The sequence below is a fragment of the Neofelis nebulosa genome, chromosome 17 (assembly GCF_028018385.1).
Source record: "Neofelis nebulosa isolate mNeoNeb1 chromosome 17, mNeoNeb1.pri, whole genome shotgun sequence".
Classification (NCBI taxonomy): Eukaryota; Metazoa; Chordata; class Mammalia; order Carnivora; family Felidae; genus Neofelis; species Neofelis nebulosa.
The window spans coordinates 3,743,356-4,016,064 of record NC_080798.1 but is presented as its reverse complement, the minus strand read 5'-3'; the positions used below and the strand labels follow the sequence as shown (position 1 = coordinate 4,016,064).

The 272,709-nt window shown below is 52.7% G+C and overlaps 18 protein-coding genes and 3 long non-coding RNA genes across 46 annotated transcripts in view; 7 read left to right on the top strand and 14 right to left on the bottom strand.

Moving 5' to 3' along the window:
- Positions 1-8,119, bottom strand: part of LOC131499149 (T-cell-interacting, activating receptor on myeloid cells protein 1-like) — an 8,963-nt gene extending 844 nt beyond the window's left edge. Inside the window, exons 1-4 of one of the 4 annotated variants that reach the window (XM_058706945.1) lie at positions 7,860-8,119; positions 2,398-2,433; positions 1,976-2,266; positions 1,428-1,724 (exon numbers count right to left, since the gene is read on the bottom strand). In XM_058706945.1, the coding sequence (XP_058562928.1) occupies positions 1,428-1,724; positions 1,976-2,266; positions 2,398-2,433; positions 7,860-7,932 (697 nt within the window). In that variant the 5' untranslated portion in view covers positions 7,933-8,119. The remainder of the gene's footprint in view (positions 1-1,427; positions 1,725-1,975; positions 2,267-2,397; positions 2,434-7,859) is intronic. The other 3 variants (XM_058706944.1, XM_058706946.1, XM_058706947.1) reach the window with 3 other exon arrangements.
- Positions 8,120-13,460: 5,341 nt separating this feature from the next.
- On the bottom strand, positions 13,461-17,174 carry LOC131499653 (uncharacterized). Its single transcript, XR_009255998.1, has 3 exons — positions 16,011-17,174; positions 15,571-15,608; positions 13,461-13,915 (listed from the first exon to the last, which is right to left on the bottom strand). It is a non-coding gene; the product is annotated as an uncharacterized LOC131499653 (long non-coding RNA).
- A 7,041-nt stretch (positions 17,175-24,215) lies between these two features.
- Positions 24,216-29,132, bottom strand: LOC131500106 (T-cell-interacting, activating receptor on myeloid cells protein 1-like). The gene is made up of 3 exons (XM_058708846.1): positions 29,099-29,132; positions 25,387-25,803; positions 24,216-25,135 (listed from the first exon to the last, which is right to left on the bottom strand). The coding sequence occupies exons 1-3, from the start codon at positions 29,130-29,132 to the stop codon at positions 24,699-24,701; spliced, it is 888 nt and encodes a 295-aa protein (XP_058564829.1). The 3' UTR covers positions 24,216-24,698.
- A 7,555-nt stretch (positions 29,133-36,687) lies between these two features.
- OSCAR (osteoclast associated Ig-like receptor) lies at positions 36,688-45,407 on the bottom strand. Of its 2 annotated transcripts, XM_058708687.1 has the most exons (6): positions 45,268-45,407; positions 44,517-44,646; positions 43,779-43,811; positions 40,059-40,358; positions 39,350-39,631; positions 36,688-38,529 (listed from the first exon to the last, which is right to left on the bottom strand). In XM_058708687.1, the coding sequence occupies exons 2-6, from the start codon at positions 44,551-44,553 to the stop codon at positions 38,393-38,395; spliced, it is 789 nt and encodes a 262-aa protein (XP_058564670.1). In that variant the 5' UTR covers positions 44,554-44,646; positions 45,268-45,407; the 3' UTR covers positions 36,688-38,392. The 2 variants fall into 2 exon arrangements, with proteins under 2 accessions (XP_058564670.1, XP_058564671.1); XM_058708688.1 differs by lacking the exons at positions 44,517-44,646; positions 45,268-45,407 and adding an exon at positions 43,932-44,373.
- Positions 45,404-47,776, top strand: NDUFA3 (NADH:ubiquinone oxidoreductase subunit A3). 2 transcript variants are annotated; one of them, XM_058708694.1, is made up of 4 exons: positions 45,404-45,519; positions 45,744-45,818; positions 47,103-47,180; positions 47,625-47,776. In XM_058708694.1, the coding sequence occupies exons 1-4, from the start codon at positions 45,423-45,425 to the stop codon at positions 47,714-47,716; spliced, it is 342 nt and encodes a 113-aa protein (XP_058564677.1). In that variant the 5' UTR covers positions 45,404-45,422; the 3' UTR covers positions 47,717-47,776. The 2 variants fall into 2 exon arrangements, with proteins under 2 accessions (XP_058564677.1, XP_058564676.1); XM_058708693.1 differs by having other exon boundaries at positions 45,408-45,519; positions 45,717-45,818.
- Positions 47,777-47,826: 50 nt separating this feature from the next.
- Positions 47,827-55,354, bottom strand: TFPT (TCF3 fusion partner). 2 transcript variants are annotated; one of them, XM_058708689.1, is made up of 6 exons: positions 54,955-55,354; positions 54,290-54,548; positions 51,692-51,762; positions 48,735-48,804; positions 48,437-48,655; positions 47,827-47,988 (listed from the first exon to the last, which is right to left on the bottom strand). In XM_058708689.1, exons 1-6 carry the CDS (start codon positions 54,975-54,977, stop codon positions 47,869-47,871), a joined length of 762 nt encoding a protein of 253 aa, XP_058564672.1. In that variant the 5' UTR covers positions 54,978-55,354; the 3' UTR covers positions 47,827-47,868. The 2 variants fall into 2 exon arrangements, with proteins under 2 accessions (XP_058564672.1, XP_058564673.1); XM_058708690.1 differs by lacking the exon at positions 54,955-55,354 and adding an exon at positions 54,667-54,859.
- Positions 55,355-55,412: 58 nt separating this feature from the next.
- On the top strand, positions 55,413-70,665 carry PRPF31 (pre-mRNA processing factor 31). Its single transcript, XM_058708677.1, has 14 exons — positions 55,413-55,524; positions 56,719-56,903; positions 57,006-57,066; positions 59,693-59,776; positions 60,372-60,469; positions 61,377-61,483; positions 63,279-63,448; positions 65,286-65,443; positions 66,717-66,806; positions 68,133-68,260; positions 68,341-68,413; positions 68,875-69,003; positions 69,099-69,197; positions 70,274-70,665. Exons 2-14 carry the CDS (start codon positions 56,727-56,729, stop codon positions 70,397-70,399), a joined length of 1,500 nt encoding a protein of 499 aa, XP_058564660.1. The 5' UTR covers positions 55,413-55,524; positions 56,719-56,726; the 3' UTR covers positions 70,400-70,665.
- Positions 70,666-73,794: 3,129 nt separating this feature from the next.
- Positions 73,795-88,161, top strand: CNOT3 (CCR4-NOT transcription complex subunit 3). 4 transcript variants are annotated; one of them, XR_009256139.1, is made up of 18 exons: positions 73,795-74,054; positions 77,984-78,061; positions 78,175-78,242; positions 78,475-78,549; positions 78,673-78,762; positions 78,894-79,022; positions 79,119-79,214; positions 80,178-80,400; positions 80,495-80,628; positions 80,938-80,994; positions 82,058-82,424; positions 82,505-82,628; positions 83,284-83,482; positions 84,984-85,083; positions 85,168-85,366; positions 85,641-85,856; positions 86,362-86,487; positions 87,818-88,161. XR_009256139.1 is itself a non-coding variant. In XM_058708668.1 (18 exons), the coding sequence occupies exons 2-18, from the start codon at positions 78,037-78,039 to the stop codon at positions 87,914-87,916; spliced, it is 2,244 nt and encodes a 747-aa protein (XP_058564651.1). In that variant the 5' UTR covers positions 73,796-74,054; positions 77,987-78,036; the 3' UTR covers positions 87,917-88,161. The 4 variants fall into 4 exon arrangements, 3 of the variants coding, with proteins under 3 accessions (XP_058564651.1, XP_058564652.1, XP_058564650.1); XM_058708668.1 differs by having other exon boundaries at positions 73,796-74,054; positions 77,987-78,061; positions 85,641-85,773; XM_058708669.1 differs by having other exon boundaries at positions 73,796-74,054; positions 80,181-80,400; positions 85,641-85,773.
- LENG1 (leukocyte receptor cluster member 1) lies at positions 88,138-90,422 on the bottom strand. Its single transcript, XM_058708845.1, has 4 exons — positions 90,393-90,422; positions 89,919-90,098; positions 89,010-89,269; positions 88,138-88,408 (listed from the first exon to the last, which is right to left on the bottom strand). The coding sequence occupies exons 1-4, from the start codon at positions 90,420-90,422 to the stop codon at positions 88,138-88,140; spliced, it is 741 nt and encodes a 246-aa protein (XP_058564828.1).
- TMC4 (transmembrane channel like 4) lies at positions 89,962-104,026 on the bottom strand. 6 transcript variants are annotated; one of them, XR_009256138.1, is made up of 15 exons: positions 103,896-104,022; positions 103,083-103,296; positions 101,666-101,811; positions 99,330-99,562; positions 99,082-99,203; positions 95,040-95,187; positions 94,382-94,549; positions 94,001-94,164; positions 93,608-93,734; positions 93,254-93,351; positions 92,840-93,023; positions 92,422-92,552; positions 92,160-92,315; positions 90,921-91,099; positions 89,962-90,098 (listed from the first exon to the last, which is right to left on the bottom strand). XR_009256138.1 is itself a non-coding variant. In XM_058708662.1 (15 exons), the coding sequence occupies exons 1-15, from the start codon at positions 103,972-103,974 to the stop codon at positions 91,067-91,069; spliced, it is 2,082 nt and encodes a 693-aa protein (XP_058564645.1). In that variant the 5' UTR covers positions 103,975-104,023; the 3' UTR covers positions 90,927-91,066. The 6 variants fall into 6 exon arrangements, 5 of the variants coding, with proteins under 5 accessions (XP_058564645.1, XP_058564647.1, XP_058564644.1 ...); XM_058708662.1 differs by lacking the exon at positions 89,962-90,098 and adding an exon at positions 91,801-91,879 and having other exon boundaries at positions 90,927-91,099; positions 103,896-104,023; XM_058708661.1 differs by lacking the exons at positions 89,962-90,098; positions 90,921-91,099 and adding exons at positions 91,412-91,704; positions 91,801-91,879.
- A 196-nt stretch (positions 104,027-104,222) lies between these two features.
- MBOAT7 (membrane bound O-acyltransferase domain containing 7) lies at positions 104,223-116,865 on the bottom strand. Of its 3 annotated transcripts, none has more exons than XM_058708673.1 (8): positions 116,707-116,865; positions 115,684-115,762; positions 115,451-115,580; positions 114,761-114,887; positions 112,734-112,893; positions 110,320-110,680; positions 108,466-108,642; positions 104,223-105,231 (listed from the first exon to the last, which is right to left on the bottom strand). In XM_058708673.1, the coding sequence occupies exons 2-8, from the start codon at positions 115,757-115,759 to the stop codon at positions 104,844-104,846; spliced, it is 1,419 nt and encodes a 472-aa protein (XP_058564656.1). In that variant the 5' UTR covers positions 115,760-115,762; positions 116,707-116,865; the 3' UTR covers positions 104,223-104,843. The 3 variants fall into 3 exon arrangements, with proteins under 3 accessions (XP_058564656.1, XP_058564657.1, XP_058564659.1); XM_058708674.1 differs by having other exon boundaries at positions 116,501-116,833; XM_058708676.1 differs by lacking the exons at positions 114,761-114,887; positions 115,684-115,762; positions 116,707-116,865 and having other exon boundaries at positions 115,451-115,564.
- A 432-nt stretch (positions 116,866-117,297) lies between these two features.
- TSEN34 (tRNA splicing endonuclease subunit 34) lies at positions 117,298-123,322 on the top strand. Of its 2 annotated transcripts, none has more exons than XM_058708686.1 (5): positions 117,298-117,415; positions 118,146-118,392; positions 118,643-118,904; positions 119,055-119,312; positions 122,826-123,322. In XM_058708686.1, exons 2-5 carry the CDS (start codon positions 118,150-118,152, stop codon positions 123,011-123,013), a joined length of 951 nt encoding a protein of 316 aa, XP_058564669.1. In that variant the 5' UTR covers positions 117,298-117,415; positions 118,146-118,149; the 3' UTR covers positions 123,014-123,322. The 2 variants fall into 2 exon arrangements, with proteins under 2 accessions (XP_058564669.1, XP_058564668.1); XM_058708685.1 differs by having other exon boundaries at positions 117,349-117,475.
- Positions 123,323-127,794: 4,472 nt separating this feature from the next.
- On the top strand, positions 127,795-136,259 carry LOC131500014 (uncharacterized). Its single transcript, XR_009256140.1, has 2 exons — positions 127,795-127,930; positions 133,067-136,259. It is a non-coding gene; the product is annotated as an uncharacterized LOC131500014 (long non-coding RNA).
- A 9,283-nt stretch (positions 136,260-145,542) lies between these two features.
- On the top strand, positions 145,543-152,374 carry LOC131500004 (leukocyte immunoglobulin-like receptor subfamily B member 3). 3 transcript variants are annotated; one of them, XM_058708671.1, is made up of 12 exons: positions 145,544-145,983; positions 146,189-146,224; positions 146,391-146,675; positions 146,821-147,120; positions 147,357-147,638; positions 147,938-148,237; positions 148,729-148,764; positions 149,707-149,823; positions 150,211-150,256; positions 150,335-150,375; positions 150,594-150,646; positions 151,355-152,374. In XM_058708671.1, the coding sequence occupies exons 1-12, from the start codon at positions 145,860-145,862 to the stop codon at positions 151,544-151,546; spliced, it is 1,812 nt and encodes a 603-aa protein (XP_058564654.1). In that variant the 5' UTR covers positions 145,544-145,859; the 3' UTR covers positions 151,547-152,374. The 3 variants fall into 3 exon arrangements, with proteins under 3 accessions (XP_058564655.1, XP_058564654.1, XP_058564653.1); XM_058708670.1 differs by having other exon boundaries at positions 150,208-150,256; XM_058708672.1 differs by lacking the exon at positions 146,189-146,224 and having other exon boundaries at positions 145,543-145,983; positions 150,208-150,256.
- RPS9 (ribosomal protein S9) lies at positions 152,363-158,993 on the bottom strand. Its single transcript, XM_058708691.1, has 5 exons — positions 158,880-158,993; positions 158,521-158,642; positions 158,171-158,293; positions 153,475-153,661; positions 152,363-152,617 (listed from the first exon to the last, which is right to left on the bottom strand). Exons 2-5 carry the CDS (start codon positions 158,615-158,617, stop codon positions 152,440-152,442), a joined length of 585 nt encoding a protein of 194 aa, XP_058564674.1. The 5' UTR covers positions 158,618-158,642; positions 158,880-158,993; the 3' UTR covers positions 152,363-152,439.
- Positions 158,994-161,936: 2,943 nt separating this feature from the next.
- LOC131500104 (leukocyte immunoglobulin-like receptor subfamily B member 3) lies at positions 161,937-191,654 on the bottom strand. The gene is made up of 22 exons (XM_058708844.1): positions 191,541-191,654; positions 191,300-191,335; positions 190,849-191,133; positions 190,404-190,703; positions 189,886-190,167; positions 189,281-189,580; positions 184,299-184,346; positions 184,025-184,157; positions 168,522-168,606; positions 168,177-168,309; positions 167,978-168,019; positions 167,523-167,801; positions 167,069-167,371; positions 166,548-166,844; positions 166,032-166,334; positions 165,667-165,717; positions 164,645-164,761; positions 164,273-164,315; positions 164,158-164,195; positions 163,921-163,976; positions 163,547-163,660; positions 161,937-163,158 (listed from the first exon to the last, which is right to left on the bottom strand). Exons 1-22 carry the CDS (start codon positions 191,587-191,589, stop codon positions 162,772-162,774), a joined length of 3,681 nt encoding a protein of 1,226 aa, XP_058564827.1. The 5' UTR covers positions 191,590-191,654; the 3' UTR covers positions 161,937-162,771.
- Positions 191,655-194,203: 2,549 nt separating this feature from the next.
- LILRA5 (leukocyte immunoglobulin like receptor A5) lies at positions 194,204-203,542 on the bottom strand. Of its 5 annotated transcripts, none has more exons than XM_058708679.1 (9): positions 203,405-203,542; positions 200,681-202,989; positions 200,336-200,516; positions 200,143-200,178; positions 199,677-199,961; positions 199,230-199,532; positions 198,585-198,635; positions 194,951-195,001; positions 194,204-194,712 (listed from the first exon to the last, which is right to left on the bottom strand). In XM_058708679.1, the coding sequence occupies exons 3-9, from the start codon at positions 200,367-200,369 to the stop codon at positions 194,519-194,521; spliced, it is 954 nt and encodes a 317-aa protein (XP_058564662.1). In that variant the 5' UTR covers positions 200,370-200,516; positions 200,681-202,989; positions 203,405-203,542; the 3' UTR covers positions 194,204-194,518. The 5 variants fall into 5 exon arrangements, with proteins under 5 accessions (XP_058564662.1, XP_058564663.1, XP_058564664.1 ...); XM_058708681.1 differs by having other exon boundaries at positions 194,459-194,804; XM_058708680.1 differs by lacking the exon at positions 198,585-198,635.
- A 56-nt stretch (positions 203,543-203,598) lies between these two features.
- On the bottom strand, positions 203,599-210,991 carry LOC131500013 (leukocyte immunoglobulin-like receptor subfamily B member 4). Its single transcript, XM_058708695.1, is given in 10 exon segments — positions 203,599-204,266; positions 205,159-205,339; positions 205,342-205,387; positions 207,531-207,650; positions 209,027-209,077; positions 209,384-209,686; positions 209,837-210,121; positions 210,303-210,338; positions 210,496-210,676; positions 210,841-210,991. Coding segments are annotated over 9 exon segments (1,254 nt in total). The 5' UTR covers positions 210,530-210,676; positions 210,841-210,991; the 3' UTR covers positions 203,599-204,068.
- Positions 210,992-214,964: 3,973 nt separating this feature from the next.
- LOC131499034 (uncharacterized) lies at positions 214,965-217,974 on the bottom strand. Its single transcript, XR_009255707.1, has 2 exons — positions 217,831-217,974; positions 214,965-217,418 (listed from the first exon to the last, which is right to left on the bottom strand). It is a non-coding gene; the product is annotated as an uncharacterized LOC131499034 (long non-coding RNA).
- A 7,232-nt stretch (positions 217,975-225,206) lies between these two features.
- On the bottom strand, positions 225,207-233,581 carry LAIR1 (leukocyte associated immunoglobulin like receptor 1). Of its 2 annotated transcripts, XM_058706687.1 has the most exons (10): positions 233,367-233,575; positions 232,938-232,973; positions 229,527-229,808; positions 229,318-229,368; positions 227,056-227,094; positions 226,656-226,766; positions 226,515-226,557; positions 226,390-226,427; positions 226,172-226,224; positions 225,207-225,616 (listed from the first exon to the last, which is right to left on the bottom strand). In XM_058706687.1, the coding sequence occupies exons 1-10, from the start codon at positions 233,398-233,400 to the stop codon at positions 225,470-225,472; spliced, it is 834 nt and encodes a 277-aa protein (XP_058562670.1). In that variant the 5' UTR covers positions 233,401-233,575; the 3' UTR covers positions 225,207-225,469. The 2 variants fall into 2 exon arrangements, with proteins under 2 accessions (XP_058562670.1, XP_058562671.1); XM_058706688.1 differs by lacking the exon at positions 229,318-229,368 and having other exon boundaries at positions 233,367-233,581.
- A 33,613-nt stretch (positions 233,582-267,194) lies between these two features.
- The window catches only part of TTYH1 (tweety family member 1), a 14,994-nt gene continuing 9,479 nt past the window's right edge, over positions 267,195-272,709 (top strand). For both annotated transcript variants that reach the window (XM_058708568.1, XM_058708567.1), the window contains exons 1-4: positions 267,195-267,320; positions 269,908-270,086; positions 271,979-272,090; positions 272,558-272,709. The exon at positions 272,558-272,709 is cut by the window's right edge and continues 69 nt beyond it. In XM_058708568.1, the coding sequence (XP_058564551.1) occupies positions 267,195-267,320; positions 269,908-270,086; positions 271,979-272,090; positions 272,558-272,709 (569 nt within the window). The remainder of the gene's footprint in view (positions 267,321-269,907; positions 270,087-271,978; positions 272,091-272,557) is intronic.

The following is a 272,709-nucleotide window of genomic DNA, read 5'->3' as shown; positions in this document are numbered from 1 at the left end:
TGGCCAGTAGTCAGCTGTGGCCGCCCTGAAGTTGTAATCAGTGAAAACCCAACGTGGGATTTCGTGAGGGTTCTAGTGGGTCTTCCTTGGTCTTCTGTCCTTTGTCTTCTCTCTGCTCGGTCTCTCTTCCTTCACTTATTGGTTCTTCATATCATTTGACCCTCCCACGTGTCCTTTTTCCCTTCTCCCTCCTGATATTAGGAATCAGGCTTAGGAGCAAGACCAAAACCCAAAGTTGCTGCCCCGAGCTCGGAAATGATTCGGTGGGTGTCTGTGCACCCCCTCCTCACGGCAAAGACTTCAGGCGGCCGTGAGCTCAAGAAAATTCAAGCCCAGTAGCTAAGCACCGAGAGCACTGTGCATTTCATTCCCACCGCACCCAAGAAGAGCTAGGGCTCAGTGTTGTCCTGGGCTCCTAATGAGGACCTGGGCTGGCGTTGGCCCTGGCATTGGCCCTGGCTCCTAATGAGGACCTGGGCTCCTAACGAGGACCTGGGCTGGCGTTGGCCCTGGCTGCTAACAAGGACCTGGGCTCAGGGTTGGCCCTGGCTGCTAATGAGGACCTGGGCTGGCGTTGGCCCTGGCTGCTAACGAGGACCTGGGCTCAGGGTTAGCCCTGGCTGCTAACCAGGACCTGGGCTCGGGGTTGGCCCTGGCTCCTAAGAGGACCTGCGAGTGAAGCTTCCATGTCACACAGGCCGTGGGGGCAGAGTTCATGTGTGAGCCCCCCAGCCACAACGTTTCCCGGAGACAGAGTCCGTGGGAGGAACCCGTGGTGACGTCGCGGAGCCCAGGGTGCCCTCTGCACCTGTCTGCGCTGGCTGCACGGTCCCTGCTTTCCAACCAGAGGGCGATGGGCCACCACAGCTCACATGCACACGTCTACGGTGCCACGGAAGCACGGGGTGTGGCATCCGAGGAAGCAACGTTCTGGCCAGACACACAAGATGGTTGTGGAAGATCCTGCACGGGTGACCCAGAACCCGGCGGCCGGGGCAGCAGCGCGCACTAAGACCGAGACCGCAAGCCATGAGGCTGCCATCACCGGGACGACCCACAAGTCTAAGAGACGCAAAGGGTAGGGGAAGGGACGCTGACGGTTGGCGGGATGGATCGTTTGCAAGAACAACTTGAGCAATTCTCCAGGAATACAGAACAACAAAGGCCAAAGGCTAGAGGTTAGGAAAGGGCAGGTGCGAGGAGGAGATGACAGTAAAATCAGAAGAGAAAGAAGAATCAGAAAGGAACAGAAGCAACGCTCTCCAGGTAGAAAAAAGAGCACGTCGTTCACCTTAAACGGATAGCGTTGTAAGTCAGTGATGGGTCCACCCAACTGGGAAAGCAAGCAAAACAGCCAAAATAAAAGCAAGCTGATGAAGAAATGAATTGAATTTCTCCAACTTCTGAAAAGTCGTGCAAAACCTCACCTCTCACCCGGATCTCAAGACGATCGCTAGGCTGTGAGGCCCAGAAAGGAGTCCCGGTCTGGAAGTAGACACAGCTGTAGTTCCCGGCGTCCCCGACTGTCACGGTCTGCAGGGAGAAGTCCGCCTCCTTGCCGACTGGGGTCCGGAGCCGGATGGGCTCTGCCACTCCCGCCTTCAGCAGAGCGAACCTCATGGCCCCGAAAACATTGTCTGGCCTCTGGCACTGCAGGGTCACATCGTCTCCCGCGGTCACCACACCCCTTTGGTGGGCTTGCAGGGAAGGTTTAGGGAGACCTCCTGTAAGAGAAGGGGGGCTCTGAGGTCACGGGGAGAAGCCTGGGGTCCCCCACTCACCCTTGTTCTCCTGCAGGGGGTTCCTGCTGAGGGTGGGACACAGATCCCTGGTGTCACCCTCTTTCGACTCTGCGGGAAGGAGGTCTCCCCGCCCCCACGAGCCCTGGATGAGGCCAAGTCATTCTGTTGCTGTGTTTCTCCCCCTTCTCTGTCCCGTCCTCTGGTCCCTCCCCCAGGCCTGTCCTGCTCCTCACCTGTCACCAGCAGCAGGATGACCTCACTGGGTGGTGATCTTATGTCCGGGGCCCCTGGTCTGTAGCACTCACAGGTGTAGTCTCCAGCGTGGCTGGTTCTTAGGTCAGTGAGGTGAAATTCAGCCAGGCCCTCCTTGGAAGCCAGTGATCGTGAAACGTCCAAAACAACATTACCCTTTTTGAGAACAAAGTCGACATCCTTGGTCGGGGTCTGGCATTGCAGCCTTACACTGCTTCTGGGAGGCACCACCCAGCTGGGCCAGGCCCTGAGGGTGGGCTTGGGAAGGGGCTCTGGAAAGAAGCAGATTGGGGACAGGATTTGGTGCCCTCGCCTGCTGTCAGGAAACCCCTTGAAGGAAAGAGAAGGGATGTGGGGAATTTGGAGTGAAGGAGAGGGAGGGTTTAACTGAAGGAACACTCACCGTCAGTCCCCCTGCTTCCTTGGCCAGTGCACAGTCCTGCAAGAGAACCATCTGTCTGTGAGACCTGAGCCCTGTCTCAAGGGGACCTCCCCGGGGCAGGGGGGGGGGGGTGCTGCCACTGAGACCAGACCCTGGCGGTCACGCATCTGGGAGGGTTCTCATTTCCCCATGCTGGACCCAGGCTTCCACTCCGCCCTCAGCTCCTGCCCCATTTCCCACAGAAGGTCTCCTCTTTGGATGCCACCTGCCACTCCAGGGGCTCTCCTGGCTTCACAAGCGTCCACAGACCCCTGGATTCTCAGCCTCTATCATGGACAGGTTCTTGCATTTCTGTCAAGCTGGTGTTACAGTTCCTGAACATCCCCCCCACCAGCCCCCGCCAATTCACCCTGGATGTAGAAGGCAGGAACCCTGAAAAAGATCAGGAAGCATGGGACTTGAATGTGACCCTGGGCCACCTCTGATCTTGTCTGAGACCCTGAGTGGGCCTAACAGTCTGCAGACAGCCTCACCTGTGCCGGAAGAACCCCTCCCCACTCCATGCTGAAGGCTGCTCTATGCCAGGGACACCTGGGTGGCTCAGTCCATTAAGCGTCCAACTTTGGCTGCAGTCATGATCTCCTGGTCCATGAGTCGAAACCCCACGTCGGGCTCTGTGCTGACAGCTCAGAGCCTGGAGCCCGCTTTGGATTCCGTGACTCCCTCTCTCTCTGCCCCTCCCCCGCTTGCACTCTGTCTGTCTCTCTCAAAAATAAAAACTTAAAAAAAAAATCCGTTGACTTAGACTTTCTTTCTTTCTTTCTTTCTTTCTTTCTTTCTTTCTTTCTTTCTTTCTTTCTTTCTTTCTTTCTTTCTTCTTTCTTTCTTTCTTTCTTTCTTTCCCTGTGTGAACCAGTTTTGTGTCTTAGTCATGAAAAGGGGGAAGTTACCAGGCCTTTGTGCTAAAATTGTCTCGGGAAATCAAAAATACTACATTCCATGTTTTGAAAAAAAAAGAAAAAGAAAAAGTGATAAATAGCCAAAACATGAAAAGACCCAAGCATCCAGTGAAGGATAAGTGGATAAAGGAAAGGTATGTGGTCTGTACAGACAATGGAATACTCTTCTGCCATTTGAAAGGAATGAAATGCTGGGGTGCCTGGGTGGTTCAGTCGGTTAAGCATCTGACTTCCTCTCAGGTCATGCTCTCGCAGTTCATGGGTTTGAGCCCCACGGTGGGCTCTGTGCTGACAGCTCAGAGCCTGGAGCTGCTTCTGTTTCTGTGTCTCCCTCTCTCTCTCTGCTCCTCCCCTGCTCTCACTCGGTCTCTCTCTCTCAAAAGTAAATAAACATTAAAAGCAATGAAATGCTGATAGATGCTACATCATGAGTGGACTTGGATGACACTTTGCTGTGTGAAATTAGCCCAACACCCAAGAACAATTACTGTGTGATTCCACTGACACAAAGTACCTAGCTAGAATGGGCAAATGCATGGTTATCAGGGGCCTGGGGAGGAAGCAGAAAGGAGTATTCATGAACGAGTACAGAGTTTATGTCGGGGATGACAGAAACGTTTTGGGTGAAGGTTGCACATCGTTGTGAATGCACTGAAATGCCACCGAACTGTGTACTTACAGAGAGTTAAGAGGATCAATATTATTTACATATATTTAACGTAATAAAAAGTAGAACATAATGGGTGTGTTTACGGTATTGAAAAGAAAATTCTCACCAATGCCAGACAAAGTGGGAGTCTGAAAAAATAAATTCTAGATGGCATGGGACAGCTCACAAGGGGATTGCGATTAGGACAGAGAAGTCAGCGTGTGCTCTGTCTTGCCTCACGGGACATTTCGGGGCCTGTGAAAATTCAGAGCCTTTGCAGTCCCAGCCCTGTGTCCCTCAGCCCCCTACTGCACTCCTCAAGACGCTCGGTCCCAAACACCTTTGAGGGAGGTAAGGAGGTGATGTAAGGATCGCTCTGTGGGGCCGCCTGACGTCTTGGGATCAGAGAACTATGGAGGGAGGGAGACAGTTTTAGCATAAAGATCTGGTAGTTTCGGGGCGCCTGGGTGGCTCGGTCGGTGAGGCATCTGACTTCGGCTCAGGTCATGATCTCGCGGTCCGTGAGTTTGAGCCCCGCGTCGGGTTCTGTGCTGACAGCTCAGAGCCTGGAGCCTGTTTCAGATTCTGTGTCTCCCTCTCTCTGACCCTCCCCCGTTCATGCTCTGTCTCTCTCTGTCTCAAAAATAAACGTTAAAAAAAATTTTAGTGTTTATTTTTTTAAATGTTTATTTATATTTGAGAGAAAGAGACAGAGGGCAAGTGGGGGAAGGACAGAGAGAGAGGGAGACAGAATCTGAAGCAGGCTCCAGGCTCTGAACTGTCAGCACAGAGCCCGACGAGGTGCTTGAACTCAATGAGCTGTGAGATGTGACCTGAGCCACAGTTGGACGCTCAACTGACTGAGCCACCCAGGTGCCCCTTTAGTGTTTATTTTTGAGAGAGAGAGAAAGAGAGCAAGCGAGAAAGGGGCAGAGAGAGACAGAGACACAGAATCCAAAGCAGGCTCCAGGCTCTGAGTTGTCAGCACAGAGCCCCACATGGGGCTCAAACTCATGAACCGTGAGATCATGACCTGAGCCAAAGTCAGACACTTAACTGACTGACCCACCCAGGCACCCCTCTTTATGTTTTACTTTTTAAAGGTACGCTCTGCGCCCAATGTGGCTTTTGAACTTCCAACCCTGAGATCATTAGTCTCGCCCCCTTCGACTGAGTCAGCCAGGCGCCCCCTACATTTGCATTTAAAATATTCCGCTCTAGGGGCGCCTGGGTGGCTCAGTCGGTTAAGCGTCCGACTTCAGCTCAGGTCACGATCTCGAGGTCCGTGAGTTCGAGCCCCGCGTCAGGCTCTGGGCTGATGGCTCAGAGCCTGGAGCCTGTTTCCGATTCTGTGTCTCCCTCTCTCTCTGCCCCTCCCCCGTTCATGCTCTGTCTCTCTCTGTCTCAAAAATAAATAAACGTTAAAAAAAATTAAAAATTAAAAATAAATAAATAAAATAAAATATTCTGCTCCAGGGGCACCTGGGTGGCTCAGCAGGCTACGTGTCTTCAGCTCAGGTCATGATCTCACAGTCTGCGAGTTCGAGCCCCACGTTGGGGTCTGTGCTGACAGCTCAGAGCCTGGAGCCTGTTTCAGGTTCTGGGTCTCCCTCTCTCTGACCCTCCCCTGTTCATGCTCTGTCTCTCTCTGTCTCAAAAATAAATAAACGTTAAAAAAAATAAAAAATAAAAAAAAAAGATCTGGTAGTTCCCCCCTTTTCACTGCTGAGACACAAAACTGGTGGTCCACACAGGGTAAAAAAAAAAAAAAAATGGAGATGTGTTAGAAACATGGGCCTAATCGCTTCAGTGGCCTCCTGTGCTCTGTTAGCAGGAAGGAGATGGAACTTGGTAGATGGTGGTTGGACACACCTTCAGGCCACGTGGGGTTTATCATTCAGCCCCAGGCCCCTGGCACATCTCCTCTGATCTCACCCCTGTCTTGAGCAGGACACTTGCTTAGAGGCCTCATTGCTTATGGAGGCAAGAGGAAGTCCTCTTAGGAGAGACTCACTCGCTCTCAAAGCCAAACATGGAAAAAGGTTTATCTCATTGCAGTGAGGCAGAGAATGAATAGTCAAAAGGTGGGAACAACCCAGGCACCCACCAACAGGCGGATGGAGAAACAAAATGAGATCCATGTATAAGTGGAATAGTACTCAGCCGTCAAAAGGAGTGAAGATTTCAGACATGTGTCCGGAGACGATCTCTGGAAGGTGTTGCTAGCTGAACCTGTGCCTAACCCAGCCAGAGGAGAATGAACGATAAAAGGGATAGTAGACATATTTTTTTTGGACACAGACGGGCGTGTCTTCCTACGACGAGCCTCTGACATAAGGGGCCCTCTGCGAGCAAGCCTGAAGTCTTGGGATCAGAGATCCATGGCGATGGCAGGAAGCCAAGTGCAAAGAGCCACGCTGACGTGAGTCCTCCCTTCCTGTTTGTGGATATCAAGCTTTGTTGGTTTCTGGAGACCAGTTCATTCTGAGGTACATTCTAGCTCCCATCACTAGGGACATTCTGAATCACGTATCTCTGCCTCCTCAGGGGTTTCCAACCCCGAAACCCTTTCAGACACTCCTAGAGTGCTCCATACCAAGGACCCCATGTGTGTGTCCCTCTTACTTCAACATCTTGGCTGAGTGGAAACATTTTTAGAACCCGGCGGTTCTGGGTCGAGATCTGGCTTCCCTGCATACCACCCATGCGATCCGAGACGAGGCACTTCGCTCTGCAGACTCAGATTGGATTCCTAATCTGCAGACGTGGACCTCGTTCTCTCTTGCAGGGTTGGTGTTGTGGGGAGTGTTGTTTTTATTTTTCGAGGGGTGGGGACCAGCGTGGTATTTCCCAAATGTGGAATACGTCCCATCAGTGTTAGACGGGATGAGTTCGAGGCAGAAGGAAGGACAGTCCAAGCGCTGCGTGATTGTATGCAGTAAGCACCAAGAGAGCCTCCTTGAAGCTAGCCTCTGACATACGTGGATGGGGGCTAATTGCCTCCATAGCAGAGAACTAGCAGCTCTCAGGCCCAGAAGCTTGACAAGGACCAGCGTATATTAGAGAATGCTAATACCGTTTCCTTCTCGCTGCATTTACTTTATAGTTTTTGTATTTGACCTGGATTTTTTTAAGTTTATTTATTTATTTTGAGAGAGAGAGAGAGCGCGCAGGTCTGTGTGTTCTTGAGTGGGGAAGAGGCAGAGAGAGGGAGAGAGAGAGAACCCCAAAGCAGGCTCCATGCTGTCAGTGCAGAGCCTGATGCGCAGCTCAAATCCCATAAACCATGAGGTCCATGACCTGAACCAAAACCAAGAGCCGATGCTCAACCAACCGAACCACCCGGGTGCCCCGACCTGGATTTTCATTCATAGTATCGAAAGTTTCTTTCCTAAGCACTTTTATTTAGGTAAAAAAGGCTAAGTCAGTATTAAAAGCAAAACATGTTAAGCCGGGGCGCCTGGGTGGTTCAGTCGGTTAAGCGTCCAAGTTCGGCTCAGGTCATGATCTCACGGTTGGTGAGTTCGAGCCCCGCGTCGGGCTCTGTGCTGACAGCTCAGAGCCTGGAGCCTGCTTCGGATTCTGGGACTCCCTCTATTTCTGCCCCTCCCCCACTTGTGCTCTTTCTCTCAAAAATAAATAAATATTATTTTTAAATTAAAAAAAAACACGTTAAGCCAATAAAGTACAGGTAGCAAAGGCTTTTCTGCAGAAATCATGAACTTGGAACATTCATTGAAATTTGTAAAGCACCAGTTTAGAAGTAATGTGTGCATTGATTGCACTCGGCAAGATTTCTGATACGTAGTATGTGCTCAATAAACCAAGGCTGATGCTTTTGCTTTCTCTTTCAATCCCCAGCCCAAACCTCTTACCAAGTCTGTTGTTTTCTAGGGTCACCCCGTGAGACTTACTGAGACAGAGCAGTGGGAGTAGCCTAGGGATCATGGCAGCAAACCAGCCTGTCCAGAGCCCCGTCTTCAGCTGTGCAGCCTGTGGGAGGGAGCGGAGCTGGGACGGCCACAACCTCGCTCCTGACTCCAGAGTGTGGGCAGGAACAAGGTTTCGCTAACTGTTAAGTTCCTCCTTTCACAGCTACAAACTGGAAACGTTCTCAGTGCTGCTGATTGCAACATGTTCCTCACATGCCCAGCTTCAAGGATTTGACTCACGGAAGTCCTCAGTCCTTGTCTGTCTTCAGATTGCATGCATCAGACATGCAACCCCCCACGTAGCTGGGGCGTGAGCCTGAAGGATTCCTAAGAGAAGATGAAGATATTTCACTGTTTGAGAATACTGGAAAATGCTGGACACTCAGGTTGCTGGACATTGTCCACTGTCTTAAGAGCTGAGGACTAGGGTCGCCTGAGTGGCTCAGTCAGTTAAGTGTCCGACCATGGCTCAGGTCATGATCTCACGGTTCGTGGGTTCAAGCCTCTCATCAGGTCTGTGCTGATGGCTCAGAGCCTGGAGCCTGCTTGGGATTCTGTGTCTCCCTCTCTCTCTCTGCCCCTCCCCTGCTCACACTTTGTCTCTCTCTTCCAAAAATAAATAAACATTAAAAAAAATTAAAAATAAATAAACTTGGGGCGCCTGGGTGGCTTGTCGGTTAAGCGTCCGACTTCAGCTCAGGTCATGATCTCACAGTCCGTGGGTTCGAGCCCCGCGTTGGGCTCTGTGCTGACAGCTCGGAGCCTGGAGCCTGTTTCAGATTCTGTGTCTCCCTCTCTCTCTGACCCTCCCCTGTTCATGCTCTGTCTCTCTCTGTCTCAAAAATAAATAAACGTTAAAAAAAAATATTAAAGAAAAAAATTAAAAATAAATAAACTTAAAAATAAAAAATAATAAAATGAGAGTATGTATGCCAGGCAAAAAGGAATTCTGTCCTTCCTCACAGCTGCATAGATGGGCTTTCTCTCTTGGGTCAGGACCCACCAGTACGTTCACAGAGCACCTCAGAACCAGGAGACCCAAAACGGGTCCTGGGCTTGGGTTTCTTCTTCCATGATGGGCATGTTGCCAGCCCCCGGGGCAGAGCCCTCTGGATGGGTCTCACGGGACCCGGTATAAATCATTGTTCTCACATTTACCAATAAGTAATTGTGAGAAGCTGGCACAAACCTCCCCGGGACTTCTTGGACCTCTGGTCACAGAGCAACACTAGGGGTGAGTAGGTTTCCTCCCGTGACCAGAAGTCAGTGTCATGGGGTACCTCGTCATGCCAGCCAAATAGCTCAGACCAGCTCCTGCTGGAACGACCCTCACAGCACAGTGCTCCAGTAACCTTCGTGCGTGGCCACTGAGCCACATTCCTCAGGATGTGCAGTGGTTCAGGGGATGCCGTGCTCTCTGCACCCAAGATCGCTTTCGTCTCCTGGAAAAGCTGTGTGGGACTCACAGGCTGTTACTTAGCCAAGAAATGAAATTATCAGAAGGTCCGAAACGGCCCCTTTTCCATTTCTTGTTGCTTCCTCCACTGATTTTGTGTCTAGGTAGGAAAATGCACTGCTGCAACTTAAAAATGTAAATCCTCAGGGGCACCTGGGTGGCCCAGTCAGTTAAGCGTCCAACTCTTGATCTCAGCTCAGGTCTTGATCTCAGGTTATGAGTTCAAGCCTGCGTTGGGCTCCACACTGGGCGTGAGGCCTACTTCCAAGCATCCTGACTAGCTTTCACTTCTCTTATCTCCACACAAAGGGTTTCTGATCTATTTTCAACCCCAGCTAGTATTCTTATTATCGTGATTCTAAATTCTGGTTCAGACATCTTGCTTATATCTGTGTTGATTAAGTCCCTGGCTGTCATTTCTTCCTGCTCTTTCTTTTTTTTTTTTTTAAAATTTTTTTTTTTTAATGTTTATTTATTTTTGAGACAGAGAGAGACAGAGCATGAACGGGGGAGGGGCAGAGAGAGAGGGAGACACAGAATCAGAAACAGGCTCCAGGCTCCGAGCCATCAGCCCAGAGCCCGACGCGGGGCTCGAACTCACGGATCGCGAGATCGTGACCTGGCTGAAGTCAGACGCTTAACCGACTGCGCCACCCAGGCGCCCCCCTGCTCTTTCTTTTGAGGCAGGGATTCCTTCATTTTGTCATTTTGAGAGAATAAAAGGAATTAATAAGGGAAAAAAATTAAAATTAAAAAATTAAAAACAATACACAAAAAAATCAAATAAATGATGCTAGATCCTAGGTGTATTTTGGTCTGGTTGTTGAAAGGAGCTTGATAGATTAGAGAAAAAAGGAAAAGATAAGAAAAAAAAGGAAAAAGTTTGAAAATTTGAAAAATGAATACAATGAAATGAAATGATGGAAGTAAAGTAGAATTTGAAAAATTTACAAAAATAAAAAATACGGTAGAAAAAAATTTAAAATATTTTTAATACAATTGAAAATAAAAATAAATTTTTTCTCTTTCTGTATCCAAGAAAAAGAAAAGAAAAATAAAAAATATGAATAGATGGACCAGCAAACTGAAATACAATTGAAATTGTATTGTTTTCCCCTAGAAATCAAACTATGAAGCACTTTATAGTCCATAAACTAAGCAGGCAGAGAGACACATGGTGTTCCTAAAGAGTGAGGTTGGCCCAGTTGGGCGGAGCTTAAAACAAATTTTTTAAGTTTATTTATTTGTTTTGAGTGGGAGAGAGAAAGTGTGAGTGGGGAGGGGCAGAGAGAGAGAATCCCAGGCAGGCTCCACACTGTCAGTGCAGATCCCAACGAGGGGTTCAAAGCCACAAACACGAGATTGCAGGGCTTGAACCCACGAACCATGAGATCACGACCTCAACCAAAGTCCGACGTTTAACTGACTGAGCCACCCAGACACCCCTAATTTAAAAAAAATTTTTTTTAATGTAAATCCCAGTTTACCCACACTTTGACCAACTTGCTTACTTCATGGTATAGGTGAACCATTATTTTTTACCAAATTGTATTTGACGAAATTCCAAATTGTACTTGGTAAAATTTGGCGGGTGGGGGCAAATTAACTGGGAATATGTAACCTGAGAGGCAGTGAGGCAGGTCTCCTTGCACAAAGACACAGAGGTAGGAGAGGCAGGTGCAGGAGTTGGAACCCAGCTCTGTCTCCAAAGCCCATTTCCTTTCCAGAAAATCACATGACGCTCCCCACCCCCGGCCCCCAGTGGTGAAGGTGTCTCTGTGTCTTGGGTCCATTCTGTGGAATGATGCCCACAACGGTGTGAGTGTTTCGGTTATCTATTGCTGTGTAACAGCATTACCCCAAAGGTAGCGGCTTAAGCAGCACACCTTCAGTATTTCATTATTTCGGGGGCTAGGAGCCGAAGCATCGCTGAGCAGGATTGTCTGTGACCTGCAGTCGCCGAGTCAGCCGGGGCTGGGGTCTAATCTGGAAGCTCAGCTGGGGAAGGATCCACTTTCATGCTGCAGTTCTGACATGCGTCACCCAGAGTGAGCACAGACTTCACAGGCTAAGGGTGAGGGGCCCACAGGACTGTCCTCACTGCAGACACCAGCTGTGTGTGCAGCTGTTCCCGAGCCACCTGCACCCGTGAACAGATGACCTAAATTTTTGTAGGTTCCCACTAGTCCGTGAGGTTCAATAACTTGCTAGAACCACTCAAAGAATTCAAAAAAGCACTATATTTATGATTACAATTTCTGTTATAAAGGATATAAATCAAGACCATCTAGATTTAGAGACACATAGGGTGAAGCCTGGGAGGGCCCCAAAAGCAAAGCTTCCTATGGTCTCAGGATGTGTCACCAGCCAGGAAACTCCCTGAGCCTCAGTGTGCACAGTTTTCTTGGGGATATCATCACATAGGCATGATTGATTGCAGCATTGCCCACATGATTGACTCTATCTGCAGCCTCTTCTCATCCCCAGAGGTCAAGGCTGTAACCTTGTAATCACATGGTCTTTCTGGCACCACCAGCCCCCATCCTGAGTCATCTCACTGCCATAAACTCAGGTGTGGTCCAAGGTGCCTGCTGTGAATAATAAAGACGCTGCTGTTACCCAAGAGATCCAAGGGGTTCCCTGGGGGACTCAGTCAGTTGAGCGTCTGACTTGATTTCAGCTCAGGCCACCATCTCACAGTTTGTGAGTTTGAGCCCCACATCGGGCTCTGTGCTGACAGCACGAAGCCTGCTTGGGATTCTCTCTCTCCCTCTCTCTCTCTGTGCCTCCCTACTTGCACTGCCTCTGTCTCTTCAAAATAAATACATAAACTTCAAAAAAGGGTGAGAGATAGATTCCAAGCGCTTACAGATTAGCTCCCGGGAGCCAGGGACAACGACCAGCCAAATTCTTTATTATACAACACAAGCCCACATGCTTGTTGGAAGAAGCCAGTTCCTTGCTGGCTGGAGACGGTCCTTGGTTCCTTGCCAAGTGGGCTTTTCCCAAAACAGGGATTCCACATCATCATCCAAATGCACAAAGAAGGTAGAAAAAGCCCACTGTCAAGATGGCAGTTGTATTCTTCAGTAGCATAACCACTGAAGTGACATCCTATCTCCTTTGCCATATTCTGAAGGTTAGAAGCAATTTGACAAAACCAGGGGAGGGATGGCCCAGGGACACAAATACCAGGAGTGAGAATAGTGGGAGGTCACAGGTCACAGTGAAGGCTTTGCTCGCACCCACAAACTTGTGTAAGGTGATGGGGCAGCTTTGTGGCGAGAAGGGAGTGTGAACAGAAGAGCGGCTATCAAGAAAGACACTGAGCGCTTGTCAGGAAGGAAGTAGGAAGTAGTACAACCCCCTTAGAAAACTGTTCAGAAGTAGCAAATGAAATTAAGCATACACCTGTTCTTTGACCCAGCCATCCCACTATTTATAATCCAGGGGGAAAGTGCGCACATGTGCCCTTGTCTGCAAAGACATAGCTAAGAGTGTTCGTGCAAGCTGGCCCACAGAAGCCGCAGCCTGCAAACAACCCAATTGTCCATCCCCTGGAGACCGTTCTCCGTGACCGTGGCACGAATGTGCATTGGAGTGATGCTCAGCGGTAGATAAGGAAGAAAACAACTACATGTAACATCGGGGATAAACCTCAGGAACGACGTATTTGGGTGAAAGAAGCCAGATACAGAAGAGAACACATAGCGTGGCTGCGTGTATGTGAGGGCATATGAAGAACAGGCTTGAAAAGTGATGAAAAGGTGGTGAAAAGGCAGAAAAAGGAAGGGTCTCTGGGGCTGTGGTGGTTGACTGGAGGGTGTCACAGGGAAACTTTCTGGAGTTCTGGAAATACTGTGTTTATTTGGATGGTGGTTATACCAAAGGGGATAGGTAGAGATAGATTATTGGGATATCTATATATCTATATCTGTCTGTCAGTCATCTATCTATAGTCACTTAGCTGTGCAAGATTTGTGCATTTTATTCTGTGCAAATGATACCTCATTTATTTATTTATTTATTTATTTATTTAAAAATTTTTAATGTTTATTTTTGAGAGAGAGAGAGCATGAGCAGGGGAGGGACAGACAGAGAAAGGGAGTCACAGAATCTAAAGCAGGCTCCAGGCTCCAAGCTGTCAGCACAGAGCATGACGTGGGGCTCAAACTCATGAACTATGAGATCATGATCATGACCTGGGCCGAAGTCAGACGCTCAACCGACTGAGCCACCCCAGCGCCCTGATACCTCTCATGTAAAAAAATAAATTTTTAGAAGGAAACGAGTCTTCATTGCAGATTTGAGGAAAGGGATCCCCATTTGCCTGGTGCCCCAAGGGCTCTCCATCATCCATCGGAAGATCTTGTTTGCTGGGCTCCAGGCACTCTCCCAGCTATGTCTTGAGGGTCAAGTACACACAGGTTTTTAGGGGCTGTTCCATCTGGCTGGAAGGACCCTCACTTAGGGCTCTGATGTCCGGCTCAGCATATGTCACTCCGTGGGGTTCCTCAGCTCTTGAGACCTGGGATGCTTCATCCTGAAGGTAAGCAGGGAGAGAAGGATCAAGTCTCCCCAAGAAAGAGTGTTAGATTGTGGAGATTTAGCGTTTGTGATGGCAGTGTGGTAGACAGCTGTGTTAGGAAGAGCCTCCTGCCCTTCGAGTCTTCGTGCAGTCCCTTCCCCTCTCGAAGGTTGGCGGGACCTAGTGACCTGCATCTGTCAGTCGGAATAAGCAAGAAGGATGGGCTGTCATGTGTCGTGTCCAAGACTAGGTTATGAAAGACTAAGGTTATGACTTCCATCTTGTTCACACCTGTTTTCCTCACTCATGCTGATCAAGCCAGCTGCTGTGTTAGGAGCTGCCGTATGGAAAGGTCCATATGGCCAACGTGGTCTCTGGCCAACAGCCAGCAAAGACCTGAGTCCCACCAACTGCCACCTGAGTGAGTGAGTGTGGAAGCAAATCCTCTCTTACTCAAGCCTGAACCAGCAGCCAATGCCTTCGTCCCAGCCTTCTGAGACCCAACTCCCAGCCTTGTGAGACCCAATGAGAGACCACCTCGCTGAGCCACACCCAGACTCCCTCCCTGCAGACACTGAGATCCTAAGTGTTGCCTTAACCAACTGCATTTGGGGATGATTTGTTATGAAACTTCAGATAACTCAAATAGACAGCCATCACATTAGTGTGAATGTGAGATGTCCAGAGTAGGCAAATCCTTAGGGACAGGAAGCTGGTGGTTGTCAGGGGCTTGGGGTGGCGGTGTGGGTGTGCAGAAAGACTGCTTACAGGGTGTGGGGTTTCCTTCGAGGCGATGAAAATGTTCTCGAACTGGATTCGTGGGGTATTACTGGGCAACGTTGTGAATATTCCGAAAGTTGTGAATATCCTGGGTTAAAATGGTGGATTTTAGGCTTATGTACATTTCGCCACGATTTTGTAAAAGAAACTGAACTGTAAAGGATAAAATAAGCGTTACTATTAATAAGTGTGCTGTGTGGGTACTTCACGGTACGTGCTTTACAAAGAGCTCTTACCGTGTTTTCCTAAATTGCACCAACAGGTGGGGCATATTACCCCCATTGTGCGCATGGAGACCCTGAGGCTCAGGGTGGGAGAGTCACTTACCAGCGATTATAACCAATGGTTTATAATAGCAGTAGCTTCAGGGTACCGAATGCTTAGGGCGTGCCTGAGATCCCACTGACCCCTCTGTGTCTCTGAGCTCATTAAGCCACCCTGTTAATCCCAGGGAGAAGGTGATGCGGGGGTGCCTGAAGCGTCCGACTTCAGCTCAGGTCATGATCTCACGGACCACCAGTTGGAGCCCCACGTCAGCCTCTGTGCTGATAGCTCGGAGCCTGGAGCCTGCTTTGGATTGTGTCTCCCCCTCTCTCTGCCTCTCCCCTGCTTGCTCTCTGTCTCTCAAAAATAAAGAAACGTAAAAAAAAAAAAAAAAAAAAAGGTGATGTTCATCACAAGTCACCTGGGAAAATGTCCTCAGAAAGGACATGGGATGAAGGTCCCCTGGCCAGAGAAGTCACAGAAGGGTTTAGACCAGATTCTCCTGGAATGTAGAGTGAGGGTAGCGGTGGATGGACGTGGGAGCCCAGACCATTGACAAAACTGGCAGGAGGAACGGAGACCCTGGGACAAGGAGGGGATGGAAAATGTCCACAGGGGACACTCACCGACGCAGGAGGACGGTTCATCATGGCTGTGGCTGTATCTGGGAGGGAAAAGGTCCTGCTGTTCCTTCACCCCCAGGCCCCAGGGGTTAACTCTGGACACACAATCCCACTCACATGCACATTTACATTATACACCCTCACACACATGCACGCACGTGTGTGTGCACACACAAATAAGGCATGCACGTGACACACACATACCCCACATTCACGTGCAACAGACGTGCAAACCACACCCGTGTGCACGCACAACACACAAACATATCCACGTCTATACACATGCACACACATTCACGTACCTCTACGTGCATATGCGTGTTCACACGCGTACATACATCCCGGCACACCTACACGTGCAGACTCACACACAAATATACATGCTTATGTGAGCACACCACACGCATCCAAATACACACACACACATACACATGTGTACCCACCATCGCTCTCTTTCCCGGGCTGATTACTTGTCCCCACTTTTTCCTCAGAAGAGCAGGAGCTGAAAGAGAGAAACAGTGAGGCACCGGAGACAAAGGGAATTGGAGTGAGACGTCAGGATCCTTGCGGGGAGGCGGAGGTGAGGCGCCCAGCAAGATTATGTGTAAACCAAAGTCCCCCCCAACCTCCTCCAAGCTCATACACCCCACACGAGGGTCCCCACGTCATTCAGGTGCTCAGCAAAGTCTTGAGAGCTGAGGAGGAGAAGTGGTTGGGGACAGTGTGGTCCACGAGGAGAGGATCCAAGGGAAGAACATTGAGCGAGAAGTGGAAGGTGGTCATGAGAAGAGAGGACGTGGAGAGACACTTGGGGATGATCGTCGGGGCTGGTCGGGGGCACATGAAAGGTTCAGGTAAGAAAGGGGGTCTTGAGTGGTCAAGGCAATAGTGGGGGAAGGGTTCGGTATGGGCTGATGGGATTTGCTGAGTGGCTCTACCATTGGGTCATCTTGTCGGGAGCCGCCCCTGGGGATGAAAGAGACAGAGACAGTGTTGACCCTGTGATGTCACTTTCCCGTTCTGTTTCTCCCATTTCCTCCCAGGTACTTAGCCCTTGTTTTCCTGAACCCGCCCCACCGGGTGTATTTGTAGATGAGGAAGGCTCCAAGCAGGAAGAGAAGGGCAAAGACCACAGCGAGGGGGGGGATCCCCGTGGTCCCTGGGGAGAGGATAGTAGGTGAGAGGGTCAGTGGTTCCCTGAGTGTGCACTGAGGCACCTCACTGTGTCTCCCGTCGATCACATTCCTACCACCTGCTGGAGCTCTCACGACATTCTCTTCACACAAGTATCCCGGGAGAGCGACAGAGTGATGCCTATTTCACAGATGCAGAAGCTGGGCATCAGAGATTTGAAGTTCCCTTTCCAAAGTGGCCCAGGTAACTAGGCAGGGCTGCGCCCCTAATCCTACCCACCTCGAAAGACCTCGCACTGAGCCACAGCCTTCAGGCGTCACCACAAGACAGACAGACATCCTTGAGAACTTTCCCAGGTGTGGACATTTCACAGCGTCACAAGGATATCTCATCCCACGCATGGATGAGTGTATGTAAGATCTGTGCTCCTACCGAGTCCTGTTTCTGCTCCCTTGGGTGATTTCCTTTCAGTTTTATCTAGAAGAGAGAATTCTAGAGTTAAATTTTATTTATTTTATTTTTTTAAGTATTTATTTTTGAGAGAGAGAGACAGAGTGTGAGAGGGGGAGGAGCAGAGACAGAGGGAGATACAGAATCTGAAGCGGGCTCCAGGCTCTGAGCTGTCAGCACGTGGGGCTCAGACTCACAGACCGATCGTGACCTGAGCCAAAGTCGGCCGCCCAACCAACTGAGCCACCCAGGCGCCCCCTAGAGTTAAATTTTAAACTTAAATAATTGTAAACAGTAATTGTAAATTGTAAAACTCTATGCTGTGTTTACAAAGGCATGTCTATGTAGTAAAAGTGTAAAAACCTGCACAGAAATAACACCAACTTCAGGGCGGAAAGTTCTGGAAAGGGGAAAAATAACAAGTAATGTTGAAAGAGAAAAAGGACTTTTTTTTTTTTATCTTGTGGAAAGAAAACAGCTTTGGGGAAAATATGAGAAAATGTGAACAAGTATAATTATGGGTGGTGGATACGTGACTATCTGATATTTGACTGTTATTTCTACTAGATAGTACTTTTTCAGATTTCTCAAAAGAAAGGAAATTCTTGGGACGCCTGGGTGGCTCAGTCGGTTAAGTGTCCGACTTCAGCTCAGGTCACGATCTCGTGGTCCGTGAGTTCGAGCCCCGCGTCGGGCTCTGGGCTGACGGCTCAGAGCCTGGAGCCTGCTTCCGATTCTGTGTCTCCCTCTCTCTCTGCCCCTCCCCCGTTCATGCTCTGTCTCTCTCTGTCTCAAAAATAAATAAACGTTAAAAAAAATTAAAAAAAAAATAAAAAAAGAAAGGAAATTCTTTCTTTTCTTTTTAGTTTTTTTTTTTTAATTATTCTGAGAGAGAGAGAGAGAGTGATGGAGGGGCAGGGAGAAAGGGAGAGAGAAAGAATTTCAATCGGGCTCCACACGGACAGTGCCACGGACAGTGTGCAGAGCCCGATGCGGGGCTCGAGCCCACAAACTGTGAGATTGTGACCTGAGTTGAAATCAAGAGTCGGACGCTTAACTGACTGGGCCACCCAGGTGCCCCAAAAGGAAGCTAATCCTCATCCGTTGTCTTGCTGGTTTCTGGAGGGAAATTTTTGCGAGTTTTAGGTTTAGCTAGGAAACAAGTAAGATGGAATGCAGAAAGAGAAGGTGAGTGTATTCCAGAAATGTCCAGACCCCACTCAAGGACCCCAAGACTCCCGTGTGGGCGGGTGTGATGGTTAGTTTTATGTGTCAACTCGACTAGGCCGCGGTACCCAGTTGTTTGGGTCTAATACGAGCCTAGAATGGTGGCCAGGAAGCTGGCACTTGAAACTAATGTAACGCTCTGTGTTGACTACACTGGAATGACAGTCAAATAAAGCAAATGCAATCTTAAGTCAATTCATTAAAAAGAAGATGTGTTCGGGGCGCCTGGGTGGCGCAGTCGGTTAAGCGTCCGACTTCAGCCAGGTCACGATCTCGCGGTCCGTGAGTTCGAGCCCCGCGTCGGGCTCTGGGCTGATGGCTCGGAGCCTGGAGCCTGTTTCCGATTCTGTGTCTCCCTCTCTCTCTCTGCCCCTCCCCCGTTCATGCTCTGTCTCTCTCTGTCCCAAAAATAAATAAAAAACGTTGAAAAAAAAAAATAAATAAATAAATAAATAAATAAATAAATAAATAAATAAATAAATAAATAAAAGAAGATGTGTTTAACCTCTAAGGCAGTAGAGTTTGAGCGGAGCAGATTACGCTCTGTCATGTGGGTGGGCCTCCTCTAATCGGTCAAAGGTCCAAGGAGACAAGACTGATCTCCTTTGAGGATGAAGGAATTCGGCTTCCGGCTGCCTTCAGACTCGACATCACCTCTTCCCGGGGTCTCTAGCTTGTTGGTTCCAGAGTTGCCCGGGATCACACAGGCAGTGAGTAGCAGAGCCAAGCTTCGCAAAGCTCTACCGATGTGACACCACATGACTCTTCACTGCCTTTATCATCCACAGCTGTGTTGGCCCCGCCTCCTCTAGCCTGAAGCGGCGACCTCCACCCTCAGCCTTACACTTCAGAGAAGGCAAGGCTGGGAAGCCTGCTGACTCCCGATCACTGTCTCCTCTGTTCCCTGTGGTACCGCCTATGGTTCTTCACCTCTGCCCTGCACAGCCACACCGTCAGGAGGTGAGACACCGTTTGTCCCAGCCTCCTCCTGCCGACTCAGCCTCCCCCACCCCCAGCTGCATTCTGCTCTCCTCCGAACCGGAGACTGCACTCGTCTTGTCCCAGCTTCGGAAATGACGAGGAAACCCCACGAAACCCTGGGGTCTGGCTCCGAAGAAATCTCTGGGAGCCTGGAGACAAATCAAACCGGAATCAAGGGAGAAAAGAAAAAACCCCAAACATCACAAGCGGCCTTCAAGGAAGACAGGTGATGCCAGTATCACTGGTAAGTATTTTCTGAAACAGCTACTGGTCTGGGGCACGTAGTTTAAGTAATTCGAGTCTTCAGGAATTGGAGGAGAGTATGGTCTCCACCTGTAAGATCCCTGCAAGAACTCTGGTGTCTAACTGGAAACTAGACAGTGGGTCTACAGCAGGATTTCTCCTCTTGGGCGCCACTGATATTTGGGGCTAGATGATTCTTCGCGGGGAGGGGTCCTTGCGTCGTAGGGTGTTTTGAAGCATCCGTGGTCTCTACCTCCTAGATGCCAGAAGAATCCCCCACCCCCAGCTGTGACCGCCAAAACTGTCTCAGACATTGCCATACGCTGCCGAGTGGCAAAATCGCCCCCAGGGGACAACCAGTGGCCTGAGGAAAATAAGAGGTGACCCAAAAGTGAGGGACTTCTCTTTCCTTGTCCTTTGTCAGGATTCCTGCTGCCCACTTTCTCCCCGCCTCCTGCCCTTGGCCAGTCAGGTGACGCTCGCGTCCCCACAAGTCAAACACGGGGGTGTAGCTGCAGCTTCATGGTTCTGGCCCCTGCAAGAGCCGCGTAAAACTGTGAGGGTTTGTAAAAGGCTCTGGCGGATCCCAAAGGGAAACCCTCGGGCTCCATTTTCTTTTTTTTTTTTTTAATTTTTTTTAACATTTATTTATTTTTGAGACAGAGACAGAGCATGAACGGGGGAGGGGCAGAGAGAGAGGGAGACACAGAATCGGAAACAGGCTCCAGGCTCTGAGCCATCAGCCCAGAGCCTGACGCGGGGCTCGAACTCACGGACCGCAAGATCGTGACCTGAGCTGAAGTCGGACGCTCAACCGACTGAGCCACCCAGGCGCCCCTCGGGCTCCATTTTCAATAATCTGCCAATGCACCTGTACCCAGTCATCTGCCTGCCAAACACCCTCTCCCCGCCATGATGTCCTCCTCTCTTCCTCAGTCTTGCCCTTGGCGACAGTTGCCAGGGTTGGAACCGCGGCTGAAGGAAGACAGGAAAGGTCGACGTTGAACTTGACAACAGCTTCCCGGGTCCTTCTTGGTGAAGCGTCCTGTCACTGATGTATTCATGTCAGAAGCAGCAATATTTATGACCATCGAGGAAAAAACTCAGAAGTGTCCTCATATGCCAAGGATAAATAAAGAAGTGGGAAAAAAAATGATTCACCAGCTGTGGAAGAACCCAAAATTATGTAAAATTTCCCCCTCCTACAGAGAGCCAATCTAGCTTGTGGTATTTTTCTTTCCGTTCTGTTTTATCATCCTGTTTTGGAAAGACCATCTCATCAGTGCTTAACCGTGTCACGTACAGTTGAACTGAGTTAAAGACACAGACATGCACCCATGGGCTTTTTTAGAACCAGGAAGCCCTTAACAGGTCATGGAATTTTCCACTAATATTTATCATTCATTATAACGATAAGGATATTTACTGGTACCTTCCGAGGGATATGCAGGCTCTCTGTTTCCTGGAAAGTCTCCCCTGAGGAATGGAGTTCTTGATAAAGCTGCTTCAGTAGTCAGAGGAGGAAGTTTTGGGTGTTTCATAATGATAATAATGGCAGATCCTTAGATAATATTTTGCTGTCCACCAGACACAGTTTAGGAGGGATTTAGGTAAAATAACTCCTCAAAATCCCAAGCACGAGTCCCTTGTGTAGGTACTACTATCAACCCCTGACAGATACGGAAGCTGAGACAGAGGGAAGCTAAGGAATGTGTAGGAAGGTAGCTTGTTAGATGCTGGCCCCAGCCCAAATCCAAGCGGTTATAATTATCTGCAACGCAAGAGTCCGTACACACACTTGCAGACGGTGGGTCCATGTACCCAAGTGATGGGTGCCCGTCCCTGGTTGCGTGGTTGTTCTCCCCTTTCCCCCAGTTGCCTTACTTCTCCCTGGTGGAGGGGACATGGAATGTCCTTCACGCTGACCTAGAAAACAGCATGAAGCAGGTGAATCCTAGATGTGAGAATCCCCTGCCTCACTCCTGGGCTCCATGGCCCCAGCAGGGGGCAGAGACAAACATTCTCCTCTACCCCGTGTGGCCAATGGGCTTCAGATCAACATCCGGACCTTGGGATTTTCTTGCTCTGTCCGGGGGTCTGTGACTCTGAAGCAAACACACTTGCTGGGCGTACCTCCCCGTCGTCGGCTTAGTCCATTGGGGCTGCTCTAACAGAATGCCACAGGCTAGGGAGCCAATGAACAGCAGATACCTTTTTCTCACAGGTCTGGAGACAGGAAGTTCAAGACCAGGGGGGCAGCATGGTCCAGGGAGGGCCCTCTTCTGGGCGGCAGACTTCTAGAACCCCTCGTGGAGGAAGGGGACAAGGGAGTTTCTGGGGTCTCTTTTAGAAGGGCACTGATCTCACGAGGGCTCCGCCCTTATGACCTAAGCTCCTCCCAAAGGCCCCCACCTCCTAATGCTGTCACTTTAGGGGTCAGGATTTCAACATGAAATTGGGGGTGGGGGTTTGACATAGACCTTCAGCCCATAGGATCGGATCAAAGGGTAGCAACTCTCATTCTTTTAGGAACTGTTCATTACCCTCCTACATTCCAGTCTCCCTGGATGGGGCTGGGTTTTCTTGAATGGCATCCTTCCATGAGCACTTCCTAGGATCCATCTAGAGGCTGAGCTAACCAGGACTATTCACAGCCCTCCCCAGTCTGTCTATCTGTCTGTCTGTTTTGAACTGGTCTGGGAAGGAGAGCCGGATGCTTCTCCAGGAGTAGAATTTATGAGCTATGAAACTCAGCTTTAAAAGCGAAGCTCTCTGCCCCAAAGAGGGAACTGGTCCCCACTAAAAGAGAATGAAACAGGGGTGCCCGAGTGGCTCAGTCCGTAAAGCAGTTAAGCATCTGACTTTGGCTCAGGTCATGATCTCGCGGTTCGTGAGTTCAAGCCCCACTTCGGGCTCTGCACTGACAGCTCAGAGCCTGGCACCTGCTTCAGCTTCTGTGTCTCCCTCTCTCTCTCTGTGCCTCTCCCCCACTCACGCTCTGTGTCTCTCAAAAATAAAAACATTTTAAAAAGTTTAAAAGAAAATGAAACAGGTACAATAAAGACACAAGTGTCAGAAAGGAAGAGAATCTGGGCAAGACTCCAGTCCCTCATTCTAGTTTGTGAAGCCAGGTGGTATCCTCATGCTTCCCAAGATTCACTAGCTCTGGATCCCCGCTGTGTCTGCCGGGCACAGTCTGGCCCCCTGCGGGACATCTGGAATGTCTGGAGACACCATGGTTGTCACAGCTGGAAAAGGGAACGTGGAGTAGATAGATATCCGACATGCTGCGAACATCCTATGTTACACAGGAGGCACTTTTCTTCCTCACCTGCCCCCCAGAATAATTATCCAACTCCAAATGTTAGTAGTGCCGGGTTGGGCAGCCCTGAATGACCCCTTCAATTCCAAGGACCTCACCTTTTCTAGGTCACTTCGAGATCGGTGTTTTTTTCACTTGGAACCAAGTGTCATGACTAATACAATCATCAAACTCTCCTTTATAACTGATTACTATTATGTCTCCTTCTCACAGAAGTTTATGGTCAGATGTATGCATCACTGTCCCCCCCCCCCCACTTGACAGACGAGAGAAGTGAGTTGCGGGTCCGCTGACTTCAGAATCTCGTACCCCCTGTGGTTTTTCTCAGAGGCCCTGAATGCCTGCCCCGTGTGTGGTTTGGGAGAATCTGGGTTCATTGGTCAGTGCCCTGTGCAGTTACGACTGGCCCCATATCAACCCTGGGGGATTCAGTACCCCCATCCGGGAGGATGCCTGCTTCCTGCTGGCCTCTCTCCCTCCCCTTGTCCTGGACAAACTCAGTCCTCAAAACTGGCCCTAATACACAAGGGTCAAAAAACATCCATTTCAGAAAAAAACCAACAGAAATCCATGTGCACTGGGTGTGGAAATGTAGAATGGTGTGGTCACTATGGAGAACAGCAGGGTGGTGGGTCCTCAGAAAATTAAAAGCAGACGTAGTGTATGATCCGACAACCCCCTTTCTGAGCATACATCCGGAAGAAGTGATGGCCAGTAGGTGACCGGCCGACAGCCAAATAGGTGGAAACGACCCAGATGTCCATCAGCTGATGAAGAGACAAAATGCGGTCTATCCATACAATGGGACGTTATCAGCCTTCATAAGGAAGAAGCCCAGTTATGTGCTACAGTGTGGCTGAGCCATGAGGACATTATTCTGAGCAAAATGAGCCAGTCGTAAGAAGACAAATACTCAGTGATTCCAATGATGTGGGGTCGTTGGATTCGTCACATTGACTAAGACGATGTGTAGGATGGTGGTCGCCAGGGGCTGGGGAGGAGGGGTGAGGAGAGGCTGTTTTATGAGGACAGAGTTTCAGTGTTGCGAGATGCAGAGCATTCTGGAGGCAGATACTTAAGGGGTGCCCGGGGGGCTCAGTCGGTTGAGCGTCCGACTTCAGCCCAGGTCATGATCTCACAGTCCATGAGTTCGAGCCCCACATCAGGCGCTGTGCCGACAGCTCAGAGCCTGGAGCCTGCTTCGGATTCTCTCTCTCTCTCTCTCTGCCTCTCTCTCTCTCTCTCAAATAAACGTTAAAAAAATTTTTTTAAATACTTAAGATGGCAAAATTTACCTTATGCAGTTTTGCCATAATTTTAAAAAATCATTCCTTTCAAAAAGAAGGAAAAGTCTCAGCAGGAAGAGAAAAACTCGATTCAGTTGAGCTAAAGGCAAGAGTGCCAGAGTCCCGGTTAAAGTGAAACTGAGATCTGAATCTTTCTCGGAAAGATGTTCCTGGACCCTTTTGTTACTCTCTCCCTCCTCCTCTGGCTTCTTGCTAGACTCTCCTCCTGTATAACCCCAGGAGGTGTCATCCACACTTTAGTCTAAATGAATTGTGCCCTTCCCAGGAGAACAGCAATGACTTTATGCCTACATCTTATTTTCCTGGTGAGGGGGGGGTGTCAATTATTACAGATCCCTCCTCCTCCAGGCCTGGCCCCCTCACAACACAGCTGGTCACCTACAGTGGGAAGCCCCCCTCCCAGCCTCCAGTTATGTGATCTCCACCATTGGTGGTGCTCCCTCTCTCTCAGCAGAAGATCCTCTGCTCTACTCCACAGAATCCTGGCCCTCCCTCGGTCCTTCCCAAATGACTGCTCCAAGCTGCAGAGTCTTGTGGAGACAGACTGTGCCAGCACCTGAGCGGGCAGGTAATCCAGCTGGGGTAATCCCAATGGTAAAAACCTCACCTCTCACCCGGATCTCAAGACGATCGCTAGGCTGTGAGGCCCAGAAAGGAGTCCCGGTCTGGAAGTAGACACAGCTGTAGTTCCCGGCGTCACCGACTGTCACGGTCTGCAGGGAGAAGTCCGCCTCCTTGCCGACTAGGGTCCGGAGCCGGATGGGCCCTGCCGTTCCCGCCTTCAGCAGAGCGAACCTCATGGGCCCGAAAACATTGTCTGGCCTCTGGCACTGCAGGGTCACATCGTCTCCTGCGGTCACCACACCCCTTTGGTGGGCTTGCAGGGAAGGTTTAGGGAGACCTCCTGTAAGAGAAGGGGGGCTCCGAGGTCACGGGGAGAAGCCTGGGGTCCCCCACTCACCCTTGTTCTCCTGCAGGGGGTTCCTGCTGAGGGTGGGACACAGATCCCTGGTGTCACCCTCTTTCGACTCTGCGGGAAGGAGGTCTCCCCGCCCCCACGAGCCCTGGATGAGGCCAAGTCATTCTGTTGCTGTGTTTCTCCCCCTTCTCTGTCCCGTCCTCTGGTCCCTCCCCCAGGCCTGTCCTGCTCCTCACCTGTCACCAGCAGCAGGATGACCTCACTGGGCGGTGATCTTATGTCCGGGGCCCCTGGTCTGTAGCACTCACAGGTGTAGTCTCCAGCGTGGCTCGTTCTTAGGCCAGTGAGGTGAAATTCAGCCAGGCCCTCCTTGGAAGCCGGTGATCGTGAAAAATCCAAAAGAATATTTCCCTTCCTGAGAGCAAAGTTGACATTCTTGGTCGGGGTTTGACATTGCAGCCTTACACTGCTTCTGGGAGGCACCACCCAGCTGGGCCAGGCCCTGAGGGTGGGCTTGGGAAGGGGCTCTGGAAGGAAGCAGATTGGGGACAGGATTTGGTGCCCTCGCCTGCTGTCAGGAAACCCCTTGAAGGAAAGAGAAGGGATGCGGGGAATTTGGAGCGAAGGAGAGGGAGGGTTTAACTGAAGGAACACTCACCGTCAGTCCCCCTGCTTCCTTGGCCAGCGCACAGCCCTGCAAGAGAACCCTCTGTCCGTGAGACCTGAGCCCCATCCCGAGGGGACCTCCCGGGGGGCTGCCGCTGAGACCGGACCCTGGAGGTCCCGCTCACGGCCAGTCCCAGCATCCTGCCCAAGAACCTATCTGGCGTGGGCATTGGTTTGCACCTTGTGTTAATTTCCTATGGCTGCCATTAACAAATTGTCAGAAACTTGGTGGCTTGTGACAACACAGATTTATTATCTTGTGGTTCTGTGGGGTAGAAAAAGCCCCAAGACAGTCTCACTGCTAAACCCAGGGTCTCTTTGGGGCTGCGTTCCCTCTGGGGCTCTAGACAAGAATCCATTCCCAGCCTTTTCCTACTTCTAGAGATGCCTGCCTCTCATCATGGCAGCCTCTCCCTCTGACTTTAAAACTAGCAATGGTTGGTGCACTGGCACCCTCTTCTGCCTGCTTTGCTATTTTTTTTTTAATTTTTTTTAACGTTTATTTTTTTTTGAGACAGAGAGAGACAGAGCATGAACGGGGGAGGGTCACAGAGAGAGGGAGACACAGAATCTGAAACAGGCTCCAGGCTCCGAGCTGTCAGCACAGAGCCCAACGCGGGGCTCGAACCCACGGACCGTGAGATCATGACCTGAGCCAAAGTCAGACACTTAACCGACCGAGCCACCCAGGCGCCCCCTGCTTTGCTATTTTAAGGACCCTGCGGTTACACTGTGACCACCCAGGTAATCCAGAAGAAGCTCCCTCCTTCAAGGTCAACTGATAAGTTTAATTCCACCTGCCACCCTGTATGCATGTCCTCTGCCATGTAAAGGAAGGTATCCACAGCTCCCGGGAGTCAGGACGTGGAGTGAGGTGGGGAGATTCCCTGCCCTATGATAAGGGGACATCTAGACACTGAGAACACAGTCCTTTGTGCTGAGATACTTCTGTCTGCCCTCAAGGTATGACCGAAACTCATCTTGGACATTACGGTTGGCCATGAGTCATCTCCTTGGTGCCCCAGAGTAAATCTCAGAAATCTAAGATTGGTATTACTTGGAAGGATGAAGTGTATGTCCCCCACCTTTCCCCTCTGGGGGCCTTACTTTCAGATCCAGACCAAACTGACCCCAAGAAATATGTTCCTGCACATCCATATAGGTGTTCTAGTTTGATTAGCGTATAACAGTGGTTCTCTACTGGGTGGGGGGCTTTGCCCCCCACACACACACCAGGGACGTTGGGCACTATCTTGAGACTTTTTTTTAAGCATGTAATACCGTATTGCCATCTGTGGTCACAATGCTGTACGTTAGAGCCTCAGAACTCACCCGTCTTTGAACTGCAAGCATGTACCATTGGATCCATATCTCCCTCTCCCCACCACCCCCAGCTCCTGGCAAGCACCATCCCACGTCGTGTTTCAACAAGTCAACATTTTTAGGTGCCACATACAAGTGAGGTCATACAAGTAGTCCGGTGTCTTTCTCCGTCTGACTGGTTTCACGGAGCATGATGCCCTCACGGTCCCTCCGTGTTGTCTCAGATGGTGGGATTTCTTTCTTTCTCACGGCCGAATAACATCCCCTTGTATATAACATGCTGCATCTTCTTTCATCCTTTGTCGGTGGATGGACACTTAGGTCGCTTCCATGCCTTGTGAATAACGCTGCAATGAACGTGGGGGCACCGATATCCCTTCAATTTCCTGTTTTCATTTCCTTCTGACACACGGCCCCGAAGTGGGGTGAATGATCGCAGGGTGGTTCTGTTTTTAACTTTCTGAGGAACCAGCCCCCAAACTGTTTTCCGCACAGTGGCTGCACCAGTGTGCATTCCTGCCAACAGAGCACGTGGGCTCCCTTTGCACCACATCCTCGTCAACACTTGTCGCAAGATGAGGGCCATTCTGACTGGTTGAGTGGAACCGACAACCTGCGGCCACAGAGCCCTTCTGAAAAGGTTGCCGGACATTTCCTAAGAGGGATTCACTGTTCACTTACCTTCTTGCGGTCGTGCTAACCATGACTCCCTTTATTCAGCCTCCAGATGTTTCCACCCCAGAGCCCTCCCCCCCTGCCCCCCCACGTTGGACCCTTTCAGTTCCCTCGTGTGGCTCCATGGAGAATTACGGTCTTTGGCCCTGCGCAGACCAGAATTTGAGCTCAGCTTTTCCGCCTAGTAGCTGAGTGGCCTTGGCAGGGACTTCAGGGATGATTTTCAGATTCCTCGAATGCAGTATGGGGAAGAGGACTATTTTGGAGAAGCTCTCTAAGAGATGTAAGGTGACTCCCGGTCGTATGATGACAGGAGGGTATCACTGAGTCTGTGTGAGAAAGTCTCTCTCTTCTCGGTTCCCGGCTCGTTCTCCACCAAGCCCCTGGAAGATACCACAGCCGGGTGCTCGGCTGAATGTAGCTTCTGGCTTCGCTGCTACCTCTCAAAACAAGACTGGGGAAAACTGGGGCCGGTTCGGGTCTGTTTTTGATGAGGGGCACGGATTTTCCCACTAATACATGAGTTTTACAGATGTTTTAAAATGGAGTTGAGTAAGTTGAGCCTGGGGGGCTCAGTCGGTTAAGCGTCCAACTGTTGGTTGAGGCTCAGGTCGTGATCTCAGGGTTCATGAGTTTAAGCCGCACGCCAGACTCTGAGCTGACAGTGCAGAGCCCGCTTGGATTGATTCTCTCTCTCTCTCTCTCTGCCCCTCCCCCACTTGCTCTCTCTCTCTCTCTCTCTCAAATATAAATAAACTTAAATTTTTTTTAAATAATAAAATAGGGGTGCCTGGGGGCTTAGTTGGTTAAGTGTCCAACTTCAACTCAGGTCATGATCTCATAGTTCATGGGTTCGAGCCCCGCGTCGGGCTCTGTGCTAACAGCTCAGAGCCTGGAGCCTGTTTCGGATCCTGTGTCTCCCTCTCTCTCTGACCCTCTCCCACTCGAATTCTGTCTCTCTCTCTCTCTCTCTCTCTCTCTCTCTCAAAAATATATAAAATATTTTTAAAACTTTTTTAAATAATAAAATAGAGTTGAACATAAAAATACTAATGTGAACACCCGGGACATGTCACAGACATAGGGCACAATGTCATTGGGCAGTTCAGGGATGACTGAGTTTGGGGAAACAGGAAAATGTGTGTGAAGCGTCCTTGTACCTAACATGCATTCAGGGAATGGAAGGTTCTAGTCTGTGCTTATTCACCCCCACCCCACTACTGCCCCCAAAGTTCCCACCAACTCTAGCTGCCGCCACAGCCCATCTGCCCCCGCAGGGCTTACCGGTGCGGAGCCAGGTCGGGAGCTGGGGCATCATGGCGGCCCCCCCAAGCCTCCTCCAAGGATCTTCCTTGAATTTTGCTGTTGGTGGTGAGCCAAAACGTTCTCTTGACTCCAGGACAGACAGGAACAGCTTTGCTCCCAGTTTTTCAAACCTCTGCTCTACCTACCCACACTTTGTGTCTTCTGGTCTCTGTTAGGAAAGGATTATTGCAACACATTCTCAAGCCACTTCCCACAGGCTTCATGCCCAGCACAGCAATCATCCACTGCTAAGGCACGTCCATGAATATGCAAAGCATGGGAGAAATTGCTAGCCTTTGTCCCCTTTTGCCAAGTGGCGGAAAAGAGCTGGGTCCCCAGCAGTCCAGAATAAGAGACCCATTTCTCTCCATTGGGGAACTGTAGGTCCTTCTGGTCATAGGATGTAAGCAGAAGAGATGTGCACAACTTCTGGGTGATGCCCCAGGGACCCTGAGGGCAGGGTTAGAGCTGGAGCTGAGGGCAAAGAGGGAAGAAGTCACAAGGCATCAGGGACGGATGAGGATCTGGGAGAACGAGACAACAGGCCCTACAGAGAGGAGGTAAGAGAAAAGAACCCTCAGTGGCAGGCAGCATGGCGGACAAGGAATTTGAAGAAGAGAAAGTTCTGTGGTGGGTTTGAAAATTGTTTGCTGTGGGGACATGATTGAACTCCCTCCTCGGTGAAATCTCTTGTGAAATCTTCTACTCATTAGATCTTTTGTGGGAAGGGGCTCTTAAGAAGAGCTCGGGGACCCTGGCTGAGGTGAAGACAGAGAGACAACCCAGGCAGTGGACCCAGGCAATGGGCAGGAGCTGATGTGTGCATGGAAAAATCTAGAAGGGTAAATCTAGTATTTTTTTTAAGGGTTATTCTCCAAGTGGTGGAATTGTGCTCAGTATTTTTTTTCCTTTTGCTTCTATGCATGTTCTAAATTGGCTGGAAATGGGGCGCCTGGGTGGCTCAGTCAGTTAAGCGTCTGACTTTGGCTCAGGTCATGATATCACAGTCCGTGAGTTCGAGCCCCGCATTGGGCTCTGTGCTGACAGCTTGGAACCTGGAGCCGGCTTCAGATTCTGTGTCTCCCTCTCTCTCTCCCCCTCCCCTGCTTGTACTCTGTCTCTGTACAAAGAGTACAGTCTGTCTCTCTCAAAAATAAACTTAAAAAGAAAGACATTAGGGGCACCCACGTGGCTCAGTTGGTTGAGCATCGACTTCAGCTCAGGTCATGATCTCACTGTTTGTGGGTTCCAGCCCCGCGTTGGGCTCTGTGCCGACAGCTCAGAGCCTGTAGCCTGCTTTTGTCTCCCTCACTCCTGCCCCTCCCCCACTTATGCTCTGTCTCTCTCTCTCTCAAAAATAAAAATAAAAACATTTAAAAATTGTTTAAAAACCATTAAAAAGAAAAGGAGACATGAGAAAACATCAGGTCTCTCCTTCTCTCCTCTCTCCCTCTCCCCCTGCTCTCCCTCTCTCCTTCCCTCTCTCCTCCTCTCCTTCCCTCTCTCCCTCTCCCCCTGCTCTCCCTCTCTCTTTCCCTCCCTCCCTCTCCCCTGCTCTCCTCCTCTCCTTCCCTCTCTCCCTCTCCCCCTGCTCTTCTTCTCTCCTTCCCTCTCTCCCTCTCCCCCTGCTCTTCTTCTCTCCTTCCCTCCCTCCCTCTCCCCCTGCTCTCCCTCTCTCCTGCTCTCCCTCTCTCCTGCTCTCCCTCTCCCCTGCTCTCCTTCTCTCCTTCCCTCTCTCCCTCTCCCCCTCTCCCCCTGCTCTCCCTCTCTCCTTCCCTCTCTCCTGCTCTCCCTCTCCCCTGCTCTCCTTCTCTCCTTACCTCTCTCCCTCTCCCCCTGCTCTCCTTCTCTCCTTACCTCTCTCCCTCTCCCCCTCTCCCCCTGCTCTCCTTCTCTCCTTCCCTCTCTCCCTCTCCCCCTGCTCTCCCTCTCTCCTTCCCTCTCTCCTGCTCTCCCTCTCCCCTGCTCTCCTTCTCTCCTTCTCTCTCTCCCTCTCCCCCTGCTCTTCCTCTCTCCTTCCCTCTCTCCCTCTCCCCCTGCTCTCTTTCTCTCCTTCCCTCTCTCCCTCTCCCCCTGCTCTCCCTCTCTCTTTCCCTCCCTCCCTCTCCCCCTGCTCTCCCTCTCTCCCTCTCCCCCTGCTCTTCCCCTCTCCTTCCCTCTCTCCCTCTCCCCCTGCTCTCCTTCTCTCCTTACCTCTCTCCCTCTCCCCCTCTCCCCCTGCTCTCCTTCTCTCCTTACCTCTCTCCCTCTACCCCTGCTCTCCTTCTCTCCTTACCTCTCTCCCTCTCCCCCTGCCATGTGTGGATACAAGAGGGCACCTGTAAGCCAGGAAGAGGGCTTTCACCAGGACCATGCTGGCACTCTGATCTCGGACTTCCCAGCCTCCAGAATTGCTAGAAATAAGTTTCTGTTGTTCAAACCACCCAGCGTGTGGCATTTTACAAGAGCCTGAGTAGACCGAGACAGGTGTGCGAGAAGATGGGTCACACTGATGGGCTCCCAGGAGGAGTGCCTGGGAGCCAGCTGAGGCAGGGAGACAGGTGTAGAAAAAGCCTGCAGGTGGCCCGGCTCATCCTTGGCACTCAGGCAGCCAGGCCAGTGGACCATCCACCATCTCAAACACTGCTGGTCACTGTGTCTGAGACAAGAGGGAACTCAGAGTGGGGAGGGGGGAGTTCTTACAGTTAAATGCTCCAGCTTGGAACTGACACTCGTCCAGCCAGAATAGTCCTGTGACACGCCAGTGAGTTCAGGGATTTCCTTACCCATCAAGGAACATGATGTGACCACAAGGTGGCAACAGCACACAACTTTCGGTCTCCCAACCGCAACCCCCTAGCTTCCTCTACAGGGAGCCTTTGCACAGGCTGTTCCCTCTGCTTAGAACACCCTTCCAGCCCCTCTTTGTCTAGTTAAGGTCTGCCCAACTTTCAGATGTCACCTCACTTCTTCAGCAAAGCCATCAGAGATCTCCATTGATTGGATCAAATCCTATTAGAGGCTTTCAAAACTCCCTCTTGGTTTTTGCTGTTTGTACTGATGAAGAGGCAAATGGTTTCCCAGCATCCACTTTTCCTTTCTTCCTTTAAGTAATAGAAACCCCCTCCCTTTTTTTTTTTTTTTTTTTTTTTTTTTTTTTTTTATTTTTGGGACAGAGAGAGACAGAGCATGAACGGGGGAGGGGCAGAGAGAGAGGGAGACACAGAATCGGAAACAGGCTCCAGCCTCCGAGCCATCAGCCCAGAGCCCGACGCGGGGCTCGAACTCACGGACCGCGAGATCGTGACCTGGCTGAAGTCGGAGGCTTAACCGACTGCGCCACCCAGGCGCCCCCCCCCCTCCCATTTTTAAAAAATGATTGTGTGCAATACCTCCCTCCCTCCCTCTCTGTCTCTCTTTGGTCCTCCTTTCATGCTGGCTCAGAACCACCTAGGAAAGCTACATACTGACAAAAGCAAAGCTGTTGATAAACAGCCCTAGACTGTTTCTTCTGTATATTGTTAAGTGAGAGAGAAATCAAATTACATGGTTTTCTTTTTCTTTGGCGGCGGGGTGGGGGGGGGGGGGTCTCTTGGTTACAGCAGCTGAAAGTGCTCCCTGATCAGTACGGCGAGTACCAATTTGACCCGTGCTTTCCTGGTGAGCTTCATGAGAGCAGGGTCTGTGTGCTGTGTCCCCAAGCACCAGCACAGTGCCCCACGCGAGGTGGGCATTGGACAGATGTGTCCCAAGTGGGTGAATGGGAACTGGGGGGCGGGGTGGGAAGCAGAGTTCGGGGCCGAAAATGAACATCCTAAGGCTGAACAGGCCCAGGTTTGCGAGAAAAGGAAAAGAGGTTTCCGCTGAAGCTAATAGTATTAGCTTTGCTTTTGCTCTTGTAACAGATTGTCACCAACTCGTGGCCTGAAATGACATAAAATTTTTATCTTTCTGTTCTGGAAGTCAGAGGTCCAAAATGGGTTGAGAGAGGCTGCCTTCCTTCTGGAGGCTGTAGGGGAGACCCAGGTCCCTGACTTTTCCAGCTTCTAGAGGAGCCTGCGTTCCTGGCCTCGTGACCCTGCCTCATGCTGACCTCTGCTTCTGTCTCTAGGTTCCCTTCTCTGACTCTGACCTTGCTGTCTCTCTGTTCTTTTTGAAAGAAAATTTTTTTAACATTTATTTATTTTTGAGACAGAGAGAGACAGAGCATGAACAGGGGAGGGTCAGATAGAGAGGGAGACACAGAATCTGAAACAGGCTCCAGGCTCTGAGCGGTCAGCACAGAGCCCGACGCGGGGCTCAAACCCACGAACCGTGAGATCATGACCTGAGCTGAAGTCGGACGCTTAACCGACTGAGCCACCCAGGCGCCCAAGAGAATTTTTTTAATGTTTATTTTTTGAGAGAGAGAGAGCACGAGCAGGGGACAGGCAGAGAGGGAGACACAGAATCCAAAGCAGGCTCCAGGCTCCGAGCTATCAGCCCAGATCCTGACACAGGGCTTGAACTCACGAACCATGAGATCATGACCTGAGCTGAAGTCAGCCACTTAACCAACTGGGCCACCCAAGCGCCCCCCAAAATAAAATCTTTAAAGAAGAATTCTTTTTCTTTATTTTTATTTTTTTAACTATTCATTTATTTTGAGAGAGACAGAAAGAGCAAGCAGGAGAGGGGTAGAGAGAGAGGGAGACAGAGAATCTCAAGCAGGCTCTGTACTGCCAGCACAGAGCCTGATGCAGGACCTGAACCCATGAACTGCAAGATGATGACCTCAGCTGAAACCAAGAGTTGGATTGGACATCCAACCAACTGAGCCACCCAAGTGCCCCAGAAGAATTAAATTAAAAAAAAATTTTTTGATGTTTATTTATTTTTGAGAGAGAGAGACAGAGCGTGAGCAGGGAAGGGGCAGAGAGAGAGAGGGAGACACAGAATCTGAAGCAGCTCCAGGCTCCGAGCTGTTAGCACAGAGCCCGACATGGCGCTCGAACTCACTGATCATGAGGTCATGACCTGAGCCGAAGTCGGATGCTTAACTGACTGAGCCACCCAGGCGCCCCAAATAATTAAATTAAAAAAAAATTTTTTAATGTTTATTTATTTTTGAAGGAGAGAGAGAGAGACAGAGCATGAGTGAGGGAGGGGCAGAGAGAGAGGGAGACCCAGAATCCAAAACAGATTCCAGGCTCTGAACTGTCAGCACAGAGCCCGACGCGGGGCTCGAACCCACGAGCTGTGAGATCATGACCTGAGCCGAAGTCAGCCGCTTAACCACCCAGGCACCCCTCTATCTCCCTCTTTTAATAAGGACCCCCGTGACTGCATGGAACCCACCTGAATAGTCCAGGATAACCTCCCCTCGTGACCCTTAACGTAATCACACCCGGGAAGTCCCTTTCGCCATGTGTAACATTTTCACAGGCTACAGGAATTGGGACATCACGTGCTGGGGGGGGGGGGGGGGGGGCTGTCATTCTGCTCGCTGCCCAAGGGCGAAAGTACAGAGCCCGCTTAGATAACTAATCTTCAGCATGCTGAGCTCACCCAGCCACACCATGCGTGCTTCCTAAGACCCCTCCCAGGCCCTGGAGACATAGTGATGAAACGACCTGGCCACTCCTGGGAGGATCTTGTGGTCTAGTCTGGGAGAGAGAGAGAATCAGAACACGGTCCAAGTACTCAATTCGGGGACGACAGGGCACTACGGAACACACGTGGTCCGGGCAAAAGTTGGCAGTTGAAACGACATCTACTCTGAGGCCAGAAGGCTGAGAGTGGTGGACCCGGCCAGAGGGACTAGGGAGGAGGGAGGGGAGCAGATCTGTCACGGCCTCCTCAGGAACGCCTTGTAAGTGCTGAGCAATTGTGGGTGACCAATACCAGGAACCACCGCCTCAGGGACGGTAAATTGCTCTGCAGTTGTTAAATGTGATCACTTCCTCTTCCTCATTCAGAAGTGGAAGTGACGGAAGAGACCAAAGCCAGTAAAGCCCAGAAGCCTCGACTCCACAGGCTGGAAGGGACGGCTGTCGTCACTGTTGCTGTCCTGGTCCTGTGGCACAACCACGGGGGCCAAAGCCCACAGCCTAACGGCAAGGGCCCTCTGAAGTCCCAGACCAGACACACACACAGGCCGTAGGGGGCTGTTGGTGATGATGGGGGGTGCCCGGCGGACCGACCGGTGCAGAGGCACCGTCGCTGATAGAGAATGCAGTTAGTACTGTCACGACTGCTCACTCAGTAATATTCTATGAATGACATTAGCCATCAATAATCTATTTTCACCTGGCTCCCCTTGATGCCTTTCTCGTCCTCACACACACACTTTCCGTCTCCAAGCCCTTCTCGCCACTCAGCACTCATATGTGCCTTTCCTGCTTTATGCCTGATTTCGGTGGGGCACACATCCCTCTCTGTTGTTATTACATTTTCCACCTTCCCTTCCCCCTCTCCCCACTTTAGGAAGAAGGACTCTTCAGGCCTGTTGGATAAGTAAATGCATAAGTTGGGGCACCTGGCTGGCTCAGTCGGTGGAGTGAGTTTGGGTGGCTCGTTGGGTGTAGAGGTTACTTAAAAAATAAAATCTTTTTTTGGGGCGCCTGGGTGGCGCAGTCGGTTAAGCGTCCGACTTCAGCCAGGTCACGATCTCGCGGTCCGTGGGTTCGAGCCCCGCGTCGGGCTCTGGGCCGATGGCTCGGAGCCTGGAGCCTGTTTCCGATTCTGTGTCTCCCTCTCTCTCTGCCCCTCCCCTGTTCATGCTCTGTCTCTCTGTCCCAAAAATAAATAAAAAACGTTGGAAAAAAAAATTAAAAAAAAAAAAATAAAATAAAATAAAATAAAATCTTTTTTTAAAATGTTTATTTATTTTTGAGAGAGACAGAGCATGAGTGGGAGAGGGGCAGAGAGGGAGAGGGAGACACAGAATCCAAAGCAGCTCCAGGCTCCGAGCCGTCAGCACAGAGCCCGACACGGGGCTTGAACTCACTGATCGTGAGATCATGACCCGAGCCGAAGTCGGACACTTAACTGACTGAGCCACCCAAGCACCCCAAAAAATAAAATCTTTAAAGAAGAATTAATTTTTAAAAATTTTTTAAACTTTATTCATTTATTTTGAGAGAGACAGAGAGGGCGAGCAAGGGAGGGGGAGAGAGAGAGAGAGAGAGAGAGAGAGAGAGAGAATCCCAAGCAGGCTCTGCATTGCCAGCACAGAGCCTGATGCAGGGGCTGAACCCATGAACTGCAAGATGATGACCTGAGCTGAAAACAAGAGTCAGACACCCAACCAACTGAGCCACCCAGGCGCCCCAGAAGAATTAAATTAAAAAAAAATTTTTTTGATGTTTATTTATTTTTGAAGGAGAGAGAGACAGAGTGCGAGTGGGGAAGGGGCAGAGAGAGAGGGAGACACAGAATCCGAAGCGGGCTCCAGGCTCTGAGCTGTCAGCACAGAGCCCGACGTGGGGCTCGAACCCATAAACCATGAGATCATGACCTGAGCCGAAGTCGGAGGCTTAACCAAGACTGAGCCACCCAGGCGACCCAAGAATTAAATTTTTTTCATGTTTATTTCTTTTTGAGAGAGAGAGAGAGAGAGAGAGAGCACGAAGGGGGGAGGGGCAGAGAGAGAGAGGGACTCCAGGCTCTGAACTGTCAGCACAGAGCCCTATGCGGGGCTCCAGCCCACAAACCGTGAGATCATGACCTGAGCCAAAGTCGGACACTTAACCAACTGAGCCCCCCAGGTGCCCCAAAATCTTTTTTTTAATTTTTAAAATTTTTTTAATTCATTTTTTAGAGGCAGAAACAGAGTGTGAGCCGGGCAGGGGCAGAGAGAGAGGGAGACACAGAATCCGAAGCAGGCTCTAGGTTCTGAGCTGTCAGCACAGAGCCTGATGCAGGGCTCGAACCAGCGAACCCTGATATCATGACTCGAGCCGAAGTCGGAGGCTTAACCGACTGAGCCACCCAGGCGCCCCCCAAAATCTTTAAAAAAGAATTAAATGCGTCGGTTGGTTGATAGATACTGAATAAGTATAGTACATAGGTGACTAGATTAATAAGCTGATTAACTGATTAATAAAGGGAGGAATGGGTGTAAGAATGAATGAATGACGGGTAAGGGCAAAAGAGAGGATAGAAAATCCAATGAGAGCAAGTGCAAAGGGGACGGAGGGATGGGAGGAAAGAAGGATGAGAATCAATGAGCAGGTGGATGGATGACGAGAAATGAGGGAGGGGGTGGTTGAAAAGCAAAGGAACCAGAAATGAGTGGAAGCACAGAGTCAGGGGGAGCCTCCCTGATGCGCCACTGACTTCCCGTGTGCCTAGGGGGGAGCTTCAGGCCACCCCTCTATTCCACCATTTTCCATTCCATTTTACAGGAGAAACTTGAATATAATCAGGCCTTCCAGAGAGGTAAGAGGGGAGAGCAAGCAGGCTGCATGAGGAACGGTTTACGTTATTTTGACAACCTCAAAGGCAGCCAAGAGCCAGCGGGGAAACAGGGCAGGTGCAATGTGCTAATGTCCACGTCAGAGGTCTACTGTGCACACCGCCCTTGCCGTTGCCTTGGCAGTGGATGCCTCTTAATCCTAACGACGGCTCAAGAAAACAGTCTGCAGTGCAAGCAAATGAAGCTGTAATTAGAGAAGTTCTACTTGATCTGACCTTGGCCCACCTTTGGGGAAGGTCTGAGCAGGGGTTGGAAAGAGGTTTGCTTGGCGACCGAGAATGATGTCACGAAGGAAGTGGCAGCGAATTGCTTACAAGGTGAGCTGGAGCTGGCACCATGGAAAAAAAGACTGTGACTTCATTCCAGCCCTGAGCCTTGAGTAGAAACCACACTCATCCGATAGCTAACATTTATTGAGCGTTTGCTACGGGCCAGTCGCTTTTAAGGGCTTTGTGCGTATTGCCCACTTAATCCTACAATAATCCTAGGAAGTGAGTATTATCAGTGAGCCCATTTTACAGTCCAGGCAACTGAGACGTGGCAAAGGTCATCTTCCTAGTATCCCAGCGAGGAAGCAGCAGCACTGGGAATCGAACCCAGGCCTTGTGGCTGGGAAGCCTTAACCACGGATAGAGCCTTCCACGGATCTAGGAGGTGCTGGCCCAGAAGGGAGGGAGAACACACAGTATGAAGCAGATGATTATTCAGAAGCTGGGCTCAGCCCAACTGTGGGGCTCTTGCAAGGGCTGGTCCAACCCTGGGAATCCCTGCTTCTTCTCGCCACCTCTGGAAAGTCTTCTCACGCTTCAGGGCGTCTATATCCAGTCCTCCAGGACTCAGGGCCGAACACTACATGGGATGCGACTCCGGCTGCGCCAGTCCAAAAAGACCAGCGTGCCCAGGGAGAGGAGCACCAGGCCGGCTAGCCCCAGACGGACGAGGTTGCCCTGTGTGTAGTCCAAGGAGCCTGAGCCTGCAGGGCAGCGAGGAAGAGGAGTCTTCAGCTTCCGAACCCAATTTCGGCCTGCCCTGCCCTCCTGGTCTCTAACCTCCAGGGTGAGACTGCAGACACAATTCCCAGTCTCAAAGTTGAGGTGGGTCAGTGCAAGCAGGGGTCCTGAACCCTTGGGTTTGGGGAGGAGGGGATAGGGCCTGAACCCCCAGGTTGGGGAGCAGGAAGGAGCCAAGGCCCTAGACCCCCAGGTGGGGAGCAGGGAGGGGCTGGAGGCCCAGACTCCCCGGTTGGGAAGCAGGGATGGGCTAGGGGCCTGGACCCTTCGGCTGGAGAGCAGGGAGGAACCCGGGGTGGGGACCCCCAGGATGGGGAGCAGGGAGGAGCCAGGGGCCCGACCGCGGGGTCAGATGAGAAGGGGCTGGGGGCGCAGACCCCCAGGTGAGTAGCAGGAGGGGCTGGGGAGCGGGACCCTTGGGTTGAAGAGCAGGGAGGAGCTGGGAGACCTGACCCCTGGGTTGGGGAGCAGGGAGGGGCTAGAGGCCCAGACCCCCTGGTCGGATGAGAAGGGGCTGAGGGCCCAGACCCCCAGGTGGTAGCAGGAGGGGCTGGGGGCCCGAGCCCCTAGGATGGGGAGCAGGGAGGGGCTAGGCGCCCGGACCCCCGGGTTGGGGAGCAGGGAGGAACCTGGGGCCCAGATCCCCAGGTCCGATGAGAAGGGGCTGGGGGCCCGGACCCCCAGGTGGTAGCAGGAGGGGCTGGGGACCCGGACCCCCAGGATGGGGAGCAGGGAGGGGCTGGGGGTCCGGGAGCAGGGGCTGGGGCCGCGCGCAGCCCTCACCGTCGGCGCTGATGACCAGCGGCTCGCTGCGCTGCGAGAGCACGTACGGGGAGGACGGCGTGTGGTAGTAGCAGCTGTAGGTGCCGGGCGCGCGGGCGCCGCGCAGCGGGAAGTCGGCCCAGGGCTGCGCCGAGCGGCGGTACTGCACCGGCGCCGCCTCGCCCACGCGGTACAGCGCGAAGCTCATGCCCCCCAGGCGGCCCGCGCAGCGCAGGCTCACGTTGGCCCCGGGCGCCACCACCGGGCCGGGCAGCGCCACCAGCGACGGGCGCGGCAGCTCGTCTGCGAGGGGCACGGACGGGGGCGAGCGCTGGCGCGGCCCTGCGCCCCCCCCCCTCCCCTTCCCCGGCTTTCGCCCCTCTTCCTCCTCCCCCTCCTCCTGCCGCCTCGGCCTCCCTCCCTCCGGTCCCTCCTGGGCTCCCTCTTCTTCTCCCTGGTCCCTTCCCCCTTCCTCGTTCCCCAGTCACGGCGACCAAAAATGTCTCCGGATATTGCCAAAGATCACCCGGGGGGCACAGTCCTCCCTGTTAAGAATCACCCCTGCTTCTCTGGTTCTCTTTCTCTCCCCATGTAGCTCTTTTCCTCTGTGTCATTGTAGAAGCCTGTCTTTATGTCTCTTTCAGTTCTCTCTCCCTGTATGTCCGTCCCTCCTTTTCCCTCCCTCATCCTGCCCCAATGTCCCTTCTTTTTCCCCGCCCCAGGACCTCACCTGTCACCAGCAGTTCCAGCGTATCACTCGGGTGGGACCAGACACCCAGACCCCAGCCTAGCCTCCGGTAGCAGCAGTGGTAACTGCCCCCCTGGGCTGGGGTCACCTCCTCCAGGAAGAACTCTGCCAGCTCCATGGACACGCCCCGGTACAGCACAGGGATGATCCTTCCAGACTTGAAGAGTGCAAACCTCCAGGCAGGTTGAGGTGCCCGGCAACTCAAGGTCACGTTGACCCCAGGGGTTACAATTGCGGCAGGCTGAGCCCCTAGCCACGGCTTGGGGTATGAGGCTGGGGGGACTGAATAAACAGGGCTGCCTGGGTCCCTGGGCTTCCTGAGAGCCCGAGGAGATGGGGTGGGAAGAGAAATCACCTGAGGCAATCACTGCTTCTTCCTCATCCTCAGTTTCCTGCTTGTAAAACAGGAGGCACTGACTCCAACCAAGGATGGTCAACACTAGCTACAAGTCAGAGTATCAGGGCAACTCCTAAGCTTTACTCCATGGTTTGTTTGAATGTTTGTTCATTTTTTAGAGAAAGAGAGAGAGACAGAATCAGAAACAGGCTCTAGGCTCCAAGCTGTCAGCACAGAGCCTGATGCGGGACTCGAACTCATGATCTGTGATGAGATCATGACCTGAGCTGAAGTCAGATGCTTCACTGACTGAGCCACCCAGGCGCCCCCAGAGATCCTATTTCTTGCCCTGCACTATGCCAAGCTCTGAGCCAAGGGTTTTTAAATTAATTTTTAAAATACTCGCTCCAGGCTCTGAGCTGTCAGCAGAGAGCCTGATGCAGGGCTTGAACTCATGAACCATGAGATCATGACCTGAGCCAAAGTCAGATGCTTCACTGACTGAGCCACCCAGGCGCCCCTTACTCCATGGTTTTTAAACATAATGTCAAGGGATTGGGTCCCAGAAATCTGCAATTTTAAATTGCTCTTGACTATTTTTAACATAGTCAACATATTTCAATAGTTGCCAGAACTCGCTATCTATTTGGGTAGAAAAAAAAAAAAAAAGTTGTATCTGTACCTGAGACCATTCCCCAAAACCAGCTCTAGGTTAATTAAAGACCTGCATTGTTTTATTTTGTTTTGTTTTACTGTTAAAGTATGAGAAGAAAATACAGGAAAATATATTTGTCCTGGGGGCAGAGACAGCTATCTTAAAACATAAAACAAAAAACTCAGGAGAGACAAGGTTAATTAATTTGATGACTTCAAATTTTTTAAGTTGTGTATGAGAATAGAAGAAATAAGCTAGAAGACAAGCAGCAGCCCTGACGGAAATGACTTATTCATTAATCACAGAGATTAAGAGTATGGAAAGAGGGGGATCTGGGTAGCTCCTTTGACTGAGTGTCTGACTTCAGCTCAGGTCACGATCTTGCAGTTGGTGAGTTCAAGTCCCACATCAAGCTCACTGCTATCAGTGCAGAGCCCGCTTCAGATCCTTTGCGTCTTTCTCTCTGTCCCTCTCCCGCTTGCATTCCCATTCTCTCTCTCTCTTAAAAACAAATAAACATTTTTTAAAAAGGAGTAGAGAAAGAAATCCCAAACCCAGCCAAGTTGAAAATTGGACAAATTATATGAATAAGGCAGTACACAGAAGAGGAAGTCCAATCGATTAAAACACATGGCGGGGGGAGGGGAAGTTGCTTAATGTTAGCAGTAGTCATTAAAAAAAATTAACAGTTAAGACTTTTTTTTTTGTGTGTGTGTGTGTATCAGCTTGTCAAAAATTTAAACAATGGTTTATATCCTGTTTGGGTGAAGACAGAGTGAAACGAGTAGTTAGGTCCACTTAAGTGCACCTTTTGAGAAGGCAATTTGTCCATTTCTATCAAAATACACAGAGGAAATGACAAACAACCCAATAATTCCTGTTCTGCCCTACACAAATGTAGCTATATGGGCACAAAAAGCTCACACTGGAGCACTCGCTGAATTATTGATTGGGGTAGGGCCGGAGGAGGATACTGGAAACAACCTAAATATACATCAATAGGACCAATAAAATAGAATCCTACCATACATCAGCAAATGTTAAACGGTATTTTTTTAAAAAGCAGTTAGTTATAATAGTATGGAAACATCTGCAACACAGATTGTAAAGTGAAAAATGTGAGAGGCAGAACACTGTAGGTCATGAAATATCAATTTTGCCTCAGCAAGAAAACAAAGAAGTATATAAATACATACATGTGTCTGAATGCATGGGATTTTTTAAAACAAGGATTCAGAGCTTATTTAAGGAAGATGGGGAAGTGAAAGAGGGAGTTTCTAAGTCCTTTGGTAATAATTTTTAAATCATGAATATATGTTAGATTTATCATTAAAAAATAATAATTCAAAATAAATTGATAGCTAAGGTATCAGTTGTTTTCCAGGTGATTCTTGTTTGAAGTTGTCATTTAGTGGGGGAGGTTTCAGAGAAAGAAGAGATCTCACCAATCAGAAAACTTGAAAAGAGGGGTGCCTAGGTGGCTCAGCCATCTGAACATCCAACTTCGGCTCAGGTCATGATCTCACAGTTTGTGGGTTTGAGCCCCGCATTGGGCTTCAAGCTGACAGTGTGGAGCTGCTTGGGATATTCTCTCTCTCTCTCTCTCTCTCTCTCTCTCTGCCTCTCTCCCTCTCTCCCTCTCTCGCTGTGCCCCTCTCCTGACTCGTGCTTTCTCTCTCTCTCAAAATAAATAAGTAAAAAAAGGTAAGAAAGAAAGAAAGAGAAAGGAAAAGAAAAGGAATGAAAAAGAAAAGACAAAACCTGTAAAGAAACCCAAGGCTATCTCAGGGTGGAGAATCTTACTCTCGTGGATGTAGGGTTCCAAATGGGGCAATAGTTGGCATTGCCAGAGATCCTATTTCTTTTTTTTTTTAATATTTTTAAAAATCTTTACGTATTTTTGAGAGAGAGAGAGAGACAGAGTGCGAGCAGGGGAGGAACAGAGAGAGAGGGAGACACAGAATCTGACGCAGGCTCCAGGCTCTGAGCTGTCAGCACAGAGCCCGATGTGGGGCTCGAACTCATGAACCGTGAGATCATGACCGGAGCCGAAGTCAGATGCTTCACCGACTGAGCCACCCAGGCGCACCCAGAGATCCTATTTCTTGCCCTGCATTATGCCAAGCTCTGAGCCAAGGGTTTTTAAATTAATTTTTAAAATACTCGCTCCAGGCTCTGAGCTGTCAGCAGAGAGCCTGATGCAGGGCTTGAACTCATGAACCATGAGATCATGACCTGAGCCAAAGTCAGATGCTTAACCGACTGAGCCACCCAGGGGCCCCTTATTTTATTTTTAAAGTAATCTTTACACCCAACATGGAGCTCAAACTCATGACCCCGACATCAAGACTCCTATGCTCTTCCCGCTGAGCCAGACAGGTGACCCGTACACGTGGGTGATTTTATTACATCCACAGGAAAGCCCATTTCACAGAGAAGGAAACAGCAAGCGGTAATTTGTTCAAAGTTGTCAATGAATAATATGGTGAAGCTTACATCTCTTTAGCTGACTCACCTATCCTGGTCACTAAAGGGAGTGAGGTTAGAAGGAAAGAAAGGAAGGAGAGGGGAGACAAGATGAAAGAAGGGAAGGGAGGGAGGGAGGAAAATATGGAAATCGGGGGTGAAGCTGGGCACCAAGAGAAAATCTGAGTAGTTGGAAATGGGCTGTCAGCAGCATACAGGTGAACAGATGGAGGGTATTACTCACCAGTTGGCGTGATGTCTGCATCACACAGAGGCCCTGCGGAAGGTGGAGGGGCTAAGTCTTTTCAAAGCCCTAGGCTGCTGCTATCCCTATCTCATTGTGAACCCAGGAACCCGAGTCCCCAGGCCCTCCTTCCTCTGGGAAACAGGATCTTACCTCTCTCGGTAGCCATAACTGTGGACTTCAGTCCTCACCTACTTCAGAAGCCTGAAGTCTGGCCCCAGCCCCCTCTTGCCTCTACACCCAGTGTTCAGGCCCTTGAACTCCCTTCCCCTTTTCCAGGAGACAGTAATCTGAGCCCACAGGGTCTCCTCCCTGGGGGTCAGGAGTCTGGGCCCCCAGCTCCCTTCTCCCCAGAGACCCAAGTGGTCTGGCTTCATCCCCTCCCACATCAGAATCTAGGATTCTACACTTGCTATCCCCAGGAGTTCAGGTACCCTAGCATCCTCCTGCCTCCACACCCAGCGAATCCTGTCCCCACTCCCTCCTCTTCCCTTCCAGGAACAGGAATTCAGGGTCCATGTGTCCTCCTGCTTTAGGACCCAAGGATCTGGGCCCCCTGCCCTGTCCCCTTATTCTGGCCTAGAATTCGGGACCCTCAGCTAGTGCTGCCTGACTATCCTGCACCTGCTCTCAGGGAGACTCAGTAGCCCTCTTCCTTGCCCCACACCTGCTCCACACAGCCTATCTCCCTGCACCCCAGCCAGCCTGGGACCCAGGGAGAAGGGGGGAGCAGCTCACAGAGGGCCAGCAGCAGCAGGATCAGCACCAGGATCATGGTGGGCAGATCTCGGCTGGAGCAGAAGTAGGAGCCAGGGCTCAGCCGTGCCCTCTAACGTCTCAGGAAATGCAATATCAGAAAGTCAGAGCTCTGTTTAAGGAAGAGAGGAGGGAAGTGGGGGACTCTGGGTGACAGAGTCACAGCCCCATGGTGCTGTGGAAAAAGCTGGGAGAATGGGCAGTTCACTAATTAAAAAAAAAAAAAAAAAAAAAAGACAACTAACACTTATTATGTGCCAGACCCTGTGCTGCACTATTCTGGGGGCACAGAGAGGAGTCAGACCCTATTATTGCCCTAGAGCAGCTCCCAGGCTGATGTAAAGAGAGAGACCGACCGTGTGAGTTAAAAAAAAAAAAAAAAAAAAAAAAAAAGAAAGAAAGAAAGGAAGAAAGAAAGAAAGAAAGAAAGAAAAGAAAAGAAAAAGGTGAGCGACTATGGAGGACACATATGGCGCTGAGAGAATCCACAGAAGGCCCTTAACCCTTCTGGGATGAGAGTTAAAGGACGAACTGATGTTGAGCTGCGACCGCAAATGATAGTTCAGTCATTTGTCCTCTCCCAGCCTCCGCTTCTCCGTCTATAAAATGGGCTTTCCTGAGCAAACTCTAAACTGAGGACTACTGCATTCCGCCTTAGATGGGTCGCAGCTGGAGGACTCGGAGTACAGCTCCGGAGTGACTCCTAGGCGAAAGAGACAGGTTTGCACTTAACATCTGCAGCGCCGCCCCCTTTCTTGCCACCGTTTCGGACAGCTGTTCTGCGGCAGTGCGCACGCGCGGGCTCAGACTGCGGAGACGCGCGCGGGGACCACAAGTTCCAGAGTACTCCGCGTCCTCGCCGCGGCCCAGGACAGCTGCTCTTTGCCAATGCGCACGCGCAGATTCAGCGAAGCCCCCGGCGCAGGGACCACAACTCCCAGAGCGCTCCGCGCTCTTGTCGCCGCCGCAACCAAGATGGCCGGGAGTAAGTGCTGGCGCCGCAGGCGCGCGGGGCCGGGTGGTTCCGGGAGCCCCGAGCAGTGTCGGGGGTAGGGCAGGGCCGAGTCCCGGTAGAGGCGGAGGGGTCCGGGGTTAGCGGGGGACGCGGAGATCACAAGAGGGCTCCTTCAGGGTGGGGGGTGGCGCGAGAGGGTTAGAGGTCATCAGGGGCATCCCCTGCAGGGGTGACCCTCCTCGCCCCCGCTCCAGGACTCACCGCCTTCCTCAAGGATGTCTGGGCCAAGGAGCCGGTGCTGGTCGCGTCCTTCACCATCGCGGGCCTCGGTGCGTGAGCGTGCATCGCCCCCACCTGGCGTCCCAGCTTTACCCCCATTCCCCGCCCTCGCCAAAGGTCCCATCGCTCCCCACCTGCGGCCATCCTGGAGCTCCGAGGCCCCGTCGCCGCCCTCAACGTTCTGTTGCTCCGCTCGTGTGTCAGCGCCCCCACGCCGACCCCTTGCCTACCCCCCTCGCCAATATTATGACCCCTTCCCACCCGTACACACCTACCCAAGAGGTCCGTGATCCCTCTAAGGGACAGGTTCTCAGCCCTGGGTGTCCATTAAAAACACCGGAGCGGTAAAAATGTCCGAATCCTACCCACTTTCCACACTCGCTATCAACCAGATTCAGTGTGGAGTTGAGTGGGGTGGAGGTGGAGCAGGGGAATCTGTATCCTTTGCAAATCCCTCAGTGCTGCCTTGATTGGTAACCTCTGTTCTAGAACAAGGCTACTCATACTTCAACGTGCACTGGGGGTCACTCTCAGGCTGTCATTGCATAGGTCTGGGATGCAGCGTTTATATCAGGGTCTCAGGCCTTGTCAGCACGGCTTTATCTGTGGGCCACACACTGGGTAAGGTTCTAGAGCCCCTGTCCATACGGCCGCCACCGGCCACACTAGCCACTGAGCGCCTGAGAAGAAGCACTTTTACGCTCGTGGAAAGTACACACCAGATTGCAAGGAACAGGACGAGTATATAAAATATCTCAAGCTTTTTGCATGTTGACTATATGCTGAGTTGTTTGGGATGTACCAGGTTAAAAATTTTTTTAAATTCATTTGTATCCTTTATTTTTAATGTGAGTGTTAGAAGGTGGGAAATTAAAGATGTGGCTCTTACATTTGTTTTGGACAGTGCTGGCCTAGAACATTGTTTTATACTCCCTCTGGGACTCCTGGCTCCCACCCTAGGTGAACTGCAATTTCTCAGAGACTAATCCTTTCTCAATGACAACCCCCCTTTCCCTGATTTTTTTACAGTTCATGATTTCTTTGGAAAATTCCCCAAATGCTCCCCTCTACCACCCCTGCTGTTTCATGACCACCTCTATGGTCCTGCACTCCTTCGGTGACCACCCCTATTTCTTCCCTCCACCCCCTCTCCTGATGATAAATGGGGATCCCAGAGTGCCAAGGTCCCTCCTGGAGGGGCCAGGACCTCCCTGCTCCCCTCCTCCCATGCATCTGACTCCTACTTTGCCAAGATTCAGCTTCTGCCCCTGACCACCCCCAACCCCCCGCCCCAGAGCCACTGTCCCCTGGGCCTCACTCCTGTCTCTCCACAGCTGTAATTCTGCCCACCATCAGCCCCTTCACCAAATATGCCACCATGATCAACCAGGCCACGCCCTACAACTATCCAGGTGAGCTGGAAGGAGGGCTGCCCAGAAGGGGTGGGGGTGGGGGTAGACCTCCCTGTGCTGGGGGAGGAGTAAGTATGGGTGGGTGTTTCCTCGGCAGGGACAGATTCTGCAGTGCAGGCTGGACTTTGTTTTTTTCTTTTGAGATCCAAACCACGTGCCATAAAACTTATTTCCTGTCTGTGTTTACACTTCTGAGTTTCTGTCATTGCAGATTTGTATTCCTCTCTGGGTTGCCTTCTCTGTTGCTTTCTGGATTTTTGTCATTCTGGGTCTCTGCCCTCTCTGCTCTCCCATCCCTCTGTGTCTCTATATGCCTGCTTCTCTGTGTCCCCTCTCTCCCCTGGGGTCCCATTTCCCTCTCTGGGTATAAACTGCCAGTCTAGCCTTTCTCTATGGGCCTCCCGAGATCTGCTGGTCTCAGTGGGCCACCTTCCTGCCCCACAGTGCCCCTCCGAGATGATGGGAACATGCCTGACGTGCCCAGCCACCCCCAGGACCCTGAGGGTCCAAGCTTGGAGTGGCTGAAGAAACTGTGAGCACCTCCGGTGACATGGAGGAGGCCCCCTCCCCTGTGGCCAATAAAATGTGAAAAGCGACCCCAGAATCTGAGTTTGTGTGTGATCAGAGGTGGAAACAGTAGACGGTGGCCAAGGCAAGTCTGTGGGTCAGTTTATTGGAGGCAGGGGGGTCAGTCAAAGGGGGGGCTGGCTAGAGTGGGGTAGGGCAGCAGTTTGTCTGGCCCCCGAGAAACCCAGCTGGAGTCCAGGGCCTCATCTGCTTCGAAGCCGAAGTCTTCCTCCACCTTAATCTGGGGGAGAGAGGGGCAGGCATGAGCAGGCCTGGGACCTAGAGAAAGGCCGCTGGCCTCACCATTCTGCCTCCTCGGACGACCTCAGGCACCTCGGGGAGAACCCCAACAGCCCTGCCTTCCCTTCCACCCCTGTTCTCTGATCCTCCTCCTCCTCTGTCCCCACCTGCTCCAGTCCTCCGACCTGCCCCCTACCCAGCCTCCTCCAGGTCTCTCCCAACTTTCTCCATCCTCCTTCCTGCCCCCCTCCTACCCGTCCCTTCTCCAGGTCTCTCTCCTTCCTTTTCCACCCAAGTCCCCACCTGGCTTTTTCCAGCTTTCTCCTTCCCTGCCCATCCCGGCCCCTGCAGCCCAACCTGCTTCCTCCAGCTGCCCCAGCCCTGAGCCTGCATGGGCTGCAGGGCCCGGCTCCCACAGCACTGTCACAAAGCAGGAGCTCTGGTCCCACCTGCACTGGGGCCAGTTCTGGAGTCAGCACAGCTCCGGCTCGGCGTCCATCCCGGGGCCCTCGCCGCCTCTTGCGCCCGCTGGGCCCCTCACCAGGGGTCGGGCTGCTGGGTTCCGGGGGTGCGGGTGTCCTCCGGGGCGGGGACAGCCCCTCCTTCTCTGGGGGCTCGTTCTCCGCGTTGCCAGGGGTGGGAGCATCTGTGCCCTGGCTGCCCTCGTCCTGGTGGGGGGAAGGGGCAGCACATGAAGGCTGCATCCCATCGCCCAGCCCGCCCGGCCCGCCAGGAGGCCGCGCTCACCTCCAGCACGATGGTGAGCTGGCTGGCGCGGTAGTCATCGCCGTAGGCATCCAGCACTCTCATGAGGAACCTGCTCCGGAGAGAGGCCCCCAGGGGCACAGCGTCAGCGTCCGGGGGTTCGGGAAAGGGGTTCGGAGCTCCCAAATCTGAGACCTGAGTGCCTGATACCTGCCCAGCCAGTGGGACCCTGGGCCGCGCTAGGTGACCTCTCTTCACCTGTTAACTGTCAACAGGACGCCACAACCCTGTGTGGGTGGGTGGCCGTGAGGGTGACCCTGCAGCTAGACAGTGGTATCTCCTCCTAGTGCTCAGTGTGTGCGGGCTCAGAGAACATTCTGGCGTCGGTTGAGTTCTTTACCAGGAACCAAAGGGCTAGAGAAAGGTGCAGGGCACTCCTGCTGATGCCGCCTTCTCCGCTTCCATCTCGGCTTCCAGGGCTTTGGGGTTCTTCTGTTTGTTTAAGCTCTGAATGCTACCTGTGGGCCGGCGCCCGGAGGAATGTTTATCATGCAGTCTCATGGTGTGTCCACACCAGCTCTGCACCCGTGTTCTCAGTGCTAGGGACACATTGGGGAACCAAATGAAACCCCTGTGCACACTGAGCTCAGTTTTGCAGGGGGACCATCAGCCAATCAACAGAGCAGAGTAAGCTGTGGGGCGCCTGGGTGGCTCAGGCAGCTAAGCGTTCGACTCTTGATTTCGGCTCCGGTCATGATCTCAGAGTCATGGGATCAAGCCTTGCGTCAGGCTCCGTGCTGACAGTGTAGAGAGCCTTCCTGGGATTCTCACTCTTCCTCTCCTCTCCCCCTGACCCCCTCCACCCCCACCCCCCACCAGCACACACGTGCTCGCTCTAAAATAAGAAAAAAAGAGTAAGCTGGAAAAGTAGGGAGGAGAATACAAGGATACTTGGAAGAGGGCTTGAACCTCAAATGGACGGTGGGGGCCGCCTCACGGAGGCGAGGGAATGGCAGGAAAGCCTTTCTGGCTGAACGCACAGCGAGTACAGCAGCCCTGAAGCGTACGGCAGCCCTGAGGCGGGAGCAGGGGGTGTGCTGGGGACTCAGCTGGGAGCCTCTGCAGGGTTTTGAGCAGAGAAGTGACTTGGTCCGTCTTACTTTTTATCTTTTTTTAACTTCTAAAAAAAGTGTTTTTTAAGAATTATGGTAAGACATTCATAACGTACGGTTTGCCAGCGGAACCGTTTTTAAGCGTGCAGCTTCGCGGCATTAAGTACGTTCACACTGCTGTGCAACCGTCCCACCATCCGACTCCGGGGCTCTCTTCCTCTTCCCAGAAAGAAACCCTGCCCCATTAAACCACCACCATTCTCCTTTCTGCCCCTGTGACCTCGACTGAGTGCCTAGTATACGTGGTATCTTGTCCTTCTGGGACAGGCTTGCTTCCCTAAGCACAATGTCCTCGTGCACGGTGTAGCCTGTGGTGGGATTTCCTTCCTTTTTAAGACTGAATCATACTCTCACGTGCAGACATTTTGTTCCTCCGCTCACCCATACCCAGATGCTTGGGGCCTTCCACATTTAGGCTCTTGTGAATACTGTTAGGATCCTGGGTGGGCACACCTCTGCTAGTGACCTGCTTCCGATTATTCTGGGGACACGTCTAGAAACGGAATTGCTAGATCTCATGGTAATTCTGTTCTTAAATTTGGGGGAACTGCCTTACCGTTTTTACATAGTGGCACTTTTTTTTTTTTTTTTTTTCTGAGAGAGCGAGTGCACACAGGGGAGGGGCAGAGAGGGAGGGGGAGAGAGAATCCCAAGCAGGCTCTGCACTGTCAGCACAGAGCCTGATGCAGGGGGTTGATCCCCTGACCCTGGGATCATGACCTGAGCCAAGAGCAAGTTCCCACGCTGCTGGTCCAGGGACCACACTGTGAGAACCACAGGGCTGAGCTCCAGATAGATGGTTCAAACGGTGAACCGTCCTGACTGATGTGTATTGTTGAGGGGAGTTTACCAGCTCCAGATACCTTCCCAACCTTGTGATGTTTCAGCCACGCAGGCCACTGCTGGCTTCGTAAGCTCTCTTGGTTCTACTGTAAAGAGGATGTTGGCTACTGGTGCAGATAGGAAAAGTGGTTCACCCAGGGTGTTGGGACAGGGGACCTGGGAGAGGTTAAGAGGCCAGGGAGAGGGTGGCAGGAATTGGACAAGGAGCCATGTCCCTGGGCCCAGGGTGCTGGCATCCTGGGTCTGTTCTGAGGTTGCAGCAGATGAGGGGGGGACAGAAAGCAGCAGCTGGGAAGGTTCATTCTCCGACGCGAGCAGACGGGGGGCTGGGGGGGTGAGATCAGGGTTAGTTCTGGATGCCTGTGAGGTGACCAGAAGTCACTGTCCAGCGGGTGGACGCTGTCCAGAGCTGCAGACAGGATCGAGGGTTGGCAGCGCTTAGGTGGCCTTGCCACGGTGTTACAAGTGTTCCGGAAGTGCACCCAGAAACTTCCCACACCTGCACCATCCACTGTAGTCACCACTGCCCACCTGCCGCTGTTGGGGAGCACCTGGCATGTGGTGACAGTGACACAGGAACGGACTTTTTGATGTTGCGAATTTTCTATTTCATTTCAACGAACTAAGTGTGTCCTGACAGATGTTAAATTTCAACTTTAATGAAGTTTCAGGTGAAGTCGCCACCTGTGGGTATTCAACTGAGACAGGAAGCAGGCTCAGAGTCCCCCAGCAACACTGCCCGAAGCCAAGCCCGTGGCTTCACGCCACACCCCTTCGTTCTCGCCCCGCCTCTCCTCGCCCCCCACCCTCCCCCACCCACCCCCGCGTCTCCCCGCCAGGCGGACTCCACTCCCGGCCCTGGCAAGCGGCAAGCGCTGGGGGCAAGCGCTGAGCCGACAGGAAGGGGGCCGGGAGCCCGAGAGGTGGCGGAAGCAGCAGCGGGGAGCGGAGGCAGGGGGCCCGGCCTGACACGCAAGGGGTTACCTCCGCTCCTGCTGAAGCCTCCGGGTTATCCTCTGCACCTGGTGGAGCCTGTTCAGGACCCGCTCGTTCACCTGCAGGGAGGCAGCAGAGCGCACGGGTCACCGGGACTCCCGTCGCTTACTCCACACGTGCCGTGCCGTGACCCCGGGAGCGGCCACACAGCCTCTCCCTCCATCCCCTCCACTCCCGTGGGCCTCCTTCTGTCCTGGGGGCTCCCCCACACGCCTGCACCGCTCCCTCAAGTCTGAGCTCACACATTCCCAGTCAGGGACCTCCCACCACACTGCACCACCCTCTCCCTGCCCCCCAGAACCTGGGCGCCCCCCAGAACCTGGGCGCCCAGCCCCTCCTCTCCGCTCGTTTCCTTCCCACACTCCTCACTGCCTTCTCGCCCACCCACTTGTCTTCTTGCTCACCGTCCGTCTCCCCCACCGGGACATAAGCTCCGAAGGACAGGGACTTGTGCCTGTGTCCCCATGCCTTGGGCAGAGCCTGGCAGAGGCGGTGCTCCACGCATACTTGCTAATAAATGCGTGACCTTCTGTCATGTCAAGTGTCGCGCAACACCAAACAGGCCAACTTGCTGGAGATTAGGCAGGAGCTGGCTACCTCGGTGCCATCAGAGAGACACAGAGGAGCAGGTTCCGCCCCTGGGTCAGAAGACGCGGGCTCCGACCCCAGCCTGCCACTTTGCTGGGTGACCTTGGGCCAGTTCCTTAGAACCTCCCTGAGCCTCAGCTGTTTGCATTTGTAAAAACAGGAATAACACCACCACCTATTCCTAATGGGGAGTGGGGCGGGGGAGGTGGGGCTAAGAGCAGAAGCTCAAATGCCAGCTCCATTTGAGCAGATGATTGAGTCCCTGTGGACCCCAGCATGACGTGTTAAACAGGGCTGGGGTCCCCACTGCCAGCTGGGGCAGGGCAGGGGTGGGGCGTGGAGTGGGTGGAGACAGCAGGGAGCCCGGAGATGCCCTGTGCGGAAAGCCTTGGGTGAGCCTGGCACAGGGTGGGTGCTCCCCTATGACAGCGGTCGCTCTGATGGCACCACCCGGGTACTGAAAAGCCCTGTGAACGCAGGATTCCTGGGATGAAATGTTACTGCTGTCACTGCTGTTGTGGAATCCCCGAGAGGAGTCCCCAGGGGGAAGAGTAAGAAAGCAGCGGTGGAGGAGGGAGGAAGGTCGGGGTGAGCTGAAGGACGGCGTGGAGGCAACCACGGTCTAGTTCGAGATGTATGCTGTCTGGTTCGTGTACGTTACACCCGATCTGTCCACAAACCATCTAGTGCACGCCTGCGCGCACACACATACATAAAACCAAATGGCTCTTCGCATCCTGTGCACATCCTAGCTGCCGTTGGGCGTACACAGCTTGGGCTTTAGTGCAGCTTCAGGGGGGACGTTTTAGTACACGGGGCTGACTGCTCCCTCCCACTTGCCCCGTGGTCCTCCAACACCTCCTGTCAGAGCACACATCCAGCCAGCCCTGGGTGAACCGAGGTCCTGCTCCAGGCAGCCTGACGCACTCCTCATCCTAAGACGGCTTAAACACCCACCCGCGTCTCCATCTGCCGCCTCCTAACCCCCCGCTCCAGCTCAGACCTCGTCCTGTCCTGCCCGGGCCACTACACCAGCCGCCCCTCTTCCAGCGCTCCCCATCACCACTGTGAGGGGTTGGATGGTGTGGGTGGGGTCCTAACTCTCCCAGTACCGCAGAACATGACCTTCTTGGCACATAGGGTCTTCACAGAGGTGTTGGAGTCAAAGGTCACTAAGTGGGCCCTAATCCAACATGACTGTGTCCTTCCAAACGGAGGAAGCTGGGGCACAGAGAGGCACGCAGAGGGAGAACACCACATGAAGGCAGAGATCCACCGGTCAGGGAACACCATGACTGCCAGCAAGCAAGCCCGCCGCCGCCCTGACCTTGCCCTTCCAGCCTCCATAACTACGGGAGGGTGCATTGCCGTTACTTAGGAGCTGGTGACAGGAGGCCTGTGACACTAACACAACCTAGCTCAGTCTTTCAAACACCCAGATCTGACCCTGTTCCTCCCTCCGTTTGAAAACTTTCAGGAGCTCCTCCTCCCTTCAAAACAAAACCAAACCCAAACTTCGTGCCCTGGTGTTCCTGGCCTTTCTAGATCTGGTCCCTGCCAAAGGTGCGTTCCTCATTCTCACCAAGGAAGCTGATGCTGTGATGCTGCGTATAGAACTTGTGTCTGGGGCAGGAGCCATGGGGATGGACAGGAGAAGGATCCAAGCAGGATTGAAGAGGCAGGATGGACAGGACGTGAGAGCCTGACGCGAGGGGTAAGGGGGACTTGAAAAGCCTGATCAGCGGGAGCACCAGAGGCACGTAGGAAACATCAGTGAGCTGATCTGGGTGGTCAGGGTCGCTGGTGAGCACACCGCTCTCCAGGTGCTTTGCATGTGCCCGACAGGTAACAGGCGCAGAGCAAACGAACCATGAATGAATAAATGAATGAAAGGTTCATTCAGCTAGGTAAGGAAAGCTGGCATATGGGCAGAGACGGGGAAGGGGTGGTGATTTAGGCCAAGGGGCCCCCCAAGCCGGGGAATCCGCACTCACCTACCTGCTCGATCTCCCGGCAGCGCCGACCTAGCGCCTGGTACTTCCTTCGATTTAGTTCTCGCTGGCGCCGCCGCTGTCCCCGGGCGGCCTCTTCCTCTTCATCTCGCTCCCGGAGCCCAGAGCCGCCCAGACCCCCAGACACGAACTCCACTTCTGTCTCCAGCTCGCTCTCCAAGATGTGACCACCGAACAGCGGAGGCAGCGCCAACTCTGAGCCTGGCGGCGCTGAGAACTCCTCAAAGCCCACGGCTGCCATGGTCCTGCAAGGTCAGGGGGCTCAGGGACCCTGAACTCCCGGCCCCCAGCCCCCTCCGGATCCTTCAGATCCTAGAGTCCCACAGGAGTCCGAGCCCCATCCCTTCGTCCCAGGATCCAGACCTCCAGACTCTTGCTCCCCGAAGATCCGAAGGAGTTCAAGCCCCCAGCCCTTCGTCCCAGGATCCAGGAGCCCAGGCTCCCGACCCCTGGTCCTAGGATCCAAAACTCCAGACCGTAGCTTTCTCCCCGCGGATGGCCCAGCACAGACCCCGGTCCCTTAAGAGCGCTAAGCGAAAGCAGTTGCATGAACTACAATACCCATCCACCCTCAGCTAAAAGCGCAGACGGCTGCACGTGCTGCAACCGCAATGTCTCTTGGGAGTCGTAGTTTTATGCAAAGCCACTCACCCCTCTCTTTGTTCCAGCTCCATGTCTGTCTCCCTCTCCGGACGCCGCGGGTCTCAGAACTTCCAACCTCGCAAACCTCCAGGTTAAGTCGTTCGCAAAACTACTTGTCCCATCAGGCTTTACGGCCACGGCATCCGGGACTTAGCCGCTAGGCCTTCTGGGGGTTGTAGTTCCCTATTTCCGGCTTTACTCCCCACCCCCTCCACCTCCACCCCTAGTCCCGGCTTAAAGGCCTTGCTTTCTCGTCGCACTCCTCTCCTAGTCGTCCGAGTTGTTCCCGTCTTTATTCTTGTCTCGGCACCTTCTCGCCCGGCTACGGCGATTCTCCGCTTAGCAGCTTCAGTCCTCGGCAGGCCGTAAACCGGATAGATCCGTCTCCTCTCGGACTCACCGCTTCTCCGCCTAGCAGCAGGAGCTAATAAAGTTGTTGTTCCAAAGGCAGCCCAGGGCGGGAGCCAATCAGAGCGCAGCTTTGCCGCGACGACGGCGCGAAGCTGATACGTCATCGGTGAGCGTCAACCGCTGTCGGGAAGCGACTCGCCTAGAAACCGTCTTGCCGGCTGGGAAGAGGTGTGTGCGCTGTGGACGCGGGGAGGGCGGGAGCCCTGATTCCTGGGGCCGGGGGCCGGCGTGCGCAGGGAGGCAGGAGGGTCTCATACGCGCAACTGGACTTCTGAGGCTTGTCCCCAACTGCCGCCTCAGGGGCCAAATCTGTCCCGTGATCCGTTGGGTTTGGCCTGTGCTGCGGGGATTTCGGGGGGTTATAGTTTTAAATTATCCACTTAAATGATCGCATGGAAACTTTGAAACAGAGATTCTGCGTCAAAGTTCTGAATCTCTTTTGTTGAAGAAAGAGCACCTGACAACATGTTTGGCCGCTTGGCCAGGCGTGTCTGCAGCTGCGCCTCGGCTGCGCGTTTACATTGGCCGTGAGGCCCCCGGTGTCCGAGTCCCGCTGCTCCCGGGGGCCCAGCCCCCAGCGTGCTTCACTCGACACATTACCCATGCAGCCTCTGTTTTTATACTTCCTTCCAGGGACGGCAGTGTAGAAGGGAAGGAAATGAGGAAGGGGGGTTGTTTTATGGAAAGGAAGGAGGAACGGGAAGGAGGAGAGGTGTTTTACGTTAAAAAAAACAAAAAAAGCAGTGGGATTGTATCTTGATGAGTAGTGTTTCCCATTCTTTTCCACCTTCTGGGACTCAAAGAAAATACTAATTTTGTCCAGCGCTTGGAGTACGTGAGGAGGCTGCTCATGGCCAGAGGGGACCGGCCTGGGGGCTCTAGACACCTTAGGCCCCACCTGGTTGCCCTGATGTCTAGGGAGATCAATATTTTAGGATATCTGTCACTCTTTTGGGGCCCTACAGTTTTGGGGAGGAGTCTCTGTTATAGGAGAAAAAAGGATCCTAGGAGACGTCCAATCTCAAAGAGAGGATGTGAATTTTTTTTAAGTCTTAGGTGGTGGCATGAGGGGTGTGCTGTGTCTTGCCCAGTGAGGTGAGTGTGAGAAGGGTAGGTGGTGGGAGCTGTGACCAGAGACCACCTGGTTCTGGGAGGTTTGTTCATGGAGTGATTCACTGGGTATTTATTTGAGCACCTATTATATGCCAGGCACAGTTAGAAGCTGAAGAACAAAGCAGATGAAAACACCTGTCCTTATGGAGCTTGCTTGCTCATGGGGTCGATCCAATAAGTACCAGGGCCTTCTTGGGGAGAAGCCCCCTCTCGTTAATGAAGGGGGGACCTCGCTCTCCCTTCCCATAGGTCTCGGCATGTCTCTGGCAGATGAGCTTCTGGCTGACCTTGAGGAAGCGGCGGAAGAGGAGGAAGGAGGAAGCTATGGGGAAGAAGAAGAGGAGCCGGCGATTGAGGATGTGCAGGAGGAGACACAGCTGGATCTTTCTGGGGATTCGGTCAAGAGCATCGCCAAGCTGTGGGACAGCAAGATGGTGAGCGGGCTGTAAATAGGGGCTCCCCGCAGGGGTGATGTGCGCAATAGCTCTTTTTCCTGAAGAGTTCCGAGTTCCGACTCTCCTGTCTTCCCTGAGCAGTTTGCTGAGATCATGATGAAGATCGAGGAGTATATCAGCAAGCAAGCCAAAGCTTCAGAAGGTAACTTCCCCCTCCCACGTCCCTCCCCTGCCCCGCCCCTTGGCTCCTCCGCTGCTTGTGGCTTTGAAAGTTCGGCTTGCCTCCTTCTCAGACTTTTTGAGAGCCCTCTTTTCTTTTCTTTTCTTTCTTTTCTTTTCTTCTCTTTTCTTTTCTTCTCTTTTCTTTTCTTTTCTTTTCTTTTCTTTTCTTCTCTTTTCTTTTCTTTTCTTTTCTTTTTCTTTTCTTTTCTTTTCTTTTCTTTTCCTTTCTTTTTTTTTTTTTTTTTTTAATATTTATTCATTTACTTTTGAGAGAGAGCGCACAAGCAGGGGAGGGACAGAGAGAGAGAGAAAGAGAGAATCCCAAGCAGGCTCCACACTGTCAGCACAGAGCCTAACACGGGACTCAATCTCACAAAACTGGGAGATCGTGATCTGAGCCGAAACCAAGAGCCGGACACTTACCTGACTAAGCCATCCAGGCGCCCCTTTCTTTTTCTTTTCCATCCCAACCCGGTTCCCTTCTCTCCTGAGAATACATTGCATCATGAAGCTGACACTTCTTAAGTTCTTGCCAAGCGCTTACTTGCTGCAGAAGGACTCCCCTCAAGGCTTCTCAAGTGTCAGTGATTCACGTGTCCGGTTAAGGGTTTTGCCACCTCCGTAAACCACTCGTTTCATTATTTACTTTACATTTTTCTCTAAAGCAGCATGCTTTTTTCCTTCGGTTTACTTAAGAAGGTGGGGTGCCTGGGTGGCTCAGTCAGTTAAGCGTCCGACTTTGTCTCAGGTCATGATCTTGTGGTCTGTGAGTTTGAGCCCTGCATCAGGCTTTGTACTGACAGCTCAGAGCCTGGAGCCTGCCTCGGATTCTGTGTCTCCCTCTCTCTCTGCCCCTCCCCCACTTGTGCTGTCTCTCTCTGTCTTTCAAAAATAAATAAATGTAAAAAAAATATCTTTTAAAAAGAAAGAGAAGGAACATTACTGCTATCGTGTGTGGAAAACTGGTATCATTTGGTAAGTAGTGAGTGACCCTGCAGCGGGCAGTTATTGGAGCACCAGCTTCCGGGAGTGCTGGGGTGTCTCGAGCGCTCAGCTCAGCTCTGACAGGTTGCTCATGTTGCCGCACGGTCTTCTTGCCAAGGGGGAGCTCTGGGATGGAACTTACTGGTGAAGCGGCCACGGGACGCTGTCGGGCACAGCAGCGGTGTGGTCAGACCTGCTCCCCGCTCTTCGCTTCTTTCCTTTAAAGTTTTCCTGAGGCACTCAGTGGCGGGCCCCTGGAGGCACCGGGTGCCCTGGGGAATCCGCCCAGCTCTCCACTCTGAGCTCAGGCTCTGGCGGAGCTGACAGGCAGGTCCAGGCAGCTGCTGGTGGGCAGCACCTGCTGGGATGGAGGGGGCTCCGGACGCTGGAGCCGCTGGAGGGGCGGGCTGACCCCAGCTCTGGGGCCAGGGAAGAGCCAGTACCTGAAATGGACTTTGAAGCGTGAACCCACACACCAGACGGAGAACAGCGGCCGCGTGCCCTGGGAAGGAGCTGTGTGTGTAGAGCCTCGCTTATCTGCTGTGCTCATGGCGGCAGAAGAAAGTGCCAGATCCTGCAGGGTTTTGAACACCAAGCTAGGGGGCTTCTCCATCTGACGAGCTGTGGGGAGCAGTGAAAGTGACGTGTCGGGTCAGGCTCAGGGTTACGTCAGACCTGATGTCACCGGGCATCTAGAATGGGAGGCGGGCGCGGGACATCTCAGCACTGGGTGGCGGTGGTGTCTAATGGACACGCAGGGGTGCCGAGGGAGCAGAGACGATTCCAGGGTGCCTTCCGAGTCCTAGGGACGTAGAGACACGTGAGCCATCAGAGTTAAGAATGTGGATTCTGGGGCCATATCTCAGCTGTGCCATCTGCTGGCTCTGCGACATCAGGCCATGTCCCTCCATTTCTTTCTGTGCAACATTGGTCTAGTTTGACGCCCACACCTCTGGCTGGTTGTGGGTAAGAGGTTAATGCCTGCAAGATGCTTGGGACGGTGGGAGACACATGGTAAGTCCTGTGTGTGTCAGCCGCTGCTCCTGCTGCTGATGGTGATACCTCCACCGTCGTCGTTATCGTTGTTGAAACCTGGAGAGGAACGGTTCAGAAACCGATGTGAGGAAGGGATGTACCAGGGGGAGGGAACAGCATATGCAGAGGCCCAGAGGAGAGCAAAGCAGCCCTGGGTGCTCAGGCACTGCAGTCAGCCCTTTGGGGCGTCATGAGAGGGTGGGGCTGGGATGGTGCAGAAGCCGGCAGATACCCCGGAGTGGCACCAGTGTGCCAGGCGTTGTTCTGGACACAGGGAGGGGGCAGCCCTGGGAAACAGACGCAGTTCTTGTTCTCCCAGGGCTTCTTGGCTTTTGGGAGCCTCAGACTGCAGTCTGGGGAGCTAGGCCCGTGGCCTCGTGGTGTGGGGAGCCGCCGGAGGGTTAGTTCCAGGGCAAGATGGGGTCGTGACGCCTGGAGGGCGCACTGGAGGGGGAGAGATGGGAGGTTTGCAGACATGCACACCCACCTCCAGGCTTACTCCTCCAGCCCCTCCAGCCGCACCCCATCTCCCCCCAGGTGCGGGAGCCTAGACACACACACCCCCAGGCTGTTTTTCCCCCTCACAGTGATGGGACCAGTCGAGGCGGCCCCTGAATACCGGGTCATCGTGGACGCTAACAACCTGACCGTGGAGATCGAGAACGAACTGAGTGAGTGCCCTGAAGGGCGAGCAGAGATGGCCCTGCCTGGCGTCCCTCACGGCCCCCTCCAGTCCCCAAGGAGGGCAGAGGCAGGATCCTGGTCGCCTTCCCCACTGGCCTCCCCAGGGTCCTGCCCCCAGACTCCTCATTTAGTTCAAGTCCAGGTTCGGCTGCTGTAGCAGAGTGGCTTATTTGAGAAGGAAGTGTGTTTTCCTGTGATGTGAGAGTCTGGGTGAGGACCCCAGGCCTAAAGTCGCGGCATCTGGTGTCGGGCCCTTTCTGTCTTGTTGATCTGCCACCTATGTCAGGGTCCAAGGTGACTGCCCACCTCCACATCCCACCGGCAAAAGAGGAAGGAGGAGGAGGGCACAGTTCTTTAAGGGGTGACCTGGAAATTGCATGTCACTTCAGATCACGTGTCGTAAACCAGAACTAACTCACGTGGCTGCGTGCAGCAGGGAAACGGCGTTTTTGCTGGGTGGCCGTGAGCCCCGCTAAATTCAGGGCTTCAGTCACTAAGGGAAGAGGGGCAGTGGATGTTGGGGACAGCCAGCGGAGTCCGCCTGCCCCCTCATCAGACACCTCGCCTCTCTGTCCACTTCAGACATCATCCACAAGTTCATCCGGGATAAGTACTCAAAGCGATTCCCCGAACTGGAGTCCCTGGTCCCCAACGCACTGGATTACATCCGCACAGTCAAGGTGAGTGCACCAAAGTGGGGACTCAGGAAGAACTGAGTGATGGGGGGCAGGGCCCTGCCCTTGGACCCCCGGGTCTAAGGGGAAAGACTCCCCTCGGTCAGCCTTCGGCCACTGGGAACAGAGAGCAGGTGAGCGGCCTGGAGCCACGGCTCCCGAGGGCTCATCTGCCCTCCCCGTTCTCTTGAGGCCAGGAGCTGCTCTAGGCTTCCCAGCAAGAAAGGGGTGGAGCCTGGAAGGAATGTTCTCAAGGCTGCTCTGCCCACCTCCAGGCCCACTCCTTCCCTGGGTGGGCCTCCCAAGAAGGGCCTGGAGCTGGTTGAGGCCGAGGAAGCAGGGAGGGAGATGAGGGGGTGCCCCGTGTCGGCCAGCGCTTCTCTGGCCGTGCTTGGAGCAGGTGGCATTTGAGTGGAAATCTGAAGGTTGATGCAGGGGAAGCCGTGCAGAGACTTGGGGGAACTTATGAGCACCAAGACCCCGAGGCGGCCGGCAGTGGGGAGACAAAGTTGGTGAGGCCGGATGCCATCTGACCTCCAAGGCTTTGGGCCTTACAGGAAACCCTGGGAGGGTCAGGCCCAGGTGGAAGCAGGGACACGGGCGAGGAGGCTCCCTCGTGAGTCCAGGAGAGGAGGGTGGTAGGGGGCCGTCTGTGCAGGGAAGCAGCGTGGTCGTGTTTGTGCTCCGAGTTGACACGGGTGGTGGGGCCTCCCTGGGTGGCTGGTTCTGGATCAGCAGTGTGGTGCTGATGCCCTCAGCAGGGAAGTTCTTGGAACTGGTAGGAGGTCCTCTGTGTACAGAGCCCAGCTTTGCCAGTGTCCCCAGAAGAGACCCGGGTGGCTGCATGAGCAGGAGAGGTTCTCGGGCCTCCCTGAGTCTCCGGGCCTCCCCTCTCTTGCCCTATCGCCCCCAGGAGCTGGGCAACAGCCTGGACAAGTGCAAGAACAACGAGAACCTGCAGCAGATCCTGACCAACGCCACCATCATGGTCGTCAGCGTCACCGCCTCCACCACCCAGGGGTGCGTGCTCAGGGGCGAGGAGTCACCGGGGCCCCAGCAGGCCCATCTAATGGCAGAGGAGGATCTCAGGGTCCCCGTGGGCGGGTGTCTGTCTCAGGAGGACAGCTCATTTCTGTCCCACGCGTGTGGAGTGAGTGTGGGGCCTGGAGGTCCTGCGTGGTGAGGCAGAGGGCCAGCCTGGGTTACAAGCGTTCGTCTCGGGCACGTTCCCCCTCGCTGGGATGAAGGTGTCCGTAAAGGCAGGGACCTGGTTTGGGGCCCTTGGTGTCCGCCTGCCCCTGTGGCATCCGTGCTGTGTCTAAGAGAAGGACGTGTCCTTAGCTCCAGAACAGCCCTGTGGCGTGGAGACCTCCCTCGGGCTGCACTTCTGTTGACTGAATAAATGCTGACCGAGCGCCAGGCACTGTTCTGAGGACAGAGATAAGAGAACTCAGCAAAGCAGCTCCTGTCTGGGGAGAGGCAGGTGTACCCGCAGGTCACAGGCTGGAGGGCGAGTGTCAGAGTGCAGACAGGTGCCGAGTGGCCTGGGGCGCAACAGGAGGGGCACCTCTCCAGACTGGGGCAGGTGGCTTCCTGGAGGAGGTGACGACTCAGCCTCATGCAGGGGCCAGGGTCTCTAGTGGGAGAACACTGGGCTCTTAGCTCGCCACTGGGGGGAGCAGCCTTGAGCCTCAGCCCACTGGGCTTTGGTTGTAGGGGCCTAGGGCGGGCTCCACGGTCCCTCGTCTGTGCGCCATAAGCGCGACGGGGCAACTGAGGGAGGGAGGGGTATGGCCGGGTTTGGTTGCTGGCTCGCAGCTCTGTGGCCGCCGGGTCCCTTCGCCATCCTGCCCTCGGGTCCCCTCTGTAAAGTGACAGTGAAGACAGCCCACCTTTGTGGTTTCCTTCAGCAAGTACTAGCCTGGCACCTTCCGTGTGCCAGGGTGTGCTGGGCACGCTGCTGAGAATCTGGGGTGGGGTCCCCTTGGGGGGCTGCTGTCTAGCACCAGAGGTGGACGGGAGGCTCGGTGGATCGCAACTGGTGATGGTGCCCGAGGGAAGCAGCAGGGCAGGAACATTGGTGCTCGGCGAGGCTGAGGCCTGGAGGATGAGGAGGGGCCGGCAGGGGCACGTGGGCAAGGGCCCGGCCCGGGCTGACAAGCGGTGCTGACTGAAAACCTAGGATTCCCAGCAGCCCTCGCTTCCAGGCTAACAGCACTTACGGTAGCCCTGAGGCCACACACGTGCATCCACACATATATGTTGTGCCTACACGTGTATATGTGCACACATGTGTGTGTACCCACACACGTATATGTACACATGCGTGCGTGCACATGTATGCGCTGTGCCTACATGTGTATATGTGCACGTGTGCGTGCACATATACATACGCTGCACCTACACGTGTATATGTGCACTGTGCATGCATCCATATATGCCGTGTGTACATGTGCACGCATGTGTGTGCGCGTGTATATGCTGTGCCTACACGTGTATGCGCGTGCACGTGTGTGCATGCATGCACGTCATACCTACGCATGTATATATGCACCTATACATGCTTGCGTGCATGCACGTATGTGCACACATGTGCACACATGTGCACGCACACATACATGCTGTGGCTACACGTGTATATGTGCACACGTGCGTGCATGCATATACGCTATGCGTACATGTGCACATGTGCACACACGTGCGTTTGCGCATGAGCACACAGCCAGAAGGACAGGGCTCCTGTGCCCGTCAGGTAGGGTACATAGGAGGGGCCGGGTCTGTCCCAGCCACATCCCTAAGTCCCGAACCACCGCAGGCAGCAGCTGTCAGAGGAGGAGCTGGAGCGGCTGGAGGAGGCCTGTGACATGGCACTGGAGCTAAACGCCTCCAAGCACCGCATCTACGAGTACGTGGAGTCTCGGATGTCCTTCATCGCGCCCAACCTCTCCATCATCATCGGGGCGTCCACAGCCGCAAAGATCATGGGTGAGGTCCTGGGGCAGAGTGGGGGCAGAGGGCCGACCTTGGACAGTGTGATCATGGAGAAGCCACACCCCTCGTGTATGAAACGGGGCATCTGGCCCAGGGCCCCAGTGCCCTGTTCTCTCCCTGTCATCCCTCCTGGAGATCACAGAGGTCGGCCAGCTGCTTGTCCTGCAGACCCGCAGAAAGAATGGTGGCCCTGAGGAGGGCTGGCCTGACCAGCCCGGAGGAGGTGGTGTGGCTGCTGGGGACCCCGGCACTGCTCGGCCAGCACGTCCCGGCAGCTCCCGGCTCCGCACAGACCCCTGGGCTGCCCAGCATAGGCGGTGTGAGCCGTCAGGACCATGGTTTTCATCCATGAGATGGGGACAGCAGTCCTGATGACGGGTTGGGATTGAAGGGTGGGCCTCCTCAGACTCCCTGTGGTCTCCGAGCAGGCGCCCCCTCGGGCTCCTAGCCCCTTCAGCTGAGGGGCTCTTCGGGGACCTGGGTGGAGCAGCTGTGTGCTAGGTTGCTCGGCTGCCATAACAAAGTAGCACAGGCGGGGGTGGCAGGCAGTGGGGGCCTTAAAAACCAAGGTTCGTTGTCATGGGGTCCTGGAGGCTGGGAGGCCAGAAGGCGGGAGCAGCGTGTCGGCAGGCTGGGTTCTCAGCTTGCAGGGGGCCGTCTGCCCAACTGGCCTCTCCTCTGCGCGTCTGTGTTGTCCTCTCTTCTTGTGGGGACACTGGTCGTGCTGGGTCAGGGCACATCCAGTGATGTCATTCCCCCTGAATCCCCTCTTTCGTGGCCTCGTCTCCAAACACAGCCACATTCTGAGGTCGTGGGCGTGGGGCTTCGACACAGGAATTTGGGGAGACACGGTTCAGCTCCTAGCGCAGCCTGGAGTGGCGGGTGTGTGCGGGGCTGCGGTGGTTTCGGGGCGAGATCACCTCAGGTGTGGATCCTGCCTCCCCCTCACTGACCTCCCATCTTCACGTGCCTCAGTTTCCCCAGTGGTGATTGACGGTGTGCTACTTTCCTGTGACTTCCGGGCTGAAATCAAGGTGTCGGCCGGCTCCTGCATTGCTTTATGGAGGTTCTAGGAGGAAGGAGCGGAAGGAGTCCGCTTCCGGGCCTTTCCTGGCCTCCAGAGGCTGCCTGCACCCTTGGCTCCGGGTTTTCCCCACCTTAAAGTCTCCTGTCTCACATCCCTGTGACTCTCTGCCTCTCCCTTCAGCTTACAAGGACCTTGTGCTTCATAGAATCCTCCCCTCCCTCCCGCCCCTCTCAAAGTCCTTAACTGTGTCTGCAAAGTCCCTTCGGTCCTATAAGGCAGCACAAAGGTTCTGGGGACTCTGAAGTCAGCTTCTGGGCGGGGGGTGCTCTGCTCACTTGCAAGTTACCATGCCTTGATCACTTACCTAATCCTTAAAGACGCCTAGTGCGGAGCCTGGCACACAGCAGTCCCCCATGAAAGGTAAACGTTTTTATCTGCAGCTTCTCTGCGCTGGGCCTGGAGACAAGCCCACAGGAACCCAGGGGTGACTGACACCAGGGCCCGTCATCAGAGCGTCCCCAGCCTGGTGGCCGCTGTTGTAACACAGAGCAGGGGCTGTGTAGCTCTGTAGACTCTGGGGGCTCCTGTTGGGCCGCCTCCCCACTGTGCACCCTCAGGCAGGTGGTTTCACCTCTCTGGGCCTCCTCTGAGTCCTCCCTCCGAAGCAGGACCCATCAGCCCTCCCTAGCAGGGCCAGCTCGGGAACTCAACCAGAAGCTCAGGTTAAGGCACGAAGTATGCAGTGAGCCCCCAAACAAGTGCCGTGTTTCCTTTGACCTCCTCCCTCCCTCTCTCCTGCCGCAGGAGTGGCTGGGGGCCTGACCAACCTCTCCAAGATGCCCGCCTGCAACATCATGCTGCTTGGGGCCCAGCGCAAGACGCTGTCCGGCTTCTCGTCCACCTCTGTGCTGCCCCACACTGGCTACATCTACCACAGCGACATCGTGCAGTCTCTGCCCCCGGTGAGCCGCCCTGACACGTGGGCCCCGTGGAACCTTCTGCTGTGGCAGAAGCAGCCTTGTCCGGGGGGGCAGTGTGAGCCTCAGCAACTTGCCCCTCTGCTCCCCGGTTCCCACTGGTCACAGCTGACAACAGTGGTCAGGAGCTCGGACGACAGGGTCACATGGAGCGTAAGAACAAGGACCCTGGAGCAGATGTGCTGGGCTTGGGATTAACAACGGGGCAAGAGATGTGAGCTCTGTGTCTGTCTCCCTGTCTGTAAAATGGGGGGGATAGAACCTGCTTCCCAGGGTTGTGATGAGGACTCATGTATGCAACACCTTCAGGTCACGCTTGCACATAAGAAGCAACATAAGCATTAGCTTGTGAGGTGCAGGGGTCCCCAAACCACCCAGCTTCAATAACCCACTAGAGGGAGGTGCAGACTCACTGAGCTGACGCACTTGAATTGTGGTTTGTCACGAAAGGACAGACTCCCAGCAGCCAAGGGAGGAAGTGGGTGGGGTCGGAGCCAGAAGTAGCAGCCACGGCACTTCCAGACCTCCTCTCCCCGTTGCCCATGTCACTCCCGGCCTCCACACGTAACAGCGTGCGGGGGAATCGCCACCAGGGAAGCCCCACTGAGCCTCCAAGTTGGGAGTCTTCTCTGGGGTTGAGTTGTGTAGACCGGACTGGGTAGCCCATGTGGCTGATCTGGGTTCCAGGTTGACTGAGATCCTGTAACCCAGACACCCCCCTGAGCGTCTCACATGGTTGGTCTCTGCCTTGTCCAAGGTCCCAGGCCAACAAAGGTTACCTCCCAGAGCTGAGGGCCAGGCCGGAACTCTTGGGGCAAGGCTGCTTTTCGCCACGCGAGCCACTGCTAACTTTGTTATCGTTATTTATCGAGACATGGCTGTGGGTTTACGCGTACCATCTTGGTGCATCTCAGATCATGGGCCACCTGCCTTTCGTGGCACAGGACACAATTTTCTGATGCACAGATGGATGTGTTCTATTTTAATCACTTTCTTTTTAGTGTGTGACAGTCTTCCACTGCAGTAATATAGATGTCTGTGCAAAGGGGCTCAAGTTTTTGAAAAGCGGGCTGAAAGAAAACAGCAATGGTGATAGTTTGTTGTGGTAACACGTTATTACAGGTTTTCACAGTAACGCGTGGCAGGGACGGTGAAGTGCTGGTGGGCAGAGGGTGAGCCCTGGTGCCTGTGGTTTCTGAAATGCTCAGGGCTCTCAAACGAATTCTCTCACTGACTCTGCCCCTTCCTGCTGCTCCAGGATCTCCGACGGAAAGCGGCCCGGCTGGTGGCCGCCAAGTGCACGCTGGCAGCCCGTGTGGACAGTTTCCACGAGAGCACAGAGGGGAAGGTGAGGCACGGGCGGGCGTCTGTGTGGGTCTGTGGTGTGTCCTGTGTCCTGGGGGGAGGCACCATCAGGGGACCCAGCACACACGAGCACTGTTCTAAGTGTGCGGGGGGGGGGGGGGTGTCGTGTGTTAGTGTCGTCGTCCAGCCCTGTGGGTCAGAAGTCCGCCGAGGGTCCCGCTGTGCTGAGATCCAGGTGCTGGCACAGCATTCCCTCTGGAGGCTCTTGGGGAGGATCCGCCCCCTGCCTTTCCCAGCTTCTGGAGGCGCCTGCTGCCCGGGGCTCGCAGCCCTCCTCCATCCACACTGCTGGCAGCGTGGCATCTTCTGTCTCTCCCTGGCTCGAGGCCTGTCTCCACGGGTCCTCCTCTGACTCCTTTAAGGACGTGGTGATGACGTGGGGCCCACTCTGGCCATCTAGATCGTCTCCCGTCTTCACATCTCTCACCTGATCACACCCACAAAGTTCCGTCCGGAGCGGAGACGAGGATGTGGACACCCTGGTGGGGCGGTTTTGCCTGCTGCACCGGGACCTGTCACCATCCAGACCGTCATTCAGTTCGCCTCTGTGTTCCTCAGCAGACCCGCTCTGTGAAAGGGGATGTGTTTTGTGTCTTGTGCACTGGCGTCCAGACACCCAGCCTGGCGCAGTGTTCAGGGTTGTGATCTCCCTCCTTTCTCTCTTCCTCTCAACCACTGGTCGAGATGCTGGGGGCCGCTCAGACCAAAGCCCTGTGTGCGCATGCACGTTCTGGTTGGGGGCAGGGCGAGGGGGCCAGGGACACCTGTGCTGTGTCCAGGGGCGCCGCGTCACTGCTGCGTAGGGGTCCAAGGGTGCCGGGCCGGTGGGGGAGGTGGACGCTGTTTAACCAGGATGTCGGGGGCGGGGGGCTTCTCTGAAGAGGTGAAGGTGTAATGCACGTACACCTGGGTCAAGCTAGCAAGCAGCTCCCGTGAGTGCCTGGGGGAAGAGACCCAGGAGGAGGGAGCGGCCAGTGCGCAGGCCCCAGCCTGGCGGTGGGGCGGGGTGGGTCCTGCAGAGACCTCGCTGCAGCAGAGTTGCTGGAGGGGGGTGGCATTTGGGGTCTCTCTGAAGGAAGAGCTTGCTGGGAGAGAAAGCACAGAGGTGAGGCTCCCGGATGACCCCACTTGCAGAGGCTGGGGCCAAAGGCTGGAGAGGAGGCGCGGGCCTGGGGTTGGCTGTGTTGCATTTGAGGGGCTGCCTGCACCCCCATCGAGGAGACAGTTGTGTGTGTAGTGCAGTGAGGAGTCTGGGCCCAAGAGTGGACGGGTCCCCCAGGCCCTGATGGGACCCTCGCACCCTCCCCAGGTGGGCTACGAGCTGAAGGACGAGATTGAGCGGAAGTTTGACAAGTGGCAGGAGCCACCCCCTGTGAAGCAGGTAAAGCCGCTGCCTGCGCCCCTGGACGGGCAGCGCAAGAAGCGAGGCGGCCGCAGGTGGGTCCCGAGGCCCGGGGTCGGGGGGAGGGAAAGGGAAGGGGCTCACCTACCAGCTGACCCCCGGTGCCCATCCCCAGGTACCGCAAGATGAAGGAGCGGCTGGGACTGACCGAGATCCGGAAGCAGGCCAACCGCATGAGCTTTGGAGAGGTCAGAACCCCGACCTGGACACTTCGCCCTTTTCCCATTGCGGGGCCTCAGGGGTCGTCTTTGTCACAAGCGCTGTCCCTCTGTCCCCTGCCACATTTCTCCTCTCTGCTGGGGCACTACCCCCGCCTCCAGTCTCTCCCCCACATCCATGTACCCCTACACAGCACTCTGTGCCGGCCCTATCCCCCCTGCCCCCCGCCCTTCCGTACATGTCCTTCCCCTGGCTTCACCTTCGCCACTCTCTTCTCTGAGCATCACCCTGCTGGTCCTGCAAGAACTAGCTCGAGTGTCCTTTGGTTTGCGAGCCCGGCTTCGGTTGTTAACGCCGTGCACGCACGTGTGCGTGCACACACGGCCCCTCTCGGGGGTCATCTTGGCCCCGCAGGCACCTGAATCAGGTGAACAGCTGGGTGTCTAGCTGATGGAGAGTCTAACTTCGGGATGCCTTCTCCTCCCACCAGATCGAGGAGGACGCCTACCAGGAGGACCTGGGCTTCAGCCTGGGCCATCTGGGCAAATCAGGCAGCGGGCGGGTACGGCAGACACAGGTGAACGAGGCCACCAAAGCCAGGATCTCCAAGACACTGCAGGTACAGACCAGGCCTGGGCGGGTCCAGGGGTGAGGGGGCACCGGTGGGCAAGCCCGGGGCAAGCCCAGACGTCCCCTGCCCCCACCTCCCCACAGCGGACACTGCAGAAGCAGAGTGTGGTGTACGGAGGGAAGTCCACCATCCGCGACCGTTCGTCAGGGACAGCCTCCAGTGTGGCCTTCACCCCACTCCAGGTACTGGACGCCAGAGTCAGGCGGCTCCACTCCCAGCTTTCCCAGCAGCCCTGGGCTTTAGCCTCTTCTCCTGTGAGACAGGCACATGATCGAGCTCCTCACAGGGCTGGTGTGGACGGGGCATCAGTGAAGCCCCTGGAGGGCATGGTCCCCCGGTGCTCAAGTTAACAGGGACAGAAGGGACACGGTCCTGCCAGCAAGCCCAGGCTGGCTTTAGACTCAGGCTGTGGGCGACCCTGTGACCTCGAGCGGGCTCAGCCCCTCCCTGAGGTGCTGGGTGGTTGGGACAACCGCAGGCCCTCGTAAGAAGGTTCATAGCTGGCTGGGAGGGTGAGGTCCCAGCCCGGCCAGTGCACAGGATGGAGCCACTGCGTCCGTCCCTTCCTTGGCTTACGCGCCCACAAAAGAGGGCTGGTGTGTCCCACGGCATCGAACAGAACAGCTTTCCTCTGTCAGCAAGGGTCTGCTGAGCACCTAAGTCCCCTGCACCGTTGGAAGGGCCGGGGGTAAAACCACAGACACCAGGCAGTAAGCCTTGCCTTTGTGGACCTTATGGGGTGGCAGGTCAGGTAGGTAAGATACACAGCCTGTCGGAAAGTGGAAAGTGCACGGAGAAGAGGGGGTGAGGGGTCAGGTTGGAGGCCCCCAGGGAGGCCTCAGCCGCAAGGTGAGGATTACCGTGTGGAGGATACTGGGAAAGGTTCCAGCCACTGCGGGGCCCCCAGCGCGGGTCACTGTCCCTACCGGGGTTGGTGTGATTCGCACCACGGCGGCAGGGGAGCCGCTTCACTCTGTGACTCGGTTTCCTTACTCAGGAACCAAACCGGGTTGGCTGTTCTGAAACTGTTTTTAAAATCACCTGGAGGACCTGTTAAATATTCAGATGCCCAGGTCCTCCTTTGGGGCGGGGGCAGTTTGGTGACTGGCAAACTGTCCTCATCACCTGGAGCCCCAGGACCATTGAGAAGGGCTCCCTGACATTTCATGATCCTCTTACTGGGCCGGCGGGGGGGGGGGGAACCTGTCAGCGGCCAGCCCAGCTCCCCACCCCATCGTCACCTCCCCCGCCTGCCCAGGGCCTGGAGATTGTGAACCCGCAAGCAGCCGAGAAGAAGGTGGCCGAGGCCAACCAGAAGTATTTCTCCAGCATGGCCGAGTTCCTCAAGGTCAAGGGCGAGAAGAGCGGCATCATGTCCACCTGAGGGACTGTACCCAGGTGGCTGCCCCTGAAGCTACGGGCCCTGCCCTTCTGAAGGGACCCGGGTCAGGATCGGGCTGGGAGTGTCCCTCAGCAGCCCTGTGCCAGGACTGTCCGAGGAGGCATGGGAGGAGCCAGTCCCCTGAGCACCAAGATGGCCTCCCCATCTTGGGGGATAGAGCCAGTCTTCATCACGCTTCATCTTTTTTACCTAGAAAGGGAGATACTTTTGGAAAAAGTGCAATTAAAAGCACATTATCAGGTTCTGTTCCTGGGGAGTGATCATTTGTCAAACACCTGCACAACTGGAGGAGTCCGCTGTGGGGCTTGGGGGACAAAGCTGGGGCTCCCGATCCAGGTGGTGTCTGGGCCCCACCCTGGCCCTTTGCTTCCCTGTCCTGGATTCCAGGAAGAGCAGAGCCCTCTCCGTCTCCAGACCACTTGGAGAACGTCCATTGTTTTGATGCTCCCAAGTGATATGGCTGCCCAAAGCCCCAGCCCTGAAAACGGGCCAGCCGGGGTGGCTGTGGGGTCTCAGGTGTGCAAGCCTCCATGCCAGAGGTCCCTCGTGAGGACGTGAAGGATGCCCAGGACCTGCTCCGTGTTGGGCTTCCCATCAGGGTCTGGTGTGTGGAGTGGTGAGCCAAGCCCCGATGGGGCCGAGCACACAGGCTCCCTGCTGGCAGGGACTCAGTGCTGTCAGAGTTCCTGCCAGCTCAGCAAGTGGAGCCCCCAGGCTGTCTTGGAACCGGGGCTCAGCCAAGGTCTCCTTCACTTTGGCTGAGGGGCACATGGCCTATAGGCAGGTGGGGACAACGCTGGCAGCAGAGGCAGTCCCAGCAGCTACCCTGCAAGAGCTAATTCAGGAAGAGCCCCACACGGGGGCCCGTTTGCTGTGCTCTGGAGCCGGGCTCCACAGAGTGTCGGAGCCTGGTCACTGACCCGTGAGGGCAGTGCCCCTCTTAGTTACCCAGGAGGTGGGTGCACAGCCCGCCCTGCACCTGTGCCCGCCTTCCCCCCTCCATCTCTCGCTCTCTCCCTGGGGCTCTAGCCGGCTGGGTCCTAGCTGAGATCTCCCTTCCTGTTCCTGTCTCTGGGCTGCCCCCCATCACACTTGTTCTAAGTGTGTCTCAGTTCAGGGCTCAGTCTGTGGACCTTAGCAGCTCTCTGAGTCTCCTCTCTCACATCAGAGTCTACATCACCCCGGGGGATCCTTCTAGTGGCCGGCCAAATTAGCTAGGTCGCTTAGCTGTGTCCCCACGTTTATCCTGGAGTCTTTAGATGAGCCCTGTTTGGAAGTGACAGCCTTTGCTGATCTCTGCTGATGGGTCTGCCCGTGGGAGGGCGCTCTGCCCGCCCCTCTTCAGAGCCTCCACCTCCGTGGCCAGAGTCAAGAAAGAATCGGAGTCACCGGGTGCCACAGTCCTGCATAGTCTTAGAACAGAGATGCTCAAAACAACATGCTTGAGAATTACCTGGATGGCTTGTTAAAACCAGGGTTTCAGGGCCCAGAGTTTCTGATTCAGTTGGTCTATGGGGGAGCTAAAAAATGTGCATTTCTAATAAGTTCCCAGGTGATGTTTGTGCTGCTGGTCCAGGTACGTCACTGAGAACCCACTGCTCCATAAAATTCTGTTAGATTAGCTGCATGTTGGAATCATCTAAGCAGATTTAAAAATTACTATCTGGTTCATATCCTCGAAAATTCAGATTTCATTCATCTAGGGTAAGCCCTGAGTGTCTGGCTTTTTTTTCCAAGCCACCCAGGTGATTCCAATTGCAGCCGAGTTTGAGAACCACTGATCTGAATCCTTGCTACTCAAAAATGCGAAGTGTGGACCATCAGCATCACCTGGAAACTTGTCAAAAACCAGAATCTGCATTTTAGCAAGTCTTCAAATGGTTCCCAAGACCTCTGAGAGGCCCTGCTCCATCCAAGGGCCACACTTTGAAGAGCGAAGCTCTTGATGAATGACTCTCAAACCCCAGTAAGCATGGGAATCACCCAGGGAAGTGTGTAAAAGCGCAGATCTCTAGGCTTCACTCCTCAGGTCCGTGTGGGCCTAAGAACACCGCATTTTTAGTCATCTCCCCTTGTCAGATGATTCAGATGCGGCTCTTAATTGCATCTTCCTTGGGTTTATCTTTTTTATGTATTGACTATGTGACCCGGAGCAAATGCCTCTTGGGTGGTTCGGGTACCACTGCCTACCGAGTCGTCAACCACACTTCATCCCTCGTATTCATTCAGTAAACAGTCACTGTACTTCTGCGAATGCAAACCCCGAAAGGGCAAACTGGAGTTATCGTGGAAACGACGGTAGAAGTGCAAAAGTGGATCCTGCACACGAGGTCGGCAAGTCTTCCCCGCTGGAGCGCAGAGCAGAGAGCGGGAGAGGACAGGGTAGCCCCCTCTGTCCCTTCTAAAGCGTACCCACAACACCGAGGAAGCGGGCTGCGGAGGACAGTGCCCCACAGTAACCGCACAACTAGGCCGAGGCAGGACAGATACGCCATGCCCCTGCCATGGGTATGCGAGGTGCCAGTGACTTGGGGCACTGGCCACTGCTTCTTTCCCTCCGTTTACCGTACAGAGACTCAGAGATATGCCCAACAGACACTCGCAGGAAGACGACGCAGCTGGGACACAAGGGATGCGGAAGGATGTGTCCAGGAGCCGACGCTGCCTGCTACGCCTCGTTTCACACGCCTCAGGGGCGGGTACCAACCCCCTCGCGGCGTTGCAGGATACGCTGGGGCGAATGGCAACGGCCAGGGCCAACGAGGGGAAGGGGGTGGGCCCTCTTGCCCAGCTCCTCCCCGGTGGCCCCAGGGCTGTTTTGAGTGGCAGACGACTCCAGCTCGGCCCCTGCTTGAAGGTACCTGTCTCCCTCTCATTAGGTGCTCGGCCTTTAACGCCCACGCTCCATGCCTTCCTCCGCTTTCCCCACCCACTTCCGGAGCCAACCAATGGCTGCGGGGCAGAATATCCCCTCAGAACCAATTAAAAATGGCTCTAAACTTGACGGACGACTTCCCGCCCCTGATCAGCCTAGCTCCTCCCCCCGACCAATTAGTTTAGGAGAGGGGGGCGGGTGTATCCAATCAGCACGCCAATGGTCTCTTGATTGACGCACGGGCCCTCGCGCTGGCGTGTTGTGCCCTGAGGCGGGGAGGAGGAGGAGCGGGGAAGAAAACCAGAGCCAATCCTAGCAGTCTGCGCGGGAGGCCAATCGAACGCCGCGCCTTGGAGCGATTGCCCAGTCGGCAAGAGGGGGCCGGCTGCATCCCTGCCAAGAGCCAATAGAGCGCGTCCGAGGGGCAAGAGCGACGTGCCGCAGGAGCAATCATAGGCCTCCGTTTGGGGCTCGGGGGCGGGTCGGCGCCAGAGACGAGAAGAGAGGAGGGAGGCCTCCTCCGCCGCCGCCATCTTGGACCGGCCCGGTCAGCTTCCGCGGAGCCATCGGCAGACGCCGCGGCCTCCCTTGAGCCCCGACCCCGTCGTCAGAACAACCCCGGGCCCACTTCCCCCCACCCCACTTCCGCTTCGCGCCGCTATCGCGATAGCGCCCGGGCCCGGGGCGCGAGAAAAAGGCGGCGGGCGCTCGCCTCCCCCGCCTGTCGCGATACGCTCCTCAGCGGCGGCGCCAGCTCCTGTGGTGAGAGCGTCAGGCTCGACTGGGCCGGACCCCTTCCCCTCCTCCCCCGGCGCCACCACCGCCCTCCCCGCCGCCTCCCGCCCCGGCGCCACCGCCGCCTGTCGCGACATGGCCGACCCCCCACGGGCCCCCGGCCCCGGCGCGGGCCCCCGACCGGGGCGGCCCCGGTGCCCGCCGGTGCTCGCGCCCCCTCCGCGCCCTGCGGCGGCGCCGGGCTCCTCCGCGGGGGTGCGGGTGCGCGGGGCCGCCCCCTCCGCGTCGGCCTCGGCCCCTCGCCGCGGGGACGGGCGCGCCCCGGCCGCGGGTGCCCGCCCCCCTCGGCCGCAGCCCCTCCTGGGCGAGGCGGCCGCCCTCACGTGGGGGTCGGGCCCCCCCCACCCCGAGCCAGGCCCGCGGGCGGGGCGGGGGGCTCCGTTCCCGGGGCCCGGCCCCCTGCGCGCCCCCAAAGTTTCCCCTGCGGCGAGAAGTCTACGGGGGTCAGGGCTGTTCTGAGCGGTACCTGCTCGGGGCGGGCTGCGTGTCCGCCGCTGGTGCTGTGGCCCCGAGCCCCCGGCCTGTGGTGTCACTCCCACTTAGCCTCCTCGCGGCTTGGTGACACCTTCCAAAGCTCCTGCCTTCGCCGGGTTGCAGACGGTGTCCTGCCCCTGGCAGTGCAAGCACCCCTGATTCTAAGCAGTGCCAGCTTCTCCGAGCAGGGCTGTCCCCTCCCCCAGCATTGACGCCCCCGCTGTTTGGGGACTGCCCCCAGCGTGTCCCTTTGCTGCTGCTGCTACGTCTGAGTCTTCTGTCCTCCGTTCACATGAGTCCTTCCAGAAGGCTGGGGTCCCGCCCCCCTTGGTGCTTGTGTTGGGTCCCCTGGCCGCGAGTGTGTGAACTTGATGGGATCCGGGGCTCCCCCTCCCCGCTCCCACACTCGGGGGAATAGCTTCCTAGATGTGAGGTTCCCGTGCTGTGACACGTGGGCTGTGCTGGCTGGGGTTGTGTTCTGTCCTCCAGGGGCTCCAGGGGCAGGAAACTTTCTCAGCGCTGCCCCCGTGTTGGTGCACTTGTCGTGGGGTCTCGCTGTGGGGGACCAAGGCTTCTGTTCTCGGCTGAGACATGATTCCGTGTGGTGGGGGAGAGACGCCGCTGTGGGCAGCTTTCCACAGTGGGGTTCCCAGGCCCCCCCCCCCCCATCCCTGGTGTTGGGCCTCCCAGTGGGCAGATAAGTACCTCCACCCCAGGACCTAACACGTCCTTCCTCCACAGTGTCAGGTGCTCGGTGAGGATGGCCCTCCAGCATCACCTCCCAGTGGCCGAGCTCCTGGCTCAGTGGGAAGCCTCTGCTTGGGGGCACATGACAGCCCCCAGGGTTAGGGATCCCCCCCCCCCCTTCCCCCGGTGTCAGCTCCCAGGACTAGGCCTTCCACCCCTCCTGTGTGGTCCCTGCCAGGCCTGTGTGTGACTGCATCCTCTTCCCTGAGGTTAGGTCTCGGGGGCTCTCCTTCATCAGTTGTGTCCCTCATTTACATGGCTGCTGGCCCCCCTGGGCATCTGGCACACTGCTCCTCGAGGGGATCTGCTCTCATGGACAGAGACTGGTTCCCAGGTTCCCCTGTCTTGTTGGAGACCCCTCGCCATGAGCATGCAGGCTCTTCGGTGCCTCAGCTGCCCCCTGTCTCGGCCACCTTTTGCTGCGGGGTCTTGCTGGGTCCCCCCAAGAGCAGTGGGGCTCCCAGCCCTTTAAGAATGGAACTTCTCCATGGTGGCACCTCCGCTTCAGGGCCCAGGCTTTCTTTCTCTCTGGTCCTTTGCTGGGGGATCGAAGGTGTCTTGAAGTGGGGTCTCTCTTTAGAGGGAGGGGCTCCTGCCCCTGTTGTATCCGCCCTGTCTAGGGGGTGCAGGTACCCTGGGCCCGTGGTGCCTCCCCCAGACCTGGTGTTGTCTTTTCTGGACCTCAGCTGTTCTCTGTTTGAGGGTCTGAGAGCTCACCTCCCCAGGCTGGGGCTCTTGTCCCCCTGGCACCTTGCTTCTGACTCCTGCAGGACTTCTTGCTGCCAGTCTGTTCCCCTTTTAGGGGTATCACCTCCCCATTGAGCCAGGTGTCCCAACCCCTCGGTGTGGAGTGCCTCGTGTAGGGATAGAAGGTCGGCGTTCCCTCCCTCTGGACCGGAGGCAGGGGTGCAAACTCCTGTGTTAACGTCCCTGTCCCTGATCCCAGGCAGGAAGATGCATTTCTGTGTTGGGAGTCCTGGCTCTGTCCTGAGCTCCCAGATCAAAGGCTTTGAGTCCCCTCTGTGCAACTGTCTCCTCCGTCCTTTTTCTGGCTGCCTTGCCCTGGAGCTGGCATTTCTCTGTGTGGGGACTGGGCCCCACCTCAGTGTGGCAGCTGGGCCTGGGCCCGGGGTGTTGTTCTTCTCTTGGTGGGCCCTTCCAGGAGACTGATGCTCCCTCGGGTCTAAGGTGTCACAGCCGCCGTTCTCCACAGTGGGCCCCTGTGGACCATGCTGGTACCAGCTCAGGGCCTCTGGTTCCAGAGCGTGCTCTCTGGTACACCATCCCACCGGGAGCTACCAGCTGTGTGTGATTGAAACAGTTGAAATACAAATGAAAGATTCCACTTGTTCGGTGCACGAGCCACCTTCTCCGTGTCCAGTGGCACGGGCAGCACAGATCCACTGCAGGAAGTGCTGTTGGCCGGGAAGTACCGTTCCAGAGACAAGTCCTTCCCGGTGGGCAGGGACCCTCCTGGTATGGCCTCCCCGTGGTTTGAGGCTCAGTCCTGGATTTAGTCCAGGCTGCTCTGGGGCCCCCTGCCCTGGGCCTGTAGAGTGGGAGCCCCCCTATCTCGGAGCCTTGCTTTTCAGTCAGGCCCCGTTTCTAGGGGGTGATCTCGGGCAGTGCAGGAGACCCCCTGGATCTCCGTTGGTCTTGGTGTCAGGCTCTCAGCTCTGGTTTCCCCCTGGGCCAGAGCTCCTGGTGACTCGTCTTTGAGCTCTGTCTTCCGCGTGTCGTGTACTTTGAGGGTGAAGATAACCCTATCTCTAGGTACTGGGCACACGTCCTAGAGGTTTGTGTTTCCCTGTGTCTGCGTTACCAGCGCATCCAAGATGTATTTCGCGTGCGCAGATCGCTGCCTCACAGCGGAGGCCCCTCACCCTCGTCTCTGTGAGACCTCACTCATTTCCGGGCACTCTTGTGGCCTTCTGCTCCCATACGACTAAGTCTCGGCATTGGCGTTGGGTCAGGAGCATTGTCTCCTGCTCTGGAGTAAACTTGGTGCCGTGAGGCCCTCTTCTGCTTGGTCCCAGCCCTGTCACGATGTGGGGGAGGGGGGAGCAGGGAGGGTAGCTCTTCCTAATGGGGGGAAAGTAGTTCTTCCTAATGGCAGGCATTTCCCACCCCTGGTGCTTCCCCTCCATCCCTTACAGTTGGTGCACAGACGGCATCAGGCTCTTCTTCCTGCAGACTCTCTTCTGTCCTGTCTGAGGGGTAGCTTCTCTGGTGTCAGGACTCTAGTCACCCGTGTGCCCTGCCCCGCTGTGGGAGTGTGGCCTCCAGGCCCCGTGCCTTCATCCCCAGCACTCAGCGATGTGCTGCTTGACTTTTTCCTGCCCTAAAACATCTTCTGGAGTGTCACCTGGGGACAAGGTGGTCTGTGCTCCAGCAGTTTTTCACTGCCTGGGTGAGAGTTACACAAAAAGTATGTCTGCTTCCTTGTTTCCACAAACTTCCAGAGTGTTCTGGTGGAACGTTTCTTCCAAAACGTTCATTCAGCCCCCCATGCTGGGCTGTTGAGGCTGCATAAGTGGAACTTGGCCTGGTCTCAGTCGTTACACTGTGAACGCGTCTTCCCTTTACCATCCCCCATGCCCTGCTGTTCCCAGTGTCGTTCGTGTCTCTCTGATGGACCAACCAGAGAATACCTGTGTTCCTTCCTTATCTCTCAGCAGCGTCCGTCTCCAGGAGAGTATGAAGAGAGTGCGTCTGTAGGGCAGGGAAGATGGCGGACAAGCGCAAACTCCAAGGTACTGGGTTGACTGCCCACTGCCTGCGTGGCCACGTGCTCGCTGTCCTCACAGCTCCTTGGATGCCTGCTGCCCGGGCAGGATGCTAACAGCCTTCCTTCCTCCCCTGCCAGGTGAGATTGATCGCTGCCTCAAGAAGGTGTCCGAGGGCGTGGAGCAGTTCGAAGACATTTGGCAGAAGGTACAAATCTGGGTCTCCAGGGAGGAGAGCACGGGAAAAGGTTCCGGATCTCTAGGCATGGGCCAGGGAGAAGGATTGTGGGTCCAGGTGCTGAGGACCTAAGAAGCAGGTCTGAGATGGCTTAGGGGGTGTCCCCAGAGTCCCCAGCCCTCAGAGACTGGAGCTTTGCCGCTGGAGTGGGCATGAGGGCAGCAAGTCCCACACTGACACCTGTGTTCTCCTCATCCCTCAGCTCCACAATGCAGCCAACGCGAACCAGAAAGAGAAGTATGAGGCTGACCTAAAGAAGGAGATTAAGAAGCTTCAAGTGAGAGGACTGGGGGCCTGGATTTCTGTGTCCTAAGGGCAGAGGGAACAGGGAGGAGGGGCTGGCAGCCTCAGTAACCACGTCCTGAGGCAGTGTGACCATCGCGATTTTTCCCACCTGCAGCGGCTGAGGGACCAGATCAAGACATGGGTAGCGTCCAACGAGATCAAGGACAAGAGGCAGCTCATAGACAACCGCAAGCTCATCGAGACGGTAGGAGCCCAAAGCTGGGTACCTGAGGCGGGGGGGGGGGGGGGGGGGGGAGGTGGCTGGATTCCTGGGTCCCTAGGGGTCCTGGGAAGAGGAGGGTTTCTTGGAACCCCTGCCAACCATGCTCTCTACAGCAAATGGAACGGTTCAAAGTTGTGGAGCGAGAGACCAAGACCAAAGCCTACAGCAAGGAGGGCCTGGGCCTGGCACAGAAGGTGGACCCTGCCCAGAAGGAGAAAGAGGAGGTTGGCCAGTGGCTCACGGTGAGTCCGGGTGAAGTGGCTGCAGGGCCCTGGTCGCCGGGCAACCGTGGGGTCTCTGACTGACCACCTGCCTTTCCACTCCCTCCCCCTGTGCAGAATACCATCGACACCCTAAACATGCAGGTGGACCAGTTTGAGAGTGAAGTGGAGTCCCTGTCGGTGCAGACACGCAAAAAGAAGGGTGACAAGGATGTGAGTGGGGGGACCCTGCGTCCAGAGGGCAGAGAGGGGCTGGCGAATTGGGGAGAGTGGCATGTGGAGGGGAGGCAGCCTCAGGGGTCCCGCCTCCACAAACAGTGGCGCCATGAAAAGGAGGAGTGGTTTGAGGGAGCACGCGCTGGGTTCTGGGGTCGCGGACCAGGCAAGAGAGTGGATGGAAATGCAGGGTGCCGAGGGCCGAGATGGTAGGCGGAGGCAAGGTGGGACGCGGGAGCCGCTCCTTTGGCCCGAGGAGAGCAGTCGAGGACAAAGCCAGATCTAGGGGCCCATATTCACAGACTCCAGATTGTGGGGTGTGGGTTCAGGGGGATGCAAACCATGTGTACTTGTTGGTACACGAAGTACAGGGAACGGAGAGCTGGGTCCGGGGGTGGGGGGCAGTGGGAGGTGCACCAGATTTGGGTGTCTGAGACTGAGCTGTTTAGGAAGCTGGAGCTTAGAGGGGTGACACAGTAGGTCTTTGTGGAGGTGCTGGGGGATAGAGACCAGAAGCCTGAGGAGGAACTGAGCTGCCAACTCTGGATTCCCTTGGGTGCATGCATAGGGTGGGCAGGTGTGATGATAGACCGTTACAAAGGTGATCACGGTCGCATTCGGCAAGTCCCCCCTAATTGGGCATTGTTATTATCCTTACAGCGAGATGGGGGGTGTGGGGTATGCTGCATTTGAGAGATCTGGGCTGTCAGGGCCACACTGTAGGGAGGCATAGGCCTGTCTGGTCTAGAGGTTTCCAGGGATGTTTGGGTGGGAGCTGGGGGTCCCTGCGCCTCTCATACGTCAGAGGGTGGGTGGACTCCACACTGCCTGTGTCAGGAGGGGCTGGAGCAGAGCCTCTGGGTCTCTCCGGGGGTCGGGGACTGAGGACAGGTTCTGTGGGGGCAGGAGGGGCCTGGGCAGGAGCCGTGCAGCCCCTGAGCCTGGCCCTGGGCTCGCCAGCAGAAGCAGGACCGGATCGAGGGCCTGAAGCGGCACATCGAGAAACATCGCTACCACGTGCGCATGCTGGAGACCATCCTGCGCATGCTGGACAATGACTCCATCCTCGTGGATGCCATCCGCAAGATCAAGGACGACGTCGAGTACTATGTTGACTCGTCCCAGGACCCCGACTTCGAGGAGAACGAGTTTCTCTATGACGACCTGGACCTCGAGGACATTCGTGAGGCCCGGGGCAGGCCCGTGGGCACAGGGCAGTGAGGGCTGGGTCGGGGGGCGTCCCAGCTTGTTAAGCACGCCCCTCCCTGCCCCCACAGCACAGGCGCTGGTCGCCACCTCCCCCCCCAGCCACAGTCACATGGAGGATGAGATCTTCAACCAGTCCAGCAGCACACCCACCTCCACCACCTCCAGCTCTCCCATCCCACCCAGCCCGGCCAACTGCACCACAGTGAGGACGCGGGGACACGGCGTGCGGGAGGGAGTGGGGTCCAAATGTCCTGGATCCAGGCCGTAGGGCCATAGAGTGTCAGTGGGGTCCCTGGCCAGCGGTGGAGGCCTGGCAGCAGGGCAGCTTAGGCAGGGATCCAGGGCTGGATTCCCTAAGGAGAGGGGCTCCTGGGTCTGGAAGAGGCTCCCAGGAGACCAGGACCCTGGGTTCCCCAGTGAGGTTAAGGGCACAGGTGCTGGAACGGCCCTGGGAGGGTTGGTTGGGGCCTAGAGGTGACACGGGTTTCCAAGGGCGCCTCCCCTCCTTCAGGAAAACTCTGAGGATGACAAGAAGAGGGGGCGCTCCACGGACAGTGAAGTCAGCCAGGTGGGTGTGACTCTGTCATTGGTTCTCAAGCCCTGAGGAGGGCCAGTGTGAATGTGGACTGAAGGGATGGCATGTGGCACCCGCCCTGTGCGTTAGAGGATGTAGGTTTGTCTGGTGTGGGAAGGGGCAGGTGACACGGGTGAGTCAACACCAAAAGCTTGCAGGTGGCTAGAGGTGGTCCAGCTGGGTCAGGCTGAGGGACCCCCACCTTGTAAAGCCAACAGGCTGGAGAGGCAATAGGTCTGAAATCGAACAGGTTTTCGTGGGCCTCGTCATAAGCCTTGGCTGTGCTATTGACGGGATTTCTGTCCTCCCCAAGTGAGCCCCTCCCCACCCCGCCAGCACGGGGCCAGAGCACACACTGTAGGAACCACTGCTCTCATCAGGAGGCGGTCAGGCAGGAGCCTGGTGGCTTGTCACTGATGAGGCTTGTGTAGGACTCGGGGGACCAGGAGGGAGTTGGTCTCAAGACCCTTGATGTGTGGCATGCGAGGTGCCAGGGCGGTCGCCACCTGAGGACAGGAGTGCTGGTTGGCCAGTAGCACTTGCCTGGCAAATAGCTTGGCTGCAGGGTGTGCCCTGGGCACTTCATTCCTCTGCTTTCTGGGGTGGGGGTTAACGGTGGCCCCTCAAGTTGCTTTTCTGACCCTTTGGGTGACCTTCAGAATTACTGGCCAGTTCTAGGCTGTTTTCCCTCCTTCTCTTGGACTTGTAGTTGGGTCCAGCTGGTCTCATACTGGGTGCATTTGTTAGTTTCTCCCCTGTCATCAGACTTAGTCTGTCAGCGGGTTCGTCTCCCTGATGCGCAGGCCGTGGCAGCCTTGTGGGATGTTGTGCAGAGGCGTCCACGCGGGGTGTGGGATGCTGGTGTGGGCTAGAATGCCAGTGTTCTCGGCATGAAGGTGGTGATCGCAGCCTGGAGCGTCAGGTCACAGGAGGGGACAGCTGGGGGCAGCAGGCCCAGCGAGGACCGTGGAGCCCAGCTTGGGGGAGGGCTGTGTGCGGGAGGCCTGGCGGACCTACTGGCCCACTGGGTCCTGATCCTCTTCTCCCCCACCCACAGTCTCCAGCCAAAAATGGCTCCAAGCCCGTCCACAGCAGCCAGCACCCTCAATCCCCAGCTGTGCCGCCCAGCTACCCGTCTGGCCCCCCGCCCGCCGCCTCCGCCCTGAGCACCGCCCCTGGCAACAATGGGGCCTCCACGCCAGCAGCGCCCTCAAGTGCCCTGGGTCCCAAGGCCAGCCCAGCTCCCAGCCACAATTCAGGCACCCCCGCCCCCTATGCCCAGGCTGTGGCCCCACCGGCCCCCAGTGGGTCCAGCACCACTCAGCCCCGGCCCCCCAGCGTCCAGCCCGGTGGGGGAGGGGGCGGCGGAGGCAGCAGCAACAGCAGCGGAGGGGCAGGCACCGGCAAGCAGAACGGTGCCACCAGTAAGCAGGGGGGCTGTGGGGGGTGGGGTGGCCCTGGGGTGGCCCGTTGTCACTCCCCCTTCCTTCCTTCTTTCCCCCAGGTTACAGCTCGGTGGTGGCAGACAGCCCGGCCGAGGTGGCTCTCGGCAGCAGTGGGGGCAACAGTGCCAGCAGCCAGGCCCTGGGCCCCCCGTCTGGCCCCCACAACCCCCCTCCCAGTACCACGTGAGTGTCTAGCTCCTATCTTTGCCCTGGCCTGCCAGGACCTCTTCCACCTACTTGGGTGCTGGTCCCCATGTCCCTCCAACATCAGTCCCCGGGCTGTGCCCTATGCAGTGTTCCAGGCACGCCTTGGGTATTTAGGATTGTTCCTGGAGTCCCACGCAATCCCTTCTCTGTGACCTGTGCCGGGTCCTCCTGACTCCCCTGAGGGGGCTGTGGCTCCAGTTCTCAGGCCAAACCTTTGCTGTGGGTCCCTGTCTCAGAAGATTGCCCCAGAAAGATTTTGATCTTCGAGGGACGCAGGCAAGACCTGCTCCCTGGGTCTGCTTGACTGCCAGGCTCTATGGGGGCAGCCCCAAGTGGGGGGCATTCTGTACCGTGGGTGGAACGCTCCCTGCCCACACCCCCCTCTTCCATGGACCACTGCACAAGACTGTGTGTTTGCTGGTGAACCCTCAGCCACACGGCCTGTGTTAGGGCCCTCGAGAATCCAGGCTCCACAGCTCTGTGGCTCTTAGAGGGGAACTGACCCCTAGGACTGGATGCCCTTATGGGGCCCCAGCTTCTCGGCTTTCTCCCCTTTTTTTTTTTTTGACTCCCTCCCCTGATCATCAGTCACTCCTATCCCCTGAGTCCTCTCCCCTTCTCCCCTTCCCAGGAAGGAACCCAGTGCGGCAGCCCCAACAGGGGCTGGGGGTGTGGCCCCAGGCTCAGGGAACAACACAGGGGGTCCCAGCCTCCTGGTGCCGCTTCCTGTGAACCCCCCCAGTTCCCCGACACCCAGCTTCAGTGAGGCCAAGGCAGCTGGCGCCCTGCTCAACGGACCCCCACAGTTCAGCACCGCCCCGGAGATCAAGGTGGGCCCCAAGCTTCTGTGTCCTGACACCGTTGTCTTCCCTGTAGGTGTTCACTGTCCCCTTCCTGCAGGTCTCCCTGCCCTGCCCTTACTCTGTGTAGCTCTGGCTTTCTTTCCCCTTCGCCTGCTTGCTTTTTCTCCGTGTCTTTCCCTGCTCCCTGCACCTTCCCCTTTTCTCGGGGCTCTTCCACCGTCCTGCCCTCGGGGCTTCCGAACTCTCTCTTCTGTTCCTGGTTGTACTTGCGCTTGTGCTCTCTGGGTTCCCCCCCACCATCTCTGTCCCCAGTCCTCACTCCTTCACACACCCCACCATCTAGCTCACTACTCTCCTTTACTGACATCCGCTCTGGGCCATGCTTCATGCTGGGTGAATGCACCCAGGTCCCACCTTCTGTGCCGGAAGCCTCATGTGACTGTAAGGGGGTGGGGGGGCAGAGGGTGCTGTGGCCCCACATAGGTGCCTCTGACTTGACCTGGGGAAGATACCCCAGCAAGGCCTCGGGGGGCACATCTCTAAGGGGGACAGATCTCCAGGGACCCAGAATGGGAAAGGTTTAATGGAGGAAGGAGGGGGTTCTCCTGTGCCAGAGTTCTAGGAGGGGCTGACGTCAGCACAAAGGCTCCGCAGTAGTGGGGAAAGGAGGCTGGCTGCAAGGCTGTGGAGGTGGGGTGTCCATGGGGAGGGCAGTGGGGTCCTGAGCCCCTAGGTCTGAAATGGGAACAAGGTACAGAATTGACTTCCTGGGCTGGTGCATTTAATTAATCTCAGTTCCACAAAGAGTCCAAGTCCCATACTGCCTTGTGCACCTTCATCTGGAGAAACCCCCAAATACGAGGGGGCTCTGAAAGGCTCAGTATCCTACTGAAGCTCTTGGAATGGCTTGTGGCCCAGAGCAAGCACTCACGCTTCAGACGTACTCTGGCTGGGAAATTCACAGAGTGAGCATCTTTTTGGAGAAAAGGGATCAGTAGCTTTTAGGGTGTTGAAAAAATACACTGGGTTCTGACGAGAGAAGGGATAAAAAAGGATGTGGCTGGGAAGGTTCCTCTGGGGCTACTGAGAACAGGATGGAGGGAGGGGGTGGGAGAGGACAGGGACATTCAGGGCCCGCCCCACGGGCCTGGTGACCGGGCAGTGGGGAGGAGCAGGCAGACTGCGGGTCAGAACCTGCCCCAGTGTGGCATTGGGCCAGCCTGTTAACCAGCGAGTGAGGAGTGGAGTTTCCAGAGGCGGCAGGAGACTGACCCTGGTCCTACGCTGGCCAGAGGCAGGGTGGGTGGGTGGGTGCAGACCCCCGCCCCTAAGCAGCACCACTTGGGAGTGGGCACACTTGGAGAAGGGCGTCTGCCGGGTGTCCCTGTGCACAGCAGAGGCCACACTCACTGGGCACTTCTGTTGGTGGATCCCCACCTCAGGGCTAGGGGTGGCAGGGGGCCTTTGCTCGGTGACCGAGCCTCCTGCAGAGTCGGCACGTGGCGTACCAGCTCTCCCCTCTCCCCAGGCTCCCGAGCCTCTGAGCTCTCTCAAGTCCATGGCAGAGCGGGCAGCCATCAGCTCCGGCATCGAGGACCCCGTGCCAACGCTGCACCTAACTGAGCGAGGTGAGGGTCTGGGCAAGGTAGGGGTGGTGTGGTGAGGAAGGGCAGGCCCCACACCGGCCTCACCCTGCCCTCCCCTCCCCACAGACATCATCTTGAGCAGCACGTCCGCGCCTCCAGCCTCAGCCCAGCCACCCCTCCAGCTGTCGGAAGTGAACATCCCACTGTCACTGGGGGTGTGTCCACTGGGGCCCGTACCCCTCACCAAGGAGCAGCTGTACCAGCAGGCCATGGAGGAGGCCGCCTGGCATCACATGCCCCACCCCTCAGACTCCGAGCGCATCCGGTGAGGGGCTGGCACCCAGCACCGAGTGTGAGGGCGGTGGCCATGGTGGGGATCAGGTTGCCCGGTCCTGAGAGGTCGAGTAAAGCTTGCTGGTGGTCCTCCTCACTACTGGGCACCCAACTTGGGGCTGTTCACTGCTGGGGTGACCAGGTGCCCAAGAAGCTCCCATTCACCTGTGAGGTGGTGGGGGGGGGGGGGGGGTCTGGGTTTGCACCCACCCCTGAGACAGCAGGGACTGCTGGGCACTGCAACTAGTCCTCCTGCTCCTCCACAGGCAGTACCTCCCCCGGAACCCCTGCCCGACGCCCCCCTACCACCACCAGATGCCACCCCCACATTCGGACACCGTGGAGTTCTACCAGCGCCTGTCCACCGAGACCCTCTTCTTCATCTTCTACTATCTGGAGGTACAGCAGGGCCCCCGGGGCAGCCTCGGGCCCCCCGGCTTCGCCGCCACCGCCGCCGTCCCCCCTCGGGCTGGAGGGGTGAGGTGGGTGCCCCTCTGCGGCCCCTGGGACCGCACCCCCTCCCCATCCCTCAGTCCTTTCCCTCCCTGAGGCAAACCTGTCCCCGCTCCCACTGCAGCACAGATAGGTCCGCCTTGGGGTGGGGGGCTAGGTTGGGCCACTGCAGGGGGGCCTCCAGTTCAGTCTCCCGGCCTCACACTGCTCCCTGGAGGCCACTTTGCATGACCCCAGGGAGTTGCCATAACCCCCCCCCGCCCCCCCCCCCGCATCCCTCCTGGGGACCTTTCCAGACCGCCTCCTCTCAGCTCCTCACGCATTAGTTTCTCTTCCTTCTCAAAGCCTCTCTGAAAGCCATTTCCTCCTCCTGACCAGCATTGGTATGTTCCGTGCCCCAGCCCATCCCCGTCCGCACCATCCAGCCCAACTTCGGTCTTCGGCGGGGCCCGGGGTCAGCCCCGATGCTCTGTGCCCCTCGCCCCCACCGGCTTGGGGGCCCCCTGATCCCCGGCTGCACCCTTCCTCCCCCAGGGCACGAAGGCACAGTACCTGGCAGCCAAGGCCCTGAAGAAGCAGTCCTGGCGATTCCACACCAAGTACATGATGTGGTTCCAGAGGCATGAGGAGCCCAAGACCATCACTGATGAGTTTGAGCAGGTGAGGGCCCCTCCCTGTGCCCCGCCCTGCCTGCGGGCCGGCCCCCCTCCCACACCCTCACCTGCAGCCAGCTCTGTCCCAGGGGCCCTCACCTCCACCTGGACCACTGTCCTCTTCATCCTGCCTGCCACTGGCTCGTCACCCCTCGGGGCCCAGCCTAACCCTCTGCCCGGAGGGGAGCCTTTCCCAGCCCCAAGGTCCATGCCTCTGCCGGGCACCTGCTCAGGCACGGTGGCACGTGTGGCTTCTCCCACCTCCGAGCACGGGTCGCTTCACACAGGGCGCTCGACGGTCGGTCTCCTTCCCCTCCTGTCCCCCGACACCGGGCAGAGCAGGGAGCTCACCAGCAAACACGGATGGGGAAACTGTTTTATTTAACGACTTTCCTATGTTCTGATAACTGGAAACCCCCACTTGCACACCACTGGGGCCAGACTACATGGCTCTAGCTAGGTGACCTTGGGCAAGTCATTTGAACCAGTCTCCATTTCCTTACATGTAAAAAATGGGGTTAACACACCCACGTTACACAGTTGTTACAAGGATTAAATGAGTTAATGACCTGTAAGTACCTAATGGTGCCTGCTCCCTAGTAAGTATCATTGGTGTACTTTGTTTCAAATAACTTAAAGGCCATGTTCCAGTGCTTTCTTCCAAATCTTTGCCTGATGCCTATCGACAGGGTCCTTGTCCTCAGAACTCGGTTCCCCCCCTCCCCCGGTTCTTTCAGGTTCTTTGAGCAGTTCAGACCTTCATTCAGAACCAGTCCCCCGCTTCCCCCCCCCCCCCCCCCCCAATTGCGTCTCTGACACTGACCAGACTTACTGTCCCATCCTGGTTTGGTCCCAAGTAACCTTCCAAGTACCTTTCAAGGCATCGATCCTTCAGCAGTACCCACCCCAGCACTGTCACCAATAAAACGTGTCCCGACAGCGTGCCTGGATATGGACTCAGCCTGTTCCATTCTCTAGGACGGGGGAACGGTCGCAGGGTTTTGCGAAGACTAGAGGCTAGGCCAGACTTTGAGCACCAAGCACCAGCTCAGTGCTCAAGCCGCAGCCGTCGTGAGAAGTCCTAGTTCACTTTGTAAACGAGGCCAAGCCTCTAGCGCGCGTCCTGTGCCTCCATTTCTTCTAAAGTGGGCAGGATGACCTTTCCTGCCCAAGAAGAGGCTGGTGAGGGTGGAGGGAGTCGGCTGGTGCATGCAGGGCCCTGGGCCCTGGGCCTGGCCCCTCCTTGGCCCTGAGATCTGTCCCCTAGGTCTGTTGGTCCAGCCCAGGTCCCCAGCCACCTCTGCGTCCACTCACTGACCACCTTCTCCCCTGGCCAGGGCACCTACATCTACTTTGACTACGAGAAGTGGGGCCAGCGGAAGAAGGAAGGCTTCACCTTTGAGTACCGCTACCTGGAGGACCGGGACCTCCAGTGACACCGGCCCCCCCCTCCACCCTCCCCTCCCCCCCGCATGCTGATCCCCCTGCCCAGGTGAGGGCCTTGCCCTGGGAGACTGGGGGAGGCCCCAGGCCATGGGGCAGCCCTCATCCCCAGGAAGCAGCCCCACCCTGGGGGCCCGGGGGCGAGGGCTGCCCCCTCCTCCCCTCCCCAGTGAGGGACATTTTTTGGTAAACCTATTTTCATTTTGGAAAATATTTATGAATAAATAGTTTTATATGACGGCTGGCAGCTGCGGCCTCTCCTATCCCCCCAGGAGTCCGTAAGCGCTGGGGTCTTGTTGGCAGGGCGCCGGGCCCACTGGGGGTTGAACTGGGAGTTGTACCGCCCCCGCCGTTCGTCCATCTCCACAGGCTGTTCCTCCGGGGGGGCTGTGCCCCTCACTCGGGCCAGCAGGGCCTCTGCCCGAGCACGCTCTGTTGCTTCCCGCCGGAGACGTTCGGCTCGAAGCTGGTCCAGGGATGGGCGTCTGGGGGCACAGGAGTCTGGTTAAAAAGCTCATAGGCCCCATAGCCACCACCCCCCCCCCCCACCCCCCAAGGAGGAGCTGCCACCTGGACCCCATGCCTGCAGCCCACTTGCCTGCGGGCCGGAAGCTGGCTTCATGCAGTGCATTAAGACCCCAGCCTCCCCCTCTGTGGGCTGTTACCACCCCCATCTTTTAAGAGCAGCGCTCTTGATCTGGAGGGGCACCCAGCAGCAATCAGCTGTGACGAGCACAGCTGGGGCCTCAGTTTCCCCTTCTGTAGAAGACAGGAGACTGTATGCCAGTTCTGCTCAGGGCTTTGTCCTCCTAGGGACACAAACCTGCTCTTAGTGACCCCATAGTTCTCAAACTGGTCTCAAGGACCCCCGAGAGCTTTATGTGCCTGTGGGATTTATCTGTTACTATTTAGCATAGAAGGAGCAAAATCTTGAAAACGAGGCAACATCCCTCAATTTACCACAGCAGTGTCTGGAAGCCACTGCACAAGACTGAAAGTTCACTGCCTCTGCAGACCCCCAGACACGGTGCCCAGGCCACCTCTCTGCCCAGCCAGCCCCTGACGCCGCCCGCCCAGCTTCCTTACGCTTCCGGCCGCTGCTTGTCCGGCCCCTCCTTTCCCTTTCTGCTGTGACCACCATCACCACTGTGCCGCCTCTTCTTCTTCAAGTGCTTCTGCATCTCCCGCAGAGGGTCCAGGCGCTGCTTGATCTTTTCATCTGGACCTGGGCCAGGTGGGGGCGCCCCCCGCCCTGGGGGGAGCTGGTACCAAGGCGGTTGAGTCTGGGCTTCCGCAGCACTCTGGCCCAAGTATGTGAGGATCCCCAGAGCTTTCTCCTGCCTCTCCTGAGGGGACAGAAAATGGGGAGGTGCGGATGTCAAGAATGGCTCCCGCAGGGAGGCCTACAGGGGATACCAGGACGCCCAAGGCTCCTGGGCGAGGCAGAACCAGTTTAGCCAACAGGTGCTGGCGAGAGGTCACGAGCCAGCTCTGCTATGTTCTAGGGACACAAAAGACCAGCACAGGTGAGCCTCCAGCCCTGGGCACAAGTGCAGGTTCAGTAACAAAAAGCACAGAAGGGAAGGACAGGTGGTGCTCCTGTAGAGTTCAAAGGCAGGCATCTTTGAGGATGTAATTTGAAGACAAAGCAGCAAGCAAGGCGCAAAGGAGGGAGGCAAGTTCAGAGTTGGGTGGGAATCCCCGAGTAGGCGAGTGACAGGATCCGCTTTACGCCGACAAAGCTCCTGGACACTTCCCAAACCCCAACAGGGCCTGGACACCAGGCCAATGGGTCTGCAACTAGCAGCCACTTCCAAGTGGCTGCAGGCTTGGATGGTAATAAATAGCACTTCTGAGTGCTAGGTTCCGGGACCCCTCTGGGTCCTCTTTATCAGCTCACTTAATCCCCACCCTCACTCCATACTCCTGTTAGTCACACGGGAGGACAGACGCCCCAGCCCCACCCATCACTCATGAGGTGGGAGCCCAGCTTACTTTCTCCTGTCGCTTTTCTTCCTCGTACTCTTTGTTGCCTCTGGTCACCCCTTTCCCTTCCTCTAGCAGCTCCCGGAATAGGTCCACAGGGCCGGGAGTCGGGGCTCCTGCCTCTGCTGCTTCCAGCTCAGGTAGTGAGTTCTGACGCCTGGCTTTCTTCCGTAGGAATTCTGTGCGGGCCTGGGGAAGAGTCAGTCACAGGCACAACATTGAGAACCTCGATGTGAGTCACATAGGTGTGACGCTGGACCACAGAAAACGCAGTCCTTAGTGCTAGGGGTTCAGAAGACGCACCTGTCCCAGTCCGCAGAGGGTGTGGGGGAATGCGGGACACCTGGTTTGTAAGCTGCCTCCTTCCCCAACAGTCAACCAGCAGGGTTCCCAATCTCGGGTGGAGACAAACAGCCCAAAGTATGCCAACAGGCGATCTGGATTACAGGCAGGGCTCCATCCACCACGGCGTGCAATCTCTACCAATAAGTGAATTTTAAAAGCCCAGCCCATCTCGAGGTGCAGTCAGCTTTGAGGATCAGATTCACTAAAGAACAAAACTACGTATAAGCAGGAGATTAGGAGTTACACGGAAAGCCCCTGGAGCGGGGAGGGCAGGGAGAGGGCTCGCCCCACAGCTTGAGAGACTGCGGGTCAAGTGCTCTGCACCGGGCGAGCATACAGTAGACGCTCAACAGGGAGGTTGTGCAGGCAAACTAGTCCGAGTTTCTTTGAACTGCTCAGGGGTTCACTTTTCACAGGCCGCTACTCTGTACCAGGCACTCTTCAGCCTCGCGAAAGACACAAGTGGGGGACACCAAGACAAAGCGGAGGCCTAGGCGGGCCCCGCACGGTGGACACAGGCACAGGTGGACACGCGCCTCCAGCGGCGCCCAACCCCTCCTACCTCACGGGATGCACCGCGCCTGCGCGCCACCCCCACTTCCGGCCAATCCCAAAGCGCCTGCGCGATCGGCCCGGGACTCCCCTCCGGCCGCGCTCGGGGCTTACCTCCTGCTGAGCGAGCAGCGCTCTCCGCTCACGCTCTTTCTCCTCCTCCCGGGCCTGAGCCTCGTCACGCCGCACACGGGCGACATTGTCTTTGTTCCGGACGTGCCAGCTCTTCTTGGGCAAGATATTCATGGCGTCGTAGCCGGTCACCCAGTGGCAGGCCCGCCTCCAACCACTTCCTATTGGCGAGACAGTGCCCCTCCCTGTTGTTCCTGTTTTAGCTACGGATTGGGCCTGGGCTGACTGCCACGCCCCCAAGTCCGTAAGGAGAGCTGACTAGCTGAGATGCCCGAATTTGGGTTGGTGTAGCCTAGCGACCGCCTCCCACCAAGGTTCTGAGCCAATCACGTGTCCCCGCGCTGAAGCTTACCGGACGCGGCCGCTAATTGGCTGGCACGTCTGTCAAGTCTTGTCGAGGCCAACTCACTTGATTGGCTTGTGCCCGACTCCTCCCCCGCCCCGCTGCAGGATGCAATTTACAAACAACGCTCTGCAAGCTGGGCCATCTTTATTGATAAAAGAGAGACGTTCACTGGAGTCCAAGGGTAGGGGAGCTTCAGGGTCCTGGGAATCCCCGAATCCCAAGGCTGTTAAGCCCACGGGTTTTCTCCACTTCCTCCATTTGACAGATGACGTGCCAGAGGCTTACAAAGGGTCTGGGGGGGCAGGTCTGGGTCAGAAAGTGGGACATCGTCCTGAGCAAGGGTAGGGGAGGTCAAAGAGCCCCGCTGGCCGAGCTCAGTGCCACAGCGCGCTGTGCCAGGAAGACCTTATTCTGCGCCTCCTACGTAAAGGGTAAAGGGAGGTAGAGGTGAGACGCCTCTCCCCACTGTTTCTTTCCATATCCAGGACCCATTCCCAGGAACCCGATCTGGCTCACCATCTCTATCTGGCGTTTGAGCTCAGAGATGAGACGTCCATATGAGTTAGCCAAGACTAAGGTATACACCATCAGGATGCTGGAGGAGACAGCAATGGAAGCCACACCCAAAACGCTCTTACACTATCTTCAATGCATGGCCCCTTAGAAACCAGAGACCTGGACCCCCAGCCTCCTCCTTCCTCAGACCCAGGAGTCCGGGACCCCAGCCGCCTCCTCCCTCAGACCCACAAGTCCACGCCCCATCCTCTCCTCCTGAGACTCAGGAATTTGGGTCCCCAGCCCCTTCCTCTCTTAGAAACAGGCAGCGGGGGCCTCAGAACACACAAACTCAGACCTAGGAGTCTGGGCCCGCTCACCTGGAGATTAGCAGAAGAGGCACAGCAAAAGCCTGGGTCCCCAGGAAAAAGAGAAAGTTCTGGGTGATCCGAGGGAGACTGGAAATTGACTCAGGGATCTTGGCCCAGATGGACGACTGACCTCGGAAGGGGCCACACAGCTTAGAGGGTGGGATCCTGAAGAAGTCAGAGACAGACAGTGCTCAAGGATGGCCAAGACTCAGAATCCTGGATGACAGCGAAGGGATGGAGGGAGGAAGAGGCAGGAGCCTCTCACACTTACAAGAAGATGCTATAAAGGACGGGAACAGCAGAGATGGTCAGACCCAGAAGAAGGACCAAGGGGAAAAAGAAGTTCACTGTGGCGGCCCGAAAGGTGCGGGAGGCCGGAGAGCAGGTGGAGAAAAGAGTGAACTGGGGGGAGAAGGGGGCAATCTGAGACACAAGAATCTGAGCCCTAGCCTGTCCTTTCTCACCATCCAGGAGTCTGGGTCCCTGGTGCCCCCATAAGTCCCTAGACCTTTGCTGCTATCAGACCCAGGAGTCCGTGCCCTTCTTTCCTCGGAACGAAAAGACGCCCTAGACCCCTCCTCCCACATCCAGAAGTCTGTCCTCCAGACCCCTCCTCTCTCAGGATCTAGTGGTTGGGGACCCTCGCAACCCGCCTCCCCCAGGACTCAGAAGTCCATCACACTCCTCACCTTCTTGAAATAGAAAAGTAGCAGGAACTTGACCGTGTTGAGCATAGGTAGTAAAGGGCAGAAAAAACTCCCTACCCAGACCACCGTCTGCGCGTAGATGAGTCCCAGCACCTCGTCGGGCACCTGGAACTCCTGGGTTCCCACCGTGCGTCCCAGCGGCCCGGGACAGAGGCCGCAGAGCAGCCTGAGGGGCGGGGCCGGGCCGAGTCAGAGGCGCCTCCACCGCCCCACCCACCAATCAGAAGGGAGCAAGTCTGAGGAGGGGAGGAGCTTTCAAAGTCCCGGAGGGGGTGGGTCCAGAGGCGGGGTCCTAGGGGCGGGGCCAGAAGGAACTAGGTAACAAGGGGGCGGGGTCTGCGTGTCAGGGCGGGATTGTGAAAGGGGCGGAGCTATCGCGAGGGGCGGGGCTCTCACTTCCGAGGAAACTGGATGAGCAGCATGACAGCCAGTCCAGTCAGCAGATCAAAGATCAGGAGTTTGTACATCTCCTGCCCCAGGCGAGTCTCCCAGCACTGAGGAAAGAAGTCACGGGTCAGAAAGACCTCAGGACCCAGGAAGCTAAGGGCCAAGCATCCAAGTCTCCAAATCGCAAGCCTATGAGATCCTTGCAATCCTTTCTCTGGGGATCCTCAGTTTTCTCGAACATCCCTACCCATGTCCTCAAGAGGAGGGGTGTTCTAGCACTTTAAACCTGGAGTCTGGACCCACCCAGCTCCTCCTCTCCTTCAGGGGGGCCCAGGGTTTGGGGCCCCTCTCTTTCCTTCTCACCGGTAGCTCTTTGTACTTGTAGCCACAGGTTTTGCACTCCTCAGCCTCAGCATTGCCCCCGCAAGTGATCTGATTCCAGAGAGAGAAGAGCAACACCAGCAGGGAGGCCAGGCGGAGAAACACGGTCCTGGAGGAGCCGATGGAGGGAAGGGAGAGGAAGGGGAAATCAGCACTGACTAGTGCTCACCATGTGCTGGGCCCCTCCTGTGCGGGACACACTCACCATTCTCCCCATTTCACAGATGAAGAAATTGAGGCTCTGTAAGAGTCAGGATCTGAATACAGAGCTCACTGGGCCCCATGTCCTGGGGACTTCCGTGCCTTATGAACTACAGCCAGCGCCCTTCAGACCAGCCCTGCCATCATCCCCGCCCACCCTGCGAAGGCTAGAACCTGAGCAGGATAAAAACAATCTGGCGGCTCCTGGTGTAGCCCTCCAGCGGGGCGATGAGCTTGAACACAGGTGGCAGCAAGAAGTTGACCCCAGAGATGAAGATGGACGGAAGGTAATCCACCCCAAGCTTTACCAGTGGCATCTGCTGGACAAGGGGCGTCTCCTGCGAGAGAAGGTGGACCAAGCAGAGAGGCTCTGGGGTTCTGGAGGAACGCCCTCCCCCAGCCTCTTCTTCCTTCAGCGCCCCGAAGGCCGAGGTCCGAACATACACCCCCCCTCCCTCCTCTCCAAGATCGCAGGAACTCTAGACTTCAGGCCCTGCAACCTTGGAAAGGTGAGCCCAGGCCCGCAGGACTCCCCTCCCCCAGGACCCTCCGCACCTGCAGCTTCACAGTGGCCCCTGTAGCCCAGTAGACCCCGTAGAAGGCTGCTCCCAGGAGCGCAATCACCAGCAGGTTGAGCAGAACCCGCACCGACCACACCTTGGCTTGCTGGCTCAGGGTCCGCACTGCTGCCTGGCGCCGTACCACGGCCTCCTCCAGCTCCACCTGAAGCCGAGAAAGACGGGCATTTGGGCTCAGTACCCCCCAGGCCCGGCCGGTGGTCCAGAGCCCCTGCTCAACTTGAACTGATACAGCACCGTCCCTCTGAGGACTGCTGTAATCCTTGTCCCAGCCCCTCCGTGGTCCTCTAGGTCACCATTTAGATCTCCCGGCCCCGCCCCTCCAGAGGCCCACCCAGCACCACGGGCCCCGCCCCCAGACCCCACACCCCGCCCCTCCGAGGCCCCGCCCCGGTTCCCGGTCGCTGGCCTGGATCTTACCCCGAGGAGCTTCAGGCCCCGCAGCCTTCCTGCTGCTGGCTTTTCCTTGTGCCCTTTGACCTCAGGCATTTCTATTGTGGCCTCTTCCCAGCCCCCTCCTTTCCCAAGGCCCGCCTCCTTAGAAGAAACCTCCACCCGGCATCTCTGCGAGCCGCATCCCTGGTCGAGGCCCCGCCCCCTCCGGTCCCTGTGTGGGTGTAGACCCCCACGCGCACCTGCAGCTCGTACAGGATGATGCGATGGCGCAGCCGCACGTGGACATCCCCACGGAGCCCGAAGTCCCAGGCGCTGAACACGCGGTGGCTGTAGCTGGTCAGGACCCCGGACTCAGCCAACAACGTCTGTTTCAGTCCCGACACGGAGCTAAGGGAGGGAAGGGCCAGGAGACAGGATGTGGAAGGTCAGCGCCCTCCTATGGGACAAACGGAAGACGAACCCTAGGGCCTCAGGCATCTGGCAAGCTGCTACCTAGCAGAGAAGGAGTCAGAAACCGAGAGAGAGATTCAGAGGCAGACTCGGGAACACAGACACCGGAGAGACAGAGAAAGACAGAAACCCAGTAGAGAGGGACAGAGCTCCAGAGAGAAGGGGACAGGACCCAGAGTGAGACAGAAAAAGACCCTGGGGAGAGACAGAAATTTAGAGGGAACAATGAGACCCCAAAGGGGACAGACTCAGAGGGAGGAGGACAAACAGTGAAACAAGGAAATCTAGAGAAAGAAGTCAGAGACTCAGAAGGACAGATGTCCAGAGAAGGCGGTTGGGGGAGAAAGACCCAGAGAAAGGAGGACAGAGACTCGGAGAAGTGGGGCAAAGACCCAGAGTGGGGACAGACACGCAGAGAAAACCAGACCAGGGGGCTCTGTATCCACATTCACCGGCCTGGCGTGAGCCCCCAGCTCCCCTTCCGTGGACACCTGTGGAAGGACTGACACCTGGTCTCTGCCTCCACCCGTGCCCTTTTGAATCCATTCTGTTGTTGTGCCCGTGGAACCCTCTTTTTATGCAGATGAGACATTACTGCCCTTTAAAACCTATTCCACAGCTTCTCCTTGTTCTGACGTTTAGGCCCCTTCATCACACAGCCAGCCAGCGCACACCTGACCCAGCCCCCACCTACTTGTTGAAGCTCAAATCCTGTCCCTCCCCCTCCACTCCCCCCCCCCCCCACCGCCTTTCGGGTCTCAGAACACTCCAAACCTCTTCTCACCACAGGGCCTTTGCCCTTGCAGTTTCCAGTGCCTGGAATGCCCAGGTCTTAGCTGCTCACCTGGCCCGTTCCTTCTCATCTTCCTGGGCTTTCTGTACGGGTCGCCTCCTCAGATAGTCCTTAACTGACCGCTCCATTTAACGAGGGTCCCCACCCATTCTCTATCACAGGGTGGTGGTGAACTACGGCACCAGTTTTTGTAAATAAACCTTTACTGGAACACGGCCACGTGCACTCATTTACTTACTGTCGACAGCTGCTTTAGCCGGACAACAGCGGAGTTTAATTCACACGGAGACTGTGTGGCCGGAAAAGATGAAAATATTTCCTATCTGGCCTTTATCGAGAAAAAATTGCAGCTCCCTGTCCTATCACCTCGATCATAGCATCCCATCTGGTTTCTATATGGGGCTCCCAAACTGAAATAGCTGATTGGCTTTTTAAAATTTTTTTAAATATTTATTTTTGAAAGTGAGAGAGACAGAGTGTGAGCAGGAGAGGGGCAGAGAGAGAGGGAGACACAGAATCCGAAGCAGGCTCCAGGCTCTGAGCTGTCAGCACAGAGCCCGACACGGGGCTTGAACTTACCGTGAGATCGTGACCTGAGCCAAAGTCAGACGCTTAACCGACTGAACCACCCAGGTGCCCCTAGCTGATTTGCTTTTCAACATAAAATTGGCTTTTTATTTATCTCGCAGTTTATCTCCCCTCCTGAACTGTGAGCCGCACAAAGGTGGGGGACCTTCATCTGGTATCCCTGGGCCCTGGCACAGTGCCTGGAGTTTAGACGACACTCCACTTTATTTTCTCCTCCCCTGAGAGAACCCCCAGGCTTGCCTGAATGCCAGCGAGTCCCACGTTTGCGTCTCCAGTGCAGACCGGACTCCAGAACCCACATGTGACTGCCTAGTCATCGTTCCCCTCGTGTGTCCAAAGCCATCTCAGAATCAGCCCGCTGAAACCACACCCCCCGCGAGTGCTGCCCTTTCCACAGCTCTCCCCGTCCGAACACTGCACTGCCCCTTCCAGAGGCTCAACACCTGGAGTCATTCCTAACTTCCACCTCCCCCACCCCCCCAACCCACCAGTCGTTGGGAAGCCTCTGGGCCCCTGCTCAACAGGCATGGAGAACCTCCCTCTTCTATGCTGAACAGGTGAAAGCAGTCCACGGTGTTGACACAAAGCATGGGGGGGGGGGAGTCGGGGGAGAAACGTGGGAGTTTGAAGAGATCTTGAGGGGGTTCTGGAGGCTGGTCAGGTTCCATTTCTTTTTCTTTCAAGTTAAAAAAAATTTTAATGTTTATTTTTGAGAGAAAGAGAGTGAGCAGGGGAGGGGCAGAGAGAGAGAGGGAGACACAGAATCCAAAACAGGCTCCAGGCTCCAGCCCGACGCGAGGCTCAAACCCACGAACCATGAGATCGTGACCTGAGCCGAAGCCGGACGCTCAACCGACTGAGCCACCCGGGCACCCCATGTTCCATTTCTTGATATTCATGGCAACATACCAAGCCCTACCCTCTGGTTTCTGCATGTTTCTGGATATGTGTGATATTTTTAAAGTGAAAATTGTAGAGGGGTGCCCGGGTGGCTCAGTCGTTTTTGATCCCCCGACTCTTGATTTTGGCTCAGGTCATGATCTCACGGTCCGTGGGTTCGAGCCCCACGTTTTCTGTGCTGACAGCTCAGAGCCCCCTTCAGATCCTCCGCCCCCCCACCGTCTCTCTGCCTCTGCCCCACTGCTGCCTGCGCGCGCGCACTCTCTCTCAAGATAAATAAATATAAAGACATGATAATGTAAAGACGTGCAGGCGTCACCTAATGCCAGGGTGGGAATCACGTTGCAACACATAAATGTATCAAATCAGCACCTTGTACACCTTAAACTTACGCAGTGTGATTTAGGTCAATGATATCTCAAGAAAGCTGAGGGGGGAGGCTAGAAATTCAATGAGAAGGAAGGAAGGAAGGAAGGAAGGAAGGAAGGAAGGAAGGAAGGAAGGAAGGAAGGAAGGAAGGAAGGAAGGAAGGAAGGGAGGGAGGGAGGGAGGAAGGGGAGAAAGAGATCCGAAACTGACCCCTGCCACCACCCGGGAGCAAACCACCACTGTCTCTTGCCTGGATTATCGCCACAGCCCCGTCACTGTTGCACCTGCCGCTTGCGCATCCCCGACTCTCCTCCCTTCTCTCCTTCTTGCCCCCCCTTCTCCCTCCTCCGTCCACCACAGAGCCAGAGAGGAAGCCTTTTGAAACCTAAATCAGATCGGGGTGATCTGCTCAAGAGCCTGCAGTGAGTCCCCTGGCGCTTGGAGAGCAGCCACATCGTTTAGGGAGTGGGGCGCATCCCCCGTGGCTCTCCCCACCTCCCCGTGCGCCCTCCGCCACGCATCCCTGCTCCTGCCTTGCTCTGGCTGTGCTGTCTGCCTGCAGTGCTCATTCCCCAGGTATTTCTCTGACCAGACCCCTCACCCCCTCAACGCCTTTATTCAAACGTCTCGTCTCATCCAGGCATCCCTGGGGGACCCCTAAATGCAGCAGCCTGGCGCATTCTCACCGACGGCCCGCCTCACCTGCTGCATCTGTGTCCGGAGCCCCCCTCACCTTCTAACGCACCGTGTCGTTGACTCATTGATGGCTTATTACTTATCACCTGTCTCCCCCTGGTAAACTGTCAGCTCCCCCAGGACAGGACTCTGTCTGGTTTCTGTTTGTGTCTAGAACCACGGCGGCCGACACGTAGTAGGTGCTTAATAAACAGCTGTTGCCGGAACGAGTGAATCACCCGTTTGTTTCCTACAAAGCATGCTCCCCTCCAGAAAAGATGTCGTTAAATTTGTGTGGTTAAGATCTTACCTTCCCGCTCTAGACTCTGAAGCCACGGGAAGGAGAAGCTTCCCAATTGTCACTGGTCTTTAGCACGAATGAAATGTTTTTAAGTGTGATTTCAACTCCAACTGAGAGAAAAGGATCACGGAGGGAGACTCCGGATTCTTGGGGAGGGGTCTGCTAGCACCACGACTCCCTCCCCGGGGTCCCAGGTGTCACTGACCGGTGGAGGATGAGCACCAGGTGCAGAAGGCCAATGACAAAGACGGAGCACAGGTAGGTGACCGCTAGGTGTTGGCGGGGTGGGTAGAACCCATAGAAGAGAGGAGACCATTCTAGAAAACCCTGCCGAGGGAAAGGTCACCGTGGGGCTAGGCAATGGGGGGTGGGGCACCCAGGCTCGGGGGTAGGGGGGGGGTGGGGGGGTGGGGGGGGTGGGGGGTTGGGTCTCCCAGGGACCCAGGCACTCACCACTCCTGAGAGCAAGCTGAAGAGGTGGGTGGGGAAGGTGACCAGGCCTTGGGGGTCGGGGTTGTAGAAGCCGCAGGGTGAGGAGGTGTCAGGGCCAGGGGGACCCGGGGGCGTCCCCTCCAGCCAGGTGGGCAGCAGTGTCATGCAGGCCTTCAGCACGGACGCCAGCACGTTGAGAAGCAGCAGGAAGCGGAGTAGCGAGAAGTAGGACTCGGTGCCGGCGCCAAACTGGCCTGCAGGGGGTGCCACAGAGGCGGGGGGTGCTTTCTGAGTCTGCAGTCCTGGCTCTCCTCCCACAGAACAGGGAGTCCTGCTCCCCAGCCCCTCCTCCCTCAGACCCAGGGGTCCAGACCCCCGCCCCTCCTCCCTCAGACCCAGGAGTCCAGACCCCCGGCCCCTCCTCCCTCAGACCCAGGAGTCCAGCCCCTCAGCCCCTCCTCCCTCAGACCCATGAGTCCAGACCCCCAGCCCTCCTCCCTCAGACCCAGGAGTCCAGGCCTCCGGCCCCTCCTCCCTCAGACCCAGGGGTCCTGACCCCCAGCCCCCTCCTCCCTCAGACCCAGGAGTCCTGGCCCCCAGCCCCTGCCCCAGACCCAGGGGTCCAGGCCCTTAGCCCCCTCCTTCCTCAGACCCAGAAGTCATGGTCCTCTAAGACCTCCTCCCTCAGACCCAGGAGTGCAGGCCCCAGCCCTCCTCCCTCAGACCCAGGAGTCCAGACCCCGGGCCCTCCTCCCTCAGACCCAGGAGTCCAGACCCCCGCCCCTCCTCCCTCAGACCCAGGAGTCCAGACCCCCGGGCCCTCCTCCCTCAGACCCAGGAGTCCAGGTCCCCGGCCCCTCCTCCCTCAGACCCAGGAGTCCAGACCCCGGGCCCTCCTCCCTCAGACCCAGGAGTCCAGACCCCGGGCCCTCCTCCCTCAGACCCAGGAGTCCAGGTCCCAGGCCCCTCCTCCCTCAGACCCAGGAGTCCAGACCCCGGGCCCTCCTCCCTCAGACCCAGGAGTCCAGACCCCCAGCCCTCCTCCCTCAGACCCAGGAGTCCAGACCCCCGCCCCTCCTCCCTCAGACCCAGGAGTCCAGACCCCGGGCCCCTCCTCCCTCAGACCCAGGAGTCCAGACCCCTCAGCCCCTCCTCCCTCAGACCCAGGGGTCCTGACCCCCAGCCCCCTCCTCCCTCAGACCCAGGAGTCCAGACCCCTCAGCCCCTCCTCCCTCAGACCCAGGAGTCCAGACCCCTCAGCCCCTCCTCCCTCAGACCCAGGAGTCCAGGCCCCCAGCCCCTCCTCCCTCAGACCCAGGAGTCCAGACCCCTCAGCCCCTCCTCCCTCAGACCCAGGAGTCCAGACCCCTCAGCCCCTCCTCCCTCAGACCCAGGAGTCCAGGCCCCCGGCCCCTCCTCCCTCAGACCCAGAAATCCAGACCCCCGGCCCCTCCTCCCTCAGACCCAGGAGTCCAGGCCCCCGGCCCCTCCTCCCTCAGACCCAGGAGTCCAGACCCCCGGCCCCTCCGCCCTCAGACCCAGAAATCCAGACCCCCGGCCCCTCCTCCCTCAGACCCAGGAGTCCAGACCCCCGCCCCTCCTCCCTCAGACCCAGGAATCCAGACCCCCGCCCCTCCTCCCTCAGACCCAGGAGTCCAGACCCCCGCCCCTCCTCCCTCAGACCCAGAAGTCCAGACCCCCGCCCCTCCTCCCTCAGACCCAGAAGTCCAGACCCCCGGCCACTCCTCCCTCAGACCCAGGAGTCCAGACCCCGGGCCCCTCCTCCCTCAGACCCAGGAGTCCAGGCCCCCGGCCCCTCCTCCCTCAGACTCAGGAGTCCAGACCCCTCAGCCCCTCCTCCCTCAGACCCAGGAGTCCAGACCCCTCAGCCCCTCCTCCCTCAGACCCAGGAGTCCAGGCCCCCAGCCCCTCCTCCCTCAGACCCAGGAGTCCAGACCCCGGGCCCCCCCTCCTTCAGACCCAGGAGTCCAGGCCCCCAGCCCCTCCTCCCTCAGACCCAGGAGTCCAGACCCCCGGCCCCTCCTCCCTCAGACCCAGGAGTCCAGACCCCCGGCCCCTCCTCCCTCAGACCCAGGAGTCCAGACCCCCGGCCCCTCCTCCCTCAGACCCAGGAGTCCAGACCCCCAACCCCCTCCTCCCTCAGACCCAGGAGTCCTGAACCCCAGCCCCCTCCTATCTCAGACCCAGGAGTCCTGGCCCCCAGCCCCTCCTCCCTCAGACCCAGGGGTCCTGGTCCCCAGCCCCTCCTCCCTCAGACCCAGGAGTCCAGACCCCTCAGCCCCTCTTCCCTCAGACCCAGGAGTGGGCCCGCCCCAGCAGCCTCAGCCCTGCCGCACCTCCGATCCTTTTCAGCGTCCACGCCCAGGGCTGCAAGGTGTGCAGGCGTTCCTGGGTCTTCTCCTTGGACCGCCGAAGCCACAGGGCCCACTGAGCCACCCTGGAACCTGATCCCTGGGCCACTTTGTCCCTGGCATGGCTCTGCCTGGTACAGAAACAGATTCAGAGACAGAAAATGAAGGGCCTGGCAGCCCCGAGCGGACACCCCCAAACGGAGAAGCACCCCGCCAGTGAGACCGGGCTGGGATGTTCTCCAGCGATAGGAGCAGACACATAAGAAGCCAGGCGGAAATCAGAGGGTGCAGGGGTCTACTGGGAGTTCCAGAACAAGCACGCTCAAGCCGTGCTCTTTAGGGATGCGCCCCCGGGTGGAAGGCAGGGAAGTGATCGTCACACAGGTCTGGGAGATGATCACACAGGACCTGTGTGGGGAGAGGGGGGTGACAGGGGCACGTGGGGGTGCTCCCCAGGGCGGAGTCTCCTGCCCCAGGTGCAGCCTGCCCGGGCGCTCACCGTGGGAGTACTCCCGGGCTGCGCAGGGTGCCTCCTGCACTAGTCTGGAGGCAGGTATCATAAAGGAAAAGTGAAAAGGAAAGAAGGTTTGGTTTGGTGTTTGTCCCTGTTCCTGGCGCGGAGCGATAAAAACCCTTGGAAGACCAAGTGAAGAGATCCTGGTGTCGTCTGCAGCGGAAACGAGGTGACTTTTGGACTCCAGCTAAGAGTGGGGGGGCTTGCCAGGGAAACCACCCGCAGGTGTGGAGGGGGGAGGGGCTTGGAACCTGCAGCCCCACCCCCGACCTCCCGGGGGAGCAGCGGGGCTGGAGGCGGGTTCGATGGCCCTTGGCCCAAGATTTAATCAAGCCCGCCCGTGTAGGGGAACCTCCATAAACACCCGAAAGGAAGGGGTTCGGAGAACAATTTCAGGACGCGGGGCCGCGTCCTCAGACGGCCCTGGCACTTGCTTCTGCCGTCGTGCAGCTCGGGGCTAGGAATGCACGACGCTCTCGCGCCTTCCGAGAGTTCCAGCGCCGCACTTTGCTTTGAGGAAAGAGCCACATGGTCTGAGCTTTACGCCAAGCGGGCTTAGGAAAGGTTTCCTGGGAAGGCTGTACTCCGGACAGCGTGGGGACCCCCTTGTTGACCAGGCATCGTCCCCCAGCCCGGCAAGCTCTGTGGCAGCAGGGAAAGGAGGAGCAGTGACAAGCGTCAATAGGCAGGAGACAGACACAGAGACACACATCAAGCAGAGAGGAACACACAGAGAGAAAGAGCGAGAGCAGAGACAGAGAACGTGAGCCCGGAGGTTAGAAAAGGGAGTCCCAGGGTCGGGGAGGCAGGACTCCCCGGAGTCAGAGAAGCAGGGACACCGCGTAGACTCGGCCCACAGCTGGGTAGGAAGCGGGAGGTGAGCCTCACCTGTGGGTCCGGCGGGCCTGCATGGGCCAGGGGAGTTCCCTGGAGGGGATGGGTTCTCCCAGCTCCTTTTGGGCGGCTTCGGCCATGGCCTGGATGTTGCTCTCTCCATCTTCTTCCTCCTCCCCCGATGCCCCCCAGGGGAGAACCCCGGGTCCTCGGTACCGAAGGGTGGCGGCACTGGGGAGCTCATTCAGCACAGAGGAGAGCGACGGGCCTGGGGCAGGGGAGTGGGGGCTGGTAGGGTGCAGGACTCGCAGCCCCCAGCCCCTCCTTCCTCAGACCCAGGAGTCCTGACCCCACCCCCCAGGCCCTCCTCCCTCAGACCCAGGAGCCCTGAACCCCACACCCTCCTCCCTCAGACCCAGGAATCCTGAACTCCACGCTCTCCTCCCTCAGACCCTGGAGTCCAGGCCCTCAGCCCCTCCTCCCTCAGACCCAGGAGTCTTGAACCACAGGGCCTCCTCCCTCAGAACTTGGAGTCTGGGCCCCCAGCCCCTCCTCCCTCAGATCTGGGAGAGCAGGACCCAGGGCCCCTCTGCAAGCACCCAAATGTGGGCCCCCCAGGGCTGAGGAGCCCATTCTTCAACTTCCTTTTCTCTTATTCAGGAGTTTGCAACCCTCACCCCCCCTCCCCCGAGACTGGAATCTGGACCTCCAGACCCCTCCCCAGGACGCAGGAGTCCCACGTCCTGGTTCCCTTCCCCCACCCAGAAAGCCAGGAATCGAAACCATCCCCCTTCTGCCCTCTGGACCCTGGAGTCCAGGCCTCCATTCCCTGCCTCCCTCAGGACGCCCCCCCCCCACTCCCCCCACCTGCTCTGGCCCCCCGGGGTGCCGGCCAGCCTCCGGAGGAGCCCCAGGCCTCCGGTTCCCACGTCGGGCCCGCTTCCATGGCCCCAGGTGCGACTGTTTCCGTCTCTAGCGGCCGGCTGGGCGGGGACTGCCCCAGGTAAGGAAGGGACCCCGGGCAGGTCCGCACCTGGCCACCAGGTGGCGGTGGTGGGAGGACAGCAAGCACTTCAGCGTCAGGGCGGCTGCTGGGAAACGTCCTGGGAACAAGCCCACGGACGCCAGCGTGGTCCCTGGATGTGCGGCGCCACGAGCCCCACGCCCGTCGATCACCCACAGGCACACGTACGATCTTTGCAAAACACTTTATTGGCGGAGGCTCACACATTCTGACCGTGTCTCAGGCCAGAGAATGACAAGAGGGTGACAGGTGCGCTGGGACCCTGAGGTGGCTCAGATGGAAGCTGCAAGAACCATGTCCGCAGGCCTGCTCCTCGGTGCCTCAGTTTCCCCCTTATGAAACGGGAGGGTTATGTTCCCTTCCGGGTCTGAAATCCTGGTACAAGTGGGACGAAAGCCACGGGGAGGAGGTTCCCCACTCCCAGAACCTGCCCCGAAGCTCCTACCCCACACCCTGTGCCAGGAAAAGGACGTGTGCCCAAGAAGCCGTGTGCCTGGCGGCCCCTGCTGGCGGGGTGGGGGAGTGCGGCTCTCTCCGGAAGCTGGGGCAGGGACACCTGGGTGGTCGAGGGTTGTCCTGAGCCCTCGGGGCAGAGGGCAGAGGGCGGGGAAGCAGGGAGAGCTGCAGCCCGGCTCCGTCGGACGCAGGGTACGGAGAGGAGACGGGAATCCTCGCCAGGCCCCTGGCCGCTCCAGCAATCTTTCTGGGAAGGGAGACGGCAGCCGGGGTCACAGGATTCCCAAGCAAGAAGCTTGGTGGCCGGGCCGACTGGCAAAGGGTGCCGCGGCAGCCTATTCCTCCCGGAGCTTTTCTGGGGCCAGGCTGGCGGCCGAGGGGGCGGTCTTCCTCCGGCCCGGACCGCCCCCGCCCAAAGCCAGCCCCAGCAGCAGGGCGGCCAAGGCCAGGATGTGGACGCAGAAGTAGACGGAGGCCCAGTACCGGACGGTGTCTCCCAGGGACAGCAGCACGAAGCCCATACACATGTAGTCGTAGGCGCGCATCTTCAGGAACCAGTGCACCCAGTCCCAGGCCTTCTGGCCCCCGGGACTGAGCCGCCCCCGCAGGGCCGACTCCAGTCGGCCCTCCGCTGCCAGGCACAGCGGGATGGTCAGGAAGCTTAGGTAGTAGCCAGGGTGGAGGCCGTGCCAGTAGGCGCTCAGCAACATGGTCCAGGCGCTCCTGGGGGAGGGGCTCGGATTCAGGACCCTGGAGCCCAGACCCCCAGCCCCGCCTCCCTGAGACCCAGGAGTACAGACCCCTGAGACCCAGGAGTTCTGACTCCTCAGGCCCTCCTCTCTCGGACCAAGAGTCCAGGCCCCCAGCCCCCTCCTCCCTCAGACCCAGGAGCCCAGAACCCCAGCCCCTCCTCCCTCAGACCAGGAGTCCTGACCCCCCCCCCCCCCCCCCAGCCTCTCCTCCCTCAGACCCAGGAGTCCTGAACTCCACTCTCCTCCCTCAGACCCAGGAATCAGGCCCCCGGCCCCCTCCTCCCTCAGACCCAGGAGTCCTGAACTCCACTCTCCTCCCTCAGACCCAGGAGTCCAGGCCCCCAGCCCCCTCCTCCCTCAGACTCAGGAATCACTATTCTCTTTTCAGGAACCTAGTTAATGCCCTCTTATCACAGCTTTCCTCAAGACCCATGAACCTGAGCCCCTAGCCACTTCGTCTTGGGGATCTAAGAGTGGAATTCCTGATTCATGAAGACTCAGTCATCTCTAGCCATGGTCTCCTCTCTCTCTGGACCCCAAAATGCTATAAATTCAGGCTCCGGTCCCTCCTTCCTCAGAGACACAGAAATCACCACAGAGGACTCCGCCTGGAATGGAGATGTGGGTTCTTCCTTGTCTGTGGGCATCAGCCTTTCCCCGGGGTACATCAGGGTGCTTGAACCTAAGGACACAATAATGCTGCCCCCCATCCTTGGAGGCATAAAGAGTCCGTAAAAAGGCTGAATTTTCACTCTTGCCCAAAAGGGAGACCTTTTCCCCTCTCTCTTCTTCAGCCACTTCCACGAAAAAACATAGTGCTTCAGAAACTTTTCTCCGTCCTTCGGATATAGATGGAAACGTTCGGAAAGGCTTGGAAATAAGCCTTATGAAAACACAGTCCACGAATGTTTTTCTGGAGGGTGGTGGTACCCAGTCTTTGAACTATAAACGTCACGGGAGCTGGAGCCCCCGTCTCCCGCCACTGTGGGGGTTCATCCTAGGCAGCTGGCATCACACTACCGCCTGCTTGACACCTAGTTGCATTCTTCCTTCAGGTAGAGACGATCAGCACGGGTGGCTACCCCATTACCAACTGAACTTGGGCAGAACAGGAGACCGTGCATCACGGCAAACAGTCGGTGGGTCCTCTTACTTGAGGACAGGTTATTGTTTCTCTTGGGAGCATGCTGTGCAGGGGACTGTGACAGGTGGCTCCGACAACAAGGCGAGCTTTCTTTTCGTCTTGGTAATCTCGTTAGTGGGTTACGTGGTGCACAGCCTGGCTCAATGCTAGCTCTTTAATAACAAAACCGTGTTCTTTCTTTTCTGCCAATGGTGGAGACAGAATTCCCCGGGTCGGGAGCATTTCAAGAGACGTTCTCCGACAGGGAAAAACAAGGTGGAAGGGACGCACATAAACGGCCCACCAGGCACCTTGAACTCCACACGGGCACCTGAACTCTGAGCTGTGGTCCCTACCTGCTCTCCCCACCTGCACACTCTCCCAAGAACAGTCCGTACTCCCCCTCAGCCTTTCCCCGCTTCCGTCCTCTCTGGAACCCACTCCAGCTGGCTTTCACTTCCACCCTCCAAACTGCTCCCATCAAGGTTGCTGGAGACTCCCCCGCACCCTCCCGTCACACCCAAGCCCGAGCCTTTGTTGTACTGAAGCTCCTGACATCACCCGACACAAATGATCCCTCTCTGCTTTCCTGACTGTCCTCCTAGCTCATCGGCTCCGTCTAGGCCGGCTCCTCCTCGTCCCTCGTCTACACCAGGGTTTCTCAATCTCAGCACTACTGACATTTGGGGCCAGATCATTCTGTGCTGGAGCGGGGGCCGTCCCGTGCCACGCAGGGTGTTGAAGAGCGTCTGGGGCCTGTAACCACTGGCTGCCAGTAGCATCTCCCAGTTATGGCACAAAGGGCTCCTAGGCGTTGCCGAATGCCCCCGGGGAGTGTGGCACAGTTGCCCCCAGCCGAGAACCTCTAACCGAAACACTGGAGTGCCCGCTGCTTTGACCTGCTGCTCAGCCCGAGTGTTAGGTACCGCTACCTGAAGGGACCTGAGCGCCCGCTTCTCACACCGTCTCCTCCTTCTGCGCCAGAGTCCCGTAACTAACCACCTATCCAGTAACCCCAGCTGAAACCTGACAGTCACCTGGGAGTCCGTGGGACTCCACCCAAGTTTCACTCCCTCACCCGAGCCGCTCCGGAAACTTCCTCCTGGCCAGTCTTCCCATCTCAGTCACTCACAGCCATCACCTGGCATCACGCTTCACTTCCTCACGTTCTCATCCCCACATCCAGGCCATGCCCAGTCCGGACACCCAGGTAGGTTTAGCTCCTAGCTCTGCAGCTGCGTCCTGACCTCATCTGGTGGCTCTGGGAAGGCGGAGTGACACTCGGCAGGTTACCTAACCTCTTTGAGCCTCAGTTCCCTCATCTTTAAAATGAGGGCAGGGAGCCTGGGTGGCTCAGTCGGTTAAGTGTCTGACTTCGGCTCAGGTCATCATCTCACGGTTCACAAGTTCGAGCCCTGCATCGGGCTCTGTGTGGACAGCTCGGAGCCCGGAGCCTGCTTCGGATTCTGTGTCTTCCTCTCTCTCTGCCCCTCCCCTACTCACGCTCTCTCTCTCTCAAAACAAATAAACATTAAAAAAATTTTTTTTGAAACCAGGAAAGTAAGCTCTACGTCCTAAGGCTGTAAACATAACAATGTCTGGCACACTCGAGTTTCCACTCAAGAAGTATTGGATGAATAATGAATAAAAGCTACTATACGGTGACTACTCACCTGGCGGGCCTCACGTTAGGTATGTTCACATCGCTTAATCCTCTCATCAATCTCTGAAGTAAGTTAACAGCATCACCCCCATTTAAGAATTGAGGAAACACAGGTCAACTAGCTACTTAAGGTTTCTCTGTATCTGGCTGGGCCAGGATCCCAAAAAGTCTGGCCAGAGTCCACAGGATTCAGTACACTGCTTCTGTCCAAAGATGTTGACTTTACACAAGTAGAAACTGAGGCCCAGAGAAAGGGAACGGTTTACCCCAGAGCAATGCCAATCAGGGGCTGGGAACCGGCTCAAGAAACTACAACTCCCATGATCCTCTGGGGCAGAGGTCCGGCCAGGAGCCCGCAAGCAGCCCCAGGCGCTGCTGGGAGGTGTAGTTCCGTGTTTTCCCAGGGCAGGCGCGCTCACCTTAGGACATAGGAGCGAGCAGGTGCGCTCTTGTAGACGTACTGCGCCAGCCACCACTGCACCGTCATGTTCCAGTACCGCATGCCATCCCGCACCCGCACGCAGAAGTCAGTGCCGTAGCAGTCGATGTTGCGGATGGTCTCATAGTCGTACTCCAGGGAGGCCGCCTTCTCCGGACTGGGGGGGGGTGTGGAGGATGAGGGTGGGGGACAGACATGCAGCTCAGCCAGACCCCTTCCCGACGCTGGCTACTGTCCCAGCCCCGGATGCTAAGGAGGGGATCGCGGCCAGGCTAGAGCTCTGGCTGTCACATTTGCTAGGGCAACCGGGGAGGGTAGCCCAGAGGGAGCCTTTTCCCGGACGAAGACTGGGGGTGGGGGCACAACAGTTCACTGACAAGGGGTCCTCCTTCTTTTGGTCTCAGGGCTACAACAGCAACGAAAAGCCTTGAGGGGCTACAGTTGCTAAGCTACGAGTCCTCAGCAACCTGACCCTTCAGGGGTCTCAGATGCTAGGGAAGGGCAAACAAGCTCACTGTATTCAGAGCAGCCGCCCAGTGTGGTCCTAAGTTGTCAAGACACTGTGGTTGCTAGGGAAGTAGCATCCCTAACAACGCGGTGGTCTATGATTGCTAGGGAGATGTTTGAGGCCCACATGACACCTGATGGTCTCTGTTGCTAGGGAAAGGGTATTCCTTAGGAACAAGGCCTAGGATGTTTAGAAACACTTCCAGAAAGGGCCCCTCCTGGTCTTTATGATTATTCAGTTAAGTGTCATCTCCAGCACTACAGTGGCTCCTGGATCACTGGTGCCAACAGTCCCAGTGGCGGTGAACATCTTTCACCCACTCCAGGGTGGGTGGCTTCTGAGAATGGGAGGGGAGCCATCTATTACAAAAGCCTTCAATTCCTGCTTGCCATTTTCTGGCGGACGCCCTCACTAGTAACCAGAGGTCTACCCGATGGTTGCTAGGAACCGGGGATGGGGGAGGGGGGAAGTGCGGGGTGGGATGGGGAGGTGGAGTCCAGTCCCAGTGGTTAGAAGCATCATTTCCCTAGCAACCTGAGAGCAACACTTCCTTAGCAACAAGACAGCCCCTAGTTCCTGGCTAGCAATTCAAGAACGAGGAGGGGGGGTGGCACTAGGAACAAGGTCAGTCCACAGTTACTGGGGTACTTCCTCAGCAGTGGTAGGAAAGCCACCCGCGGTTGCTGGGAGCGGCGTCCTCTCTGCCAGAGGACAGCATGGTCAGGGACGCCATGTCCTCAGAAAGTGCAGGCTGTTTCGTGAGGACATCACATGGTTGGGGGCCTGTGCGCTGGCGTCTAGTAACCAAGGGCAGGTTAGGGGGCGCCATTTACATAGCAATGAAAAGCGAGTCTTGTGGCAGGAAGGGGCAGGCCATGGTTGCTAGGGAAGCGCCCCCCCCTAGCAAAGAGGGGCAGTCCAGTTGCTAGGTAACCATCTCCCTAGCGACAAAGGGTAGGCCCCATCACAGCCCAAAGATGGTATCCCAAGTAACCAGGCACAACCAGGTTACCAGGGTGACACTTCCATGGCAACAGAGGGGAGGCACATGGTTGCTAAGATACCACCTTTTCCTAGCAACAGAGAGCAATTCACCATCCCACGAGGTGACAAGCGTTAGCAACAGGGGGCAGTGGCAGGTATGAAGAGTACTGCTCCCTAGGGCAGGGGTAGATGGGCGGTGGTGGCCAAGGGGCGACACTCCACTGATAGCAGGGGGCGAAGCTGCACCCCCTGCTCCCCCACTCTCCTCCCTGCTAGGGGCAGGGACAGCCTGTGCTGACGGGGCCTGCCGGGTCTTGGGAAGCCTCCCTCCCGCCGCCTGACCTGCTGGGGGGTGGGCATTGGAGGGTGGGGCCGCCCCCGGCCCGGGCTTTGGCGGCCACGGGGTAGGCCCCGAAGCCGGCAGCAATGCAGCCGCACTCGGCGGCAATCCAGGCCACGTAGAAGCGCATGCGGAAGGCGAAGAAGACGGGGATCATGTAGAAGAGGCGGGCAGGCAGCGGGCGGGCGTAGAAGGCGTCCTCACGCACGGCCTCCAGCGGGAAGAGGTGTGAGGACAGCAGGAAGAGCAGGCCAAAGAGCGGGGCCGGCCAGGCTCGGCGCAGGAGGGGCCGCAGGCTGGGCACGGCCCCCGGGAAGGGCTGCTCCAGCCAGTCCAGGTACGTGCGGTAGCGGAAGAACGGGCCTGTGGCGGGAGGGAGGGGCAGCCGTCAGAGACTGGTCTGGAGGTGGGGGGGGGTGGGGGGTGGGGGCTGAGACTGGGCGCTGAGGAGTGGGGGAGGGGGTGGGGCTAGGTAACCGGAACGAGAGGAGGGAGACTCTGAGAGAAAGGGACAAGAAACCAGCGAGTCTTAGACTCTTGATCTTGGGGGTCGTGGTTCAAGCCCCATGTGGGGCTTTGGGTGTAGAGATTACTTAAAAATAAAGTAGGGGCGCCTGGGTGGTTCAGTCCTTAAAGTGTTCAACTTCGGCTCAGGTCACGATCCCACAGTTTGTGAGTTCAAGCCCCTCTGTGCTGACAGCTCAGAGCCTGGAGCCTGCTTTGGATCCTGTGTCTCCCTTTCCCTCTGCCCCTCCTCCGCTTGCGCTCTCTTTCTCAAAAATAAATAAACATTAAAAACAAAAAGAAAGAAAGAAAGCAAAGAAAGAAACCAGAGAGGGGGAGTTCAAGGACTCAGAGAAAAAGATAAAGGACAGACCGCTAAGTAGCGAGGAACAAAGAGCTGGAGAGTGGGGGGTATGGAGACAAGTCCCCAGGAAACACAGGGGCAGATAGGCAAACACAGGGGCAGATAGGCGGGACCCGAGGGGTGGGGGGGTGGGGGGGTTGACCTCTGCATGAAGGAGGAAGTAGGGCAGTGCAACTGGAGAGGAACAGAGTGGTCTGAGAAAAGGTCAGAGGGTTGCAGGCAGGGAGGACTCAGGGTTTTGTTCTAAGAGCCAGGAAACCGCTGTAGGCTCTTCCAACAGAGAGGTGCCGGGATGCCATTTACCCTGGCCCCTGAGCAGGGCGGGGGCTGCAGAGGGTCACCGGTGGAAAACAGGAGACAGTGGTAGCGCTGGAGATAAACTGGAGATAAACTGACGGCCTGGCCCAGGGAGGGAGCAGGTGCGGATTAACGGAAGTGACAGCCTTACGTGTCACAAAGAACAGAGAGAAGAGGGTAGGATTCCATTCATAAATGACCAGCACCGGGACATCTATAGAGACAGAGTCAGTCAGTGGTTCCCAGGGATTGGGGGCAGATGCGGTTTGAGGGACGATGGCTACAGGGTCCAGAGTTTCCTTCTGGGGCGATGCAATGTCTACAATGACATGGTGGTGATGGCCGCACAAGTCTGTAACTATGCTAACAACTTCTGAGCTGCATGTAGCTTTAAGTGGGTGAACATATCAGTTACGGTTCCATAAAGCTGTCATAAAAAAGAAAACCTCCTAGGGGCACCCGGGTGGCTCAGTCGGTTGAGCGTCCGACTCTTCATTTCAGCTCAGGTCACAATCTCACTTTGTGAGTTTGAGCCCCGCATCAGGCTCTGCGCTGACTACTTGGGATTCTTTCTCTCTCTCTCTGCGTTTCCTTGGCTTGTGCTCTTTTTCTCTCTCAAAATAAATAAATAAACTTAAAAAAAATCTTAGGAAAAAAAGACAGAAAACCTCCTAGGACATCAACATTAATGGAAAATATTTTCGGACGCTAAAAATGGGAGCATAATGTGAATGTATTTGTTCCTTGGGTGATAGGAACATCAGGGTTGCATAGACCTTGCTCCTTTGTCTCCTGATTGCTCCCAAGAAGCCACAAGGAACCACTGAGGCCAAGAACAGTCTGTCTCTGCTCTGGAGGGCCAGCGGGAGAGTCTGATGTAGACCCAGGCAGAGATGCTCGCCCTCAAGAGGAGCACATGCTGGGGCGCCTGCATGGCATCTGACTTCGGCTCAGGTCATGATCTCACAGTTCGTGAGTTTGAGCCCCACCTCGGGCTCTGTGCTGACAGCTCGGAGCCCGGAGCCTGCTTCGGATTCTGTGTCTCCCTCTCTCTCTGCCCCTCTGCCACTGGCACTCAGTCTCTCTCTCTCAAAAATAAATAAATATTAAAAAAAAAAAAAAAAAAAAAAGGAGCAGATGTTGGAACAGAGGCAGGATCACAGAACAGGCACCAAAGTCCGGGTGGAGAATGGGGACAGGCAGTGGTGACGAGACGCAGGGAGGCAGGGCTGGGGGCGCAGCCACACTCACCTGTCATGATTCCCACGTAGCAGTAGCTGTAGCTGAGCGTCTCCATCAGAGAGGGGACATCAGGCAGGAGCCCCAGGCTGGGCCCCTTGCTGAAGCCTGTGGCCATTTCCTTCCTCTGGGCCAAGTGCAGGTCCTGAACTTCACTGGCGAGACTCACCAGCTGGGAGGAAGGGGCACGGGTGGGGGACAGATCAGACCCCGGGCCTTCCTCACCCTCACCTCCCTGCAGCCAAGGGAAGCCACCGGGAGCTGAGGTTCCAGTCCATGGGCGGCTCTCGGCATCCAGAGTCATGAGTCGCAGGGTGGCAGCTTCTGGCCACAGGTGCTCCCTAGCACTGCCTCCTGGGCCTTTCTGTCTCTTGGTTCCCCCTTCTGTGTTCTCCCACGGGCCGTGGCTTCATACCACGCACGCTCTCGCTCTCATGATCTCCAAGCTGTACCCTGTCTGGGCTCCTCCCTCCATCCCCAAAACCATTCAAAGTGCCTCTTGTCAATAATACAAGCCTACCGCGTTCCTCAAACTCATGGCCTCGAGAGCGGAACACGTTACCATTCCCCAGAGGTGGCGCTCTCCCCTCGGCAAATGCCACCAGCAGGCAATTAACTGCTCAGGCAGGGAACCTTCCTTACTCCCCAAATCTACCGTAGGTCTCTGAGTCTGTAGCTTTTGGCCTCCGTTCTGCTGCCCAGCCGCCAGGCTGAACGTGATGGGCCTGCCCCTGCAGGCCTGTTCTCCACCTTCTCCGCAGGCCCAAGGCTGACACGGCAGCCACAGGCCTCAGCCGGCCTTCCGACTTCCCCCTGGGTTCTGCCAGAAGGGAGCCCCAGGACCAGAGCGGGGAAGGCAGGTGTGAGAGCTGGGCCATGTCCCTTGGTTCAGCCTCTCAAGGCGGAGGCAGGACTCCACACGACACTCTCCTTTCTGCTCGACTACCGGCCCCGCTCTCGTCCCCAGGGTTGGTACCGGCTCCCCGTGGCTGGCCCAGGATCCTCACTGTCCCTTCTGGCTCCTCCGCCCCCCCGCCCGCCCACACTGTTGTCAAGAAGGACTCCTCAAAGTATCCCCAACGCGGCACTTGCTGCTGGGTCTCCGACTGGCCTACCGATGGCCTGGGTCAGGCCACCACTGCTGGTCAGCGGGACTCTGATCAAGGAGGCTGCCCTCATCCCTTCTTGCGCTCCCCGCGACAACTCTGTGGGCATCCAGGGCACAGTTCCAAACACGTCAATGTGGTCACCTTACCTCTTCTGGCGACAAACCCCAAAACCGCTTCCGGTGGATCCTGGGCCCCCTGGGAAGCCTAAACCCCTCACCTTGGCCCCGCTTCCCTTCCCCTTCCGTCTCTCAATGAACACTCGCTGTGGCTGGCACCCAGTCACCGGGCTCAGCCTGCTCCCTTCCACGTGCTGTTCCTACATGCCGAAAGGCTCCTCCTCCAACTCTCAGCCAACCAACTCCGGCCTGCCCTTGCATCCCGGGCCACTGAGAACACAAGATGCTCGGGAGACCTGGTTCGCTACGTCACATGACTGTCCTGTGTCCTGTGTGACATGTCGCTGGAGCCCAGCACACAGGAACTCAGGACTTTTTGGTCTGGGATGGGGCCTGGGAACCTGCTTTCACCCATCTCCCCAGGTGGTTTCGAGCCAGACACGGGTGTCCTGTTTTTGTGCCCTCAGAGAAGCGCCTTCTCTCCAAAGCTGTTTCCCCCTCCTTGGCTAAATGGCTTGCTACCAAGATGCACTCCTCGAGAACTGGTCCGTAAAGCACTTAGCTCAACCTTTGGCACACGGCAAAGACCAAATGACACCTGCACTACTTGGCCGCGGTTACCCTACTTGGCGCGGGGAAAGGAGGGACTACTTCTTCCCCCCCCGGGGAACAGTTGAGAGGTGAAGTCCTGCCCCTGGGGGTGCTCCAGAGATAAAAATCCCACCTCCCCTACTGCCCCAGAGAGTGGGTGTGGAGGAGGCCGAGAAGATGGGCCGTTCCCTGGCACCAAGAGAGGGGTGGAGGGGCGTCTGACCTTCAGTGTCAGCAGCAGCTGGACGGCATTGGTGAAGGGCGTGGGAGTGGGCAGGCCCAGCAGGCTGAGTGCGCGGAAGAACAGGAGGTAGGAGAAGGTCCAGGCGAGGGCCAGGGCGTGGCAGGAGCTGGGGCAGAGCAGGAGGACGAGTGTGCTGGGTACAGGGACCTCGACTCCGCCTCCCCCAGATTCTAGCTATAAGCCCTCCCTCACCCCCCCCCCAACAGATAAGGGGGGGAAGGACGGGAGGAGCCAGACTGAACCAGTGCAAGAGGGGGCTCAGCCCCACAGAAATGCGCCACAATAGAGAAGAGAATGAGGAGGGGTTAAGATAAGCTTTAGGGTGAAAACCCTTCAGGCCTCCATTTTTTTCCGAGGGAGGCGAGAAACACGGAGAAAGAAAGGGAGACGTAATACAAGTATGAATGGTGGCAGGGCCCGCCCACCGGTCCCCCGTTCTCCCGAATACATGATATGGATATTAAGAACCAGGACAAACACGCAGGGACAAGACCCAGAAAAAAAGGCCGGACAGGAAGAAACACAGACCAAACCACACGGAGAATCCAGAGATAAAAAGAGACACCCAGAGACAAAGGCAGAAAGGGAGACAGACCCAAAAAGGAAACAGGTTGCTTCCTCCCCCTCTGTTCTCCCTCCACACCGCCCCCCACCACCCCAAATCCTCACCAGGGCTGCGCCTGAATGAGGGCCCAGGTCCCAAGGATGGTGATCAGAGAATGCAAAGTGTGGGGGCCACAGGTGAACAAGGTGAGCCCCAGGCCCACAGCTGCTGCCCCCCATCTCTTCAGCCCAGGTCCTGCGGGGAGAAGGGACAGCATAAGCCTGGACCCTTCCAGGGAGTCCCCTGCCTGGTGCCCCCCCACCCCCCAATTTTCCACTAGGGAGGGAACCTGACTCACCAGCTTTCTTAAAGAGGAAGCCGATGGGGATGGAGATAAGGAGAACCACTAGATAAGTCCATTCTTCAGGCGACATGGTCTGGGGGAGGGGCAGAGGGTTTGTGAGAACCCAGGGATCCGGGCCATCAGCCCCTCGCCCTTACAGGATTCAGGAACCCACCCCCTCTAGTCCCCAGTGTGGAGGATCGTGGAGCCCTACCCTCAGCCCCTCTCCTCTGAGAACAGAGGAATCCGGACCTCCAGGACCTTCCTCCTTCAAGGATAAAGCAATACACCCCCAGCCCCGCTTTTTGGAGAACCCAGGCCTCCAGTCCTCCTCTGAGAACCCAGGAATCCAGACCTCTCAGCCCCTCCCCCGAGGATCCAGGAATCCGGCCCCTCCCCCTGCGATCGCAGAAATGGAAGCTAATCCCCCAACCCCCATTGGGGACCCACGGATTCAGTCATCGCTCGCTGAGAACCCAGCAACAACCCTTGTCCCAGGCCTTTCCCTTGCAGAGCCCAGGATTCCAGAGCTCCCAGCCCCTTCCTCCTGGAAGGATCCAGGGACTCGGGCCCTCCCTCTCTGAGAACCCAGACTCCAGCCTCCACCTCCACCTCCATCCAAGGTGCAGACGTTTCTTCCACCTAAAGCCTGGAGGGCGCCCCCACCCCGTACGTCCCCACTCCCCCAGCGCAGGTCAGACCGGCTCCGGCAGAGCCACAGGCGGTTACACCACCCCCTGCTCGGCCGCGCTCCCGGCGCCGAGTCCGCCCCCGTCCGCCGGCCGGTCCGCAGCCCCCGCCTCACCCCAGGTCGCCCGTGCCCCCCGCCCACCTGGGCCTGGCTCCGCGCCGCCCGCCGGGCGGGAGGCGGCCAAGCGGTCCGGGCCCACGGGCGCCCAGGCTGTGGCCACGCCTCCCCGGCCCAGCGCGCGCTGCTCTGTCGCGGTCCCGGGCCGGATGTGCTGCCCCGTCAGGCTGCGAGCCGGGGAGGGAAGCTGCCGGCAACCGGCACCCGACAGCTCCAGCCCGTGGCTGCACCTTTACCCCTCGGCAGCCGAGCCCAGTGCACGTAAAGAGGCGGGGCCCGGAGCTTCGGGCTCGGACGGACGCTTCGGAGCCGGGAGAAGCCGGGAGAAGCCGGGGTCTCCGCTTCGGGTTCCTTCGGGCAGAATCGGCGGCAGTTTGGAGGCGGGGCCACAAGCTTCGGTCTCCGTTCGGAGGTCTCCGTTCGGATGTAGGCGGGGCCAAGAGCCTCGGCCGGATGTGGGCGGGGTCATATCGTTGGTTTCCTTCGAGCATAGTTGGGTACCAGTGACCCAGGTTAGGAGATAGGCGAAGTCTCGTTCTTTGAGAAGGAGGCGGGGCCACAGACTTAGGCAACACGAAGGAGGCAGCGATCTGGAACATTTCAAGGGGCGGAACGAACAGCATCCCGGCCGGAGGGGGCGGGGCCGGGGGATGACGTCACCATAGGGCGGGGCCAGGGTAATAAGCCTCTCTTTCTCTAGTGGCGGAACCCTAGCGGCGGGGACGTTCCCTTCGAGAGGGCGGGGCCAAGGTGTTCCACTCTATGAGGAAGGCGGGGCTACGGCGCCGCTGGGGGCGGATCCCAGACTTCCCGCTTCGCTGAGGTGGCGGTGTGACGAAATTGACGCAGGGGGTCGGGATGCGGAGGGGTGGAGGAAGCTGCGCGTGGCGCGCTACGTAGGGGGTGGCTCCGCCGGGACTGCGAGTTGGTGTTTACGAGGTGACTAACTGGTTCTGTCAGAGGACGGTGCCGCATTCTGAGGGGAGCGCTCACGAGGGGGTGAGCCCGCCCGGACGGAGAACGGACCGTGGTGCCCAGGGGGAGGGGCTTCCGGCCGCGGGATTCGCTCAGTGGGGCGGGTACTCCCCAACTGGGAGTGCTTGAGGCCGGAGGGGGCGGGGCCTGGCCGCGGGGTTGACGGGAGCCGAGGATGCCCGATCGCGGGACCGCTGCGTTCGGGAGGGGGCGGGGCTGCGAGTTCGGCCGAGTCGAGGCGGTCCGAATGCCCGAAATCTGGCGCCGGGCGGGGGCGGGCCTTCTGCCGTGGGCGTCCGACCCAGTGCGAGGAGGCCCGGAGGCCGCGCCTCGGGGCTTCGGAAGGGGGCGGGCCCGAGTTCCGAGCCACCCGAAGGGGGCGTGGCCCTGCACTAGCGGAGGCTTGTCTCGGAGCCTGAAGGCGAGATGGCCGGGACGCCGACCACGGGGTTCTGGGGGCCCCAGCGACTCGGCTGAGGGCGGGGTCTTGTCTCGGCGGCCCCGGGGCCTGGCGGGATCGCTGAGGGGGCGGGGCTCGGCCTGGAGACTCAGCAGGTGGCAAAGGCTGCCTTGACGAGGCCCCACCCCCGAGGCTCAGGGGCGGGGCCCCGCTGAACCCCCGCCCCCTCACTCCCCACCCCTAAGCGGTGGGAGCGCTAAGTCGGTGACCTTTGTGTCCCCCTGGCTCCCGCAGGAGGATGCTGGTGGTGGAGGTGGCGAACGGCCGCTCCCTGGTATGGGGGGCCGAAGCGGTGCAGGCACTGCGGGAGCGTCTGGGAGTGGGGGGCCGCACGGTGGGCGCCCTGCCCCGCGGGCCCCGCCAGAACTCGCGCCTGGGCCTCCCGCTGCTGCTGATGCCCGAGGAGGCGCGGCTCCTGGCCGAGATCGGTGCCGTGACCCTGGTCAGCGCCCCGCGCCCGGATCCACGCCAACACAGCCTGGTAAGGGGTGGGCCGGGGGCGCGAACGCCCTGGACCTGCCGAAGTACAGGCAGGACACCTGGACTCCGCGGGTTCGGTCCCTAAGGTGGGAGGGGTCAGGGCGTCCTCGATTCTGGAAGAATGTGGGTGCAGGAGATTGGCATCCCCGAGTTCGGGCTTTGAGGTTGGGAGGGGTCAGGGGGTCAGGATACCTGGCTTTCTAAAGCGGGATATACTTGGATCCTGGGATTCTCGCTGATTTACTTGTCAGGCTCTGGCATCCTTCAAACGCCAGCAAGAGCAAGACTTCCAGGAGCAAAGCGCCCTGGCAGCCGAGGCCCGTGAGACTCGTCGTCAGGAGCTCCTAGAGAAGATTGCAGAGGGCCAGGCTGCGAAGAAGCAGAGGCTGGAACAGGAATCAGGGAGCAGCGGGAGCCAGGAGGCCGGTGGGAGCCAGGAGGCGGGTGGGAACCAAGCTCCCGCGGAGAATGAGGCCAGTGCCAGCCAGGCTTCTGGAGAGCACGAGGACGCAGGTGAGGCTGAGACTTGGAGTCCAGGGACCAGGGGAAGGGAGGGAGAGGTCTTTTGGGAATCCTGGCTGGAATCCCGGCCTGGGACTCCCTGGAGGATGAAAAGACGTCGTCCTTGAATTCACCCAGTTCTCTTGGATTCACCTCCCCCAGGTTCCTCTTCTCCCCAGCCAGGGCCTTCAGATGGGGTGGCCCCCTTGCCCAGGTCTGCCCTGCTGGTCCAGTTGGCCACTGCTAGGCCCCGACCCATCAAGGCTAGACCCCTGGATTGGCGCGTCCAGTCCAAAGACTGGCCCCATGCTGGCCGTCCTCTCCATGAACTTCGCTACAGCATCTACAGAGACCTGTGGGAGCGAGGCTTCTTCCTCAGTGCTGCTGGCAAGTTTGGGGGTGACTTCCTGGTCTATCCTGGTGAGTTTGGGTGGGGACCTCCAGTTGTGGCCCCTTTTTTCACAACCCCTCCACAGTCCGCATGTTTCCTTTTTGCCTTTTCTCAGCGTCTGAAACCTGTGGAAGGACAGGAGACACTTGGGAACCCAAGCTCATTTGGAGGGCAGTTTAGTAAATTTCATTAAGCACTTACTTTGACCCCCAAATTTCACTTAGAGACACTTAGATATGTGCACAGAACATACAAGAAATCATCATCACAGGATCTTTTAAAGTAGTGAAATACTAGAAAACAAGCAGAATTAAAAAAAATTGTTTTTAATGTTCATTTTTGAGAGACAGCGCGCAAGTGGGGGCGGGGCAGAGACGGAGAAACAGAGTCTGAAGCAGGCTCCAGGCTCTGAGCTGTCAGTACAGAGCTCGACGTGGGGCTGGAACCCACGAACCTCGAGATCATGACCTGAGCTGAAGTTGGACGCTTAACCGACTGAGCCACCCAGGTGCCCCCAGAATGATTATGAATGGGTTAGCAGTTAAACACTGGTGCTAGTCGTCAGAGTAACGTAGGTCCATGTGCATTTATGAAAAGATGACCAAAGGGGGAGAAAAAGAACCACTTGTCAAAAACGTGTATGGTAAAATACTCTATATTTTATGTTATCGTGCAGTCTTATGCACGTTATTTAAGTAGCATTAAAAATTACGGCTCCAGTGAAAGAATGTGGACAGAACTTAAGATAAAACGGTGTGAGTAGATGAAGAGAATCCTATCAAACAAGTGGAAAAAGGTGTGCAAACACGGACTCCAGCCCAAGTGCAGTGGTTTCCTCTGGGAGGGAATTTGCATCAGGTGTAGGAACAGGAGCGTTTTGCTGTATCAGTTAATTTTTGAATTTGTAGTAAGAGTGCCTTTATTGTGTAACTGAAAGGTTAAGAAAAATAAGTCTGCAGGAAAATCAACCTCTTTGTTCCTCCTGAGAATGTAGAAAGATAGAAGCACCTGGTAAGTAGTCAGGTCTTAGCTGTTCACTGGAGACCGACCGGGGTGTCTGAGGTGAGGCGAGGGCCTGCGTCTCTTCTGAGACTGAACACGTAACTAAGGGACTGGCTTAGGAACCCAGGACAGTGTGCCTGCCCTGTGCTCTGCAGATAACCACACTTTGATTACTTTGCTGCTGCTGCTGCTGCTGTGTGTGTGTGTGTGTGTGTGTGTGTGTGTGTGTGTGTGTGTGACTCCCGCATGTAAGAGATTATTTTGGTTTTGAAAATGAATAGTCAGTTCACTAATCATATGAATGCTAATACCCAGTTCTTTTTGAAGCTTCCAGTTCAATTTATAAATCTTTTCAGTCTAGCAGATTTTAAGGGGACTCTTAGTCTAAGTTTGATCCCACTTGTAAAAGGAGTTAAGTAATTTTCAATGTGATAAGCTGCATTTTATTTTTTTTTTTTTTTTTTTTTTTTTCAACGTTTTTAATTTATTTTTGGGACAGAGAGAGACAGAGCATGAACGGGGGAGGGGCAGAGAGAGAGGGAGACACAGAATCGGAAACAGGCTCCAGGCTCCGAGCCATCAGCCCAGAGCCTGACGCGGGGCTCGAACTCACGGACCGCGAGATCGTGACCTGGCTGAAGTCGGACGCTTAACCGACTGCGCCACCCAGGCGCCCCGATAAGCTGCATTTTAAATTTTAATATATTTTCCTTTTTAAGGAAAATGGTTTTCCTGGTTATAGAACTTGCCGCTAATTCAGATCTAAAAAACTACAAATGGGGTGCTTTTTAAGTTTATATGTTCTAATGCTGTTAATACACTTACAAAATTTCAGGTTAAAAATTTGACTCGGGGCGCCTGGGTGGCGCAGTCGGTTAAGCGTCCAACTTTAGCCAGGTCACGATCTCACGGTCTGTGAGTTCGAGCCCCGCGTCAGGCTCTGGGCTGATGGCTCAGAGCCTGGACCCTGTTTCCGATTCTGTGTCTCCCTCTCTCTCTGTCCCTCCCCCGTTCATGCTCTGTCTCTCTCTGTCCCAAAAATAAATAAACGTTGAAAAAAAAAAAAAAAAAAAATTAAAAAAAAAAAAAAAAAAAAGTTTGACTCCACCAATAACTCAATCACACATTTGAAACTGAATCACAAGACTGGCCTGTTAGCTCTAGTGGATCAATATTTTTAAAATGATACATACTCAGTGTATGAAATATACGTGGAATCCTTGTTCCCTGAAGATTAATAGTCAAGGTCTGGATCCCTTAAATATATTTAAACATTTATTTATCTTGAGAGAGACAGAGCGCAAGCAGATGAGGGGTAGAGAGAGACACACAGAATCTGAAGCAGGCTCCAGGCTCTGAGCACAGAGCCTGACGTGGGGCTCAAACCCACGAACCGCGAGACCGTGACCTGAGCCGAAGTTGGATGTTTGCCCAACTGAGCCACCGAGGCGCCCCTTAAATATTTCTAACAGTAAATCCTCCTGAACTGTAACGACAGTAAGCCTCTAAGAACAGTTTTGGGGTAACTTCTCAAGTCTTTGATGCTTCCTTCTCAGCAGGTGTCATACCAGCCAGAGAGATGCCTGGCTCCTGGCCGGGTTCTTGCTGGAGGCCCAGCTGCCAGCCTGGGCCTTGTTTTCCTGTTGCCATGACACTCCCCTGTCAGATGGGATGTCTCGTAGCCTTGCTCTTGGAGACTTCCATTACCTACCACTTAATCTTCTGCGTCGTGCCCCACTGGTTCCTAGTCTGCTCAATCACATTTATCTAATCCAAGGGCACACTGCAGCCCCCATCAAATGCGGCCCACCAGTTTTTAAAGAGAAAGTTACTGGGACGCAGGCTGATGCATTTATTTACGTATGGTCTGTGGCTTCTGCTGTGCTACAGGAGTGAGGTGTGTACTTGTAACATGACCCACAAAACAATATTTACTGTGTGGCCCTTTGCTGTATTAACTCCGTTATCCCATCTATTCATTACTCCGTCCCGTTGTAAATTCTTTTTTTCTTTTAGTCTCTTGGAGTCACTTGTCCCTGGACATTGATGTGATGTCCTGTGTGTTCCTCACGGCTTTCCCTGACTTTGTGGTCCTGGTTCTTACATCACGACAGTGACATATTCAGTTACTTGTTCGGTTTGTCGTTTAAGGACGATTATGCTGTTGGTGTGTGGCAGCTTCCTGCCCCTGTCCCACTGTATCATTGGCTTTTCCAAGTTGGTACACCGTTTCGATTTTAAAGGCTGTATGCTATCCAGTCTTACTGAGAGACCCTGAATTTAACAAGTCTGCGGCTTGGTTTTTTCTGTTTCTTAGCAGTTGTAAATGATAACAGGGTGAAGAGCTTTATTCGGCATTTTAGGGGTGCTATCCTTGTAAGAAAAAAATTCCACGAGTGGAATTGCTGGGTCCAAGAATAGCTATTTTTAAATATTCATAGCGATTACAAAGATGGTTCCCATGTCCTACCTATGGACATTCCAGCGTCTTCCGGCCCTCTGCCCCTGGAAATTGCCACATGTCTCTCTCTCTCACCCAGGTGACCCACTTCGTTTCCACGCCCATTACATTGCTCAGTGCTGGGCTCCTGGGGACCCCATTCCACTCCAGGACCTGGTTTCTGCCGGCCGCCTGGGAACCAGCGTCAAAAAGACGCTGCTCCTGTGTTCTCCTCAGCCTGACGGTAAGGTGGTCTACACCTCCCTGCAGTGGGCCAGCCTGCAGTGAACGCCAGAGACCTAGGGGGACGTGGCTGCATCTGTGGAAAGAGCCTTTCTAGATGGTCCCATGCTCACATCTGCGCGGGAGGCCTCGACACCCTCCTCCCTCTCTCTGCGGTTAAGTTTTGAGTCCGGATTTATAAACACTACACCTTCTTACTTCCCTCCCTGTTTCAAAGCACTTATTGGCTGCGATGTTTTTGTAGTTACCTGTTTCCAAACTGTGAGCTTCTTGAGGGTGAAGACTGGGTTTGATTCATGTCTGTTTTCTACCGGGCACAGGTCCCAACAGGTCCCAGTAAACTTGTTGAATAAACATGGAGTCTGTGATTTCAATCCCGACGGCAATCCTGGGAAGCGTGGGCCTTTGCATTTGTTTAAGCCGGCGAGGGAAAGGCCTGAAGGAGGTCACACATCTAGGAGGTATCCAGCAGGCTGACATTTAAAACTTGGTCCTGCTGATTGCAGAGTCTGAACTCTGTCCACCGCACTGAACCTCCTTTTGAAAAGATTGTCACGGAACATTTCAGATGCGTACAAAGGCATAAATTAAATAATGCCTATACACCTGCAGAAAAGAAGGACGTGAGTTCACAATTTCATGACAGGAGTTAGGGGAGGGAAGGGGAGTGTCCAGAAGGGCACTTGAGGCTTGGGGAATGCTGGAGGTGGTCTTTTTCTTGACCTGGGTGGTGTTTATTCAGGTGTATAGAATTATTTTTAGAATTATTTTTACCCTACACCTATACTTTTTTTTTTTAATTTAAAAAAAATTTTTTTTAAATACTTATTTTTAAGAGAGACAGATCGCGAGCCAGGGAGGGGCAGAGAGAGAGGGAGACACAGAATCCGAAACAGCTCCAGGTTCTGAGCTGTCAGTACAGAGCCCAAGGTGGGGTTCAAACCCAGAAGCCATGAGATCATGGTCTGAGCTGGAGTCGGATGTTTAACCCACTGAGCCACTCAGGGACTCCCCCCTCTTTTTTTCCCTTAATTTTAACGTTTATTTATTATTGAGAAACAGAGAGAGACAAAGCATGAGCGTGGGAGGGACAGAGAGAAGGGGAGACATAGAATCTGAAGCAGGCTCCGAGTCGTCAGCACAGAGCCAGACATGGGGCTTGAACTCACAAACCGCGAGATCGTGACCTGAGTCAAAGCTGGACACTTAACCAACTGAGCCACCCAGGTGCCTGTTTTCTTCTAATTTTAGAGAGAGTATGTGTGCAATTGTTGGGGGAGGAGAAGCAGAGAGAGACAGAGAATCCTAAGCAGGCTCCACACTTGGTGCAGAGCCTGACGTGGGGCTTGACTCCACGACCCTGGGACCATGAGTTGAGCCAAATTCAAGAGTCAGATGCCCAACTGACTAAGCCACCCAGGTGCTCCCAAATTCTTTTTTATTTTTTTTATTAAAAAAATTTTTGTTTTTAATCTTTATTTTTGAGAGAGACAGAGACAGAATGCAAGTGGGTTGGGGCAGAGAGAGAGGGAGGCACAGAATTTGAAGCAGGCTCCAGGCTCTGAGCTGTCAGCACAGAGCCCGACACGGGGCTTGAACTCACAGACCGTGAGATCATGACCTGAGCCGAAGTCGGTCACTCAACCGACTGAGCCACCCCGGGTGCCCCTAGGTATATTTTATTTTATTCTTTATTTTTTTTAATTTTTTTTTTCAACGTTTTTTATTTATTTTTGGGACAGAGAGAGACAGAGCACGAACGGGGGAGGGGCAGAGAGAGAGGGAGACACAGAATCGGAAACAGGCTCCAGGCTCCGAGCCATCAGCCCAGAGCCCGACGCGGGGCTCGAACTCACGCACCGCGAGATCGTGACCTGGCTGAAGTCGGACGCTTAACTGACTGCGCCACCCAGGCGCCCCCCTAGGTATATTTTAAATGTATAGTTTTGTCAAATAGATTTCGTTACTGAAGTCTAGTCTCATGGTTAATGATCCTGGGGCTGAAAGTCTGTTTCTCTAGTTTCTCAGTCTGTGCCCCCAATTTCTTCTTTCTCTCCTACCCTTCACAGTAAACACATTTGCTAGAACCACAACTGCCAGTAATCTTAGATTAATTTAAAACAGGACACTAACCCCAGCCTGGTTAACGCTTTCTTTGTGCCTCTTTGCTAACTGGCTTGTAAATATCTTCTCCAGGCTCTCTCTTCTCTCCAACAAAGTACTTAGTTGACTCAGTACTCAGTACCTATGTCTTCTCTCAAAAATTCCTCACTAAAAACCATGTGGATGCCTGGCTGGCCCATTCGGTAGACTCTTGATCTCAGGGTCGTGAGTTTGAGCCCCATGTTGGGCCTAGAGCTTGCTTAAACAAAATTTGTAAGGACATCCACATGCAAAAACCAAACAAAAAATCCAGATATGGACCTCATACCCTTTACAGACATTAACTCAAAATAGATCATAGACCTCAATATAAAATGCAGAGCTAGACCGCTTGTGGGAGGTAATGAGAAAACGTAGATGACCGTGGGTGTGGCAGTGATATTCCAGACACAACACCAAAGGTGTGCCCGATGAAAGAATTGATAAGCTGGACTTCATTACAATGAAAAACGGAGAAAGTCCTGTCCAAGACAGCTGATAAAGGACTGTCGTCCAAAATATTTTGTAGCTCTTACAAGTCAACAATGAGAAACAATCTGCCCAAAAAACAAATCAACCGGAGGCCCTAACGGACACCTCACTGAAGGCGTCCCGCAGCTGGCAAGCAAGCACGTGAGAAGGTGCCCCACGCCCTGTGCCATCTGAGCCGTGCAGAGTCAAGCAACAATGAGATACCGCTACATGCCTGTGTGAAGGGCGGAAATCCAGAACAGCGACACCACCGAGTGCTGACGAGGCGTGGAGCGCCAGGACCTCTGGTTCACGGCTGGCTGGTAGGGAACAGGGTGGCACAGCCACTTGGGAGGATGGTGTGGAGAGTTTTCACAAAACTTGAGTGTACCCTCACCATCCGCAGTGGGTGCCACTGTCCCCAGCAGTGATGCTCCTTGGATTTACCTAGAGGAGTCCGACATTTATGACCCCACAAAACCTGCACGTGCATGTTCTTAGTGCGGCGTCATTCACAACTGCCGACACTCGGGCGCAACCGAGGTCCTTTGTAGATGAATGAAAAATACACTGTGGTCCTTCCAGATGATGGAATGCTATTCAGTGCTAAAGAGAGCCGAAATGTGAAGCCACAAAAATACATAGAGGATCCTTTCTTTTTTTAAGTTTATTTATTTTGGGAGAGGGAGAGACAGATGGAAAGAGACCCAAAGCAGGCTCTGTGCTCTCAGCGAGCTCACAAACTGTGAGATCACGACCTGAGCTGAAATCAAGAGTCGGAGGCTTAAGTGACTGAGCCCCCCAAGGCGCTCCCATGGAGGACCCTTAAATGCACACTCCTAAGTGAGAGAAGCCAGTCTGAAAAGGCTGCATGCCATACGATTCCAACTGTATGACTTTGTGGAGAAGACAAAACTGGAGACTGAAAAGATGAGTGGCTGATGGGTTGGGGAGGAGGGATGAACAGGGGAAGCAAAGAGAAGTTTTAGGCCCGTGAAACTACTCTGTGAGACCAAAACGTTGGATATATATCATTATCTGTCCAAACCCACAGAAGGCACAGCACCACGAGTGACCCCTGATGTTTACGGCCTCGGTGCTAATGACGTGTTGTGTGGGCTCATCGGTGGTAACAAATGTACCCTCTGGCAGGGGATGTTGAGGATGGGAGAGGCAGGCTGTGCATGAGTGGGGGCAGGGGGCACACTCCTCTGTACCTTTGCTTCGAACCTAAAACTGGTCTAAGAAAAACCTCTATAGGTGCTACCTTCCAAACGCTGTAGACCCAATCTGACCACTTCACCTTCACGGCCAACACGTTGGCAAAGGCAACGATCCACCCTTGCCCCTCTGTCATGGGTTTTCTTTTTTTTTTTTTTTTTTTTTTTTTTAACGTTTATTTATTTTTTGAGACAGAGAGAGACAGAGCATGAACGGGGGAGGGGCAGAGAGAGAGGGAGACACAGAATCGGAAACAGGCTCCAGGCTCCGAGCCATCAGCCCAGAGCCTGACGCGGGGCTCGAACTCACGGACCGCGAGATCGTGACCTGGCTGAAGTCGGATGCTCAACTGACTGAGCCATCCAGGCGCCCCTGTCATCGGTTTTCAACAGCATGGCTGGCGGCTGGTGTAATTGGGTCAATAGGTGGGTCTGATGTGTCCCTCCCCTTTAGAACTCTCCAGTAATTTCCATCGCAAAGTCAAAGCAAAGGCCCTACGGTGCACGTTCTCCGTCCCCATCCGTGCCCCCCTCCTTGCTTATGCTGCTCCGTCCACGCGGGCTCCCATGACTCTACCGGGGATGCTCTTCCTCTGGTAGCCACATAGTCTTGTCCCCCACTGCCCGCTGGCCTTTCCTTCCATGTCACCTTCTCAGGCCTTCCATGGTAACCTGACCCAAAAATTGAACACCCCTCCTGTATGCCCCTTCTTTCTTGATTTATTTGCCTCACCATGATCACTGGTGTGATTTATAATGAGAAATACACATTTGGTCTTCAGCCCCATTCCTGGCACAGTCCCCCTAAAACCCTTGCAGTTTCTTAAGAGCAACAAAGGTGTCTTGATATTTCTAACACAGCCCTTTCAACCACACCTGGGTTTATATTGATGAAGTGGCCTCCAGGGAAGAGAGAGTGGCTGAAAGTTGGGTTGCTCACAAATTGCCAGCAATTTAATTAATCGTGCCCATGTAATGAAGCCACCATAAAAATGCCAAAGGATGGGATCGGAGAGGTTCCGAGAGAGCGGCGTACCTGGAGGGTGCACGGAGGCCCCACATCCTATCCTCACACCTGGCCGACGCGTCTCCATTACATTACATTCTTCTGTAATGAAACAGTGATCGGGTAAGTAACATGTTCCTCTGAGTTCTGTGAGCCGCTCTAGCAAATTAGTGAACTGGAGGAGGGGGTTGTGAGAAACATCAATCATTGATGACGCATACATAGAGTTATGCATATATTTAACTTTTTTTAAGTTAACGTTTTTAAATTATTTATTTAACTTTATTTTATTTATTTTGAGAGAGAGAGAGAGAGAGCACGTGCAAGCAGGGGACGGGCAGAGAGAGAGGGAGAGGGAGAATCTCAAATTCCAAGCCGGCTTCTCACTGCCAGTGGGAAGCCCAATGTGCGGCCCGATCCCACGAAACATAAGGTCATGACCTGAGCCAAGAGTCAGATCCTGGACCGACTGAACCACCCAGGCACCCCCGTTATTCATACATTTAACAATTTAGTGACTATTAACTATAGTTGAGCCTCTCCTAAGACACTGATCACTAGGAAAGATGAGGCCTCTGCCCTCCTACAGCTTTTTCGTCTGGGAGCTACTCTTTAAACAAGAAAGTAAAAATGAACAAGGGAGCCTGAAAGACAGCAATACATGGTGAGGGTAACAACAATGATGCTGACAGTGCTTTCCTTGCGCGGCCATTGCCCTCAGCACTCTGTGTGGACTGTCTCATCAGTCCTCACCGCGACCCCATGAGGTAGGCCCCGCCAACACCCCCATTTCACAGGGGAGGAAGCTGAGGCAGGGAACGGTTGCAAAACTTGTCCAGGGGATTTTAGCGAGCAAGGGGTTGCAGGACTTTCGTCCACGGGTCTGGCTAGAGTGGAGCCGCCTCTCAGAGGAGGGGGCACTGCCCGCTGGGAGCATAGGGCCGGACCGTCTCAGCTCCAGCCTTGGCCTGACCTCCTTTGTTGAGAGACTGCACGGCAAACGGATGGCCAGACCATACATGAGATAGAATTCTGACCCACAGCCTGTGGCCACCTGCCCAGAAGGCCTGCCTGCAAGCTCTAGTAGCCGTGCAGGAAGCCAGACGATAACCCTGTAACAATCGCTCCAAAATAGCCAGGGCCTGAGGAGTGACCACCAGCTCCCCTAATCTGTGTCCCTGACTCTAATTTAGGACCGACAAGAGACAGGCAAATATGCTCCCCTAACCACTAAGGTAGGACAGTGACTTGCAGTGAGCCTGCCTCAGCTCCCCTGGGCCCACAGGCTCCGGGCAGGGGGCACCTGCTTTCCTCGGTCTGCACTTTGAGATTTCCCACTCCTCCGCCTGCCTTTGTGTTTTGGCCACAGTGGCCATTGTTTCTTCTCCTTTGCCTGGTCTTTGCTGGTTTCCACATCGTGTAATCTTGGGCAAGCTTGGTGCCTCAGATCTGCCTCTGCACAACAGGTCTAATGACTGTACTAGTGACTCCTTGTCATGAGGGAGGGCAGCTTTCCTGGCGGGTCTCCTGAAGCAGTGCTGGAGACTAAGTACGTGAATACCTGTGGGGACTAAGTACGTGAATGTATGTGGGGACTAAATACGTCAACACATGTGGGGACCAAGTACGTCAATGCATGTGGAGACTAAGTACGTCAATGCATGCATACTTCTAATGGTGATCAGTGCACCACTGGCGTGAATGGCGTTTCTCCAGACGGGAAGGGGCTGGAGGAAAGACAGGCACTCTCCCTTCATGGCGCTCCACACATGGCGCTCTGAGTTTTCTACAGACTGAAGGTTTGGGCAACCCTGCGTCAAGCAGATATACTGCTGCCATTTTCCCAACAGCATTTGCTCACTTCGTGTCTCTGGGTCACATTTTGGTAATTAGCCCAGTATTTCAAGCTTTATCATGATTATTATATTTGTGATGGTGATGGGTGAGCAGTGATCTTTGAGGTTCCCATTGTCATTGTTGTGTGCCACGAACCACACCCTCATAAGAGGGAAAACTTAATAAATGTTGTGTGTGTTCCAACTGCTCCACTGGCCAGCCGTTCCCCATCTCTCTCCCTCTCCATGGGCCTCCCTGTTCCCAAAGACACAACAGTGGTGAGATAGGGCCCATTAATACCCCTACAGTGGCTCCAGGTGTCCAAGTGACAGGAAGAGTCCTACGTCTCTCCCTTTAAATTAGAAGAAACGAGAAGTGCTTGAGTTCAATGGGGAAGGCAGGTCAAAGGCCAAGACGGCCAGAAGCTAGGCCTGTGCTGCCAGACAGCCCCGCTGTAAACGCAAAGGAGCAATTCGTGAAGGATGTTGGAAGTGCTACTCCAGAGCAAGGCCCTGACTCCCCTCGATGCTGTGAATGCTGAGAGAGGTGGGGGAGGCGGCAGAAGACCAGTCTGAAGCTGGCAGAGGTGCTTCAGGAGACTGAAGGAAAGAAGGCATCTCCATGACATCAGGTGCAAGGTGAGGCAGCAAGTGCTGTCGCTGAGATCACTTGTGAAGGTGGTTACACCAAACAACAGATTTCCAGTGTAGACGAAACAGCCTCCTACTGGAAGAAGATGCCACATAGGACTCTCATCGCCAGACAGGGCAAGTCAAGGCCTGGCTTCAAAGCTTCGGAGGACAGCCCAACTCCTGTTAGGGGCTAACGCAGCTGCTGACTTTAAGTGGAAGTCAGAGCTCAGTGACCACTCTGAAAATCCCAGAGCCCTTAAGAATGTTGCTCCATAAACAGAGCGGCAAAGCCTGGATGACAGCACATCTGTCTACAACGGGGTTACTGAATATTTTAAGCCCACTGTGGAGACCTACCGCTCAGGGAAAAAAAATCCTTTAAAATATGACTGTTCCCTGACAATGTACCCGGTCACCCAAGAGCTCTGGTGGGGATGCACAATGAGAGGAACGCTGTTTTCATGCCTGCAGACACAGCACGCATCCTGCCGCCCGTGGATCAAGGAGTAATTTCAACTTTCAAGTCTTAGCAATAAAGACATACATTTCGTAAGCATAGAGCTGCCATAGACAGTGATTCCTCTGATGGATCTGGGCGAAGTCAGCTGAAAACCTTCTGGAAAAGACTCAGCATTCTAGATGCCACAAGGGACATTCGCGATTCATGGGAAGAGGTCAACATACCCACATCAACAGGAGTTTGGAAGAAGTTGATTACGACCCTCACGGGTGACGTTGAGGGGTTCAAGACTTCGGTGGAGGACATAACTGCAGATGTGGTGGAAACAGCAAGAGAAGCTCAATTAGAAGTGGAGCCTGAAGAAGACATTGCATTGCAACGCTCTCGTGCCAAAACTTTGATGGATGAGGACTCACTCCTGAAGGATGAGCAAAGAAAGCGGTTTCCTCAGGTGGAACTGACTCCTGGAGAAGACGCTGCGAATACTGTAGAAATGACAACAAAGGATTTAGAACCTCACGCAAACTTAGTAAAGCAGCGGGATTTGAAAGAATGGACTCCCATTTCGGAAGAAGTCTACTGTGGGTAAAATAGTATGAAACCTGCTACAGAGAAACTGTGACAGGAAGAGTCAACTGTTGTGGAAAACTTCCCTGTTGTCATCTTGAAGAGATTGACACAGCCACCCCGTCTCCAGCAACCACCACCCTGACCAGTCAGCAGCTACCAACATGGAGGCAAGACCCTCCGTCAGCAGAAGGGTTATGACTCGCTATAAGTTCAGCTGATGGTTAACATTTGTTAGCAACAAAGCATTTTTAATTTTGTTAATGTTTATTATTTTTGAGAGAGAGAGAGAGAGAGAGAGAGACAGAGCACGACTGGGGGAGGGGTAGAGAGAGAGGGAGAGACAGTATCCAAAGCAGGCTCCAGGCTCCGAGCTGTCAGCACGGAGCCCGATGTGGGGCTTGAACTCACGAACCGCGAGATCGTAACCTGAGCCGAAGTCAGATGCTTAACCGACTGAGCCACCCAGGTGCCCCAGCAATAAAGTATTTTTAAATTAAGGTATGTACATTGGTTTTTTAGACATAATGCACACCTGATAGGCTAGAGTCTATCATAAACACAACTTTTTCATATCCACCAGGACCCCCATGGCCATGTCCATGACCTGCCCGATCTTGCTGCTAGGAGTAGGTGTGTGTGTCGGGATGCTGTGTGACCCTTCTGCCGAGCCCGAATGAGCTTTGGGCTCATGTCAACACATCACCCACACAAGGCAGCTAGGCACCATTTAAAAAGCTGCTTCTGGGGGCACCTGGGTGGCTCGGTCGGTTAAGCGTCCGACTTCGGCTCAGGTCATGATCTCACGGTCCGTGGGTTCGAGCCCCGCGTCAGGCTCTGTGCTGACTGCTCAGAGCCTGGAGCCTGTTTCAGATTCTGTGTCTCCCTCTCTCTGTGACCCTCCCCCGTTCACGCTCTGTCTCTCTCTGTCTCAAATATAAATAAACGTAAAAATAAATAAATAAATAAATAAATAAATAAATAAATAAATAAAATAAAAGCTGCTTCTGGTGTCCACCACACAGTTTTGTACAAGAAAAATAAAGTGGTTTAAAGCTTCTTAAAAAAATGATAAAAAAAATACAAAAATAAAAAGCTGCCCCTGATCCCAATAGAAACTGTATGACTGACGAGAGACACGTGTGTGTACACAACTGGAAGTGTCCACGATGAGCTAGCTGTGGCCATTTCCACCCCTTCGTAAGTTTGCAACCCACTGTTGGGTGAGTGGTAGGCCTGTGGCCATGAAAAGGCCCAGAGGACACACCTACGCTCTCACAATGACGCCTCTCTTCGGGGGTCATCAACAGCTGCGTGGCCTGGCTTGTGTTGGGGCGGTGTGAGGTTTTGGAGTAGTGTTGCTCTACAGCTACACTGGTGGGACTCTGAAAAATGTCAGTGAGGGAAAATGCCCTTAGTGAGCAGGTATGTGAGTAATAAGCAGAATGAAACAGAATAATACACTTTTTGTGGAAAGAGATCTGGCTAGGTGTGATGTACACAGACTCCTGGATAGTAGCAAATGCCTCACCTCCATGGTCAGGGGACTGGAAGGAGCAGAATCAGGTAGGGAGGAGATAGGGATATCCAGGAAGGAGGCATGTGTATGCATAGATGTATAGGGGTGGGCACAAAGCACTTGGGTCTTTGAATCAGATATAAATGTCCCCAAGAGAGCTCCCTGTACACATGGTCCTTAATGGCCAAGAGGACAACGTGGCTTATTGGGCAGATGTCAGCCAGCCTCTGTTTTTCCTTTCCCAGTGTTTATGCAGGGGCCTATGGACAGGTGGCAGAAGACAGAGGGCACTTGGGAGTCTCATATTATGGTATGCCTTTCACCAAGAGTGACTGAACTACACACACTGCTCAACGTCCATCGCTTCAGCAGCGGAGACCGACACCAAGTCCTTAGTAGTGTTTCATTCCTATGGAAGCAAATCAGACAAGTGGTTGCAAGAGGATTTCATCCCCGGTGGAATGGACACTGATGGAGCCTAACTAGTGTGTGTGTGTGTGTGTGTGTGTGTGTGTGTGCACTGAGTTGTAAGATGTACCCCTTTAGGTGTGCAGTGTGTTCACCTTTGGCAAATGTAGAACTCATTTAAAAACCACCACCACAATCAATACTAAAACATTGCCATCACTCCTTAAAATTCCATGCTGAGTTTTTCGGTCAACCTGATGGAAGTAAACAGCAACCAGCTTTCCTTCTCTATGGGTTAGTCCTGCTCATTGTAGAACTTCGCAGGAATGAAATCATAAACGTGTGCTCTGTCACATCTGCACTCTTTTGTGCAGTATGTTCTGAAAAACTCATCCATTTTATTGATATCTTTTAAATTTTCATTCCTCTAATAATTATAGATGTTGAGCATTTTTCATGTGCTCATTGTTATTTATATATCTTCTTTGAGAAATGTCTGTTCAAATTGTTTTGCTCATATGGGGGGGTTTGTTATTATTTGTAAAAGTCCTTATTTGTTCTATATATAATCCTTTATCAGACATGCACACATACACACAGACTTTTCTTAGTCTTGGCTTGTTTCCATTATCAATTCTGTCTTTTGAAGAGCATACGTCTTTAGTTTTATGCAGTCCAAGAATCTTTTTTGGTTATTGTTTGTGCTTTTTGTTCCTCACTAACAAATCTTTGTCTAATCCAAAGTTGTAAAGATTTTTAAAAATGTTTTCTTTTTTTTCATTCTGATAACTTTCTTTTTTAAATTGTATTTATTTATATATTTTTAAAATTTACATCCAAATTAGTTAGCATATAGTGAAACAATGATTTCAGGAGTAGATTCCTTAATGCCCCTTGCCCATTTAGCCCACCCCCCCTCCCACAACCCCTCCAGCAACCCTTAGTTTGTTCTCCATATTTATGAGTCTCTTCTGTTTTGTCCCCCTCCCTGTTTTTATATTATTTTTGTTTCCCTTCCCTTATGTTCAGCTGTTTTGTTTCTTAAAGTCCTCATATGAGTGAACTCATATGATTTTTGTCTTTCTCTGACTAATTTCACTTAGCATAATACCCTCCAGTTCCATCCACATAGTTGCAAATGGCAAGATTTCATTCTTTTTGATTGCCGAGTAATACTCCACTGTATATATCTATATCTATATCTATATCTATATCTATATCTATATCTATATCTATATCTCACATCTTCTTTATCCATTCATCCATCGATGGACATTTGGGCTCTTTCCATACTTTGGCTATTGTTGATAGTGCTGCTATAAACATTGGGGTGCACGTGTCCCTTCGAAACAGCACACCTGTATCCCGTGGATGAATGCCTAGTAGTGCAATTGCTGGGTGGTAGGGTAGTTCTATTTTTAGTTTTTTGAGGAACCTCCATACTGTTTTCCACAGTGGCTGCACCAGCTTGCATTCCCCAAAATATTTTCTTTTAGATGCCTTATGGTTTTGACTTTTGCTATTAGGTCTTAGATCCGCTTCGTGTGAATTATTGTGTATGATGTGAGGTAAAGGTCTAGGTTCATTTTTTTTTTCCCAAAAAGGTATCTGGTTGTTCCAGCAACATTTGTTGAAGCTATTATCTTTTCCTCAATTTCCTCCTTTTTGTCACTTTGTTAAAAGTCAACCAATCAGACATGTTTACCTCTAGCATCTCTGTTGTTTCTTTTTTCCACCTTCCTATCTCTATGCAAATACCACACCATCCATTGCATTTGTTCCTTTCACAGAAAATCTTGGAGTAAAAAGATGTCCAATTTTATGCCTTTTCGGAATTGTTGTGCTATTATTGCTTTTTTTTTTTTTAAAGTTTATTTGTTTTGAGAGAGAAAGAGTGCATGAATGGGGGAGGGGCAGAGAGAGGGAGAGAGAGAGAAACCCAAGCAGGCTCCAAACTGTCAGCACAAAGCCCGATGAGGGGCTTGATCCCACGACCCTGGGATCACAATGTGAGCCAAAATCAAGTTGGACACTCAACCAACTGAGCCACCCAGGTGCCCCTATTATTGCTTTCATATTTCCACATACATGTTAGTATCAGCCTGTCAGCTGCTAAAACAGCTAGTTGGGATTTTTAAAAAATTATTTATTTAATTAAGTAATCCAACATGGGGCTGTAGTACATGACCCCGAGATCAAGAGTCACTTGCTCTTACGACTGAGTCAGCCAGGTGCCCCAGCTAGTTGGGGTTTTGATTTGGCTTGCATATCAGTTTAGAGAGACCTGATATCTTGACTATGTTGAGTCTTTTTTTTTTTTAATTTTAATTCCAGTTAGTTAACATACAGTGTAATATTAGTTTGTGTACAACATAGTGATTCAACAATTCCATACATCACCCAGTGCTCATCACAATAAGTGCACTCTTTAATCCCCATCCCTTATTTAACCTGTCCCCCCCCCCCACCTCCCCTCTGGTGACCATCAGTGTGTTCTCTATAGTTAAGAGTCTGTTTCTTGGTTTTCTTTTTTTTTCTCTTTGCTCTTTCATTTTGCTTCTTAAATTCCACATGAGTGAAATCAATTCTGACTTATTTTGCTTACCATTATACTCTGACTTATTTTGCTTAGCATTATACTCTTTGGTTCCATCTATGTCATTGCAAATGACAAGATTTCATTCTTTTTATGACAATGTTGAGTCTTTTGTTTGTTTATTTATATTTTAAGTAGGCTCCATACCCAACATGGGACTTGAACTCACAACCCCAAGATCAAGAGTTGTGTGCTCCACCAACTGAGCCAGCCAGGTACCCCCAATGTTGAGTCTTTCAATCAATAAATGTGGTATCTGTCTTTTTTTAGTTCTTTAATTTCTTTTAGCCAAGTATTATAGTTTTCAGTCTTCATATCTTACACATCTATACTTATGCCTACATGTGTATGCTTTTTGGAGCTATTATAATATTTTAATTTTGATTTCCAATTGTTCCTTGTTGATTTACAGAATAAAATTCAATTGATATTCCTTCCCCTTTAATCTGTATGCCTTTATTTCTTTCAGTTGTCTTACTGCTAGCCCGTTCTGAATAGAAGTTGTGAGACTATCAGTAATTTGTTTCACAGGGTAAAAGCATTCAGAATATTAGTTAAAGGCTTTTCATAGAACTTCTTCTTTTTTTTAAGTTTACTTATTTATTTTGAGAGAGAGTGAGTGGGTGCGAGCAGGGGAAGGGCAGAAAGAGAGGGAGAGAGAGAATCCCAAGCAGGCTCTGTGCTGTTAGTACAGAGCCTGATGTGGGGCTCAAAGTCACAAACTGTGAGATCATGACCTGAGCCTAAACCAAGAGTTGGACACTTAACCAACTGAGCCACCCAGGCATCCTGATTCTCTTCTTTTTTAAAAAAACTTTTATTTACTTGTTTTGAAAGAGAAAGGAGAACACCAGCGGGGGAGCAACAGAGAGAGAGGGAGAGAAAGAATCCCAAGCAGGCCCCATGCTGTCAGTGCAGAGCCCAATGTGGGGCTGTATCTCACTGTGAGATCAGATCTGGGCCAAAATCAAGAGTTGGACGCTAACCAACTGAGCCACCCAGGTGCCCCTGTTGATGTTCTTTATCTGATTAAGGAAGTTCCCTTCTAAGTGCATACAGCTGAGCATTTTATTTATCAAATCTTTGTGCATGCATTTATCATGATATTGTTGTTTTTGTTGTTAGTCTATTAACGCGATGGATTACCTTTATTGATTTTCAGATGTTCAACTAGCCTGTCATCTGAGAATACATCACACTTCGTCGTGATGCTAGGATCCTTTTCATATACTGTTGGCTTTTATTTATCAATATCTTGGTGAGGGTTTTAGCACTTATGTTTTTGAGGACTCCTGGTCTGCAGCTTTATTTCCTTGTACTGTCTTTTTCTGATTTGAGTTTGGAATAATGCTTGCTCACAATATTGTTCAAAGTTTTCCTTTCTTTTCTACTTCCTGGAAGAGATTGTGTAGAATTGTATTTTTCCCCCAAATGTTTGGTGGTGCATGCCAGTGAGAACATTGTGGCTGGGAGTTTTCCTTGTTGGAAAGTTGTTTTAACTACATATACAATTTAATATTTTAAAGAATATTAAGGTTATCTCTTCTTGAATGAGTCTTGGTAGTTTCTGTCTTTCAGGAGTTGGTCCATTCAAGGACCTAGAGGTTGTTATGCCAAGTGAAATAAGTCAGACTGAGAGAGACAAATACCATATGACTCCACTCATAAGTAGAATCTAATAAACAAACAAACAAAAAGGAGAATTAGACCTACAAATACAGAGAACAAACTCATGGTTGCCAGAGGGAAGAAGGGTGGGGGAATGAGCAAAATGGGTGAAAGGGAGTGGGAGATACAGGATTCCAGTTGTGGAGTGAGTCACAGGAATAAAATGCACAGCACAAGGACTAGGGCCAACGATACTGTAATAGCAATGTGATGGGACAGAGGGTAGCTATAATTTGGTGAACATAGCATAATGTATAAAGCTGTCAAATCACTAAGTTGTAAACCTAAAATTAATGTAACATTGTATGTCAACTATACTGAAAAAAGAAAAAGAGAGAGTTGAACCATTCAAGTTGCCAAATTTTGGGGCACAGAGTTTGCAGTGTTCTCTTATATTCTATTAATGTCAGTGTGGTTTGTAGTGATGTCCTGTCATTCATTCCAGATTTTGGCAAGTTATGTCTTCCATTTTTCATGATTAGCCTGGCCAGGCATTGTCAATTTATTGGTCTTTTTAAAGAATCAGCAGTGGGTTTCATTGGCTTTTGTTACTGTTTTTCTATTTTTGGTTTCACCAACTTCTGCCCTTTATCATGCTCACTTTGGGGTGAGTTGTTCTTTTTCTTGTGTCTTAAGATGGAAGCTTAGGTTAGTGACTAGAAACTACCCTTTTTAAAATATGAACACTCATTGCTCATACTTTCCTCTTAAATGCGTGTTAGCTGCATCCCACAAAGTTTAGTATGCTGATTTCATTTTCATTCAGTTCAAAATATTTTCCAATTTTCCTTGAGCTCCTCTTTGCCCCATGAATTATTTAAAAGTGTGTTGTTTAATTTCCAAATAACTGAATATTTTCCAGATTATCTTTTTTTAATTAAAAAAAATTTTTATTTTAGAGAGAGAGAGCATGAGTGGGGAAGAGGGGCAGAGAGAGAGAGAGAGAGAGACAGAGAGAGAGAGAGAGAGACAGAGAGAGAGAATCTCAAGCAGGCTCCACACTCAGCACTGAGCCCAACATGGGGCTCGATCCCACAACCCTGGGATCACACGGTGAGCTGAATCAAAGAGTCAGGAATTTGACCGACTGAGCCACTCTGGGGCCCTGAGATTATCTTTTTTTTTTTTAATTTTTTTTTTAATGTTTATTTTTTATTTTTGAGACAGAGAGAGACAGAGCATGAACGGGGGAGGGTCACAGAGAGAGGGAGACACAGAATCTGAAGCAGGCTCCAGGGTCTGAGCTGTCAGCACAGAGCTCGATGTGGGGCTCGAACCCACGAACTGTGAGATCATGACCTGAGCCGAAGTCGGACGCCCAACCGACTGAGCCACCCAGGCGCCCCGAGATTATCTTTATAGTAATAGATTTTAACTTAAATTCCATTAGAGTCTGAAAAGAAGTGATGTAAGATATTGCTTCTTTTAAATCAGTTGAGCTTTGTTTTGTATCCAAGGATATGAACTATCTTGGCCAATACTCCATGTGCACTTGAAAGGACTGTGTATTGTGCTGTTGAGTGCTGTGTCAATTAGGTCAAGTTGGTTGATAGTGTAGCTAAGGTTTTCTATATCCTTGCTGATTTGCTCTTTGCTCTATCAATTACCAAGGGAGTCCCTGACCATAACTGTTGATTAACCATACTTACTGACAAGTAACTATTATTTACTTGTCCTCTCATTTCTGACAGTTTTTGCTTTCTGTGTTTGAAGCTCTGTGGTTTTGTGCATACATGATTAGGATTACTACGTCTTCTTGGTGAATTGACCTTTTTATCCCTGATAACTTTCTTGTTCCAAAGCCTACTTCACCTGGTATCTTTTACTTTACTGTCCTGGAGAGTATGGCCACTTTGGTGGATAGAAAGTTGCTGCTTCCTCCCAATTCCCGAAGACGTCCATGCCCTAGTCCCTGAAACCTGTGAGGATGTTACCTTACAGGCCAAAGAGACTTTGGAAATGTGACTAAATAAAGTACCTGATTATCTGGATGACCCCAATGTATTCACAGGCTTTTTATTAGAGGGAGGCGAAAGGTCAGAGCCAATGGTGGGGGATGTGAGGACAGAATCAAGAGGCTGCAGTAATGGAAGGAAGGGGTCAGGAGCCACATGCTGCAGGCTGCCTCTGGAAGCTGAAAAGGCATGGGGACAGATTCTCACTGCAGAGCTACCAAAAGCAAGTGGCACTGTTGACGCCTTGGCATTAGCCCAGTGATTTTGTACCTGTGACCTGCAGAACTGTAAGACAAATCTTTGTTGTTGGAAGTCACTAAGTGTGTGGCTATTTGTTATAGCAATCATAGGAAACTAATAAATCTACTTAAGCTTAACTTCCGATTAATGTTTGCAAAATGTATTCTTTCTCCTTTTACCTCCTGTAGACTGCACATAGTTGGGTCATGGTGGTGTTAATCCAGTCCTACAGTCTCTGCCATTTAATTGTGCTTTCACCGTTTACATTTAGTGTAATTATTGATAAGGTTGATTTTAGGCTTATCATTTTACTCTTTGCTTTCTGTCCCCCTCTTATTGTTTGTTCTTCAGTTTTCCCTCTCCTGCTTTCTTTTGGCTTTTTGGTATATTTTTAAGTATTCCACTTTTTAAATTAATTACTTTTTAAGGAGGCTCCACACCCAAGGTGGAGCCCAATGTGGGGCTTGAACTCAAGACCCTGAGATCAAGACCTGAGCTGAGATTGAGTCAGATGCTTAACCAACTGAGCCACCCAGGTGCCCCTAAGCATTCCATTTTACCTATTGGTAACTATAACTCTGTATCTCCATATGTTGTTTTTAAAGTAGCTGTTGTAGGTATTATACACACCTAATTTCACAGACTCTACATAGAGTTAATATTTCACTTCTTTCAGAGAAACACAGAAGCCTTACAAGTGTATACGGCCTTCACCCTCACATGCTGTATGTGTTGTATGTATTACACTTACATATATTCAAAGCTTCCGAGACATTGTTGGCTTTGCTTTCAACAGCCATACATATGGTAATGAATGTAAGAGGAAAGAAGTATGCTGTTAAATTTGCCTAGTTATCTACCTTTTTTGCTCATCTCTTTTTCTTGAACTTCCCGGCTTCCTTCTAGAATTAATTCCTTTCTGTCTGAAGAACTTACCATTTCTTGTGGAGCAGACCTGCTGGTCACAAACTCTTCCCATGTTCCTTCCTCTAAGAATGACTTTATTTTGCTCTCATTCCTTTAAAAAAAATTTAGAGAGAGAGAGAGGGAGAGAGAGAGAGAATGAGTTGGGGAGGGCCATGTGGGAGAGAATCCCAAGTAGGACCTGCACTGCCAGTGCAGAGCCCAACGTGGGGCTTGATCCCATAAACCATGAGATTTTGACCTGAGTCAAAATCAAGGGTCAGACAACTGACTGACCCACCCAGGAATCCCATTCCTGAAGAATATATCCAGAATTCTAGGTTGGCTCTGTTTCTCAGAACTTTAAAATCTTCTGACCGTGATGGTTTCTGATATGAAATCTGTAATCATTCTAATTGTTTTCCCTCTTTATGTAAAATGGCATCTCTCTTTCTTTCTCTTTTTTTTTTTTTTTTTTTTTTTGGTTTTGACTAGTTGAATTATGATTATGATGTGCATGGGCACGGTTCTTAAAGCTCATCCTATTTTGCATTTGCTGATCATCTTGGACATTGTACATGTCAATGTATGACTTTCAACAAATCTGTAAAATGGACACCTATTTATTTTTTCAAACTTTTTTTCTTCATTAGTATCATTCTCCTTTTGCTGGAAGATTGACTATATACATTGACTCACAAATCCCTGAATCTGTGTTCAATTTTAATTTTTTACCTTTATTTTTTAAAGAAAAATCTTTTTTGATAGATTTTTATTTTGTTTATTTTGAGGAAGAGAACACGAGAAAGTGGGGGAGGGGAGAGACAGAGGGAGAGAGAGAGAATCCCAAGCAGGCTAAGCTAAGAGTGGGGTCTGACTTGGCTTTGTCCCACAGCGGCAAGACCACCACCTGAGCCGATATCAAGAGTCAGGCGCTTAACCCACTGAACCACCCAGGCGCCCCACAAATTAAAAAAAAAATTATTTTAGAGAGAGAGAGAGAGTGGCGCCTGGGTGGCTCAGTCGGCTGAGCATCCGACTTCAGCTCAGGTCATGATCTCATGGTCCGTGAGTTCGAGCCCTGTTGTCGGGCTCTGTGCTGACAGCTCGGAGCCTGGAGCCTGGAGCCTGCTTCGGATTCTGCGTCTCTGTCTCTCTCTGCCCCTCCCCCACTCACGCTCTGTCTGTCTGTGTCTGTCTCTCTCTCTCTGTCAAAAACAAATAAACATTAGCGAGAGAGAGTGCAAGCGGGAGAGAGAGGCAGAAAGAGAGAGAAATTCCAAGTAGGCTTCACACTCGGCACAGAGTCCGACTCAGGGCTTGATCCCATGACCCTAGTATCATGACCTGAGCTGAAATCAAGACTTGGACGCTCAACGGACTGAGCCACTCAGGCACCCCGTATTCATTTTTTATATCTTTTTTTCCTCTACTGTTCAGATTGCACTTCCCTTGTTCTGTCTTCAAGTTCACGGACCCCTGCCTCTGTCATCATCCTGCCACTAGACACAATGGATTGTTTCAGTCACTTAATTTTGTTCTAAAATTTCCTCTTTCCCCCTTATAATTCCTATGCTGAGAGAAGTCTATTTTTTCCATTTATTGTACAAGTGTTTGCCCTTATTTCATGAAGCTTGATTATAAAACTGGCTTTTGATGGTTGGTCAGCTCAAGGTTGGTGTCTGTTGATTATTTTTTCCTTTGAGTGTTACTGAGACTTGCCTGTTTCTTTGAATTTTACATCAGGAGGCACTGGGTTCTGACACAATCTTCTGGGCAAGGTGGATGTTTGTTTGAGCAGGTTATCACCCTGCTTGGGTACTGACAGTGTGACATGCTTTCGAGGATGTAGCTCCCTGTCACAGTTCAGCTTTGACAGCCTGTGCTGCCCACTTCTCTGGTTTCACTTCCAAAATGACACCTGCTTACCGCCACTTCATCATTCTCTTGTTTCCTCCTAAAACGAAGGACAGATGTGTCTTGGGACCTGGTTATTCTGTTCTCCATGTCTCAGATCTTATCCTTTGGGTTTCTATTTTTATGATGTTCCACTGCATTCTGGAATACCTCCTGAGTTCTGTTTCCCAGTTCCCCAATTTTCTGATCAGCTATCTTCTATCCATTAGAGAATAGATCTTTTGAGTTCCTTCATTCAATTAATGAGTTCTGACCTATGAAATTTCCTTAGGGAGCACCTCTTTGTTTCCACTGAACAACTCTTCTTATATCACGCATGTCTCATCTTCCTCTGAGGACCTAAAGCATGCTTAGTTTTAAGTCTCCTTCCAGTTTTCAAGTTCTCTCCCTTGCCTTGGTTGGGAATTCCCTCAGTGACCGGGTCTGTGCTCTATTTTTCATGGCACAGTTGATTGTGTACACTCGGTCATTTTGCCACTGAGCTGACCCCTTCATAGCAGTTATCACCCCCATTTTCCTGCATTGTGAAGGCCTCAACAAGCGACCAGCTTGCAACTGCTTCAGACTTATGATCTGGAGGTTTTCCAAACTCAGTGTTCTGCTTAGGGTTCCAGCAGGTGCGCGGATCACTCAAAACTGAGCTCGTGCTACATGTGGGTATACATTGGTACCTGCCCGTCCTGTCGTATCTGGGCATGACCTCTGATCAGTGAGTGGGGGTACTGCAGCCCCCATTCAGACAGGCAGCAGGCTCAGAGCTCCTGGCCTCACACCAGGAACCCGTATCTCCTTTGGGGCTTTGCCACCTGTCACCACGTGGACACGGCAAACCAGGTCCTGGGGCCCGTCCCTGAGATGCATCACCAAGCCCACTCAGCGCTGGTCTCTGCTTACGTCTAGGGATTCACGCTGCATTTCTGGCTCTGATTTGTTTTCACTGTGGCTACACATCTTACAAACCTTTATCTAGCATTTCGGTGTGTTTGGAGTGTGGCCTTCAAGTGGCCCCAAGATATGAACTCTGGCACTGCAGCCACCTGAATGTCGACAAGCCACACATGAAATCGCCCCTGTGTGTCTCAGGCATCACAGCACTCCTGAGGGGAGAGGCCCCTATCTCATCACCATGAGGAACAGAAGACTCAGGAAGGGGAAGTATGTGCTGAAGACTGACAGTGTTTCAGCTTCAATTAAATCTCTGAATTGCCTCCAGCGCCTGCTCTTACCCAGTGCCTGCAGGAGGGACACACAGTATGGGACAGAGAGGCTATCCCATGGAGGGGACGGGGCCCTGAGGCAGCAGAAAGGACTCAGATGTTCTGAAGGGAGGTGATGAAAAGAAGATGGTGATGACTTACAGGAACAAGGAAGTCAGTGAAGGGAAGTGTTGGGGGTAAAGAAAATCCACAATACCAGGGCAGGAGGAAGGGCTGTGCTACCTTGGGAGAAATGACCATCTGTCTTCGATGACTTCCCGACACCCTCCTCTCCCTGGGTCATCCTCCTGGGGCAGCCCCACTGGCTCCTCCAGGCACAAGACAGAAGGCGAAGAGCCTTCGCCACCGTGCTCTTGCGCTCACGTCCAGTCACCGGATACACACCACCACACCGCTCGAGACCCTCTTAACAACGGCCAACCCCTCGCAAGACTCAAGAAGCGTGTGTGCATCACCACGCCGGCCTCCCTCCTGCTCCTCCCACCAGGCCCCCCTTCCCCTGTTCCTCCCTCCCACCATCTCCAAGGGACCCTTCCAATCACCCTGCCTGGTCGGGTCCCGTGTGAGGCTCCAAACGCTCCCACCCTCTCCTTTACGAAGCTCTATGTTGCACCATCTCATCTGCAAGGCTGTGACCGTCTGGCCGGAGCTAAACCCACCAGCCCCACAAAGAAAACCCACCCTCCAAACCGAACACCTCCCCGAGTGCACACAAACCGAGCTACTTAACGATTCTGTGCCTTCTGTCTGGCTGTCCCATCAGCCAGTCTGAACCTGGCCAGCTCCTCTCCCACCTGCCAGACTGGGAGGCCACCCTGGCTCGTTTCACTCAACTCTAAATGTGTTTTGTGTCGTAGGTTCCTGTAAGGCTTCAATGAAAAAACCCCATCAACAACTTAAAATACTGATCAATACGGGATCTCACAGCCAGATGAGTGCTGGGGTTTCACTACTGATTATCAATACAACTAATTACCAACAGAGCCCTCCCACATTATATTTCCTACAGTGTCTTTTCCAAACAGAAACCCGTTCATACTGTCTGCTGGCTAAAATCTTCCCACTGCTTTAAAGATGAAATCTCTAAGGCTGGCGTGATTATCAGACTCCTGTGTGACAAGGCCATGGCCTCCTCCTGATTGCTCTCAATTCTGAGAACAGCTCAAGATCTTTCTAGTCGAGGATGCCCTTCACTCCCATTTCTGCTACCCCTGGTTCCTGCCTTCTGTCCCTCCATACCCCAGAGGGACCACAGGTTGTATGACATCTACCTGTTATCGAATCTCATGGTTCCCTGTTTTTTCTTTTTTCTTTATTTAATGTTTATTTATTTTTGAGGGAGAGAGAAAGACAGAGCACAAGTGGGAGAGGGGCAGAGAGAGAGGAAGACACAAAATCCAAAGCACGTTCCAGGCTCCAAGCTGTCAGCACAGAGCCCAACGAGGGGCTCAAACTCACGAACTGTGAAATAGTGACCTGAGCCGAAGTTGGACGCCCAACCTACTGAGTCACCCAAGCGGCCCCACCCCCACCCCCACTCTGTTTTCTTTTTAGTTCCAACCTGGAACAGTCCTGTAAGACCGAAAACAGAATTGTTTCTTTCCTACCTAAATATTTGTATTGTCTGTTGTCACTAATCAGAGCCCCATGAGTCCAGGGAAGGAAGGACTCTGTCAGCCTCATCAATGATTCTCCAATGCCTGGTGCCATGACTGGACGTGGTAACTACTCACTAAATGTTAGTTGATTGACAGGGTGGTGGAAGGAAGGAAGAGAATTTGCATTTACGGAACTCAGGAAAGGGAAGTGTCTCACCCAGATCACACAGCCTCTCTCTGTAAGAGGCATAGGCACAACTGGAACTGAAATTGGGCCGGCTCCCAGGTTCGGCCCACCCTCCCCGACCTTGGCTTCTGTGACCAGAGTCGCTCTCTGGACTTGGGCTTGGCGGGGAACAGGCAGAGCGGCAGGGTCGCGTGGGGTCTGGTGAGACTCACATCTGGTCTGAAAGGTCACAGGGCCTCTGCTGTCGGGCGTCCTTCAGGGAGAGCAGAGCAAGGCCCCGGAGGGGGTGTTCCCCTTCCTGTAAGGCCTCTCGTGAGGAACCCATGATGGGGACCACAGAGCCTGGGCCATGTCACACCCTGTGCATGTGTCTGTCCTGTGGACTCTGAGGACTTTTAAGCTGTCTGTCTGCACCGCTGGGACCATGGGAGGCAGCGTCAGGACCCAGACCCTCACCGCCCTTCTGTGTCTCGGTGAGCTTTCTGGACAAGAGGAGGGATGGGTGGCTCCCGCCCTGCCCCCAGGCCCTGGGCCCTGAGAGACCTCAGGACTTGGGAGGCATGTTGGGGGCAGGACTTCTGGGGGCGAGACAGTGACCCCCGTGGTCATTGGACCTGACTGGGCCTGGAACAGCTACATGCGGGTGGGGGGACACTCTCACAGGGAACTCTCTTCCAGGGCTGTGTCGGGGTCCATGGGACCAGGTACAGGCAGGTGAGTGCTCCCCAGACCTCCTGTTTCCACCCAACAACCCGCTGGGCAGCTGGGGGGCACAGAGGGTCTGGGCTGATGGTGACCAGTCCGGGAGGGGCCTTGGCGTGACAGGTGGGAAACAGGGGAGAAGGGCACCCTTGCAATTCCCCATCTGACTCCTTTCCAGGGTACCTTCCCAAACCCTCCATCAGGGCTGACCCCAGCCCCAATGTCACCAGGGGGACCCCTGTGACCATCTGGTGTCAGGCATCTCTCCAGGCTGATGTCTACTATCTGTATAAAGAGAGGGTCTCTGAACCCACGTCCATGGAGATCTCACAGGATTCCAGCAACAAGGCCAGTTTCTCCCTTGGATTCATGAGTCCGCACAATGCAGGGCGATACCAGTGTCAATATCACAGCAGGAACGGCTGGTCACAGCGGAGTGACCTCCTGCCCCTGGTGGTGACAGGTAAGGCAGAAGCTGGCCCCTCCCCTGGGGCCCCTCCTCCAGGTGGAAGGGAACAGAGTGTGGCCTCAGGGGACTCTCGCTCACTGTCCACACTGGGGTACGTGGGGCGATGGCCCCTTTAACACTGCCCCTCCTTCTCCCTCAGGAGTGTACAACCCACCCTCCCTCTCAGCCATCCCAGGCCCTGTGGTGTCCTCAGGAGGGAACGTGTCCCTCTCCTGTAGCTCACAGTACCCAGGGCAAACCTTCCGTCTGCTGAAGGAGGGGGGAGCTGACGCGCCCCGACCCCTGGAATTGAAGTTCCCTCGTGAGAAGAGTCAGGCACTGTTCCCTGTGGGCCCCGTGAGCATCTCCCATGGGGGGACCTACAGGTGCTACGTTTCTCCAGCTTCCTACCCGTATGTGTGGTCACTCCCCAGTGACCCTCTGCACCTTCAGGTCACAGGTGAGGGGCCCCTGCCCTGCCCTGCCCCACCTACTTCCTGGGCCCAAATGACTGACCTAAGCCGTGTGCCCAGTGGAGCCCTGGGGGTGATAGAAAGTGGGTGGGGCCCTGGCCTCCTGAAGTCAGACGACAGATGGAAGCTATGGTGGAGGGGGGTGCTCATGAGAGCCTCGCCTCAGGCCCTGGGGCCAACGTGGGGTGTGCATCCCCTGGTGCCTCTGTCCCCTCCCGTCTAGGCGCCTACAGGGAGCCCACCCTCTCAGCCCAGCCAGGCTCGCTGGTGCAGGCTGGAGACAACCTGACCCTCCAGTGTCATTCAGAAGCCGGATTTGACACATTCGCTCTGATGAAGGATGAGGGGCTCACACCTCCCGTGCGTTTAGATGGGCAGCCCAGCCCTAACTTCCCCCTCAGCCTTGTGAGCATCACCCACGGGGGCCGGTACAGATGCTATGGTGGACACAACCTCTCCTCCACGTGGTCGGCCCCCAGTGTCCCCTTGGACATCTTCATCACAGGTGAGAGACCCACTCCCCATATTTCTGTCTGCTCAGGGTGTTGGGGCCATGGTCACCGCTAGGGGTGATAGGGTCCAGGTAGAGGATAAGGAGCAGAGGCTGAGATGGAGTCTAGGAACAGGGACAGAGAAAGGGACAGTGAAGGCCAAGGAAACAAAGGACACCCATCAGAGAGACAAGAGGAACTGAGACGGGGCACACAGAGTCCCAGCAGAGAGGACAGTCATCACCCAGCTCAGGGTCAAGGGTGTGTGAAGGGGGAAGCAGATCTATACAGGTCATGAATTTCCCTCCCGCAGGCCTGTACAGGAAACCATCCCTCTCGGCCCAGCCGGGGCCCTCAGTGTCCTGGGGAGAGAGTGTGACCCTGCAGTGTCGCTCGGAAATCTGGCTCGACACCTTCTACCTGTCCAAGGAGGGGTCACCTGCTCCTCCCCAGCACATTCGTCTGCAGGACACAACTGCACCTTATCAGGTCAACTTCAACATGAGTCCTGTGACCTCAGACCATGAGGGGACCTACAGGTGCTACGCCTCATCCAGCACCTCTCCCTACCTGTTGTCACACCCCAGTGACCCCCTGGAGCTGCTGGTCTCAGGTGAGGGGCCCCAGTCCTGTCCCCTGTGTGTCGTCGTGGTCAGGGACCTGTCAACGGGGAAATGCTAGGCTGGGACGGGAGTGAGGGGGTCACAGAAGGAGGGGAGCAGCAGACAGGAACCTCAGCTCTCAGAGCGATGGTCAGGGCAACCCCCATCCCTGCCTCCTACCCTGCCTGCTGAGGCCCTGACAGAAAGGAGGGAGGTGAGGCCAGAGGCTGACCACCCCCATCCTCCTCCAGTCTCCAGTTCTAAGAGCTCCTCACCCAGAGACACCAACACGAGAGTGGGGGACTAGCAGAGGCGTGGATCCCTGGGGGGACCAAGATCACCATCTCTGGCATGGCTCGTGTCAGGGGTGACCACGGGGCTCCAGGGGGCTCTGAGTCTGGGCCAGATGGAGGAGGGAAAGGTGGGCTCCCACCTGAGGGACCAGCACCCTGAAGTGGGGAGCATAGAGCACCCCTCCTTACCTCTCTTTCCCGGTCCCCAGGAGGCTCTGAGGATGCACCAGTCACCCCATGGAGGGGTAAGTGGAGTCTCTGTTGGGAGATGCGGGTGGGAGGAGCTCAGTCTAGGCTTGCCTCAGTCTCTTCCTGAGATTATGGCCTGAGAAGCTCCTTCTCACCGAGACAAGTCCTCTGATTGCAAAGGGCAAGAAGGTGGCTGCACTGTGTGTGGGGTGCGGCAGGGTGGGGGGCGTGGGCACACACAGGAGGTGTCTGAGTTCACCCCCACAGACGGCAATGGGGGCTCAGCCCGAGAGTTGCTGTGCAGTCAGGGAGAGAGCAAGGGTTGGAAATCAGGTTCAGGCCCAGATCTGCTTCTCCCCCGCTGTGGGATCCTGGACAAGTCCGTCCCTCTCCGAGACCCATGGCTAACTGTCAGCACAACAGGCCTCCTGTCGCCTCCCTCAGGCCCACTGAGAGATTCTGGTGAACGCCCTCAGCATGGCCCCTTTTAGAGCTCGGGAAGGGGAGAGCCCTCCCTCCTGCCCTTGTGGATGCGTGTCCACACACACACACACACACACACACACACACACACACGGCACATCCACACAGGCCCCCAAGGGGTGTTGGGCCTGTGCACAGTGGGAGACAGATCTGCGCTTGGGCGGGGCGGAGATTGGGTTTGGTGAACAGGTCTCCACTCTGGTGTTCTGCCAGTGGGGGAGGGGTAAGGGGACAGCATGGAAAAAACCCAAAATTCCATTAGGAAACCCACAGCTCGGGTTCCAGTCCCAGCCCTGCCGCCTCCACTCTGGGCCACCTGGGACACGTGATCAGCCTCCCTGTGCCTCACTTTCCTGTCTGTGGAGTGGGGGGGTGGGGGCGGGGCGGCAGTGCCCTGCTGCGTGACCCTTGACAGGGTCAGAGGTGAATGCCCAGGGCCCAGCACGTGCCTGGCACACAGCAGGCGCCCAGTTAAATGGCATCACTGGCTCCTTCACGGTGTGGCTCTGCCCAAGGTCCCAACCGGTACCTGTACGTCCTCATCGGGGCCGCGGGGGCCTTCGTCCTGCTGCTCTGCCTCCTCGTCGTCCTCCTCGTCCGTCGCCGGCGTCGGGGCAAAGGCAGGAAGCCGGGTGAGAAGGGACGGGGGTGACCAGCCCCAGGGGGTGGTGGCTCTCCTGTGGGTGGATGGAGAGTGGCTCAGGGCGCCAGCCAGAGGGAAACCAGACGCGGGAAAGGCCAGCGTTGAACTCCAGCATCACCCAGTGAGAAAGTCTGGAGAGAGGAGTACATGTGAGCATACGTGTAAATATTTTAATTTTTTGCCTTCTCAAATTTATGAAATGCTTGAAAACACATCCAAGTTTTGTTTTTTGTTTGGAACGTCTTTGTTTTGAATTCTATACGGTGATGGGAGGGGATTATAATCTTTCCAGTTCTGAGATCCTCAGCTTAAGGCAGGCCCAGGGGAGGGTTCTACGGTGGGGTGCCAGAGGCTGATTTCCAACTCCCCGCAGCAGCAGCAGCCACAATCCCAGCACCTGAGGATGAAGGCCTGCGTGGGAGGTAAGACCTCTCCGAGACCCCACTCTCACCAGCTGGTGGCCCCCTTACTGCCGCCTAACAGCCCTGTCTCCTCCCCAGCTCCGGTCCCGCTGCCACGGCCGCCCAGGATGAGAACTTGTGTAAGGCGAAGTGTGGGGCCACCCTGGGGAGGAGGCGGGCCCAGAGAATGTGGGTGGGCAGTGGAGGCTGTGGATTGGGAGAGGGTCCTGGGCTCGGGTGTGAGAGAGCATCTGATCACCTTGTGGCCTGGTAACATCACTGATCTCTGGGCTCCTGCCATACAAGATCTCAAGGGATCTTGGCAAGAGATGGGACCGCCTTTTTCTGTCCCTACCAGATGCTGTCATGAAAGACACACAGGCTGAAGAGGACAGACAGCTGGACAGCCAGGTGGGCTCCCTGTGGTCCTGACCAGGGCACCCCTGCCTCTCTGTTCATGTGATAAATCCAGCAGACACTCCACCCGACAGCCCGCAGCCTCTCCCTTCTGGAAGCACGCCACTCTCTGGGCGGCTACAACCTCAGGGTCCTTGGTCTCTTCTGTCGAGCTGTTGGGGACACTCAGGTCAAGGGGGCAGGGTTGGAGTTTAGGGCTGCCTGTGCCCTGCACAAAGGGCTGAAATCCAGGCCCTGGGCCAGTAGAGGCCCAGAGGCGGAACCTCCTAAAATCTACACAAAGTGGTCCTGTAGCTTACCTCAGTCCTCTTTCTGTTCAGCCTTTCCCCATCTGTCCCACCCACAGCCACGGCTGTTCACGCGATTCACCCTGGCCAACAGGCTGAACCCCCTGTGGGGGCGTGGGGGCCTGTCCATCCACGTTGATGGCCACACTCAATTCCTACCTCCAGCCTTGCCCTCCCCCAGCACGATTCCAGGGGCCAACCATCCACGTACCAGCTGTGTCCAGGCAGCAGGCACTTTGGACCCCCAATAGCCCTCCTCCCCCAGATACAAACTGAAGGAGGGCAAGGGGGGTTCAAGACCATCCCTCACGGTGTCTAACAGGACCTTAGACCCCCCGTGGGTGCATCCTCTCCTCCCCAGGCCTCAGGCTTTCTTCTGCTCCAGCCACATGCCTTTCCTCTCCTTCTGCTCCAGGCTGTAGTCTCTGAAAACTCCCAAGATGGGACTTATGCCCAGATCAACAGCTTGGTCTCTGAAGACCCTCAGGATGTGACCTATGCCCAGCTCAACTGCCTGACCCTCAGGCGGGTGACAAGTGGACCCGCTTCCTCCCAAGCAGCGCCTCCAGCAGAGCCCAGTGTGTACGCATCTCTGGCCATCCGCTAGCCCAAGCAGGACCCACACTCCAGGGGTCTGCGAGGTCTCCTGCAGGGAGCCTGGAGGGCAAAGGAGCTGCCCACAGTGGGTACTACCTGATCCCACCCAGCCTGGAGGCAGGACAAGGACCCAACTACTGGGACCTTGTGGAAACTGCTTCCAGGAATTCCCATCACCATACAGCTGACCTTAGGGTTCCTGTAAAGTGACCCTGACTCCAAGGATTCCCATGGAAATGCCAAGACCACCAAGTGGTAACCCTGGTGGTGGGGGAAGGGCAGGGCCTACCAACCAGCACTAGGACAGGACTACTCAGGACCTTCTGTAGGCTTCGTGGCAGCCAGGCAGCCTCCCAGGACCATCACTGCGAAGCTGGGTCTAAATGTCCTTTCCCACAGGCCCCTAATTCGGACTCACCCACTTCCCAACCCCACCAAAATGAGCTTTGAAATCAGTCTGTTCACCTTCTCAAGGGCTTCCTACCAAAACCCAACTACAGTAGTTCGTCTCCACCTGTGACCCCAGGTTCAGCTCTTTGCACCCACCCCCAACATTTAACCCGACCCCCACTCACTACTTCTCTGCCTGGAAAGGACTCCACCCCACCCCAATGCAAACAGCTGGCTCCCAGCAGCAGACATGAGCGGGGTGTACTTCCCCTACCCCAACAAGGAACCCCGGCTGGTAGGCTCCCCAGGCCCCTCTAAGCAAGAGGCAATGCTCCAAGTGTGAACTTGCTAGGATGAGGAAGCCTAAGCTTTTTCCCACCACAGAAGCCTGTGTGTTCAGAGAAGGAAGGAGAACAGACCCACCAATAAACACCAGTTCCAAAGGGTTGATTCTGTTTTATTATCTGACTAGAAAACTAGGCAATCCATAGCCCAGCGGTGGGGCGGGTGGGCTCAATCCTCCTCCTCGTCATCTCCGGCTCCAGCCCCACCCTGGCCCTTCTTGGCATTCTTCCTCTTCACGCGACCAGGGCGGCCGCCCCCGTATGGAGAGCGCAGGGAGAAGTCGATGTGCTTCTGGGAGTCCAGGCGGACAATGAAGGACGGGATGTTCACCACCTGCTTTCGGACCCTGGAGGGGGGATGGCAGGTGAGGGGAGGGGGGAAAGGATCCCAGCAGGATGAGACCCTACTCTCTGCTTCGACTCTGCAGCCGGCAGAGTGGGTGCTGCAGCCACACTGACCCCACAGCACCTGTGCGATCAGGAGGGCGTCAGAGCATTGCGGGAGAGAGTTTTTCCTGTTCGCATCTTACAGAAGTGGAAACATTCACAAGTAAACCCCACACGTGACCACTAAGTAAGAAGGCAACGTGGCAGCAATTCCAGGATCTGATTTTTAAAACTCAACTGGGCTTCAGGTGTAGTACCTGAGATGCAGCATCACAGTCCTTGAAGCAGCCACCTGTCCAGGTTCTCTGGAACCCGACAGAGGGCAAACAGAGCACCCAGATACAGAACGCTTCTGCCCTGACAGCTGCCACCTGGAGCCAGCCAGACCCCTGCAGTCCCTGGCACTTGAGCATCAGACCACAGCCTGAGGCGAGCTTACCAAATTAATGTCCACATTGTGCAAGAACGGGGCGGCCACCAGGTGGGGGGCCCAACAGACAGCTGAACCCACGAACCCACTCAAGCCAGCTGGGCACACCCAGAGCGGTTACCTGTCCAGCTGCCTGCACGCCCGCAGAAGCCTTCACAAGGTGTACGGCTCAGGCCGCAGTGACCCTTGCGCTGGGCTAGGGGGAGGATGAGGCTGTCCCCAGCACCCCATGAGCTCTCTGCTTGGGTCAACCTGTACCCTCAAGGTATGTTCACACCCGTCACCTCCGAGGGCTGCACAGGAGGTAAGGACAGCAAACTCAGCGAGGGCAACCAGCAGAGGAGAGGATGGGGTGGAAGAGAGAGTCCGGGAGCCCAGAGGCAGTACCTGATATGGCGCTGGCGGATCAGCACGCGGGCATGGTGGATGGATTTGGCCAAGCCCAGCTTGAAGACCTGGGTCTGCAGGCGCCTCTCCAAGAAATCCTCGATCTTGAGGCCCAGGATGTAATCCAGCTTCATCTTGCCCTCGTCCAGCACCCCAATGCGCACGAGTCGCCGCAGCAGAGCGTTACCTGGTAGGAGGGGAAGAAGGAAGCACGCATTCAGTCTTCCGGCTCACTTCAGACTTCTTGGGAGCTCCCTAGCATGGAGGTGGGATGTGAGTGGGAAGCAGGGCCCATGACTCTGATGTAAGATCCAACACAGTGGCCACAGTGTGGCTCCTACAATCCTTACAACCACGCAACACCTACCTGTCTTACCAAGGAGGGCAGGTGACCACACCCACCTTTGTTCTCTGAAACAAGGAACAGAACCTTCTGTGAGCGGTCAGGAGAGTAATGAGACAATCCTGCCAGAGGACTTAACCACCCCCCACCGCCCCCAAAGACTAGGTGCTGCGGCTGCTAACCCATTATTCTCACAATGAAGCGCAGCGGTCAAGACCTAACCCGCTGGAGTCAAGAAACCGCTACTAGTCAGCCAAATCTGAGGCTCACCCGCCTTCCCTGACAATACAGGGCTGTCAGCACTTAGCCTCTAGGCCCTAGAAGCCTCAGACTGGGCACACATTTAAGAAGTATGTCATATACTCTACCAGTCTATCTGTGGTTTCCTGCTGAGAAATTATGGTGTGTTCATGCCAACAATGGCATGAAGTCATGCCCTTCTGCCAGTAACCCCCAGGTGCAGGAGGCCTTGCAATTTGCCCATAGCCCCTGACCACTCCACAGCGACCAGGACTTGGGATCCCGGAGGCAAACCCTGTCCCCAGGGTTCATACTCACACAGGCTCATAGCCTAACACCGTGACACTGGGGTAAAAGCCCAACTTTGCTTTTCCTTAAAAAGGATTAGTTTCGGGGCGCCTGGGTGGCACAGTCGGTTAAGCGTCCGACTTCAGCCAGGTCACGATCTCGCGGTCCGTGAGTTCGAGCCCCGCGTCAGGCTCTGGGCTGATGGCTCGGAGCCTGGAGCCTGTTTCCGATTCTGTGTCTCCCTCTCTCTCTGCCCCTTCCCCGTTCATGCTCTGTCTCTCTCTCTCTGTCCCAAAAATAAATAAAAAACGTTGAAAAAAAAATTAAAAAAAAAAAAAAAAAGGATTAGTTTCACTTCTCGTCAAGTGACCTTATCGTTAATTACAGCAAGACAATTCAAGGAAGCTCTCTGTACTATCCCGGATTCTTGGCATCATGACCCCTTGCCCCTGGAAAACTGCAGTCTTTCTAGCACAGCTAATGGAGAAAGACGATCAAAATGGAGAAACACTCTACCTTTCCCAACATCCCAAGTCTAGCATGGCTTTGTTCTTCACTCTAACGAATGCTCAACCTAAGATATGATATTTTCCCATTTACAAAAACATCAACAGGGGTGCCTGGGTGGCTCAATTCGCTGAGCATCTGACTTTGGCTCAGGTCATAATCTCATGGTTCATGGATTTGAGTCCCACATTGGTCTCTGCTGTCAGGGCAGAGTCAGCTTCAGATCCTGTGCTCCCCCACCATCAAAAAAACAAAAACAAAAAAACCCCCTAAACATTAAAATAGAAAGGTATTCCATGCCTATGGTTTGGAAGTATTGTTACAATATCCATGATACCAGGATGCCTGGGTGGCTCAATTGGTTCAGCCTCTGACTCTTGATTTTGGCCTAGGTCATGATCTCACGATTTGTGGGACTGAGCCCTGCAGCCAGCTGCGTGCTGATAACAGAACCTGCTTGAGATTCTCTCCCTCTCTGCCCCTCCCCTGGCTTGTGCTCTCTCAGGATAAAGGGAAATGCAAATCAAAACGACAGTGAGGTCACCTCACACCTGCCAAAAACAGTATCAAAGACAAAAAAACAGTCCGTGAAAATGTAAAGAAAGGGAACCCTCCCCTCATGCACTGTTGGTGAGAATGTGTAGGGGCGCCTGGGTGACTCAGTTGGTTGAGCACCCGACTTTGACTCAGGTCAGGATCTCGCAGTTCGTGAGTTCGAGCCCTGCGTTGGGCTCTGTGCTGACAGCTCAGAGCCTGAAGCCTGTTTTGGATCCTGTGTCTCCCTCTCTCTGTCCCTTCCCTGCTCATGCTCTGTCTCTCAAAAATGAACAAACGTTAAATTTTAAAGAGAATGTGAGATTGGTGCAGCCAGTCTGGAAAACAGGATGGAGTTTCCTCACAAGTCAAAACCAGAACTATGAGGACATAGCAATGTCACTTCTGGATATTTATCCAAAGAAAACGAACGCGCTAACTGGAAAAGGGAAGCTCCCCCCACGCTCTCTGTAGCATTATTTGCAGTGGCCATATTTGCATTCCATATTTGCATGGAAACAGCTTTAAGTGTTCACCGAATGACAGCTGAACGGGTAAAAGATGCGGCACCCACAAAGCGGGCGATTACGCAGCCATAAAAAAGAATGAAATCTTAGCACCTGCAACAGCACGGACGGACCCCGAGGTCCATGCCAAGTGGAGTCAATCAGAGACAAAGGCCATGATCTCACTTATACATGGAATCCACACAAAGCTACCACCAACAGAAATACCCCAAATCCGCAGACTCAGAGTACGTTATGGCGGTTGCCAGAGTCACAGGGGCAGTGGGTGAATGTGGTCAAAAAGTACCACATTCCAGTTACGATACTCACTGTAGACGAGAAAGTTGTCAAGAGAGCACATCTTTAAGACTTTATTTCTAAAGTAATATCTGCACCTCATGTGAGGCTAGAATTCACAACCCTGAGTCAAGAGTTGCTGCACCAATGGAGTACATCTTAAAAGATCTCATTACAAAAAAACTTTTTTTAAGCTACGGATAGTGACAGAAATGAACTAGATCACTTACTGTGATCATTTCATGGTACAAAGAAATATCGAATCACGCCACACATCTAAAAACCACATATAGTCTGTGAATTATACCTTGGTTAAAAAAAGACATTATTCAAATATTAATACAAAAGATGCCCCACACAAAAACTAGTTTGGGATTATCTACCAGCTAGGATACTTTTTGCCTTTTTTGTCCTCATGCTAGAGAACAGAAACTTGACATCAATTTTAGAATCTCTTTAGAAATTTCTATGTAAAATAAAACCACTATCATTAAAAGGCCTTTCCTCGTCCTAATGGCACAAAGCATTAAAATGCCTTAGTTTCTGATCTGAAAAATGGATGTTATACCTGTTTCTTTATAGCTGCCATGGGGATGGAGCCACAAACAGCTCCCAGCCAAGTGCTGGCTGCAACTACTTTAAGAGTCAAGGCCTTTTTAATAAAAATCAGAACACTTTCTCACCCAGTCACTTGCCTTTAGTGGGGAAGGCTAGACCTCAGGCTGGACCAGTGACAAACACCTCCAGGGATAGGCAGAGAGCCTGCAGGCTCCTTCCTGTCCAGTCGGGCTAAACACCTTCGTTTACTAAATGCCTACAAACCTATGGGCTGCCTTCCCCAGTAAAGTCCACTTCTGCCACGGAAACCACAAATACTCTGGGTTCACCTGCCCGGTCAGCCACAGGACTGCGTATCTGACCATGGGTTGGAGTACCTTGATCTTCAGAAAGTCCCTCTGCCCTCAATTAACTGGCTGGCTCCACAAAGACTTTTAGATCAAGTCCCACCCAGGCATCCACAGGGGAGGGGATTCCTGAATTTTCATGATCACGTGATCTATCGGTGATGGTTAAACAAGCTCCAGAGCTTTCTCAACCTCTAATATGACTGACCGCCCAACCATAACGGTGAAGGCTCAAATGTAAAAGCAGTTTCCTTCTCAGCTATAGATTGGAAAAGAAATCAAAAATTTAGAAACAAGCGAAACATGATTCCCAGCCCCCCCTATAAACCAAGTATCCCCGAGCTCAGGCCAAAGGCAGTATCAGGAGAGCTTCCAGGGAGCCCAACTTTAGGAGTTAACACAGAACAAGTGACCTGTACACTTGTGACAGCTTTCACAAGCTATTGTGGGATAGATACTCTGACTTCTTTCACATTCAGACACTGTTTCAACTGTTGGTCATGTTCTCTAAGATTCCTGGAAACTCTTCTCAGTCCACCCCATCACTGAGTTTGTCTGGACCCACTACGAGAGGATCACCTGTAAAATGTATCATAAGCTACCCCTAGGAAGCTGTCCTGCAGATTAAGTAACAAATCTAAAAAACTCAGAAAAATAAAACTCCAGCTACTTTAACATTATTATTGCCATCTTACAACCCGGAAAAACAAGAAAATCATAAGGTGATTGAAATCAGCTGTTGCTCTGGAAAGGTGGTAAAGTTCCCAAATGATCTGCATTCCCTTCCCAAATCATCACCCTACAGGCTGCCTTCCCGTTCAGGCTTTTGGAAAACACCGCTGACCACCTTATATAAAAGCAGGCAATGCTTGGGGAGCCCCGCGTCACACGCTTACAGAAAAGGGGGATTTGGCTCCAGACCCACTTTTCCCACGGATGACTTCCACTCAGGGCCAGAGGTGGGCTCCCCCCCGCTCGGCCCAGACCTTTGACCAACGGACGAGCAGAGGCGGGAGGGAGGCCGGCGGCGCCCAGCACCCAGTGTCCCTCCCGTGGGCTCGCGCACACTCCCTCACCTTCGAACAGCCGCCGCGGGTCCTTCTCGTCCAGCGTCAGCAGCTCCCGGGCAGCCTTGCGGATCTTGGCCAGGGTGAACTTGACCCTCCACACCTCACGTTTGTTGCGGAGCCCATACTCGCCTGCGAAGAGAGGGGTCTGGCTGCTGGGCGAGCGGGCTCGACCCCCCACCCAAGTGCAAACGCAAGGCTGGACAACCCCGCCAGGCCACAAACCATGCCCACCTCCGGGGGGGAGGCGGGACGCTCACGCGAGAACGCCCGCGGCAATGAGCACGTGTGCGACCTCACCCACGCGCCGGCCAAGCCCCACCTGGCCCGGAAACAGAAACCCGGGTCACACTACTCACCGATCAGCTTCAACTCTTGATCGAGGCGGGATTTCTCGAAGGGCCTCCGAGGGGTCACGTAGGTTTTGCGGCAAACCCAGCTCCGGGCCACCGGCATGTTGGCCGCGAATGTCCGCGTGCGCCTGCGCGGGACGGAAACCCGAGCCTATGAGGGCCGCGCACGGCGCCTGCGCAGTCCCACAACGCCGCCGCAGGCTCGCGAGAACGCCCGCGATGCCGCCAAAGCCGGCTCGCCCAGCGCCACCGCTCCGCAGTCCGTCCAACCACCTCCGACCGCCTTAACATACTCATTTCATGTCGGAAGGTCCTTACGCCCCTGCAACCCACACCCTGACCAGAGAGCCGGGCAGCACACTCACCCTCACCGTAGCCTCCGAGAGCTGAGAAAGAGAAACTTCCGCGGCCCGGCCTCGCTTTTATAGCAACGCCGCTGCCTGGTGACGTGGCGCGCACGCCGCCAGCCTGCACCAATCAGAAGAGGTGGTGCCCATGGGGCGCCTGGGTGGCGCAGTCGGTTAGGCGTCCGACTTCAGCCAGGTCACGATCTCGCGGTCCATGAGTTCGAGCCCCGCGTCAGGCTCTGGGCTGATGGCTCGGAGCCTGGAGCCTGTTTCCGATTCTGTGTCTCCCTCTCTCTCTGCCCCTCCCCGGTTCATGCTTTGTCTCTCTCTGTCCCAAAAATAAATAAAAAAACGTTTAAAAAAAAAAAAAAGAAGAGGTGGTGCCCAGCGGAAAGGCACTCGGAGAGAACAGGTAGGGCCGGAGGGGCGAGCTGAGTGTGCCGCCCGCGTCTGTCCTTGACGGGAGTCACGGCATCCGCCCCCGGGGAAGTGAGGACCGTCCTGCGCCCCTGGACAGTCACCTCACAGGACCCGCTAGCGAGCCTCTGAGTAGCGATGTCCACCTTCTCGGCTGCAGCCGCCCCCGCTCTAGGATTATAGGCACACCTGGGGATATTGGGGAATTAATTCCAGACCACCAATAAGGGAATATGGCAATAAAGCAAATGGAATGAATTTTTTGGTTTTCTAGTGGGTTTAAAAATCCTGTTTATACTATACTGTGGTCTATTACGTGGGCAATAGCATTATGTCTTTAAAAAAAAAAAAAAGTACATACCTTAATTTTAAAATACTGGGCTCCTGGGTGGCTGAGGTCGATTGAGCATGCCACTCTTTCTGGGTCAGGTCTTGATCCCAGGATTGAGCCCCGCGTCAGACTCGCGCTGAGCACAGAGTCAGCCTCTGTCTCCTTCTCCTTCTCCCTTGCGCGCGCTCTCTTTCTAAAAATAAAATCTTAACGCAGGGTTGCCCAAACTTTCAGTGTGTAAAAACGCGCCATGAAGCGACATGTCATAAGATGAATCGTGCCTCTATCGCATGTAATTCAAACCTCTCCCAATTCTTTGGGACTCTGGGAATTAACCTAACACCTTAACTTATCCATATTTCTTTATTTTATTTTTAAATTTTATCTAAATCCAAGTTAGTTAATAGTGTAATAACAGTTTCAGGAGTAGACTTTAGTGATTCATCACTTGCATAGAACACCCAGTGCTCGTCATTTATCTGCATTTCTTACAATCTTAGTAGAGGAACATCACTGTGTGATGCATCCAGTAAACATCCCCATGCAGATGGTGGTCATCTGCTTTCGCTGCCTCAAAGTTTGAAATAATGTGCCTGCGGCCAGCGCTCTGAAAGGAGAGGACCCCGCAGTTTGACCCTCTGCCTTTGTACTTGGTGCCCCTAACCTGCTCTCCCCATTCTCTGGGCCCCCAAAGTGGACGTCTGAAATGCAATTGATTTTTATTTTTATTTTTATTTTTATTTTTAAAAGGTTATTTATTTAGTGAGAGAGCAAGCATGAGTGGGGGAAAGGGCAGAGAGAGAGAGAGAGAGAGAGAGAGAGATAATCCCAAGCAGGCCCTGCACTCTGATGTGGAGTTTGAACCCGCGAACCGTGAGATCATGACCTGAGCCGAAACTAAAGAGTCGGATGTTTAATCAACTGAGCCCCCCAGGGGCCCCCCAGAAATGCAGTTGATTTTTGGACATTGATGATGTGTCCAGTGACATTGCATAAATCCTTTTCAAATTAGAATCATGGATCTTTATATGATTTTGAATAGTCCATGCACACAATTTTGTGATCCATTAATAATACAGCATTATTCTATCCATTTAGTGTTTACCACTTTTTTTTTTTTTTTTTGCTTTATTTAATTGGCTGGTTACTTCTTGAATACAAGTGGCAGCACCGAACATGGTTGTCTGAGTCTCCTTCACAGCACAAAGGTTTCAAGCTTTTGCCTGTAAAAATTATCCCTTTTATAAATTGGTGATCTGTTTTATCAAAAGCTTTGCATCTGTTGCTATTGTCCTGCTTTACTATTTCTTATTTTAATGTTTGAAGTGTATTGATTTTGGATATGAAACTCACCAGGCATTCCTGAAAAAAAAAGATACCTGCATTGTCATGACATGTTAACCTATTTTATAGATCGCTGAACCTTGTCTCTGGATATTTTGTTTAGGGACCTATACCTGAGTCCATGCGACGGAGCTCACCGTGATTTTCCCAGTTTGTAGTTTTCTTGCCAGGTTTTCGTGTTAATTTTTGTTTTTCTGGCCTGATAAAATGTGTCAGGGGAGCATTCCTTCTTTCTTTGTTCTCTGGGGAAGCCTGTGTAAGTTTGGTACGCGTATGTGTGCATGTGTGTTCACATGTGTGCTCACGTGTTTGTGGATGTAGGTGTGTCCATATGCCCACGTGTGCATACGTGTGTTCACAGGTTCTTGTGTGTGTATGTGTGTGTTCATGTGTGTAGGTGTTTCTGTGTCTGTGTGTGCTTCAGTGTGTGTTCACATGTTCACATGTATGTAGGTCTGTCCATGTGTCTCTGTGTGCGTGTGTTCCTGTGTTTGTGCTTATATGTGTCCATGTGTTCACATGTGCATTCACATATTTGTGTGTGTTCGCGTGTTCACATGTATGTAGGCCTGTCCATGTGTCTCTGTGTGCGTGTGTGTTCCTGTGTTTGTGTGCATATGTGTCCATGTGTTCACATGTGCGTTCACATATTTGTGTGTGTTCGCGTGTTCACATGTATGTAGGCCTGTCCATGTGTCTTTGCATGCTTGTGTGTTCCTGTGTTTGTATGCGTATATGTGTCCATGTGTTCACATGTGCGTTCACATGTTTGGGTGTGTTCACGTGCATGTAGGTGTGTCTATGTGTCTGTGCATGCATGTGTGTTCACGTGTTTGTGTTTATATGTGTGTATTTGTGCCTGTGTGTCCACATGTGTGTTTGCATGTTCACATGTATGTAGGTGTGTCCATGCATGTGTGTGTGTATTTTTATGAATACATCAGTGTTTGGAGGCATTCATCAGTGAAACTTTCCAGACTCAGTTCACTTTGTGGAAAAAACTTTAATTGTGTATTCAACATATTTTATACATACGGCATTTAGAGTTTCTATTTATCCCTATTCCATCATTTTGCATTTTTGAGAATTGTCCATTTCCTCTACATTTTCTAATGTATTAGCACAAAATTGTTAATAATATAATAATAAGTAATAAAAATAAACATAATAATTCTGTTATGTATTTAAAGTCCATAGGATGTGATGCTGTGCTCATAATGTCCTCTTTCTCTGTCTCTGTCTGTTTCTCTCTCTCTGTCTTTCTTGGCATCGTGGCTAGGATTTATGAATATGTTTCATGTTTTCACGAATAAACGTTTGGGCTTTATTGATTATGCTCTATTTTTTGTTTGTCTTCATTAGTAGCTACTCTTATCGCTATAATTTCCTTCCTTCTACCTTCATTTGGAATAATTTGCTATTTTTTCTAAATTCTTGGTACAATAGTTTATGCCATTGACTTTTTAGGCTTTTTTTTTGAAATACGTTCGTTCCCGGTTGCTAATTTTCCTGCGCCATAGGTCTGATGTGTAACATTTACATTATTCAGCGTAAGCATTCTCCCATTTCCATTTTGGGTTTCTCATTTCGCTCACGGATTATCGAGAAGTCTGTTGCTTTATTTCCAAAATGTAGGGGCTCTAGCTATCTTTGATGGCAGAATCCGGTCACTCCCAGAAGGTCCCAGGAGTTCTTACTGGTCTATGTTAGGAGTCCAGGCTGGCTGGGGCCATTAGGCGGCCTCTGTGGGCAGCTCCCGCGCCTCCTGGGGTCCCCGCGGTCCCCTCCCTGGAGTGTGGGGTGTGGGTCCTTCCTGGGCTAGCGGATGGCCAGAGCAGCATACACGCTGGGCTCTGCTGGAGGCTTCCTGGCTTGGGAGGAATGGGGTGCACTCGTCTCCCGTCTGAGCGTCAAGCGGTTCAGCTGGGCGTAGGTCACATCTGGGGGGGCGTCAGATGCGGCAGCCTGCAGTGGGCGGAGGGAGAGGGGAGGTGTGTGGTTAGCGTGGGGGGAGCCTGGGAGCCTGGAGAAGAGAGGACCCACCTGACTGTCCATCTGCCTGTCTTCCTCTGCTTGTTTGTCTCCTGTGTCCGGCAATCCCCCCCACAGGGGGGAAGGAGAAGTGGCCGGTCCCCGACTGAGTCTTGATCTTGAGTGGCTCACCTGGGCATACATCGTTCCTTGGGGGTCTCCATCCTCCGCGTCCTGCTGGAGACAGACAGTGAGGGGGAGATTCGTCTCCTTGATTCCACTCGACAGCCTCGGTGAGTTTTCCACACTATTGCCAGAGTGATGCTTTCGAACTTTTAGGCAGCTTAGGTCAATCTCCTGGTGGACTCCTCAGGGACTTCCTGAGCCTTGGGGCATCTGGGTGCTTCCTACGGCTCTGAATCTGTTCCTGACACTGTTTCTTGCTCATTCGGCTCCAACCACATGGCCGTCACCCCCACCTTCCTGAAAACGCATGTTGCTGCCTAAGGACCTTTGCGCCTGCTACCCCCACCTCCTGCCTTATTTTCCCCAGCCACACTTTGCACTCCAGGACACTGCCCACTTCCTCGCATATGGTCTGTCGCCCACGAGGTGAGCTCGCCGAGCGTGGGTCAGGTTTGCTCACTGTCGTGCCTGCAGCACTAGGTGGGGCCTGGTAAACGGTGGGCTCTCCGTGCACATTTGCCGGGCAAATGAACGAATGGGGCCTAGAGACCTGCGGGTGTTCACGCACCCTCTTGAGACCTGAGCGAGCACCCCAACAACCGGAAGTCCGACGGCGGGTGAGGACCAGTCAAGGGGGGCATGTGGGAGGTCCCGCGAGGTCACGGCAAGAGGCCCCGCGGTGCCCAAGGAGGGAGAGGGCACCCGTGGGACACCGCCACGACCGGGTGGTGTGAGGACACAGGAGTGTCCGTTGGTTTACGTTTGGCACCAGGAGGGCCCTCGGGGTCTGCACGGGAGCAGGGGTCTCACCCGCTGGTCCAGCTCCACCCCCTCCTCGGGCTGTGCGTCTTGCACGGCGGCATCTGCTGGGGCAGAAAGGGGGGCGTGTCTCTTGGCAAGGTCCCCTGGGCTCACACCCCACCCCGCGGTCCAGGGGCTCCAGTGGCGGGTGAGGGGCCGAGGCCACACGTGCAGGAACGCGGTCCTCACTCCCAGCCACCAGCCTCTCCCAGCCCCCACCCCCCGGGGCGCCCCCACTCCTCTCACAGAGGGTCTCCTCCTGGGTGGCGGCAGCTGGCCCGGAGCTGGGGAGGAGATGGGGTGTTAGGGGGCATAGACGGGCAGGCGGGTGGGGGCCCGGGGGTCTGCGGGCACGAGTTACCTGTCCTGCAGGCCTCTGTCCTGGGGCTCTGGGTCTGCGGCCCCTGCAGGAAGTTGGGAATCAGCTTCCCCCCGGGCTGGGAGGTTACGACCCCCGCCACGTGATCCCAGAGGAAAGGAACCCTTCACACATATTGCCCGTGTTTCAACATCTCCCGAGATGGAAAAGAGGAAAACACCTTCAATTGGCACATGGGTGCTGACCTTACGTGTTTTCTTTCTAGCCTCTCCGACGTGAGACTCTGCAGAAGTGTCTTTCTACGCTGGCCTTTCCGACATCTGGTTTCCCTCTGGCTGGTGCCCTGAGCCACTCTCCATCCACCCACGGGACAGCCACCACCCCCTGGGGCTGGTCACCCCCGTCCCTTCTCACCCGGCTTCCTGCCTTTGCCCTGACGCCGGCGACGGACGAGGAGGACGACGAGGAGGCAGAGCAGCAGGACGAAGGCCCCCGCGGCCCCGATGAGGACGTACAGGTACCGGTTGGGACCTTGGGCAGAGCCACACCGTGAAGGAGCCAGTGATGCCATTTAACTGGGCGCCTGCTGTGTGCCAGGCACGTGCTGGGCCCTGGGCATTCACCTCTGACCCTGTCAAGGGTCACGCAGCAGGGCACTGCCGCCCCGCCCCCACCCCCCCACTCCACAGACAGGAAAGTGAGGCACAGGGAGGCTGATCACGTGTCCCAGGTGGCCCAGCGTGGAGGCGGCAGGGCTGGGACTGGAACCCAGGCTGTGGGTTCCCTGCGCTCTCCTAATGCTGCCCCCCCAGGCCGACACCAGCTTGGGGCTCTGGGCTCCTTATCTGCAGGCGGGTCTGTCCCAGCATCTTCGTCTGGGGCCGAGGGTCCTTCCAGATTCCCCTCACTACCTGAAGGCCCCCAGCCATTGTCCTCCCGTCCCTCCCCCTACAGGGTCATCCCATCGTTGCAGAGGGCCAGGTCCCCATAGAATCCCGACCCAGAGGGGCTTCCCCGTGAGCCCTCCTCTCCCCCCAGAGGGGCCAGAGCCACGGCCAGAACTGAGGGGAAATCTAATCTGGGCCACGACTCTCTCCTTTACACCTGGGGAAACTGAGGCCCAGGCAGGGGAGGGGCGTGTCCAAGCCAGCGTCTCCAGAGGTGCCTGAACTGACGGTGTAACCAACCCCTGATCCCATGGACCCACCCGCCTCCTCCTGACAGAGACCTTCACTTGCCCGCAGAGGCTCCTGGGGTCGGGGGCGGGGGGGGCAGAGGGGGCTGCCTCTTCCCCAGCTGGGCCCCCACCCTCTCCCTCTGCCATGACCACCCCAGCCCTCCTCCCCCTGGCCTCAGAGCCCCTGGAGCCTGGTGGCCGCCCTGGCATCTCTGAAACACGGGAAGGAAAGCCCTGGACAGAAGCCACTGTGACTCACCAGCTGTTGAGCTGGGATCTGTGGCTGGGGGGCCAGGCTCTCCAGAGGATCCTGGGGAGAAAGGCAGTAGTACAGGAGGGGGCTGGAGTTTCCCTTCAAGACCCTGTCTCTGCTTACAGTCTTCTCCCTCATGTGCCCTGCGGCCCCCAGGGCCCTCCTCCTCCACCTGGAGAATTGTGGTGACGGGGACAAGGAAAGGGGCAGGGAGGGAGGGGCGTGTTTCCCTCCTGTGCTCTGAGGGGCAGACCCCTCGGGTGACACTTCCCCTGAGCCCCTTCCATTATGTCTCAGCCCAGGGCTCTCTTGGGCACAGAGCCCTGAAGACAACATTGGGACACAGAGGGGACAGGGCTGGGGCCCCTCACCTGAGACCTGGAGCTCCAGGGGGTCACTGGGGTGTGACAACAGGTAGGGGAAGTTGCTGTATGAGCCGTAGCACCTGTAGGTCCCCCCCTGGGCTGAGGTCACAGGACTCATGGAGAATTTGGCCTGGTAATGTCCAGCTTGGTACTTTGATCTAAGACGCAGGGGAGGGTCGGCTGCCCTCTCCTTGTACAGAAGGAAAGTGTCCACAAAGCTCCAGGACTGACACAGCAGGGTCACATTCTCTCCTGAGGCCACCATGGGTCCCGGCTGCACTGAGAGGGAGGGTGTGGAGAGGAGCTGTCCTGGAGAGAGGAAGGCAGGTGAAGGGCTGTCCATCCTTGCTCTGAACGGAGTCTGTCTGTCCTCTGAGTCTCTCCCCTTCCCCATCCCCTGTCTCTCTGTCTCTCTCCCTCCCTGGGGACCCCACACCCCCGATCCCAGCCACCACCACCTGGGACGCCCCCAGCAGGGCCTGTGCAGAGTCTGGGGCCCTGACTGAACCCGTGTCCCCTCACCTGTGACCAGGATGTCCAGGGGGTCACTGGGGGCCGACCACTCGGAGGAGAGGTTGTGTCCACCATAGCATGTGTACCGGCCCCCGTGGGAGCTGCTCACTGGGCCCAGGGGGAAGTCGGCCCCTGAGAGCCCAGCCTGGGGCTGCAGGGTAAGGCGCTGGGGAAGGTCACGTGCCGCCTCCTTGTACAGAGCGAATCTGTCATAGCCGACGTCAGAGCGACACTGGAGGATCAGCCTCTGTCCAGGGGTCAAGAAAGGGCTCTGCTGGGTCAGGAGGGAGGGCTTCCTGGACACACCTGGGAGACAACCAGTCGTGGATTGAGGAGCAGATTCTCCCCAAACCTCTCTTCTCCTGTCCTGACCCCCAGGTCTCAGTGTCTCTCACATTCTGTCTCTCTGACCTGTGAGATCCCGTGTCCCCCTCACCCCACCCTCTGATCTGGGACTCCCCTGGGAGCAGAGCCTCCATAACCTGTCTGGTGGTCAAAACATGGATGGACCAAAAATCAGCTTCCCTCACCTGAGACCAGGAGCTCCAGAGGGTCACTGGAGAGTGACCACATGTGGGGGGTGTTGCTGAAATAGCCATAGCATCTGAAGGTCCACCTGAGCCTGGGGGTCACAGGGCCCACAGGAAACAGGGCCTGGAACTGCCCACTGGTGTGTCGCTGGGAGTCGAGGGTCCAGGCGGGTCTGGGCTCTCCTTCCCTCATCAGGACGAACCTATGGAATCCTACCCATGAGGTGCACTGGAAGGTCACCTTCCCTCCTGAGGTCACGACGGGGCTGGGCAGGGCTGAGAGACGGGGTTTGCCATGGAATCCTAGGAGAGGAGGAGGGGGCGTATTAAATGGGGCTCAGATTCCACCCCCCACAATACCCCCCAGGGCTGGACTGTGAGAGGGAGACACTCTGGGAGCAGACCCCCTCCCTGAGGGCAAAGCCTGGGGCGGGGACCCTGAGGGGGCTCGTACCTGTCACCACCAGCTCCAGGGGGTCACTGCGCTCTGACAAGCCAGCGGGGCTTTGATAGGAACAGTGATACCGTCCTGCATGTCCATCTGTCATGTGTGTGATGGAGAACTTGGCCTTGTTCCCAGGCTCTAGTGTGGGCTGTCTGTCCAGGTACACTGAGCCTTCCTCTCTATACACATGGAGCTTCTGGGCCTCCAGGGTCCCCTGACACCAGATGTTCACAGCGCTACCCCAGGGGACCACAGAGCCTGGCTCAGCCCAGATGGTGGGGAGGGTCCCTGGAAGGACACAGAGGCTGAGTCACAAGACCTTTCCCACCTCCAGTTCCCAGCTCAGCCCCAAGCCCCCAGACGTCCCCTCTCCATCCACCCAGAACTATTGTCCTCCATTCCCAGCTGCCTGGTGGGTGACCCCCGGCCCCAGTGAGGAGGTGGGATGGAACACCTGGGGACACACTCACCTGCCTGCGTTCGGGTCCTGGGTTCCACACTCAGACCTGGAAGAGAGTCTCTGTGAGAGGATGGCCCCGAGTCCTGAGCAATACCCCTCCTCCCGATGACCATCCTGTGCCTGAGGTCTTTGACTGCCCAGGGCCTGGTTGTGGGGTGAGTCCCTCCCAGACTAGGGCATCCCCTCCCCTCCTGAGATCTCACCGAGGAGGAGCAGGGCAGTGAGGGTGGGGGTCATGGCGTCTCTGCCTCTGGCCCCGGCTGTGCAGAGGGAGGGATCTTGGTGCTTGGAGGACAGACAGAAGCACAGGGTGTGGTCACTTGGGGGCTGGTCTGCCTGGTCATGGGGTTGTCACGTCAGCAGCCCCACAGGAAGGGGAACAGCCTGTCTCTAGGGGCCCAACTCTGGTGTCCATGATGCTGCAGCAAGTGGACCCAAGGCTTCCTGAGATGTCCCATCCAGGTGAGGAGATCAGGGCACGTCCTTCCCTCCCAGATCCTCCCCTACGGGTTCTCCTTCATTCTCAGCACATCCCCGGGGGTTCTCACCTCCCACAGGGTCCCCAGGCCCTGGAGATGCTGCAGGGGGTGTGGGTTCTGGCTCCTCTGCAGCCTCATGTCAGTGCAGACACAGCTGTGACATTTCTGCATGGCTCAGGTCAAGGTCACCAGGGTCATGCACACAGAGGAGAAATACAGGGAAACAGGGAAGGAAATGTAAACCCTCTCTTCACCTGGGGCCGGGGGCTTTCTTTCTGTCTCAGCCTTCAGCGTCTTCTCTATCTTCCTGTGTCATCGTCCACTCCCCATCCTGGGAACACAGCTGTGAGTCCCTCCTGCCTTCTCAGTGCCCCTCATTCCTGGGGCAAAGCTGTCTCAGCCATTCTGGGGTCCTGCCTGTAAACTTTAGGGGACATTTATTTGGGGTAGAGGTTACATTTTGAAGGAAAACATCTTCAGCAAAATATTCCCGGAGCATTCACTGTCAACATGGCCTTGGGTGGTAATGTTCTCTCTCTGAGCCTCAGTTTCCTCATCTGATGCATTTTGTCCTGAACTGCAAACCCCGGGGTGGTTGTGGGGATTTGGTGCCAGGTGCACAGGAGTGAAGAGTCACTGTGAGTTTCCAGACCAGGCAAGATGAGCCTGGGTTGGGTCCTGATGACGTGATGGGATCCGGGGTTCCGACGCTGCAGTCAGCTGTTTGGTTGATGCACCCACTGGAGACCTGGTCTGTTCTGAAAGCCAAGGTTGCTGCTCACAGTAATTCTGAAATATGCAGCCATGGACAAATGCAGAGAAACGGGAAATGAAATTTCCAAAAATGGAGTTGGAACCACAGCAGGGAAGAGAGAACAAAGTTGAGTTCCCACTGGTGCCTGGGACCATGGAGGGGTCATAGAGAGGGATTTTCCATCCTTGTGGACCCTAGAGGGACCCCAGTGTCTTTTCACAGGGGAAGTATCCGGGCTCCAGGCAAAGGTTGGAAGCTGAGGCTCCCTTCCCCATGTTTTTGGATGGAAATCTGGAATACGTGCCCCTGGTCCAGATTGAGTAACCCCGCCCTGTGTGGGCTCAAACAAACGAAATCTCGTGCTGTTAGCTATGGGCATCTCTCCCATGTGCGTCTGCATGTGTGTGAAACTGACTCATGTTTGGATCAGACAGTCTCAAGGTACTCTCAAGTTGGGAGAAGTGTGAAGGTTAATACTGAGAAACCCCACAAAAAAAGGATCGTGAAGCCAGAAGGGGGAGCTTGCTCGCTACACCTCTCGGTCAAGAATCACCAATCGCTGACCCCACAGAGGAATCATCAACAGTACAGGATCCTCAAATACAGGCCCCAACAGAGAATGCTGGGAGGAGGCAAGAGCAAGAATTCCTTTCAACATTCCCGTCCTGAAATGAGTCTGCTTTTTGGAGTCCTGTGTACAGTGGTGGCATCATCCTACTTCCCTCATTCACAATGAGGTAAACACAAATGTTGATTTGTGTTTATTTTTTATCTGTATGGAATCATACTTTTACGTTGTAAAAGTTGTCCTTTATCAAAACATATTTCAGGAAAGGAGTGTGGGATGGAAGTTGTGCAGACTGTGCCTCAGCTGGCTCCCCCCACCAGCAGGAAATCCCAAGCCGCATGCGAAGCCTGTGACTTCACTTGCTCCCCCCACCAGCAGGAAATCACAAAGACGCATGCGCAGCCTGTGACGTCGCTTGCTCCCCCCACCAGCAGGAAATCCCAGAGACGCATGCGCAGCCTGTGACTTCGCTTGCTCCCCCCACCAGCAGGAAATCACAAAGACGCATGTGCAGTGTGTTGCATCCCGGCCAGCCAGCTTTGCAGGCCTCACGGCAGTGCATGCATTGAACAGCTAACTGTGCTGGCCGAGTACAGCTTCACTGTGACGATGAGTTCAAGGAGGAAAACGGGGGGAATATGGTGAGAAAACATGACTCTTCTCCTGGTCCCTGATTGTGGGTTTTCTCCCTGCCAAGAGCCCTCATCATGGATTTCCCTTTTCTTGCAACAGCGCCCACACATCTTGTTAGAAACGTAGCCCCCGGTGCCCCTTGTTTCTGTTCGCAGGTATCCCCGCATTGCTCTGGTCCTGCCTTCAGCTTCGGGCTCAGTCGGTTGGGTTTGTGCTCTGAATATGAACGGAAAACTGACCTTTGTGTAAAGATTCAACTATCAAAAAAAAAAAAAAGATTCAACTATCATCTAGTGACTGTGTGACTGAGAAATATCATCCAGTCTCTGAGCCTGAGTTTCCTCCTTGGGAGAGGTTTGTCATGAACCCTAGTGCTCAGAGCAGGTGTGGGGCCCATGCTGTCATGTTCATGGGGTGGCTCAGTCATCACTAATTTCAGGCCAGATGAAGAGTTTGGAAGAGGTGCATGAGAGGATGTGTTGTCTCACTCTACTGTCTAGGTAGACAATGGATGGGCTCACTCAAGAGCCCTGGTTCGTTCCTAACACCGAGAGATGCTATTTATCATATTTCTGAAAAATGTAGCCACAGCCAAGTGCAGAAGAGGAGAAAAGAAAGTTCCCAAATTGAGGAACCTCAACAGATACAAGAGGTCAAAGCTGAGTGGCCACTGGTGTCTGGGACCAACAAGGGGTCATCAGTGTGGATGTTTCCCCTCTGTGTGGACATGAGAGGAACCCCAGGTCTTCACAGGCAAGGATGGGATCAGATCTCTGGTGAGTTTGGAGGCTGTGTTGCTCCCTTCTCCATTTTTATGGTTGGGCACTGGGATATTTTTGCCAACGGAACCAGCCGTGGTCAGCACTGAGCCATGGCCCCATGTATGCAGAAGAGAATTCACTGTAGTGCAGGAAGAACTGGACCTCTGTGAGTGTGAGCCCTACATTGGACCCATTCCTGCAAGACACAACTATGTGTGGACACTAAGTTTGTGGGAGTGGATGTCACAGGGCAAAACAACTGCAGGCATGGCTGCCTAATCGTGAATGACTCCCAGTGCAGCTGTAGGAGGAAACCTTTGTGGAAAGTAAGGTGTGTGGAAATTCAGCCCTCCCAACAGGAGTATACTGCAAAGAGGAGTTTTGATAAGAAGAAACAGTGCTACAAAGTCAATCTTAATGCTCATTGAGAATTCTGCTAATATATCCATGGACATACAGTGCCAGGAATATGTAGACTTATCTTAAATTAGGTATGTGTTTCATATCAGAAAGATGATGGAGGAACTTGAATTTTAAAGAAAAATCTTTATTTTTGAGAGAGAGAACAGGAAAGAGTGGGGGATGGGCAGAGAGAGGGGGACAGAGGATCGGAAGTGGGCTGTGGGCTGACAGCAGTGAACCAAGTGCAGGGCTCAGATTCACAAACCACGAGCTCATGACCAGAGCCAAAGTGGAACGCTCAACCTATTGTGCCACCCAGGTGCCCCTGGAACTTGCATTTTTGAGAAAAGAATATGATTGATACTTGAAGAGGCAGTGATAGAAATGAGTTAGAAATTTTAATGGTGAAGAATCCAGTTGAATGAATACGTTCTAAGCTTTCATTCTGTCAAGGGGAAGACCTGCCTGAAGAGTTTGTCAGGAAGCTGGAACACAATATTGAGGAAACTTTCCAGACTGCGGAATAGGCCAGAAATGGAGATTTCAGGTACTTGGGAGTAGAATGAGGAGGGCCAAGGTAACATCTACTGTGTCAGGAAGAAAGGACGGAGAATGCTGTCTCCCAACTGCCCAAGAGGCAAGTAATTTGAGTATTTTCCAAAGATGAGGAAAGACGATTTAAATGGTAGTGGATGCACATTTAAAAATAAAACCCGTATGTTGACACTTCATAGTAAAATGAAGAAATCCAGGGTAAATTAGATTTTAAAAATCGTACATTGAATTGTACCTGTAAAAATGGTTAATGTTATTCTTTGTGAATTTCACCTCAATTGAAAAATATGCAACAGAGGCTTGTTGGGTCTGCAGAAACGTCCTAAAATTACTTCCTGGGGAAAGTGCAAAGGCCACCTGCAGGCCACATTTCCCAAAGGTAAAAATGGGTGCCAGAAGCTACTGACAAATATCCCCAAGGAATGAAGTGTTGGTAGGGAATTGTATACTGAGCCAAATTACTACTGAGGCCAATAGTGAAAGCATCTGCAGAGACAAATTCGTAAATTCTGTGGAATCAGGTCACCCCATCTGCCCTGTTAGGACTCATGTCCCACATGTTAAAGTCACCAGGTCAGGGTGTGCCTTCAAGAGAGATGAGGAGGGGTTGTGGGTTCTTTCCTCAACCACCAGATTGATTTCCCCTCCAAGCATGTGTATTTTGTCCTCTCCTTGAAAAGAAAAAAAATTATGAAGTATCTGGATAAAGAGAGAGAACACTATCTGCCAAAGGAAATCTTTGTGGTGGCTTCCAAAGTCTCCCATACTATCCAATCTTTGCCCAACGTCATATAATTAAAAAGTTTATAAGTGTAATGCCTATTTTGAAAGCTTGTTTGTACTAATAGAAAGTCATTTCTTTAAAATTTTGTTGGCCATTTTGTTCTGGTGTTTAGATAGAATTTAAGGTACTACTGAAATATGGTTATAAAAAAATAAAATAAGGCATTTCAGAGCTGCAAAGTCTCATCTGTTTTACTGATTTCACACTCAGTGAAAGCAACACTACATGGTGTAATTCAGTTAGAAGAACAAAAAATCTGAAATGAAGGAAATAATGTGAGATAGTGAGGGAAAATGGCAAAGAATTAAACATTGGAAAATTACATGTATATATCCTTACACATATACATTTGTACTTAAGGAAGCTGAATCAAAATATTAGCTGAATCCAAATACCGAAATGTGTAGGTGAGAGAGAGAGACAGACAGAATGACAGAGCTTTTGAGAAATGTAAGTACTAAGAGTTGAGCCAAAGTTTGGGTCCTTTTACTAAAAGAGAGGAGGAATTAAAAAATTGTTCAAAATTATAAATGAGAATTCCTATAATAACATGTAACTACCTAAAATTAGAAGTACAATGTATATGGCACAAAAACAGACACATAGACCAATGGAATAGAACAGAAACCCCAGAACTAGACCCACAAACGTATGGCCAACTAATCTCTGACAAAGCAGGAAAGAACATCCAATGGAAAAAAGACAGTCTCTTTAACAAATGGTGCTGGGAGAACTGGACAGCAACATGTAGAAGGTTGAAACTAGACCACTTTCTCACACCATTCACAAAAATAAACTCAAAATGGATAAAGGACCTGAATGTGAGACAGGAAACCATCAAAACCCTAGAGGAGAAAGCAGGAAAAGACCTCTCTGACCTCAGCCGCAGCAATCTCTTACTCGACACATCCCCAAAGGCAAGGGAATTAAAAGCAAAAATGAATTACTGGGACCTTATGAAGATAAAAAGCTTCTGCACAGCAAAGGAAACAACCAACAAAACTAAAAGGCAACCAACGGAATGGGAAAAGATATTTGCAAATGGCATATCGGACAAAGGGCTAGTATCCAAAATCTATAAAGAGCTCACCAAACTCCACACCCGAAAAACAAATAACCCAGTGAAGAAATGGGCAGAAAACATGAATAGACACTTCTCTAAAGAAGACATCCGGATGGCCAACAGGCACATGAAAAGATGCTCAACGTCGCTCCTTATCAGGGAAATACAAATCAAAACCACACTCAGATATCACCTCAAGCCAGTCAGAGTGGCCAAAATGAACAAATCAGGAGACTATAGATGCTGGCGAGGATGTGGAGAAACGGGAACCCTCTTGCACTGTTGGTGGGAATGCAAATTGGTGCAGCCACTCTGGAAAACAGTGTGGAGGTTCCTCAGAAAATTAAAAATAGACCTACCCTATGACCCAGCAATAGCACTGCTAGGAATTTACTCAAGGGATACAGGAGTACTGATGCATAGGGGCACTTGTACCCCAATGTTTATAGCAGCACTCTCAACAATAACCAAATGATGGAAAGAGCCTAAATGTCCATCAACTGATGAATGGATAAAGAAATTGTGGTTTATATATACAATGGAGTACTACATGGCAATGAGAAAGAACGAAATATGGCCCTTTGTAGCAACGTGGATGGAACTGGAGAGTGTGATGCTAAGTGAAATAAGCCATACAGAGAAAGACAGATACCATATGTGTTCACTCTTATGTGGATCCTGAGAAACTTAACAGAAACCCATGGGGGAGGGGAAGGAAAAAAAAAAAAAAAGAGGTTAGAGTGGGAGAGAGCCAAAGCATAAGAGACTCTTAAAAACTGAGAACAAACTGAGGGTTGATGGGGGTTGGGAGGGAGGGGAGGGTGGGTGATGGGTATTGAGGAGGGCACGTTTTGGGATGAGGAGGGCACGTGTTGTATGGAAACCAATTTGACAATAAATTTCATATATTGAAAAAAAAAAGTACAATGTATAGCTTTCAAACTGGTTCATGTAATTGTAGAAAACAAAACAAAAAAAATCTTCTTTTCAGCTAATTGTTTATTTTTTAATTTAAATTTGTATTTTTAAATTCAGGTAGAATTAACATACGGAGTTACTTTAGTGTCAGGTGTCCAGTATAATGATTTAACAATTCTGTCCATTACTCAGTGTTCATCAGGGTGTGTTCTTAATCCCTTCACCACCTCCCTTTCAGCAACCACCAGTTTGTCTCTGTATTTAGGAGTCTGGGGTTTTCTTGTTTCTCTCCTTTTTATCTTTGCTTGTTTGGAAAACATGTAAATCTTCATCTAACAAAAAGAAGGCTGGACAGTCAAAAGTAAGCTATGAGAGTCAGGGTATCTTAATACATAATAAACCAGTCCTTCAGTAAAGTGGCAGTGATAATTCAAAAATGTTAACATATTACCACACATCCACAGATTAACTCATCTCCTCAAGGATTAGATCAAATCACCATCTCCATAAGAAGACTCAAATGTACTCACAATAAATCTCATCTAAAACAAAATCATTAAACATGTTCTAAATCAATAAAGTGTCAGTCTGTGGTGTTATTATTATTATTTAGTGAAATTAGCTGCTAGCTATAACCAAAATTGAATATAAAACAAAAATGCTTTTATAAAGAAGTTATTTTTTTCTATTTAAATAATTCATTTACATATAAGATGCAGCACTTATGAACTACAATTGATCTAATCACATCTCCTTGAACTATGTAAGGCATAAATCAATACATAATTGGAAACTTAATGCAACATTTGTCAGATCAAATCTGTGGATGAAAAGGAAATTTGTTTATGAATAGAGAATACATGGGTGCCTGGGTGGCTCAGTGGTTTAAGCATCTAACTGTTGATTTTGATTCAGGTCATGATCTCATGTGTTTGAGGCCCACATGGGGCTCTGTGCTGACAGTGTGGGGTCTCCTTGGGATTCTCTCTCTCCTCTCTCTCTCTGCTCCTTCCATGTTCAGGCTTTCTGTCTCTCTCAAAGTAAATAAATAAACATTCTTTTGCCGTTTATTTATTTTTGAGAGACAGAGAGAGAAAAAGCATGAGCAGGGGAGGGGCAGAGAGGGAGACACAGAATCTGAAGCAGGTTCCAGGCTCTGAGTTGTCAGCACAGCTCAAACCTGTCAGCTCAAACCCAAGAACTGTGAGATCATGACCCGAGCTGAAGTTGAAGGCTTAACTGACTGAGCCACCCAGGCTCCCCAATAAATAAACATTTTTTTAAAAAAGGAGAAATGATACATGCTCAGAGTGATGTCACAGAAATGGTGACGTGGAGACCACAGACTCTGTCCCCTTGCAAATTTCAACAACTGGACAGCTACCCATGAACATAAACAGCGCTGGGAGAGTTCTGGAGTCTACTTGAGAAACGTCAGTCAGTAACACATTGGATGTTGCTAATCACCAAAGAAATGCAAATCAAACCCACCATGAGATATCACCTCACACCAGTATGGCCATTATCAAAGAGAGAAGAGACAACAATGCTGGTGAAGATGTAGAGGAAAGAAGATCCCGTACACTGTTGGTGAGAATATACCTTGGTGGAGCCAAGTATGGAAAGCAATGGGGAGTTTTCCAAAAAAAATTAAAAATGGAACTTCTAGACGTTCTGTTAATCTCACTTTTGGGTATGTATCCAAAGGAAATGAAAACAGGATCTTGAAGAGGTGTCTACACTCCCATGAACATATAGCCGAGACCTGGAAACAACCATATCGATTAATGCCCATCAACGGATGAATGGATAAAAATATGTGGTACATTATCTATCTACCTACCTATCTATCTATCTATCTTATTCAGTCATGAGAAAGAAAGAATTCCTGCCATGTGCAGGAACAAGTGTGGACCTTGAGGGCATTATACTAAGTGAAACAGATCAGACAGAGAAAGACAAATAAATAATGTATGATTTCACTTATGTGTGGAATTTTTTTTTTTAAACGTTTTTTATTTATTTTTGGGACAGAGAGAGACAGAGCATGAACGGGGGAGGGGCAGAGAGAGAGGGAGACACAGAATCGGAAACAGGCTCCAGGCTCCGAGCCATCAGCCCAGAGCCTGACGCGGGGCTCGAACTCACGGACCGCGAGATCGTGACCTGGCTGAAGTCGGACGCTCAACCGACTGCGCCACCCAGGCGCCCCACTTATGTGTGGAATTTTAAAAAGTTAAGCTCCTAGAAGCAGAAACAAAGAAGAGTAAAGCAGTGTTTAGCAGGGGCAGTGTGGCTGGGGGAAATGGGGAGATGATGGTCAAAGGGTACAAGGTTCCGGTTATAAGATGAATGAATTCTGGAGATGTAATGCAGAGCATAGTGATTATAGGGAATAATACTGTATTAAATCCTTGTAAGCTGCTTAGAGAATAGATCTTCAGTATTCTCACCACAAATAAAGAGATGGTAATTATGTGATGTGAGGGAGGAGTTTGCTAAAGCCATGGTGGCAATCACCTTGCAGATTATAAGTGAGTCAATCAACACTTGTACACCTTACATTTTCACAACGTTTATTATCTGTGCTTTCACTCCACTGCACCTCCTTTCCCTTTCAGTCATCCTGTGACTTGAAGCTGAAGTGAGTCTTCCGTAGGCAGCCTATAGTTGGATGTTATTTCTTTCTATCCCTCAGTCATGCTGTCTTTTGATAATCCATTTACGTTGGAAGTGGTTGCTGGTATGTGAAGACTTACTACTGCCATTTAATTAGTTGTTCTGGTTGTTTTGTAGCTTCTTTCATCCTTTCTTACTCACATGAGGGGATAACAGGATCAGAAAGAACAGATTCACAGAATGTCATATATGAGGAATTTTGATGTAGAAATTCCACAGGAAAGGGGAGCTACTTTTTCATCATGAACTTTCTCAAAATCCCCTCACTGGGGGCCAAGAGGAGGCCAGGCATGCTAGTTACAGTTCAATCTTGGACCTATAGGGGGGGACAAGAGACCTATAGGATGCCCACACTACCGTCGAATGGGTAGTGGTTGGATCCTATCTCTGAAGTAACCCTCATGTCCGTATTGATGACCTCCATCTCAGTTAAAAATTGTAGGGCAGGGGCGCCTGGGTGGCGCAGTCGGTTAAGCGTCCGACTTCAGCTCAGGTCACGATCTCACGGTCCATGAGTTCGAGCCCCGCATCGGGCTCTGGGCTGATGGCTCAGAGCCTGGAGCCTGTTTCCGATTCTGTGTCTCCCTCTCTCTCTGCCCTTCCCCCGTTCATGCTCTGTCTCTCTCTGTCCCAAAAATAAATAAAAAGCGTTGGAAAAAAAATTAAAAAAAAAAATTGTAGGGCAGAGGCCCTGTGACCTTTCAGACCAGATGTGAGTCTCACAAGACCCCAATTCTGCCTGCTCCCCACCAAGCCCAAGTCCAGAGAATGAATCTGGCCCTGGAGCACGACGTGGGGGAGGGAGAACCGGGCCTGGGAGTTGGTCCAATTTCAGTTCCAGTTGTGCCTGTGCCTCTTACAGAGAGAGGTTGTGTGATCTGGGTGAGACACTTCCCTTTCCTGAGTTCTGTAAATGGAAAGTTTCTTCCTTCTTTCCACCACCCTGGGAAACAACCAACGTTTAGTGAGTAGTTACCACATCTGGTCATGTCACCAAGCACTGGAGATTCATGTTCTGTAGAAGGATGGTGTTGATAGCCAGCAGTGTCAACCCTCTGACCTTAATCTAACCACTGCGTGATGAGCCGATCTGCATTCCACGTGGTGTTGTGGGTTCTTGGGATCCACTCACACACTCCCTGTAACAAATACATTCATAGCTGAGTGGGAAGAGGCAGCAAGAGTTCTTTGTTGTTTTCAGGGCCTCAGAGGTTTGGGAAGTAGTCTGCTGTGTTCAGATGGGCTCAGTGAGTACATCCCATGAGGACACATGTGTAATTATAACCTAGTGTGTGTGGTGTCTGGGGAGGGAGGAGGTGAACTGGGGTGAGTTTGCCTGTGGGGAGAAGCAGGCCCTGCCTGGTCATCAGCACGTGGAGTATCAGGTATAGACACGTGGGTCTCATGGGAGGAAGGTGGAGACAAGTGGGTGGGTTTTGTGCAGAGGAGGGTTGAGACAGGTATGTTTGGGATCATGAGAATAAAACAGTGCATCAAGGGGTGAGGTCTGGAGTGGGGACCAGAAGGAAGCTGATATGGTAACTCCAACATGATGTCTTGAGTCTTTGTGCTTTACTGTGGTGCTGGACAGGGTCATGGAAAGAGGGTTCCAGGGCAGAGCTGTCTGGACTGTCATCATGTGAGATGGGGGAGTGAGGAATTGAGAGGTGTCCCACACCTGCCTCGGTTGACAGGAGGACCCAATGGGGCTGTCACAGGCTGGGTGACCCCAAGAGAAGAAGGATGGGGAACACTTTTATAATACTGTTTACTGACTTGCAGAGGGAACCACCCCTGGATCTGGGCTTGGGTTTGTAGGTTTGTTTCTCTTTCACACTTTCTCTCTCTGACCTTCTCTTCCTGTAACAGCAGCACCTTCTCTCCATCAAAACCTGAGTCATTCCTGCCTCATCACTGCCTCTTGTCCCCCAGATTAGCTCTTTGTCCACACTGTGAATCCTGTCTTTCACTTGGTGCAAAGCACAAATTGGAGGCAATTAATGCATATTTTCGTTTTGTTTGTTTGTTCATCCATATATCTGTTGGTGGACATTTGGATTATTGCCACTTTTTGTCTCTTGTGAGTCATTTGTGAGCATACATGCGTAACTGTGTGCTTGATTACTTGTATGCAATTCTTTTTTATTTCTGTTTTTCATTGTGGTAAGAGCACTTATCATGAGATCTACTCTCTTTGCAGGTTTCTGTTCCACTAACATATTGTTTGCTACCGGCATGTGGTTGCACAGGGATTTCTAGAATTATCTATGTTGCAGAACTAAAACTTATGCCTAGAAGTGAAATTTCCTGGTTATATGGTAATTCTGGGTTTAACTTTTTAATGATCTGTCAAAGGGTTTTCCACAGTGGCAGTGGCCGATCCATTTCACATTTCCAAAAGCAAAATGTGAGGGTTCAGATTCCTCCACATCCTCAATGACACTTGTATTTTTTTCCCAAATTATAGCCAATATAGTGGGAGCGAAGTCGTATCTCATTGTGCTTTTATTTGAATTTCCTAATGATGAATCAGCTGAGACTCTTTTCATATGCTTGCTGCCCATTTGTGTGTCCTGTTTGTGAAAATGTTTGTTCAAGCCACTTGACTAATTTTTTAAGTTGATTTTTTGTTTGTTTTTGCTGTTGAGTTAAAGGTGTTCTTTATATATTGTGAATACTACTCTCTGGTTAGATATTTGGTTTGTAAATATTTCCTACTATTTTATAGGCTGTCGTTTCCACTTTCTTTAATTTTTTTAATGTTTATTCATTTTTGAGAGAAAGACAGAATGTGAGTGGGGGAGGGGCAGAGAGAGAGGAAGACACAGAACTCAAAGCCGACTTCAGGCTCCTAGCTGTCTGCACAGAGCCAGATGCGGGGCTCGAACTCATGAACTATGAGATCATGACCTGAGCCAAAGTAGAACGCTCAACCAACTGAGCCACCCAGGCACCCCTGTCTTTTCCACTGTTGACTGCACATATATATTTAATTTTTATGAAATTCAATTGATCTGTTTTGTTTCTTTTACTACTTATCTTTTTGGTGTGATATTGAAGGAACTGTTGTCAAGTCAAAGTTATGAAAGTTTAGTCTATGTACTTCTGTCGGACTGTAGAACTTGAGCTCTTATGTCAATCCATTTACAGCTAATTTTTGTGTGTAATGTGTAAGGATCCAGCTTCATTCTCTTGCAGGTGGATATCCAGTTTTCCCAACAAATTTGTGGAAGAGATTATTCTTTCTTCACTGACTGGTCTTGGTACCCTTGTCAAAAGTCAACTTATCATAATGTATAGGTTTATATCTCATACTCCAAAAATGTTCCATGCATCAGTGTATCTGTGTTGATGCCAATAGCACCCTGTTTGATTACACTGTTTTTAGTAAGTTTGAAATCAAGAAGTGTGTTCTCCAACTTCACCCTTTTCTAGATTTGGGGCATTGTGAGTCTTTTGCAAAGTTTTTTAAACATGTTTGTTTATTTTTGAGAGAGAGCAAGCAGGGTAGGGGCAGAGAGAGAGGGAGACAGAATCTGAAGCAGGCTCTACGCTGACAGCAGTGAGCCCGATGTGGTGCTCCAACTCATGAACTGTGAGATATTGACCTGAGCAGAAGTCATACGCTGAACCGACCGAGCCACTGAGGTGCCCCCTTTTGCAAACTTTGCATTAAAGATTTGTCTTTTTCATTTCTGCTGAAACAGCCTTTGGGACTTTGATAGGGATTGAATTGATTTGGTAGATTGCCTGGGAGAGTAGGTATCATCACTTTTACCACATCACTTCTTCCAAGCTGTGATCCTGGGATGCCATTCCATTGACTTAGGTCTTTTCAAATTTCTTTCAGCATATTAAAGAAAAAAAAAAAAACCTAACATGTAAATATTGCACCTTCTCTGCTTAATTCATCCCTGTGTATATTGGGTTGCTTTTGTGATTGAATTATGTCACCCAAATGATACATTCAAGTCTTCATCCCAGGTACCTGTGAATACATGTTTTTTGGAAATAAGGTCTTTATAGATGTCATCAATAAGATAAGATCATATTAAATGAGGATAGAATAATCCTGGTTTTCATAATCTTACATTTTCACTCTCATGTTTGAACATAAAAATACACGATCAGGGGCGCCTGGATGGCGCAGTCGGTTAAGCGTCCGACTTCAGCCAGGTCACGATCTCGCAGTCCGTGAGTTCGAGCCCCGCGTCAGGCTCTGGGCTGATGGCTCGGAGCCTGGAGCCTGTTTCCGATGCTGTGTCTCCCTCTCTCTCTGCCCCTCCCCCGTTCATGCTCTGTCTCTCTCTGTCCCAAAAATAAATAAAAAACGTTGAAAAAAAATTAAAAAAAAATACACGATCATTTGCAATCTATTGGTGTATTTTTACAGATATAGAATGTACAATTTTGTACATCCTACATAGATCATAAGTTTTCTGTGTTTCCTCTTTTCTTGCCTGTGCATATAATCTGATGATGATTTTTGGTTAATATGAGTATCTCTTGTCAGTGTTCTTGTGAATGAATTCTGGTATGTATGTATAATCTCTAAAGTTTGTAGTTCACAGCTACAAGAGCAGTAGTACACAGCTACTAAAGTTTGTAGTTCAAGCTACAAGAGATCACAGCTATGTGTCTCTCGCTGTAAGGAGAGAAGTATAATCCCATCTCTCAATTTCATGTAACTTGCATCCTACAAGTAATGTATTAGGTAGTGTGCTCACGTCCCTCTCCCATGATTGATATTATACTTTTTCTCTTTGCATCTCATCTGGATGTGCTGGAGCTTCGGTCTTGTGATTTCACTGAAACTGCCATAAACAGAAGTAGAAACAATTGTTACATTACACATCAAATACTGGGAAACACCAGTGCACTTTGGGGCCAGCAGAGTGGCATTAAAGGGATCCTATGTTGGCTTGTACTGTTTTGTGACATCAGTTCTGCACATGGCTCCCCATCGGGAACCTCACAGTGGCACTTTGTTATTGCTTATGAAGGGAGAAGATACACCAGAGACACTGGTCAATGCCACAAATTAGCATTTTGCACAGTGGGTTTCTCAGAGGCAGTGCAGACCAGGTGATGGAAGTGAAGCGATGCATAGAAGTTGTTGGGTATTTTGTGGATTTATCTCATTCAGGCTGCGTCTTTTTACCTGATTTATGATTCTTTAAAACAGCCTGCATTAAAACATGAATAGACACTTCTCGAAAGAAGACATCCAGATGGCCAACAGGCACATGAAAAGATGCTCAACATCACTCCTCATCAGGGAAATACAAATCAAAACCACACTGAGATATCACCTCATGCCGGTTAGAGTGGCTAAAATGAACAAATCGGGAAAATGTGGAGAAACGGGAACCCTCTTGCACTGTTGGTGGGAATGCAAACTGGTGCAGCCACTCTGGAAAACAGTGTGGAGGTTCCTCAAAAAATTAAAAATAGATCTACCCTATGACCCAGCAATAGCACTCCTAGGAATTTACCCAAGGGATACAGGAGTACTGATGCATAGGGGCACTTGTACCCCAATGTTTATAGCAGCACTCTCAACAATAGCCAAATTATGGAAAGAGCCTAAATGTGCATCAGCTGATGAATGGATAAAGAAATTGTGGTTTATATATACAATGGAATACTACTTGGCAATGAGAAAGAATGAAATATGGCCTTTTGTAGCAATGTGGATGGAACTGGAGAGTGTTATGCTAAGTGAAATAAGTCATACAGAGAAATACAGATACCATATGTTTTCTCTCTTTTGTGGATCCTGAGAAACTTAACAGAAGACCATGGGGGAAGGGAAGGAAAAAAAAAAGTTAGAGAGAGAGGGAGACAAACCATAAGAGACTCTTAAAAACTGAGAATAAACTGAGGGTTGATAGGGGGTGGGAGGGAGGGGAGGGTGGGTGATGGGCATTGAGGAGGGCACCTGTTGGGATGAGCACTGGGTGTTGTATGGAAACCAATTTGACAATAAATTCCATATTAAAAATAAATAAATAAATAAATAATTGATTCATTCATTTGATAATCTCAAAAAATAAAATAAAATAAGACAGCCTGCATTATCTGAACTGAAGGGATGGAGACCTCTTCATGGACCTCAAGGTACATGGTGATTAGAAGTGGAGGAAAATGGGTTACTTAAAACTGTGCCAGAGCGTGATGGTATATGGAGGTGTGGAGTGATATCTACAATGCGGGATATAAGCTGGTTTCAGTGAAAGGGGAAAGACAAGAGCCAGTCAAGACAACCCAACCATGGTTGGGAAGGAGAGTCCACAGTTTAATGGCAGAACAGTCCAGGCATTTTCCCTGTACACGAGCCATGAGTCCTCCTCCTCACAATGACGAGTGAGGAGTTCACACGGCACAGGACCCACATACGATTGCAGAAATTCCCGGGCACACTAACTGTTGGCATTGTTGTCTCTTGTGTTTACCTCCTGGCCTCATCTTGGATTCTCCTCTGACTGGAGTGATCCTGAAATAGTAGAATCCCAAGGACCACCAGAATCAAGCCAGCCATGCCCATGCGGATGAGATTCTCCACTGTGTAATCTTTGGAGTGGGAGTCTAGGAATTGAGGGAAAAAGAGGACACTGAGGTCAGGGAGACAAAAATTGTCCTGATGCTGGATGTCCACTCAGAGCACCCGCCTCTTCTTGACAAGACTTCACATTCCACACCAGTCCCATGACAGGTTTGCCTACTCACCACTGTTGGGGTCTGACTTGTTTTGTGATGGGAGGATGGTGTCAGCTGCTTTTGGGAACCAATAAAAAGTGGGGGAAGATGAGAAGCTGAATGAACTCAAACTTATCCCCTGGCCTGTGGGTTCTTCTATCTCCCCCACTTCTCATGATATAACTATTATGTAGTCCCTAAGCATACCCTCTGTTCTCATTGGATTATTTCTGTCTCCCTGTGTTTTGTGAATTGCAACTTTCTTCTGACTTTTTGGAGCAGAGCTTTGCTGTGCAGAAACACTTGAACCCCTGTATTCTCCTGTTCATTCTAGGTACAGGACCATGCAAGGTAAGTTGTAGGTGTAAAAGCTTGTATTTATTCAACAACTGAGCACCCAGGATCCATGGATGAGGGGTTGGTTTTCACGGGAACCTGAATTTCAGGTGCACAGAAGGTTGAAACTCTGGGGAAGGTTCCCTTTCACTCTGTCTCCAGCAGCTTCCTTCCTCCAGGTCAGACTTTCAATCTTCACTTGCAAATTCCTCATCCAGATGTTCTTTCATTAAATCATTCTTCATATAGATAGGTATACTTACAGTGTGACACATACACACACATATGCAGATTCATAATATTTTCTAAATGGTGTTATCAACTTAGTGGGACATTAAATGGTATTTCTGCCTGGGATTGTGATTCTCTGTGAGTCTATGTATGCAGGTAGTTCTGAACAGTGTCACAGAGAAGGCCTCACTTGGAGGTGACATTTCAGCTTAATCCTTAATAGGAGAAGACTGAAGGGAGTCACATGAGGACCAGAAAAGGTGAGTCACAGGCTTTGGGAAGAGCAGGTCCTCAAAAAGTTCTAAGCATGCTTTTCAGTAAGGAATGAAGCCATGTCTGTGGTTGTATGAGGGTCTAGAAGAGAACAGGGAGGTGGCATGTAGGGGCCTGGTGACACGAAATGGACCAGGTGTGACAAGATAGATGAGGGAAGTTCCATCATCACCATTATCATCACCATCCCATCATCACCATCATCACCATAATCACCATCACTGCCATCATCAGCATCATTATCACCATAACTACAATCACGGTCATTACCACCACCATGTTCATCATCACCACCATCATCACCAGCTTCATCATCATCAAAATTGGTATCATCACCTTCATTATCATCACCACCACCACCATTATCATCATATTCATCACCATTACCAGCATATTCCACATCATCACCATCATTATCATCATCATCATCATCATCATCACCATCACCACCATCATCACCATCACCACCGTCATCATCATCATGACCACTATCAAAATAACCACCATCATATTCAACATCATCACCATCATCATTGCTATCAACACCACCATCATCATGACTGTGACCACTGTCATAATCACCACCGTCATATTCATCATCATCAATATTATTACCATCCTTCTCCTCCTCCTTCAATTCCTCCTCTTTCTCTTCTCCCTACTCATCTCACTCTTTCCTTGTGTTTCTCTCTTTATCTGCCATGAAGAACTCTAGAAACTGCTGTAAGGGTTCAAGGAGAGAGGACTAATTATTTGATTTTTATCTTAAAATATAACCTTTCTTCTCTCCATATAAATGTCCAGAACCAAAGACATCACAGTCTTGATCTCAAAGTCATAAGGAAGAGAAAATCAGTGGTGTTAGCAAACTGGGTGAGCAAAAAATTTAAGTAATCCTTCAACTATATTTTAACTGCTTTGACCTAAAAATGAAAAAAAAAATGATTTCAAAAAACAAAAACCAATTTCAGGTCACTGCTTTTTATAATCTCCATGTAAAAATTTTGAGTAAGCTTATATAATTCAGAAAGTAAGAATTAGGTGCCTGGGTGACTCAATCAGTTAAGTGTCCGACTTCAGCTCAGGTCATGATCTCACGGTTTGTGAGTTCAAGCCCCACGTCAGGCTCTGTGCTGATAGCTTGGAGCCTGGAGCCTGCTTCACATTCTGTGTCTCCCTCTCTCCATGCCCCTCTCCCACTTTCACTCTGTCTCTCTCTCTCTCAAAAATAAATAAACATTAAATTGAAAAAAAAAAGAATGAATGACATATGTCATCAGAGTGTTTGAATGATAGATGTCATAGAACAAGTCAAGAGCCTTCAGTGTATCTCACCATGGCCAAATTTAAGGAGAAAATATAATTGTTCATGAGATGTTCAGTTGTCTGGAGAAAAATTCCTTGTTCGTTGTTTAAAAATGATTTTTTTTCCCTAATAAAACCCTGAAGTAATGGAAAAATAAACTGAAATAGATAAGTCAGTAGTTCTATGCTTAGAAAATAGAAATTTTTGCTGTGTTTGCCTGAAAAGAATTTGAGTGATAAAAGAAGGTATTTCCTTAAAAGGACCTTCACATCCATCTTAACATTTTACGTTGATATCGGTATCATGTGGTATTTAATGCAAATAGAATATATGTATAATCTGGCAATTAAGAGGCGAGATTTCAATTTTCTTGTGATGGATGTAATTATTATCAGTAAGTCAGAAGGGCTCCATTGAAAAATAATTGATTTCTTAGAAATATAAAATAAAAATTATAGTAAATAACATTTAAAACCAAACAAACCCAAAATAGACAAATTAATAAAAAGATTTTTAAAAAGCAAACAGGTGACTAAATTACTCCTGGGAGCCGTGTGTGGCCCCACTTGGTCTCGGTTGTGCCCCGAGTGGCACAAAGGCCCCCAGGTCTGCACAGGGGGCATCAGAATGGTGCCCACAGGAGGGAAGGCTCTTCTCTAGGGGAGTGTCCCATGGAGGCTGACACCACCGTTCAGATTCTGAGATAGAGGCATCAGGAGGTGAGTAGGAGGCCTCTGTCTACTCATGATCATCCTCATTCATCCACGCTTCATCCAGCCCACCTAACTCTCATCTCCGCTGAAACTGCAGAATCAGGGACACCTGGTGTGGAAGCCCCTGCTCTTTCCACCCTCTCCTGGGCTGGACCCTCCTCTTTGGAGGCCTCCAGATCCACACATTTGTCACTGTCTCAGGCTTTCCTAAAGGCTGGCTCTGAGCTGATGGAACTCAGAAAGGTCATCCACTCAGATGAGATTCTCTGCTGTGTAATCTTGGCTGTTTGAGGCTAGTGAATGTGGACAAAGTGATTGTTGTGATCAGGGCAGACTGAAATCATGCTGGGATGCCTGTGTGTCCACTGTGTCACCTGCATTCATTGACAGAATTTGAACCTGTCAGCCCAGTGCTAAAATCAAGAATTTCTCCTCACTCATCTTCTTGGAGTCTGGCTTGTTTTGTGATGGGCTGAGGGTATCAACTACTCATGAGAGTCAAAAATAGAGTGTGGTTGAGAAGACATAGGAGTGCATAAGTAATCTCTTCTCTCATGTCGAGGGAGTCCCTGAAACTAGCTAATGACAATCTCAATGACTGGAGGGAAGCATCTCCAGCGTCTCATCTTCCATCTAATTAGGAGGCAAAAAATAAACATTTGAGGCTTCATTTTGCTCTGAGAATCAGGAGTGTGATGGAGTGAAAGTCTGGGTACCTTATCATTCCTTCACATCAGCCAGCTCCTCATCATCCCTGATTTGTGACTGTATTATTTCCAAAGCAGTTTTATTCTTTGACTATCAATTTATTCTTTTTGAAAATAAATGATGGATTCTACACCACATATCAGGCATTTTTTTAGGAGCGAGGATTACCATAACTCACATTGCTTCTAATTATTCAGTTTGTCATCTAGGTATGAAGACTGATAAGAAATGCAAAATAAAGATAAATGACAAAATAAAAATGCAGATGGACACATGAACAAAAATATAGAGAGCTACAGATATGAGATAGGTTTTGATCAAATGACGACAGAAATATCAAGAAATAACAAGTACCACTCAGATGGGAGGAGAGAATAGGAAACATGAAATCTTATGAGAGATGTTTTGAAGGATGGCCTGATCCAGCTGACAATCGGGTGCTCACGGAAATTGGGGAGAAATCCAGCCTTTCCCTCCTTCCTTCCAAAAAATGTCAGTGGTTACTGAAGTCCCAAGAGAGAGGAATTCCACCGAATTTACTGACACCAAAGTTCAGAACCGATTTAGTCTTTTAAATTGGGGATGGGATTCTGCCTTTGACAACTGAGAGAACAAACTCTCAGATCTGAGTAGGATTTTGTCAATGTCTCAGTGAAGAGTGGCTGAACTGACACAACCTGCGTTATGACTTCCAGTGGACCCCCATCCTCCTGACCAGAAAATGAGAGATGCCCCTACTCTGCCCTTCATATTGTGGACCTATTTCCATAGGTGCCACGATCCTCTTATTTTCTAGATATCAGCACCAAGGACAGAGGCGGAGTCTGCTCTTTTCTCTGCACTCAAATGGGCTTCTTCTCCCTCATGCATTTCCCCTCACACTGACTACCACCCAGTGGGCACCAATGAGCTCAATGCTGCTGCACACATGAGGCCCCTCCCTTCACTTCCCACCTCCCCTGGCCCCAGGTCCTGTGGGAATGGCCTCTCTGTAAATATTCGAAGTGCAGAGGAAAAGCAAAGTTCAGCCTAGGACTGGGGAGGCTGTGTTTCCTCTAGGCTAAGAAGATTCTGTTCCTGGCAGACATGAGGATTGTCCATGGGGGTGACGCTCTGCAGATTCCTAATGCTATCTGGAACAGGAAGGAGGCTGTGGGCTGTGGTCCTCATGTCCCCCTCAGCACCACTGCTCTGCTCAAAGCTCGTCCTTTAAACTCTTCAGTCTCCTCCCTGCAACCACCTGGTGCTGCCCTGTCCCTCTTGTGGCAGTAACACATGGAGACGGCATGGGGCTCCCCATCTTTTCCATCCCCTGTGGGGAGGGATCACCCGGTGGCTGATCCCCCTGTTATTCCTCCTCTCCATCCCATCCCAAAGCTGTCTCGTAACAGGGCAGTGACCCAAGTGTCTGGGTCCAAAATGGACACAGAGTCTGGGTTCCTCACCTGAGACCAGCAGCTCCAGGGGGTCACTGGGGTGTGACAACAGGTAGGGAGAGGTGCTGGATGAGGCGTAGCACCTGTAGGTCCCCTCATGGTCTGAGGTCACAGGACTCATGTTGAAGTTGACCTGATAAGGTGCAGTTGTGTCCTGCAGACGAATGTGCTGGGGAGGAGCAGGTGACCCCTCCTTGGACAGGTAGAAGGTGTCGAGCCAGATTTCCGAGCGACACTGCAGGGTCACACTCTCTCCCCAGGACACTGAGGGCCCCGGCTGGGCCGAGAGGGACGGTTTCCTGTACAGGCCTGCGGGAGGGAAATTCATGACGTGTATAGATCTGCTTCCCCCTTCACACACCCTTGACCCTGAGCTGGGTGATGACTGTCCTCTCTTCTGGGACTCTGTGTGACTCCCTTTCAGCTCCTCTTGTCTCTTTTATGAGTGTCCTTTATTTCCTTGGCCCTCACTGTCCGTTTCTCAGTCTCTTTCCTTAGACCACAGCCCCATCTCAGCCTCTGCTTCTGAGTCTCTGCCTGGATCCCATCACCCCAAGGGGTGACCATGTGTCCAGCGCCCTGAGCAGACTGGTCAAGGGGAGGGGGCTCCTCACTTGTGATCAGGATGTCCAAGGGGGCACTCGGGACCGACCATGTGGAAGAGAGGTTTTGTCCACCATAACATCTGTAGTGGCCCCCGTGGGAGGGGGTCACACAGCCCAGGGAGAAGTTGGGGCTGGGCTGCCCATCTAGACACACGGGAGGTGTGAGCCCCTCATCCTTCATCAGAGCGAATGTGTCAAATCCAGCCTCAGAGTGACACTGGAGGGTCAGGTTGTCTCCAGGCTGCACTAGTGAGCCCAACTGGGCTGAGAGGGTGGGCTCCCTGTAGGCACCTAGACGGGAGGGGACAGAGGCACCAGGGGATGCACACCCCACGTTGGCCCCAGGGCCTGAGGCGAGGCTGTCATGAGCACCCCCCTCCACCATAGCTTCCATCTGTCGTCTGACTTCAGGAGGCCAGGGCCCCACCCACTTTCTATCACCCCCAGGGCTCCACTGGGCACACGGCTTAGGTCAGTCATTTGGGCCCAGGAAGTAGGTGGGGCAGGGCAGGGCAGGGGCCCCTCACCTGTGACCTGAAGGTGCAGAGGGTCACTGGGGAGTGACCACACATACGGGTAGGAAGCTGGAGAAACGTAGCACCTGTAGGTCCCCCCATGGGAGATGCTCACGGGGCCCACAGGGAACAGTGCCTGACTCTTCTCACGAGGGAACTTCAATTCCAGGGGTCGGGGCGCGTCAGCTCCCCCCTCCTTCAGCAGACGGAAGGTTTGCCCTGGGTACTGTGAGCTACAGGAGAGGGACACGTTCCCTCCTGAGGACACCACAGGGCCTGGGATGGCTGAGAGGGAGGGTGGGTTGTACACTCCTGAGGGAGAAGGAGGGGCAGTGTTAAAGGGGCCATCGCCCCACGTACCCCAGTGTGGACAGTGAGCGAGAGTCCCCTGAGGCCACACTCTGTTCCCTTCCACCTGGAGGAGGGGCCCCAGGGGAGGGGCCAGCTTCTGCCTTACCTGTCACCACCAGGGGCAGGAGGTCACTCCGCTGTGACCAGCCGTTCCTGCTGTGATATTGACACTGGTATCGCCCTGCATTGTGCGGACTCATGAATCCAAGGGAGAAACTGGCCTTGTTGCTGGAATCCTGTGAGATCTCCATGGACGTGGGTTCAGAGACCCTCTCTTTATACAGATAGTAGACATCAGCCTGGAGAGATGCCTGACACCAGATGGTCACAGGGGTCCCCCTGGTGACATTGGGGCTGGGGTCAGCCCTGATGGAGGGTTTGGGAAGGTACCCTGGAAAGGAGTCAGATGGGGAATTGCAAGGGTGCCCTTCTCCCCTGTTTCCCACCTGTCACGCCAAGGCCCCTCCCGGACTGGTCACCATCAGCCCAGACCCTCTGTGCCCCCCAGCTGCCCAGCGGGTTGTTGGGTGGAAACAGGAGGTCTGGGGAGCACTCACCTGCCTGTACCTGGTCCCATGGACCCCGACACAGCCCTGGAAGAGAGTTCCCTGTGAGAGTGTCCCCCCACCCGCATGTAGCTGTTCCAGGCCCAGTCAGGTCCAATGACCACGGGGGTCACTGTCTCGCCCCCAGAAGTCCTGCCCCCAACATGCCTCCCAAGTCCTGAGGTCTCTCAGGGCCCAGGGCCTGGGGGCAGGGCGGGAGCCACCCATCCCTCCTCTTGTCCAGAAAGCTCACCGAGACACAGAAGGGCGGTGAGGGTCTGGGTCCTGACGCTGCCTCCCATGGTCCCAGCGGTGCAGACAGACAGCTTAAAAGTCCTCAGAGTCCACAGGACAGACACATGCCCAGGCTCTGTGGTCCCCATCATGGGTTCCTCACGAGAGGCCTTACAGGAAGGGGAACACCCCCTCCGGGGCCTTGCTCTGCTCTCCCTGAAGGACGCCCGACAGCAGAGGCCCTGTGACCTTTCAGACCAGATGTGAGTCTCACCAGACCCCACGCGACCCTGCCGCTCTGCCTGTTCCCCGCCAAGCCCAAGTCCAGAGAGCGACTCTGGTCACAGAAGCCAAGGTCGGGGAGGGTGGGCCGAACCTGGGAGCCGGCCCAATTTCAGTTCCAGTTGTGCCTATGCCTCTTACAGAGAGAGGCTGTGTGATCTGGGTGAGACACTTCCCTTTCCTGAGTTCCGTAAATGCAAATTCTCTTCCTTCCTTCCACCACCCTGTCAATCAACTAACATTTAGTGAGTAGTTACCACGTCCAGTCATGGCACCAGGCCCTGGAGATTCATGTTCTGTAGGAGGATGGTGTTGATAGCCAGCAGTGTTAACGCTCTGACCTTAATCTGACCACTGTGTGATGAGCTGATCTGAATTCTACATAGTGTCGTGGGTTCTTGGGATCCACTCACATAATCTCTGTAACAAATACTTTCACAATTGGGTGGGGAGAGGCAGCGAGAGTTCTTTGTTGTTTTCATGGCCTTGGAGGTTTGGGAAGAGTCTGCTGTGTTCAGATGGGCTCAGCGAGTACATCCTGGGAAGACACACGTGTATTTATAACTCAGTGTGTGTGGTCTGGGGAGGGAGGGGGTGAACTGAGGTGAATTTGCTTGTGGGGAGGAGTGGGCCCTGCTGGGGCTGGAGAGGTTAGCTCAGCCTGGTATCAGCACATGGAGGGCCATGTGTAGAGACATGGGTCTCATGGGAGGAAGGTGGAGAAAGGTGGGCAGGTCGTGTATGCACGGGAGGGTCAGTGACAGGTAGGTTTGGAGCCATGAGAATAAAACACTTCATCTGAGGTAAGGGTTGGAGTGGGGACCAGGAGGAAGCTGATATGGTGGCTCCAACATGACATCTGGAGTCTTTGACTACACTTCACTGTGGTGCTGGATGGGGTCATGGAGGAGGGTTCCAGGGCAAAACTGTCTGGATTGTCATCATGTGAGATGTGGAAAGGAGTGAGAAACTGAGAGGTGTCCTACACCTGCCTCAGTTGACTGGAGGACCCAATGGGGCTGTCATAGTGTGGGTGAGAAGGATGAGAAGGATGGAAAGCACATTATCATACGGTTCAGCGACTCACAGGGGGAACCACCCCTCCGATCTGGGCTTGGGTTTGTGGGTTTGTTTCTCTCTCACACACTTCCTCTCTCTGACTTTCTCTTTCTGACACATCATCATCTTCTCTCCATCAAAACCTGAGTCATTCCTTTCTCCTCACAGTCTTGTCCCCCAGATATGAGCTCTTCTGGACTGTGGATTCTGTCTCCTGCTTTGCACAAAGCACTAGTTGGAGACAATTAATAATTTTGTTTTGGTTTGTTGGTTTGGTTTTAATGTTTGTTTGTTTATTCATTCTCAGTTGTTGGACATTTGGATTGTTTCACTTTTGCCTTTTGAGTCCTTCTATGAACATACTTGCCTGAGTGTCTGCTTGATTACCTGTATGTAATTCTGTTTTCTCTTTTGATTTTCGTTGTGGTAAGAGCATTTACTATGAGATCTACTCTCTTTACAAATTTCTGTTCCAGGACAATGTTGTGCTTTCTACCAAGGTGGCAGTGGGGTGGGATGGGCAGATAATTGGAAACAGACCTATTTGTAGACAGTTGCCCTAATCCAGTGTATTTTGACAAATTATTTCATGAGTCTGAGGTCATCTTTATAAGGGAGGAGATGACCCCTACCTAAGAGTTCTCTGGTAAAGACTCAGCAATAGGGTGTGTGCAGCACCCAGTGCAGACCCTGGCACCTGGGACACATCAGAAAATGCTGATCCCTACTGTCATGTGCAATAACCAGATGGCCTCTGCTCTGTGTGGATCTGGATGCATGGGTGGTGATCTGAATGATCAGACAGGGCTCCAAACTAGGCTCATGCTCTACACTCACCACACTGGTATTTGAACGTGGGGTACTGCCTGTTCATTTTCTTTCTTTCTTTGGAAAATGCATCTTTCTTTTTTAAAGTTTACTTATTTAAATTCAAGTTAGTTAACATAGAGTGTAGTATTGGTTTCAGGAGTAGAACCCAGTGATTCATCTCTTACATACGACACCCAGTGTTCATCCCAACAAGTACCCTCTTTAGTGCCCATCACCCATCTAGCCCATCTCCCCTCCCACCCCCACCTCCCCTCCAGTGACCCTTAGATTGTTCTCTGTATTTAAAGGTCTCTTATAGTTTGTCTCCCTGTCTGCCTGTTCATTTTCTATGCTGCCCCACAAATCATGTAGGCGACCGTGCCTCTACAGTTTGCTTTGTCTTTGATTAGCTCCTGTTAGTTCACTGCTTTTTTGTTAAGTCTCTGTGAGTGGAGTGCAAAAGAGGAAATCTTTGTACCAGGACTGAGCAAGGGACCAAATTTACATAAATTAAAGGTGAAGGCAGACAGGGAGGATGCTGAGTTAATTTATTGCAGATTGCTGTGTATGTTTGTGTAGAGGTAAACTTTTCTGTCTGTCTTTCCATTTATAATCAATCCTGAATCCATCCATCCTGCTAGGAATCTATACAAAAGTCAACTAGATTTCACACAATGCACCAAGCATGAATACTAAAGTATGTGCTAAATTCACATGGATTCTGTTCTCTGATCATTACTAGTCCTGGGAATGTTATGGGTGTCAAATAAATAATGACGAAAGATATATACTTGACCACTAGGTCGTGTGGTATGTGGAATAAGTCCTTGGAGGTTGGAGGTGATGTCACAGAGGATGAGGACTGGTCTGGGCAACATGGAATGTTGACAGTTCCCACAGCACATGCCTCACATACTCTTCCAGAAATTCCTGGGCACATAAGATGTGCTTCCCAGACTCTGTCATTCTGATCGTTGCATTGTTCTCTCTTGAGTTTACCTCCTGGATGCATCTTGGATTCCTCTCTGACTGTAGTGATCCTGAAATAGCAGAATCCCGAGGACAACCAGGATCAAGCCAGCCATGACCATGCGGATGAGATTCTCTACTGTGTAATCTTTGGGGTGGGATGCTAGGAATTGAGGACAAAGTGGTCACTGAGGTCAGGGGAGACCCAAATCAGCCCAGATCCTGTATGTCCACCCAGGGTGCCCGCCTCCCCTTGACAGGACTTCACGCTCCATGCCACTTCCATAACTGAGACTTTCTCCTACTCACCAGTGTTGTGGTCTGACTTGTTTTGTGATGGGCTGATGGTGTCAGCTGCTCCTGAGAGCCAAAAAAAAAGTGGAGAAAGATGAATTTCTGATGAGACTTAAACTTGTCCCCCAGGCTGCGTCTTCTCGTACCTCCCCTTGTTCTCATGCTATAACTTCTTATGCAGTCATTAATTGATACTTTCTCTGTTATAGAAGGATCCTCTCTGTTCTAAATGGATTATTTCAGTCTCCCTGTCTTTTTTGAATTTAGACTTTGCTTCTGAGTTGGTTTGGAGCAGAGTCTTCCTGTGTCCCCCTAGCTCAGAATTTAGTGAGATAAATCATCTCTCAATACAGAAGTACTTGGGCTCTTGTATTCTCTGTGTTTATTCTGAGCACCTAAGCTACCTCTTGTGGATAGGAGAACTTGTATTTTCAACAATTCAGGACTTAGTGTCCATGAAACGGGTTGGTCACAAATATATATATATATATATATATATATATATATATATATATAGAGAGAGAGAGAGAGAGAGAGAGAGAAAGAGAGAGAGAGAGAATTCAATGCATACAACATAGGTTGTGTTAGTTACTTGAAATGCCCTAGGTAGGAAGGAGACATGTCTGAACAATGTCAGGATGAGGGTCGCACTTGGAGAGGACATTTAAGTTGATTCCTGAATAGGAGAAAGAGGCTGAGAGGAGCAATGTGAAGACCCAGAGAAGATGTGTGTAGAGAGCAGGTCCCCAGAAAGATCTAAGCACGCTCTTCAGAAGTAAATGAATCCACGTTTGTTGTTGTAGGAGGATCCCAGAGGAGAATAGGGAGTCAGGGTGGGGGGGAGGGCCCTGGTGCATGGAAGATGGGCCAGGTGTGGCAGGATAGATGAGGGATGCTGCATCATCAGCAACATCATCATCATCATCACCACCACCATCATTATCGGCAGCATCTTCATCACCACCGTTACCATCATCATCCCCATTATCATCATCACCACCACCATCATCAATATTACCACCATCATCATCACCACTGTCCTCCTCCTCTTCTTCTTCCTTCTCCTCCTCCTCACTGTCTCTAACTCTGTTTGTCAATCATAACTCTGAAAACTAATGTAAGATTTCAAGGTAGAACACTAGTCATTTGATTTTTATCTTCAAAAACCATCTCTCTCCTCTCCATATAAATGTCCAGAACCAAGGATGTCACACTTCTGGTCTCAAAGCCATAAAGAGCAGAGAAAATCAGTTTTGTTATAAAACTGGTGAGCACAAAATTAGGTAATCCTGCAAACCTATTTCAATCCATTTCACATAATATGCAACAAGATAAAAAAAAAACAAAAAAAATGCAACAAGATAAAAAATTATAGATCAGGCTAATTATAAATCTCCATGTGAAAATTCTACATAAGCTTATAGAATTCACAGAGTATGAATGAAGAATACACATCATTCAGTGGGCTAGTATGCAAATCTTTGGTACCAAGAAGTCTTTCAAATGTATCTCATTGGGGCTATAAATTTAAAAGAATAAGCCTGGAGTTGTACAAGCCCAGAAATAATTCCTAATTTATACTGAGTAAAGAATTTTTTCTGAAGCACCTGGGTGGCTCAGTTGGCTAAGCTTCCGACCTTGGCTCAGGTCATGATCTCATGGTTCACAGGTTTGAGCTCTGGGTCAGGCTCTGTGCTGACAGCTAGGAGCCTGGAGCCTGCTTTGGATTCTGTGTCTCCCTCTCTCTGCCCCTCCCCCACTCGTGCTCTGTGTTTCTCTTTCTCAAAAATAAATAAACATTAGGAAAAAAGAAAAGATTTTTTTTCTAATGAAACCTGAATGTAACAGAAAAATAGACTGAAATGGACAGGTTAGTATCACTATATGTATAAATATATAGATGTTTTACGTTTGCCTTAAAATAATTAGGGCTATCAATGAAGATATTTTCTTAAAGCAACACTGAGTTTTGTATTAATGTCTTACATTGTCATCATTATTATAAGGTATTTGCTGTAAGTAAAGTTGGTGCACAATCTGGAAATAAAGAGGTAAGTGTCTTTTTTTTGAGTTTGATAAAATTATTATCAGTAAATCAAAGCAGATGAATTGTAAAGCAACTGAAAGGTGGAGAATCTGTACTAAGTTAATAGAATCATAGAATATAAAACTAATTTAACCAAACCAGTATCATTTTGTATATACTTAACTATTATTTAGAAAGTATAAAGAAAAAAATCATACTTATAAATGAATAAACTAGTTGAACAACTTTTAAGCTTTGAGTGTAGACAAAATAATGAATAAAACGTTAGAATGTATCTGCATCATTTATAAACCTCATTTCTAAGCATTTGTATAAAAGAAAACTTTATAAGGGCAGCAGAGTGGTGCCCACAGGTGGGGATACTTCTCTTTAGGGGATTGTCTCGTGGGGGCTCCACCTGCACCCACAGCAATTTCCACCTTGGCCTGAGCAGCCCCAGTCATGATGTGAGAGGGCTCAGGTGTGGGTGGTCTGCCCTCTATGACTGTCCCAGATCCCCACCTCCACCAGCCCAGCATCCTCACTGTGCTCCAAGTCAGGCCTGGACACCAAGCGCTGCCAACCCACCCCCTCTCCATCCTGTATCCCACACATTCTCCACACCTGGCTGGAGGCCTAAGGATTGTGGTGACAAGGGCTGGGTGGCTTTTAGGAGAAACTCCCACGGTTTTGTGTGAGATGAGGAGGAACTGAGACGCTAAATCGATGGGGATTTCTGTTCTCCATCGTACTGGGACTTCCTCTTGCTCTGCTGAGACCCAGGCCAGATGCACAAAATCACATGTACCTGCATCCCCCACACCTTTCTGAACCTTCCCACGTCTGAGTTCCGGGGAGAGGCAGGACAGTGGGAGGCCAGAAATGGGATCACTGCTGGCAGCCCCCCCGTCTTCAGACAGGGAACACCTTTCTTAGAAACTCCACCTCTCCGGAGAGCTGAGCGCACGAAGACTCAGCCCCACAGGGCATCCTTGTCTGTCCTACCTGCCTCCCAGTTGAGCAGCTACCCTGCCCCTGCCCCTGGCTAGCAGCCAACACCCTGCTTCTGAGCCAGAGACACCAGGAGGTAAGTGGGTGGGACCTCTGCCTTGTAACCTCAGTCTGACCTCATTTCCTCTCAGGGTCGAGGGATCTAAGTCCATGCCTCTCTCTCCTCAGCCCTGAGACTGCAGGGGTGGCGATTCCCCTGGTGGGAGGTCCCGCCTATCCCAGCTCTCCTGGGTGGACCCTCCTCTGTGGAACTGCCCCTTGTGATAGTCCTATTGCATCCTGTCTCAGAATTTCCTGTAGACAGCATCCTGAGCTGGCCTTTTCTGCCCAGAGAGGACAGCAACAGGGAGGGACTCCTCACCTAGGACCAGGGTCCTGCCGCGAATCACCATCTCAGGGAGCACTGAGACCCCTCTTCACCCCATACCTCATAATCAAAGGACAGGGAGGTGAGGTGGTGCTGCTCCCCTAGCTGGGCCCTCACCCTCTCCCTCTGCCATGACCACCCCAGCCCTCCTCCCCCCCGCCTCAGAGACCCTGGACCTGGTGGTCACTCTGGCATCTCTGAAACACAGGAAGGAAAGCCCTTAGACAGATGCCACTGTGACTCACCAGCTGTTGAGCTGGGATCTGTGGGTGGGGGGCTGGGGCCTCCAGAGGTTCCTGAGGAAAAGGCAGTAGTTGAGTAGGGGACTGAGGCTTCCCTTAGAGACCCCGTCTCTGCTCAGTCTTCTCCCTCATATGCCCCATGACCCAGCCTCAGAGCCTCTGGACATATGTAGTCACCCAGGCACCTCTACTGGCATCTCAGTTCCCCTGAGACACAAGATTGTTTCTGAGTATCTGAGGGGGTGTTAGAGCCTCTGAGGGGCTCTCAGAACTGATCTTGGGTGATCTGTGCTCAGAAGGAGCACAAACAGCCCAGTAGCACAACAATCGTGAGTTGGATCCTGTGGGGGGGGGTGGTTGGGGCTAATCCAGGAGTCCCCATCTCACTCAGCCTTCTTCTACACCTGCCCTGTGGCCTCCCCATGACCCTCCCGCTGCTCACCTGGCATCTTTAGACCCAGGAGAAGGACAAAGGGTGGGCAGGTGTGAGAGGGTTTCTGTGGACCTACTGAGGGGCAGATCTCCCTTTGAGTGACCCTCTTTGGAGCACCCCCCGCCATGGCTCCCATCCCAGCCCAGGTAACTCTTGAGGACAGAGCCCTGAATAGATCATCAGGACACAGAGGGCATAGGGCCGGACTCCCTCACCTGAGACCAGGAGCTCCAGGGGATCACTGGAGAGTGACCATATGTGGGGGGTGTTTCTGAAATAGCCATAGCATCTGAAGGTCCACCTGAGCCTGGGGGTTATGGGGCCCACAGGAAACAGGGCCTGGAACTGCCCATTGGTGGGTCGCTGGGAGTCGAGGGTCCAGGCGGGTCTGGGTTCTCCTTCCTTCATCAGGACGAACCTATGGAATCCCATCCATGAGGTGCACTGGAGGGTCACCTTCCCTCCTGAAGTCACCATGGGGTTGGGCAGGGCTGAGAGAGTGGGTTTGCCATGGAATCCTAGGAGAGGAGGAAGGGACACGTTAAATAGGACCCAGATCCCCCCACAGTATCCCCAGGGCTGGGCTGTGAGAGGGAGACGCTCAGAGAAGATCCCCTCCCTGAGGGCAGAGCCTGGGGCGGGGACCCTGAGGGGGCTCGCACCTGTCACCACCAGCTCCAGGGGGTCACTGCGCTCTGACAAGCCAGCGGGGCTCCAATAGGAACAGTGATATTGGCCTGCATACTGCTCTGTCATGTATATGATGGAGAACTTGGCCTTGTCCCTGGGCTCCACTGCGGGTTGTCTGTCCCAGGGCACTGAGTGTCCATCTTTATCCAGATAGAACTCCGCGGCCTCCAGGGTCCCCTGACACCAAATGGTCACAGTGCTACCCCAAGGGACCACAGAGCCTGGCTCAGCCCAGATGGAGGGTTTGGGGAGGGTCCCTGGAAGGAAACAGAGGCTGGGTCACAAGACCTTCCCCACCCTCAGTTCTTAGCTCAGCCCCAAACCCCCAGATGTCCCTCTCCATCCGCCCAGAACTGCTGTCCTCCATTCCCAGCTGCCTGGTGGGTGACCCCTGTCCCCAGTAAGGAGGTGGGATGGGACACCTGGGGACACACTCACCTGCCTGCACTTGGGTCCTGGGTTCCACACTCAGCCCTGGAAGAGAGTCCCTGTGAGAGGATGGCCCCGAATCCTGAGCAGAACCCCTCCTCCCCATAAGCCTCTTGTGCCTGGGGTCTCTGAAACCCCAGGGCCTGGCTGTGATGCGGGTCCCTCCCAGACTAGGGCATCCCCTCCCCTCCTGAGATCTCACCGAGGAGGAGCAGGGCCGTGAGGGTGGGGGTCATGGCGTCTCTGCCTCTGGCCCCAGCTGTGCAGACGGAGGGACCTCAGTGCCTGCAGGACAGACAGAAGCACAGGGTGTGGCCACTTGGGGGCTGGTCTGCCTGGTCATGGGGTTGTCACATCAGCAGCCCCACAGGAAGGGGAACAACCTGTTTCCAGGGGACCAACTCTGATGTCCATGATGGTGCAGTAAGTGGACCCAAGGCTTCTTGAGATGTCCCATCCAGGTGAGGAGATCAGGGCACATCCTTCCCTCCCAGAGCCTCCCCTACGGGTTCTCCTTCATTCTCAGCACATCCCTGAGAGTCCTCACCTCCCACGGGGTCCCCAGGCCCCAGAGATGCTGCAGGGGGTGTGGGTTCCGGCTCCTCTGCAGCCTCATGTCAGTGCAAACACAGCTGTGACATTTCTGCATGGCTCAGGTCAAGGTCACGTGGTGATGCACACAGAGGAGAAATATAGCGAAATAGAGAAGGAAGTAAGATTTCACTCTTGGCCCCAGATTTGGGTTTTCTTTCTATGTCAGCATTCATGGACTTCTCTATTTCCCTGTGACAGCGTCCATGCCCCAAGCATGGAAACACGCCTGTGAGTCCCTCCTGGTTCCTCAGTGCCCCTTGCCTCTGGGGCAGATCCCTCCTCCCCATTCTGGGGGCCTGCCTATAAGATTTAGGGGACAATGCTTAGATTAAGTCCCCAATTTGTTGGGGAGAATTCTTTATTGAAATATTTGTCTCCTCCCCATTATGCATGTGAACTGAGCAGTAATGTAATTAGATATTTCCCCCCATTTTTTAAGTTATTTTATATCTAAGCGTACGTGGGAGGCCAAAGTGTGATATTCTTGTTACGAAATGTACGGGAATGCATTTGCTATAAAAATGTCTATACCGATGGTGTTTGTCATCCATAATTGTTTGGAGGCGCTCACAGTAAAATTTGCTGGGCCCGGAGTGAGTTTTGTGGGATAATTTTAACCGGCAGTGTAACTGATTTAAAAGCTCAAAGGTGGGCATCCGGGTGGCTCGGTGGGTTAAGCGTCCGACTTCGGCTCAGGTCATGATCTTGCGGTCCGTGAGTTCGAGCCCCGTGTCGGGCTCTGTGCTGACAGCTCAGAGCCTGGGGCCTGCTTCAGATTCTGTGTCTCCCTCTCTCTCTACCCCTCCCTTGCTCTCTCTCTTAAAAATAAATAAACATTTAAAAAGAGAAAAGAAGAGGCCCAGAGAGTGCTCTCTCCGTCTCTCTCTATGTGCTCCCAGCGGGCAAAGGCCAGGCAAGCACGCAGCAAGAAGGGGCTCCCTGCAACCCCAGCAGACAGCCCAAACCAGACAACAGCCGTGCTGGCACCTTCCCTGAAACTTCTGTAGCTTAAACCACCCAGTCTGTGATCTTTGTTAACAGAAGCCGGAACAGACGAATGCAGATTTCAGTACCAAGAAGTGCCGTGCTGTGGGAACAAATATCCAAAATGCGGAAGCAGCGGGGGGCACCTGGGCAGCTCAGTCCGTTGGGCGCCCAACTCTTGGTTTCCGGCTCTGGTCATGATCTCTCTGTTTGTGGGATCAAGCCCTGGTTGGGGCTCTGTGCTGACAGCGTGGAGCCTGTTTGGGATTCTCTCTCTCTCTCTCTCTCTCTCTCTCTCTCTCTGCTCCTCCCCCGCTCACGCTTGAGCCCTCTCTCAAAATGAATAAATACAACTTAAAAAAGAAAAAAAGATGCGGAGAACCTTTGAGAGTGACAACAGAAAGAGGCTGGAGGAGTTTAGAAATGCCAAACAGAAGTATGGGCGGGTAAGTCCGTTCGGGCAGGACCTCGGGCCAAAATGAAGAACGAGGCACTGGATCGTGGGGACAAACGTGACCCCTGTTTGAAAGCGGCAAAGAACGTGGCTGAGCTGTGTCTTGACGTTTGTGGAGCACAGGGCAAGCGCCCCACACAGTCGCATGTTTCGCTGAGGAGACGCCTAAGCAAAGGGTTGGCGTGTGCCCGGAGCAACGTGGGTGGGGGACCCCCTGAGACTCCAGAGCGGGGAGGTGGATGGAGGCACAGACTGTTGAGCCAGAGGACACAGAACAAAGAGCGGGAAGACTGTCCGACAGATGAGAGAGAGGAGCCAACATTAAGGGACTGTAGGAGCGGACGTGCGGCCAGGGGACGGGGACGGGACAGCGGGAATGAAAGCCGTCAAGTCTTCTCAGACTCTACGAGATGGGACGGTGGGCTTGTCTACAAACATGTGCTGGTTTTCCAGAAGAGGGAAGAATGTCCCCCAAAGGCAATTCAGAGATCAGGCTGGCTCCTTGGTTTCAGTTTGGAAACTGCCTCAGTTTCCACAGGGCAGGCCCTGCACAGAGCCTTGGGGGTCCTCACCCAGAAGGACCACGCAGCTGTGCACCACGGAGGTGGCGCCGTGCCACAGAGGGCCTGGCGGGCAGAGCCTGGAGCCCAAGAGGGTTATCCTGGAGCCTGCCGATCTATGGAAGTTGCGTTGCTCCATTTCGAACACTGTCACCTCTGTCTTCTTTCTTATCGCTTCCTCAGGGAATGGGAATTCTCTCTCCTACCCCTGCCCCGGCTTTGTACTCTGGAGGCACATCACTTGTCTGGCTCACGGGTTCACACCTGCAGAGGAATTCTGCCTTAGAAGGAGCCATACCCCGAAGGAAGCTCCCCCATATCTGATTTGTAAGATATTTAGATGCAACTCTGGATGTTAGATTTGACTGTTGATGCTGGAATGAGTGTAGATTTGGGGGAGGGGCGGGCTGTAGGGATGGAATGAATGTACTTTGCGTGGGAGAAGGACGTGAATCCTGGGGGAGGGACACAGGGTGGAATGAAATGGTCTGGGTATCTATGTCCCTCCCCCCGCCAGAAATTCATGTTGAAGCCTTAACTCCCAGTGTGGTTGTGTTTGGAAAGGGGCCTCTAAGGAATAATGAAGGTAGGTGAGATCATAAGGGTGGGCGGTCAAAGAAGGTAAGTGACCCTATAAGAAGAAACAGGAGGGCTCTCTCTCTTTCCCTCACACACCCACCGAGGAAAGGCCACACGAGCAGCCGTCCGTCAGCCGTGCGGAGAACCCTCGAAGGACGCCAGACCACCAAACATGTCAGCACCTTGGGCTTGGGCTTCCGGACTCCAGAATTATGAAGAAATACATTTCTGTTGTTTAACGACACCACCTCCCCCGTCTATGGTATCTTATTACAGCAGCCCAAGCTCACACAATTGATTGTTCTCTTTTTTATTCTTTGTGATCAGCGTAAGGTCTATTGATTTTTACCCACTGCCATGGGATGAATTTGCTATCCTTTCTCTAGCTCCCATAGAACATTGCCTGCGTTGTTGACTTTCAGGCTCTCTTCTCTTGGCACTAATTACATTCAGGCACTGACTTTCCCCATTTCGTCTTGGCATACGGCATTTACATTACCATTTAGGTAAAACTATGCGTTGATGTAGAATTTTTGCATTGTCATGGGAGTAAAAAAAAAAAAAAGAAGTCCTATCTTCATCTGTGGCTGGCTTCTCTTGTCCACTGGTTATTTAGAAGTGTTTCTTTTCTTTCTAAAAATTTGGAGCTGCTATTTCTCTTCATCTGGCGAATTAGATGACTTCTGAAGCTCTAGGATATCCTGCTCCCATATGAGAGGTCTCCAGGTGCAGGGGGTATTAGCTGAGTGTCCTTGGGGGCAGCCTCACTGCGTCCTGGGGTTCCTGCAGTCCCCTCCCTGGAGTGTGGGGTGTGCGTCCTTCCTGGCCAGAGTGGCATACATGATGGGCTCTGAGGGCAGCTCCCCTGCCCGTGAGGAAGGGGGTGCACTTGTCTCCTGTTCAAGATTCAGGCTGTTCAGCTGGGCATAGGTCACATCCTGGGGGTCTTCAGATGCCACAGCCTGGAGGGCGGGGAGTGGGAGTCAGGTATGTGACAGGTGGGGGAGCCGGGGTGCCAGGAGCAGCAAGAACCCACCTGACTGTTCTCTCCCACTTGTCTATCCAACAATCCCTCCCAAGGGGGAAGGAAGAGTGGCCACCCCCACCCCTGAGTGGTTCCCCTGGGGCACAGTCACTCCCCTGGGGGACTCACTGTCACGGTTCTGCTGTGGGATCCGGGGAGGGGGGGTGGAACTCGTCCACTATGTCCTTCCTCACTTACCTGTCCACCTAGATGCCAGAGTTAATTTTAAAACATAAATCGGATGAGGGCGCCTGGGTGGCTCAGTTGGCTGAGCGTTGGACTTCAGCTCAGGTCATGATCTCATGGTTCGTGAGTTCGAGCCCCACGTCGGGCTCTGTGCTGACAAGCTTACAGCCTGGAGCCTGCTTCGGATTCTGTGTCTCCCTCTCTCTCTGCCCCTCCCCCGCTCACACTCTGTGTTTCTCTCTCTCCAAAATAAATAAACATGAAAAAAAAAAACCCAAACCATAAATTGGATCATGTGAATCCCTGGCTTGGGTACTTTTGCACTCATGTGACCTCAAGTAGGGTCTCAATCCTCACAGTCACTATTGTGCAGTGCACAAACTATACAACCATCCCTGGCAGCACTACCATTATGGACAACCAGCAGTTAAAAGGAGACCGAGAAGAAGGGGCCCACATGACGTCAGAAAAAAGCCACTGAGAAGTGGTGTCCCAGCAGCCTGCGTGTATCACCTTTCAAGAGGAAGGGTGAGGTCAGATGCTGCTGAGTTGAGGGATAGGAAGCTGGAGAGGCAGCCCATGGATTTAGCTAATTAACTAAATCCAGGCTGTGCTGGGGGCGCTGGACAGGAGCTGGGGCTCACCCGACTGTCCATCTGTCTGTCTTCCTCAGGTTGGGACTCTCTCACCTCAGCATCTGGAGAATGAGAAGATTCTATTTCATGCCAAGATTCCCGAAACCCTGCAGTCCCACACGCCCCTCCCACCCTCAGATAGGGAGACCGAGGCCCGACAGGGGGCAGGGATGTACCTGGAATCACACAGATTACCTTTTCTGCAGGGCTCTGGTCTCAGCCTCAGGATGCAGAGCACCTGCACAAAATTAGAAATTCGCTTCTAACCCACCCCAGAACCTGGCCCCCGGGGCTGCATTAAGATCTCGGAGATCTGAGCCCTGACAAGGTTATACAGCCGCCACCATCAATCTGGGATTCAGGGCCAACACGAAACCAAACACAAAACACGCAAAACACACTAGACTCTAACACACAAAATGTGCATGGATGATTCAAATACGTTTTCTTTTTCTAAAACTGAAAGAACATCTTTAAAAGTCTAGGTCTGGGGCGCCTGGGTGGCTCAGTTAGGCAGTTGCCTCTTGGTTTTGGCTCAGTTCATGATCTCATCGTTTGTGGGTTCGAGCCCCGTGTCGGGCTCTGTACTGAGAGTGCAAAGCCCGCTTGGGATTCTCTCTCTCCCTCTCTCTCTGCCCCTCCCCTGCTCTCACTCTCTCAAAATAAACGGATAAACATTAAACATATTTTAATAAAATAAAATAAAAGTCTGTGTCTGTTCTTGAGGCGCCTGGGTGGCTCAGTCGGTTAAGTATCTGACTTCGGCTCGGGCCATGATCTCACGGTTTGTGAGTTCGAGTCCCGCGTCGGGCTCTGTGCTGCTATCTCAGAGCCCAGAGCCTGCTTCGGATTCTCTGTCTCCCTCACTCTCTGCCCCTCCCCCACTCATGCTCTGTCTCTCTCTGTCTCAGAAATAAATGAACATTAAAGTGTTCCCTCTGCCCCCATGCATTCACTAATTTACTCTATAAACTAGTGGATTTCCATTATATTCAGTGCATTGTAATCCAATACTTGGATGCTCAGATTATTCTAGAGTTTTCCAAAGGGAGTTCCTTCCAGCTGGCTTCTGGGTCATTCTGCCCTGTCTCCATCATTCTTTGCGAATGTTTGCACTTTCTGGCACACTGAGATGCCCCAGCAGCCTCCAGTAGTCCCCCTGTCCCAACCTGGAATAAAGAGTTTCTCCGATGAAACCTAATTCCTTCTTTTTACGAAACATTTTAAAGTCGATTTGTTTATTTTGAGAGAGAGAGAGGCAGAGAGAGAAAGAATCCCAAGCAGCCTCCACGCTGTTAGTGCGGACAGGGTTGAACCCACGAACCGTGAGATCATGACCTGAGCCTGTATCAAGAGTCAGACACTAGGGGCGCCTGGGTGGCTCAGTCGGTTAAGCATCCGACTTCAGCTCAGGTCGTGATTTCGCGGTCTGTGAGTTCGAGCCCTGCGTCGGGCTCTTTGCTGATGGCTCAGAGCCTGGAGCCTGTTTCAGATTCTGTGTGTCCCCTCTCTCTCTGACCCTCCCCCGTTCATGCTCTGTCTCTCTCTGTCTCAAAAATAAATAAACGTTAAAAAAAAATTAAAAAAAAAAAGTCAGATGCTAAACTGAGCCACCCAGGAGCCCCTCCCCCCATTCCTTTTACTACAGGGCGGTATATAAAAGCCAGAACCTGGATGGTTGTTTGTTGTCAGTGTCTAGGTTTTATTGGTGGACATAGCTGGGACATACGTGTGCGTGCGTGTGTGTGTGTGTGTGTGCGCGCGCACCCGACAACCAACACACCCATACAGTTGTTTTGTGTCCGTCGATGTGTAAGTATATCTCTTAGTGAGGTCACACTGACACTTCCAATTCCGGTACGACAGCTCAGAGTTTTTTGTAGCCACCTGCCTTTGCACATTTATAAATCCCTGCAGATCTTGAGCAACTGGGCTCCCTTTATCCCCGAGATACTTACATATTTGCTCAAAGCAACTAATCTCCCAACTACTTCCGCATCCTGCTCCCACTCCTCACCGCTGTGACCCCTCCCCCCTGCTCTTGGCCGCAGGGAGACTGCATCCCTCCCAGGGCCCCCCCCCCCCCCATTCCTCATCACCGGCGTGGTTCCTTGGGTGTTGGGTGCAGGTACCCCCATGTGGGACCCCTGCCCTCATAACTGCGCTTCCTGGGAATCCCCATCTCTGTCCCAAGGAGGTTGTGATGGGAAGAGATTCCTAGACATTTTTTTTTGTTATTGTTCATTTTGGAGGCTTTTCCAAACTGAACACGTCTTTCTGTTTTGGTGCCATATGTTGGCTGGTGCTCTAAGAAAAGCCACTTCATGTCTTTAGGGTAAGATCTCCCTTCTCAGCTAGACCAGACATCGCCATCCGCTTACCTGACTTGCAGCATTTTTTCTGGTGCCGGAGTCGGAGAAGGAGGAGGAGGACAAGGAGGGCAAGCAGCAAGATTAAGGTCACAGAGGCCCCGATCGCAATTTTCTGGTACTTTTCAAGACCTTGGACACAAGTGATGTCATGAATGAACCAATGATGTCAGTTAACTGAGCACCTACTGTGTGTGGACCCGTGCTGGGGTCTATGCATTCATTTACCGTTAATCCCCATTATAATCATGCACCAGGGGAAGGCCACCCCGCCTTCACCCATTTCACAGACGAGGAGACCAAGGCTCAGAGCGATCAGTCAGGTGCCTCAGATCCCCCAGCCAGGAAGCGGGTGACAGAGCTGGGATCTGAACCCAGGACTGTGGGCTCCCTGTGCGCTCCTCACACTGCCCACCCTAATGGACACCTGCTTCAGGCTCTGGGCTCCTACCTTGACTGGGATGGCCTGCTCCATCGTCCCCATGTGTCCTGCCCTCTCTTGTAGCCAGAGGTGAACACACCTCCTATTGTCAGAGGCTTTGGGGTGCTCAGAACCGGGCCTGCATGGGACGGACTCCATGCCTTCCCAGGTCCAGCCAAGACCCGTCCTCCCCGCTGCAGACCTCACACTCACAAGTGGGGCCGGTCTGGGCTTTTCAGCATGCCAGTTCCTGCACACCCCGTGGGTCTGTTCCACACAGAGAGGAATATTATTTCCAAGATCCCACCTAAACCTCTCAGCAAATCCGTGAGGGAGACGGTAGGAGATGCGTTTAGTAAGGAGTGAAGTGGGGACTCAGACAGGGAAAGGACTTGTCCACGGACCCACAGTCTGCAAGTGGCTCATCTGGGATTTACATCCCCTAGAGCCCGACCGCCAAGCCCTTGTTTGTTTCTGTTTGATGCTGATTTCTTTCCATCAGGGCTGCCTGGGTAAGGCCAGGCTGAGCACCACAGGGCTGGCAGAAGAGTACTGGGGACGTCACCAGCATCACTGCTCTGCTCTTCTCTGCACCCTGCAACCCACACTGTGCACCTTCCAATTCTACAGACCTAGGGCAGCGCCCCTACAGGGCCAGAGCGGACATGACCATGAAATCTGAGCCAGGACTCTCCCCTATCACAAATAGAGAAACGGAGGCCCTGATGGAAAGGGACCTGCCCCAAATCACCATCTCAGGGAGCACTGAGACCTCTCCCCTCAATGGGCCCTCATCATAAACCCAGGGCAGGGAGGTGAGGTGGTGAGGCTATCCGAGCTCCTCACTTCAGCCTGGCTCCTGCTCCCCCAGCTGGGCCCCCACCCTCTCCCTCTGCCACGGCCACGCCAGCCCTCGTCTGTCGGCTTGGAGCCTGGTGGTCCCCCTGGCATCTTTACTGGACTCCCAGCCCCCTTGGACGCAAGATGGTTTCTGAGCATCTCACGGGGAGGTAGATCCTCTGAGAGGCTCTCAGACTCCCTGAGATTGTCTGGACTCCTTCTGAGCGAAGAGGCCCCAGTGACTCACTCTCTGTGGAGCCAGGTCCTGTGGGTGGGGGGCTGGGGCCCCCAGAAGTTCCTGGGAAAGAGACAAGAGGAGGGTAGGGGGCTGGAGCTTCCCAGACAGACCCCCTCTAGGCTCAAACTCTTCTGGTGGATCTGCCCTGGAGCCCCAAAAGAACCTCTTGCATCCACCTGGAGCTTCTAGTGATGGGCTTGTAGGAAGGGGCAGGGGTGGGAGGACCCCATGGCCTTCCATTCCTCTGAGGGCTGGATGTCCCTCTGGATGACCCTCCCTTGCAACCCCTCATTCTCAGCCTAGATCGGGGGTGTCCCACACAGAGCCTAGAGGAGACCACAGGAACACTATGGGACAGGTTCTCACCTGAGACCAGGAGCTCCAGGGGTTTACTGGGGTAGGACCACATCTGGGGGGTTTTGCTGAAATAGCCATAGCATCTGAATGTCCACCTGACGTTGGGGGTCACGGGGCCCACAGGAAACAGGGCCTGGAACTGCCCACTAGTGGGTCGCTGGGAGTCGAGGGTCGACGAGGGTCTGGGTTCTCCTTCCTTCCTCAGGACAAACCTGTCAAATTTCTCCCATGAGGCACACTGGAGAGTCACCTTCCCTCCTGAGGTCACGACGGGGCTGGGCAGGGCTGAGAGACGGGGTTTGCCATGGAATCCTAGGAGAGGAGGAGGGGGCGTGTTAAATGGGGCTCAGATTCCACCCCCCACAATACCCCCAGGGCTGGACTGTGAGAGGGAGACACTCTGGGAGCAGACCCCCTCCCTGAGGGCAGAGCCTGGGGCGGGGACCCTGAGGGGGCTCGCACCTGTCACCACCAGCTCCAGGGGGTCACTGTGTTCTGACAAACTAGCGGGCCTTCGAGAGGAACAGTGATACCGTCCTGCATGTCCATCTGTCATGTGTGTGATGGAGAACTTGGCCGTGTTCCCAGGCTTCTTTGGGAAATGAACATCCCAGAACCCTGAGTGTTCCTCTTTATCCAGAAAGAACACTTGGGCCTCCAGGATTCCCTGACACCAAATGGTCACAGCACTACCCCGGGGGACCACATAGCCTGGCTCAGCCCAGATGGAGGGTTTGGGGAGGGTCCCTGGAAGGAAACAGAGGCTGGGTCACAAGACCTTCCCCACCCCCAGTTCCCAGATCAACCCCAAACCCCCAGACGTCCCTCTCCATCCGCCCAGAACTGCTGTTCTCCATTCCCAGCTGACTGGTGGGTGACCCCTGTCCTCAGTGAGGAGGTGGGATGGGACACCTGGGGACACACTCACCTGCCTGTGCTCGGGTCCTGGGGCCCACACTCAGCCCTGGAAGAGAGTCCCTGTGAGAGGATGGCCCCGAATCCTGAGCAGAACCGCTCCTCCCTGTGAGCTTCCTGTGCCTGGGGTCTCTGAAACCCCAGGGCCTGGCTGTGATGCGGGTCCCTCCCAGACTAGGGCATCCCCTCCCCTCCTGAGATCTCACCGAGGAGGAGCAGGGCCGTGAGGGTGGGGGTCATGGCGTCTCTGCCTCTGGCCCCAGCTGTGCAGACGGAGGGACCTCAGTGCCCGCAGGACAGACAGAAGCACAGGGTGTGGCCACTTGGGGGCTGGTCTGCCTGGTCATGGGGTTGTCACATCAGCAGCCCCACAGGAAGGGGAACAACCTGTTTCCAGGGGACCAACTCTGATGTCCATGATGGTGCAGCAAGTGGACCCAAGGCTTCTTGAGATGTCCCATCCAGGTGAGGAGATCAGGGCACATCCTTCCCTCCCAGAGCCTCCCCTACGGGTTCTCCTTCATTCTCAGCACATCCCTGAGGGTCCTCACCTCCCACGGGGTCCCCAGGCCCCAGAAATGCTGCAGGGGGTGTGGGTTCCGGCTCCTCTGCAGCCTCATGTCAGTGCAAACACAGCTGTGACATTTCTGCATGGCTCAGGTCAAGGTCACCATGGTGATGCACACAGAGGAGAAATATAGTGAAATAGAGAAGGAAACGTAAACCCTCTCCTGGTCCCAGAGTGTCGGCTTTCTTTCTGTCACAGCCTTCATGGACTTCTCTATTTTCCTGTGTCATCATCCACCTCCACTTCCTGGGAACATGCCCATGAGTCCCTCCTGTCTCTCAGTGCCCCTTGTGTCTGGGGCAGAGTACTCCTTCCCATTCTGGGGCCCTGCATGAAGATGTTTATTTATTTGGGTTAGAGCTCTGATGTTGGAGGACGTGGTAACCTTTATCTAAATATTCATCTATTACCCGGGGTGTCTGGGTGGCTCAGTCAGTTAAGCGTCTGACTTCAGCTCAGGTCATGAGCTCACAGTTTGTGACTTCGAGCCCTGCGTTGGGCTCTGTGCTGACAGCTCAGAGCCTGGAACCTGCTTCGGATTCCGTGTCTCCCCCTCTCTCTGACCCTCCCCCATTAGCACTCTGTGTCTCTCTCTCTCTCAAAAATAAATGAACATTAAAAATATTTTCAAAAAATTAAAGGAGATATTTAATTTTTGATGCAAGAATATGGCTCATGTTACAAAAATATAGGCAATTCTTGAAACAATTAAGAAGTTTCAGAGATGAAAATACAATAAAATCAATACATTAAAAAAATCCATTCCATTAGGGACGAGGCAGAGCTGAAGAGCCATTTATAAAACTGGAATACAATATTGAAGAAATGTTCCAGAATGCAGCATACAGAGACCACAAAGGGAAATTCAAGATACTTAGGGAATAGAACGAGTAGGGCCAATGTCCTATGTGCTGTGTCGGAAGGAAAGGTGTCAGAGGGCAACCTAGCAACAGCTGAAGAGAGACGATTGAACATTTACAGAGACCAGGAGACAACACCCCACTGAGTGTTAGGATGCATATATTTTTAAAATTTTTTTAACGTTTATTTATTTTTGAGACAGAGAGAGAGACAGAGCATGAACAGGGGAGGGGCAGAGAGAGAGGGAGACACAGAATCCGAAGCAGGCTCCAGGCTCTGAGCTGTCAGCATAGAACCCAACATGGGGCTCAAACTCACAGACCATGAGATCATGACCTGAGCCGAAGTCGGACGCTTAACCGACCGAGCCACCCAGGAGCCCCCCCTTTTTTTTTTAATTTTTTTTAAATTTTTTTTATGTTTATTTATTTTTGATACAGAAAGATAGCATGAATAGGGGAGGGTCAGAGAGAGAGAGAGAGAGAGGGAGACACAGAATCTGAAGCAGGCTCCAGGCTCTGAGCTGTCAGCACAGAGCCCGACGCAGGGCTTGAACTCACAGATCATGAGATCATGACCTGAGCCAAAGTTGGAGGCTCAACCAACTGAGCCACCCAGACGCCCCTAATTTTTTTTTAACGTTTATTTATTTATTTTTTTTTTTTTGAGACAGAGAGAGACAGAGCATGAACGGGGGAAGGGCAGAGAGAGAGGGAGACACAGAATCGGAAACAGGCTCCAGGCTCCGAGCCATCAGCCCAGAGCCTGACGCGGGGCTCCAACTCACGGACCGCGAGGTCGTGACCTGGCTGAAGTCGGACGCTTAACCGACTGCGCCACCCAGGAGCCCCAGGATGCATATATTTTTAAATGACGTGCACTGGACCCTTCGTTGTAAATGAAGAAAATGGAGATGCGTTTGAGGGGGTAAGAACTTTGCCAACGTCGTCCCTCTCCAGGTGGCACGGTCAGGGTCTGAAGCAGCCGACGTGGAAAGGGAGAGTGGTGAGTGGGGGCCCACTCAATGCCAGCCAGCCGCAGCCCAAGGGCGCTCTCCACTCCCCACGTGCGAAAACCCACACCTCTCTGCACACCGCGGCCAGATATTTTGTGCAGACTCAGAAAACAAACCGGGGTCTGTGGGCAAGAGAGAAGCCACAAATATGTAGCAAAGCAGAAGAGCGGTTCCAGCAGTCAGCCTGGTGGGTTGCAAGAACCAGAAAGGAAATACAAGCTCACGAATTTCGTAAGAAGGAAGGACAGATGAAAACTATCTCCTGCCTGAAGACAACAACTAAAGATTTACGGAGGTGAGCACCACCTCAGATGCTAAAACGGCCACGCAAAACTCCGAGGACCGTGGGAGTCAAGGACACGCATCACCACCAAAAGATAAGGACAGCCTCCCAGTAACCGAGCTCACGCTTGGACTTTTGCAACACAGCTGACGACGGTTTCAAAACAGCCGCATTAAGGAAACTCATCGGGCTATGGGAACACACAGAAAAACGAAGAAATAAAGAGAGCGATACGTGAACAAAAAGAGAAATTTAACAAAGAGATAGCAGTAGTAGAAAAGAACCAAACACAAATTCTAGACTTGAGGAATTCAGTTAATGAAATTAAAAAAAAAAAAAACAACTGGGGCGCCTGGGTGGCTCAGTCGGTTGAGCGTCCGACTTCAGCTCAGGTCAGGTCACAATCGCGATTTGTGGGTTCGAGCCCCGCATCGGGCTCTGTGCTGATGGCTCAGAGCCTGGAGCCTGCTTCGGATTCTGTGTCTCGCTCTCTCTCTGCCCCTCCCCCGCTCATGCTCTGTCTCTCTCTCTCTCTCTCTCTCTGTCAAAAATAAATAAACATTAAAAAAATTTTTTTAATGCGCTGGAAACCCTCTGTGGCAGAATGGAATAATTAAGGCTACAGAAAAAGAAGAGAGAGGGAGAGAAGTGTGCAGAAAACTTATGTAAAGAAATAACTGAGAACGAAAGGTTTTCTATGATAGATTCTGTAAGGGTTAAATTGTAGTGTAGGGCTAACCTGTAGCCTTAAGAAATAACAGCTTAGTTTTCACACTATAGGTTAAGAGATAACAGCCTTATCCTATCAATCAAGGGATGAGATTAGTGTTTGATCGGATTGGGGCAAGGGCCTGTTTGAACTGTTTCCACCTGGGAACTATTCCTTTGTTCTGTTCCCAGGTGATAATGAGATGATGTGATCGGCTATAAAAACTCTGTACCCCGGCTGTTCAAGACCCCACTCTGGTCAAGAGTGTCGGTCCGGATCGATCTGTTTGCCTTGCCTCTCATTGCAATAAATTGAATTTTCTCTTTTTTTTCCCCCTTTAGGTGGTCTAACTAAAAGTTTGTCAATTTGGTTTCTCTTTTCAAGTAACAAACTCAGTTTCCTTGATCTTTTCTTTTTTCTTTCTTTTTTTCTTTCTCTATTACATTTATTTCTACTCTCATCTCTATTTCCTTCCTTCTGCTAACTTTGGGATTCATTTATTTATTTATTTATTTTTGTCCTTCTAGGTTTGAGGTTGGGGTGTTTATTTGACATCTTTCCAATTTCTTAATATATGCATCCATGACTATAAACTTCCCTCTCAGAAGTGCTCTTGCAACAGCCCATAGGTTTTGCCATGTTGTGTTTCCATTTTCATTTAGGGATGTTTTTTGCTCCTGTTACAAATTTTTTCTTGGGTCACGTGTTGTTCACCAGTGTTCTCTCGAGCACCTGCAGCCTCTGGAAGGGACACAGCCCTGCTGACACCTTCACGTGGCCCGGTGGGACCGTGTCAGCCTTCTCCGCACAGAACTGCCCGGGCATAAACAAACACTGTTGTCAACACTGAGTGTGTGGCGGTTTATTTCACAGGAAGCTGGAAGAGTGGAAAGTGGGGTACAAAGCTATAGCTGGAACGGGCTGACTTCCATCCAAGAAAGGAGTTAAGTAGCAGGATGTGTCTGTGGACTTCCCTTTCCACGGATCATGCGTGCCATCTGAGAACCTGGAAGTAACAAAAATAGCCACCTGCACTATGTGGGGGCGTGGGGCAAAGGGGAGGGGGTGAGGAGGGTCATCTCCAATGTCCCATGTTGGGGAGTTTTTGCTTTTGAAACCTACGAACGTCCTGCACTTTCCAAAACACAGCTAAATCATACAAGACGGGGAGAGCACACTCTGACACGAATATGAACACGTCAAGGTAGAGATACGTTTACACCCGATTAACAACAAAGCCACAGGGCAAAGCGAAAATGTAATTACATTAATTTATTAGGAGCAGGGATTTGACGTATGAGAGATACAAGTGTAACCTAAAAAGTCCATTGAGGCACCTGAATGGCTCCGTTGGTTAAGCATCTGACTCTTGATCTCAGCTCAGGTCTTGATCTCAAGGTTGTGAGTTCAAGCCCTGCACTGGGCTCCATGCTAGACATGAAGCTTACTAGAAGAAGGATGGGAGGGGATGGGAGGGGATGGGAGGTGAGGAGAGAGGAGAGGACAGGACAGGACATCACATCGAGGCTGGGAATACCCCCGTGAAAGCACACTACCCATCCTTCCTGAGTGTTAACTTGCTCCCTAAGGAACAAAAAAGCCCAGTAGCCTGAGTTCACATAACCCCCACATCTTGTTCTGTAAATACGGTTCCCCAGTAAAAGGAGCCCGAGAACTCTTGCAGAAAAGGTGGGTTCCTGGTCCAGGGCAGGAGGGACACGAGATGAGTCTGGGACTCCACCGAATCCGGAGAGCAAGACAGAGCTGATGATGTGCCGGGTCCCCTCCGGAAGCACAGAGCCAGGCTCAGAAGCGCCTTCCACGGCCGAGTCTGGCAAGCTGAGTGCCAAAAAGTGCAACGAGAACGCTCTGTACTCTGGGCAGGAGGCAGGGGCCCTGGCAGGCAGCCTTCCTGTCCTTCGTGCTGAGGACAGTGCTCCGGGAGACGGACACAGTGGGGGGTGGGGGGGCACAACTGCTGAAGAGAAGTCTGCGTGAGAGCCGAGTGGCCCCTCCATCTGAGTGTGCTGAAAGGACACCGGAAAACCACCGCGCGGAGCCCTGCCTCCTGCAGAGATGCAGCGACGGGGAAGGTCGTCCTTCATCCTGTATCCTGGCCACACTGGGACCAGCGCTGCGCACAAGCCCCCGGCCCCTGCAGAGCCGCAGAGATGGGGCCCAGGCCTCCAGAAGGTGGCCAGGCTGGGCTCCGGGCACTGGTGGTCAGAGGTGTGGGATGAGAGTCAGGGACTGAGGTCGGAACGCTGGCCAGGAGAGGTTGGCACCGGAATCCGTTTCCAGAAGCTTGGGAGACCAGGCGTCTGGGACTCCTCGTCTGCCGGAACACAGGAGCGCAGAGGGGGACACTTCCGGCAGCCGGTTCATTGGGATCGTTAAATCCTGGGGGGTCAGAACTCTGACATGGGTCTGCGGGGGCCCCGCGCTCCCTCCTGGACACCCAACCCGTTTCGCTGCCTTTTCCAGCTCCTGGAGGCGCCCGCCCTCCTGGACACGTGGCTCCTTCCTCCGTCTGTGGAGCCCACACCTGCCACTAGGGTCCTTACTCAGCGCCTGAGCTGATGCTAATTATTCGCTTCCCTCGTCCACACCTCAGGAGCCTGCGGCTGTACTGGCGAGTGTGGATAGCGCCGGCGTGGATGCCAGGGCGCACACCTTCCAAGGCCCAGCTTCCGTTGCTTCGGCCTGCGCGCACCGCGCTGGCGTCGCCGGGTCCTTCTTCCTGCGCGCGGGGCGCTGGGACTGCCGGCTCAGTGAGCGATTCTGGGCTCACTTTCTGGGGAACTGCCACCCGATTTACGCTCGCCCCGCCCCTGCATTAATTAGGGTTCCAGTTTCTCCACTTCGGCCCGGCACCTGTTACTTTCCCTAAACAATGTTCTAAATATATACCAGCCATCTCAGTGAGCTTGCGGGGCTACCTCAGCGGGGTTTTGGTTTCCATTTCCTTCCCTGGACTCCTGATCTCGCACAACAGGGCCCAGGAGCAGCCGGCAGACGGAGGAAGGCACAGAGCGCCCAGGAAGAGAAGAACCGGGACGTGTGGAGACCCATGGCAGGTGCACATGGGGGCCTCCCTGAGTAAGGCGGGTGACAGGTGTCAGTGAGAGCTGGGGGGCCCCGTTCCCAGAGGGCAGCTGGGAATGCGGGGCCGCAGGATGGGGGAGGCGGAAAATTACACCCTGGAGCCCTCCACTGAAATGTCAAATCGAAGCCCCCAGATGCTGAGATCACCAAAGGGAGAAGCGCGAGTACCGCTTAATGGCCTGAGCGGAGCGCTTGGAGCCGCTGAACTGGGGGTGAGGGGGAGGAATAGAAAAAGGGGGGCAGGTGTGGGGTGACACGGGACTCTGAGGGATGGACGTGGGCTCAGGGGGACTCAAGGACCCCATGTGTTCTCTGACCCGGAGCTGATGGCCCTCAGAGAAAGGGGAAGAGGGAGCTGGCGACAGTTGTGGGCGAGAATCTCAGTCTGGCGGGCTGGGCTGGGCCTGAGGCGTCCTCAGGGATCTGCAGCCATGGGCTGTCCTCATGCAGCTGAGGACAGCTGTGGCCTCTGCACCTCGGGGCCTGGGTCCCTCCCGGAAGGAGCAGGACTCCCGTCCAGGGCTGCCCCAGAGAGCGTGTGGACGGGACTCGCCCTCCTGCGCGTGGATCGCCTGGCGAGGCGGAGCGCTGCAAGAGAAGCCTGGTGAGGGACACATCAGCCACTGGTTCCCTCCCTGGGGGTCAGCGCGCTGCCGACAAGGATGTAGCCGTGTGACCTTCACACCTCCCTAAGTCAGCAGGACCCCCCCTCCCCCAACATAGCTGCCTCCCCTGTCTCTGGCTGCAGACAAGTCTCTGGGACTCCCAACCAGACGCCCCACCCCCCCCACCCCCGCCTTGCCTGTGTCTGGCCCCCCTCGCCCCCCGCTGTCCCAACCTCTAGCACACCTGTCAGAGGCCCCGGGCCCCACGCTGCTGGCTCAGGCCCAGGGGACAGAGCGGCAGGGCCTGCAGAGACCGTCCTCCCTGGGGGCCAACTGAGGTGAGGCCTGGCCCCCGCTGGCGTCTCCACCCCCCTGCTCCTGCCCTCCCCACTCACTTTACCGCATCCAGGGAAGCGGATGGGGCTGTGGGACATGGCCGGCATCTCTGCGCTGTCCTAGCCCTGGGGCGGCTAGACAGGGGCCTGCGGGTCAGGACGCAAGCAGGAAGGGCTGTGAGGGCCTGGTGTCTGTGGTCTCACGGAAAGGAAGCGGGGGCGGGGGGTAAGCCCTACCTTCCTCTTTTGGATCACAGAGAGGCCTTGACTTCTGGAAGCCGTTTCTAGTGAGGTACCCCATCGCCAGGCTGAACGCCTGCCAGGAGGAGGCCCACCTGGTGTTAACCGGTGACTGACAGAGACAGAGACAGAGATGATGGGAAGGTAGAGATCAGGAGATGGTGGATGGTAAGTGGGTGGATAGAACATACGTAGACGCGTGGATATGGCTGCAAATATAGACACGGTGCATTCGGGATGTTGATACGGCAGAGACACACAGACAATAGGACGACGGGTAAATGATGAACGTATCCATAGGGGGATGAGTAGCTCCCCGAGTAGGTACATCGGACATGAGAGGAGATGACAGATATTCACATACATACACACACGGAGAGATACAGACACAGGTGCAAAGATGCATAGTTATGTGGATAGACACAGAGGGGGTGCAACACAGAAAGGGGTTTCTGGCTCCCCTTCTGGTCCTAACAGGCTGACTCTTCTCAAACTACACATTTCCCACAGGCAAAAGGGGCTCTAGAAATTCTCCTGACGACGTCATGTTGGGGCAGGGGGAGTGCCCAGAGAGGCAGGAGGCAGGCGGCACACTGTGCAGGTAGGACGTCCTGTCTCCGGGTCCTGTGATTCTGGGCTGTGCTCTGCACTCACCCCTGCCCCCCAGCTGGCTGGGTTAGGCTCTCTAGTTAGGGGGCGCTGACGCTGACGGGGCTGCGGGGATGGAGGAGGGAGGCCGGACAGGAGGGGTTTCCTGCTCAAACATCCCAGTTGTAACTGAAAGCCCTCAAGTCCTGGATGCGGTAAAGAGACCCTGACGACCGTCCAAACGTGGGTGGGCAGGGCTTCCTGTGCCGCTGGGGCTGGGATGGGGGCTGGATTCCTGTCTGGACCCCCAGGGGCCTCTCTGGGTCCATTTGTGGCACAGAACACAGGACCGTCAGTAGGGAAGGTGGGCTGGAGCCCCTGCCCCTGTGGACAACGCAGAGTCCTAGCATCACCTCCGCCCTGTCATTCACTGCCCTCCCAGGCCATGGTGACTTAGGTCTTTTGCGTTTCCTCCATTCTCAAAAGCTTCTCTCACAGTCTACTGGCTTTACATTTCAGTGAGCCCTGTGTTTCTCTTGCACCTTCTACCAGGGCCTGGTTCTTCTAGGGACTTAATGCCTCCATGGGATTCTGATATGTCCAGTGGCCTCATTCACATTCTGTGTCACTTGCTCACATTGGGGAGGAAGGCTGAAGATCCCCATGTGTCCTGGGGCTTCTAAGACCCACACTGACCTCCCAGTGGAGGGGGCGGGGACTGTGAGAGGAGACAGACAAGGGAAAGGCCTGGGGCTTTTTAGGGTCAGGGCCCAAGGGAGTGTCTGGTTGAGCCACTGACAAGGTGGGCTCAAAGGCCGAGCTGGAGTCTGGGGGAAGGGAGAGGAGGTCTGACAGGGACGGAGGAGGGGTCTGTGGTGCCCTCCTGGACTGGGGTGGCCCAGCCTCTCAAGGGCACAGACCTGCGGCTCTTCCCAGACCTGGTGCACAAGCCCAGGGGAGACCCAGCCGCTGTAGCTACTGTTTCTCAAGGACAAGAGAATCAATATATATCAATATATATCAATATATATCTCAATATATCAATATCATATCATAGTTCTCTATGTCCACCATCCCTGCGGGCATCAAGGCCCACGTGCTTTATGATTCTTGGCCTGAAACCACATGACTGACCCCCCAGACCTCCATGTTCCACAGCCTCGACGGAACAGAAGGTCCAGACCCACGGGCTGTGCCGTGAGACACAAGCCAGGAAGCAGCCGTGCGGATTCAGGGTCGGTGCGGCCCCAGCGGAGGGCGTCCCCCACCCACTGCGGGGAATCTGGGGTCTGGGGTCAGAGCCACCCTCCCCAGAAGAGCACTTCTCTTTCTCTGTGAGAGCAACCAGCCTGGATTCCCAGAGAAGCAGGAGGAAAATGTGGAGACGCTCTCTGTGCAAACTCACCTACGGAAAGACCCCAGCTCCTGCCATGTCCTGCCTCCCACATAGTGACCCGTGTTCAGGTGATGTTGCCCTGCACGTACGTGTGTACATGTGTGCATGCGAATGTGTGCATGTGTGTGCGCGTGTGCGTGTGTGTGTGTGTGTGTGTGTGTAGCAGAACGGGATGCATTGCAGGTCAGCCAAAGAAATAAAATGACTTTGTCTATCAGTGATCGGATGTCACTCAGGAGCTGCCTCCACTTAGGCAGGGAGCACACACACACTCACACACACACACACACACACACACACACACACAATCATTGCAAATGCTCTTGTATCTTGGCCGGTCTCCATGCTCCTTCCCAGGATGGTGTCCCAGGTGCGGGGAGCAGGTGGCTCTGTGTCCTCCTGCTGGTCCCTGGGTCCGAGCTGACTGGGGACTGCGGGGTTTGCTCACCAGCTTGCTGCAGGCCCAGCTGATGTCCATGCTCAGTGGTCACAGGGTCCAGCCTTTCTCTGCTCCCTTGGGGCCTGGGGACCATTCTGGTGATCTCCGTGTCCCCTTTGTCCCAGGGGTTCAGTGTATGTGTCTGGGCGCCCGCTCCTGCCCCATCCGGCCCAGGTGGGATCTCTCCTCCCACGGCGACGGCCCCCCTGGCGTTCGCCCCCAGGGCACACCTCCGGAACTGGGGGAGTCCCAGGGCAAGGTAGCCCTCCCTCTCTGCCTGGCCACACTGGAGCCACCAGGGGTGCTATACCAGCCTTGGCCTCCAGGTGGCGCTCAGGGGCCGCATCCCTCATGCAGGAAAGTAGGGACATCCAGGGGCAGAGTCCTGACCCTGGGGTCTGTGGCTGGAGGGTCAAGGAGGAAAGACTGGTCCACAACGTCTGCTTTTCTGTCCTCTCCTCTTCCCACCAAGCCCCCGAGATAGAAGGCGTGTGGGCTTTATCTTCCTCTCCTTCCAAAATTCCCCTAAACCGCTTCTGCTGCCCCTGCAGCCTCACTGCCGGGACTCATAGGTCTCCTTTTCACTAGAGCAGATGCCCCACCTGGTCGGCCGTTCCTCCTCTGGAAGGGGCAGAATATTCTGGAGTCGTTTCTTTCCCAATGCCATGCTGTCCGCCCTTCCCTTGCTAAGAGCCTGGCTCTGGTCAGGGTCAAACGAGCCAGATTTTGAGGGGAGACTCACCATCTGACTGTGATGGTTGTTTGTAGGTACAACCTGACAGGGGGGTGGGGGGAGGGCAGGCAGAGAGCTGGGAAAACAGGACTTCTGGGCCAGTGTGCGGGCGGGTTTCTGAAAGATTCGCATTTGATTCCATGGACTGAGTGACGAGGTGGACCAACATGTTGCAACCCCCTCGGGGCCGGATGGAACAGAAAGGGGAAGGAGGTCCAATTCCATCTCTCTCTTCTTGAGCTGAGACAACCATCTTCTCCTGTGCAGGACATCATAGCGCCTGGTTCTTGGGCCTGCGGACTGGGGCTGATTTATCCCACAGGTTCTCCTGGGTCTCCAGCTGGCAGGTAGTAGATGGTGGGACTTCTGGTTCTATAACCCATGAGCTGATTCTTATGGTAAGTATATATTTAAATATATATATATATATATATATACACACACACACACACACACACACACACATATATATGCATTTAAAATTTATCTCTATAAGTTGTACTTAAATATATAATTTACATTTAAAATATTATATATCTAAATATAATTTATATAACTTCTTACTTGATATGTCTCCAGAGGCAAGGGAAACCAAAGCAAAAATGAACTATTGGGACCTCATCAAGATAAAAAGCTTCTGCACAGCGAAGGAAACAATCAGCAAAACTAAAGGGCAACCGACAGAATGGGAGAAGAAATTCTCAAATGACATATCTGATAAAGGGTTAGTATCCAAAATCTATAAGGAACTTATCAACGGGCAAAAGACATGAATAGACACTTCTCCAAAGAAGACATCCAGACGGCCAACCGACACATGAAAAAATGCTCAACATCACTCATCATCTGGGAAATACGAATCAAAACCATAATGAGATACCACCTCACACCAGTCAGAATTGCTAAAATTAACAACTCAGGAAACAACAGATGTTGGTGAGGATGGGGAGAAAGAGGAACCCTCTTGCACTGTTGGTGGGAATGCAATCTGGTGCAGCTGCTCTGGAAAACAGTGTGGAGGTTCCTCAAAAAACTGAAAATAGAACTACCCTACGACCCAGCAATTGCACTACTAGGTATGTAACCAAAGGATACAAAAATGCTGACTCAAAGGGGCACATGCACCCCGATGTTTGTAGCAGCGCTATCGACAATAGCCAAAATACGGAAAGAGCCCAAATGTCCATCGATGGATGAATGGATCAAGCAGATGTGGTATATTTATACAATGGAGTATTGCTCTGCGATCAAAAAGAATGAAGCCTTTGCCTTTTGCTACAACGTGGATGGAACTAGAGGGTATTATGGTAAGCGAAATAAGTCAGTCACAGAAAGACAGACATCATATGATTTCACTCGTATGTGGAATTTGAGAAACTCAACAGATGAACATAGGGGAAGGGAAGGAAAAATAAGATAAAAACAGAGAGGGAGACAAACTATAAGCGATTCTTAAATACAGAGAACAAAAGTTTGCTGGGTGGGGGTGTTAAATGGGTGATGGGCATTAAGGAGAGCACTTTTGGGGATGAGCTCTGGGTGTCCTATGTAAGAGACCAATCACTGGGCTCTACTCCTGAAAGCAAGACTACACTGTATGTTAACTAACTTGAATTTAAATTAAAAATAAACACAAAATTTTTTTTTACACATGTATATATACACACATATTTTACACAAATACATATACACGTATATATTCACTCTTTACAATAGAATCTATTGGTTCTGCTTATCTGGAGAACCCTGACTAATACACTAATAGTTGGTAAAGAGAGACTCTGTCCCACATGAAAAAGAGAAATTCAGTACACAACGCAATGAAGAAAACAAAGATAGAGTACAGGGCTAGGAAGCAGAGGAAAAACGTTGAGTACGAATAGAAATTAACCTTGAGCACAAATAGAAAATCAAAGCTCAGTGCAAGTTAAAATTGTGTTGGAAAGCCAGAACCCCACCCTCTCTGAAACAGGACAGACACCTCCCAGCTGGTGAGATGCAGGCTGTCCTGAGGTCACCGAGAGGAGCTGCCATATGCAGTGTGCAGTCCCCACCACTTAGAGCTGGCCGAGTGAAGGCAAGCTAATTAATGACCGGTCCCCAGTTTCTTCAAGAAAAATGGAGAAAAGGATAGGACATGTTCTGGAGGGTTTATATGAAGATTAAAATGTATTAATGTTGGGGCACCTGGCTGGCTCAGTCGGTAGACCGTGCAACTCTTGATCTCAGGGTTGTGTCTTCGAGCCCCATAGTAGATGTGGAGATTACTTAAGAATAAAGTCCTTAAAACGTGTTAATGTTTGCAAAGAAGTAAAATAGAAATTGCACCAGAATGTGGGGCACCTGGGTGGCTCAGTCGGTTAAGCTCCGACTTCCGCTCAGGTCACGATCTCACGCTCCGTGAGTTCGAGCCCCGAATTGGGCTCTGTGCTGACTGCTCAGAGCCTGGAGCCTGTTTCAGATTCTGTGTCTCCCTCTCTCTCTGACCCTCCCCCGTTCATGCTCTGTTTCTCTCTGTCTCAAAAATAAATAAACGTTAAAAAAAATTTTTTTTTTTTAAATAAAAAAGAAATTGCACCAGAATGGGCTAGATGAGTTTAGGTTGAATTTTTATTTTTTTTTAAGGATCACTGTGGGACTTTAAAAAATGGTAATTAATTTTTGAGAGACAGAGAGAGAGGGCGATCAAGGGAGGGGCAGGGAGAGAGGGAGATACAGAACCTGAAGCAGGCTCCAGGCTCTGAGCTGTCAGCACAGAGCCTGATGCAGGGCTTGAACTCACAGACCATGAGATCATGAACTGAGCCAAAGTCCGATGCTTAACCGACCGAGCCACCCAGGTGCCCCAGTTTAGGTCGAATGTTTAAAGAAATATTCTTTTAGTAGCACCTGGGTGGCTCGGTCAACTCTTGGGTTTGGCTCAGGTCATGATCTCATGGTTTGTGGGACTGAGCCCCACAGTCACTGCTGTCAGTGTGGAGCCTGCTTGGGATTCTCTCTCTCCCTCTCTGCCCCTCCCCTACTCATGCTCTCTCTCAACATAAATTAAAAACTTTAAAATAAAAAACATTCTTTTAATATATAATAAAACTTTCAGTACAAGACCTATAGCAGGCAGGCAGGTTTCTTACCGCCCCCCTTCCCCCACCCCCCCGGCCAAAGAAATAAAAGACACAAAAATCAACCAGAATGTTTCACTAAAGCTCCCTAGCAGTTGTCAGGGTAAATTTAAATCCCAGTGGGGTCCTCGAGGCTGACCCCGTAAGTCTGGTAGAGACACAACACGTCCGGCCCACAGTAGCTTCGGGGCTCTCCTGGCAGGGTGCCTTGGACACCCCAAATCCTCTGGTGGCACAGCTGGTCCCACTCGGGGACGTGGCCGTGCAGACCCCAAACGTTTGCTGTAGAGGCAGCATGGGGCTGCCTTGTTTACAAACCCTGTAGCAACCAGCAACAGTGGTAAGTAAGCAAGTGGGCAATTGTGAACGGAAGCCTGATTTGTGGGTTAAGAAACAACAGGGGGAGGGGTGCCTGGGTGGCTCAGTCGGTTGAGTGTCCAACTCTTGATTTTGGCTCAGGTCAAGATCTCATAGGTCATGGGGTCAAGCCCTGCCTCAGGCTCCATGCTGACAGTGGAGAGCCTGCTTGGGATTCTCTCTCTCTCTCTCTCTCTCTCTCTCTCTCTCTCTCTCAATCTTTCTCTGCTCCTCCCCCACTAACACGTGCATACTCGCTCCCTCTCTCTCAAAATAAAAATAAAATAAATCACGGATCCATGAGGCCCGCCCACAAGGTTAGATCCTGGGGTTCAGGGAGAGAGGTGTGGGGGCACCTCCCAGGTGTGGAATTTGGAGACTAGGTCACGTGAAACAGATGCAGATCAGCTGCCCAAGTATAGCCCGGGTTCTGGATCAACTACTGAACTCTGGAAGACGAGTAAATCAGAGCCTCTGGGGGCAGTTGGGGACACACAGGACACATCTGGAATCACCTGTGGGTGACCGTGGGACCATAGCTGAGTGTCTGGAAACTGCCAGGGGTCTGTAGCTCTGGGTGTTTGTAAATGAAGTGCTCCACATTCTCTGCAAGCATCTAGTTGGTTTTCGGAGGGACCATGTGGTTAACGAACCTCCTAGACGCTGATTAGGAGTCTCCTGAGTGCACCTCTGGCCTCCAGGAGAGCTGACCGCATGGCTTTCCAGAAAGGGATGATTCTGTAGGGAAGTCCTCCAAATGGCCGCCTCACGCTTCTGCAGGAGTGACTTCCCGTGTCTCTAGGAGCAGAGGCCAGGTGGGTCCGGAGTCAGGGTCTGGCCAGTGATGCATAAGTGCTGGACTCGGCCGTGGGCTCCGTGGACCATGGGAACATGCCTCGGGCTGTCCTCTGTGCGAGGATCTGGTGGTCTAACTGAGCGTACGTCACGTCCTGGGGGCTTCCTGCAGGCGGGGCCTGAGACAGCGAGACCCGGGGTGAGTTAGGGCGGCCGGGCCGATGGGAAGGGGAGCCTAGTGGTCAGCCTCCAGGTGACCGCCGTGACCCCACCTTCTGGGGTCACCACTGTGCAGTGCCCTCCCACTTAGAATCAGGGCTGGCCTGTGTGAGCGGTAGAATATGACAGAGTGAGACCATGCCACCTCCAAGGGGAGGCCTCAAAAGATACTGTGACCAGGGGCGCCTGGGGGGCTCAGTCAGTTGAGCTTCTGACTTCGGCTCGGGTTATGATCTCACAGTTCGTGGGTTCGAGCCCCACGTCGGGCTCTGTGCTGACAGCTCAGAGCCTGGAGCCTGCTTCCGATTCTGTGTCTCCCTCTCTCTCTGCCCCTCCCCTGCTCATGCTCTGTGTCTCTCTGTCTCTCAATAATAAATAAATGTGAGAATAAGTAAATAAATAAAAGTTAAAAAAAAAAGAAAGAAAGAAAGAAAGAAAGAAAGGTACTGTGACCAAACTGCTGACCGAGCTGCTAAAATTAGGGTTGTAGGTAGGTATTGGATACAAGGACTTACCGAGCTGGGCACTTCCCTGTCCTTCTCAGGAAGTCTGCCAACTGTTGCCAGATCTGGAGGGGAGAGGACAAGGGGTCAGGTCTCTGGGGTGGGTCTCAGAAGGCAAATTTGCCGAAAACCCACAGCTTCGGATTTCACCATGCACTCCATCTAGAACATCCTGGAATGTTCTCAAACGTTCCCTCTCCCTGGCCGGTCCCTCCTCCTTGTCCTTTTACCTGGTGTCCTCTGGGGAAGGTCAATAGCTGGGCTGACCCTGTGGGGAAAAGTACAGTGAGCACTGGGGGGCCCCCTGGAGGCAGGGGCCTGGGAGGGGGGCCGGGGTTAGTCTCAGGGGCCTCACCTTTCCTGGGGCCTCTGCTCCTCACCTTGGCTGCCGGGGAGCCCTGTGGACAGTCAGGGGTGTGAATTAAGAACAGAGGACTTCTTCCCCAACACCCCCAAAAAGCCTCCCCAGGCCACCCCACCTCTCCCTGAGACCTACTGTGTTTTTTCCGACGCTGACAACGGAGGAAGGCGAGAACCAGGAGGAGGAGACAAAGGAACAAGGCCACAGAGACCCCAACGAAAATATACACATGCTCTGTCGACAGGTCTGGGGAACAGGGAAGGTGGAACCAGATTATCAGCAGCGTGCATTTATGGAGCACCTACTGCATACCCCATGTTTGCTGGGGGCTTGTCACGTGCACACCTATGTATAAAACGTCTCCAATTCATAACAGTCCTGTGACATAGGAAGCATTATTACAAAACCAGGGTCCTGAGTGTTCAGATCCTCTGTCCACAGGGCACTGCCAGGCGTGGAATACGGCCAACACCAAAGCACATTCTTTCCCCAAGAAGCACACACCGGGTCCTGCTCCTCCGCCCCCCTCACTCACCTGGGCTGTTACTGTGATCCCCACGCATCTGTGTGTCCCCTAGGAAGGAGGAATCGAGCACATGGTCAGAGGCCTAAGCTGGACAGAGAAGGCTGAGTCCTCCTGACCACCCCCCCCCCCCCCCCCCCGCAAAGGCACTCCTCTGGAACGAACCCATGGAACTTTCCATGGGGATGGGAATGCCCTACATCCGTGCTGTCCAGTGTGATACCCTCACAGGACTATTTGCACTGACATCCAAGTTAAATAAATAAAAGCCAGATCCCCAGCTGCTCTGGCCACCGTTCCAGGGGCTCAGTGGCCACACCCGGCTAATGACACCTTGCTGGAGGATGCAGACACGAGGCATGGCCTTCCCGCCGCGGGCTCTGTGGGACAGTGCTCCCCTAGCTCCCCTCCTTCTGGATTCCCACCCTCCTGTTTCTCACAGCAGCCCCCATGGAGGTGGCACCTCCCTCCTGGGAGTGAAGAGACCGAGACTCCGCGTCCTGATGTCCCCTGAGGCCCATCCATCCAGCACCAGCAAGGCCTGGATTTGGCGCATGAGCTGTATGTCCTGCCTGCTGGGCTCATCCTGGCTGAGGGTGGAGCCCCCGTGTCCCCTCTTCTGGACAGTGCCCCCTCCCTCCAGCTGCCCCGGAGGCCGAGTCCTCAGCGTCCTTTAAGGAAGGCAGAAAACTTCCACTCCTGGAGCTTCCCTCCCTGAACACTCTGTCCTGGGTCCATGATCTAGGATCCCACCTGCTCTATTATATAATAAATACAAATATACATTTTAAAGCCTGTGTTTTAACTTATATAGGTATCATTTAATTGCTATGAATAATTGTGATTATATATCATTTAAAATTACTTAGAACATGTAACATATATGACTTATACTCTCATTTGTACATATTACTTAGAACATGTGAGATATATGACATATCTCAATTATACAGACTTATTATTAGATGAGACCTATTTATGTTGAGATTTACATATATAAATCATAGAATACATAACACATAATATATGACATTATATAATATATAATACTGTACACTATATTAATATGTAATGATTAATTCATGTATTTTATAATTTTAATTATATTCCTTGTGTTTAATATATAAGTTAGAAATATATTCCAATATATTTAAATTTATAGGTCTGAAATTTTATATTGTAAGTTGTATGTTTATATTTATATAGAGAGATATAAATACTTTATAAATATAAATACATTATATATAGCGATACATTATACTTAAATATAGATACATTATATATGGTACATTATACTTAAATATAGATACGTTATATGTGATATACACATACTAAATACATTAAGTATAATGTATATAATGTACATATACACATTTCCATTCCTCATTCTGGTTAACTTTCCCCACTGAGGTTGGGAGCGCAGGGACCCTTTCTCCTCGTCGCCCGGCATGCGTCCAGCCCTCAGCAGGTGGGTGTCAGGTGCACACTTAACCAGAAGAAACTACTTCCTCAACGTAACAAGGCCAGCACGTCCCCAGCCTGTCTGGTTCGCCAGGCCTTGACCTAAGCGCGTGCGCCGTGCACACAAAGCCCCGTATCCCCGAAAGCGCGCTCCCGCGTCCTTGCCTTTATTGCCCTTTTTTGCACACGAGGAAACCGGGACGCGCACGGTTTGGGGTATTCACCGCGGGCGTGGGACTGGGCTCTCAGCCCTGATCCCCGCACGGTGGATCTTCAGTCTTCAGAGCAAGAGATGGGAGAGAGGGGCGATGTGCGATGCCCTGTGCGATGTAGGATTCTGGGGGTCTCTCTTCCTCTGTGACCTAACGCCACTCTTGTGACCTAATGCGGAACCCCGTTCTCTCCAGCAGCGACCGAGTTTGGAAGACGAGCGGTCAGTCCCTCTGCCCCTCCGGACCACTGTCCCTTGCAAAGCTGCCAACGGTCGAACTCTGCCCCAAAGGGGGTCCCCCCACCCCTAGCCTTGGGCTGGTTCCAGCCCTTCAGGGCCTTCTGCTTTGGGGCATGAAACTGCTTTGCTTTGTGCACTAAACGAGTCGGGGGCTCTCAGGTCAGGGGGATGCCTCCCACCCACCGCTTTCATAGCCCCTGGCACAGAGAAAGTTCAACCAGTTAGTGTCCCGGTGCCCTGCAGGGGGCACTGTGGTCTTACCAGTCCCTCACCCAAGGCCGGCGCCGCGGCCCGGCGCAGAGCTCCGCCCGCCCCCTCACCACCCCGCCCCGCCCTCCCCAAGGTCCTGCAAGGTCACTCACCAGGTGAGCTGTAGGTCTGTGGTGGCGGGGAGCTGACGTTTCCAGGGGTCTCTGTGAGCAGGGCAGGGGAAGGACCCAAGCTCTGTGGAGGCCCCAGGGTCTGTCCCGCTCAGCCCGGCCCCTCTGTACCCTGAGCATCCGTCTGAGGGCCCCATCTGGCCGTCACTCGGTCCCAGAGAAACCCGAGGGCCGAGCGGAGACCTTCTCACCTGTCACCACCAGCACCAGCTCCGCGCTGCGCTCAGACCAGGTGCCGTCTTTATGATAGACGCAGTGGTACTTCCCCTCAATCCCTTCATGCGCGATGATGTGGAATCTGGCCTCCGTCTCGCCCGGCGGTTCCTCCATGACATCTGGTTTCAAGGCATTCCCCTCCTTCTCCAGGCGGAACGCCTCAAACCCGCCGGGGCTCCGGCACACGATGGTCACAAGCTGCCCCAGGGCGACCACGGGGGCCGGTTCAGCACAGATGGAGGGCCTGCGCAGGGTCCCTTGCGAGGAAACAGAGCGGGCTCTCAGGGTCTACTTGTGGGGGACTCACACTAACACGCAATTCACCCCTGTGACGCGCTCAGGTCACTCTTAAGCAAAGTCACAGAGTTGCGCAAACGTCAATCACAGTCCTTTGGAACATTACCACCCTCCTCGTCCTGACTGTGTTCCCCTGTCCCCACACACAACACGGTCATCCTTCTCTGCTGTTTCTATCCCAGCCCCCTGGGTCCCCCCAGAAAGTGGCCGTGGGCAGGGAGGGAGCCGCACTTTGCGGCAGACGCATGTGGCCTCCCAGCCTGCTCTGATACATAGTACGTAAGCTATAAATATAATAAATTTATATAATAAATACAAAAAATTTATATAATAAATATAAATACACATTTTAAATTCTGTGTTTTAACTTACATATGTATGTATACAATTATACATGTATACAGGTATATGTATGTATGTATTATATATGTATAATTTAATCGATATAAATAATTGTAATTGTAATTTAAAATTACTTATTATAGGTAAGCTATATACATATGATTTATATCTCAATTATGCATATTTACTATTAGATGGCATGTGTTTATTTTTAAAAATTTTTAATGTTTATTTTTGAGAGAGACAGAGCATGAGCGGGGAAGGGGCACAGAGAGAGGAAGACACAGAATGGGAAGCAGGCTCCAGGCTCCGAGCTGTCAGCACAGAGCCCGACGCGGGGCTCGAACCCATGGACCGTGAGATCATGACCTGAGCGAAGTCGGACAGGTAACTGACTGAGCCATCCAGGCACCCCACAATGTATTTATGTTGACACTTACATATATAAATTATAGCAATACATAACATGTAATACAATGTATGACATTATATAATATGTAATGCTGTCTACTATATCCATATGTAATAATAATTCATGCATTTTATTATACCAACTATATTGTGTATTTAATATAAAGGTAAATATATATCCTAATATATTTAAATTTATAGATCTGAAATTTTGCATTTTGCATCATCAGTTGTATGCTTATATTTATGTATAGATATATAAATACATTAGACTTGAATAAATCTACATATTTCATATATATAAACATAAGAATATATGTCTATACATATATCTGTACATATACACGCTGCAAGCCTTCTGTGGAGCTTGTGTCTGGGTTTCCTCTGTGTTTTCTACCCTCATCTAAGCCTAATTTCTGCTTTCATGTTGTTAAGGTTCTTGAAAAACCTCATCTGCCTCAATGAGGCTGGAGGCAGGGGAAGGGGAGTTTGCAGCCCTGAAACAGGAAGGTGACATTAAAGTTACAAAACCCCTCAAGAGGCAGGAGCTGAGGGAGGTCTATTTGCTCATTTAACTGCCTTTCCTTTCTCCCTTCCTTCCTTCCTTTTTTCTTTCTTTCTTTCTTTCTTTCTTTCTTTCTTTCTTTCTTTCTTTCTTTCTTTTCTCCCTTCCTTCCTTCCTTTTTTCTTTCTTCCTTTCTTTCTTTCCTTTCTCTTCCTTCCTTCCTTCCTTTCTTTCTTTCTTTGTTTCTTTGTTTCTTTTCTTCCTTCCTTCCTTTTTTCTTTCTTCCTTTCTTTCTTTCCTTTCTCTTCCTTCCTTCCTTCCTTTCTTTCTTTCTCTCTCTCTCTCCCTCCCTCTCTCTCTTCCTTCCTTCCTTTCTTTCTTTTCTTCCTTCTTTCCTTTCTTTTTTTCTTTCTCTCTCTCTCCCTCCTTCCCTCCATTTCTTTCTTTCTTTCTTTCTTTCTTTCTTTCTTTCTTTCTTTCTTTCTCTCTCTCCCTCCCTTTCTTTCTTTCCTTCTTTCTTTTTCTTTCTCTCTCTTTTTTCTTTCTTTTCTTTTCTTTCTTTCTTTCTTTCCTTTCTCTTTCTTTCTCTCTGTCTCTCCCTCCCTCCCTTTCTCTCTTCCTTCCTTCCTTTCTTTCTTTTCTTCCTTCCTTCCTTTCTTTTCTTTCTTTCTCTCTCTCTCTCCCTTCCTTCCTTCCTTCCTTCCTTTCTTTCTCTCTCTCCCTCCCTCCCTTTCTTTCTTTCCTTCTTTATTTTTCTTTCTCTCTCTTTTTTCTTCCTTTCTTTTCTTTCTTTCATTCTTTCTTTCCTTTCTCTTTCTTTCTTTCTCTCTGTCTCTCCCTCCCTCCCTCCCTCTCTCTTTTCCTTCCTTCCTTTCTTTCTTTTCTTCCTTCCTTCCTTTCTTTTCTTTCTTTTCTCTCTCTCTCCCTCCCTTTCTTCCTTCCTTCCTTCCTTTCTTCTTTTCTTTCTTTCTTTCTCTTCCTCTCTCTCCTTTCTTTCTTTCTTTCTTTCTTTCTTTCTTTCTTTCTTTCTCTCTCTCTCTGCCTCCCTCCCTCCCTTTCTTTCTTCCTTCCTTCCTTTCTTTGTCTCTCTCTCCCTCCCTCCCTCCCTCTCTTTCTTTCTTTCCTACTTTCTTTCTCTTTCTCTCTCTCTCTTTTCTTTCTTTCTTTCTTTCTTTCTTTCTTTCTTTCTTTCTTTCCTCTCTCTCTCTCTCTCTCCCTCTCTCTCCCTCCCTCCCTCCCTTCCTTCTACAATACCTATCCATGGACACATGCCCTCCATGTGCCACTGGTTCCACAAACATGAGAGACGCATGATCCCTGCCCTCTCAGGGCAGGACGTACAGAGACACTGATCAAATACTTGTCCACATTTCACCCCAAAATAAAAAACATATATACGAAAGACAAATTCCAAAAATGTAAGTGAAACTTTAAAATCACCATGTCAAATCCTATCACTGGGTGATGTGTTGTCTATCGAGGGTGAAGGAGTTGGAATCAAGCATGGGGTCTGGGACTCTGCCCTTGGTGACCGTCTTGTTCTCTGCCCAGGGGATGCTGAGGGGGGTCTGGGCTGGTGTGGGGGAGCCTGTGGGCTCAGCCTGGTCCTGCAGGGTTTGAATTGTTTGCGGCGGGGAGTGGTGGTGGTGGTGGTGGGGGGTCTGTCAGGAGCACAGGTGGAGAATAGAGAGAGACCTGGCAAGGGTCATACATTTGGGGTTGCTTGCAGTTCAGGATAAGTCTCAGGGCCTCCGCTCGTGTCCTACCAGGGTCAGCACCCTCAGTCGAGGGCTGCCTTTTGGGGTGCAGAGGAGATGGGGAGCAGACTCACCTTCCTGAGTGAGGTGCACCCAGCCCAGGCAGAGCGCTGGAAGACAGGTTTGGTGAGAGACATGCCCGCCCCTGGTTTCCTCGGGGGGGGGGGGGGGGGGCCGGTACCATCGTTCTTCTTGCTCTGAAATAGTCTCGAGACAAGCCCCAGTTCCCCTCTCCTCTCCCCCAGCTGCTCTTGAGTCTGAATTTGTCTCCACACCCGGGAACCGGTTTCTAGGACTGAACCTGCATGGTCTGACTTAGGTCTGGGCAAGAGCAGGGGGTGCAGACCCCGGGGGGATCCACTTTGCTCCCCCAGAGTCCCACAGTCTTCTGGACAGGAGTGAGGACTGGGAAGGGAAGCGGACCCCCTCCCCAAGGCTCCGCTCCCCCCCCCACCCCCACTTCCTCTGTCCCTCCAACCCTTTGCCTACATTCCAGGACTCACCGAGGGCCAGGAAGGTGGTGGAACGGGGACACATGTCCAGACCCCTGTGGCCTGCACCGTCCTGAGGCCTGTGGGTTGAAGGACGGAGTCTGAAGCTGACAAGGGGACAGGATGTGTCAGCTGGGGCACGTCTTGGGGTTTCTACATCAGCAGTCTCCCACAAAGGGGAAGAATGCTCGCATGTCCTTCCCACTCTTCCCACCAATGAGACAGAACGAGGGCCTGGGCCTCCTAAAGATGCTTCTCCCCTGCTCTGCTCAGATGAGGGCTGACCTCCTCCCCAGATGAACCCCTGGGGTGAGAACGTGATTCTTTTTTTTTTTTTTTCTTCAACGTTTTTTTGTTTTGTTTTGTTTTTTTTTTTTTTTTTTTGGACAGAGAGAGACAGAGCATGAACGGAGGAGGGGCAGAGAGAGAGGGAGACACCGAATCGGAAACAGGCTCCAGGCTCCGAGCCATCAGCCCAGAGCCTGATGCGGGGCTCGAACTCACGGACCGCGAGATCGTGACCTGGCTGAAGTCGGACGCTTAACCGACTGCGCCACCCAGGCGCCCCGAGAACGTGATTCTTGAGCTCTGGGACAAGGCAGAGTGTGGATCTGTGCGACAGGCCGACCCGAGTCCCCGGGCAGGAGCCACAGAATACCCATGTGTTCTCGGGCCAAGTTACACCACTGCATGACATTTCCTCATCTGTGAAATGGGAAGCTGGAAATCCTCTCCGAGTATTTAATATTGTGGCATCGGTTACATTCTCAGTCAGGGGTTGGGAACTTTACAAATATCCTGTTGACACGAGTTCTCTTCCCCATCTTCCCCCCAGTGTCGCTGGAAGCAGGGACACGTAGGGCGCCCATCCGTGCATGGAAAATGCAGAAGGGTTGGAACCAATGCAGAGGCAGACCTCAGGCTTGGGGCTGTGGCCAGGGAGGGGGTGGGGGATCGCGTTTGGGTTAAGACAATCTAGCACTCCCATTGGCAGTCATTGGGGCAGAGTGGGGGGTCCGTGACCAGGTGTAGCCGATGCTACTTAAAGGAGAGAATATCATGGGGATCCTGGGTTAAGCATCTGACTTTGGCTGGAGTCGTGCTCTCGCGGTTTGTGGGTTCAGGCCTCACGTGGGGGCTCTGTGCTGAAGCCTGCTTCAGATTCTGTGACTCCCTCTCTCTGCCCCTCCCTTGCTTGCTCTCTCTCTCTCTCTCAAAATAAATAAATAAATAAATAAATAAATAAATAAAAATAAAAATAATAAAAAATAAATAAAGGAGAATATATCACAATATCTGGGAATCCTATTTCTCCCTTAATAACAGAGGGTCTCATGAGACCTTTTCCCCCTTTACTCCTGTCCTTCTCCGGCAACCGTATCATGATGATGTGATAGATGGAGCCACAGCAGCCACCTCACAATCATGAGGCAACAAGCTTGGACACAACACAGAAACAACTGGGACAGAAGCACACGAGATCTAGGATCCTCTGCCCTAGATCCCTGAGTTGCTAAACTAACCCTAAATCTGCCTAGCCCCAGAATTCTTAATAAGTAAACAGCAAATATCCTAGAGTTTCCGTCAAAATGTCAGACTAAGTCTATGGACCAATGTTTCATCTTAAAATAGAATAATTATTTTTAAAAGCCTAAAATTGCATAATACAATATCTTAAGAATCTTCCTAAATGCCTTAAGGAAATGAAAATGATGTGGAGGCCAGGCAGTCAGAAACTAAAGGGAGTTGGGATTCCCCAGAGTTAGGCTGTCACTTTGACGGTATCTCCATGGCCTTGCAGACCATGGGGTCACCCCATTTGAGGAGTCTGGGGAGACTCTCCCTTTGCTAAGCCAGAGTCCAAAAACTTCCACTTGGTCACAAGAGTGCAGTGAAATCACACACCCATTTCTGAGGGCCGCTGAGAATACATTTTTTTTAATCTTTTTTAACATTTCTTTATTTTTGAGAGAGAGACAGAGCATGAGCGGGGGAGGGCCAGAGAGAGGGAGACACAGAATCCGAAGCAGGTTCCAGGCTCTGAGCTGTCAGCACAGAGCCCGAGGCGGGGCTCGAACTCACGGACTGCGAGATCATGACCTGAGCTGAAGTCGGCCGCTTAACCGACTGAGCCACCCAGGCGCCCCTCTTTCTGTCTTTTAAATACAAAGAAGAGTTTCTGTTTTCCTGGTTGGATCCTAATTCAGACTTTCAACATACCTGCACTGCAAACACCCAGGGAGGATGTGGGGGTGGGTTGTCTACTTAGAATAGGAACGGCTCTAAGTATCAATACCTATAGGCCTCTCCGAAGACTGAGGTCAGAGGGTCCATCAGGTTGGCCATTCTGGGTCTGTTGTTTGTTTTTAATGTTTATTTATTTTTGAGACAGAGACAGAGCATGAACAGGGGAGGGTCAGAGAGAGAGGGACACACAGAATCTGAAACAGGCTCTAGGCTCCGAGCTGTCAGCACAGAGCCCGATGCGGGGCTCGAACTCACGGACCGCGAGATCGTGACCTGAGCTGAAGTCGGCCGCTTAACCGACTGAGCCACCCAGGCGCCCTGTTTGTTTGTTTTAATGGAAGGTGATGCATACCTATCATCCCTCAATGCTCTCAGAAAGCCCCTCAACCTTTGTATTCTTCTAAGATTTTGACCCCCAACTGGAGAATATTTATGTCAAGGCTCACTTCAGGATAAGCACAGCACATCTTCCGACAGAATCCTCCCTTGGACCCTCCCACGGTACTGATTGACCTTTCCTTTAATCGATTCAGATATATACACAACCTTTGTAAATTAAACATAAACTGGGAGTTTGCAAAGGCAAAAGTCCACAGAAATACAATGACATAAGATGCAACACGAAATGTGATTGAAAGAGGAGTTCTGTTTAAAAAGAAAGAGAGAAGAATTCTATGAAAAACCAGAGTGGAAATGGTGGTTAGCTGCTGTTGGGGGCGAGGGCATTGGTGGAGAAGTTGTTTAAGGGTGTATACTTGTATGAGTAGATAAATGAACCCTGGAGGCCTAGCACAGGACAGCAATTAGAGGCAACACCATTGTATCCTAAATGTTCTAAATACAATTCTAAATTGTATTCTAAACCTGCTGAGAGACTAGATCTGTTTGCCCCACAAGAGGAAATAAATGGTAAGTATGTAACAATGGGCTAGTTAGCTACCACCGAAATGTATCAAATCAACCCCTTGTTCGCCTTCAATTCACACAATGTTGCTCAGCAATTGCACCTCAATTTCAAAAAAATGCATGGGATGTAACACAGCGGTTTAGGTAGTCTGCAAGTGAGGATTCCTCCATAACAGTGAATGGTTTTCGCTCTGTACTGATCTTACCCACGTTGGGCAGAGAAGAGAAGTCAGCTTCCTGGAAAGTTTTTTTTTTCTTTTCTTACAGGAGACCCAAGGCTTATGTGGGAAACTGAACCCACCCAGTTAGTGCCAGACATGAACCCCGTCTCTGTCTAAGCATCACATCCAAAGAGACCACAATTTGGTGTCACCAAATGCTTAATTCGTATCAAAGCTTTAAAAGCTTTTTTTTTTTCTTTCCTCTTTTTTCTGGAACTACAAAGTATTGCTATTATTGTTATTAATTTTTTTTAACATTTATTTTTGAGAGACAGAGCATGAGCCAGGGAGGGGCAGAGAGAGGGGGAGACACAGAATCGGAAGCAGGCTCCAGGCTGTTAGCAGAGAGCCCCATGCGGGGCTCAAACTCACAAACCGTGAGATCATGACCTGAGCCGAATTGGACACTTAAACGACTGAGTCACCCAGGCACCCCAAAGCATTATTATTACTTACACTATTCCTTTACTAACTGAGTATGTAAGTATTCTTGCAAAAAAATTTAAACACAAATTCAAATGATTATTCCAATTAGAATTTTGACCCAGTATCACTTATAAAGCCCTCAATTTTCCATCAGGAAAGAGTTGCTGAATGTGTCTTAGAGTTCTATATGATTAGCAATAGTAATGTATGATGCATATAAAAATGATTTCTGGAGAATTTTATCTGAAATGCTCTTTTTAAAATGTTTATTATTTATTTTGAGAGAGAGAAGGCACGAGCAGGGGAGGGGCAGAGAGACAAAGAAAGAATCCCAAGCAGGCTCCACACTGTCAGTGCAAAGCCCGCCGTAGGGCTCACCGACTCACGAACCTGGAGATGGTGTGTTGCATCCACACGACTCCTGAAACAGAATGCTACGGGCACCAGTGACAGTGACAACAAAGTTTATTACAATGAGAGGCAAGGCCGACCAATCGGGACCAACACTCTTGATAAGAGTGCGGCCCCGAACAGCCGGGGTACAGAGTTTTTATAACCGATCACATCGTTTTATCATTACCTGGGAACAGAACAGAGAAACAGTTTCCAGGTGAGTTAGAAACAGTTGCCTAATGAGGTGTTTACTTTAGACTTTCTGCCTCTAAGTTGCAACCAGTGGATCTCCTTGACCCTGCCTCTGATGCTCTTTTCTTTGAACTTTTGTTTCCTTAATTGGTGAAGCCTAATTTACAAGGGTATGAGGCATTTACCAGAGCAAAGCAAGGCTGTTATCTCTTAACCTTCAGTGTCAACACAAAGCTGTTATTTTTCAAGCTAAGCATTAGCCCTACACTACAATTTAACCCTTACAGGAGATCTGAACCACAGTCAGGAGGCGGACGCTTAAGTGACTGAGCCACCCAGGCGCCCCTCCCGGTTTGGGTTCTTTACCCAGATGTTGAGTATACTCTACAGTGTCTTTGAGTGTGTCTGGCTCCTTTCGCTCCACCAAACGTGGGTAAGATTTCTCCATAATAACGTGGGAAATTGCAGGCCATCAATGGTTACTGCTGTAGAGTATGCTATTGTGTGAACAGCACGGTAACCCTGTGCTTACCCGCTCAGGGTCAGCGGGCGTCAACTCAGCCCCGAGCGGACAGGTGCATGGCCGTTGGTATGAACCTGGGAGCGTGAGCGTCGTGTTTTCCGCTATGCGTTCATTCACCTTTGGTAGGTGCGGCCAGCAGTTTTCAAAGTGACTGTATCCATTTATACACGCTGCGCTCGACGGTACATTCTCTGTACATTTTCACCGACTGTCAGTTTCATGCCTTTTTTGTTCAACCATGCCATTGCCAGTCGTGCTGTCTTCCTTGTGGTTTCAGTTTGCTTTTACTTTGATGACTAATGCTGCTGGGAACATTTTCATATGATTGTGGTCATTTGGACTGTGTGTGTGTGAGTGAGTGAGTGAGTGAGTGTTTTTGTCATTTCCTCATTTTAAAAAATTGGGTTGGCTCTCTTTTTTGAGTCAACGGCAGGTATTAACGCGCCAGAGTTCTTTGTCAGATATGTTCATTGTGGATATCTAATTTTTTTAAATGTTTATTTATTTTTGAGAGAGACAGAGCATGAGCAGAGGAGGGGTAGAGAGGGGGACACACAGAATCCGAAGCGAGCTCCAGGTTCCGAGCCATCAGCACAGAGCCCCATGCGGGGCTCAAACTTATGAGCTGTGAGATTGTGACCTGAGCTGAAGTGGGATGCTTAACTGACTGAGCCACCCAGGTGCCCCTAGGGAAAAAAATATATATTTTTTTTTTTTAATTTTTTTAACGTTTATTCATTTTTGAGACAGAGAGAGAGCATGAACGGGGGAGGGGCAGAGAGAGAGGGAGACACAGAATCCGAAAAAGGCTCCAGGCTCTGAGCTGTCAGCACAGAGCCCGACGCGGGGCTCGAACCCACAGACCGTGAGATCATGACCTGAGCCGAAGTGGGATGCTTAACTGACTGAGCTACCCAGGCGCCCCTAGAAAAAAATATATATATATATTTTTATTTTTTTTAACATTTATTCATTTTTGAGACAGAGAGAGAGCATGAATGGGGGAAGGTCAGAGAGAGAAAGGGAGACACAGAATCTGAAACAGGCTCCAGGCTCTGAGCTGTCAGCACAGAGCCCGATGCGGGGCTTGAACCCACGGACCACGAGATCATGACCTGAGCCAAAGTCAGATGGTTAACTGAGTGAGCTACTGAGGCTCTCCGGTTTTATTTTTATTTTTTTTTAATGTTTATTTAGTTTTGAGAGAGAGAGAGAGAGAGAGAGAGAAAGGGTGGGCCTACCCCGGCCGACTCCATCTTGTTCTGTGTCCTTCACCTTGACCACACCTCCTCCCGTTGAGCAGCCCCCTCCCCCCTCATCTGCCTAACAGGACTCGGACCCTTCCCCAGCCAATCGGCTGAGGCCACAGCCATTACCTCACCTGTAAGGGTTAAATTGTACTATAGGGCTACCGCTTAGCTTGAAAGATAACAACTTTGTTCTGACACTGAATGTCAAAAGGTAACAGCCTTGCTTTTACTCTTGTAAATCATACTCCATATTCTTGTGGATCAGGCTTTACCAACAAAGGAAACAAAACCTCAAAAAAGAGCATCAGAGACAAGGTCAAGGAGATCCACTGGTTGCAACTTAGTGGCAGAAAGTCTAAAATAATCACCTCATTCGGCAACTGTTTCTAACTCATCTGGAAACTGTTTCTCTGTTCTGTTCCCAGATAATGATAAAACGATATGATCGGCTTTAAAAACTCTGTACCCCGGCTGTTCGAGGCCACACTCTTATCAAGAGTGTTGGTCCCGATCGGTCGGCCTTGCCTCTCATTGTAATAAACTTTGTTGCAACTGTCACTGGTGCCCGTAGCCTTCTGTTTCAGGAGTCGTGTGGATGCAACACACCAACTGCCCCTAGGCCCCAATAAAACCTTTGTCCTTTTGAAACTCGCTCTCTTTCCCCGGTATCTCACCCCTGCGTCGATGCAGGTAGGGGATTGAGCTCGAGCTACCTCGAATAAAGGCTCTTTTGCTTTTGCATCGGACTCGGCTCCCTGGCGGTATTTGGGGATACACGAATTCTGGGCATAACAAGTGCAAGCGGGGGAGGGGCAGAGAAAGAGGGAGACACAGAATCTGAAACAGGCTCCAGCCTCTGAGCCATCAGCCCAGAGCCCAACGCCGGGCTCCAACTCACGAGCGGTGAGATCATGACCTGAGCTGACGTCGGACACTGAATCCAGGCACCCCTGGATGAATTCACTTTGAAGCAGTGGACACTGTTTCTGCGTGTATCTTGGGTTTCTCTGAGCTTCCGGAAGCTTCTAGGACATCCTAGGTGGCATCTTGTCAGTGCTCAAGAGTCACATGGGCCTCGTGGCTGCCATGTTGGATAGCACAGCTCTGCACGCCTCACGCCCTTGGTGTCAGCGTCTGGGATTCTGGCCGCTCTAATGGGCCTATGGAGGCAACACAGTCTCTAAGACATTGAAAGAGGTCTGTGGCGTGGGCTGCAAAGTCAGACACAATGAGATCTTCCTCTGACCCTGTTTCCCACCCGCAGGGACCTCGGACAAACCACTTCTGTCAACCTTCGTAAATGAGTTTGTGAATTCTTTTCCTTCAGAACCAGCGACCCAAACATATCTGTGTGACTGTCATGGGTTTGGGGCTTGGGATTCGGGAGTGAATAAAACAGATACGGTCCCTGTGCTCCACAGAGCTCCCATCCGATGAGGAGACAGAACCAAACAGCTGATCATAAATTATTTAACTCCTGTTGGGATGTAAGGAAGGGTAGGTAACACGAGCCACAGCCGCGAGTCGAGTTTAAAGATGCCAGTGTGGGGGCACCTGGGTGGCTCATTCGGTTCAGCGGCCGACTTCGGCTCAGGTCGTGATCTCGCGGTCCGTGGGTTCGAGCCCCGCGTCAGGCTCTGTGCTGATGGCTCGGAGCCTGGAGCCTGTTTCTGATTCTGTGTCTCCCTCTCTCTCTCTGCCCCTCCCCCGTTCATGCTCTGTCTCTCTCTGTCCCAAAAATAAATAAAAAATGTTGAAAAAAAAAATTAAAAAAAAAAAATAAATAAAGACGAAATACATATGAGTATGTATAACAGAGGAATGTGTTCTTATAACCCCTCCAAACTATGTACCATCTGGGGTGACTGTCTCCTCAGAATGCAACAGGAAATTGCCAAACTGGGGATTTGAGTCACAACACAGAGACGCATTCCCACATTCCCTCCAAAACACAGCATGCATCTTGGCTAAGTTGAAGACAGTTGCCGCGACCCGCTAGAAGAAAGAGAGGTAGCTGTTGGGTCTTGCTTTCTTGTCCTCTTGGGTCTTGACTTTGGGCTTGAAAGGTTCCACATGGCCCATTCTGCTGCCAGGGACGTGATGAGTAATTTGCTATTTTTCTGCACTGCCAGCCACAAAGACAGATGAACAGAGTGGGGAGGTCAGAGACTCAGTTCCAACCACCCTGTGGTTTTCCTACCGAATGTTTAACAGAAAGGCCACCCACAAGACCTGGTTCCTCTTTCTCTTGATGGGAGGGTGGGAGAGGACTCACACACACTCATGCCCTCCTTGAACATTATCTCAGACCCAAACACCAAATCCAGATCGGCAACACCGGCCCCGGGGTGTGGAGAGGGATTCTGAGCACTGACACGGGTGTTACACATAAATGTCTCACATAGAATATGGTACCTTAAGCAAATCAGCTCTCCAAGGAATGTTGATAAATAGGATTTGGTGAATTTCCTTTTTTTTTTTTTTCTTCAACCAATACATATTGACTGAGTACCTCTTAAGGGTCTGTGCCTGTGCCAAATATTGGACAACTAAAAACCTGTGGAGCTCATGATCTAATGAGGACACATATTAAACTGTTCAAAAAATTATAGAATTGCAGTGGTGATATGTAACCTGTAGTAACCCCAGTTTTTTGTTTTTGTTTTTTAACAAATCAACCTCAAGATATCAGTAGTTCATGGCAATGGAATGTTTAGTGCTCATTCATGCAACACTTTAGTACAGACATCCCAGGTTGGCACTCGGGGTGACTCACGCTCCCAGGATTCTTTTACCTTTTGGCTCCAACACTTCCCAAGACCTTGGCATACTCTGTTACTAAAGAGACTAAAAATGGCACATCCATTTCCTTAAAAAAAAAAAAAAAAACCCAACAATGACAACAAACAACAAAAAACCGTAAGGCAGCACATATCTCTTCTGGGCCACACAGTCAAAGAGAAGCCATGAAATTCTGGTGCTCCGTAAGCCATCCCTGCTCATGTGGGAAGTGCTCTAAGGAAAGCAGTGGCTGTGACATTGGGTAAAAAGGGGACTTGATCTTGCATGCAGACATGATAACACTGAGTGTCTGCAGGAGTGCGTGGGCTGATAAACCACTGGCCTGGGAAAGCGGACTGGAGGGCTGGGAAGATCTGGGCAGAGGCGACAGCTTCTGTGAGAGAGTCAGGGAACGATTTGGCAGTTCAGGAAAGTTGGGGCAATTCCAGAAGAGCTGGAGATGGGAAAACAAAGAGGGACTGAATGTGCAGGGCTTTCTAACAGGCCATGTAAAGACTTAGGATTTTATCTTTTAAACTATAGGCAAGGTGTTAAACATAAGCCTGGCATAATCAGATTTTTGTCTGAAATATTCATGGAGACAGAATCAGGGCAGTCAGTAAAAATAACAGTGAACATTTTCTGAGCACTTATGCCAGACGCAGTTGTGAGTCCTGAATATGGATAGTTCACTTAATTGTCACCACGACTCAGGGGAAGGATTTCCACTATTAGATCCCTTTTAGTTTTTATTTATTTTTGAGAGAGAGAGAGAGAGAGAGAGAGAGAGAGAATCTGAAGCAGGCTCCAGGCTGTCAGCTGTCAGCACGGGGCTCAAACTCACAGGCCAAGAGATCATGACCTGAGCTGAAGTCAGACACTTAACCGACTGAGCCACCCAGGTGCCCCAGATCCACTTTACAAATGAGAACACTGAGGCTCAGAGGGTTCATTAATTTGATTAGTGTGCTCAACGGAGTAAGAGGTGGAGGTGTATTCTGATCTGAACATTCCTCTTTCTCACCTAGAATTGCTACACTATACTTAACGGTAATGTAATAAAATGTATTTTACGTTTACTAAAGAAGATAAAAACCTGTGTGGACGGGAAGCTCCTGACCTCCAGGAGAGAGATGAGTTGCTCGGATTTAAATAAATCGGATTTCAATAAATGGATTTAAGGCTGGGAGGCAGTCCCCAAAGAAAGGCCGGTGGAAAGGTTTGGTGTCCAGGAATGTCAGACTGGGTTGTTTTGAACTAAATTTTCCACTAGGTTGTTTTGAACTAAATTGGTAACAACTAGACCAAAACAAACCAAACCAAATAAAAACGTCTGTTTGTAGACCGTGGAGGATGCACCCATGATTCCGAGAGGCGGAAGGGAAGGAAGCCAAGAGAGGGGAATTTATCATTTGGGGGTAGTTTTACAAGGCCCGTTTGCTGATTCCAAAAGTGAAAGCGGAAGACAGGAGGCTGACAAGCTGGAAGAACATTTGGCAATCAACTTAAACAGCATTTCAAATCACCGGGCATCCAGCAGAAGGGCCCATCGTGGATGAAGGAAGCCACGCACACCCAGGCTCCAGATTGGGACCCAAGGGTTTAGATAAAGGTTGACTGGACATTAGCGAGAACTCAGAAGGGCAGAAACCTAGTTTCAAAAAATTTTTTAATGTTTATTTATTTTTAAGAGAGAGAGAGTGTAAGCAGGGGAGGGGCAGAGAGAGAGGGAGTCACAGAATCCAAAGCAGGCTCCAGGCTCTGAGCCGTTAGCACAGAGCCCCATGAGGGGCTCGAACCCACAAACTGTGAGATCATGACCTGAGCCGAAGTCGGACGCTCAACCGACTGAGCCACCCAGGTGCCCACAGAAACCCAGTTTCTTTTTTTTTTTTAATTTTTTTAAACGTTTATTTATTTTTGAGACAGAGAGAGACATAGCATGAACGGGGGAGGGTCAGAGAGAGAGAGGGAGACACAGAATCTGAAACAGGCTCCAGGTTCTGAGCTGTCAGCACAGAGCCCGACACGGGGCTTGAACTCACGAACCGTGAGATCATGACCTTGAGCCAAAGTTGGACACTCAACCGACTGAGCCACCCAGGCACCCCAGAAACCCAGTGTCAAATGAAGGTGCTTCGCTTGGTCCTGAACCCACCTCGCTGCCAGAGGCAAAACAAAATCCTCCCAGTGGGGGTGGGGAGGGGAGGGATATTACCACACACCCACAAAGAAGCCTAAACAACGCCACACATGATTTTTGGCACGTATTCAGAAGCAATTATGTATCGCGAGGTCAAGATTAGACCCAACATCTCAGAGGAAAGAAATGTCAGAGGAATAGCCCACACTGGATTTTTATAATAACTGTGACTATCATGTCAAACAAACAAATGGCAGGAACTAGAGAATATAAATGCAAATAAATGGAAGTTCTAGAATTTTTGAAAAACGTAGCCACTGAAATTGTGAACTCAACCGATGAAGTAAACAGCAAATTGGACTCAATGGAAGAGAGAAATGATGAACAGCAGCATGGGTCCATAGACGGGAGCCAGATGGAGGCAAACTAAACCTTCCAGAGATCAAAGACTAAACCTTCAAGGGGCGCCTGGGTGGCTCAGTCGGTTAAGCGTCCGACTTCGGCTCAGGTCATGATCTCCTGGTTCGTGAGTTCGAGCCCCACGTCGGGCTCTGTGCTGACAGCTCGGAGTCTGGAGCCTGCTTCGGAGCCTGTGTCTCCCTCTCTCTCTGCCCCTCCCCTGTTCATGCTCTGTCTCTCTCTGTCTCAAAAATAAATAAACGTTAAAAAAAATTAAAAAATAAATAATAAATAAAAAATAAACCTTCGGGAAAGGACACGAGACAAGTATGCCACATCGTGGAAAAGGACTAACATTTGGACAAAGTCAGGTGTGAACAAGAAGTGCCCCCCCCCACCCCCAGTCCCTAGCCTGGGAGGAAGCTGTCAGGTGAGACCCTGGTCTGTCTCCTTGGAGAGGGAAGGTCTAAGACACGAATGCCACTGTCTCCTAACACCAGCCCCGGAATAGGCTTGTGAGGATAACACCCAGGTATTGACAAGGGGGTGTCCGTCCGAGAGGCAGCTCCCCTGAGAATGTGGGCTTCATCTCCCCTGGGCACCGTGCTTTTATGAAAACCAGAATCCTTTACTCCTCCACCTAGCAATCCCACTTGTGGTTCTGCATCCAGAGGAAATGCAAACAGGACCGCGAATAGATGTCTGCCCCCCACATTCACCGCAGCGTTAAGTCACCACGGCCAAAGTATGGAGACAACCTGAGCGTCTGTCCACGGATGGATGGATAAAGAAGGTGTGGTGTCTATAGACCACGGAATACTATTCAGCCACGAAAAAGAAGGAAATCCTGCCGTTTGCGACAATAGGGATGGACGTTGAGGGCGTTATGCTAAGTGAGGTAAGTCAAATAGAGACAGACAAGTACTAGACTGATTTCACAGTAAGAAGACACGATAATTATGTTGCACACAGGGGTATGCGCTAAAGCCACGTGGCAATCCTATTGCAATGTAAACGTATCAAGTCAACACATGTACACCTTAAACTTACACAATATTATAAGTCAAATATATCTCCATTGAAAAGAAACAGAATCTCTTGCCAGTGTATGAGTCTGATTCCACAGCGTAAAGCATGCTGTTATGTTAAAATACAATTTTCCCCTCAGTCAGATGTACAGGGCTCTGCATTCTCTCTCTCTCTCTCTCTCTCTCTCTCTCTCTCTCTCTCTAGTATTCTCATTGTATCTCCTACTACCCCACTGGTCAATTCTGCTCCAGCCACACTGACTTCTTTGCCCTGCCTGGAATGTCTCAAGGGTGCATCTGCCCCAGGACCTTTGCACTTGTCATTCTCTCTGCCTGGAACGTTCTTCCCCCAGAGACTTCCTCTTACAGTCTTGCTCCACTGTTCTCTTCTCATTTACGCCTTCCCGGACCATCCTATCTAAAATCGCTACACCCCCTCCAGATTTCACATGATCTTTTGCCACTTCCCCCCCTCCTCCCCATCCTTGGCATGTATTAAACTACTGACCTGTTATGTACTTTCCATTTTGGTGTTCTTTCCTGCCTGTCTCCCCCTAAAGTGCATCCTTATCTTAGTTTCTACTGGATTTTATTTTACTACAGTGTTTCTCTCTCTCTCTCTCTCTCTTCTGCAGTGGCCCCTACTGCATCCCTACATTTAGAACAGCACCTGGGGCGCCTGGGTGGCGCAGTCGGTTAAGCGTCCGACTTCAGCCAGGTCACGATCTCGCGGTCCGTGAGTTCGAGCCCCGCGTCAGGCTCTGGGCTGATGGCTCGGAGCCTGGAGCCTGTTTCCGATTCTGTGTCTCCCTCTCTCTCTGCCCCTCCCCCGTTCATGCTCTATCTCTCTCTGTCCCAAAAATAAATAAAAAATGTTGAAAAAAAATTAAAAAAAAAAAAAAAGAACAGCACCTGACATATGTAGATATTCAACAAGCGCTTCTGAATGATGATGAAGAAATAGATACATACAGGATAATAGGAAGTATATGGAGGCACCTTGTGCACATTGAACACAATTCCAGAGACCACATTTCTATGTTTGAATCCTGGCTCTGCTGGTTACAAGCTCTGTAACTTTGAGCAAACTAATTAATCTCTTTATGCCTCCTCCCATTCCACAGAGGCTGTGTCATTTCACATTGCCACCAACAGTGCACAACTCCTCCACATCCCCGCCAACACTTGTTACTTTCTGTGTGTGTGTGAGTGTGTGTGTGTGTGTGTGTGTGTGAGTGTGAAGCAGTTTTTGTCTCCTTGGAAAGTCTGTTTTAAAATATCAGAATGTTGGATGAGAGCCCTCCCCTTCCTGAGCTCATCCTGCAAGGTCTTTTGATGGACTCCAGGGGGTGGGATGATTTGGAGATGCGTTTTTCTCTCCAGGTTGCTCCTGCGGCTGGATCCCCTGCCAAGCACAGGGAGATAGGCACATGGGGAATTGGGGTCTCCCCAGTTTCAAACAGGTGCGATGGGGTGCCTGGGTGGCTCAGTCTGCTAAGCATCCGACTCTTGGTTTCAATTCAGGTCATGATCTCACAGTCGGTGAGACGGAGCCCCGTGCCAGGCTCTGTGCCTGCTTGGGATTCTCTCTCTCCCTCTCTCTCTGCCTCTACCCCTCTTGCTCTCTGTCTCTCTCTCAAAATAAATAAATAAACTTTTTTAAAAAATAAAGAAAAGAGGTGCTAGAATCCCAGAAATGGACCAGGTTCATCATCACAGATCACCCACCTGGGGCCGGAAAGACTTAACATGCATCTCGTGCTCCCTCTTGTGGTCACAGTGAAGAAATTCCCTTTGAAGTCAAAGGGAAACTTTTTTTCCATCTGAGAAATTAATTTTTTTTTCATTGAATAAGTATTTGCTGATATTTATTGAATAAGTATTTTTTCATTGAATAAGTATTTGCTGATACTTCAAGACTCTTGAGATCCAGGGGTGCCTGGGTGGCTCAGTTGGCTGAGCATCTGCCTTTGGCTCAGGTCGTGATCTTGTGGTTCATGAGTTCGAGCCCCGTGTGGGGCTTTGTGCTGACAGCTCAGAGCCTGGAGCCTGCTTCGGATTCTGTGTGCCCCCCCCCCATCTCTGCTCCCTCCCCACTTACACTCTGTCTCTCTCAAAAATAACAGGGGGAAATGGAGTTTGTGGGATGGTGACCCCAGAGTTGTGTAGTGCACAAACTACCCAGCTGTACAGGAAGCCCTGATGTCTTCCCTCTACAGTCCCACCAAGTTCTGTGCTGGCTACGTCATTTCTCTGGGTGGTACAGTGTCTTAACTTCTCTCCTCCCAACAGCCTATGAGCTCTTTTAGGACCAGATAGAATCAGAATTCCATCTATGTCCCTGGTACCCAGAAAACGGACTGAGATACTGGAGGCCACAACAGCACCCTACATAATAAAGAAAATAAGCAAATTGTCTGGGTAATTATGACTGGGTTTCTATACAAGGCCAGATATTATGGCAGTGTTCTAGGAATTGGCCATAATTATGCAGAGTCACTAAAGGATGTACAGTCACTGGAATGAGCTAAGAAATCACTGCGTAGTCTCAGGAACCAGCGGGATAATTGCACTAGGGGCTCCCAGAGCCAGCTGGGTGATTACGGTGGAGTCATGGAATCAGCAGTAATGATGGAAGAGTCCCAAATACAGACGTCAGGAGATGGCTGGGGACATTTTTAATGGTGACAACTCGGGGTGGGGAGAGAGAGTTACTCCTGGCGTCCAGCAGGTGGCGGCCAAGGACAGCCCCCACAGCAAAGGACCATTCAGCCTGGTCTTAGTTTGGCTGCTGTAACAACAGCACCACAGACCACTTACTTCTCACGGTTCTAGAGGCAGGGAAGCCTGAGATCAGGGCTCCTGCACAGTTGGATTCTGGCGAGGCACCTCTTCCTGGTTTCTTCACAAGGCCGAGAGCCCCCCTCCAGACACCGAATTGCTGGAGCCTTGATCTTGGGTTTCCAGCCTCCAGCACCGTGAGGAATGCACGTCTGCTGTTGGCAAGACACCTGGTCCGTGGGATTTTGCTCCCGCAGCCCAAGGGACCACGACACTGGCCAGCGAATGAAAGTGCTGAGTACACACTTAGGGTGATGAGGTTTTGGGGGGGTGATAGTGGGGCTCGTGGGGTCCGGAGCCGATGGCCAAGAAAGAATTCTTGAAGACGTCTTTGGGGAGCAAAAAGGTGATTTTACTAAAGCACGGGGACAGGACCCGTGGGCAGGAAGAGCTGCCCGGAGACCAGGGGGAGAGACTGGGGGAGGTAAAGTCCAGGGGAAGTTTCCAGTGAGACTTTCATATGCTAAAGAAGGCCCACAGGATACTGGAAGCCTTAGCTATTGTCAAAAGCTAAGGTTGTTTGCCCTCTGGCGAAGCATTAGCATTAAGACGTAGGGAGTTCCTGGAGAGATGTTTTACTCCGCCGGCCTCTAGTATTTGTAATGGGCTGCAGGTTATACGGAAGTTTGCTTCTATCTGGCATTTCCTTCTGCCTTTGTTGCCCACATCACACTGTGGAGGGATGATGGAGACCCACGTCCTGAAGGACTGTGATCTCCATCAGTTAGCCATTGGTTTTCCCCTTTCCTTTGTTCTTGGGCGGCCAGGAGTGCCCCGAGGAATATCACAAATCCCACCTGGTTGGGGGGAGGTGTGGGTGGCCTGTCAGCTTGCCCGATGCTCCCTCATCAAGGTTAGTTGGCAAAAAGTACCAGTGATTGTGCAGAAAGGGAATACGTCGCCAAGGTTGTTGAGGGAGCATGAGGCAGCCGGAGGGCACAACGCAAGCTGGCGCTCCCCTCCACCCCCAAGGTGGGACATTTGTGACATTCCTTGGACACTCCCAGCTACCCCGAAACAGGAAGGGACAAAAAACAAATGATGAAACTCGTAACAGTCTCCACCAGTTTCCCAGAGAAGGGCGATCCCATCATAGCCTAAAGTCCAGCTACTCCCTACTGTCTCGATGTTAATGCCTCGCCAGAGAGAAAAACAACCTTAGCTCGACAGGTGAGGGGAGAGGGCACCGTCCCCGTGCCTGGCCGTGTGTCCCGAGCTGTATTCAGTTTAACAAACGGGTGATCTGGTAAGTCAAATGTTCTGAGTTCTCTTGAGGCTGCTCTTGCAAATGGATTCATCACATCCAAGGAGGGGGGCACGGGAACCCCTGATCTATAGTGGACAGAAGTACATAGATAACCTGGATTTGGATCGGCCTCTGGGGGGTGGGGAGGGGCCAAGCCCTCACCTGTGGGATCTGACTCTGCCTCTGGGCAGCTGGTGTCAGAATGGAAGCATCGGGCTCCAGCCAGTGTGGAAGAATCACTTGGGGGGGGGGAGCACACAGTGGGACAAGCGTCAGAGACACAAGATCAGAGGATGGGGACAGCGAGCACCCAGACCTCCCTGGAGGAAGGCAGAACAGACCTCACTTCCTGCCGCGTAGGGAAAGGGTCCCTGTGCAGACAGCCGAAAATGACAAATGTATCCTACGTCACCAAGCAGACCAATCAAGGTGATTCCTTAAATAACCCCTCTCTTCCCACTCACTTTCTGCCAGGTGCCCAAAGCCTCTTGCGGCTAAAAGACACTCAGGAACCTATAAGGGAGAAAATTGTTACAGATGGAGAGTTTTTCTCCAACATTAAAAAAAAATTTTTTTTTTTAGTATTTATTTTTGAGATAAAAAGAGAGAGAGAGGAGAGAGATAGCGGGGGAGGGGCAGAGAGAGAGGAGGAGACACAGCATCCCAAGCGGGCTCCAGGATCCGAGCTGTCAGCACAGAGCCGGACGCAGGGCTTGAACTCACGAACCGCGAGATCATGGCCTGAGCCGAAGCTGGACGCTCAACCGACTGAGCCACCTGGGCGCCCCAGCTCCAACATTTTATTATAAGAAATGTTCATTTTTAATTTTTAATTTTTTTTAAACGTTTGTATTTATTTTTATTTTATTTTATTTTATTTATTTATTTTTGAGAGAGACAGAGCATGAGCAGGGGAGGGGCAGAGAGAGAGGGAGACACAGAATGGCAGCCACCCAGGCGCCCCAGAAGAGAAATGTTCAAAACATACGGAAGAGTTGAAAGCATTTTTACGGTGAATACCCATATACACGACACTTACGTTCAACCTCTGACAACTTCCTCTCCCTGGTTTATCACCTAGCTGCCCACCAAACCAGGTTGGGTGTTTGGGGTGGGTTTGAGTAAGTTGCCAACATTAGTATGCTTCCCTTTGGGCACTTCACCAAACACCTTATTACCTAAGGCTCAAGCTTGGCTTGCAGTGCCTTTCTTTTTCTTTCGTGTTAAAATTTGCACACTAGGGGTGCCTGGGTAGCTCATTCAGTGAAGCATCTGACTTCGGCTCAGGTCGTGATCTCACAGTCCGTGGGTTCGAGCCCCACATTGAGCTCTGTGCTGACGGCTCAGAGCCTGGAGCCTGCTTCAGATTCTGTGTCTCCCTCTCTCTCTCTGCTCCTCCCCCACGTGTGCTCTGCCTCTCTGTCTGTCTGTCTGTCTCTCTCTCTCTCTCTCTCTCTCTGTCTTTCTCAAAAATAAGTAAATATTTTTTTTTAATTTTTTTTAACATTTATTTATTTTTGAGAAATAGAGAGACAGAGCATGAATGGGGGAGGGTCAGAGAGAGAGGGAGACACAGAATCTGAAACAGGCTCCAGGCTCTGAGCTGTCAGCACAGAACCTGATGCGGGGCTCGAACTCACGGACCGTGAGATCATGACCTGAGCCGAAGTCGGACGCTTAACCAACTGAGCCACCCAGGCACCCCAAAAATAAGTAAATATTTAAAAAAATAAAAAATAGGGGTGCCTGGGGGGCTCAGTCGGTTAAGCGTCCGACTTCAGCTCAGGTCATGATCTCACGGTCCGTGAGTTCGAGCCCCACATTGAGCTCTGTGCTGACGGCTCAGAGCCTGGAGCCTGCTTCAGATTCTGTGTCTCCCTCTCTCTCTCTGCTCCTCCCCCACGTGTGCTCTGCCTCTCTGTCTCTCTCTCTCTCTCTCTCTCTGTCTCTCTCAAAAATAAGTAAATATTTAAAAAAATAAAAAATAGGGGTGCCTGGGGGACTCAGTTGGTTAAGCGTCCGACTTCAGCTCAGGTCATGATCTCACGGTCCGTGAGTTCCAGCCCCGCGTCAGGCTCTGTGCTGACAGCTCGGAGCCGGGAGCCTGTTTCGGATTCTGTGTCTCCCTCTCTCTGACCCTCCCCGTTCGCTCTCTCTCTCTGTCTCAAAAATAAATAAACATTAAAAAAAATAAAATAAAATTTGCACATGAAACACACAGGTCTTAAATATGCTACTCGCTGCGTTTGGACAATGAGACACCCAAGCCCTATGAAGACACAGAATACAGCCGTTTTCCCAGAAACATGGGGGTTGCCGGGGCCTGGGGGAGAGGTGTGGGGAGTTGGTGTTTAACTGACAGTTTCAATTTCAGAAGGTGAAAAGCTTCTGGATGGAGGCGGTGGCCGCCCCACTACATGAATGCCTTTGATGACACCAGGCTTTGAAACGGTTCAAATGGTAAATGTTAGGGTGTGTTCATTTTACCACAATTTAAAAAGGAGAAATATTTGCTTGATGCAAAGCAAGAAACAGACTGTGAGCTATAGCGAACGCACTGATGGTCGCCAGATGGGAGGTGGGTGGGGGGCTGGGTTAAATACGGAGGGTGGGGGTGAAGGAGGGCCCTTGTCCAGTGATGAGCACCGGGTGACCCACTGAGCCACCCAGGAGCCCCTAACTAACTGGAATTTAAATGAAAACTTTAAGAAAAAGAGCCTTATGGAAATCTCACGCTCGGTTAAAGGAGCCAGACACAAAAGGCCACAGGGTGTGTGATTCCATTTAAACGAAGTGTCCAGGGGGGCGCCTGGGTGGCTCAGTCGGTTAAGCCTCCGACTTCAGCTCAGGTCATGATCTCGCGGTCCGTGAGTTCTAGCCCCGCGTCGGGCTCTGCGCTGACAGCTCAGAGCCTGGAGCCTGCTTCAGGTTCTGTGTCTCCCTCTCTCTGACCCTCCCCTGTTCATGCTCTGTCTCTCTCTGTCTCAAAAATAAATAAACGTTTAAAAAATAAATAAATAAAAATTTTAAAAAACACAAAGTGTCCAGAACAGGCAATCCATGCAAACAGGTTACAGTCACCAAGGGCTGCAAGGCACGGGAAGTGGGGAGTGGCGGCTCCTGGGCGTGGGGTGTCCTTTGGGGTGATAAAATGTTGTGGAAGTAGGTGACAGTGACTGTGCTAAGTGTCATTGAATCATACACTTCAGAGGGTAACTTTATGTTTGTGAATTTCGCCTCATTAAACAAAGTGAGAGTTACTGCTCTCTGAGCATTTACTATGCCACACAAGATGTAAACTCCCGGCACATGTTGAGGCACATGTTGATTTATTCGTGGTGCCTTATGGGGTGAGAATGCTTATATCTCCATTTTAGGCAATGGATATTCCAGAGTCTCAGGGTCACAAAGCTGGAAAACGGCAGGTCTGAGATCTGAACCTGGCCGTCTGAACCTGGCACCAGTGCCCTCCTTTTATTTTTATTTTTTTATTTAAAAAAATTTTTTTTTAACATTTATTTTTGAGACAGAGAGAGACAGAGCATGAACGGGGGAGGGTCAGAGAGAGGGAGACACAGATTCTGAAACAGTAGTGCCCTCCTTTTAAAACTTACCCCGAGGGGGAAGAGGAGGGCCGCACTGTGGATCCGGGGTGTCCCTTTCCTCCACCAGACCAGCCCCGATTTTATTTTCCTGCTCAGTCTCCTGGGGAAGGTTTCAGGCCAAGCAGCCCCCCACCCCTGGAAAAGGCAGCAAGTGCAAAAGTGAAAGCAAAGGAAAGGAAAAGAGAGACACAGAGAGAGAGAAAAGTCCTTGAAAGTTCCTTTTCTGCCAGCACAGGTGAGGCACACCTGTCCGGCAGCAGGTATAGCTCGGAAGGGATCACAGCAGTCTGGAGGTTGTGCTGACCTGTGCTGAGTTGGTGGTCAATCCCTGGAGGTTATGCTGACCTGTGCTGAGTTGGTGGTCACATAGGTCAATCCCTATGTGCCTGTGATGCCATAAAGAAAATGGTTTAGGGGCGCCTGGGTGGCTCAGTCGGTTAAGCATCCGACTTCGGCTCAGGTCCCCTGATCTCGCAGATCGTGAGTTTGAGCCCCGCGTCGGGCTCCGTGCTGATCGCTCAGAGCCTGGAGCCTGCTTCATTCTGTATCTCCCTCTCGCTCTGCCCCTCCTCTGCTCACACTCTGTCTCTCTTTCTCTCAAAAATAAACATTAAAAAAAAGAAGATGGTTTAATTTTAGCACACTACTAGAGCTAAAAACACCTATAGTGTCTGGGCGTGCACACCTCGTCCGGTCAAACTCCATTTGCGGACTCACTGTCCTGCCCAGGGTTACTTAGAACCTGCCAGCGGCTTCTGTCGCCTGAAAAGAAGCTCTAAGCTCTTCTAGACTTCAGACTCTGCAGGAGGAGCCCCTGCCCGCAGCCCTGCCAGTCTCTGCCTCTGGCACACTGCCTCTTTTGCTCACTCTAGCCACCCCCCTACATACACACACACACACACACACACACACACACACACACACACACACCTACTGTTTTTCTCAGTTCCTTCAGTCCCAAGTTTCTCTCTGCCTCAGGGCCTTTGCACCTGCTGTTACTCCTGCCTGAAACTCTCTCCCTATAGCTTCTTGTCATCTTTCAGGTACCGTCTTGTATCATTTCCTCTAAAATATTTCCTCATCATACCAAATAAAATGGTGCTCTGTTTATACCCCAGGTAGTGCTATACACTGAGGTCCCCATTACCACCAGAAAATTAAAAAAAGCAGCAGGGAGGGGTGCCTGGGTGGCTCAGTTGGTTGAGCGTCCAACTCTGGCTCAGGTCATGATCTCATGATTCATGGGTTCGAGCCCCGCATTGGGCTCTGTGCTGTCAGCTGTCTGGGCACAGCGCTTCGGATCCTCTGTCCCCCTCTCCCTCTGCCCCTCCCCTGCTTGCACACACTCTCTCTCAAAAAGAAATAAAACCTTTAAAAAAAAAAAGGCATCAGGGAAAAACACGCCGTGTCATGAGAAGGGCACATCACCTCTCTGGTTTTCCTCCCCCCAAATCCACAATCTCAGTCCAATTATAAAAAAAAAAGAAAATCAGGGGCGCCTGGGTGGCGCAGTCGGTTAAGCGTCCGACTTCAGCCAGGTCACGATCTCGCGGTCCATGAGTTCGAGCCCCGCGTCAGGCTCTGGGCTGATGGCTCGGAGCCTGGAGCCTGTTTCCGATTCTGTGTCTCCCTCTCTCTCTCTGCCCCTCCCCCGTTCATGCTCTGTCTCTCTCTGTCCCAAAAATAAATAAAAAAACTTTAAAAAAAAAAAAAAAAAAAAAAAAAAGAAAATCAGACGAAACCAAACTAGGGAGGTTGTGCAAAATCCCTGCTGCTCAGAGCTGCCAAAGTCATGAAAAATAAGGAGTGAGGACTGTCACGGTCGGGAGGACATTAATGCCATGTGGGACCCTGGGTTGGAGAGAAGACATTAGTGGAAACTGAGACATTTGGATACAGATTGTGGTTTATTTAATGCTCCTGCGCCAATGCTGGGCCCTCGGTTTTGACCATGACCACGTTCCCCGGTGATGTCAGGTGTTAACATCAGGGAACCGGGCGGGGGAGGTGCACGGGAACTCGGTGCTGTCTTTGCAACTTTTCTGTACATGTAAAAAGTGCTTCACGATAAGAAGTAGAAAACACAAACAAAAACCAAACTGGCACAGGTGATTCCACTCCTGGGCACAGACAGAAAACAGCTGAGGGCGGGTCTCCAGCAGGTGGACCCGGTTCACAGCAGCCCGGGGTCAAACGCGGTGCACGGAGAGGCCAAACGCAGCGCATGCGCACCACCGAATATCATTCGGCCTCAAGGAAGCAAATTCTGGCGCATGCTTCAACAGGCAGGAACCTGGAGACGTTAAGCTGAGCGCGATAAGCCAGTCCCAGAAGACATTAGTATTCGATTCCACAGGTAGGAGGCGCCCAGGAGTCAACTTCATGCAGACAGGAGGTAGGATGGCCCTGGCCCGTGCCAGGGGTTGGGGGAGGGAGCATGGGAATCATTTAATGGGTTTAGGGTTTCAGTTTTGCACCAATTTCTGGAAATTGGTTGCATACCATTGTGAATATACTTAATGCCACCTAATTGCACACTTTAAAACGGCTAAAATGGTAACTTTTAGGTAGTGTGTATTTCATCACAATTAAAACATTTTTAATGTTTATTATTTTTGAGAGAGAGAGAGACAGTGTGAGCAGGGAAGGAGCAGAGAGAGAGGGAGACACAGAATGGAAGCAGGCTCCAGGCTCCAAGCTGTCAGCACAGAGCCCGACGCGGGGCTCGAACTCACAAACGGCGAGATCGTGACCTGAGCCGAAGTTGGATGCTTAACGGACTGAGCCACCCAGGTGCCCCGTAATTTATTTTTAATGTTTATTTTTGAGAGAGAGGGAGAGACAGAGTGTGAGGGGAGGGGCAGAGAGAGAGGGAGAGAGAAAATCCCAAGCAGGCCCTGAGCTGTCAGCACAGAGCCCGACATGGGGTTCAAACGCACAAACTGTGAGATCATGACCTGAGCCGAGATCAGACGCTTAACCAACTGAGCCCATTCAGGCACCCCTAAAACATTTTTTAATTAAAAAAATTCAAAACAGTAAAAAACAAAACAACCACCACCACAAAGCCCCAACCTGTATGCAAAGTTCTAGAGAGTTGGGTGGTGGTTTTTCTGGGAGATTGGGAAACGCTTCTCAGAGGAGAGTATTTAGAAGTGTCTTGAAGGGCACAAGGAAGGTCGGATATGTTGGTGATGCCTGTCACCTGGATTGTGGTGATGGGGTCATGGTGTGTGCACACATCCAGAGTCACAGTATATACTAAATATGTACAAGGTTTTGTATATCGGTTACACTTCAATTAAGCTGGCTTTAAAAAAAATTTTTTTTAACATTTACTTATTTTTGAGACAGAGAGAGACAGAGCATGAACAGGGGAGGGGCAGAGAGAGAGGGAGACACAGAATCTGAAACAGGCTCTAGGCTCTGAGCTGTCAGCACAGAGCACGACGCGGGGCTCGAACTCACAGACCGTGAGATCATGACGAGCCGAAGTCGGACGCTTAACCGACCAAGCCACCCAGGCGCCCCCAATTAAGCTGGCTTTAAGAAAGGGGAGATTTTCTGGGGTGCCTGCGGGGCTCAGTGGGTTAAGTGTCCGACTTCGGCTCAGGCCACGATCTCACGGTTCGTGAGTTCAAGCCCCGTGTCGGGCTCTGTGCTGACAGCTCGGAGCCTGGAGCCTGTTTCAGACTCTGTGTTTCCCTCTCTCTCTCTGCCCCTCTGTGGGGCCGGGCCCCACCTTTTGAGGCGAGACTCACAGAGGGTGGTGTTCTTTGACGTGTACTTTGCAGACTGGGGTGTGTATTTCTTCTTGTCGGGTATGATGGATGGAATGTGTGTCCCCCCGCCCCCGAAATGTCTTATGTGGAAACCATACCCCCCGAATGTGATGCCGTTTGAAAGTGAGGCCTTTCGGAAGTCATTAGGATTAGCTGAGGCCGTGAGGGTGGGGCCCCCAGGATGGGATCAGTGCCCCTACAGGAAGAGGCAGGGACACTAGAACGTGCTGGCCCTCCTCCTGGGATCTGCGACTGTAACGAGCCACATTCTCAGATCTGTTGGCCTTGCTGTACCTGAATCATAGCAAAACCTATATTTTAAAGCATCTCAGTGCCTCCAGGGGACTGAGCTGGAGCATGGTGTCCCTGAAGCCTGGGTGTTCAGGTGAGCAGCTGGCTGGACTGCCCTTGCTGGCACCACAGGTACACAGCAGGAGCCTCGTCTGACACTGTGGAAGCCACCAGTGTCAGGGTCACCTGCTGGCATTTTTGGACAGGCAGGGGATCCCAGGGCCAGGCTGGACCCTGCTGCAGGTGCACAGGCTAGAGTTCTGGGCTGAGCCTGGAGCTAACACATATCATCTCTGCAGGTGTGGTGGGTCCAGAAGCTGTCTCTGGTCTGGGAGGGACAGGAGGAGGTGATGAGAGCGGGGACCTGGCTGGCAGGCTGCTTCCCGCCGAGACAGGGAAACAGGAGCCCAGGACTTGCGGTGTGGACTCTCAGCCCCGCCAGGACGTCCCGGCCATGCAAACAGTCTCACAGAATAGCCCCCACCTCCTCACCACATCCAAATCCGGAGGAAGTTCTCTCTTCCTTTGACCCTGCTCAAAATGACCCAGTACAAGGGAATCCCCGCGAGACCTTCTTTCCAGCGCCCTCTGTGTTCGCCTGCTCCGGTGGCTGTGACCAAGCACCGCAGATGAGGGGTTCCTGTGACAAATTTATTTTCTCCTAGTGCTGGAGGCGGGAAATCCAAGATCAAGGTGTTGGTAGAGCTGCTCTCTTCTGAAGCAGCTCTCTTCTTGGCTCGTAGATTGCTGTTGGGATATTGCAATTTATAATAAGAAACACGTATTGGGTCTTCACCTGCATCCCTGGCACAGAACTCCTGAAGCCCTTGCTAGTTCCCAGGTGATGAGAGCCAGAGAGGTGTGATGTTATTTCAGAGAGGTGACCTCTGCGCCCTCCTAGAGACAGAGTTTAATCACCAACGGCCAGTGATTAAATCAAGCCTGCCTGTGCAATGAGGCCTCCATAAAAACCCCAAAGGACAGGATTTGGAGAGCTTCCAGGTGGGTGACCACGTGAAGATGTGGGGAGAGTGATGTGCCGGCCGTGCCCGCCCCCCAGCCCTGTGCACCTCTCCCAGCTGGCTGTCCCTGAGTCATGTCCTGTCACAGTAGACTGGTGTAATGTTTCTCTGAGCTCGGTGAGCCACTCGAGCAAATTAGTCAGCTCAGAGGAGGGGTGGGGAATGCGGTGCAGGAACCAGGATCTGTATAGCAGGTGGGTCAGGAGGCCCGTGACAGCCTGGTGCTGTGACTGCAATCTGAGCTGGGCGGTGGGGGGGTAGTCTTGTGGGACTGAGCCTTTAGCCCGTGGGATCTGATGCTGCCTCCAGATAGATAATGTCAGAATTGACTTGAATTTTTTTTTTAATTTTTTTAACGTTTATTTATTTTTGAGACAGAGAGAGACAGAGCATGAACGGGGGAGAGTCAGAGAGAGAGGGAGACACAGAATCGGAAGCAGGCTCCAGGCTCTGAGCCATCAGCCCAGAGCCTGACGCGGGGCTCGAACTCACAGACCGCGAGATCGTGACCTGAGCCGAAGTCGGATGCTTCACCGACTGAGCCACCCAGGCGCCCCAGAATTGACTTGAATTTTAAGATGCCCAGCTGGTATCGGAGAGCTGCTCGGTGGTGTGGGGGGGAAAAAAGCCACATCAGAACCGGTGTCAGAATCGGAGCCACCTTCTTCCCGTGTCCTCACTGGTCGTCCCTCTGCGTCTGTGTCTTACTCTCTTCTTATAAGGGCATCAGGCATATTGGATTAGGACCCACCATAACGACCTCATCTAACATAATCACCTCCTTAGACAGGAGGTGTATCTGTCTCCAGAGACAGGCACTTCTGAGGTATGAGGGGGGTAGGACGTCAACACAAGAATTTAGCGGGGACACAATGCAGCCCAGAGCAGCCTGCTACCCGGTGTGTGTAACCTCTTAGCTCACAACGTGCATTCTCTTTCACGGCCGTGAGTAACAAATCCAACATGTTCGATTCCAAGGGTGTTCCTGGTGGTCTTTGGCTTAAGAACGCCCATGACGGCAATAATTTGACTCTGAGGAAGGGAAGCAGAAACTCTTGGTGGGCGGAGGGAAAGGGGAGGTGGCTTCCCTCTTTTAAAGGGAAGCCTTTACATTTAAAGAGGAGAGCAGACAAAGTGACCCCAGCCCCCATCCCTGCCCTTGGGCTGTGGGGGGTCTTAGCTCAGGCCTCCCCCAGGAGACAGGGAGTGACTTTGGACGCCAAGTGGATGTTTTGGTACTGAGTTAGGCTGGACTATTGACCCGTTGAAATTGGGACAGTTGGAAAACCCCAAAATGGCAAGAAAATTTGGAAGATCTGCTCCAGATATAGCCGTGGGGGAGGGAAAGGAGACTCAGGCAGATGGTGTGTGAAGGCTGGGTGAGAAAGAATAAAGCTGTTTCCTGTTCACACCAGTGAGCCCAAACCTTTTTTTTTTTTTTTTTTTTTTACTATCCTATCTTTTTTTTTCATTTGAATTTTTTTAAGTAAAATTTTTATTTTAGAATACTTTTAAGTTTACAGAAAAGTCACAGGCTGGTACAGAGAGTTCCTGTACCCCTTTCACCCGGTTTCCCCTGGCGTTAACATCACTCATGGCTATGGTACGCATGTCACGGCTGATGAGCCAATGTCGAGGCATCATTGTTAATGGACATCCGCGTTTTATTAGGAAGGATCTTCTTAGTTTTTACCGAGTGTCCTTCTGAGCCTGGATCCCGTCCAGGGGGACACATTCTATTTGTCATCATATCTCTTTATGCTCCTCTGGGCTCTGATGGTTTCTCAAAGTCTTCTGGTTTTGAGGAACCCCAGCCAGGCGTTTTGTAGAATGTGCCTCAACTGGGGACTGGCGGATTTTTTTCTCATAATTAGAGTAGCGACACGGGGAAATACCGTTTTCATCACCCCATACGGAGGGCTTAATCCACATGATTTACCACCACGGCTGGTGCTGGTCCTAATCCCTGGGAGGCAGTGTTTGTGAGGCCTCGGGACTACAAAGTTACTCTCTTCCTCCAATTGTCATGCTGTTCCCTCTAGAAAGAAGTCCTTATGCTCAACCCATCCTTGAAGAGAGGGGAGTTTTCCTCCACCTCCCTGAGGGTAGGATAGCAGCATACATTATTTGTAATTATTCTGCATGGGAGAGCTGTCTTTTCTCTCCTGTTTATTGCATTTATTACTTTATCATTTATACCATTTTGGAGTTAGGGATATTTACTTCATTTTTGGGTTGTGATCCAATACTGCATCATCTATTCTGTTGCTCTAATTAGAGCCCTGCTCTTTTCTTCTCAATATTTTGCTATGAAAATTTTCAAACATAAAAATGTTGAAAAAATATTCCAGTGGGGAGGAAAAAACCCCCAAATAGTCCAATTATAAGATGGGCAAAGACTCTGAATAGATAATTTTCCAGAGAAGACATCCAGATGGCCAACAGGGCATCAACATCGCTCATCATCAGGGAAATGCAAATCAAAACCACAGTGAGCTAAGAATGGCTAAAATTAAAAAAAAAAAAACCCTAGAGATAAATGTTGGTGAAGATGTGGAGAAAAGGGAACCCTTGCACTGTTGGTGGGAATGTAAATCGGTGCACCTGCTCTGGAAGACAGTACGGAGGTTCCTCAAAAAATTAAACAGGAATACCTATGATTCAGCAACCCCATTCTTGGTATTTACCGGAAGAAAACAAAACCACTCACTCAGAGATATCTGAGTATATGTGATGTATATATGCAAAATGGAATATTATCCAACCATAAAAATGGAAGAAATCCTCCATCTATGACAACATGGATGGACCTTGAGGGCGTTATGCTAAATGAAATAAGTCAGGCAGAGAAAGACAAATACCACATGCTCTTATTCACATGTAGACTCAAAAACACCAAACTCGTAGATACAGACAATAGATTAGTCCCTTGGTAGGGGTGGGGTGGGGGGTGGGGATGAGTGAAAGTGATCAAAGGGTACAAACTTTGTACTTACAAGATTTAAGTGCTGGGGATCTAATGTACAGCATTGACTATAATTAGCAACAGCATATTGTATAGTTGAAAGTTGTCAAGGGGCGCCTGGGTGGCTCAGTCGGTTAAGCGTCCGACTTCGGCTCAGGTCATGATCTCGCGGTCCGTGAGTTCAAGCCTTGTGTGGGGCTCTGAGCTGACAGCTCGGAACCTGGAGCCTGCTTTGGATTCTGTGTCTCCCTCTCTCTCTGCCCCTCCCCTGCTCGTTCTCTCTCAAAAAATAAACATTTAAAAAGTTAAAAAAAAAAATGAAAGAAAGTTGTCAAGAGAGCAGATTATGGGGGCGCCTGGGTGGCGCAGTCGGTTGAGCGTCCGACTTCAGCCAGGTCACGATCTCGCGGTCCGTGAGTTCGAGCCCCGCGTCAGGCTCTGGGCCGATGGCTCGGAGCCTGGAGCCTGTTTCCGATTCTGTGTCTCCCTCTCTCTCTGCCCCTCCCCCGTTCATGCTCTGTCTCTCTCTGTCCCAAAAATAAATAAAAAACATTGAAAAAAAAATTTTTTTAAAAAAGAGAGCAGATTATGAAAGCTCTCACCACACACACACATACAAAACGTAACTGTGTAAGCTCATGGATGTGCTAACTAACCTTATGTGATAATCGTTTTGTAATATATACATATATCAAATCGTTATGTTGTGCACCTTAAACCTACACAGTGTTCTGTATCAATTATATCTCAGTACAGCTGGACAAAATAAGAAATATTATGGTGACTATGTAGATTCTACTGTTAATATTTTTGCTTTATTACGTATCTGTCCCTGTGTCAATCCATCTTTTTTTTTTAAATTTTTTTTAATACTTATTTTTTGAGAGAGGGGAGGGGACAGAGGGAGACACAGAATCCGATCCAGGCTCTGAGCTGTCAGCACAGAACCCTATATGGGGCTCAAACCCACAAACCGTGAGATCATGACCTGAGCTGAAGGCTGACGCTTAACCAACTGAGCCACCCAGGCACCCCTCTTATTTTCTATTTTGATCCATCTGAAGGGACACTGAAGACCTGCTACACGCCCTCCCCCGCCTCTGCCCCCCCCCCACCTCCCCGATACTTAAGCAATACGTATCATTGGCTAGAGTGCTTATTTTCTTTTGAGGTAACATTTGCAGTGAAATGCACGAATCTTAAGAGTACCACAAACACAGATCCCTGTGAAACCCAAAGTCTTATCAAGATACCGAACAATGCCTTCACTTCAGCCCCTTCCCAGTCAGCCCTGCCCCCACCTCCTCAGAGGTAAGCCTTACTCTGATTACTGTTGGTCCTGCAGGTTGGTCCTGTCTGTTCTAGAACACCATGTGAAAGGACTCTTGTGCTACACTCAACCACCTTGTTAAGCCAGGGAGTGTAAGAGTTTAGGTTCTGGGGGGGAGGTACGTGCTGAACCCCGTTAGCCAGACCCTGCCCTGGTCTTCTGTCAAGGGAGATAGATCAATCAGGAGGCCTTCCTGGAGAAGGTGGCATTGCTGCCTCTCTCTGGCCCCCTTCCTGCCTGTCTGGTCTACTCCTCCGCAGCCCCTTCGTGGGCCCCCCTCTCCACTCTCTGGTGCTGCTGAGCATGTGGCTAGACCAGAGCTTAGAAATCAGCCAGCTCCAACCCACAGACAGGTTTTATTTGGCCCACACAGTATTTTTTTTTTCGTATTTGAATTAGTTTTAACATTTAAGAGCTGAGGGATTTTGCTTTTAAAAATATCCACATTTCTGTCTTCTCCTGGAAATTTGAAACATCTGGCAGTGTTGTGCCCCTCTTCCCAGATGGCAGGCATTGACTGACACTAGATAGAAACAACCATGTACTCTGAGCCCTCCTCCGCTCACGGTTGGGGGGGGGGGCGGTTCTCAGGCACCCAAGCCCTGACTGGGATGGATGCTTTGGGCTTAACCAGTAAAGGCTAGAAGCAATCCCCTAAAGAATGTAAACCATTATGGGACCCAAACCATATGTGAGAGAGACAGACACAAGAGAAAGAGCCACAGGGAGAAAGAGGGAGATTGAGTCAACAAACCTTTTTCTTTTCTTTAAAAAATTTTGTTTAATGTTTATTTGTGTGTGTGAGAGAGAGAGAGAGAATGTGAGCAGAGGAAGGGCAGAGAGAGAGGAAGACACAGAATGGGAAGCAGGCTCCAGGCTCTGAGCTGTCAGCACAGAGCCCGACATGGGGCTGGAACTCACGGACTGTGAGATCATGACCTGAGCTGAAGTCGGACGCCTAACCGACTGAGCCACCCAGGCGCCCCAACAAACCTCTTTCTGAGGGGAGTGAAAGGGAGCGGTATGTACCTGTGTGTGTGTATATATGTGTGTGTGTGTGTGTGTGTGTGTGTGTGTGTGTGTGTGTGTGTGTGTTTTTTTTTTTTTTTCGATTGCAAGTCAAGACCCATCAGCCAGTCATGAAAAATTTAGGAGGTTGTGACCAGATTTTTATTTCTGAAACAGAATAAACATGGAGGATGTTGGAGAGCAATGTGCTTAGCGGAGGTCAGTTTTGTTTATGAAACTTTCACTTCGGAAGTGTATACACATGTGTGTGTGCCAGATCACGTTGTAAGACGTATTTGTCAGTGTGGCTGAGGTCCTACGAGTTGAAAAGCGTCTACCCTCAAATATGATCTATATGGGGAGGGTGGACACAAGGCCAGATGGTGGGAGACATGAAAGCAGGACTTAGGGTGTTTATTTGACTTGATCTGATGGGCAGTAGGGAGCAACTGAGTGCTCTTGAGTCGCTGACTCACAGTGACCACCTCACTCCACCCACACTTACACATGCCCAACTACACACATTAGGAATTTGAAATTCTTCTCCCCTTTAGCAAGTTTTGCTGGTTCCGTAAACATTGGCTGTGGATATGATGTAGATTATCTGATAAGGGCTTTTAGGACAGGCTAATCTCACCTCTTTCAGCTCATTTTACAGACCGGGAAACAGAGACTCCAAGATCAGAAATCACTAGCCTGGGGTCACTTAGCACAACTCATGGCTTCTCATCTCAGGAATGTCATTGTCTCCAGGTCCTATGCAGCCTGTCTGGTTGGGGACAATGGAGGACATGACGCCAGCCACTGGATTTGGACTTGCAGGTGGGCTGGAGAAGACCAGGGCAGTGATGATGAGTGTGTGTGTGATGAGGGCAACTACCTTTACTCTTCTGTATTCATCATCACCCCCACCATCAATATCGTCACCATCACCATCATTATCCTGTCATTCCCATCAGCACCATCACCATAACCATCACCACCACCACCATCATCATCATCACTATCACCATAATCACCTTCACCATCATCATCACCATCACTATGATCACCGTCACCATTAACATCATCATCACCATCACCACCACCACCATGACCACCATCATCATTATCACCACCATCATCATCATCACCATCATCATCACCACCACCATCATAATCACCATCACCACTATCACTGTCACCACCATCATCATCATCACCATCACCACCACCATCACCACCACCATCACCATCATCACCACCACCACGACCACCATCATCATTATCACCACCATCATCATCATCACCATCATCACCACCACCACCATCACCACCACCATCATCACCATCACCACCACCATCACCATCATCACCACCACCACGACCACCATCATCATTATCACCACCATCATCATCATCACCATCATCACCACCACCACCATCATAATCACCATCACCACTATCACTGTCACCACCATCATCACCACCATCACCACCACCATCACCATCATCACCACCACCACGACCACCATCATCATTATCACCACCACCATCATCATCACCATCATCACCACCATCAGCATCACCATCATCATCACCATCACCACCATGACCACCATGACCACCACCACCACCACCACCATGACCACCATCATCATTATCACCACCATCATCATCACCATCATCATCATCACTATTACCATCATCATCACCACCACCACCATCACCACCATCATCATCACCATCATCACCATCATCATCACCATCACCACCATCACCACCACCACCACCATCATCATCATCACTATCACCATCATCACCACCACCACCATGACCACCATCATCATCACCATCATCACCACCACCATCATCATAATCACCATCACCACTATCACCATCATCATCATCACTATCACCATCACCACCATCATCACCATCATCACCACCACCATCATCACCATCATCACCACCATCATCATCACCACCACCATCATCATAATCACCATCACCACTATCACCATCACCATCACCACCATCATCACCATCACCACCATCATCACCATCACCACCATCATCACCATCACTATGATCACCAGCATCAATCATTATTTTTCTCTGAGTAATGGAATGGGTAACTACCTATACCCAGCCCTTTCTCACCAATCTGGGGCACAATATTGGGATGAGAATTCTAGGTGGGGTACTAACCTCCCCTTTTTCCTCCTGCCCATCTCAGTCCTTGCAGGGGAGGCCAGGGGTGGGGACCCCACGTAGCAAAGTCTAGCCTAGCTCTACAAGGGTGGGAGGTTCTCTGGGGCAATTTCTGGGAACCTTAGTTTTAGCTACAACAGTGACTGCCCGGACAGTAATGTCAAAGTGGCTGGGTCCCCTCCAAGGGTCTCTACTTCCCAACTTACTGGTGTGGCATCAGTGGGTTCCTGTGAGACTCAACATCGAGAGTGGCTAGAAAAATACTTTATAAACTGTAAAGTGAATGGCAAGGAGTAGGGGGAGTGGGAAATCCTTATGTACATTGAAGTAATCCTTAATGAGCTTGGACAGGTTCTTAAACACCTGTCAGGCATTCTTATAAGGATGGGAGGGGGTCCCTGGAGAGATGAGTGGGGTTCTTCTATCTAGGGGTGGGAGGGGTCCTTAACACTGGTATGCAGGCGTACCTTCTAGAGTGGTCTGCACACATAGGAAGGTTTGTTGACAGAAGATGTGCTCTTATACAGACTTACAAACGCGGGGCTTCTATCCACATGGCATCCTTGATAAGCCAGAGTACCCTCACACACAGAAATGAAGGTTTTTTTATGGGTGCAATTGACCGCTGTTTGGAAAATGCTGTGCAAATCCTTAGCGACCTTTGCACAGACCTAAAAATTCTTCCTAGAGATAAAGGCATCTTTCTGCCGCTGCAGGGTGATAGCACAGTATGAGCGGCCTCATTCGGACAAGGCCGTCGCCGGACGGAGTGGTACCTGCGCCCGCCACGGGTGGGAGCTGTCACCGAGGGGCGGAGCGCTGGGGGCCCGCTTGCGGCGCCGCAGTCCCCCCCGCAGCCACCAGGGGCAGCACGGTCCCCGCCTGGCCCGCGCCTCCCCCCTCCTCCCCCAATCTCCGCCCCCCACCCTCTCCCTCCCCCTGCTCCGCTCCCCTGAGCCCCGCCAGACCCCGCTCCGCCCGCGCCCCGCTCCGCTGTCGAGGCTCCCGCAGCCCCGGCATTCGTCCCGCTGCGCCCTCCCCGGGGGCTATGGGGGCGCCCCCGGGCTACCGACCCTCGGCTTGGGTGCATTTGCTCCACCAGCTGCCCCGCGCCGACTTCCAGCTCCGCCCGGTACCCAGCGGCTTCGCGCCCCAAGAGCAAGAATACCAGCAGGTGGGAGCGGGCGCGGGGGTCCTGGGGGCGGGGGCGCGGAGAGTGGGCAGAGCTGAGGGGTCCCGAGGGAGGAGGGGGCTGGGTGGCAGAGTCCTGTGTTCTCCGCAGGTGGGAGCCGGGCCCGGACTTCGGGGTATCTGAAAGAGCAGGACGTGAGGCTCCCCTACCTGGAGGTTCCCCTGGGACGGGCGCTGGGGGCCGGAGCCCTGGCTCCTTAAGTGAGGGAGGGCCCGGGGCCTGGACCCCTCAGTCCCACAGGGAAGGGACCCCAGGGTTTTGGGAGCTGTCTGGGAAGCGAGCCTCCAGGGCCACCAGGGAGACAGGTCCACTCTCCGTGTCCTAAAAGATGACCCCTCCCCTGATAGGGTCGGGGCAGTCCAGGTGAATATGTCCCAGGTAAGGTACGACTTGGGGGAGACAGGAACTGATCGCGGTGGGGAGGAAGAAGGCCGGGGTGCCTCAGTCCAGGACGGGATTGAGACCTGAAGTGGGGAAGGGGCGTGAGGGGTTCAGGGCCAGGGATGGGGGACTGAGCTGGCGGTACTGGCAGAGGAAGCTTGCAGCCTGTATGTACATTCCGGGGTGTGTGTGAGGGGGGGCGTCCAGCGTGCTGGGGCGCGTGGGGGTGGGGGTGAAGAGGAGGTTCCATTTGGGGACCAGAGGATGACAGAAATGGGTCCGGAGGGTGGGGCTGGGTGGGAACCTGACAGGTGGCGGTCCCTGGGGAAAGGGGCCCAGCCTGGGTCAGCTCCAGAAAGGGGGAGAAAGAACTGTCCCCTGACCCAGTTTAATTCAAGTCCTTGGCTTTGAGATTAATGAGAAGCAAGGCTTGGCCGGGGACGGGGTGGGGGGAGTGCGTGTGTCGGGGGCGGGGTGGGGGGGGGTGGAGCCAAGGGTCCCGGGCCCTGCCTGGAGGGTCTAGGCCCCTCGGATCTGTGCAGGGGGAGCTCCTGGGATAGAGGGCTGGGGATTGGAGAGCTTAGGGGTGGGGGGGTCCCAGAAAAGCAGAGAGGGGGATGTGTGCTGTATTGTGAGCTATTTGGGTCATGGCTGTGCCAGCCGGGAGCAGCTCCTCCCTGCCACTCCGCGCCGCCCTCTCCCCACCAAATGGGGACCGCCAACCCCCTTGCCCACAGCCTCACGCTTACACAACCACGACCTCCAGTGCCGGTCACCGACGCCCCCTCACGGCCGGGGAGACCTGCCCACACAGCCAAGCACCAGTAGCTGGCCCGGTCCCAGTCACTGCCGGAGGCTCTCCGAGAGGCTCACTCCGCCCCCGTCATCGACAGGGTGACAGGTCTGGGATACGCACAAAGTCACACGGCCCGGGAGGGGACACTGCCCCCCAGGGAGATTACCACTGTGGGCACGGCTGGAAAAAGTCAGGCGCTGGGTGACACCAGGCTGGAAGAGACACTCACACGCACCCACATAGTCACATGTACGTACACACACTCACACGCACGTTCCTGCCCTCACACACTCACACATGCCCCATACTCACACAGTCACATAGACATACACACTCACAATTCCCTCAGTCACTCATACACCCCAAGCTCACTTGTGTACACATACTTTGTCGCCCACTTTCACATATATTCTTGCCCCCCCCTCACACACACACACACACACACACACACACGAGTCAGGTGTAGTATCTCATGGTAGACAAACTCAGTCAAAGATAAAACACCCAGTTTCACAGCCAGACACGCAAATAAACCACACGCTTGTGTCACACGCCCCACACACCACCCTGCAGGGACAAAAGCAGAGAGCCTGTGGTTTACGGGAAATGGCATCAGGGAGCCTGGAGGTCTGGTTCTGTTCCCCATGTTGTCCCCACTGTGCCGTGTGGCTCCAGGTAACGCCCTGCCCCGTTCTGGGTGTGCGGAAGAAGATAGGAGTGCACGGCACCCGCTGTGAAATCCTGCCCTGTGGAGAGCCGGGTTGTGCCGCAAGGCTTTTCCAACTACATACGCCTGCCTGTTCTCTCCCTGCCCTTGGTTCTCTCTCTGTCTCTGTCCCAAGTCTCCGTCTCTGAGTCTTGCACACGCTCTCACTGCCATGGAGGCTGTCACGCCCCCCTCCCTGTGAGTCCCTGGGTGACAGACTCACAGTGCGGTGGGTGTGCAGAGCTCAGCAGCAGGGGAGAGAGCGAGCGGTGAGTGGGGAGGAGCAGCAAGGAGGAGGGGAGAGGCAGGCTGCCCACCCCCAACCTCGTGCACACATCTCCGGGAACAGGCGCCCCCGTCCACCCCCTGATCCCACTCGGTTCTGGAGACAGGTCCCAGCAGGTCCTAGGAGAGGCTCTATTCCAACCGCCTAGTGGGGGTGAGGAGGGACAGTCTCAGAGAGGGGAAGGTCACACGCAGAGCAGAACTGGAACCCAGGATTTGGGCCTCCGCTGACCCAGCTGCCAGCCTGGGAGGAGCTGGGGACCCCACCTTTCCCTACAGACTGAGAACCACAGGCTGGGCTTGACCCCCAATCTAGCCGGGGCTGCCTTCCACCTCCACTGGAATCCCCCACGTCCAGGACCTCCAGCCCCTCTGAGGCCTCCTGTCTCCCCCTTCCCCAGGCCCTGTTGCTGGTGGCGGCCTTGGCAGGCCTGGGCTTGGGCCTGAGCCTCATTTTCATTGCTGTCTATCTCATCCGCTTTTGCTGCTGCCGGCCCCCCGAGCCCCCTGGGGCCAAGAGCCCGCCACCCGGGGGAGGCTGTGTCACCTGGAGCTGTATCGCTGCCCTTCTCGTCGGCTGGTAATGGGGCCCCAGGGCGGGTGGGGAAGTGGGGACGGGGCTCCCCATGCTCGCGCTCAGGCTTCCGGAGGGTGTCCTAGCATCCCACCTCAGCCTTGACTCAGGAAAACAGCTCCCGTTGCGTGGATGGAGAAACTGAGTTTCGAGAGGAGGAGTGACCTCCCAAGGACAGCCAGCCCTGCAGGAGGAGGCAGGGGTTAAGAGTTAGGGTTTGGTGGCCTTGTCACTGAATAGCTGTGCAGCTAGGGGATATAATCTCTCTAGGTCTCAGTTTCCACATCTCTAAAATGGACGCTATAGCAAAGCCCACCTGCTAGTTATGGTAAGATTAAATGAGAGCATGTACAGTGCCTGGCTCACAGTGGTACTCAGTAAATGGTGACTGGTGATGTCATTCATGAACTCATTCATTCATTCATTCATTCATTCTGCAACTATTTCCTGGGGATCTACTGTGTGCCAGGAGATACCCAACTGGCCGGACAAGATTCTTGCCCTCATGGGGCTGATGATGTTCTAGTCAGGCAGAGAGACATCGTAGGAATATTCAGAATCCCAGAGCAGACCCCGCCGCCCAGACCTGAGCGGGTCTAACTCCTTCCCACAGTAACCTGCCTGGATTCAGGGTACTCACACCCAGATTGGAAAGGCCAAGTCTCAGGGAGAGGCAGAAAGTAACTTTTCAAGGCCCTGCCTTCTTCTGTGACCCCCAGGGTGGGGGGGGGGGAGAGGAAAGGAGGACTTGATGACCCACTATTCAGCAGGAGCCAGCTCTAAGTACAACCTTGGCCAGCAGGCCACACCCCCACCAGCGCAGGACAGTCGCCCTGTTCCCCAGGACTGGCCCCGCTGGGGGGGGGGGGGGGGTGGCGGGCTGGGCTCTACCGCACCCCCTCGCTGCAGGAACCAGCAGAATGTGTTTGGGGGTGTCTGTGGGGGAGGGGGGCTGGGCGTCCTATATCCAAAATGCTTCCTCCTCGGGCTCTCTTGAGTGGGGGTGGACAGGAACGGTGGACAAAGGCCCCGTGGGGGAGAGACACGGCCGGCCCCCCGCGGCCCGGGAACAAGAGCAGCTTTGTCTGCCCTCCAACAATGGGGGGGAGGGGGGGCGCCGGGGCGGGCGTGGGATCCCAGGGCTGGGGGTGGGGCCCGGTAGTCGGGGCTGGGAACCGTGTGGACGCCGGCCTCCCTCCGCCCAGTCCGGCCAGGCCCCTCCGCGGAGGGACACTCCGGGGGCGGTGGGGGGAGGGACGGGCCCACATTCAGACCCCACAATGGAGCTCTGTGTGCTGGCCGCGGAGGGGCGGGGGCACAGGCTTCTGGCCCATCGGCCCCACATTCCCTTGCTTCGCTCCCAGCTGTCCAGACGCTTGGGTCCCCGGGGGTGGGGGAAGGCGGGGAGCTCCAGGCTGGGGTCCCCCAGGAGATGAGGGCTGGGGCCCTGCACTGCTAGGATCCCCCAGCAGGCGGGGAGGGGACGGCGGGGACCCTGAAGAGACAGGTGCTCCTGTCGGGGATGCTTGAGGGAAGGATGAGGAATGGGTGTGGGGCCGGTGGTCCGGGGGTGGGGGTGGGGGGGTGGGGAGCGCTTCTCCTGGAGCTGGGCGTGCTGGGAGTTCGGCTCCAGTGAGGTGCGGGTTAAATCTGTCCCCCCCCCCCCACTCCACCCACCATTAGCATCACAATGACGTCCCGGGGGGCGGGGGAGTGGGGGGGGGGCTTCCCGTTACCTTGGCAACCGGTGGGGGCCAGGCTGGAGACGTTCCTTTCCCACGACGGGCTGGACCAATGGAGTGGGGGTGAGAGCCGGGATTGGGCGTGTGAGGAGGTGGGGGGGACACGGCCCCCAGGGTCCCAGGACAGGTTGTGATTTCCCGTCCCTCCCCTCTCAGCGCCGGCATTGGCATCGGTTTCTATGGCAACAGCGAGACCAGCGATGGGGTGTCCCAGCTCAGCTCGGCCCTGCTGCATGCCAACCACACACTCAGCGCCATAGACCACCTGGTGAGGGGCCAGGCAGCGGCCAGATCTATCCCCCGAGGCACAGAGGGCCACCTCCTGGAGAAACTGGACCCACACTCAGAGCCCAGCACCCATCCCTGAAACCCTGGGCCCCAGACTCAGAAGTTCAGGCTGCAACTTGTGGACCTCAGACTGGACACCTGGACCCCCATCCCTGACTGCCACCGGGACCTTAACCCAGATCTGGACCGTGGGGCTCGAACCTAGACCCCCCCACACACACACACTTGGTCTCTACCGGGGACCCAAGCCACTGACCACCCAGGGTTCCTGATGGAGGCCACAGAACTGTACCCCTCCGTCCTTTCCTCATTCCACAGATGTCCTAGCCCCTAGATCTCAGACACCTGCCACCGCTCACCTCTGCTTCACCCTCACAACTCTGTCCCCCAACCCTGGCCTCCCCAAAGAAGGCCCTCCCCTGACCCCAGACTCACCCCTACACACAGGTGTTGGAGACAGTAGAGAGGCTGGGTGAGGCAGTGAGGACAGAGCTGACCAGCCTGGAGGAGGTGCTCGCACAGCGCACGGAGCTGGTGGCTGCTGCCCGGGGCGCTCGGCGGCAGGCGGAGGCCGTGACCCAGCAGCTGCAGGGGCTGGC

Excerpts from the sequence above, each read along its gene's own strand:
- MBOAT7 (XM_058708673.1), bottom strand. The coding sequence starts at position 115,759 with ATGTCGCCTGAAGAATGGACTTATCTAGTGGTTCTCCTTATCTCCATC. Across the intron at positions 115,581-115,683 it reads CTTCCTCTTTAAGAAAGCTG|GACCTGGGCTGAAGAGATGG; the intron begins GTGAGTCAGGTT and ends TTCTCCCCGCAG. Across the intron at positions 105,232-108,465 it reads GCTCGCTCCTATGTCCTAAG|GAGCGCCTGGACCATGTTGC; the intron begins GTGAGCGCGCCT and ends CCCCTCCCCCAG.
- LAIR1 (XM_058706687.1), bottom strand. The coding sequence starts at position 233,400 with ATGTGTCCCCGTTCCACCACCTTCCTGGCCCTCG. Across the intron at positions 232,974-233,366 it reads CACCACCTTCCTGGCCCTCG|CGCTCTGCCTGGGCTGGGTG; the intron begins GTGAGTCCTGGA and ends CCTGTCTTCCAG. Across the intron at positions 226,428-226,514 it reads GAGCAGAGGCCCCAGGAAAG|GGTCAGCCCAGCTATTGACC; the intron begins GTGAGGCCCCTG and ends TTTTCCCCACAG.
- LOC131500104 (XM_058708844.1), bottom strand. The coding sequence starts at position 191,589 with ATGGGAGGCAGCGTCAGGACCCAGACCCTCACCGCCCTTCTGTGTCTC. Across the intron at positions 189,581-189,885 it reads CTTGGACATCCTGATCACAA|GCCTGTACAGGAAACCGTCC; the intron begins GTGAGGAGCCCC and ends TCCCTCCCGCAG. Across the intron at positions 168,020-168,176 it reads CACTGCCCTGCTCCTCCTCG|GTCTGAGTGTGGAACCCAGG; the intron begins GTGAGATCTCAG and ends ACTCTCTTCCAG.
- OSCAR (XM_058708687.1), bottom strand. The coding sequence starts at position 44,553 with ATGATCCTGGTGCTGATCCTGCTGCTGCTGGCCCTCT. Across the intron at positions 43,812-44,516 it reads CCTGCTGCTGCTGGCCCTCT|GGCCTCTGTGTGATGCAGAC; the intron begins GTGAGCTGCTCC and ends CACCTTCCGCAG. Across the intron at positions 39,632-40,058 it reads GCTGGAACTGCTGGTGACAG|ACGAGCTGCCGCGCCCGTCG; the intron begins GTGAGGTCCTGG and ends TGCCCCTCGCAG.
- TMC4 (XM_058708661.1), bottom strand. The coding sequence starts at position 103,974 with ATGGAAGCGGGCCCGACGTGGGAACCGGAGGCCTGGGGCTCCTCCGGA. Across the intron at positions 93,735-94,000 it reads ATTGTTTTTATCCTGCTCAG|GACCGTGTTTCTCCGCCTGG; the intron begins GTTCTAGCCTTC and ends CGGCTCCTCCAG. Across the intron at positions 92,553-92,839 it reads TACTTTTCTATTTCAAGAAG|TTCACTCTTTTCTCCACCTG; the intron begins GTGAGGAGTGTG and ends TTCTCCCCCCAG.
- LOC131500004 (XM_058708670.1), top strand. The coding sequence starts at position 145,860 with ATGTCACACCCTGTGCATGTGTCTGTCCTGTGGACTCTGAGGACTTTT. Across the intron at positions 147,121-147,356 it reads TCTGCACCTTCAGGTCACAG|GCGCCTACAGGGAGCCCACC; the intron begins GTGAGGGGCCCC and ends CCTCCCGTCTAG. Across the intron at positions 147,639-147,937 it reads CTTGGACATCTTCATCACAG|GCCTGTACAGGAAACCATCC; the intron begins GTGAGAGACCCA and ends TCCCTCCCGCAG.
- TSEN34 (XM_058708686.1), top strand. The coding sequence starts at position 118,150 with ATGCTGGTGGTGGAGGTGGCGAACGGCCGCTCCCTGGTATGGGGGGCC. Across the intron at positions 118,905-119,054 it reads TGGAGAGCACGAGGACGCAG|GTTCCTCTTCTCCCCAGCCA; the intron begins GTGAGGCTGAGA and ends CACCTCCCCCAG. Across the intron at positions 119,313-122,825 it reads TGACTTCCTGGTCTATCCTG|GTGACCCACTTCGTTTCCAC; the intron begins GTGAGTTTGGGT and ends TCTCTCACCCAG.
- CNOT3 (XM_058708668.1), top strand. The coding sequence starts at position 78,037 with ATGGCGGACAAGCGCAAACTCCAAG. Across the intron at positions 78,062-78,174 it reads GGACAAGCGCAAACTCCAAG|GTGAGATTGATCGCTGCCTC; the intron begins GTACTGGGTTGA and ends CTCCCCTGCCAG. Across the intron at positions 79,215-80,177 it reads AAAAGAAGGGTGACAAGGAT|CAGAAGCAGGACCGGATCGA; the intron begins GTGAGTGGGGGG and ends TGGGCTCGCCAG.
- LOC131500106 (XM_058708846.1), bottom strand. The coding sequence starts at position 29,132 with ATGATGCCCCAGCTCCCGACCTGGCTCCGCACCG. Across the intron at positions 25,804-29,098 it reads CCCGACCTGGCTCCGCACCG|TGTTCCTTCAGTTAAACCCT; the intron begins GTAAGCCCTGCG and ends ACTGACGGTGAG. Across the intron at positions 25,136-25,386 it reads CATCCTGCTGCTGGTGACAG|GAGGTCTCCCTAAACCTTCC; the intron begins GTGAGGAGCAGG and ends CTTCTCTTACAG.
- RPS9 (XM_058708691.1), bottom strand. The coding sequence starts at position 158,617 with ATGCCGGTGGCCCGGAGCTGGGTTTGCCGCAAAACCTACGTGACCCCT. Across the intron at positions 153,662-158,170 it reads CCCGCGGCGGCTGTTCGAAG|GTAACGCTCTGCTGCGGCGA; the intron begins GTGAGGGAGTGT and ends CCCTCCTACCAG. Across the intron at positions 152,618-153,474 it reads ATCCGCCAGCGCCATATCAG|GGTCCGAAAGCAGGTGGTGA; the intron begins GTACTGCCTCTG and ends TCCCCCCTCCAG.
- PRPF31 (XM_058708677.1), top strand. The coding sequence starts at position 56,727 with ATGTCTCTGGCAGATGAGCTTCTGGCTGACCTTGAGGAAGCGGCGGAA. Across the intron at positions 56,904-57,005 it reads AGCTGTGGGACAGCAAGATG|TTTGCTGAGATCATGATGAA; the intron begins GTGAGCGGGCTG and ends TTCCCTGAGCAG. Across the intron at positions 69,004-69,098 it reads GGATCTCCAAGACACTGCAG|CGGACACTGCAGAAGCAGAG; the intron begins GTACAGACCAGG and ends ACCTCCCCACAG.
- TFPT (XM_058708689.1), bottom strand. The coding sequence starts at position 54,977 with ATGGAGCTGGAACAAAGAGAGGG. Across the intron at positions 51,763-54,289 it reads GCTGCCGGGAGATCGAGCAG|GTGAACGAGCGGGTCCTGAA; the intron begins GTAGGTGAGTGC and ends GCCTCCCTGCAG. Across the intron at positions 48,656-48,734 it reads AGCTCACCATCGTGCTGGAG|GACGAGGGCAGCCAGGGCAC; the intron begins GTGAGCGCGGCC and ends TCCCCCCACCAG.
- LENG1 (XM_058708845.1), bottom strand. The coding sequence starts at position 90,422 with ATGGGCTGGGCTTTTAAAATTCACTTATTG. Across the intron at positions 90,099-90,392 it reads CTTTTAAAATTCACTTATTG|GCCCGCACAGAATTCCTACG; the intron begins GTAGAGATTGCA and ends ACTCTTCCCCAG. Across the intron at positions 89,270-89,918 it reads AAGAAAAGCGACAGGAGAAA|GAGAGGCAGGAGAAAGCTCT; the intron begins GTAAGCTGGGCT and ends CTGTCCCCTCAG.
- NDUFA3 (XM_058708693.1), top strand. The coding sequence starts at position 45,423 with ATGCGCACGCGCAGATTCAGCGAAGCCCCCGGCGCAGGGACCACAACT. Across the intron at positions 45,520-45,716 it reads CGCAACCAAGATGGCCGGGA|GGGTGACCCTCCTCGCCCCC; the intron begins GTAAGTGCTGGC and ends CATCCCCTGCAG. Across the intron at positions 45,819-47,102 it reads CTTCACCATCGCGGGCCTCG|CTGTAATTCTGCCCACCATC; the intron begins GTGCGTGAGCGT and ends GTCTCTCCACAG.
- LILRA5 (XM_058708679.1), bottom strand. The coding sequence starts at position 200,369 with ATGACCCCCACCCTCACGGCCCTGCTCCTCCTCG. Across the intron at positions 199,962-200,142 it reads CAGGACCCAAGTGCAGGCAG|GGACCCTCCCCAAACCCTCC; the intron begins GTGAGTGTGTCC and ends GTTTCCTTCCAG. Across the intron at positions 199,533-199,676 it reads CCTGGAGCTGGTGGTGACAG|GATTCCATGGCAAACCCACT; the intron begins GTGCGAGCCCCC and ends CTCCTCTCCTAG.